At 44.0% G+C, this 220,545-nt stretch overlaps 9 protein-coding genes and 1 non-coding gene across 17 annotated transcripts in view; 7 read left to right on the top strand and 3 right to left on the bottom strand.

Annotated features, from left to right (window-relative positions):
• The first annotated feature begins 13,369 nt into the window (after positions 1-13,369).
• Positions 13,370-68,103, top strand: LOC119371845 (protocadherin-like wing polarity protein stan). Of its 3 annotated transcripts, none has more exons than XM_037642309.2 (33): positions 13,370-17,169; positions 21,821-22,046; positions 23,858-24,057; positions 24,918-25,061; positions 27,201-27,375; positions 28,782-28,907; positions 29,679-29,850; positions 31,349-31,553; positions 32,392-32,501; positions 33,296-33,460; positions 34,797-34,951; positions 36,195-36,361; positions 37,877-38,023; positions 39,343-39,444; positions 40,363-40,525; positions 41,165-41,427; positions 43,199-43,382; positions 44,180-44,281; positions 45,489-45,992; positions 46,652-46,831; positions 47,964-48,063; positions 50,446-50,613; positions 51,621-51,741; positions 52,484-52,702; positions 55,331-55,551; positions 57,103-57,169; positions 57,302-57,381; positions 59,245-59,413; positions 60,065-60,160; positions 60,922-61,081; positions 63,223-63,393; positions 64,087-64,523; positions 67,735-68,103. In XM_037642309.2, the coding sequence occupies exons 1-32, from the start codon at positions 13,933-13,935 to the stop codon at positions 64,521-64,523; spliced, it is 8,736 nt and encodes a 2,911-aa protein (XP_037498237.1). In that variant the 5' UTR covers positions 13,370-13,932; the 3' UTR covers positions 67,735-68,103. The 3 variants fall into 3 exon arrangements, with proteins under 3 accessions (XP_037498237.1, XP_037498236.1, XP_037498235.1); XM_037642308.2 differs by having other exon boundaries at positions 13,371-17,169; positions 63,235-63,393; positions 64,087-64,519; XM_037642307.2 differs by having other exon boundaries at positions 13,372-17,169; positions 64,087-64,519.
• Trnat-agu (transfer RNA threonine (anticodon AGU)) lies at positions 62,909-62,983 on the top strand. The gene is given in 2 exon segments: positions 62,909-62,944; positions 62,948-62,983. It is a non-coding gene; the product is annotated as a tRNA-Thr (tRNA).
• Positions 68,104-70,737: 2,634 nt separating the features above from the next.
• Positions 70,738-81,322, bottom strand: LOC119371846 (ubiquitin carboxyl-terminal hydrolase BAP1). The gene is made up of 9 exons (XM_049419570.1): positions 81,118-81,322; positions 80,931-81,015; positions 80,699-80,828; positions 80,508-80,627; positions 79,341-79,589; positions 78,668-78,808; positions 77,402-77,583; positions 74,971-75,127; positions 70,738-72,501 (listed from the first exon to the last, which is right to left on the bottom strand). Exons 1-9 carry the CDS (start codon positions 81,173-81,175, stop codon positions 72,319-72,321), a joined length of 1,305 nt encoding a protein of 434 aa, XP_049275527.1. The 5' UTR covers positions 81,176-81,322; the 3' UTR covers positions 70,738-72,318.
• Positions 81,323-81,437: 115 nt separating this feature from the next.
• Positions 81,438-88,566, top strand: LOC119371847 (ethylmalonyl-CoA decarboxylase). Its single transcript, XM_037642313.2, has 5 exons — positions 81,438-81,782; positions 83,261-83,500; positions 85,317-85,390; positions 86,251-86,475; positions 88,143-88,566. The coding sequence occupies exons 1-5, from the start codon at positions 81,584-81,586 to the stop codon at positions 88,275-88,277; spliced, it is 873 nt and encodes a 290-aa protein (XP_037498241.1). The 5' UTR covers positions 81,438-81,583; the 3' UTR covers positions 88,278-88,566.
• Positions 88,567-90,233: 1,667 nt separating this feature from the next.
• On the top strand, positions 90,234-99,911 carry LOC119371844 (ethylmalonyl-CoA decarboxylase). Its single transcript, XM_037642306.2, has 4 exons — positions 90,234-90,575; positions 91,567-91,753; positions 93,791-93,975; positions 97,440-99,911. Exons 1-4 carry the CDS (start codon positions 90,437-90,439, stop codon positions 97,739-97,741), a joined length of 813 nt encoding a protein of 270 aa, XP_037498234.1. The 5' UTR covers positions 90,234-90,436; the 3' UTR covers positions 97,742-99,911.
• Positions 99,912-106,294: 6,383 nt separating this feature from the next.
• LOC119371842 (glutathione S-transferase Mu 1) lies at positions 106,295-115,678 on the top strand. The gene is made up of 7 exons (XM_037642303.2): positions 106,295-106,530; positions 110,771-110,911; positions 111,928-112,009; positions 112,866-112,966; positions 113,689-113,784; positions 114,481-114,591; positions 115,535-115,678. The coding sequence occupies exons 1-7, from the start codon at positions 106,495-106,497 to the stop codon at positions 115,637-115,639; spliced, it is 672 nt and encodes a 223-aa protein (XP_037498231.1). The 5' UTR covers positions 106,295-106,494; the 3' UTR covers positions 115,640-115,678.
• Positions 115,679-118,672: 2,994 nt separating this feature from the next.
• Positions 118,673-130,306, top strand: LOC119371843 (glutathione S-transferase Mu 1). The gene is made up of 7 exons (XM_037642304.2): positions 118,673-118,793; positions 123,093-123,233; positions 124,129-124,210; positions 125,367-125,467; positions 126,340-126,435; positions 127,730-127,840; positions 130,135-130,306. The coding sequence occupies exons 1-7, from the start codon at positions 118,758-118,760 to the stop codon at positions 130,237-130,239; spliced, it is 672 nt and encodes a 223-aa protein (XP_037498232.1). The 5' UTR covers positions 118,673-118,757; the 3' UTR covers positions 130,240-130,306.
• Positions 130,307-135,178: 4,872 nt separating this feature from the next.
• On the top strand, positions 135,179-154,429 carry LOC119371840 (regulator of chromosome condensation). Of its 2 annotated transcripts, none has more exons than XM_037642302.2 (8): positions 135,179-135,319; positions 136,327-136,423; positions 138,157-138,344; positions 138,932-139,195; positions 140,624-140,801; positions 144,040-144,232; positions 147,567-147,784; positions 154,099-154,429. In XM_037642302.2, the coding sequence occupies exons 1-8, from the start codon at positions 135,299-135,301 to the stop codon at positions 154,254-154,256; spliced, it is 1,317 nt and encodes a 438-aa protein (XP_037498230.1). In that variant the 5' UTR covers positions 135,179-135,298; the 3' UTR covers positions 154,257-154,429. The 2 variants fall into 2 exon arrangements, with proteins under 2 accessions (XP_037498230.1, XP_037498228.1); XM_037642300.2 differs by having other exon boundaries at positions 138,154-138,344.
• Positions 154,430-158,882: 4,453 nt separating this feature from the next.
• On the bottom strand, positions 158,883-159,438 carry LOC119371839 (mitochondrial import inner membrane translocase subunit Tim9). The gene has a single exon (XM_037642299.2). The coding sequence runs from the start codon at positions 159,404-159,406 to the stop codon at positions 159,134-159,136; it is 273 nt and encodes a 90-aa protein (XP_037498227.1). The 5' UTR covers positions 159,407-159,438; the 3' UTR covers positions 158,883-159,133.
• Positions 159,439-210,310: 50,872 nt separating this feature from the next.
• The window catches only part of LOC119371838 (forkhead box protein P2), a 476,643-nt gene continuing 466,408 nt past the window's right edge, over positions 210,311-220,545 (bottom strand). For all 5 annotated transcript variants that reach the window (XM_037642296.2, XM_037642294.2, XM_037642292.2 and 2 more), the window contains 4 exons: positions 219,197-219,330; positions 215,603-215,708; positions 214,724-214,986; positions 210,311-214,023 (listed from right to left, as the gene is read on the bottom strand). In XM_037642296.2, coding sequence (XP_037498224.1) covers positions 213,747-214,023; positions 214,724-214,986; positions 215,603-215,708; positions 219,197-219,330 — 780 coding nt within the window. In that variant the 3' untranslated portion in view covers positions 210,311-213,746. The remainder of the gene's footprint in view (positions 214,024-214,723; positions 214,987-215,602; positions 215,709-219,196; positions 219,331-220,545) is intronic.

The raw sequence follows: 220,545 nt of genomic DNA, 5'->3' as shown, positions 1-220,545 counted from the left end.
CTCTCTCCTTACAACTGCACAACCTCCTTTCTTCTTTTCGTTCTGCCAGCATCGCACGCCATCTCATTCTCCAGCACTGCGAGCTCACTCCTTCTCGTACACCGCGTTTAAAGAGACGCATCTACTATACGTGGACCATGCAGAGACGAACTGCGCGGATGCCTTCAGTCGTGGCGAAGCGGCTTGCCGCGGCCGCTGTATAAAAAAGTGTACGTGCGTGGGAGAGACCCCCTCTATGACATTGGTGGAGACGCGCTCGTGTATTACTATTTCTATTATCTCCGTTCTTTCTTTCTTTCTTTCTTTCTTTCTTTCTTTCTTTCTTTCTTTCTTTCTTTCTTTCTTTCTTTCTTTCTTCTTTCTTTCTTTCTTTTCTGAAGCAGCGGGACCTCGGAGCGGAGGAATTCCGTTGCGCTCTCATTACAAGCTCTGTGCTTCCCCGCTCAGTGGGACACACCAGTGACGACCTTGACTTTGTTGCTCGTCCTGAAAGGGTTTCCGTGTACCGACCCCTCTTTCTCTCGCCTTCCCTCCTCTTTCCTTGTCGAGTGCTTCCTGCAGCCTGCCTTTTTATTTTCTTCCAAAGCGGAAAACAATAACTCTATTCTTAGTATATAGATTAGATGTAGCACATGCAGTGCTGAAAAAAGAAAAAAAAAAAGCTGCGAAGATAAAAACAAGCAAACGCGCGGCTTTTTCTCTTGTTTCGACTTTTTTTTTGTCGTTATTCTCGAGTTTATCACGCACTGCAAGACGTCACGTGGACATCACTGCGACCTGAGTGACAAGACAGCCCATCAGGTTTTGTGTCAGTCAATCACTCCTTCATTTCCTTATTTAACGTATATGCGTTAGCAAACTGTTGCCGAGTGACTCTGTCGCTTGTTTTGTGGACGCGGGGCATTTCCTTCGGTCACGTGCACACTTTGTGAATTACGCGACAGAAATTCCGAGAAAATTGCAAGCATTGCTGTTTATGGCGCTAAAAAACTAATCTGAGATTTTTTTTTTTTTTACAGCTTAGTTGTATACGGCTAGGTGAAACAGAAATTTGTCTGTCCTAATGCACTAAATAATTCCTATGTGCCACAAAAATTGAGTAAATCCCACCACTACTCAGCACTGGTCCACTAAAGATAAAGAAGTCGTCCGTAGGCAAAAAAAAAAAAAACGTATGCGCCACAGAAATTGGGCAAACCCCACTACTCACCACTAGTCCACTATGAATCAAGAAGGGAACAAACGGATGGCAAACACCACTTAAACTTTCTGCGCAGACATAACTAATAATTGTGAAAGACATTAATGAACCGTCGGGATTAACCGGGTGATAAACACCGGGACCGCACGTTTCAGTTTCGATGATTAACCATCAGTACGGATTGCTTGGGCGGGGAGTTTTTTCTTGTTTTCTTTTCTTTAGGTCTTTGGGAATGCTGCTTCACGCCCCGAAAAACCTAAATAAAGTTATTCCATTAAATTCCACTATTTTCTCTCTTCTTTTCATATCGCATTCTTTTCATATCGTGGTTTTGAGACGTTAAACCCTACAGTCTGGTGCAACTTTAGAAGACAGGGGAGGCCTCGCCCAGATGACCGAAGCGCAGCAGCCAATTGCCTCCGCGACTAAATAGTCCCGCTAAAAAAGATTGTGACTGCTCCGTCGGCGGGGTCACCGGCCGTCCGGCTCATGACGTCACCTGAAGTGCGCGCCTAGTGGTGGAGGATTGTGTGAATCCGCCTTTGAGGGGAAAATGCCGCTGCCTTCTGAAGCTGTACCCGACTATAGATATTATTATATTTTCTCTCTCTTTTTTTGTTATGTAAGATACCAGAACGCGTAAAGTATACATAATTCGGCCTGTCGAAGAGGATTAGATAAAGAAGTGAAAATTACCTGACTGAGGAATTAGAATTACCAGCTATTCACTGATTATTTGCTGAAAATATTCCCTGGTTGCACTTTTGACAGGGCTACGGTTTTGTGAGCTCAAGAGCATGGTGCTATTATTCATATATCGCAGATTTTCTCCGATTTTGCCAGGAAAAAAACAAACAATTGTAATGAGCTTATGACATGCACCTTTCAGGAAGCGTCTCACGTTTAAGGTACAGCTTACGGCTCTTTAAACTGCAGCAATTAGAACACGTATATGGAATTATGGAGATACAACGCGCGTGTTGTACCGCGTGTCGAGCGAAGCCATAGAGACATAATAATCTTTAATAAAAATCCCAGAGAGGTTAGCCTGGTTTGTCGCCTGGCTTGCAACTCCAGGTGTCGGGTGATGACTATGGTATACACAGTGATCACATATACACAGTGGCGTAGCCAGGGGGGGGGGGGCATACCGGGCCCGTGCCCCCCTCCCCCCCCCCCCGACATTTTTGTAGCTATGACAAACAGAGCCCAAAACGACACTTGACCCCATCTGCCTGCCCGGCCTCCACTTCAAATCAAGAAGGTGCCCCCCCCCCCCCCCTGAAAAAAATTTCTGCCTACGGCCCTGCATATACACACAAATAGTATGTACAGTCACAAACGCACATATACACACAAAAGAGTCATTCACAAACTTTGGTTAAGTCGAGTGTTCCTCGAGAAGCAGCTGTAATGGTATGCAGAAAAATGGTTGAACTTGGCACCCCTTATCTCAGGCTCTTCACACGCCATGCTGTCTATCTGTCTAATCTAATCTGACTAACACCGTTTATTCGTCTAGCGGAGGCGCCGTTCTCTTGAAAGCAATCAATGCACTCGTACGTGGACCGTGCGTTGAAAAGAATTGTCCACATATTCGTTACTGTAGGCTTCTTTAGGCATGACGTGAGCGTATACTGCGCCCCATAGATGGGTGCAATCGAATCCAGTCCTTTTTTCCAGTGGGACGTGCACTGTTGAGTGCATGGGGGCGGGAAGTGGAAGAGGGGGGGGGGGGGGGGGGGGGGGGGGGGGGGAAGGGTTCGATTCGTAGCGTTAACAGAAGTGAGCATCGGCGTCGACACACTACTGTCGTCGAGGTGGGCCACCGCAACTGACGCATCGAGTCACGCGAAAACTACATATCTATCGATCAGATCGCCTCGGAGTGTATACGAATGCAGGCTCTAACCAGCGCCGGACTTGTGGCCTCTGTTTTCTGTGCTGCGGTCGAAAATAGTCCGGCTGGGGCGCTTAATATTTGATTGCACTTATAGTGACGTTTAATGTAACTGCAGACCGATGAGGACCTACAGTGGGCGGCTCCATCGCGAGTCACTGTTATATGAGATAGGACACGACTTTTTTAAGTATTTTTTTTTTAGTTGCACGAGCACCGAGCGACTCTCTGCTATCTTCCAGACCACCCTGTATAGCGACGGCGCGAGTGGTCCGAAAACCTTGATAAAATTAAAAACGTATATAAAAGGGATCTGATGAGATAAGATAAGGGTTGAATATCATGGAGTGGGCAATAAGCTACGTCACAAGTTAAAATTGGAGTCGTATAATTAGTAGGAATTGGTATAAACAGCAATCACATCTCAGAAACTCATCTGCGGCACTTGACGGATGAGATCTCAACCACGTACTTCTATCTGCGCGGCTTCGGCAGCACGCGAGACACGAAGTCCACATACTATGTTCCTTTGTAAACTTTTACATACGCTAGGCCACACTATCTCCGAGGACGTATATAAAAGGAATGGAACCGGTGCGAGTGACACTCCTAGACCTCTAAGTTCCGAGTTAGGGTCGCTTTAAGTTAAACTTTTAATACGTTAGCATTGAGAGCATGATGCTGGGGTTTCCTTTGCGAAAACCACTCTATATGACTGTGAGACGCGCCATAGTGGTAGACTCCGGTAATAACTCTGACCACCTCGAGTTCTTTAATGTGCAACTTAAATCTAAGTACATGGCCGTTCCTGCATTTCAGTCCCATCTAAACGCGGCCACCGTGGCCAGGAGTCGAACCCGCGTTAACAGGGGCCCTCCATGCGACGAGGAACAGGGACGACACACCTGCTCCTTCCACATATAGCTTAGGCCTGTGTTCTTCAGAGTTATTATACCTCCATATGCAACAATAGGTGACAATTGTTGGGGTCTTGCGCACTAAAGCAGAAATATGATTATGAGAGACGCCGTATAGTGGAGGGCTCCGAAAATTTCGACCACCTGGGATTCTCTTAACGTGAATCTATAACGAAAGAAGTAAGCACGCTTCACCGGCTTATATATATTTGCTCATAAAACGCACTGCACCCCTACTCTTCTTTCGAAAGAGCTGTCACGCCATGGAAATTGTGAAGCGCACTAACGAAATAGTGACTGGTGCTTCGTTTCCTGTCTGGACGTTGCGTCGCCATGCGCTGTGTTGTTCGTGTCGATATGCCTCACACGCGCACACCAGCGTACAAATGACATAGTACAGAGTGACACAATCACCATGCACGGGCTTCTTAGTGAGACGGGGAGCTGGACTGGTGGTTGCGTAATATTACTAAGGACATCGTTCTGTGGGTGTAGAAATCGTGTCACTGTGTGTCTGACAGCCTCAGTTCGCAGGTTATGAAACTGAGAAAGTTCGACTTTCGTGAGTAAAGGTTTTCTTTTGCCACAGAAAAACTTGTACAAGTCGCTGTGCGAAGTCAGTGTCGAGCACAAGGGCACGGGTTCGATTGCCGATCCCAGGTGGTCGATACAAATCCGGAGTTCGCCACAATGCGACATTCCTCACAATCGTATCTTCTCAGTAAAACGCCACAATTCGGCCGCATTCCTGGACAAGCGACCCTTTACAATACGAAAAATTACTTCGACCATGGCCTTAAAGTCAGCTGCAGAAAATGCAAATATCTTCCTAAAAGATGCTTCAGTTGACAAAGTATCGAACAAGCGTTTGTGATGTAGAGCTAGCTGTCATGTACATTTATGTGTAGGAAGTGACACGCAATGATGATAACTGTGAACACAAGTTCAGCGGAAGCGTGTGTCTGTGAAATTCTCAGTGAAAGGTTAACTTCGGTCAGTGAATTTACCATTGCCATATTGATTTCCCTCTTTGTTTCGTTTTCCTATCATTGATTCATCCGTTCATTCATTTTGGCGCCACTTTTTTTTTAATGCGGGACATAGAGAGAGAAAGAAAGAAACGAAGAGGAAAGGCAGGGAGGTTAACCAAGCTTTGGCTTTTGGCTACCCTAAGCCTGGGGGGTGGGGAAGGGGGAATAATAGAAAGGAAAGGGTAAAGAAGAAGAGTGCTCTTTGTCTTAGAGAATAATAGAGAGATAAAGGCATTCGAAAGGCGAGGAGGCTAGCCAGGCCTCACACGATTTGCTACCTTACACGCAGGGTAGCAAATCGTGTGCGACCTTGTTGCCTTTCTATCCAGCGGCCGTGCCACAACAACCCGTACATAAGATCTTCTGCCACGCGCTAACAACAATTCAATCAGCTCCGCTTCGCGGTCACTGATGTAGCGGCTAAGCTGGTGGCCTTCCCTTCATCAGGCTAACGCTGTTCTATGTTTTGCGAGTCTTTCAGATATGTAATAGCACTGCTCTTTATTAAACATTCTTTGTTAAGCTTTGAGGTGGTAGTATAGTTTTATTGCATCTTGACCATACCACTCTTATACGCAGGTTTACAAATTAAGCTTCAGCTGTTGCCGTCTTCCTTTTCAGTGGACCAGTGGTGAGTGGTTGGATTTACCCAACTTCTGTGGCACATACCCGTTTATGATGATGATAGCTTTCTGATAGGCTGCACAGTGGCACACACCCGTTTTATGACGAGTTTTATTCTTCATTTTTAGTGAAACAGTGGTGAGTAGTGAAATTTACCCAATTTCTGTGGCACACACCCATTTATGATCAGCGTTACCACGGCCCCGGGCATGAAAGCCTCGACTAAGAGCAGCTTCGTCGTTAAAAAATTTAGGCAGGAGCCCTTGCCCTATCTGGAAAATGTGGGCAACCGAGGCTTTGCGTGTACGTGCACGGCGTACTACTTCTCTTTCTTTCTTTCTTTCTTTCTTTCTTTCTTTCTTTCTTTCTTTCTTTCTTTCTTTCTTTCTTTCTTTCTTTCTTTCTTTCTTTCTCTTTCTTCCTTTTTTCTTCCTTTCCTTCTGTCTTTCTCGTCCTTTTTTTTCTTTCTCTCTTCCTTTCTTTCTTTCCCTCTTTTTTCTCTTTTTCATTCTTTCTTCCTTTCCTTCTTTCTCTCTTTCTATCGCATTGTACAATGCTCCCTCTTAAATGTTTTCTTCCTCCAACGTCCTTAGCAGCGCGGCACTTGCAGTTGCTCTAGGCAGCAACGATTGTCACACGTTCATATCCAGGCAACAATGAAATGTGACAACGTGAAGTGACAAGCGAGCTCAAGAGAAGATAAGATTGCCATGTTAGAAACGGCTGATCGCCAACAAGGCCACGATAGAGAGTGCATATCGGTTATCGGAAAACAGCGCACGTGACCAGGTTTTTTCGCGTACGACGCCGCCACTGAAATTGTGAGTTATAAAAAGCTTCGCTCGAGAAAAAAAAATGAACAAGTCCATTCGTTCATCGCTTACATCAGGGTTGCATTGCGCAAACGTTCGACTATTTCTTGTTGAAACAATACGTGGCGTGCGTTATAAGTCGGCTTCAATCCAAAGTTTCACAATCCACGTGTGTGCAGTTTAAAAAAAGAGCCTCGAGCAAACACCCACGCACGCCGGCCGGAAACCTTGACCAACAAACCTCTATAGCGCCCCCCGACGGAAGCTAAGAGCGGCTTCAGATTAGGCGAGTTGAAACGCTAGCACAAAGCCGAATCGATTGCAGGGTGTTTGCCGTAGTCGACTGCCGCACCTACACCGTTCTGCCAACGGCTTTGTTCGTAATTCAAAGGGGCGCTCCCGTTCATTTGCGTGTGCAGAGCCGCGGCGCGATCGAAATCTTGTCTGGGCCGCGTGCAGGACTGTCAGGGGTGAAGTTTCGAAATGCGGTGTACAGGTGTGTGCGACTCAGCGAACTTCGATGCTGACAGCGTGTGCTTTACTTTCTTCTTCTTCTTTTTTTTTTTTTGGCATGTAATTAAACGCGAAGCTGGCACCTTTTTTTTTTTCTTTTCTTTTTTGGGGGCGTTGGCTAGTTCATTTTGCAAGGCAAGCAAAATTAAAGAAAACAAGAAAGACCGAGAAAGTACAGAAGACAGTCAGGTATATCGCCAACATTCATACGCAGCAGAACTGGACGGCATAAAGTCCGGAACCGTGGCCCAATCAATCGTGCTCAACCGTCACTCGCAGCCCGGCGCGGGTCCTTTGTCAAAGGGAGTTTGCGCAAGGCTTGTCGTGCGGAGTGAGAACCGATGTTAAGAAAGTGTTGAAGAAGTAAAAGAAGTGACGTTGCTGCGTTGCGCTAACACAAAAACAAATATGGCTGCTTCTGAAGGTCATCGAGGGCACGTAGAAGCTTTGCTTATTAATATATCAGTAAAGTCAGCAATACACTAAGTAGAAGAAGAAAAAACTTTATTTTTACAAGAAAGTGTGCGTGGCTCAGTCCTGGGTGATGCTAGAGTCACTGTATATGCTACCTTCAGGTAGCAGAGTTGCGCATAGGTCTGGCTAGCAACCGCAGCTATGCGGCGAAACTGCACTCTCTTTTTGCAGGCGACATGCCTACCGTGCCGCCGAGTGACATGCTTGCCGTGTCGAAGACCGGTGATTAACTTGAGTGTCGATGACAAGTGTCAATCCAGTTCACTGCGGCGGCGGCGTCAAAAAATACAAAAATTGGCCCGAGCGTCAGCTTCTCCACAACGCATGGTTGCTCGCGGCGTTGGAAGACAGATGCGCAACTCTGCTACCTAAAGGTAGCATATACAGTGACTCTAGGTGATGCCCCCCGGTAGTGCCCCCTGGTTGTAGCGGATCACCGGCCCTGGTCTATGGTTGCCAGTTGGCTTACCGAGTACATTTCATAGAGTCAAACAATACAATGTAGGCAAGCTACCACCGCCACCCAAAACACACACAAACACACGCACACAATGGGCAAACATTAGGGTGGGCTTCGCAAATCTTGTAGTATGAAAGCGAAGCATGCAGGAATGTAAGGGATACTGATGCAACGAGGTTGTCATCATGCAGCAAAAATATGAGCGAAAATTTATTGCTGAGTGCGTCCATGGGCGCAATAACCGTGGGCTTGCCTTTGCATATGCATGTTCCGTCGTTTTCTTCAGCTGCTTGATTTGAGACACTAAAAGTTACGCGCGTCTTGTGCCGTGTGGAGAAGCGTCTCCTTGCTGGACTGTGGCAAGGGGTACAATCACTGCCTTGGCAGGCCGTTTTTGGGTTCCAACCCCCCCCCCCCCCCCCCCTTCCGGTTCAGGTCCGGGAGAACACAAGCTTCGCAGTGCATGCGAAAAATGCAAATGGTGCGGCGATAACGTGTTTCTAACAATGGCCTGCATTTGGTGCGCGTCTTTACAGACGTAAAGGTGCACGTCATGGCCTCCGAGATGGCGGGCGCGCACACCGCGCGCCCGCCATCTCGGAGGCCATGGGTGGGTATAAGCAGTTCTTGCAATGCAACACCAGGGGTCCTCGGGCACTGTTATCGTCAAAAACCTGCATGAAAATGACAGGATAGGTCCTACTAAGTAAAGGTATGGAGCAGACTTGCCCCCGCCCTTACCACATGAGTTGAAGGGTATAACCCTACCTCTACCCTCATTTGTGCGCATGCCTGTGCCCTCTGGTCAGTGGACGGTGCCCGTATCACCGAACGAAGTATACTTGCGGAGAACGTGCTGCGTGGCACTTTCGGAGAAAAAAAAAAACGCATCCCGACAACGAACGTGTGCGTCCAAGGCACCGTTCCATGCAGCGGCTCGGCCGACACGTGGCAGTGCAGACTGACTCTCTGGGGAAATAAAATGCAAGACAGGCATCAAAAGTTGACCATTGAAATAGACCGCTAATGGCACGTGGCAAAACAACGTGGAACCGACTGACTACGTACTTTTTTTTTTCACGCCACCTTGCCGCGCTATACCCCTACTCTGCAGCCATTTGCCAAACAGTGGTCCGTTTGGACAACACGCGTCCACACTTCTTGTTGCGCTTCTCCCTCTCTCTCTTTCTTGTCTTTTATGCTGACTGTCCAACTTTTTGTTATTAATGCATGGGAAACGCATACGGGTCGATTGATAGCCGTACCGTAACGTAGTTCCGAGTTTCGTCCTATACTGTGGAATGTTTTGCGGTTATACTATATACCAGCTTACTGTTTTTTTACCATCACCATTCGTTGGGTTCTGTTCACGCTAGAGTGAAACGCACTTAGGAACAGTTTCCCTGCCTAGCGCCTGTGTGTATATTTTCTTGCACTGTCATATTGCTATATATGATTGATTGTATGTGAGACACAGTTAAACCTCGATATAACGAAGTGGGTAAAATTGGCAGTTTCCGTACTTTGTTCTATCGAAACTTCGTTAAATCGAAATTCGTCCTTTTATGCATAGTGCAGTTGCCGAAAGATTAATTTTTACGCGGGAAGTGCCGCCAGAAGGAGGTTGAAGAAGAGGAGAGACGCAGTTTCTGCGTGCTCCGCATCAGCCTCGTGCTCTTTCTCTCCCCCGCGCTGAAGGCGAGGAGAGCAATGAGATGCACCCTTTGCCTGCAGCTGCTGTGGGAAACACGCTGCTCCACTCCGGCAGCCGCTCTTCGTCGCGCGCCGCGCGATTTGAAAAATGCAATCAGAAAAACTTCGGCAGATCCCACGTACCCTGGGAGTATATGTTATGCGAAGCGCGCGGCGGAAAGGTGACCGTGGCGTAATTTTTTTTACTGGCGAAACGTTACAAAATGACGCTAAACATTTATATAACTATTATACGCACACATATACGTTGAAGAGCCACATATGGGTTATATAATCCGTTGTTTACAGTTCGGTAACGCTGCGAACGGCAACGTGGGTATTACAAACACCAGAAGCGGTAAGCTGATATGAAGTGCTTATACTTGTCCCTCATGGTGGAGAACACACGCACGTTTCACAAACCTGTGTGAAACGTGCGAGAACAAGGTCAACAACACCGGGATCAGTGCGCACGAGCAGCTGGTCATGACTTGTTATCGTATCCGGTCGTGATCGCGGTGACGAGGGGTCCATGTGTAGTGAAGTATGAGGTATAGTACAGCTGTTGGAATTCGTGGATGCCTCGGTCATTTCGTCGACAAATTGTCTCTCGATAGAGTCGGTGACATGTCGGAACCTGAAGTCATCTTTTGCGTTGGTGAGGTATGGGCCGTCGAGGCTGGTAGGCCTGGATAGTGCGTAGACCAATATCAGTGGATGGCGCTTGTATTCGTAGACTACCTGGGCGTATGTGGCCTACGAAGCCTAGTCTACAAAGCGGCTGTCAATCAGACTGGCATCATGCTCGGTCAGCATGAGGCCATCGCCCAGCCTCGCAAGAAATGAAGAGGACACAGCGTCGTTCGGGCGGACTAAGTGCACTTTACGGTGCGGTGATGTGAATATCATACGTAACTTTCGTTAATGTATTCCTCAGGGGTCGAGCAATGCTTCAATATAGCTTATTGAATCATAAGAATACAAATGTAAAGTTTATTAGACTGCTATAAAAGCGGAGTCAACACTGGAACCACAGACGTTAATCTGATATGAGGCCTGCATCGTAGGAGTACAGATCGTAGGAATATCATGTATTGTTTATTGCTCGCTTGTAAAATTAGATAGCAAGCACCACAACCACAATTGACGTTCCACCAATATTACGCCTGCTTAGGCTGTTTTTCCAAAGCAGTTTCAAGACGTGGCGTGGCTCTGTGGTAGAATACCTGATTGCCACGCAGAATGCTTGGGTTCGATTCCTGCTGGGATCCCAATTTTCATTCTTTCCACTCGTCGGGTCAACGCTGCCGATGTCGGTTTTTCTTAACGCCCTCGCATTTAAGTTACCAATGTCTGTTCTCGCCGTTCCTGGTTAGATATAAACTGCATGTCAATCACCTGTGGCGCATACCCGTACACCGGGGCCTGTGGTAAACGGGTATGTGCCACACGTGTCTGGAGGAAAGGGTTTGACGACGTACGCGACAGGATTTTCACGTTATTCATGTCATGACCCGACGGTCATATTCGCCAAATCTTCTTACCCTCCAATGCCAATTTTGGTCTACACCAAATTAAAGAGGCGATCATGAGAGCACCCAGACGTAGGCGGCTAGATATACGTAGATAGAAACGCTCAAAGTGCCAGAGGTTCGCTAAGAAATGCTAAGAAAAAAGTGCCAAAGGTTCGCTAAGAAAAAAAGAGTATAAAGCAGCAGCTACTTGTCCTAAATTTAACGTCATTCCCGAGAGTTACTGTACTTCTCCAAAGGAGTACTCACATGTTCGTTTTTGTATGCGCCCCTGAATAGACGGAGAGTTTGAGGTGTTGTTACTTTCAAACACGAGTTCAATATATAAAACAAGCAATTAAAAAAGGAATTGCCAACAATCTTTGTTCTTAGAGCGCGTATAGAGAGCGTCTGTACCACTGTTCAGTCAAGCAGATAGCTATAGTATAATTATCGCACTCGGAAAAAGGCCTACGGCAAGAGAACATAGAGGAGATGAGAAAAACGGTTTTATTTGTCTTTACTTTATCCTTACTTCATGTCTTTACTTTGCACCAAGATTAACATGCGTAGTGTATCTAAACGCCAAATTCTCCAAGAACAAGTTTTTTTTTTTTTTTTTCTGTGCAGGTCGCTGGCAAGGCGAACACGGTTTTCAGTTCTTTCTTTCGGTTACCCAGAATAACGCCGGTTTTAGCGCTTGCCCACTATGCTGCATTCAGCATAATGAGGAGCATCATTATAACAATTAAAGCGCGTGTATGCAAAGTAAACATCTTTTACAGAGATCTGCCTGGCTGGTGGAAGAATTCTCGATGCTGCGACTGGTATCAGCTACAGCTTAACATGGTCCCGACATTTCTGGGGTTGACTGCATCGGTCAACTACTGAGGTTGACGATGCAGTCAAACCTCCTTGGATGCAGTCAACCTTTGAAACGTCAAGACTATCTTAAACTGTGGCTTGTGAGCAGAAAATACTCTCGAAATACGTTCCGTGAGATCTCTGCTCACATGAGTTGAGCGTAAAAAAACCCTGATTTTCTGCTTCTTGATGCAAAAAATTAAAGGAAAAAAAAAAAAAAAACGATTCACTTGTATTGCAATATAGCCTCCTGCTGGATCTACGTTCTGGCCCACAGGCAAAAGTCTCACAAGACGCATCGGACAAACAGGGCTCACGACATCGGCAAACGAGCCGGCTATGGTGCGTGTGATTGGTGGCCATTATACGGGTAAATCGACCCGGGCCCGTCCCGCGGGGCTTTTCATTGGCCGTCGCGTGACACGGTTGTGTGATTGGAGTGCGTCACGCCAGCCACACGGCTGCTTTTGCCGGCAGCTAGCACTCATCATCAAATTCATGCTTCGCGCACTGCCGGAACTGTCGTGTCTGTAAGTTTGTACGTAAGGTGCACCATATATATATCCTCCCTTTCCCACTTCCTTGCTTACTATGCTATATACTACGCATGGTTATGCTATGCTAGGAGCTGCTTGGTACACCCGCTTTTTGGGGTGGAGGCCGTTCACGGCGATAGTTTTTCGGTGAGCATACGTGGAATTTTACCAAGATTAAACAGATCGGCTGTTAAAACATCCGTTCACCAACTATTCAAAGCACTTTGGGAGTTATGAAATACTCATAAACCCCGCCGTAGTCGCTTATCTCCCGCCCATCAGGGAAAGTGCATCCTTGACCAAACAAGTGCACCTTCAAGGTAGGCGCCCATCTTAAACCGCATACTGACCCCCTCTTACAAACTGCTCTAGACAGCGAGGAGGAAACCTAGAGCAACGCGTCCGCCATAAGAAACAGTGCCGTGTTCACCGTAAACGCGCAGTACGTTCGGCACCGTACAGCACAGTTGCTCCAGAAAACGATTCCTCTTAGCACGCGGCCTTTCTGCCTAATGCCCTTTTGTTCGTGGCCACCCCGCGGGTGGTAGAAACAAGAGAAGACCCGCCACGAAAAAAAAAAAAGCAGGGCGCGGAGAAAGCCAAAAACATAATATTCTAGAAGCACGAAGTGCCCGCGAGCCGTACGTAATGACTTGTTTCCGGACAGCACGCGGTGAGGCCAGAGAATATGGTGAGGCAGGCAAGCAGGGCAACCGCAGCGCCGCGCAGACGCCTAGCGGCAGTCGCGCGAATTCGAGTCGCGCTGTCCGCGCGTCTGTTCGTGCGTGGCGCACTGAACCTGACTTGTGCTCCTTTTTCATTACACTTCTTTCTTTTATTTTCTCTCGCTCATTGCGAAGCCGGAGCTGCCGCGGCTGCTCCTCCTCCTCCGAGAAGTCGCCGCGGCGCGGCGATGGGAAAAGACCGGTTTTCGGACAATGAGGGCCGATGGGGCCACAGGGATCCTTCGAGATGTCGTTGCATTCCGTGCTCCGTGTGACTCGCCTGAAAGCGGCCCCTTGAAATGTGAGCAAAGTTTCGACAAGGCCGCGAACGCGTGCGATATGCCTCTGCGCGGTCACCACGCGCGCTTTGTTTCCCGGAGTGTGGCTTCACCCCAACGCCGATCGATGCAAGGTGTGTGCGTGCGCGCGGCGGTGGAGTGGAGCGGCCGCAGAAACCAGCGCAATAATTGATGCCAGCCGTCGTGGCCTCCTGTGGATACCACGCCATGTCGGCGGTGTTGTGCAGTCTTGGAAAAGTGTCCGATTTCGTAGCCTGTGACGCGATGGTGAACCCGTCGTCGTGCTCCGGAGACTCCGCGTTTGTTGTGGTTTCGGCGTGCGTGCTGTCATCGTCGTGGTCGCCGGCACCCGACGCCGCGGAGTTGTTGTGACATGGGCGAGGGGGTCGCGCCGTCGCCTCTGCGGCGACGGTCGCTGCTCTGCTTGGCGTGCTTCTTCACGGTCGCCGACTCTCTTGTGACCTCCGTCGGGCCCGCGGATAACCGGCGCGGCTTCGCGGTCTTCCGCGCCGCGCTTCTTCAGCCCCCCGACGAACCGCCGCCGTGGACTTACGACCTCCGCGTGGCGGACTCCGATCTATTCGACGTCGACCGTCACAGCGGAGCCGTCACGTTGCAAGACTCGGTGCAGTGCGGATCTCTCTTGCAGAACCCAGTACCAGTGACAGTGCGCGCTAGACGTCCGTGTTGTTCGACCGAGTGGACGACGTGGGTGCGATTCTCGGAGTGCGAAGTCACCGACGACGTCTCGCCGGACGCCTCGGATGCAGTGCGCGTGACGCTACATCAGCTACAAGAGGCGTGCTTCGTGCGAAGCGAACCGATCGTAAGATTGGCGAGCCTTCTGCCCCGCTTCGGGAACTGCAGCCTTACGTACGGATACTCGCCACCAACTCGATGTTGTGCCATAGAAAGGGTAGCCGGGGATCTGGTAGCCCACGCGGATTTCTGCGGTCCCGTGGGAGACTCTCTCACGACGAGATTGACGTCGCCCTGTGAAAACTCCAGCTATGACTTGGTTGTTGCCTTCGGGCGCCATCGAAGCAGGCGTCACGCGCTCCATTTCGAGAGGAACCTCTACATTGCTTCAGTTCCAGAAGGGAAAGATCGTGGCTATGTAGTAGAAACCATGACAGCCTCAGCCAGTGGGTCATCGCCATCCGACTTGTCATACTCACTTCATGCTGTCCTTGATGCGAGAAGTCAAGCGATGTTCAACATTGATCCTCTGTCAGGTGTCGTGACGACTACTGCAATCCTGGACAGGGAGTTCATGGACGTTCACTATTTAAGGGTGATCGCCATTGATGGCAGTTCGCACCCAACGGCAACTGCCAGTAGCACTTTGCAGGTGAACGTTCTTGACGAGAATGACCACGCTCCTATGTTTGAGCAATCGACTTATGAAACCTCAATCCGGGAGTCTGTTCCAATAGGCTACACTGTCGTCACAGTCAGGGCAACAGATCAGGACTCGGGTTCAAATGCCAATATTGATTACTCGATTGTTAATCCGGATGGCATGAATAGTGCGTTTGGAATAGACTCGAAGAGTGGCATCATCACAACGCAGACATCACTTGACAGGGAATTAATATCTTTCTATTCACTCATAGTTCAGGCGAGCGACTCTGGTCCTGTCACTGATCGGAAATCAGCGTCGACAACTGTTGAAATTACCGTACTCGATGACAATGACAATTACCCTCAGTTCTCGGAACGTTCGTATTCGGTCAAGGTGTCGGAAGACATCAACTGGTTAAATCACCCTGAAATTGCGAAAATTCGTGCTGTAGATGCGGATGAAGGTGCTAATGCTGCTTTAAGGTACAGTCTTATTGGTGGCAATACACAAGGCCACTTTGCTATGGACAGCTTCACGGGATCAGTGACTGTTCTGTCGCCCTTAGATTATGAGTCGGCACGCAGCTATCGCCTCGTAGTACGGGTTCAGGATGGCGGGACGCCTTCTCGGTCCAATACTACTCAGCTACTGGTGAATGTACTGGATATTAATGACAACGATCCAAAGTTCTACACCTCCCTCTTTCACGAAACAGTTCCCGAAAATGTACCGATTAGTCACAGCATAGTAAGGGTCCAAGCGTATGATGCAGATGATGGGCCAAATGCCGAGATCTCCTACACCTTGTCTTCTGCTGAGCATGCAGACTTGCCCATGAGAATTGACGATATCACCGGCTGGATTGTGACGACGCGGGAGCTCGACCGAGAGGAAAGTGCCAACTACAACTTCCAAGTGATTGCCCGGGACCATGGCTCTCCTGCACGATCGGCCACGGCCACCATTCTTCTGCGAGTGCAGGACGTGAATGACAACGATCCAGTGTTTGAGCCACGCGTCTACGAAGCCACGGTCTCCGAGGCTGATCCTCCTGGTACTCCCGTAGTGAGCGTGACGGCCACTGACAGGGATGAAAATTCTCGCCTTGTCTATCACATCACAAGCGGAAACACAAGGGATCGCTTTAGCATCGTCAGCCACAACAGGCAGGCCGTGGTGTCCATAGCGCAACCCCTTGACTACAAGTTGGAGAAGAGGTTTGTCCTGACAATCAGTGCGACTGACTCCGGTGGTCGGTCGGACACTGCCACAATCTACCTCAACGTGAGCGACGCAAACACGCATCGACCAATTTTCGAGCGAACTCCGTACACTGCTACGGTTCCAGAAGACGTGCCAGTGGGAACGACTGTCCTCGTAGTTGAAGCGCACGATGGCGACGTCGGTCGAAACGCACTCATCACGTACACAATGGAGGAAGACGTCCCGGAATTTCGAATCGACTCAACAACGGGTGCCATCGTGACCGCGAAACCTCTTGACAGAGAAAAGACCAGCGGCTATACACTGGTTGTCATGGCCCAGGACAATGGGAATCCGCCACTGTCTGACACAACAAACGTCGAACTTGAAGTTGCAGACGTCAACGACAATGCACCCACGTTTCCCACAGCTGGCTACACTAGCACGGTTAGTGAAGACGCTCTCATCGGAACGAGTGTTGTTCACATCTCGGCTACGGACAGCGATCTCGGCCTGAACGGGCAGATTCGTTACACTTTTCTCGGAGGGAACGACGGAAGCGGTGCCTTTGGAGTTGATCCAACGTCAGGTATCATCCGGACAAACAGGGTGCTCGATCGTGAGACATTGGCCGTGTATCACCTCGTTGCATTTGCCGTCGACCGTGGGTCACCATCTCTTTCGGCCTCCGTGCCCGTGACTGTTTACATAGAAGACGTCAATGACAGTCCTCCGCGTTTTTCGGCTGACCGAATCCGGTTGTTTGTTCCAGAAAACAGCCCGATAGGCTCCGTTGCGGGCGAGATAGAAGCGCATGACCCGGACGAAGGACCAAATGCAGTCATCCAGTATGCCATTGTTGGTGGCCCCGATGCAGATGCGTTCTCATTGGTGGCCAGACCAGGAGAGCCAGCTGAGATTGTTACCAGGACGGACCTTGACTATGAGTCTACGCACAAGAAGTACACCCTGATAGTGAGAGCGTCGTCCCCACCACTCCGAAATGATGTCGAAGTCGAAGTGTGGGTCTCGGATGTCAATGACAATGCTCCTGTTCTTAAGGTAAGTTCGTTGAACCTTTCCTTAGTGCTGAGATAAGCTGACGTAATTATGTATAAGTCTGCCAGAAACACTGTCATTCACTGGACAGTATATTTGACTTTGACCCAACTTTTATATTAGTTGATCAAATATACCAACCGTTACTACTATTACACAATCTACTGCTGTCATTGTGTGTTAATGAGGGGTACCCATTGACTGCCTATTTCTTCATCGCACGTAATTGATGTTCCAAGCCCAAATGAGTTAGTGCAAATGTTCTTAAAAAATGAATTTGGTCCAACATGACTGGTTCCATCTGTGTAGTTGTTTCTTACATAGCTCTTGCCTGTGCTAAAATTGTGCTATTTCTTATTGACAGTTTATGCTAATGTGTCATATTCAGTACACTTGACCAATCGTTGCATTACATTGACAGACTATGTCACATTTCTTCTTCAAAGTTTTCGCCAATGTGCCTTGTAAAATGGTATGCAAGCCCACGATGCAACAGAGGCAATGCCAATGACAGGCCTACATCATGTAGAAGTAATTCTGATGTCAAGTGCACTCTTAATGAAAAAAGTGGTGCTAAAAGACGCAGACAAGCAAAGAAAACAATGAAGTATGGTTGCTGACTTGCAACTGTTTTATTTCGAACCGAGCAGAATAAGTAGAAAACTACAGAAAAAAGAAAAAATAAGATAACCATCTCACACGTATCTCACATTTTTCTGCTTATTCTGTTGGCATACTGTAACAAGCTGTTAGGGGGCTAGTGTAAAAGTGTGCACCATTCCATTAGTCCTACTGAGCTAAATAGGTGCAGTGCTTATGGAATGAAACCAGACATCAAAACCTTAAAGGGGCCCTGCAACACTTTTCCAAGTAGCCATGGAATGGCTTCACTTAAAGGAGCTTATTGCCTCACGAATCGACCACCGCAAAAGTTTTTAGAATCCGTCCAGTACGATTGGAGTTACAAGATTTGTCGCATGCTGTAATTGCTTTCTCTCTCCTCTCATCCTGACGAAAGCGCCGGAAGCTAAGCAGGGAGGGGCGACATGGGGGAAGAAAGTACGTCACGCGCGCCTCGTTCCCTTGAGCACTTTTTCTTTTTTTTTCCTCAAACGCGTGGCGTACTTTCAGTGCGATCACGCAAGCGGGCAAGTGGCGACCTCCCGCGGCGGCTGCAGTAAATACCGAGCGTGCCATGTTTAAATCAGCCAATGGCGTGGAACTTGAGTCAATGACGCAGCGATATTAAGTACCAAATAGCATCATTTGTCGAGAGAAGGGGAAGCGATTTTTAGCTGACTTTGAGAATTTATTGTAAATTCCAGACCGTGTGCTGTGCTATAACTTTCGGCTCGCGTGTTCTCGGGAGCCTCGACTACCGATCGGCAGCGCTCTTCTGACCATACTGAAAAGTGTTGCAGGGCTTTTTTAAGTGTAACAACCGTTTTGGGCAGATTGCTCGAGATAATCATGCCACGTCACTACAGTTTTAGTTGCTAAAGGTGATGTGGGCTCTGTTGTAAGTGTTGGCACACAAACTAAAGACTGGAAACGAAAGCATGTGCGTTACTTATCCTTAAATTGACATTTGATTCCATGAGCCCTGTGCTTCTAATATACTCTTGTAACTTAGGTATATACCAACTTTTTCCCCCAAACACTCAAAAACTAATGGATTTGAGCTAGAATCTGGAAAATGCGGTAATTTCTATTTTATTCAGGTCATCGCTCTAACGGACAGACTGTATACTGGAGTTACAGTGGCCACTTTTTTACAACTGTGTGCAGCTGCTGTAAATGTGTCTGCCACTATTTAAATGTAAATTTAATGTAAAATGCATTGTGTATAACTTAAGTTCTTATGTTAGGATTTCATTAAGAACTGTAAGATAACTTCTACTGAGATATCGAACTAAAAGTAATTAGTGTTATGGGTTGGTGCATTGTTTTTTTCTTTTGACATCAAAAATTGTGGTACAGATTTATTGATATTCCAGTTTTCAAAATGATTTATTCAGAACTCTAATAAATACTCTATGACAAATCACTCACTTCTAATCTTTAATCTAGGTCTTGAACAGGTGGACATTACTCGCACTATAAATTGATATGCATAATCTACTAATTAACCAAGTTTACCCATGCCACGTTTTAGCTAATTGCTTTATGGTAGAATTTTACAAATAGTAGCCAGGGAGTTCACAAGTCACGTCCAAATTCTCTGCATAACTGCAGCTTCCAGATATGTGCACCTGAAGTGCATATATCTTGCAGCTGCAGTTGTCCCGCAGCGCGCATTAAGATCTTTTGTCAGAAAAGCAACCGGAATGCTGTGAATTTCATCACAGGTGTGACTATGCTTATCTCATTACTGCTGATTCTAGATTCAAGTTATGGTGCAATCATGTGTTGTTCGAGAACTCGTCAGCTTCATTTCATAAATTGCAGTATGTGCCATAAAGCAACTAACTGTAAAATGGAAAAGCGGTCATCACTTTTTTGTAACACGAAACTATGAACGGTCGGATCACAATATTTTACTTTCACGGATCATTCTCCATCTCGCTGTCTTCTTCTGAATTGATTTGCTGGATGACTAAGTAATTAGTTGAAACTTTATTATTAAACCTCTGAATTAGTAAGTCGTGCATTTTATTTTCTTGTGATAGTGATGCCTGCCTTTTTGAGCAGTGCAGCTGAAAGATCCAAATGGTGCTATGTGCCACTTGCACAAACATATCAAACAATGCTTTTTAGGTATGGCTGGGACGAGGCGCGCTGTGTGCTTTTTTTTTTTCTTTTAAGAGCGGAGCTGTTTAAACTTTTCATTCCGCGTCCGGCATTCGCAAAACTCAGTGGGTATGTGCGAAGCAGCAGCTCCTAGCATAGCCATCGATGCCTAGTGATGGCCAATCGATAAGCAATCATAATCGATGATCGATCAATAACCAATAAATTTTAGCAAATGGGTGGATGTGCTTAGCATGACCCAAATACATGGCGAAAGCCTAGTGATAGCCAATCGATAACCAATCAATAGCTAATTGATAATCGATTATTAACTAACAAATTCTAGAAAACGCTTGGATGACCTTAGCCTGACCAAAATGCATGACCGATACCTTGTGACAACCAATTGATAGTCAATCAATAGCTAATCGATAATCGATCAATAACCAGTACATTATAGAATATGCTTAAATGAGCTTAGCCTGACATAAAATATGCATAACCGATACATTGTGACAAACAATCGATAGCCAATGAATAATTGATCAATACCTCATAAATTCTAGAAAATGCTTGGTCGTGCTTACCCTAGCCGTACATACAATGTGCCATGAAGGAAAGGGATGAAAAAGATAGAAAGACAGAGAAAGCAATAGACACAGATAGAAAGAGATAGAAAGAAACAGACACAAAAAAAGAGATAGAAAAAGGAGAGGGCATGCATAGCCATGTATATTGCAGTATAGCAAGGAGTGGGAAAGGGAAGGGAGGGTGAGGAGGAGGGAAACGTCACCAGCACTGCTGCTTCCACAGCACCACTGTTGTGTAGCTGCCCCATTTTTTTGCTTTCTTTACTTTTTTTTGGTTGCCATGGTATCCTGATTCACTTATCATTTTCATGTTTTTCGCTTATTGATTCTTTATTATTCATGATATCCGTCAGTACTTGCTGAGCTCACTGAATATCCAATTCATCGATGTTTTCGTGTGCTTCTTTCGTTTGCTAAATCTTCTAACGTACCACTTGCAACTGCTTGTTGTCATGTTTTTAGCATTTGTAAAATGAATACAGGGTGCTTGTGTTTTGCCTTGTTCAACTCAAATTATTTATGTCCGTAGAAATGTTGAACAAGGTTCAAGATGCCTACTTGAACCTTGGTTGTTTGAATATATATCGTACCCCTTTCCTGCAAGAGCATCGAATGAGTGGTTAGCAGTGTGATCAAATAAATACCGTAAATAAAAGTAAAAAGTGACATATCCATTAATTTTGTAACCCGTAAGCAGCTGTGTGATCACTGAGTGCACTGACCACCATTTCTTTTTATGCCAAGCCTTCCGTATTAGTATCTTTTCCTTTTGAAAGGACACTAAAGAGAAAAATGATTTTTATGATATTAGGAAATTACTCTTTCATGATTCCGAAATCACTACACTTACTGCGAGAAGGTGCCTGGTAAGCAAGATAACGCGCAAAAAAGAAAGTGCAGGTGGCGACGCCACCTTGAAATCCCCACACCGAATGTTGTGACGTCATGTATTTTGACGGCATCTGCTAGGTCCCACCTAGTTCCTAATCAGTAATGAGTACATTGTCCTCTGAGAGGGGGCTATAGATTTAACATGCCAAGTTTCAGGAAATGTCGTTGGGCCAGTGTTGCCAAAATTTAAAAAATACTCTTTGAAATCTGTGACATCACAGGCAGGGATTTCGGCATGAAATTTAAAAATGAATCTTTGACCTTGATTTTCTCCTCTAGTAATAAACCTATGATGCTGAAATTAACGATACTGTAGTTCTTGGAGTACAATTTATCAATCTAAACAGATTCATTGTTTCACTTTAGTGTTCATTTAATGCAAATGTGTTTTATTTCAAGAATACATAGGAGCACTGATTGTGTCATTCTTGCATTGTCTGCAGGACTTCAGCATCGTGTTCAACAACTATCAACATCACTTTCCTGTGGGCTCGATCGGACGTGTGCCGGCATGGGACGCCGATGTCGCCGACCAACTGCGATATCGCTTTGTCTCTGGCAACAATGCCAACCTTCTCATGCTTAACGAAACATCTGGGGACATACGACTCAGCCCGAGCCTCAACTCTAATGTGCACATCAATGCCGACATGGAAGTCAGCGTGTTTGGTGAGTCCCGGTCATGTGTGTCAAAGCACCAAATTTAGATTGGTATACAGTCGAATTTCGTTATAACGAAGTAACATGGAGACCATAAATTATTCCGTTATATCCGATATTCTTTGTGACAGTGGCGATAGAAATCGGCATTAACAAATCGGCAATCTGGCTCGCGCGATAATCCTAGATACCAAAATGAATTATGCTAGGCTTTAAACCCACTATAAACAAGGTAATCATTACCCAGCTGTCTCCTTGTGGCATTCCAAACTAAACAGAGTGAAACATGAGAAGGTGAAATTACAGAACAAAGTTTGTTTGACCAAACAGACCTGCGTTCACATTTATTTCAAGAATGATGGGACCAAGTTTTTAACCAAATTTTTAATTTCACGACCACATATTTTTAAAAAATGGGGTTGTGAATTGTCTTTGAATAATTATTTTGCTTTTTGTACTACCTTTTGAGTTTTGAGCCTCGCATAAACCAAATATTTCTTTGTTACAGCCGGCATCACGGTGGCCCTCGCGTTTTGGTTTCGCTATAAATATAATAAATGTCTTTGAAATAAAGCATGGCCAACCAAAGTTTGTATTTAGTTTGGTGTAACCGATAATTCGCAGTATCAGTGTTCATTATAACGAGGTTCCGCTGTAGTGTAATCCGCTGACAACAGTGTCAAGTTAATGGAAAAATTTGACCATTAACATGTAATGTCAGATCTATGCTGTTGTAGTACACACACAAGTGTACGACCAAGCAAAGCCCAACACCTCAATGGGTAGCCATCATAATGGCAGTAAATTGGGCTAGTTGGTTGTTCATGATTGTAAAATAACAGCGCAAAAAACGACCGACGAACACACAGAGACAGAGGCACAGAGAGTTGGAAGTCAGCGCCCGTTTGTCCCTGTGTGTTCGTCTGTCGTTTTTGGCACTGTTATTTTACGAGCCATCATAAGTGGTTCGCATTCTAGGGTTATCAACAACTTACATGTCACATAATCTGAAAAACACATTTTTCGTGACATGGCAATGAAGCCTGGCACCCAGATTTCCAGCCTGTTGTACATGCAGATTTGTGGTTGTCATATTTACAGGTTTTTCACAGAATGCATGCCCCATGAATTTTCAATGCCAACTGTGTTCTAAATACCAATACCCTGTCATCACTAAAAGTTTAAGTAAGCTCAACTGCAGTTTAATCACATTCATTATTATGTGCAGTGTGATTTAAAGGGAACGTGAGAGCATAATGCACTTGTGTGAAGCTCTGTGAAATGTGAGGTGCAGCTTTAAGTGCTTCTTGCCATTTATCACACAAACTACAACTTCTCTTTTCTTTTTAGGACTGACATTATAATTATACCATCGTTCATGTAAACTTTTATGTTATTTCACGACTTGCTCAGTGATTTTCAGTTGGATCCAGTTGGCATACTGAGCCCCATCAGAACTATTCTTAATGCCAAGTGGTCCCAGAATACTTAACTACTCTGAATGATCTTAAGTTAGGTTAGGTTAGACGTGGAGCCAATTGGAACTCGCCTAATACCAGTTGGATCTGCACTGTTGGATCTGCATTGGAACCATTTGAACACAGCAAGGTTTTAGGCAAACATAACCAGACTTAATGGTCTCGTTTATATTTATATATACTGGTGCTGGGTCCTCTGTAAGCATCTGTACGGTATATTGACAAGTGCTTCCACGGCTATCCACACCTGAAGCACCTGTGTTCTGAGTTCACATGTTTGCTATAGTAGTGCACTGCAAATAGCAAATGTGGCATCAAGCGCTCGTTTCTATTTCCTACCAGATGGCATCAACGAGGTGTCGGCAATGTGCCACCTCTCAGTGAGGCTAGTTTCGGAGGCCATGTTGTTCAACAGCGTCACCGTGCGTCTGGGCGGGATCACCAAGGAACAGTTTCTCTCGCCGCTGTACGACCAGTTTGTCAGTGGTCTCGCTGCCATCGTGCCTTGTGCCAAGGAGAATGTCTTCATATTTAGCGTTCAGGTAAGGCCTGCGATGCTTCAAGCTACAAGTACAAAATACGGGGAGTTGTTCGAAGGGCTTGTTTCATTGTCAGGCACAAGTAATTAAGCCAACAGACGTTTAAGCCAGGGAAAGCGCAGGGGGCGTTATATGTTGTTTTTAACTCTAGTGTAATGATTTTTTACCTAAATTGAAAATAATTAAAGTGGATGAAAAATCACCCTTTCCGTTGGTGGATTCAGATCCATCCGACGGAAAGGGTGATTTTTCATCCACTTTAATTCCTTTCAATTTAGGTAAAATATCATTACACTTAGAGTTAAAAACAACAACATATAATGACAACTGTTAACAATTATACAGCATATCAAAGCTTTCTGTTCAAAATATGGCTGTTCAATCAAAATGTACCAATGATATGGACTGAAAAATCGGACACATTGGCTCAGATCTTTGACGTCACACTCACCACTAATGTGTGTTTCTTTTTTCTTTATTAGTAAAAAAAAAACTTGTTCCTTTCACTACCTTCAGTATTAGTGAATGTTGACTATTTTATTCAGATAAGGTGATGTTTGGCTGAAGTTAATCGGGATTTGTGTTCATAATCTTTTTTTCTATAACTATTTCACGACCTACATGACCATACTAACGTTGCGGCCTTTCCCTGTGCTTCTGAGAACAAGCATTTTTCACATGCTTTCCACACATATTTTTTTTTTATAATCGGTGCTTCCTTTATGGCAGCCTAGGTCCCACGAAAATGTTTTTTTTCCCCCCACTCAGCTTGCAAGGATTGGCCAGTCTTACTTGTGTCATTCATTCTTTTCATTTTGCTTCAAGTTGCATCGGGCGACTTATTGCTCTGCACCTAATTTCAGGACGATACGGACGTCGACACCACTGTTCTGAATGTGAGCTTCTCGGCGCTGAAGGGCACCGAGGACGACTACTTTCAACCACAGTACCTCCAGGAGAGAGTCTACCTCAACAGAGCCATACTTGCCAAACTCACTAATGTGCATGTAAGTTTTGTTGTTCCTTGCACTGTTTTTGTGATTACAATCGAAGCTCGGATACTAGAAATAACGAAATCAAGAAACATTATAAATTTGCATTGTTATATCGAATAACTCATTGTATCAAAGCGCAACTGACAGGGGTCAGCAAGGTCACTAATGTATGAAAGTGATCAGTGATATGAAATGAAAACTACCAGAAATACTACACTTTAGTGGTTCTTCTGGGTGTGAACTCATTTACTGCGACAGCAGCAACTCACAGGAAATATACTGCCATTTTTTTTTTCGCAAACATCGTCTGTGTACTAAGCGCAAAACGTCATATCGAGATCACTGTCGCAGCCTCTGAACTATACCTAGACAATATAACAAATGACTGGATACAGTGAAATGTCTAAACTGCCTGTTGAAAACATGGCGAGATATTTATGTATGCTTATAATGAACACTGTATATAATGGATGTGTTTGTATGTTGGGTGGTGGCCATAGGTCGGCAAAAAATGTGGAGCTCACTCAGACTCACTCATGAAATATATTTTGCCCTTAGAGCTCACTCGGACTCAGACTCGCGAAATTTTTCCTCAACCGGACTCACTCGGACTCAGACTCACTGAAAAGTTTTTCAGTCGGACTCACTCGGACTCAAACTCACGAAATTATTACTCACTGGGACTCACTCAGACTCAGACTCACGGCTTTGTCTGAGTCTGAGTGAGTCTGAGTGAGCCGACTCATGAGTCTGTTAGCGTATAATTGGTTTTATCGACTATGGCGTCAATGCTTTTTCACTCCAATATCTCGCATAATTGGTGCTCTACTTGGCGCCTTTTGATGTCGTACCTTCAAATATGAGTTATCCGTGGTTGCAATACAGTAAGGACATTTTTATTTAAAGGGATGACTCAGACGAAATATTTTTATCAAGAACTTCCTGTGAAAGAGTTTTCGGGGGCAGGTCATGGCACCCCCCACCTCTGTAACTCACGCCTCTGATCAATAAATATTGAGCTGGCGTATGAACTCTAGGGCTTTCAAGGATGCGTGAGTCGATGGGACTATAAACGTGAGCTGACATATGGCTGATAATATTGCTGAAGAGGTGCAGATAGAACGAGTGGTCGGCAAAAAGGTGTGGAGCTCACTCACACTCACTCATGAAATATATTTTGCCCTTGGAGCTCACTCGGACTCAGACTCACGAAAATTTTCCTCAACCGGACTCACTCGGACTCAGGCTCACTGAAAATTTTCTCAGCCGGACTCACTCGGACTCAAACTCACGAAATTATTACTCACCCGGACTCACTCAGACTCAGACTCAGAGCTCGATCTGAGTCTGAGTGAGTCTGAGTGAGTCGACTCATGAGTGAGTTTGCCGACCTATGGTGGTGGCTGTCAAAATAAGTTTCAACTTGCACACGCTCCAACTCCGCCACTCTCAAAGTATGTGAGGTGCAAATACTGTGGGCATTTATTAGGCACTTCTTTATCACCTGTACATGATCAACATTGCACGGGGTTCTTCGCCACATGTCCAGGCCGTATTAAAGGCATATTCACTGCTACATCACAATACGCCTTTTTTGCTATGCACGCAGCGCTCTTCTTGTAACATAGTCCTCCTCCACTGCAGTGTTGCCTGTTGTAGCCTCCTTAACAGTACATGCATAAGCTGCCAGCATGTATCAATCTCAATGTGGCAGGAATAAAAACCCTGCATGAATTAGGTTGCAGTACTAGAAAAACACGCTGCCTAAATTCTGTCGTGGGATTGTCAAACTTTACTCAGCATTTTGAAAGCTTGGCCAACATTTTGCACCAAGCCTCTAAAGCTAAAGACAAGAAGCCGGATTCCACTTATAGGTAAGTGCATGAAGCACTGTCGAAAGCACTGCTGGGAACTGTTCGTGCAGCAGCCTTTTATCTATGATACCACCTTATGCATGGTAACCTTATGCATGGTAACCTTATGCATGGTAACCTGGGCAACATTGTTCACTGTGAGAACTACAATGCATCCTCATAGTGAACTATTGCAAACAGGTTTTTCTTCACTAACAACTTTCTGTCGTCATATGGAGGCGTCGCTCGGCATAAGGTGAGGCGATGTGTGGTAAGGTGCCGCTTGCCGTCATTACAGGTGCTGCCTTTTGACGACAACTTGTGTGTCCGTGAGCCCTGCATCAACTTCGAAGAATGCCTGTCTGTGCTCAAGTTTGGGAACGCGTCCTCGTTCATCGCATCAGACACAGTTCTTTTCCGGCCCATCTATCCTGTCAACACTTTTGCCTGCCGATGCCCTGTCGGCTTTACGGGTGGGTGTCGCTCATTGTTTTATCTTGCGAAAACAGCAGTAAAACAAGTTATATTTACAATATGTATTATATAGTGAGCAATTGGAGCTTTCATTTGCTAACTTATTGATGGAGAAAATGTCACGTATACGGAATGTTTGGCACTGTAGAAGTACTAGTAGTTGTAGTAGTAGTCATAGTAGTAGTAGTGATGGTGGTAGTTGTTGCCGTAGTTGTAGTGTAGTGGTATTAGCGGTCATATTGGCAATAATTGTCATTGTAGTTGTGGTATATAGTAGTAGTAGTAGTAGTAGTAGTAGTAGTAGTAGTAGTAATGGTAGTGATAGTAGTAGCAGTAGTGGTAGTAGTAGTAGGGGTGGTAGCAGCAGTATTAGCCAGAGTTGTGTTGTAGTTACTGGCATCACAGTTGTCCCACCTTCCTGTGGATACCTACATTATTTATCGCGGATAACGAAGGGGGAAAAGGGGCAGAGGAGTCATAATAAAGACATCGGAGAACAAAGAAAATGTTATATAGACATGAACTTCAGTGCATAGTAACACATTAGGGCACTAAATGTTACGATAATTAAATTCAGTAAATGGCTAAGTAGTACCGCAAAATAGTATTATCAAGCTGTTTAGATTTTCGTGCAAGTGAGACAAGGCACATTGACATCTGGAATGTAACCACACAATTCTTGCATTCACTCACGAATCGTTTCTGTAAAACTACTGAAGTAGCTTGTAATAATAAAAATATGACCGTATTTACTCCGTCATGATGGCTGGCAGTGATTTTAGAACGGGTACTCATTATGTTCTCTTGATAATTATGTCGATGGTGATCCTCATTATTTACTTGAACGAAAATTGTGCATTTCATGCTGCATTTATCTGTACAGACTTGGTGTATATAATTACATCTGTGTTGCTTGAATTTGTTGACTTTTATATGAATTTCTGGCTGTATTTTGACAGGCGTAACATTCACAAATAACTGTAGTACTGATTATCCTACGTACATTAAGAAAACTCACCTGCTCATGATATAAACACAAGCCCAACTACTATAGCCTATCTAATGACCTAGTTATAATTTTGGGACTTTAAGCTACACGAACCCTAGATCAATTTTAAAAACGCTTTCCTTCAATATGCATTCTTTGGTTCACAGCTCTTGAAATTGACTTTCTTTTTTGCTTGTGACCTTGCTTGTGCTGTTTGACACACTGTTTGATTCTATGGCTTTCAAAGCTTGTTCTGCAGCCATTGGCGGGACTTCTTAGGCTGGTAATGTAAGTTACTTATTTATTGGGCTGCAAGTTACTAATTTATTAGGCTGCAAGTTATTTATTAAGCTGTATGTCTTAAACTACCTTTTTCACTCTCACGTTCACTGCTACCTTTTTTGTGCTGTGTTTCAGGTATGAAAAGGAAGTATGACTGCGACATTGAGATCAACCTGTGTTATTCGAATCCTTGTGGCCAGAACGGGACATGCGTTCGACGGGAGTCCGGATACACATGCATCTGTCAAGAGGGTTTTGCAGGTAACAGATGGTCAACGAATGTCGTGACAATACAGTGGAAACCATAATATTATAAACCTCCCCTTTCTCACTATTTACACCCAGAATTTATACCAGGAAAAAAAAAAAGAATTGTCAGTCCTGAAGACAAGTGTTACCAACCATTTTAAAATATTCCCACAAACCTCTAGAAAATGCTTGGTTTCTTCTTACCTAAGTCCTAATATGTATTTTCCTAATGTCTATATGGGAAGGTAACAAGGCAATGTGTTTTGTGTTCATTTAAGTATACTAGTGAATAAAGCTTTCATGCCTCATGTACTTAGCAGCGTAATTGTAAACTCCTGTAATACCAAATATGTCTTGCAAACACACGCAAAAAAAACATTACTACCGCAACCTGAAGTTTCAGAAAGCCGTAGATGCTCTTGCAGAAAAATGTTTAAAAAGTTTGTGTTAAAGGCTCTTGTTCAAGCGATATGTTTAATATGAGTCATGTTACTTAATCATGAAGCAAAGTTAACAGGGCACTAAAATGCTATGACAAAGTCCCTGAAAATTTCCCATACTTGGGGACGAGGCACCATTACATGTTAATGCTTCTACAAGGCAGGCGTAGACTTACATGGTAATGATATGAATCTCTTCTTTTTCTGGTGCCAACCAGAAGGATATTAAAGATGTTAATTGCCTTAATTCTACGCAAAGGTCAACAAATTATAGTTTCATCTTAAGCCTTTGCTGTAGTTAAAACCACTGTAGATATCAGAGACTGCTTTGTTTCCCCGCTAGGAACCAACTGTGAGATCAAGATCAAGAGTTGCGGCCAAGAGTGCACCAACTGCACCGAGGATCCCCTGTGGACAAACAGCCAGTGCCAACTGAGAGCGCGCAGCTTCAACCGCGGCTCCTACGTCACGTTTCCGTCTCTGAGACAGCGCCACCGCATGCATTTGCGTCTAAGGTGTGTGCGAGCTTGCGTTGCCGACACCATTTGTAGATTTTAGCAGCGTAGCTGTTTAAGCTTTTCATTTGGCGGTTTCTTGTGACCAGAAAACTAAGCTGCACCTAACACGTGCAACGCAATGACTCGGCTGGCATGTGCTCTTTTCATTGTCTTCTTTATCTAAGAATTGACTTTAAATACACTTTGCTCCTGGTGACCTACATTTGAGAAATGAGGAGAGTTATAGCACATTTTTCTGTGTCGTCTAGTAATTTGGCAAGATAACAAGGGCTGTGGCCAGCGCACCATGATGACATGATAGATGTGCAGTGTAGGCATTTCTTCAATGTGTGTCTTCTGAAGAAAAAAAAAGAAGCACAGAACAGATAAACGGAAGAGAAAGGAGAGAGAGCAAGAAACAGACAGGATTCGAAAGAGAGAGAGAATCTTATTAAGATCATGCTAATTGGGATCATTGTAATTAAGATCGTGCTAGTTAAGACATTGCTAATTAAGACTGTGCTAATTAACATCTCTCTAGTGACGGCCTTGCTAATTAAGACCTTGATAATAATCTAGGGTGGGCACAAGCTCCGCTGTCAGTCCAGCCTTGCACCACTAGTGCAAGCATCCCACATTTTTCTCTTTAGATTTTGGAGGATTGTCTAGTAGCTTTATTGTTGGATGTGTTACACATGTGCAAATATACGCCAATGTACAGCAGAATCCCTCTAATACATTTTTCACAGGACTACAAAAAAAAAGTGCTACAGCTGGGAAACATAACACGAACACGTGGTCAAAATTGGAAAAAAAAGGCTGTTAAATAATAAAACCGATGCACTGCACACAGCTCTACCTCAGAAAAATTTATTCATCAGTTTGAGGCTTAAAAGAAGTCCTTGACGGAAGTCTGGCGTTTCTTTCGCATCTCTGCCAGAACAAGACCCTTTTCTAGCCTTTGCATGAACTTGTGGCTGTCCACATCACCAAACTCATTGACGTATCTCCTCGGCGCATCGAGCACAGCGACAGTTCGTGGTGTATCAGGCAGGAATCTTGCAGGAATGGTGTGCAAAAAGGGGATTCTAATACATCAGTCTCTATGGATTTCTAGCTGGGACGGCAGAAACATTATACACGAGAAAATGTATAAGTGCCGAACGTATAAGCAGGGTTCTGCTGTACCAGGAGATGCAAGTAGCAGTACTAAAGTGACTTCTTCCGACACTGCACTGAACCGAGCTGTGGGAGACAATTTTGCTGTGAGTGAATGTATACTCAAACCTCGATATACCGAACGCGGATATAACGAATTACCGGTTATAACGAAATAAATGAAAAATGGTCCTGTCATAGATACAGTGTTGTGTATGCATGTTTATAACGAATTTTCGAATATAACGAAGGTATTTTCGTGTCAGATGTGATGTTGTTATAATGAGGTCATCGTGTAATTCCACTCATATGGCAACCTACCTATTTCTTTTATTCTTTTGGCTTACTTGCTATTCAGCTTTTCCACACAAAAACGAAATGGACTGCTACTCTACAATGGACGCTACAACGACATGCACGACTTCGTCGCCTTGGAGGTCGTGCAGGGCAGTGTAGTGTTCTCCTTCTCAACGGGAGTCAACATGAGTCAGGTGTCGGTCGCAGTGCCCACTGAGGTCAGCAATGGACAGTGGCACCAGGTTGAAGTCAGCTACTACAACCGAGTAAGTTTTCCTATGTTGTGTCTTTTTTTTTTTCCTTTATCAGCTTCATCATATTTTGTCGCATATGAAGACATTTCGTATGCACAATTACAGGTGCACTCTGAAACCTTAAAATCACTGCATAAGTTATTGCTACCCACAATGCGTTTGTCATTAATATATCTTACTGTGCACGCATATTTTCGCAGTGCAAACTTGTGCTGAAACTTTTTTTTATGTTAAGTACAAAGTGTGCAGGTTATGAAAATATTGCCTTCCCTCAATTGCAGCTTCATGATAATGAGTGCATTTCCGAGCATAGCACTTTCCTTGAAAGGCGTTGGTGAAAGGGGCAATGGCAAAACATACAGAGCAAGATTGTTTCTGGAGCTTTGCTTTACACCTTTAGTTGTGCTGGGCTCTTCTTATAAAGACTGAAACATTGTTGTGTGAGGCTATTTTCAATGAATACATGCACAGTTCCTTTAATTCTTTTATCTAAGGTAGTATGTTGTTCGTGTTGGAGCCGTATGCAGTGGTGAATTCAACACATGATAATGAGGTACCTACCTAACTGTACTGTAGAGAGAGGATAAGATTTGAGAGCCTCACAGTTTTCAAAGTGATTTGATGGTTTCAATTAAAGCTAAAAAAGACATCCTACAAACACTTGGACTTGACTTCTAAAAGCACATGGACAGTAATGAATATGAAGTGTCTTCTCTTTTTTCTTGTTTTGTGCTGTGTTTGTACCAAATAGTGTTGCCGAATTGTCGGTTTTGATTGATGGACTAAGGTTGCCCTTTTTAACGCTTTTCTGAAGCCTTTGATTTTTTTATAATTTTTTTTCATATTGCAGACTGTGACATTATCAGTGGACGGCTGCGACTCTGTGCTGGCCACTCGTTTTCAAAACCGCCTGGGCAACTACAATTGTGCCAACAGTACAACGCACTATCTAGAAGACAGGTAACATCAATAATCACTTATGTTATGCGTACTACTGTCTCATGCGATTCATAAAGTACAACATAATTGTGCCAAAAGCAGTTAGGTGTATATGGATTAATTTGGTGAAATACGTGCTGAAGGATGTAGCATTGCAATAAGGTGGTGGCTTAAGCTAGTTGGTGAAACATTATGTCAGGCAAGAAAAATTTCTTTAGCGCACAGAATGTTGAAGGAAACTAAACGTGATGTGATTATCTGCTCCATCCTGTTGCCTTCGTTTCCTTCGACTCTTTGCGGACTTAAAAAAAGTCTGTTTTTTTTTTTCTGAAGCAGTAAGGAATTTGCAAATAACCTTGGTAGCTTTTTTTTTCTTCACCTTTACCATTGGTAGTAACAAGTTGGGAGATAACTGCAAGTTTACATGCACGTTTCAGAAAGATACCTACATATAAATATGTTTTTCTGCTTGGAATAAATAGGTTGTTAGTTTGGTGCGCATACTGCCCCCTTCATTCGCAGTCTTTGTGTTTTTAGTATGTTTACGTATTTACGCGTTTTCAAAAAAATGGCTAGATTATATGCTAGTGCTTTAGAGTCACATTACATCACGAGCATTTTGGTGAAAGTTAATGCAGGAGAACTGATTACAAAGAAAATTCTGGTAAACTTCCACTTTTTAAGAGTGGAAGATGGCCTTTCAATTACAATCAATCTGTTTTATTTACCCAGCAAGTTTTATTAAGTACTGTTTTATTGATTCGATTGCCAGAGGAGCAGTGTTTGACAGCCCCTCCTTTTCTTGCATTCTGCAGGTGTGCTGACGTGATGCAGACTTGCTATCGCTTCCTGGATCTTACTGGCCCGTTGCAGATAGGTGGCCTGCCAGATCTGCCCACGCATTTTCCTGTTTCTCAAATGCACTTTGTGGGCTGCATTCGCGACCTCTACGTCGACCATCAACTCGTCGACCTCAATAAGTGAGCGTTGTTTACTAATATTTTACGAGGCTGAAGCCTACCTTGGATACTTACCTAAGTACAGCCGGTATTAAAAGTTTGCCAATGACAGGTTGTGTGAGAACGTTGAACTTTTTAGTGGTCTGTGAATGTCACCAGTAAAACAGAATACGGTAGGCTCTCAGTAAGCGGAGATCTCTTAAATGGAATTGCTGTTTAAACGGAACAGCGCCTCTAATATGATTGGTTTTGTGCTTGAATTCTGCACCCCTGCTCATCTCTCAATAAATGGCACTCCTGTTAAACGGAACTTCTTGGAACATATTAAACGGAACATGTTAAACGGAACATATTTTTCTGGTCCCTTCAGGTTTCGTTTAATGAGAGTGTTCTGTACTTTACTGTTACACTCGAACCAAGGTGTGTAGCATTATTCCTTATATTGAGTTGGGACTTCCTCTTGGAAATCTCAAGCAAATGTAAAGCGCACCATAATCCTGCATTTGCTTTGGTTAGCTTCACCACAACACAGCAATGTAATGTGGGGAAGAGTACTAATAGCGGAGATAAATGATCGTCTTGCAGCGGAGCATACTTACCTACAGTCGTTCGTTATTGAAAAGAGGACCCCGCCACTTTCAGAATGTAAAAGGCTTCCCGGTCTGATAACTCTGTTCCACGAGAATGCATGCATGAAAAACGAGTAATAAATAAACGTTTGTGCATTAAATCTGATGTTAGAGCAATATCAGTAAGTTGCTACTCACCACAATCTCGTGAGACTGTTGAGACGTTTAGTTTTATAAATAAGTTTCAGGTAAACACAGTTATTTATTTCAAATTTTTTATATATTGAACTCTTTCGCTATTTCCTTCGAGTTCAGTACTATATCCGTGTTCGACTGGAATACATGGTACGTTACATACCAGTACTTTTAGTAAATTGTTAGTACTTTATGCCACAGTAGTACATCTGCATAATTCAGCCATATCATATTTATATCACGATCTCTATAATTGAAAGCTATAGCACTGAAAATTTAATTGATTAGCTTTCTGTGACACATCTGGGAATTATAGTTGTACTTAAAAGTGGAAGGGGTACTTGTTATTCCAGGCGAACTTTAATTTAAAGCTCTTCTGACGTACACACATTTCACAACACAAGTCCTCAAGTTCTTACTTAACAGTTACGTGCATATCTGTAACTTTGTAAACAAGCTCAGTTAATCAACCATTTTGCATCGTTCTTACTGTTAACATGGTCATTTAGTACACGCTGCCAATATATATTGCAACTTATGCTCACGGAACTGAAGCTTCTGTGGTCTTCCGCACCTTGTACAACGTGCTGCAGGTTTGTCGCCAACAACTCGACAACAGCTGGGTGCCACGAGAAGCGCGGTTTCTGCCACACCAGGCCATGCCAGAACGGCGGCACGTGCTCGGAGGGTTGGAACACCTTTGTTTGCAGCTGCCCGCTTGGATTTGGTGGACGAGACTGCAGCGAAGGTAGATGCTGTGTTGTACATGGTCTCGACTGTTGCCTGATGCAGACAAAGCACCTTGTTACGTAGATGTTGACACTTTATCAAAGACTCCTTTGAACTTATATACATGCTGTCTGCATTACACTTCTTGTATAGAACAGAGACCACCTACTTGATATTGCATTTAGGCCTGGGCGAATATTCGAGCGCTTCAAATATTTGAACGGCCATTACAGTGTTCGAATTTGCTTCAAAGTTAATTTATAATTTTCAAAATTTCAGTGTACTTGAAACAAACAAATAGGCATAATTCACCGCATGTAACCCCTTGTAAAGGTAGTTTCGCTGCGGCACAGGGCCGCTATGCTGCGAAATTACTTGTTCAGGAGAAATTCACACTGGCACAAAGACGCACTGCAAAGTTAAATGTATGTAGTACTTGCACCCTGATCATATTTTTTTTTAATGTTTAAAAGCACGTCATATGGGCTATATGCACTAAGTATACCAAGTTTTGAAGCATAATGTATTTGACCGTTTATAACTTGCATCCGACTACTATTCAAATACTCCTGCTATTTGAATTTGCTTCCTCTTCACTACGAACCGAAAAAATGATATTCACACAAGCCCAGCGCCAAGTTTTAAAGATATTGTGCAAGTTAGTTCGGTCATTATCAAAATGCTCATTTTTCCTTGGTATGTGATGTATAGTATTTGAGCTGTTCGATTAAAAACTATTTGACCAAATTGCTATTTGCTTTGAATTCACTTTGAACTTCAAAATTGACCATTCATTCACCCCTATTTGCATTCCGTAGGGTACAGTGCAAACAGGGCGTGCAAGATGACATGTCATTGCCTTCTTGCACTATACTTAGCACAATGTACACTGATTGCTTTCATGTGACACTCCAACAAACCCATACAAAGAAAAAACTATATAATAATTGCATTTTCTCACGTATAACTCACACAAAGTATCCAGAAAGTTTGGAGCTAGGGTTGGGGTGCAGGTTAGATGCGAGTTGTGATGCACAGGTTGTATTCACAGCATTGCTTTATGGTAATGCAAGGAAGTTGGCTTCACGGCAATGCACTAAAATCTTTATTTTTGTTTACATTTATTATTCTGTGGCTTGCAGTTATGCAGGGGCGAGTTATAACAAGAGATAATACAATACAGAAAGACAACGCAATGTTTTGTGTGCCCTTCCTTCGTATTGTGTGAAACAGTGCATACGAAACAAGCACCTCATTTCCAGGTGTGGAACCCGTGCGTCGATTCGACGGTGACGGCTTCCTGGTTTTCAATCCGCTGCTGCGCCCCATCCAGTTTCCCTGGTCTCTGGGGCTCACCTTCCGCACCAGAGCCACCACAGGTCTCCTCATCCACGTCCACGTGGGACAGAGCTCAGAGATGTCCCTACACGTAAGCTAACGACACCTCTTTCAGCTCGTTTGAGGCCTCTGCCGCCTCTTCCACAGAATGCCTTGCAGAACCTTAGGCCCCTGGCTTTTTCAGAGGGACGTTCAGTTATGCCACTGTCTGTTGGAACATTACAACGTTCAACTGTTGCAATCTTTAAAGGGGGCCATGACATGGTCACACAAGAATTTGCGGTTTCCAGCGAAAAATAGAAGCAAATGGTCTGTGTATTGTGCCTATACATATATGAAAAATAGAAAGTAAAAGAATATTTCATTGCAAAATATGCCATGGAAGTCACCAGCTATAAACCCCGCCTGCTGCCGGTGACGCTATTTTGCCATGGCATGTATGACGTCATGTGCTGCGTGGAGCCGAGCCGTCATCTTCTATCAACGTTTCAGCCAATGCAAATAGTTCTATTTCAATGCCAAGCTGAACAAATTTGAAATAGCTTGATTGCATGCACAGCTGAGCTCGGAGGAAAATTGTTCTTCGTAATGCAGAAGCTCGCACAGCAAGCAGCTTGTTGCATCACGGCTCACAAGTGCACCAGTGCTGCCCGACTCTCAGGCCGCTAATTTGTTGATAAAAATATTCAATTATAAATTAGGTGCTCGAACAAATCCGCTGAAATTTCGCCGGCTTGTTTGTGAATGCACAAGGGCTAACCCACATAACACCGATTATGATAAAAAATTGAATGTCATGGCCCCTTTAAGTGCTGCACTTTTTTTTTGGTTACCTACCTTTTCCATTCTGTTTGCACTACTTATGGCTTATATACACTCATATTAACATGATATACACTTATATACACTCATGTTAACATGACATACACTTATATGCACTTATATTAGCATGATATACACTTATATACACTCATATGTTAGCTACACAGCTGAGGTTGAGATCACAAGATCTATTACAACCATGGCAGATATATACTTAGATTTGGGCATAGCACAAAACTCGTGCACATCGCTTCGGTCTAACTTTAAAGAAACACGGATGGTCGAAAATCATCTGGAGTCCCCCCACTATGGCACATCTCAAAATCAGCTCACAGAATCAACACACCTAAAAAAAGCGAAAAAACTAATATAATTCTTTAAGCGGTAGTTTTTGGGTCATATTCACAGCATGAATATGAAAATACATACATTTATGTTACAATCTTCATAAGCCAACTGCTACATAATTTTCCTTTAGCCATATCAGCATTCAGAGAGCAAAAGGGAAGGGTTCAGGAGGAAAATTCTCAGCTGGCGCAAAATGTCGCACAGGAACATGGCACCTTCTCTCCATCCTTTTGCTAACACGACATAACACTTCTCTTTTTTTTTTTCGAATAAACAAACACTACATTCTTCCATTGGTGGTTGAAGACCTTGATCAACAGAACACATGAGAGATGATAGGAAGCAACCAGCACCAAGGAAAAGACAGTGTATATGTTGATGCTTCTTAACTTCCTGCGACTTTGACACTGTCCTTCGCTCAATGCATTCGTTGCAGGTTGAAGGTGGCCACCTGAAGTACACGATAGATGGCGAGAGCCTCTCTCTGGAGGACATTCGAGTCAACGACGGCAAGTGGCACAACGTGGCGGTCAAATGGATGGTTGGCGACGTGTGGCTCAGCCTGGACTACGGCCAGTACGAGGTACGTCGAAGGATAAGATGCTTATTAACAAAGTTCATATGGACCAAAGTGAAAATGCCTTGTTTGTCCATGGTAGGCTTGTGCAAATAACATTGTTTCGGCTTGAAGTGAAGTCGAAGTGAATGGTAGTTAGTTTAGAACAATTTCGAAGTGGATTTGAGTAGTAGCAGGATTTGAATACATAGTAGTAAAGTGCAAGTTATATCATCATACCTTATAGGTGAGGTAGTGCACTTTTGACGAGAAAAAGGGGACAAGAAAGACACGGCACTCGCTACACTTGCAACTAATTTTATTTCAGAAACAATATTTTATATATATATGTGCACCTGCACACCCGCGAGCTTTAAATAAGTGGTAAAATACGTTATGCTTAAAAATTTGCTATACTTAACCCCTATAAGTCCATATAACAGGCTTTTAAACTTTAACATTAAAAGAGAATTAATCAGGATGCAGGTATAATATGCACAGTTAACCTCGAGGTGTGGCTTCGTGGCAGTGTGAATTTATTTTTTTAATAGATGGCTTCATGGCATAGCAGTCCTACATTGCAGTGAAATCACCATCGTAAAATGCATCTATTTGTTCGTTTCAAAGACTTGTAATTTCGGAAACTTCAAGTTCTTGTCGAAGTGAATTCAAATACTGTAATACGCATTTGTAATATGGTCAACTTTTTCTGTACCAAAGTGCTCAGGGCCTTCAAAATAATGTGCTGTACAAATCACTTCTTTGTAAAGATCGGGCACCGTAACGCTTGCAAGATAGCCAGAATGTAAGTAATCCTTTGTCATGCAGATAGTTTCGTTTTAGAGGCGTTCAACTGTTGCACAGTCCATGTCTCACGTGGACACGAGGCAACAGCTTTGAGCGGTTTTTATTTCACACCATTTTGAGTAGCTCTTAAAGGCATGCTGTGGATATTGAATGCTTCTGAGCACCTTTTGGTGCATGCATGAAATAAATCTTTTTCTGAAAACTGGCGTTTGCTTTCCACATAAGGAAAACACACATTCTGGAATTTTCAAATTGTGAGCAAATGTTGTTGTTCAGCCTTCACATGCTCCATACTTTTCATATTTTTACAAGCACGAAGTTCAGATGTTTCGCGTAGTTGGGACATTCTACTTCATAGAGGACTGCGGTAACTTGGCCAGAACCTTAAGAGTGCTGCCTGCATGTACTTAATACTTCATGCATAAAAGCCAAAGTTTAACTATCTCGTGTTACTGTTAATACAAGGAAGATGCTGCACATAGCTCACCAAGTAGTTTACACAGGCAGTTTACACAGAAATTCTTACTTTCACGGCACAGGTATCCAAGGAGTTTGCTGCTGCAATACAAGGCTTGTATGTTGGCAAGGTGTCGCTTGGGGGGCTCGAAGAAGGTGGTGCCAACTTCTACGGCTGCATTCAGGTGACTGCAACGAAGCTCTTTCATTTGCAAATGAATGCAGTGAACATTGGCCGAGATCAGACATTTCTTGCTAGAAGTTTTTTCCTCATTTAGTGCTGTTCATTTAATGTATTTCATTTCCTGAGCATTTCTATCCCTATCTTTTTTCTTAAACTGGTTTGTAGCTTGAAACATGAGCAGAGCTTCAAGCCATGCAAGACATTTTACATCTTGGATGTAATTTGTGACTAAATTTAATTGCATTTTATTGTGTCCTGTTGTGTGATATGTCTGTATTTCATGCACTTTATGTTCACTAACGTAGCTTAAGCTTTGCATTTACAGATCATATACTTTTTCTAAGCATGCGAGGTGATTGAAGACTAGATCGAATCGTGAACATTTCGTGCTGTTACTCGAAAGCAAATAATAATAAAAGTGATTAAGTATAATGGTTTTCCATTTCTGAATGATATGCTTTCTGTATTGAAGCTTCAAGTAAAACCTAATTAAAGTTTTACACTTTATTCATATTGCTTATGCGGTGCTAGTTCTGCTAGATATGATTATATTAATAATTAGAATGAGAATGTGTACTGTGTACCATACTTTACAACTTTACATCAAAGTAATGTAAACCACCCGATCACACAAAAAGTAGCGTGACCAAGTGATAACGTTATGATGATGTCATCACTTCGTCATGATGTCACCGTGTGTCACGACATCATTGCATGATGTCATGTCGTAGTGTCACGTGGTATGGACATCTAATTTAGTATGGACGTTGATATATTCATCACAGCCAGATGTGCTGAGCTTGCATTCAGTGCAAGCAAGCACACTGAGATGCCTCTGTAACCTGTTCAACTACGTCAAGTGGAGGACTTTAGGATGTTGCTTTCAATAGTAACGGGACTGATGTGTCGAACAACGCAGGACGTACGCATTGGAACAAGCAAGGAAGCATGGCTGCGTCCCGTGATGGAGCAAAATGTCCGTGACGGCTGTCACGTACCTGATCCGTGCCTCTCGAGCCCTTGCCCTCAGCACAGCACGTGTGTCGACACTTGGGAGGAGTTTGAGTGCCGCTGTGACGCAGGTGACCTCATCTTTACTACAATATTGCATCGCTGCAACTGCTGTTCACCTTCTGTCACAGTAATAACGTTCATAAACTCCTGACTTGCTTGGAATTCTGTTCAGAGTGAGCAGTTCTGTAGGTTACATCCATTGCATAACATCTTTGCCACATATTAATTAGCAAGTGTATGTAGTGCCTACTCTAGTATAACTTTCGGTATTGACAAGCAGCATACTTTGGCACTTGTTTTAGGCATCACGTACAATGGACCCGAACCATTGCACAGTTTGGTTTCCACGATTATGTGTGATGTATATAACTTCCGATGCATATGTAGAGCAACATCAAAGGTTTGATGAATACAGAGAGCTTATCTATTTGACCTATAACTAGTCGAGTTATGTGTTGCATGATCAAATAGTCTCTTGACAACCCTGCTGTATTAAACACTGATGTTAAACAAAATGAAACCAAGAAAACAAAAGAGGAATTTTTCCAGACGCAGGCCTGTTTAGTTGTGCAGACCTGCGTCTGGACAACTAAACTTTTTTTACTTGCAGTGCACTCCTTCACATATGTGTTACCATCTTCAAACTTCTCAGAATAGTTTGATTAGTCGAACCAACTTTTTTTTTTTTTTTTTTCAAACCACTGCAGGTTACGTCGGCGAGCAGTGCACGGCGTCGTGCAGCCTCGACCCCTGTGAAGCAGATGCCAAGTGCCTCGTGTCCGAGAAGGATCCCGGCGGCTTCCGCTGCCAGTGCGGTGAAAACCGCTGGGGTCGCTACTGCGAGGAGGCCAGCACGCAGCCGTGCCCTTTCAACTGGTGGGGCTACCCGGTGTGCGGCCCCTGCCACTGCCCCGTCGACCGCGGCTACCACGCTGACTGCAACAAGACCACGGGCGAATGCTACTGCGAGGTGAGCTGGCGCTGATAGGACACATGGGGGAAATTTCCTGGCAGGTACCCGGTGACACCAACAATTGCCACCAGGTGTCTCACTTGGTGACACTTGGTGATGCTTGGAAGGTGACACCTCCTGCCTCATGACACCAACAAGTGTCACCAGTTGTCCCACTTGGTGATGCCTGGTGATGCTTGGGAAGTCACCAGTTGTCCCACTTGAGTACATCTGGTGATGCCTGGGAGGTGACACCAACAAGTGTCACTAGTTGTCTCACTTGGTGACACTTGGGTGGTGACACCTGGTGACATTTCTTGAAAACATTTTCGTCAGCTAGGAAGCTTTCTTCTTGAGAAATTCATTGGATTTCCTTGTAGTCTTTCCTTGTGGATGACAGTTTTTTTCTTTCATAAACCTCCCTGCACCCTGCAGGCTTCCACAGACCCGATTTGCCAGACATCGTAACGGTATATTGATCGGTGTCATCCGCCATTCAACCTTCAGGAACAGTACATACAAAAGACAGTATTACCTGTCGTTAATCAAAAACAGGGAAGTAAATGTGTTACGTTCTAGGGTTTCTTTTGTTTATCCTCATGACTCCAGTGTAGGGGGCTGCACTCTTTACCAACCTCAACTGGTATGAGACACTCATTATTCCGACCGCCAGAGGACATGGAGAAGTGTTATTTAACACAGGAGCTCTTTAGGCAGAGATCTCTAGGTTGGGCCTTTGACCTGCATTGGGCCAAGTTAGGTCTTCAAAAAGAAGCATGGTGATCCAAAAGTTAAAATAAATTAATACGTAACAAGTGTGATCTCCCTCATGCTCTTGAAACCAGTCAAGTTAATGTATGCATGAATATTAAGCACCTGTTCTTTTTTTTGCAATAAGGGCCCTCAGCTTCCGGAATGTAACTGGCACTTGTGCTCGTGCATGAGTGCTGATGTTACATTAGGACTGTAAACTGGCCTTTTTAAAGGGCCCTACCATAAAATCTCGAGCAAGTGCCCCTACCGGAGCAAGTGCCTGCTCCCCATTGCCCATTGCCTCACTGCTTCATTCACTGTTTTATTCACTTGACGAGGGCTAATAGCGACAGTGAATGCATGCCTATTCAATAACGCATTTGACTGGAAGCATGCGCGGCTCTTCTGCTGCCATCTTGAATTTTAATCCATGTCCGAGCAAGGGCCCCGCCTCCAAATCTTGTCGGATTATCTTTCATCGTAGGAGGGGTGCTTGCTCGGGATCTTACGGTACTCAATTTTGTATGAATGGGAATAGAGTGTACTTTTGAGTCCTCTTTCTGGTATAGTCTTATGCTGCTCATCTGAAGTCATGTGTCATGACACAATTGTAATAACTGACACTTGCATTTGTATTTCTTTTTCAATGGGACCGTTTCACTGGCTAAAACAGATGAGACACGTTAATGCTTAGTGAAAGCTGAGACTTGTGGTATTGGAACCTTCTTGAATGCTTTCAATTACTCTGACAAAACTTGATGTACAGCATGAATAGTGGTGGAATACGTTATGGAATGTATGTGAGCGCCAGCAGTTATCCTGGAACGTAATGTAGCTCATGTATACCTGGTTGATACATTTGATCTGTAGATTGGATTTTTGTCTATCGAGGAATCTACTCACCGCTATCATTGTACTACAAGTGTTGTTCATTTTGCTAAGTGTTTATTCACCCAAAGAAGTGTTTGTTCTTGAACTTGTGCTTAGTGTTACTGTGTTCTCCACCTTCACAACATCGTCACAATATTTCTCGCAGGAGAACCACTACCAGCCAGAGGACAGTGATGTGTGCTATCCGTGTGACTGCTATGCCAACGGATCCTACAGCAACCGATGCCACCCTGTCACGGGACAGTGTCGATGTCGACCTGGAGTCATCGGCCGTCAGTGTGACGCCTGTTCCAATCGCTTTGCTGAGGTCACACTTCGTGGTTGTGAAGGTTAGCCAGACTCATTTGGTTCGAGTCATACATGTGCAATTTGTTCAGAAGTTATCCAAAATACTCTGGAAGTAACGAGGAAGTTACGTGAAAAGTATATCAGCAACATGACTGTTTGGGCTATTATATTGTTCCTTTATTTGGGCTTCCAAACAGCAATTATAGAATTGATGGACAGAGGAAATGCATTCTTAGCCTAGGAAGTACTTTTTGAAATGCATACTTTCCATTAAAATGCCAAGCAGAACCACAAGTGACAATGTTGACAATGACACGTATTGCCATCAATGCTTTCATATAGCTTCGTTTGTATCTGGGTCAAATTGCATCAAATTCTGTTTCTCAGGATAGATTTCCGGTCAATAGACTGACCATCAAAGGCAAAAAAAACCAACTGAAACAAAGCCTTAGGATGACTAGGCATATTGCAAAGGGGTGTCATTTGTATGACCTCAAAAAATATCAGCAGCATTGATTTTAAGGCAAATTAAAGTTTGTTCTGGTTAAAAGAAAGAAGCTATTGTTGTGAAGCCAAAGCACGGCTTTCATTACCAACCCCTTCACCACTTTGAAGGAAGCATTTCTGCAACAGTCAAATCAATTTGCTATACCATGGCTGAACCTCAGTATAACAAATATGGACATAACAAATAAAATGAATAGTAGCCTTGCCATGAATGGTGTTGTAAATATACGTTTAGAACGGATTTTTGGATATAGCGCAGTTATTTTCATGTTAACCAAGGTTTGACATGGTGACAATAATGATCGCGAGTGACCTATTTTTTTGCTTTCAGTCATCTATGACGGCTGCCCAAGATCGTTTGGTGAAAGGGTGTGGTGGGAACGAGCATTGTTCAATCAGGAGATGTCTCGGAGCTGCCCTAAGGGATCTCAAGGTAAGTGAATGCCAGGCTGGTTTATGTGCCAGTTGACGGCTTCGATCATTCTATCGTTGAATGCGTTGCTGCTTAAGGAAAGCTGGCTAAATAAACGGTACCACTCTGCTAGTGCTATCCTTTGGCATCAAAACTTAGAGGATAACAGAGGAAAATGAAAAGAAGTTAAGGGCTATGTAATTAGCGATAGAACGGAAACAGATTGATGTAATGTTATTAGATAGAAAAATATGAGTACGCGTTCGATTGCACACATGGGTAACTAATTTTCTAGTTGAATTAGTAGCAGTAAATAGTCATTAGTGTAGGAGAAGGGCAGTGGGTGTAAAGAGGGAGAAAGGGTAAGAAAAAGGGAGTTAAGGATTTGCACAGAATAGACGTCAGAGAGAGGATTAGGAAATTTGGAGATACTATACGGTAGACCTTCAATAAACGGAACCTGAAGGACCAGTAAAATATGTTCCATTTAACAGGAGTTTCATTTACTGAGAGATGAACAGTGTTGCAGTATTCAAGTGAGAGACCAATCATATCAGAGGCAGTTGTTCCATTTAAGCAGCAATTCCGTATAAGAGATTTCCGTTTACTGAGAGACTACTCTACAAGATACTATTTGCAGCTGACATAGAACAGTAGTTATTAAATATTGTCCTGTAGTTGTGACAGCGAAGAAGGCTGTAGCAAAACTGGGAAATATGGAGCTCTTTATTTGGGCAAACTTGTGCCCGGAAAATGAAAACTCAAGATACAAGCGATACACGCTGTGCACTGATAGCGGCGAGAACAGTCATCGGCTGTCAAGTAATCTTATCATCGGTGGAACGCATCGTCTTTTATACATCAGTCGTCAAACCTTCCAGCGTTATCACTGGTGGTCGTGTAAGCTTTCAAATAAACGCGACTATTCGCGCCCTGCGCATAATCTTAAGAGAATGATCTCAAGCAAATTGCGAAGCTTTTGAAACACTGCGGTGCGGTCTGTGTCGAGCGTTGCTAACAGTCTTTGTGGGTGAAACCCGAATACATCAAAACAAAGCAGTAAACACGCATGGCACTATCACTGGAAGGGACCACCATTCATAACAGCGCCATTATTTTCATTCGACCTCACTCCAATGAATGAGTTCCCTACCAAATTTTAAACGACCGTTTCACTGAGTGTGTCTATTTTTCTTACACGTCCTGCTCTCTCTACCCGTCTTAACAGGCAAGGCGACTCGCCTCTGCGACCAGGAGAGCGGCTGGCTGGAGCCGGACACGTTCAACTGCATCTCCGACGCGTTCGTGCCGCTTTCCGAGCAGCTCCGCGTCCTGGAACGAGACAAGCTCCCCCTCAACACCTACAGCGCCGTCCGCGTCGCCAAGCAGCTCAGGGCCGCCACCAACGCGACCCACTCGAACCCAGTAGGCCTGTACGGAACCGACGTCCTGCTGGCGTCTCGGCTCCTCCACCACGTGCTGTCCTACGAGAACCACCAGGCGGGGCTCAACCTCACTCACCGGCAGGACCGCAGTTTCATCAAGAATCTGGTGAACGCGGCAAGCATCATCCTGGACACACAGTACGCGGCGCACTGGGAGCGCGTGGCGTCGCTCACGGGACAGGGACCGGCACACTTGCTGAAGATGTTCGAAAAGTACGGCCACACGCTCGCGTCCAGCCGGCAGGACACGTACACGGAGCCGTTTGAGATCTCAACGCCCAACGTTGGTAAGTGCGCAGGCTTAGTGTTTGCCTCATAAGGGTGATCTTCGCAACGTAAAAGCTTCGGCTAGTTGGTGGGTCATTCTTAACTATGCATGCTGCTCAAAGCTATGCATGGACAAAGGCTACACTTGTCCTCCTGTCTCCATTTCTTCGTCCATGGTTAGCACTGCACTGTAGCATTCATAAGGGTGATCTTTCCCAGAGCAGACTCGCATTGCCAGTAGCTTTCAAACCTGCATTCTGCTACTGCAGTCACAGGTTAAATTCATGGCTGTGGTAGCTGCATCCTAGCAGAAGCAGAATGCAAAAACACTGGTGTGCTTAGGTGTACGTCAAGAAAACCTCAGGGGACTGTAACCAATCTGAAATACCTGAACTGTGATATCTCATATCCCATATTTTGCTTTGGGATGTTAGACTTCGTTAAATAAATTCTCTGAGTACCTAGCTTTAAAAACTTTGACAAGGACATTACAGTGCATAAGTGTTGCACATAAATAGCAAACAGTTGTATATTTCCAATCCACATTCTCTGGCTTTAGTGGTTCCTTTTGCAGTTTGCATATTCCGTAAACCTTCAACACCTAGGTTATATCCCCCATGCCGCAGCTTTTTGCCGCAGCGACACTAAATGCTGAAAATGGACTTTGCTTTCTATGCAGTACTTGGAATGGACACCGTATCATCAGCTGAAACAAAGGGTTCCTTCATTGAGCACGGAGCTCCCGACGGCCCGTCAGTCTGGTTACCCAAATACAACAACTATGTTCTGAGAAAGCCTAACCCTGAAATCACCTCCATCTCCCTGTCACTGGCATCTCTTGGCATCACTACAAAATCAGGTGGGTTTGCATCGCCTCCTGTAATGTGCAACTGTTCAGTGACCAACAGCTGCATCGACATCCTGCTGGATTCTCGATCGTTAATCACAGCAGAGATGGAATATGTGCCCATCATGATGGCTTGGTACAGTCAGCGACCGATTTTTCGGACACGCCTAATCATTTGTACACTTTCGTAGCACAACTACAAATGCTGCATGGCCATCATATGAGGACTCTGACATTTTGGATACTGAAACCATTCATGATGATGATGATGATGCATAAACTTTATTTTGGTCCAGAGAAGATGCAGGGGAGACCCTGCGACAAGCGGCTAGTCCAGTCATCGTCCAATTTTTTGGACTTAGGCCGCAATTTCATGCCCAAGATGGCATTAACCAAAGTGTTGATTATGTTTTGGCCTCGGACCAGCACTCTTGCATGCCAATTCGGCAATTTCACTTGTTGGTGCAGCGGTTCATAAATGTCAGCACAGCCACAATGTGGTAGTGTTACGTGGTCAAGCATATGCAATGTATTGCACTGAAGCATACCAAGAATGCAATGGGGTTTTTTTCTCTCTATGCCTTGTAATGTCATGGAGCAAACATTTCAGTAGATTCTTGACAGCATCTGCCAGAACAGTGCAGTTTCGTTGGCATAATATGTTGAGTGACACAGGGAATGATCGCGACACTGTTACGAGAGCACTTGCAAGGATGCATTGTGGTGCAGCGTTCAATATGTTGAAAGTGGTGAATGTTTTTAATTATAGATGCAGTACAGTGCTTTAATTTTGCATGGGATTTTCAAGAAGATGTTACAACTGTTCAATATAGACAATAACTCAATATACCCAGTTTCTATGTACCCGGCCTCAGTGGTAGGCTAATCAATTAGCCAATGCCCCAGTTATATTCTATCCGCAAAGGTTTGGTCTGTTATTAGCACCTATATGTTTCCTATATAATATTGCGAACATATTTAACTCTTGTGATATACTCGGTTTCGGCTGTGTTTGGTGAATGTGCCTGGAGTTTAACATCTTGTGAACACTCTGGCTTGGAGAGATATCTAGCAAACATTGATGCCTTCCATTGGATGAAAACTATGCTCACACATTTAACTTTGGTATGTCACATGTTTTCAGAACCACCTTTGCGTAGCTTCACAAAGAAGGCAGTGGTCATCTACACTGTCTACCCAAACTTGGACGGCCTGTTCCCATCGTCTTTTGATCAAACCATAAGGTGCGTATAACGTCTTATTTATTTTTTTGTTTGGACATGTGTAGATCAACATGCATGCATTTTGTTATGCCAACACCACAACATGCGGTTTAACAAAACTACTCACAAAATGACTTGTGCCACTGTACTACATTTAACTTGCAGTAATTCAGTACTCTGGAAGCCGCATATTTTCGGCTGAATTATTAAAGACTACACTCAACCCTCGATATACCGAACACGGATATAACGAATTATCGGTAATAACGAAGTAAGTGAAGAATAGTGTTGTCATAGATACAGTGTTAGAAATAAACGTTTATAACAAATTTTCGGATATAACGAACCTATTTTCGTGGCAGATGTGACTTCGCTATAATGAGGTTTGAGTGTATACGTAGGTGTCTGGGGTCAAAGAAAATCAAATTAACGATAGAAATGTGACGTAATGTGTGAAGCATATGTAGGTAGGATCTGCACTTTATGTTTTTATTCACAGAACTTGGAATATTAGAAGCATAAATGCTTGAAGGTGATGAAAATTTGCAAAACAAGATTGCAACATGTATAGTCATCAAGGGGCTGGGAATTATTATTGACTGTTATGTCTTCTTCATGCAAAATTTCAAGGAATGAGCTTCATCTTTTGTAAATCCACTTTATCATCGATATTGAATTGATTACTAAAATTTTCATGTTAGCCTTTAAAAAAAACTAAATAATAATTTAAGGGCTGTCACGAGCCTGGAAATTATTACTGAGGGTCCTGTTAATGAAGAGCATTCGAGATACTATATATAGGCTATATTTTTGTTATCCAGCTATATCTCTCCCATTCAGGCGCGAATTATGACGCACTGTCTGCAAATGCGTCCAATTCGCATGGCATGATTCCAAGGCACTCAGTATTACATTCCAAGAAAGAAAATGAAGGAATGTGTTGTTTTGAGTGTGTTTCAGTAATTAATGCTAATTAGCATGTAATTAAATATCTAATTATTCTGCAATCAGCCAGCTTCAATTTTTGCATAAAAAGAATGAAATATTAGGCCCAAAATGCATGCACAGTTTGTTTTTTGGTTGTATTCATTTCAAGCAAAGAAAAAAAATACTCTTTACATTGGTCCTGGAATGCGGCACGTCGAACGATCGTCGAACACTGTAGTGTCTCCAGGAAAGTGATCCCCTGCAGTGATACGCAGTACAATGAAGTTAATTGACCGCCAGCTGTCCACTTAGTAAGCCTGCACGAATGTGCACACTGTGTCTCAAGCCATTTGAGGAAACACGCGGTGCGTGACGCGCCGCTGAAGTTCATGTGTACAATTGTACACACCGCCACTGACGGGGATATTGCCAAGTATAATCATTTAATAATTAAGATTGGAATTATGTAGAACGATAACAAGATTTACTACGAGATTGAGATTTTTGTAACTGCTCTGTGTATGTACGAGATTTAGATATCTCTTACCCTCATTTTTTTATAACCATTTATCTTAAAAAGTAATTACTCTATGACTAAGCTTTAAATTTAATTTTACTTTTAGCACTCCAATGCACACTTCTACTGGGTGCTTCAGATAACGGTCTAAAATGTCTTAAACATATAGCTTCTGGGGAAAAAAGACAATGTTTTTCTAAAGCAAACTGTCAGGTGTGACATACATCCATAAATGTTAATATTGCACTAATCTCTAATTAGCAATGATTAACTAATTATCATTTAAATAATAACTTCATAGTGCATACGGATTAATCGATGATGGATGAATTTCAAGCTGGCGAACTTGCAAACCATATGCACTTGGAATTAAATCTGAGGCTGGCGCAGATTTTGAAATATATATGCCATCAAACATGCATGAAAATTATGCTGTTGTTTTAATTTACAATTGTAAGGGATTGTGGTTTTGTACATTGAAGTGCAAAATTAACTGGAATGCTCACGTATTTCATCGCACACTTTGGGAATGAGCATCTCAAAGCTGGTGTCTCCCTGAGAATTTGTCGAATGTGGATATGTTTTGCAAACCCACTGGCTACAATTTGTAAATTGCAATATGTATCATAAAGTAACCAATTATAATGTTAATTGGTGATTTTTTGTTATTGATCAGCTAATTAGCATGATTTTGGCATTTATGGATGTCGACCACACCTGACTGTTTACTTTTAAGAAGGGTTTTCTTTTTTTGTCTTCAAAAAATGCTGTTTAGATGGTTCAAACTGTTACTCGAGGGGGAGGTGTGTTTAAATTCAGGCAGATCTAGTGTGAACATGTGGCATATAGAGGCATTTTCTGGAACACAGCTGATTTAACTCACTGAATGCCTTGCTGAAAATGTGAGGAATCCAGGGAAAACCTAAGTTCATGTTGCCATGGTGTGTTCAACATTACAGGCAAAAGTTTGGTGTTGAACTGGCGCTTGGAAGTCCCGTGACAACGCTGGTGGTCCAGCCTGCAAATGCGGGCACACCTGTTGGCCAGATCAAGGTCCGCTTCCGCTTCCCGAGAATTCGATCTCGGGGCGAACATCCACAGTGCGTCTTCTGGATGTTTTCATCCAGGTGAGAAGACTCTTGACGAGTATAGTTTGTATTAGCTACTCAGTTTGCACAAATGTAGTGCCTGCCAGTTTTTGTTTTGTCTGGGACAGTCCAAAAGAGCATCTCCTATTAGGTTTAGGACATCGCTCACGACATATGTACTGGGGCATAGCAGAAAGGACGATACTTCTATAATGTCATTCAATTCACTGCCACGCACTTTGCTGTAGCAGGGTGCATGTCACAGTTTGCTAACTGTCGCGATTGTGCTATGGCTGTCAGTTGTCCTTATAAAATTGTTGTCGCTTCTTGTATTTTCTGATTAGTCAAAAGGCCGCTCTTCACATTGTATTCACGATCATTTTGTATTTCTGAAACTAAAGTAGTGAGTCAGGATTTATGAGCCAGTTTTATCACTTCATGAACTGATGTGAATTATCGAGGAGGTAGTGGTACGCATGTCCTAGTTTGTGACTATGATGGTTACTCAGCATCTTTTTCTTTTTACTTAATATCTGCTGAAGTGACCGTCGATCACGTGAGCTCCTTCGCTAGTACAGGTGCTTGAACAAGATTTAGGTTCATAGCATAAAAGGAGAAGATGAAACAAAAGGTAAACAACATAGCCAAGCATTTGTCTATGTTGTTTCACTTCTTTCTCGTTCTTTGTTTGCTACATCTCGCGATACGAACTGGCACAATCAATTTCCTAAGGGTGTTGTGCTTGAACGTAGAGCCATTATCTCACGTGTGTCAAGTCAGGTGAGAGCACAGCAATCACAACCTTGATTCGTACCTGACCATACTGAAGCAATCTACACTCAAACCTCGATATAAAGAACTCGGATATAACGAATTATCGGTTATAACGAATTAAGTGAAGAATAGTCTTGTCATAGATACAGTGTTAGAAATAAACGTTTATAACGAATTTTCGGATATAACGAAGTTGTTTTTATGGCAGATGTGACTTTGTTATAATGAGGTTTGAGTGTACTTCTTCCTTTTCATTTGTTTTTGTATCGAAGTGGCCGCGGCAAGTGGTCAAGCCGAGGCTGCAAGGTGGAAGGATTCGATGCCGCGTACGTCAACTGCTCCTGCGACCACCTCAGCAGCTTCGCTGTTCTGACTGACATTGTTAGTCGTGAGGTAAAGGCCCTCGTGACTTTTTTCATTTCCTTTTCTCTTATTAATCGCGAGTGGCGTATGGAGTCTTCATCGCACATACTTAATAGCTTGTGACAATATAAGGAAGCACTTTTACTTCACAAGGTACTTTGCCAGTGCAGCCCATGTAGTCTATGTTTGTGGAATGTAGTAATTAAGTTATGCCTTACTGTAATGAACATAAACTTGACAAATTATCTGACATTACAAAATAAATTACCACTTTATGCCATTATCAGCATTCTTAGTAGCACACATTGTTTGCCTTAACACTGTGGCAACATGTGTAACGGCAAGGCAACATTGAGGCAACGTTTGGAACATTAAGGCAGTATTGCGGCAAGGTTGTGTCAAGTATTGGTGCTATTAGAGATGTAACAAGTGCGTGCAAAAGGTGCAAGGTCAGGAAGCACAAGCAACTGGAATAGCAGCTTGAAGAGACCCCTGACCGTGATATTTTGGCACAGATTGTCAGCAATTACTGAAAGGAAAATACATGTTTGCACAAAGGAATAACAACAACAATAATGACAATGATAGTAAATAAATAAACAAATAGAAATAAAAATGGGCAAAAATTGATAGACAAAAGATTACCCGCTGCCTGAGTTTAGCTCCGATTTTTCTATATTTTTTGTGCGGGTTGTAAGCGAGAAAATGTGGTATCTTGCTCCGCAGCCACTACTGTTTGCACAGTGTGCTTTGTCTTGGTTTCTTTCTCTAGCACTTGGCCGAGGTTTCAACGGCTGAAGGAGCGATTGCCTGGTCCGGCCTTGTTGGTGCGCTGGTCATGCTTTTCCTGACGTGGCTCGTGCTGAGCCTTCTCCGCGGTACATGTACAAACTCCAACTCGATCCATCGAAACCTCGTCGGCTGCCTTTTCGTCTCACTACTCCTCTTCCTGGTCGCCCTCAAGTTACGCCGAACGCTCCTGTATCAAGAGGTCAGTGTCAGTATGGAGCGACTGCTAATGGTAATGCCAAACTCTGCAAGTGAAATGGCACGCTTCGTAGTAGTCACCATCACCAACTTTGGTGTTGTCACCAACTTTGGTGTTGTCACCAACTTTGGTGTTGTCACCGACTTTGGCGAGTCGCTGATGTCATACTTTTGGAGACCGTAGACACAAAAATATGTCAATGATTACTAGCATGTGCTCTTTCCTTTCCTCTATTCCCACTTTAAGTTTATTGATAGCCTTATAAAAGTTAAGATATTCGCTTAATTGCACTCATATCCATAGAGGCTGATGCAGGTTCATGAATGTAAACGTAGCTCTGTATGTACACTTATCTGCCGCATTTCGTTGTCGTCGGCGCGGCCTTCGAAGCTGGCTGTGAGGGCACCGTTGGCGCCATTTACCTCAGATCTTTTGAGACAGCAGAGCATAAAATAAAGTAAGTCTCAAGATAAAAATGAACGCGCGCGAAACGCTTTACTGCAGACGCATTCGACAGAATGGCAGTGATAGCAGCGCAGCGCGGGGATATAGGAACCGGAATGTAGGATGTTCGCGATGTCGATACGATTTCCCACAGTTGACTAGTGCCTCCAAGATCGACATTTCCAATCACAAATCTCTGAGGCATAAAGTAGCGATCGAAATAAAGCCTCATAGATCACCAATTAGCTTTCGTTTTGATCTCTGAGGCCATACTTTGTATGGTACGGGTGCCAGAGGAGATAATGGCTGGCGATTCGGTGTGCGCGATAGTCTCGGACAGAGTCAGGATTGTCGAATGTAGATCTTGCAGCTGTCCGAAATATCGGTCGTCTTTACACATTACTTCTATGGGATCATCGGCGGTGCCGCGCGACTGTCCGAATTACCGAGCATGTCCGAATTATCGGTGTCCAATTTATCGGTCGGCGACTGTATATGCAGTAATTATCTGAACAGGAAAACAACACAAAACAGTCTGAAAAATTGCAAGCGCTCGTTAATGTGCATGTGATGTCTTTTCACAAGAACGACCAAACTAGGGAATTGAACGGAATCTTTCAAAATTTAAAATCAATATTGCTCTTTGTCTTTAGATTGTACTGGTACGCACACGGTTTGAGATAACAGCTTGAGAAAATTTCAACACTTTATGTGCAATCACTGTGACTTGGAACTCGAACACTTTAGCTTGGGGCCTGCATTATGCCTTTCAGCCACTCAGTAATTAAACCCATCAGGGGCGTAGCCAGAAATTTTTTTCGGGGGGGGGGGGGGGGTTCAACCACACGTTATGTATGTTCGTGCATGTGTTTGTATGTGTGCATGCCTATATACGCAAGCAAAACTGAAAAATTTCTGGGGGGGGTTTGAACCCCTCTGACTCCCCCCCTTGGCTACGCCCCTGAAACCCATTATTGTTCTTGAAGGTTAGCTAAACTGAAAGTTAGGACTGAATAATAACAATAGTAATACATTATAGCCTTATTTCCATTATCGTGATGGGCAGGAAAAAAGTTGAGTTAATAGCCCCTACAGAAATATACCTTTAGCAAACGGAGATTGAAAAAATGCAGCATCATACATGAGCTAGTCACCTTGCAGAAGAAGCCTTTTTACAGATAGTGTAGATGTAAAGCAACCATCATCAAAATTTTGCGTTTGAAGTGTGAGTGTATCTTCTTTAAAAACTGACAGAAATGTATATTTATGATGACATAACGAAAAAGAAAGAGAGGAAATATGTTACCACTCACCGTAAGTGGCGCATAGTCCGTAATGTTGAGAACGAGCATGGTTCCTCAGCATGGCCTCCGAGATGTGGGATACGCCAGCTGCTGCTTGCAGTGCACTGGGAATCTCTGAGACAGCATGCTGGGATTTACATCGGCTCATTCACATTTTCGACGGGTACATGACCATTTGCGACCGGCAACAAAAAGGGGCTCGACGCAAGCAACGTTCACACCTGAGGGCGACTTATACCCGTCGACATACAGAATTCATGTTTGCGTGCATTGCTTTTCCCTGCAAAATAAGCTGACGCCCTGTTCCTGTGCATCTGATTGGTCCAGAGGTTTGCGACTGCAGTCACGCAACTGGAAAGAGCGGCTGAGCCAAGACAGTCACTTTGCAACCAAAGTGGCCATTTGCGACCGCTCCCGACCAGTCACTTTGTGACTAGCTTTGCTGCATGACCAGTGCTACTCGCAGGTGTGAACAAGCCTTTATGGCAAGAAAGCAAGAAAGCAGCAGGAAAGCTACACATTTACCAGTCCATTAAGAAGGTATTAACAGTGCATAGATGATAAGGAAAAGGGACAGAATAAGCAGAGGCAAAGAGGTTCAGTTCTTACCAGTCCTCCAGGTTTAGCAAGATTTCTTAAATAATATATGCTACCCATTTATAACCAATCTAGCCAAAGTGAAGCTTTCTTGTTGCCAGCCTTTAAATAAACTCAGTTACCATATCAACACACGAGTGTATTCCCCGTGTTTATTTTTCGTCATCTTTTTATGTCATTTTCACCCATGTGTGTTTTGCCTCGGCACAGGCAAAAGTTTCGTTACCGCTTTGTGACAGAACTGCCATGCTTCAACGGTTTCATTTCTAAATGCCCCGTTCTGCAGTTCCCGTGCAAGCTGCTGGCCATCTCTCTGCACTACGGCTTCCTGTGTGTCTTCTCTTGGCTCTCGCTGGATGCGGTTCACCTGTACCGCATGCTGACTGAGATGAAGGACGTTAACCACGGACATATGCGCTTCTACTATTCCCTCGGCTACGGTGCACCCGCCGTGGTTGTTGGGCTGGCCGTCGGTGTGCGGGCTGACCACTATGCCACCCACAACTTGTAAGTTATCATCATTGGAATTGCGCACGTCTCACCTAGTGAGAGAGAGGGATAAAATTGTTTAATGAAATGGGAAGATTTCTGCTAGGACATATGTAAGCAGTGCAGTGTGAAAGGGAAGGGAATCGGGGATAGAAAGACCCTAGGAGCGGGAGTGGGAAAAGAATGAAAGATGTCAAACATGTATGACCATAATAATTTGCTGGTGAGAAAAGCAGGCGAAAGCTTAAAGCTTGTAAATCAGCCAAGATCTTGAAAGGCCTTGGCTAATTCTTGGAAAAATATTACATTGAAAGAAATGACATTGGATATGCTATCCAATGTCATTTGATGCTTCTTAGATCTGGTGATTCTTGGGAAGCAGACCTAGGTTTCTAACACCTGAATGGAATGACCTTGCAAGGTGTAACTGCACTCAAACCTCGTTATAACGAACACGGATATAACGAATTATCGGTTATAACGAAATAAATGAAGAATAATCTTGTCATAGCTACAGTGTTACAAATAAATGTTTATAACGAATTTTCGGATATAACGAAGTTATTTTCGTGGCAGATGAGACTGTTATAATGAGGTTTGAGTTATAGACTCATTCAAAATGCAAACCGTTTCCAACAGGCCTCATGGACCTCCCCATTTTATCTTCAAGTATGAAAATACACTTGTGCATTAGCATGCGAGCACTCTAATGGCATATATTTAACTGACTTTGGTGAGTGCCAGGGGGTTAGGAGTTCATATTCATAAAACAATTTTAAGGCGTACAACAATTTTAAGGATTTTAGTGGCACAATCCAGCTGCTCTAATGTAACTAATAAACCAATGTATAATTTGAATAAGGCTTATTTGCTTTGTTAATGAACCTTCAAAGCTTTGCAGGAGTGCTAGGAAACTGTCAGTCAGATGCGTTAACTATTGATTAGGACAGGTTTGTCAAATCAGGCTCGCATGTGTGGTGTGTGTGGCTTGGAAAATGTAGACTAACCTCTCATTTTCATTTAGAAAGCCAAGTTACTGACGATCGCAAGCCTTTAAGACAGTCCGACAAGAAACTTTTTGCTTGCATTGGCTGTCTGTCACACACTGTCACTATTGTAATACATTTAGTTCTGTGTAATTAGATAATGTGGACTTCTGCCTGCATGCCTTTTCAATATTTGCCCAACTTGGTTGCCATTCTGGCAACTATCAACTGCGCAATTTTTTTGCTACTCAACCACTCTTTAATTTGCCACCTTTTGTGGCACACCTTTGCTTAGCAGATATTTGCTGAAGGTCACTGAAATGGAACATGCAGTGTGACGAATGTATGATACACATATATACACACAAAGATCAAAGCACAAATCTTCTTTGTTTAATGATATACAGCTGGCACTTGAACTCTGACGTCTCATGACATTCACCTAAAGGTCATCTTTTTTCATTCACCCGTGGCATGTACTTCCTCTTTTATTTGTAGACGTGCATGTACTTTTTTTCTATGGCTGTGGAAGTCCGAACTTAATGAAAATGAATTGTTTCACATTTTTTTTCTTTCTTTGCAGTTGCTGGCTTTCAATGTACGAGAACATTGTCTGGAGCATGGTGGGACCAATCTGCGTAATGGTTCTGGTAAGCTACGATATGATGTGACATGGCTACGATATGTCTGTGATATCTTGCATGATGTGACATTGTGGTGGGGGATTGTTGAATTGAGGATTAGAAGAGGTGGTGAGTCTTCCTTTTGTGTCCTCTGCGCAGGCGACCCTCGTGATCTTTTCGCTGTCGATACGAGCAAGTGTCCAGATCAAGGACACCGTCATGGACTTTGGAAACTTGAGGTTAGTGAAACGCCGAACGAAGCAACTATATGCACGACGGGGACTCTAGATTCACTTATATACTTGTTTACCTCAAAAGCCGCTGTGGGCCTTACATGGCAAGGGGGGCAAATAAATATGGCACACTTATGTATATAAGTTGCACATACGCCTTTAGCATGAAAGCAAGCATGCAAAGTGTTGCAACTTAAAGTTCGACCATAAGGATATATACTATGCATCGACATATTTGCACAGTGCAAAATGAACAAGGACAGATGAGAGGACACAACACAGGCGCTGTGTTGTGTTGTGTTGTGTTGTGTTGCGCCTGCGTTGTTGTGTCCTCTCATCTGTTCTCGTTCATTTTGCGCTGTGCAAATATGTCGATGCTAAATCACCAACTAGCCCAAGCTACCGTTCTATCATGTACTTTGCATTTCAACGGCAACCATTTTCAGTAATTTAACACAAAATATTTGACTCAGCGCGATCATTTTCACTAGGCTTGTGCGAATATTCGAGCAGTTCAAATATTTGAACGAATATAACAGTATTCGAATTCGCTCCGAAACGAATTTAAATCATTCTAAATTTCGAAGTATTCGAAATGAACGAATAGACATATGTACCGCATATAACTCCCTGTAAAGGTGGTTTCACTGCAGTGGACGGGTGCTATACCGTGAATACACCTTGCCAGGAAAAATTCAGCACTGCCACGAAGCCCCAATTCAAGATTAAATGAACAAATTACCCTCACATCGATTCATCATTTTTTAAATTTAAAAGCTCATTGTACCGGCTTATATGCTCAGTAAATTTTAAAACTTATCGTATTTTACAGGTTATCACTTGCATTCTACCGAAAGTCAAATCCTGCTACTATTCAAAGTTGATTCCACTTCCCTTTGAACCAAAATGACATTTGCACATGCCTTGTTTCGATTCTAAAAAAATATTGTGCAGGTCAGTTGGGTCATGGCAAATATGCTCATTTTTATTTATAATATGTGATATATACTATTCGAATTCGATTCGAAATTATTCGACCAAATCACAATTTGCTTCGAATTCGCTTCGAACCTACAATTTACTATTCGCACAAGCCTAATTTTTACATTCAGTGTTCATGATAGTGGTGGATGTCACAAATTGTGATGTCAGATCTTTGTTTTCCGGCCTTGTTTTCTTGACATTCTTTTATCGTTTTGTAGCAATACTAATTCACCACACTGCCCTCGTGCACAAACAAACAGGTGTGCTGCACAAAAACTGAAGCATCGCACCACGTGGTTAAATTAACTACTCGTGTGACTCTGGTAACTTTCACATAAGTGGGTCTTACTGTTCTTTGTGAATGGCATACAACATGGAAAGATGTGACGTGACACAGCTGGTGGTGTCAGCATTTCTGTCATCCCACTTCCTCTCCTTTGTCCTTCCATTTTGCCTCTTCAATAAGCACCCTCAAAGTTTTATTTATCGCAAAAATGGCTTGGCACGCAAGGTGCTTTTAGTGTAGCCATTTTTATTGTGCGGGCCAAACACTCTATATTGATTTAGATTCACACTAAAAATCTCGACACGGTCAAAAAAGTAGACGCTCAATAAACGGAACCTGAAGAGACCAGGAAGAACATAATTCGTTTAACAGGAGTTCAGTTTACTGGGAGATGAACAGGGCCTGCAGAATTCAAGTACAAAATCGATCATGGTACATGCAGGTGTTCCATTTAAGCAGCAATTCAGTTTTAGAGATTTCTGTCTACTGAGAGTCTACTGTATTCCAAGTCCCTGTATGTTATAGCTTTGGAATCTTAAGCCTTATCAACCGTATAACTGGGTTGTTGACCCAAACTTTGTACTGACGTGTTCTTTCAGGGTGCTGCTATGGGTCAGCGTACTGCTTTTGCCGCTGGTCGGCAGTTGCTGGACGCTTGCTCTGCTGTCGGTCAGCGACGAGCCACCCGAACTGCGGCTCGCCTTTCCGACCGTCTGTCTCATCACCGGCATCTACATCTTCCTCGGCTACTGCATTCTCAACCGAAGGGTTCGTGCACAGTTTCTTGCAACCTCGTCACAAACCATCACTGTCAGGTTTTCACGCTTCCCTCTGTAACGCTGCCACATTCAATCCCTTCTATCTCTAGGGAATTGATAAAGCCACTTGTCACCTCAATGACAATTAGCAATGTGTTCACGTGAACCAGTTGCTACATCTTGTCCTGCTGTTCTTTTCTTTGTCCCATGTTCTCGCTGTTGGTATTCTGCTGTTTGACTCGATGACAGTGTCGGTGTTGTGAAAAGTGAAAAAATTTCTTACACAACCTCTGTAGTCGATCAGGCAGCTTTTGATAAGGGCAAATAAACGGAGTATGAAAAAAAAAGAAAGCAGGGGCAACACGTGATAAGATATTCCAAGTTTCGAATAAGTTGATAGAATGTCTGTGAAAAGCAATGAGAACCAAATGCTGAGCATGCCAAGTAGTGATAGGACTTGTAAAATGTCCATGGCTATTAGTTGCAGTAACTACAATGCTTACAGTTTTTCCAACTACTACTAACTTGGTTATCAAATGCTTGTCAAACATTGTTCCATTGCCATCACTGTACTGTCGCTTATTGGTCGGTGCCAATCTTTGTTTGTTCTTACAGTGTAAACAATTGCACTATTGATACATTTGCTTATTATTTCCTCTAGGTCCGTCAACATCTGTGCTATGTATGGGCAAGAATGAGAGGAAAGAAAATTCCTTACGACGAAAGTCTCAGTGGAACCAGGGCATCCATGATTTCGGTTAGTATTGAATGATAGTATTAATATGTTTGTTTAACTGTCGATAACGTTTTTATCACCGGTACTCGTTTCAATTAGCGGAGTGAAGTAGTTCATTGTGGAGTTTGCAGTAGCTAATGATGCGTTTTATACAGTAGACTCTCGCTAAATGGAATCTGAAGGGACCAGGAAAAAGTGTTCTATTTAACAGGAGTTCCGTTTACTGAGAGGTGAAGAGGAGTTCAGAATTCAAGTTCGAAACCAATCATATTAGACGTAGTTGTTCCGTTTAAGCAGCAGTATAAGAGATTTCCATTTACTGAGTCTACTGTAATTAGGCCACATTAACCTACAAATGGCAGGACATTGTATAGTGCACAGAAAACTTTTGTTTCTCTTGTGCTTCCTTATCACGACAGGGTGAATTTATGAGGCATTACAATTATAATTCTATACAATGCAGAAGCCTAAGTGCTATGCGCTTCTTTTATTTGTATTTTCTTGCGCATAACCCGCTCAAATATCTAGAAAATTCGCAGCTAAAATTAGGGTGCGGATCATATGCAAATTTCAGTGCGCAAGTTGCCTTCACGGTAATGCAAGAAAGGTGGCTCCACATCAGTATGTGGGGCTATTTTCTTTTTCATTTTTATTTTTCTGAGGTTTGTAGCTGGAGGTGTGGGTTATATGCAGGGTTGGCTTATACGCGAGGAAATACGGTATCTGCCTATGTAACTTGGTGAATAAACAGCCGACTTTTTCTGTGCTTTGCCACTTTCCAGAGGTCAGCGCTAGCGTACCACAACTCATCATTTGACATACTTCACCGCAACGTCGGCATATCTACATCGTCTACAACAAGCCGTTCCACGGCTAAGACATCAAGCAGCCCCTGGAACAGCAATGGAAGGGTTCATCATCGCAGGAGCCACGTGCATAATGGTAAGAGAGGTTACACTGGCTTTTTGTTGGCTAGATAGTGGCTAATATTGGCTAATGTCTGAGTGATGGCTAGTGTTGATGTCAAATTATGTTGGCTGCCCCCTGTTACAACAGCGGCATTGTCTTCATTAAACCTCAGTCCAATAATTGAGTTGTTTATCCATTTTATTAGGGATGGGCAAATATTCGGGCGGTTCGAACATTCGAACGAATATTACAGTATTCGAATTCGCTTCGATATGAATTTAGATTATTCGAAATTTCGAAGTATTCGAAATGAACGAATATATGTATACATTTGACCGCACATAACCCCCTGTAAAGGTGGTTTCACTGCAGCGTCTGGTTGCTGTGCCATGAAACAATTTATCCAGGGGAAATATGCACTGCCGCGAAGGTACACTTCAAGGTGAAATGTACATATTTTTTAAAGTTTAAAAGCGTGTTATATGGGCTTATATGCGCTAAGTATAGTAATTTTTAAATTGTAACGTATTGCACCACTTATAACTTGCACCCTACTGCTATTCAAATCTTGATACTATTCAAGGCTCCTTCCACTTCATTTCAAACCAAAAAGTGGCATTCACTCATACCTAGTTCCAATCCTAAAAAATATTGTGAAGGGTCCTGACAAAAATGCTCATTTTTCTTAATAATATGCGGTAAATACTATTCGAACTATTCGATTCGAAATTATTCGACCAGATCACTATTCGCCCATCCCTACATTTTATGTGTTGTTGCAATCTTTCAGACACATTTCATACTTAATTCATCAGCCAGTTCTTTTCGTCGGGAGAGTGGGAAATACTATCCAGCAACTTTGCTGTGAAACGCAAGTCGCTGTGTATTGAGGAAGGCACACAATATAAATCATTGTTGCGGTCAAAATTTGAAGTTGTTTATTCACATACAGTTCATTCTAGCAATATACAGTGGAACCTCGTTAATGCGTACCCACCGGCAACACCGCATAACTACGCACTAAACGCTAGTGCGCATTAACCACCAAGTAAAAATTTGCATCTCCTCGCGTACGCTATCGCTGCCAGCAAAGAAATAAATGCAGTGCCACAGCAAATATTGCCTAAAGTACCCACTGCAAAGCCTTTTCTTTCTTTTTGCCAAAGTGTAGAAAAGATTCTGGTACTCTCGCACGACCGTCCGATAGTGCCGATAGCGCGCGGTGGCGATGCCAAGGAGCATTTCTGAACTATTACAGGGTCCGGTATACACTGAACCGACATAGCGACAGAGCAGACAGTGTCGATTTTCTGTGATATATGTGTGTGCGTCTGTGCCGCGGTCTGCTACTAAACGAAAACTTACACAGTTCTAGTGAAATGCAGTACGGCTGCGTGGAGCCGATCGTCTCATGGCTAGTTGCATGCAGCGCGTCACCTTCTCAGCTCACGCCGTCACTGCCGGGCTGCTTGCTGTACCACACGCGCGCATTTGTCGTAGAAGTGTTCTTCGTACCCACTTTGTTACAGACCGTGCACAGATGCGGCGAGTAGCTTGTTCGGTTAACGCGGCGATGACGAACTTCCTGCAAGCGATGCACATTCCGCAATGTTCTAGCGGTCCTGGCAGCGGACAAAGCGCGTTTGGGAGCTGAGGGTCTCGTTCTGGCAGACTTGATGCCTTCAGGTAGTATGCGCGGGATTATTGGTCAGCTGCCAGCTCGTAAAAGCATCACGTGCTACGTGACGCCAACAGGCAGAAAAAGAGTGTTCCACACACGCTGCCATGGCTGTGATTAGCACTAACACTCCTAGGTCTAAATGCACGTGTATACCCCATAATGTGGACGGCTGGATGACCGCCGTCGTAGCTCAGTGGTAGAGCATCGGACAAGTTACTATTCGAAGGTCGCAGGTTCGGTCCCTGCTGGCGGCAAGTTATCTTTTCGTCCACTTTACTTTCTTCACATTTATATCCTAATTGCTATAAATACCACCCCCGATACTTTCCTTGGCATATAGTATGTCTGTTAGTTCTCATTTATATTACAAGGAGGCACATACTTATACAAATCATAAAAAGCGAATAACACTGTTAAAGATTGTACAATAAAAATTTCCTATCTACATAGTGGGTACTGTGTAGCTTATGAGGGCAACGTGATTTCACAACAGATCCTGACGCAGGCGAAGTGGTGCGAAAGCGCCGCACCACCTCGGACTCGGACTCTGAAATGTCGCTGGACCATGCCTCCCTCGACCTCGCGTCGAGCCACTCCTCAGACGACGAAGAGTCAAAGCCATCATGGAGGGACACCTCTGGACTCCCAACTGTCCGTGAGGAAGGTACGGATCCGTGTTAATGTCGTGTTTTCATCAATGCGGTTTGTTTGTATGTGCGTGCATGTTCTTCCGATGGCGACTTCTAGAAGGTGATCTCTTTGAATCAAGGACTTAAAGCATAAAGGGGCACTAAAGCAAAAAACAATTTGTCTCATATGAGTAAATTACTCCTTCACAGTTCCAAAATCACCACGCTTACCGCAAGAAGACACCTGGTAAGCGAGAAAACGTGCAAAAAAAATGCAGATGGCGACACCACCTTGGAATTCGCACACCAGACGTCATGACGTCATGGATTGTGACAGCATCTACTACGTCCTACGTAGTTTCATATCTGTGGCTGTTCATGGTGATGACTGGATTGGGAACTACGTCCCATGTAGTTCCCAATCAGTAAAAATGAAGTAGACTGTCCTCTGAGGGGCCATAGACTTAACATACCAAATTTCAGGAAATTTCATTGAGCTAATGTCGCCAAAGTACACTTCGGAATCCGCGACGTCATGCGTGGCGATTTAAGCATGGAATTTAAAAATGAATTTACCTTGATTGTCTCCTCTATTAATAGACCTATGATGGCGAAATTAATGACACGAGAGTTCTGAGAGTAAAAATGATCAATCTAAACCAATTCATTGTTTCACTTCAGTGCCCCCTTCAATGCAGTTTCTCGAGCCACTCCACTTTCCCTTCCAGATGTGCCTCTTCCGGTCACGACAACCGTCTCACCACTGTCTGCAGCTCCGGTCACCGACGTCATGTCGCCGATGGTCTACAACGGCAGCGGTCTGTGGGACTGCGGGTTGCCTCCGCAGTTGGGGCAGCACCTGCAGCAGCAGTCGCTGACTTCCCCGCAGCAAGGGTTGCTCACATCCGTTCCCGCCCTGGGCTCGTTGACGACGTCCCACAGCTACGGCACCGCGGCCGGGATAACTTCGATATACAGCCAGTCGCCATTGGCGCCGCCAATGCTTTCATCGCCACAGGGTCTACTCTCCCCCTCGTCCAACGTCCAGTGGGCCGACGAGGATGGCGAGTTCAGGAACAACCTCGATCAGCCAACGCCCAAGGGCAAGGACGGTCTCTGCCACAAGCCAAACATGCCTCCACTGGCTGCATCTGATTCTGAGTGAGTACGTCCACTTGATTTCACTTGATTCTTGTGCACTTTATTAAGTATTAGTATTTTTTTGTACGTACTGCGTCAAATGAAACGTGAACAGTGGCAAGCGTTCACAATGGTATACTGGGTGCCGCCCAGTCATCACCACAAACAGGCGCACATATGCGCAGTGCTGCCGAACCGGATGTGCGTGCGCGTCCATGGTGGTGACTGGACGGTGCACACTATACCATTGCACATGCTTGCCGCTGTTCGCGTTTCATTTGACGCCGATAGTACACGTCAGTGTTAATGATATGCCACCAATCTGCATTTTATTATGTATCTGTACTCATATTTCAATGTTCGTAACTTCCCCCCTACACCAATGCCCCATGCAGGCGCTGTAGGTATAGTTAAGAAATAAATAAATAAACATTACCGAAGTAATACTGCAAATGAGTTCTGCAGAGTCCAGCAAGGTGGGGAGAAGGGTTATGAAAGGGATAATTGAGAAATTATCCCTTTGATGAAATAATGTTCTCTGAAATAATAATAAAATCTGGTTTTGGGGGATTCTTTCACTTTTCTATCGATCTGTCACCCAACACGACACCACGTAGAGATTGCGGCCATCCCGTTACTACGCTCGAGTACCGCGCGACTTCACACACGCACTTTTGGCCACGCAGTTCTATCCCACGATTACATTGTGTCTGTAGGTACACCTGGCAGCAAAAGTTTATGGGACATAGGCTATACAGCAAATGGGAATTTCTGCTCCGTTAGCGCATGATGCTTCTAATATAGCAGGTAACTGTGTAGGTAGGTGGCAGTAACTACTACAGGCTGGAACATTTGGTTGGAGGCTATCTTTCCAGACAAAGCAGGAACATAATATTTTCTAAAGTTTCACGTGCTGCAAACTTTTGCTGCCAGGTGTACAGTCAAGCCCGCACATATTGAACTTGTAAAAAATGGGAACCAGTTCAATATACAGTAGACTCTCAATAATTCAAACTTGAGGGGACCTCAGGATTTTATTTGAATTATCAGAAGTTCTCATAAATATGACTCAGGGCAACACACCAACTAGCACTGCGATGTTTATTGTTTCTCAGTGCTGCAGCAACATCATAGGCTGCTCTGCATGATTGCCAGTAAAATTTTTAGACATCAGCGATAATACTGGTACGTGTTATTATAAAAGGCACACGCGGGTGTGTAATTAACCCTTTCAGACGCCACCCATGAAGAACTGTCTGTAAATGCGCCAAATCTATGCGACGTTTCAAGGCACTCGATGTTCTATTGCCACAAAAATAATGTCGTAACATGTTAATTTATGCGTGTTACAGTAATCATTCCTAATTGGTTGGTAATTAAATATCTATTTATTCTGAAGCTATTCGTGCCTTGTTTTTGCATAAACAGAATCAAATCTCAGGCTAGAAATATAGTGCGAATTCGTTTTCGGTTATGTCAATTTTGTGCAAAGAAAAATTATACTTTATACGTGGCTTGCAGGAAGCGGCACATCGAATGACTCGTCGACTGTGGTAGTACCTTCAGAAAAGTAATTGTATGCAACAGCACACTGCAAAATGAAGTTAAGTGAGGACAAATTTATTATGCAGGAGGTTCAATTCATCCAAACCTCAATGTATCTGGCTGTTCCGTAGCCCCTAGTCGATACAAAGAGCAAATACAAGTGGTGTACACAATTCTGTACATAGCCTCTCAAAGGGTTAAGGGACGAAATGTGTTGCATCCCACGACAGTTGCTAGCCCCTTGTAATTCTTAGGACACTTTCTTGCATGGCATACTGCAGAGAAAGGGACTTTAAGAAACGTTTGGCATGCGATAGATCGAGGCCAGACCATAGCTTTTTTTTTTTTTCCTTCGGTCAGCACAAGATTATAGGTGCGCAAGGTTCGGATAGTTTGGCCGTTTTGTAGACAGGCAATCAGCTTTATTTGCGCCTGTTAGTAAGAGAAAAACGTGAATGTTCAGCTAGAAGCAACAAAGGCAGCAAATATTTCCAGACATGGACAAGCAAAAAGTTTGAATTAACCGAATTTGTGCAGTGAGGCAGTTTGAATTAAGCAGCTTTAAAATACATTGAAAACATAGTGGGCCAACCAAAAATTTAAGATTTGTTTGAATTAACCAAAAGTTTGAATTATCAGAGTTTGAATTATCGAGAGTATACTGTATTGTATAATCTGGTACAGAATTTTGTAAGAATTTACTGTATTTGGAGTGTGAATTTCGGCATGCCAATTGGCTTCATGGCACTGCTTCATAACAATGCAAGAAAAGGGCTTCACGGCAATTCGCAGGTTTTTTTTTTCTTTAGTTTCTATTAGGGGTATGCATATGTCTTGGAATTTCTAATACGAATCAAATTTTCCTTATTCGAAGCCTATTCAATTTATGTTCCATGTAGCCATAGATTTTCCTATGCATTGTCATGTTTGTATATAGTTTGATATAAAATATAATTCAATTTGATATAGGTGGGTTTTAATGTATACGTAGTACACAAAGACTGACACGAATCAAACTGAAGGGAAAAGCAAGTGGCATCTTGAGCATACGTTTATAGGACCAGCTTCATGCGCAGTCAGCAACAAAAGTTCACAGGACATGGGATTTGCATTAAAGGCAAACTCTCACAAAGCTTAGCCTCAAAGTCTCTGTGTGACCAACCTTTGAGACCAGCCCACTGATATATTAGTTCAGAAGTGCCATGGCTTTGCAGAGCATAAGTTCACAGTTGCTGTAGAAGTGAACGAGCCTTCATTGTTTATGCAGGCCTCTTCCCTATGCCCATGGAATCGGAATAAGATTAATTGAAACTGAACCTGTGTCTTGTTAGCTTTTATGGCAGACTTTTTTTGTGTCTAATATGTCTAAAGTAGCATAACAGTGTGACAGAAGCTTTTTCATAATTTGTTGCAGAGCCCCTCTTATATTTGCCTTGCCCATTTCTTCTTCTTGATTTCGACCTAGATGTCCTTAACATCCCTTTGTTCCTGGACCCACTCTGCTTGCTACTTATCCCTTAAGGTTACGCCTATCATTTTTCTTTTCATGACTTGTCCTCTTGACCATATTTCGACCATATTGACCACGAACATGACCTTGGTCATGGCCTTGACCATGACCTTGAACATGACCATGACACGACCATGACTTGACCATATTTTTTTATTCTGCTGTCTCATTCTCTTTTCAGGGACAGCAACGAAACGTCCGTGTAGAAAGATCTCAGGGCAACATCCGTTTCACTTGCCTCCCTCTTCTTTGAAGCTGCCACCGCAGGCCAACTCTGTACATAAAAAAGACAGCAACGACATGAAAGGAACGCGGGACAAGGCAGCAACGGAAAAGCAAGGTCAGGTCGATGACCGCAGGGTCAATGACCCTCCTCGAGGAAGGAGGGAAAGACGGAAACATTTACATTCCATCCACTTTGGGACCAATCGATCATCGTCGCTTTCACACGATATACACATGCATTGTACACACACAAACCCAAGAAGGGCCCTATAGAGTGCCCAGAAACAAAAACAAAAAGGCCAATAAAGACCAAATGGTAGCACTAGTAGCACTTTTTGTGTGAACCAATGCCCTAGGCTCCTATGCATACACAAGTACAAAGTTCGCAACAAAATGCAAATGCATTTGTTGATGTTGAGGCTCATATGATGAATTATGGCTGAGCCCTTTCTAATGGTTTGGCAGCTTTGAACCACTCCTCACGCGATTCATCTGGTGCGACACCTGATGTAAACCTTCTGCCACGCAATATTACATCTGCTAACATAATCACTCACACTTCATGATGCCTGTATAGAGTTTCTTTTCTGAAACACTTTGGAGCACTGGTGGAGCACTGGCATGGCTCTGTGGTAGAATGCCTGACTGCTATGCTGAGAGCCTGGGTTTGATTGCCGCTCAGACCCATGATTTTTATTATTTGCATGCATTGCAATTTTTTGCTCGCGAACAATTATGAATTTTCACTCGCAATCAACAACACCAACGATGACGCCGACACTGGTATTTCTGAGACATAAGCTCTTTAACACTATCGCGTTAATAATTTGTAACTCTGCATCAGCTATACTATTTGAGGCTTGACCCTGTTGGCGGCTGCGGTTTCACGTGGTTATTTGGACTTGAACATTACTTGTCCTTTGAGAAGTGCTATAATTGTGAAGCTACATTTCCTGCGAAACAATTAGTTAAACTAATATTAGCACTAATTATTACAAACAGCATGTAAGAGTGCAGTTTGCTTGCATCAAAACAGGAAAAAAACAATGATGTAGCATTTGCGACAAAAGTGTGGTTAAGAACACTGGCATATGCTGTTACCCACGACGGCTACGATTGAACGATCATCATTGTTATTGTCATTGGTAGGGTAAAGTTAGCTTGCAGAGAAGCACGTGAATTAGAAAAAAAATGTTTTATTCAGGGTAACAGGTTATATACAAGAGGGGGTCATGACCGTGAAAAAGTGTTACATTCAAAGCACTTCTTCGTTTTGGTCGTAATCACTGTGGCTGAGTAACAGGTCGATACAGTTTCGACGAGCATCATCTACTTTGTACAAAACGATGTATTCGCCAAGAAAGAAAGCATTGGCAAGCTCTTTTAATACCTTGTTTCGGTTGACAGGCGCTTGTCAAAACGAGCAAGCAAATGGGAGAAAATGCTAAAACTACAACGACCGACGGGCTGCAAGGAACGAGAAACATTGTCTGAAACACTTAGAGATGTAAAGAGAAAATGTTCAGCTTGGTTAGGTAGTTACCAATCTAGAATATCAAAGTCTCCAGTGTTACCACGATAGGAGGCCCGATGAGCTGGAAAGCACGCAATATCGTGCTTTTGATATCTTTGCATCGGCTTGCTGCAACATTATGATTTCCGATTGATTCTTCAGGCTTAGCAAAATTTTTTTATCAGTAAACGTGGTTTGTATTGTCTTCTAAAGAGAACCAAAGAATGAAGTTGGCAGGTTTTGAATACTTTTATCAAGTCAAAGTGACGCAAATCCAATGACAAAAAATTTTTGATGTCACATACACGTACTACCATGTTCTGGTGCAGAATTTAAGAAAAAATTCCTGGCAGCCGATTTTTTACTGCAAAATGAACAAGAATGAAGTATTGAAAGAATAGCTTATCATTAAAAGCAGCGCATTGCTCTTTAGCAATGTCCTTTTAAAACAGACAGCCAATCATGTGACACAGCACCGTGTGTGTCATCGTCCCTTGTCAGAGCAAATGCATGCAGTATTTTGAAGCTTGCATTCGAAGCTGGTGTGCTTTATAAAAAACAGATACATAATGGTGCTCTTGTAACTATAAGATAAAATAACTACCATAAACTAGAAGGGCCCATATCTACAAGTTTTAGCTCATCCACGACTGTGTTTATGTGATGTACATTCAATGTGATTTTGTTGAACAAGAGAGACCTAAGATCACAACATTTTACGTACATTTTTGGGCCTACATTAAAAGAACGCTTAGAATGTCAACTAGCAAAAAGTTAACATAAACCAGAAAATTGGTTGTTACGCTATTCGACCGTTTGCTGCACCTCCCTTATACACTTTGTGGACAGCTAAATGAAGACTGACAGATGAAGTACAGCTCATAACCGTTAAGCACAAATGTAGCGAGGTGCCTTTTATGTGGAAAAAAAAAGTGGGGGAGGAGATTGTTAGACTACTACTCACTTCACAACATAAGAGCGAAACTGCTACATTTTTAACAAACGAATATTACTAGTTTCGCTGCATCCCTTGTCAGCTGTTGCTTTGGACAATTTAACGTCAAAGCCAACAACAACCACAAGTACTCAAATGCTCCGGATCCAACAAATCTTGCGGAGCATGGGAAGAAAGAACACTGGAGGAGAGAGACAGTGGTATTCACAGAAAATACCGACATATGCATGCACACTACATGCACGTTCGCACTCACGTACATGCACACAGAACACTGCTTCGGAGCGCGCGACTCTCGCGACAGATGGCACATGCCAGCAATCAAGCCTTTCCCTTCTAAGGAACTTTATAGGCGACACAACAATGGTATTCGAAACAGTATTCGTACAACAATTATTGCGGAAGTACAGCTTGCGTGACTTGCCTGACATGTGATAAGTTATTACTTCAAGAAAGTGCGACTTGAAACTTTTATTTTCATTATACGAAGTAAGGACTTATAAATGATCAAGAACCCAAGTCTAGCATTCTTTTTTTTTTATGTATATACTGGTCCACAGTGCGTAAAAAAAAAACTGCTTCTGTCACAAAACAGACAGGCCCACTTTTGTAAGAACAGTCACTTAGGCTCGGGGCTGACTGACATATATATGTCAAACGCTCCGTGATGACATCCGTCATGAGACCGCGTTTTCCTCAAAAGTTTCTCATAAATACTGGCATGCCGATAGCGTTAGACAATGCTCTAATATATTGACAGCGTATAATTTTCGAAGAAAAAGCGGCGATAAAACTGCTGCATCACAAGGAACGCAGACGCCATGATGAAACATTTGACAGGCGGCTGCGGGAAATGCAGAAACGCCGACATGGTCGTTGCATCTCCCCTCGGTTACGACCACTTACGGTGAACAGTGCGAGATAAGAGACGTGACAGAGTCTAGCGATATTGGCTAGCACATGTAAACGGAAATGCACACATGGTGTCACATCGGTGCTGTCACGGAGGGGAGGACACGACACTTGGAAAAATTTGTGTTTCTTGATAGATTTTTATGGAACTTGCCGAGTCTGTGTACTATAATTGTGCACCGATTTCACATATGCAGTTATTTTTCTAGTATAAAGTGTAGTTTTCAAAATACAAAACATTTCATGTGCCTTTTGCGGAGCAAGATTTTCGCTAAACTGAGAGTTACAAAGTAAATCTGCGTATCACAATAATGTGGAATCGGAAGTGTGTGCAGTGCCACAAAAGTTTATGTTCTAAACCTATCTGAACAAAAGTTGTGCTATGTCGAACATTTGTGAACGAAATTCCAGCTGGACTCACTTGTGAATGTTCAACATACCATTTAAATGGGTTTAGAACATCCATTTTTGTTGCACTGCACACAGTTCCACCAGATTATTGCGATATGCTGATTTACTTCGAAACTCTTTCGGTTTAGGAAAAAAATCTTGCTCCCCCAAAAGGCACATGAAATATTTTGTATTTTGAAAACTACATATAGTTCGTATTTTGAAAACTGGTCCACAGTGCGTAAAAAGCGAGCTCTGTCACAAAAGACAGACAGACCCGCTTTTGTCGGAACAATCACTTAGGCCCGATTCACACAGACGTCAAACACTCTGTAACGGCATCCGTCATGAGACCGCGTTTTTCTCTCTAGTTTCTTGAAAGCTAGTATAGTACCGTATTTACTCAATTGTAATGCGAGGGGTGACTTCGTTGCGTACAGGAAGAAAAAAATAGTTATTTTGGTATTCCATTGTAACGTGAGGGTCAACTTTAGGTAGCAAGAATCTGGAGAGAAACTCACACTACATTCGAGTAAATACGGTATATAGTATATGCTAGTATACTTGAAAAGTCAGCAAACGAATATACGTAAACTCTGCAAGTTTCATCAAAATTGATCAAGAAATAACAAAAAAAGAAACGTTAAGAGCAGTGTCCCCCCCTTAATGCTTAGTCAGTCACAATGGACACACAAGAAATGCAATTGCAGCTGCACAAACAGACAGTGGGGGTTCACCAAGGGGCAGGAACAAATGCGCGCAACAAAACTTCAACGTCGTCGCTTGGCCTTGGCAGCGGGACGCCGTTTGCGGTCGGGCTGTTTGGCAAGCAGGCGGCGCTTGGGCTGAAGCTGCTGCTCAACGAGGTCAGCCAGCTTTCCTTGCTCGGCGAGCATGGACAAAAACGTGCAGATGAACTGGTCATAGTTGTGCGTCCGCCGGCAGTCGTCCACCTGCGCGGATGATTCGAGACTTACGGCTTGACTCGCATCGTATGCGTGGCAACTCCACAAGGCTTTAGCAGGCACGCAGATTCACACAGAAATCACAGAAAGAAATCTGCCACTGGTATGGTATGGTAAACGGAATTACTGGTTAATGGAACAACATAACCAATTGAGCCGGAGTGAAATTTCCTTCTGGTTTTAAGACTAATAGCGCACTACAGCAACATCCAGTGAGCCAGTGTGCTTGCCGCTGGAAATCTTAGGGCTTGCTTTGAAGTGCAAAGGATGGACGTTATTGTTTTACAGTAGACTCTCGTTAAACAGAACCTGAAAGGACCAGGAAAATGTGTTCCATTTAAGAGGAGTTCCGTTTACTGAGAGAGGAGCAGGGGTGCAGAATCCAAGTATGAAACCAATCATATAGAAGCAGCAGTTCCGTTTAAGAGATTTCCGTTTACTGAGAGTCTACTGTATTTGCACTGAAGTTATTAAGACCGCTTTAATGTATTGATATCCTAAGAACTATTAGTCTACAAGCAAATTATATCTACAAATAGCCACCGTGGTGGTGCACTAGTTATGGTGCTCAGCTACTGATCTATGATGAAGGCAAATAGCGCGAAGAAACGTAAGACAAGACGAAGAAGGCTACAGCACAAGCGCATGCAGCCTTCTTCGTCTTGTTGCAGCCTTCTTCGACTCGCCCAACAATCAATTCTACTGATCTGACAGACATGGTGCCGATCCCAGCCGTGGCTGCCACATTTCAACGGAGGCAATATGCTAGAGGCCCATGTACTGTGCACGATGTCGGTGCACGTTAAAGAACCACGGGTGGTCGAAATTACAGTTGAACCCCTTTATAAGAGGCACGCATGGGGGAGAAATTCTTGCCTGTTATATGAGGCGTCTCTTATAAGCAGGGTACTAATTTATGCATTTTCCTATCAACCCTTACTTTCATGTAGCACGCTGGTGTCTCTTATACCCCACATGTCTCTTATATCAGTGTCTCTTATAAAGGGGTTCAACTGTATAAGCAGTTTCAGCACAAAAATTCGGAAAAGAAACACGCAAATTAAACAAAAGGGGAACTGAAGGCAGGGCTCACCCAAACCTTTATTTAATGGCAAAAAACTGTGTTATTTTGCTCTATTGCTGGTTCGTGAGGGATGGTAATACTGGACGTTCGTAGGGCATCAATACAATGCTGCTCAGTCATCGTCTAGCCGTGGCTTCCAAGATTGGCTCGGCGAGCTAATTGCGGAGGCCATGGTCTAGTGAACACAAGGCGCAGCGCAAGACGGCAAAGCGCGTGACGAGTCGACCTCCGAAGATCCGTCGTCATTTCAGACAGTTTCTACCAGCGCCTAATCTGACATCTGCTCGGTAGTGATGGCGCAGTCCTCAAAAAAAAAAAAAAAAAATTGCAAAGCTTCACGTCGTCAGGGAATGCTCCATGCACGCGTCCATGACGTCGAAAACAAAGAGCGAGCGATGCGAATACCACAGAATATTCGGAAAAGCACTCTTCGTATGCGGCGCGAACTCGAAGCGCAACGACACGGAGCAAGGATTTTTTTATTCTTTTTAGTGGTGTCACGTTAATGAAGTGCAGTTCAGAGACTTCTGCAAAAACCGAAGAGTGGTGCTGCTAACGCAAAATCCGTTTCTTTTCTTTCTTTTTAAGAAAGCCGGTGTAGCGGCACCAGCAAGTGGCTGGATGAGGTTTAAAAGGAGGGGGGCGAAGGGCACGCCTGCGGTGGCACGAGCGCCGGCTTTAGGCGCAAAGGCCCGCCTCGCGCACACCCGCACACACAAACGAGCGCTCACTCTCCCCTCGCAGTCACTGGAGCTACTTCAAGCGTGCCATGCGCGCCGCCGCCGCTTCACACTCTGTCGTCGGCAGGGCAACTGCAGAAGATGTGTGCACTCCTGCTCGTGCCAAAATGACAAAATTCGGGGTAAAATCCCTAGGTTGTTGGCAATTAAAATCTGTAATATCAAGGGTGTGTCCCGCTGCCACTTTGTTACATAGAGGTCGCAAATATACATGTGCTTCTATGGAGTAACAGCGGGGAATAGAAAAACTTAGTAACATCGAGGAATTCGTTGTATGGAAGTTCGTTATAGGCAGGTTTAACTGTATTATTATTATCCCAAGTACTGCCAATGGCTACAGGCAGCTGGTTATCGCAGGCCATTTGCTTATTATTGTTGATGTTGGCTGGCCAGCGAGCATGTCATCCTTGTTAATGCTGAGTCCTTCTCAACCTTCTGGAGTGTGTTCTAGCTCATGCACAGCCTTGGTGTCTTCTTTCTGAGTGGTTATCGTGAGCGCCTGCCACTAACGTCGCTATGACACATTGCCTCAAAATGGCACCTCATTTTTCCGATAGTTTTGTACAGCTTTGACCAGACTTCTGCTACGACTTTAACAAAAAAGACGACATCACTGATCCAAAGTGTACGCACCACATATTTATGCCTCTTGTCGACTTCGTCCTTGAGCGCGCCCTCGCAGGCATTGATTTCAGCTTCGACCGTCTTCAGCAGAGCCAGCAAGTCGTGCGGCGCAAACGGATGCTCCTCTCCTAGCCTGACCACGACAAGCCGGTCTATATCACCACTGCTCGCTGCACCTGTGGCAAGAAAGGAACAATGTGCACAAAAGTCTTGCCAAGAAGCCTAGGTAAATCAGGTAATTTAATTACATAGGACACCGCGTGCAATCTCGGAGCCTGTTTACGCTCGATAACCGACTCGTACCTCGTTACAAGTTGAAGGGTCACTGTAAAGATAAACGATTTCACTTGTATCAGTAGATTACCCGTCCACAATAGCAAAAGCAACTCTCTCGCCACGTGGAGAAGCTTGGTAAGCCGGAAAATGTGCAAAAAGAAAATGCAGGTGACACTGCCTCCTTAAAAGTTCCCACAACAACTTTCCATGAAGTCACAGATACTGACGACCTACGCAATTATTTTATGGGTAAAAATGAATCACACTGTGTTCTGAGGGAGCCAGAGAGTTAACGCGGTTTGTTAACTGGGCCAATGTAGTCAAAATACAAAAAAAAAAAGACCGCGTTTGCAATCGGGTACTAAGGTACCAGCACAAAAAATATGAATGTGAAGCTTCGATGTTAATTTACTTTTCTAATAATGAACTTCTGATGGCGAAATTAAAGACGACAGAGTTATCACAGATTAACTGACCAGACAACATTTGTTTTGCGCTTCACTTTAATGTATCCCATACATTAGTATGTGCAATGCAGTCCATATGACTCAAGCATCAGTTTTAATTGGTGCTTTTTGTATTTCTAATGAGGACAAGTTCAAACTTCCACGCAGCCCTGTCTCTTCTTTACACTAAGCACAAGGTAAGTCAACTGGCACTGTGTAAGCTAATATTCCGAACATTTGTATGCACTACGCAATCGTAAAACACAGGCTCCAATTTCAATTACACTATTAACATTACCATTGCCATGCCACTCTGGTACTGGGTGCCTACTATTCTTGCTTCATGAAACCAGATAACTCAAACCTCATAATAACAAAGTTACACCTTACACGAAAATAACTTCGTTATATCAGAAAATTCGTTATAAACGTTTATTCCTAACACTATGTATTGCAAGACTATTCTTAATTTACTTCATTATAAGCAATATTTCGTTATATTGAGGCTTCAGTGTACAGCCTACTGACTTTATGGCACCGCAACCCAAATATAAGAAGCAGCCTGCTTTCCTTACCGAACAATAACACCTTATTCTTGCTGTCTGCATCACGATGGAGAGAGAAATAAGGCTGAACTTATAATGATCGAAGCAATGCTTTACCACTTCCCTCCATTTCTCGGGTGCTGGCTGCTGCCCTGTGGCCAACTACACAGAAGCTAAGCCACTGGGCACGCAGCACCAGCCATGTGAACGTTGTTAACATACTCAGCCAATCCGCCAGAACAGCTAGGCAGGGCGCAAGAAGTAAAGATGTCAGCAACAAGAATTGACGTCTGACGACGTGAAAGCTGTGGCTGGTTGATTGTGCATAATCAAAATGCAAACGGCGTAAAACGGAAGGGCGTGGAAGAGCCACGCAATGCACGCGGAATGCCGACTATCAACTCCTGGACTGTGTCTATGCGTGTTCCTTCTGCGTCCTCATATTTGGTGCCCTCTGCAGTTTTGAGGAAATTGATCGCGTCGGCTACGCAGAAGCGAGGCACACAGTATCAAAAGCAACAAAATGACACCGGAGCAAGCACCGAGGAAGGTGCGTTGAAGCACGTAGAAGCGGAGGTTATTTAGCAAACACCAAAGAAAGCTTTGCTTGTCGTCGATTCCCACGTATGTGCACGATTTGCTGATTTTATTAACATTAACTGTGACAACTGTGCCAGACGAAAGTATGTAGCAGCTCTGTTCACACACTAAAATTGGCGAGGAAAAAGTTACAGCGAAGTTGGCGAGAGGAGTTCCGCAGTGATTTCTCGTACACGAAAGCCAACAGAGGCTCGCAAGTCTTCATTTACGTCTCTTTCTAAGTGCTGCCTTACAACAACATTTGTATCTACAGTTGCATCGCTTAAGTGGGGTCCCGCAAATGACTAGCCGGAATCTTAACGGAATATATGTGGTGCAACTGAGAATGAGGAAGAAAAACAAGATAAGCCAGTACTGATGCCCTTTCCTGTCTTTTCTCGTTTTTTTGTTTTCTTCGTTCTTAGTTGTGCCACAAATCTTTCGTTAAGCCACACACCAACTTGCCCAACATTATACTCTGCTAAAGACTTGCCTGAAGACTGCGGTGCTACTGAGTGTTGTGCTGTCGCCTGCTGCACTGTCGACTGTTGCTGCTGATGTTGCAACGTTTGTTGTTGCTGTTGCTGAGGAGACGCGAGTTGCTGCGGTGGTGGTGACGCGCCCGGTGGCGACCCTCGTACGGGAGAGTTGAACGCACTGCCCACCTCGGAAGCGGTGTCCGTGCTAGAAGAGCCCGAACTGGGTGCAGGGGAGTGTGCCTCCATGAGGGGGCTCTTAGCGTAGTTGTGGCCATCTAGTGCTGGCTGGTCACGAACCTGTAACGTACAATGCATTGCAGACTTGCAGGCAGGCATGGACCCAGTCCTATTGAAGCGCTCCGTATGCAATCCCAATAAGTATATGTTTTCCGTATATTTTTCCGGAGTATAATTGAATCCCATATAAATTTGATTAAGTTTCCATAAGAATCTTACAGACAATATAGGGAATGACAGGAATGCATACGGAATGTTTTATTACGGAGCTAACTAGTAGGGGTGGTTTTTTTTCAAAGGGAGGTTTGACATTAATATGGTGATAGGTGATATGGTGGTGATTACTGCACAAATGCTTGCAATCAATAATAACAAAAATAATAGAATCGGTCGTTTAGCAGTCAGCATTTTAACAACCCATTTTTTAAACAAGATGCACTGACATTTAAGCATGCCACTTTATTTTCGTGTTGACTGATTTCCTGAGGTATATGTAGACAGCAATAATGCAGCTCCATATCAGTTTTGGTTGGATACAAAAGGAAAATAAATATTTCAATGCTAAAGCATGCAGCTTGACTGTATGCACTCCCACAGTGAAGGACCATTATTAAATATGGTTCTCTTTAATAAACAATGAACCTTTACTGTCTCTTCAGAACAAAAGAACAGCAACAGATGGGAAGAACTTTACTAATTTGTCACTTGCCACACTCTAGGACTAAGCACACAAGTTTTTTTGGAGGTGGGGAGGACATTCAGACATCTCTTCTGGATTTACAGGGAAGTGCAAAACTTTTGCAGTGATTCTTGAAGCACTGCAAAAGTGCCCACTGTTCACTCGACAAATGTTCACCACCGATTCCACTAATGAGATTTACTGCTACGTAAAGTGGTTGTGGTTTAACAGATGCATATTAACGCTGATGTTAACAAATGACACAGGGACAGGATTGGTGCTTGGTAAAAGAAACAACTGCCAGAACTGCAGTTACTGGGAGTAGAGGATACTGAGGTAAGAGTTGGTACCGACCCAGGCTCAGAGCCTGCTTTGTACTAAAACAGCCATTATAATCCCAAGCAAGCATGACGTATGAATGTCATCTCAATGAAATGGATAACAAGAAAGGTAAGGAGAGTGTACCATTTGCTGAAGTGCCTCTAGAACGATGCCACGATTTGTCCTCAGCGTTCGCAGCTTCTGTTCGTAGGCCTGTCTCCGGTCGGGAACCACTGCCATGAGGTTGAAACGGATGTCCCCACCGCCAAGCCTCTCGGTAATTACCTGAAAGAAAGTGTTTGTTTCTTTGCTCAGACCAGCGTGCATACTAAGCTGCATGTATGCGAGATAAGTCAACCCAAATAACCTCCTGGAACAAAATGCACATTTGCTATGTACAGTCGCGCTGAATATGACTTGTAACACAGGCACGTGTGGTCTCACGAGTTCAAAGACTGTGTATGGCTTCCACTAGCCCTTATTTCCACAACTAAATGCTGTTCTCTCACTTGGCGATGATCCCAAATTAGTAAATATCATTTAATTGTTGAAACGAGAACAAGTTGAAGCCATGCACAATCCTTTAACTTGCGAGGCCACGCACTTCCATTTCTAGTGGCGCGCCTATACATCCTGAGAACATAAAAAGGAAATAGTTGCTAATGTTTTAGACGGATTCAATTAAGACTCGAACAGTACGAAAACCAAATCGAACAACAAACAATCATTTCCATAATTAACGTAAAACGTTGACATCCTAGTTTTCATAAGTGCTTGGCCGCTGTTGATCAGTCGGGAGGGTAAAAGAAATTCTTGCCATGCGAAACTTGTCCGTCCAGTCTTCACCAGGAAGCCACGGCCCATGGTCAATGGGGTACGGTTTCAGGCCGTCCAGTTCGTACAAGCGGCCATCGATGGGCACGTAGCTGACAAAGTGGAATGCTTCCATGGTCCGACCCATGGGGACGCCGTGGGGCTTTTCCTGGGGCTGCCGGGGCTCGGGCTTGGCGTGCGTGTTGTGTGCCCTCGCCAGCTCGGGAGTGTTGCCAATTGCATAGCCCTTATTCTGTGAAGAAAAAAAGAACATCACAGTAGCAATGGTATGATCACATCAGCAGGAACAGAATCCTGCTAAAGTTATTCTATGCAGACCCACCAAGCCATCAATGTTAAAGTGTGCCGATAGCACAATTCACTGCGTTATATGAAGAAGCACGACCAACTCTCGCTTTTTCATAGTCTATCAAGGATTTAGTCAAGTTGTAACCCAGCACCAACGCAATATAGCAATAGCATGACCACATCAGCAGGAACAGAATCTGCTGAAGTTATTCTACGCAGAGCCATCAGGTCATCAATGTTGTAGTGACCTGATGACACAGTTCAATCATTCAATCAACAAAACGAACGAACTTCTATTTCTCCACAAGAAACATGAGGACGACACAAAAAAAGCCACGAAAACTGCAGCTTGACAAGGCTGTGGCCCCTTACAGAGTCCAGCAACACGTCACAAAATGTAAGTGTGAAGAAAATAACGAAGAATACATAAACATGGGCACTTTAAGGGAGCAAGAAAAACTTACAGAAAATTAGTAAAGTCAGGAAAGGGTTTTTTCGGTCGATCTATCATGATACACAATGAGAAGAAGCACGATAAACTTCTCTTAGTCATGTGATGACCTGGTGATATGGTAAGCCGCCAGCACCAACGTAATAATTCCTCGATGACAACATTATGAGGTGCTCCTTTAATTGAACATGCACTGTCGTTCGTTATGTAAAAGCTGCTTCATAGTGAGATCCACCGACTGCCCAAAGCAGGTTTTAAATAGGACCCAAATACTGCAAAGTCTATTGTGCATGCGAACACAATACACTTAAGTGTATTGATATGCACACCCGAAAGCATGGATATACGCCGTGTCATCACCATAAAAAAACAACGAAAGCACTTCCTCTTTTTCACAAGATGCCCTCTCACCTCAGGGTCCATGTTTCGGGTGTACTCTTTCAGCCTCGTCAGAGTGGAACCCAGGTAGATCTTGGAACAGTTGAGCAGAATGCTCAAAAGCGAGTGCGTGGCGCACGAGTTTGGAACAATCTGCGGCGGATAGAAACGGTGAGTAAGCGTGTCACAAAGCGCCAGCGCTACCGCAACGAAAACCGCGTTACCTGGTGCGCGAAAAAGATGGAATTGACGATTTCCTCTTTCTCGACAAACTTCTCCTCCTGCACGACTACTTTCCTCCGCGACCTCCTTTCTTCGATCCATTTGAAGAGGAATATAAAGCCGTACACGGGCCTGTGCACCAACAAGCATCGTCGAGTTGTTGTTTGGGCAGCAGCGCATAACATACATGGCAGCTCGTGCTTAGCTCGCGCGAGTGATGCCAAGAACGCTTACCCCTCTATGGATTTCTGAAGATCGTATATCTCGTCAACTTGCACGCCTTTCACGCCGAAATCCTCCAGTAGAAGCGTGAACAAGCCTGCGAATGGGGCCAAAAAAAAAAAAAAAAAGAAGTTGATTTCGATCCACGCAGTAGTTGTTTACGTTGACCGCGGAAATTCGCCACGCGCATATGGTTTACCTGGGTCGCTTTCCAGTTCGAGCCAGCCATCGGCGAGGCGATTGAGATCGACGGGCATCGCTCCCACGACCAGTTATCCGTCGACGGCTAACGAAAACATGCTGACAAACAACCGGCGAGGAATAAATGTCGATTGAACGATTTGTCGTCGCTGTGGCGGCTGCCACATGCCTGCGACTGCGTTTTCACCTTCGAGCAGCGCACAGTGTCGCGGACCGAAAGTGTACAACATCTCCAGATTTGACAACAGCGAGCTGTATTTTCGGCGTACGCAAGCGGTTGCTCTCTCACATTTAGGCAGTCGCAGCGGCGCTCGCATCACTTTCACGCCAGTGTCGACTGCTACGATCAGCTACATCGAAGAACCTGTGTTTTCAGATGCGTGCGAGGCATTTTAGCCTTTTAGTAAATAACGTACGTTAGTTTAGAAGCTTTCACAGGACCCTTTGATGGACGCGCGGTCACCATGAAGTACGCTGGTCTGCTGTGTACGCGACTATTCGTTAAAAACGTGCCGGGCGCCCGCCGCTTGACGACGCTATCGGATGAGCTTCGATCAAAATTTTCGGCTTTCAAGGGTGGCACCGTCGAGCTGACCAAGGATGACCGCACGGGAATCGCCGAAGTACACTTCAGCAATCCTACCAAGAGAAACTCTTTTTCCGGTGCGCCATGTTGTTTCGGTTCCTATTTACGATCATGTGGTTCGATCTGAATGCGGCACGTCTCGCATATGGCTATATCGCAGCCAAGTAATTGGCTCGTTCGTGCTGCACTACTAAAGGAGCATTTAGAAGTGTGTTTTGTTTATTATAGTTTTTGTAGGCAAGTAGTGTTTTACTCGAATCCATCGGGTATTGTACGCGATAATTGCGGTGTCGTACGTACAAAAGAAAGTGTAAGATCAGGTTCACTCACTGCGCAGCTGTACGTTAATTGGAACAGCTAGACTTGGCGCCTACAGAATTTTTAAAAGAAAACACTATGACATGCCAACACTTGGAAGTCCGAGTACAGTTAACATACAAGGGCTTAATGTACTAGTATTTAATTGATCGAATGTATATGCTGCATGAACACTGATTGACATGGATCCTTCAAACATGTATACTGCACCAGCCATTTGCGTTTTAGCGCAGGCAAGCATATTACATGTGCAACGCACATGTCGTACACATGCTCATGTACTGCTACATGAGCATATAAATTTAAAACGTCAAGGAGAAAGACTAAATGAACATCTGTTACAGATGGTATTGTGACACACAATCACTTTGTAGCTAGCCACGCACATGAAGGGCACTATTCGCAGCTGGCATAAGCTTTATGAAGTCCTGCATTTTACAACCTCTAAGCTGCGGTTACAACCGCAGGTAACAATACAGTCTATGCATTTTCAACTTGTTCGCCTTTCAATTTGCACTGATAGTACTTGTATATATACAACCCTGTACTTCCGCACTCATGTGTAAAACATTCTCATTCACGAAAGTAGTGTTGATCAGGAGAACACTGCCTTTCACAAACTACTGTGAAATATGACATTGAAAGTCTAGAATTATTACATATACCTATCAAAACTTTGGAGAATTCAGTCATGGAGCAGCGTGGCTGTAACCATTAGTAAATATTAGTAAATCTTACACTACTTACAAGTGATGGGAATTAAAACTGACATCATAGAGGTCACACGACCATAAAGCATGGCATTATATATATATATATTTATAGTAAGAAAAAGTATACGCTTAACTCAAGGAGTATGAGAAGGTAAACATACACGTGTCTAGAAAACAAAACAATTCATTTAACAATGTTGCGGGCAGTGGTCCAGCCTTCATCAAACATAACGTAACAGATGTACCATATACCATCTGTAATAGATGAAGGCCAGTCCACTGGCTGTAATGTTAGTAAGCGAATTGTTTTGTTTTCTAGACATATGTATGTTAATTTTCTCATATATAAAATCACCATGATGGCACAATAGAATGGAAATGTAAACAATATAACTTTTCAAGTTATATTGTTTCCAGTTCCAGAGTAGAACCGGCTCGTTTCATCCTCTGCTTTCTACAGACATGAATGCTAGAATTTTGTTTGAGCTGTTTGTACATGCAACATTTGGCTCCTTGCTTTTTAGGACACATGATGCTACAGCTGCACGATGTGGTTCGTGAGCTGCATTCCTGGAAGGAAGGCAAGGGCCTCGTGTTCTATGGTGGTGACGGCATCTTCTGCTCCGGCGGTGACCTCGACATGATGAAGGCGCTGAACACACCGGAGTTGGGAGCCCAGATGGCGACGATCATGCATTCGGCCCTGATGGGTCTTCGAGACCTGCCCCTCATCAGCGTCGCTCTGATCCAGGGCAGGGCCTTAGGTACGTCCAGGATTCCCTTACTGCACCAGTTTTTCATCATCAGTCTGTCAAAGTGTTTCTTAAAGATGTCGGTACAATGAAGTTCTTTGTGTAAGGTATTCATAGCGCGTCCTCTGCAAGAAGTTGTTGCTGCGACAGTATGGTATTTTAAGCGCACGTGTCTCCACGCTCTTGCAACCAAGGGTCCTTGAGAGACATTAGTGCCCAGTATCGCCTCACCTTGCTTCCATGTTTTATTGTTTCATTCTGCACTTTTTAGATTCATGGCACACATCTCTCGTCAGTTTCATGACTTTAGCACTTGAGTGCGCAATATTTTAGGCCTCTTTACAGCCACGCTGCATTACTCATAATCACTGATAACACCATCGCACATAGAATACATCCACATTGGCGCTCTTTGGTACCAACTGGCTCTTGCTCCACTAAACACAATGTATCATCATCATTAGATACCCTAATTGCACTACTTGGTGCAATTTTAGAACTTACGAAAAAAAATAAAGATAGGAGAGAGGGTAAATTTGGCAGAAACTCCCGACTGGGGAATTGTCATTTAGTAGTGCGTGAGCATTATTTGTTGTTGCTTCACTTAACCAATGTGTATGGCAACATTACCGAACATTAACCATTAGCAGATTCCTGAATAGTCATAGTCACTGCAGCTATCATTTAGCCAACATTAGCCATCATTAGGCAATGCTGGACCACATCAGCCATCAATTAGCCAATAATCTATAGCCGATATTAACCAGTGCTAACTGCAGCTGATTAAATGCGTGTGAATGCGGTAGGCCAGGCATGCAAATGAATACAGTAGGAGAAAATTCTTGTAATCACTTACCACTCTTTCAAAATTGAGGGGGTAGACAAGGGGAGAAATTTGGCTTTGTTGGCAAGACATGAAGCGATATTTGGCGCAAAGTAACACGACGACGAGAAGAGAGGATGCAACACGTGCACTAACTTTCAACAAAATGGTTTATTACAACCGAAGCGTGAATATATACAGTGGTGGCGCTCACATGCTGCACCCAGATGTCATGTGCAAAGAAGTCCATTTTTTCTAGGGCACTTTTTTACAAGGTATGCAAAACAAATCACAAACTATTGCATGTTCAAAAAACGCAGTTGTTCATCCAACAGGGACTGCGTGCTTACACAATCGCTACTCAACTTTACGATTTTGGCGGCTTCTACTATTAGTCTGGTTAATTCATCACGGATGGTCGATAACACCTTGGTGTTCTCAAAAAACGGGGCGCAGCATTTGCACTACTTGGCAGTGAGGGGGTAGGGTGTAAACTAAGCAAAACTCTCCTACATGGTAAAGTTACTTGTTGTGGCAACTGTACTGTTCATTTAAGAGGCTAAAAAATTACGGTGGGCTAGTTGGTTACTGGCTTTGTGGAACATGGTTTCATTGCTGAAGCCCAGCATTATTTCTCTGTGTACTCTTGCTCTATCTCGTCCTTATATGTTCTCACTCTTCAAAGCTGGCTCAGAGCTTACTATAGGAGATTCCGATATTTATGTCACGTGGTTCTGCATTGAGAACAGTTGGCTTGATCTAGTCTGTAGTCAGTTAATAGCAAAGAGAATTATTACTAGCAGCGATTTTGTCAGCCCATTAGATGGCATCACAGGCTTTAAAGTCTATAAAACACCATGATAGAACCACTATTTTATAATAACTGTTGCTGGGTTATTTCATGTCATAGAGGAACGCTTGCAGCTCACAGAAACAATTTAGACAAATTTTAGCTCTGCATCCTTTTTTTATTTCACTCTGAATATTGTCTTTGCTATTTTGCAGGCGGTGGAGCCGAACTGACAACAGCCTGCGATTTTCGGGTCATGGTACCTGGAGCTGAAATTCAGTTTGTGCAGGTTGGTTTTATTTGGGACATGGGGTTGGGACAGAATCGATAGTTAGTGACAACAGGGGAGTGCAATAATAAATAAGCTGCTCTTCAACACTGAAAGAACATTTATGAATTCTCGACCAATTAACCATAGTATTTATTTATGTAAGACTTACATACTCCACTTCAGAGGGCGAGAACTCGAGCTAGAAAAAAATATATATATATATTGGTGAGCTTCACTCATGTGGGATTGGTGATGAGCTAAGCTTTCTGCGATTAGTTGAGATGTCTTGACTTGTAATGTTGCTTGATGCTCCTCGCATAATGAATTCTCTGGTCCCTTTATTTTTTCACTGCTTTCTTCATTCTCAGCTGCTTGCGATGCTGACATTTTCACACCTTCATAGCTGACTTATTTACTTCTTGCTTCATGTTCTGCTTCTAATTGGGGCACCTACAGAGTAACATACATATTGCCATTCTTTGTGTTTGGACAAGAATTTTAGCATTACTTCATCATCGAAACTGTATAATATAACTGTCAGGACAATCGCAGCCAGTACTCGCAAAGCAGGGTGAAGGATAAAAGGACGTGACATCACATGATGATGTCATGACATGACATTGTCACTTGGTCAAAGGTGGACTGATCACGGAGGCTATGCAATACCAGGTGAGGTGCAGAATGCTTGCAAAGTCTCTCGATCACGGGGGCAGTGCAAAACCACGTTAGGTGCAGAAAGCTTTCGAAGGGTAGCAGGACAGGATCAATACATCGACTGAGAAGAAAAAAAAAGATGGCTTCGGGTCATCTTACGTGAATGCGTAGGGGACCCTGTGATTTTTCTTATGTTCTAACTGACTTTAGCTTCTGGCTTGCAGGTCCGCATGGGCCTTGTCCCTGGCTGGGGAGGCACCACACGATTGGTGAGGCTCCTGGGTGCTCACGAGGCACTCGAGCTGCTCGCATCTGGCCGCAAGGTCGGCGCCGAGGAGGCTCACGAGATTGGGCTTGTGGATTACGTTCTTCAAAACTACGAGAGTCCCCTAGCCGAAGCCAAGAACTGGCTTGGGCAGTACATTGCTGGGGACACTCACGTCATACGGGTATGTTTGTTAGTGGCCGTTTAAACTCTCAGGCAGTACTTTACGTCAGGCCTTCGTGTCTTGGGGTCAGTAGTAGTAAGGTGGTATGGCTCGTTCTATGTGTCATCATCCTACGTGTCAATTACACATAAAGCCCTGATTGGTTTGAAAAAGAAAACAAGGTCACAGCTTCCAAGTAAGATTAAAGAACTTAGACTACTGTGGTTCAATAAAGCTTACTGCTGGGAAAGTTGGTTCATACTTGAAAGGTAAATTAGTATCCGCAAAATTGTGCACAAGGACACAGTAAGAAAAAACACCGTGTCTGTGTTCTTTCTGTGTCGATGTGACAAATTTACCTTTTAACTTGCATTAAATAGAGCTGACTGGCGTTCACATACTCATGGCGTCGCCAGGAGTCGAGGGCGGCCCAGTGGTTCTTGAAAACGTGAGGTTCTTTTGAAGGATCGATCAATGCACAGAATAACAAACTCATTCATCATAAGACAGTGAGTTATTCCCTCAAAAGTGTACCACACAGCGGGGCGAAAGGAACTCCACATGGCAGCATTGATGAAAGTTCAAATGTAGATAAGATATTTTCACTGATCTTAAGAGAAGTGGAGTTGTTGTGAGTTTAATTAGCCCGCTAAAGGGCGGGGAGGTAGGCGATTATGCCCTTGGAGCATTTATTATTTTGCAAGCAGTTCATGGAAGCTCTATACTCAAGCTGAAGTGGTGACGAAAAGCCATGAAAACATTGACCGTGTTCACAATGTGGGATGAACAGTGAGTGAGTACGAACTTTATTCAGGTCCTGAGGTGAAAGAAAGCGGTGCCGAAGGCCCCGCCAATCAATCCGGCTGCTCCACCCAGGTCGGAGCCAATAAGCGCAAACCTCTGGACAGGACGCTGCACGAAGAAGAAGCAATACAAGCACTCGCCTTGTGTCTTCTTCGTACACCGTCTTGTCGCAAGTTCTGCACCTTTCTAATCTGCGCGTACAAAGCAACTACATAGTAGGCAAACAACATGTCCTACTAAATTTACAATTGCGTTAGATACCAGTTTGGGAAAGCGCGTGGCTGTAGGTCCAGCATAACTTCTCTAAAGCATGACCAAATTAATTCAACAGGCAATTAAGCCAAGGAAAGCATAGGGGACATCAGTTGCTGTATTTAATTGTAGTGTAATAATTATGATGTAAATTGAGTTCAATTAAAGGTTAATTCACCTCAATTTATTGTGCCTAACAAAGAAACGAGTCCCTTGAAAAAATTCCTCTTCATTCGTTCATTCTCTAAGGCATGTCACATGAAATAAAGCACATGGTTTGTGTAATTAAGCCTTTTTTCTTGACTGGAACCAAAGGCAGTGTAGATGGAGGGGGGAGGGCGGAGAGAGAGAGAGAGCAAGAGAATTATGGGAGGAGATACTGCGACGCTATCGCGCCCACCCTAATGTGGGACCACGCACACGCCTGTGCTGAAGACGTTCAAGAAGGTTCCGATACATCTAGCCAAGACTAGCACCAAGCGATCACAGCTGTAACAGTTTTTGTGAGTGAAACCCTGCCACATTGATAAAGAATTCAAGTATGTACATGGGTATTTAGCAGGGCATTCCCATATTACATTGGGCTTTCATGCTATTGTCTTGACGTTGAGGTGCTGTTCTCGTTGCTGCAGACTCTTAAGGAAACCATCGTGAAGGCGAGAGAGCTCTCTACGGCCGACAGTCTACGAGAGGAGTTGAGGCTCTTCTCCACTGTGTGGAGTGGGCCAGCCAACCGAGAAGCTCTGAAGAAAAAGCTGAAGCACTGACGTGTGCTTCGCGTCCCACCTGTACCGAGCTCTCGCCCGAGGAATTTTGCAGTAAAAGAAAAGCGTATTTGATTAATGTGAATACTGGCTGAGTTCTGGTCTGTAGACACAAGTCTACTATGCTAGTCGGCACTGCCTGTTACTGGTAATGTTTCCTTCTCACATCTGCAAGAGGTGTCACTTATATGTACAACAGTATCAGAATGGATTATATAAATGAGCTGCCTTACTTCTCTCCTTCTGGTGAAATGAACTTTTTGAAATAAGAATTCACGAGTGGAAATCGGTGCGCACGTGTGTTGTCTGTTCATTCTACCAGGTCTCGTGAATGTGTGACGTGTTGAACCAAACTGTGTCGACGCTCGATTGGGTGTGTCTAATAAAGCGGCTGAATGAGTGGTACGTCTAGAGCACACCAATATGAACATAACTGAACAAATAACGATTACCACAGAGATACACGCTCACATCTAAACCTGCCAACGCCTTATTAAGAGACGATGACCACAGACGTTGCATGGACAGACTCTCGTCCTAAGGTAAAGCTGCCGGAGTCAAAGCAAATACTGAACAGCTCGCTCTTGAAATTTGTTTGGGAGACACAGCTTCAGTACTTCGTTTAGCATTGAAAATGTTGGTAAAACGCAAAACATGCAGACCATGACCCCTAGTGATTTTTCTGACTCAATGATATCATTTGCAGCAGCAATACCTGCCAAACTTACACAGCATTTCCTGCTCAAAGGCAGATGCACACAGGCCTGCCCCAATGGGCATACACTCCAGACTGATTTCATGAGCGAGATGGCCAGTGACTCTGCCTTCGGAGAACATTGCCAAGTGCATGAGCGGGACTATTTCATTCGTCACAAAGGCAATCAGCTGCGGCGCTTTAGTCATCTGGGTGGGGCCTCTCCAGTCTTAAGTTGTTTTCGACTATTGTGAGGTTGCAGCAACGCTTTCAGCACCAATATGTTGAATGAAATTACACAATAGAGTATGGAAGAAGATGGATGAAGTGATCAATGTCGGGCCACGGCTAACCGATGGAAACACACGAGATGGTTCGGCAAGCAAAAAAAATGAAAAGAGATCCTTCAGGCTCAAGCCAATGTTTTGTTGATACAATTAGTCCCTTTGAGTCCCTTTGCCTTCAGCTTGAAGCTTCTCTCGTTTGCACATTGTTGATTAAAAAATAAGTCATCGCGCAGTGACCATCAGTGCTGCTCATAAATCTGCAGATGTGAACATGACAGCCATATGGTATTTTTGCACAAATTATTCTTCTAATAAACGCGTTTATGTGACAGATAAGTGCGTCAAATGGGTGTGTCATAGTTGATGACAATCCATAGTTCAAAACAGCGCAATATAAACATGGACAAGTAAGAACACAGGACTTTCGCACCGACTTAAGTTCTTGACTCGTCCTAGGAGATGAACTGTCGGCCTATTAGCAAGCTTGGCAATCCTTTATTTCTTATTAATTGGCTGACTTTCTTTAACTCCTGGCGGTAAAGAGGCATCCTGCCGTCAGGGAACAGCTGAGCGAGAAAGTCCCAGCTGTGTCCTTACTTCTGTTTTTTTTTTTACATTTTCTAAGGATCTGGCTCACATTGAGATGCTGCTAAGGTGGTGACAATGTTGCAAGGTATAATTCCACCACTAATGATGCAAATGCCAATTCAGTTGATGTTGATGTGTTTTCATACAATTGTATGTATTTGGCGAATTGCATAATGAAAGACTGTCCTGCAAACCCCAATCAATCTCTCAATTAAGTTTGCAGACAAACTACGCTGTCATCTACATCGCATTACGCTGTTTTTATTCTTTCAATAACGCGTGGGAAATCGTCTCATATTTTTTCATCGCTAGTGCGAGTCACAAAAACTCCGCACCATGGCGCTGCCGTCGCAACAGCAGACGCATATCGCGCGTTCTGTCGAGGCGGCGTGGATATCTGACGCCTATAATTCAACGGCACATTTGTTTTTGTTTTTTTCACCTTGTGAGTATAACATAGTCGACAGTAGCCAGCTGTGCGCTTGCACGTCGCATGACGGATCGGACTAGCTGTCCGCGCGGGCTGCTTTGATATCCGGAGATTGTACAAGCGTGCCAACAGAATCGGCGGGCCGCTCTAGCGCGGCCTCGGCATGTCTCTCGTCAGCGAAGAATTCCGTGCCAAATTGAAGACTCTCAAGTCCAGCGGTAAAATCGAGCTCTTCGAGGATGTTGCCACCGGCATCGCGCGTCTCAACATCAACGATCCGGCAAAACGGAATTGCCTCTCCGGTAAGTCGTGATTACTAATGTGATACCGTGCTGAATCCGAAACCTGCACCGTTTGTAATGTGAACATCACACGGCTTCGCTCTTGGTGTGGTTTGCTCGTTGAATTTACGCTCTAACATAGTCGAGGTCACATATCCATGAAAATATGCCATAAAACTAAAGCCTCCCAGCCAACGCCTTCAACGCGCGCTGATAGTGTTTTCCTTGTTCCTTGACGTAGGTAGCTTGTTAAAAATAATCCGATAATTTCGAGCATGCTTAACCTGTAGAGCGTTGATGTACGGTGCACCTCTAACCTTGCATATTTGCATGAATTGACTAACTCTAATAACGCAAAAGTCATGGATATCGGACGTTTTGTCAATTTTACGGAAGCTGCAGCTATGGAATTCAAACTGCTGGAACGCCTGAATTGATCGTGATCAAGCCGATGCAATCCGAATCGAATTTCTCCATCGTGATTGGTTCCCCTCGGCCTGCGCAAACGAGCCACTCGCGATGGAAATCGAAATTCGATCGCGATCGAAAGTTCCCCGCATCCTTCCACATTTAACGGCGGCCGGTATTAATAAATTTTCAGTTGCGATCAATTGGCTGATTTGCCCAAGATGCGGAGGAAAGCCAATAGCGGTCGAGATTGATAGAAATCTGAAGTGCTCGTGTAACACCCTTAATGTACAGTCGTGATAAATCTGAGAGGGAACGCTGAATTCGTGTTTAGTAAAAAATTACTTGTAATGTGCCGATATTAATGTGACGTATTGAATTGTGAGAGAACTTTTCTACTTGTGCTTATATTGTTCTGAACACTTGCGCTTGCCAACTGTGTTTAGCCAGCATAACCTCTAAGAGATTATTTTAGTTAGTGTTCCCTCTTGTATTGCTCTCGACTGTACATACAATGTGCACGTTGCATTTCACAGGTCGTGGTGCTGACCAAAGTCGACAACGCGATAATTTATTACAAGATTTCTTTCATTTCGTTTCGCAGGAGAGATGATGTTGGAGCTGGAAAACGCCGTCGAAACATTGGAGCACTGGCCCCACATCAAGGCAGTGCTGCTTTGCGGAGAAGGCTCGTTTTTTTGTTCGGGTGCAAACCTGACATCTATGAAGGCCATTTCTTCCCCGGACGAGGGACGCCAGATGTCGGCTCTCATGCAAAGCACCTTGACTAGGTGATCTCCATTTTAGAGTTACACGTACCTTAACAGCATGTGAACTACGCTGCAGCTGTATCCATTGTATTAGTAGGCCAAAAAAAACCGGATGTCCTGTATTTCATGGCTTTGTATAGCTCACTGCATATAATTCTACCAGCGATCAGTATAGCTTGAAGGCACGAACCACAGTTGTGCTTAGCTTGAAGGTTTTGGAAAACCGGACATCCTGTATTAATGCAATAGCGTTAAAGAGCTCGTTTTGCAGAAATTCTGGCGTCGGCGTCGTAGGTTTAGAGCGAAAAATGAGCGTTGTGCGTGAGCAAAAATTTTTTGCTGCACTATTTGTGCTTCATGAACTGTAGGAACTGCACGTGGCAGATGCCCTCTCATTTTTTCTTGCGTATGTTTCATCTCGACAGACATGCGCACATTTTCTTTTTTATTTAAAGGAATGAGTGTGGGTGCATCAGTTAATAAGGCTGTGAAGTCAAGAACTTAAAAAAAAACCAAGAAAACTTCAATTTACTAGCATTAAAAATTTTAAACAATTTATGAAATAGCAGATTCTCTTTCTGCATTTAGTGTACAGTTTGAAAATAATTGCTTCGTGTAGTGGCTGTTTCATTAATAAAAACAAAACCCTATGCTAGCCAACATTCAGCTTGCGCAAGGCATTACGCAGGCGTCTTCTATCATTTCTCTCTGCAATGAAGCCAGCTTGCGGTTGCGTGATTTCATGCAAACTTTGCCTACGTTGACCTGCAAACACCTGCGATTTCCTCTGTGAAATTTTAAGTGCCTTGCTATAACATTAAGCGTCAGTTCATAAATAATTTTTATGAAAAATACTTTCTTGACTGTCTCAAACAATACCATAAATTTTTCATTACGCAGAGAAGTATGTGTTATGAGCATTGACTAAGACAGTGTTTTTTTCATTGGAAACGGTATTTTTTTCTGTTAGGCGGAATAAGACAGGCGTTGCACCTAAACTTGTGTTACTTGGTTAGCCCTCTTCCATTTTTGTATGACACTAAAAAACAAGGGTGAAATGATCAGTGTTTGGGAATTTAAAACAATGAAATAGCGGCATCGTACAAAAGCATACGTTTCATATCACCTATATTCCGAGGAGCTGCGAACTCTTCGTGTGAAAAAATTTTTCTGGTGGATGCCACTCAGCAGTGAATAAATTAAAGTCGCAATAAATATTCAGACGCCTCATTCTTTTTAGATGTTCAGCTGCCAACTGAAACATACAAGTAGTGTATCTCATGACACATTGGATTGTCTATAAACTGAAAAAGCTTTATCGAAATACTTTTTCAGTCATCAAGGATTATTCCACTTACCCGTTTCTCTCTGGTGTTGAAATTTGTGATGTTTCCTATCTTTCTCAGAATGCCTGTTATTGGTGGAAGGTAGGAAGTATACAGTGTTTTTTTAAGAAAAGAATACAAATTTTTCGTGAAAACCCTATGACTAATGCTTCTGTCGTTTTCGCACACAAACTTTACGTTTAGGTGGAAATACTTTGCTGCAGCTAAAATGACACTGACATGTATAATATTGCTTGGCAGAAGCATACAATCACACCCCAGGCATGAAAACATGCGAAATGCGCAACGAGTGGCTGGAATAATGGCCCGCCCATTGCACAGCGCTCTGGCATATTTAATCATCAGCATTGTCAAAGTGTCCAGGTATTCGTGTTGCCTTACGGATGCTTAGTGGGTACTTCGCCAGTTCGCAAAAAGAAGGAATTATTGAAGTACAGTTGGGCATTCGCAACTGTACTTGCAATAGGCATTCTAGGGTAGTTTGAAATGGCCAATAGTATGCGCACAAATGTTCCTTTCCTTCAGGCACGGTTGAGGTGTCCACCTATAAGTGAAGCCAGGGTAGCGAATGAGAAGGCGATGCACACGGAGCCCGATTTACACGCTATCACGTTCTGCTCGTGAAGGCGAAGCGCAAGTGTCCTCCAAGTAATTTGTGTGAATGGTAAAGTGGCACTGCCTAGGCAGCTTTTTAATCTCCTTTTTCGACCAGGTTCAGCAACCTGCCGATGATCACCGCCGTCCTAGTAGAAGGCCGCGCAATTGGCGGTGGAGCTGAGCTGACCACGGCAGCGGACTTCCGCATCATGGCCCCCAACTCCGAGGTCCAGTTTGTTCACGTGCGCATGGGCATCACTTCTGCATGGGGCGGCATGACTCGGCTAACGCAGATTGTTGGTGAGTGCAAAACTTCTGCCTGCTTTTTTATAACTCACAGATTTCGGTGGCGGCATTGTACGCCAAAAAGTCGGCGCTGGCGAGTGTACAGAAATGCGATCCTTGAAGGTGCGCCGATGGCGTGCATATTTGTATCTGCCGTTTTGCAATAATTCATGCTCTCTTGATTGTAGGCTTGTCGGCAATCGATGATTTCTGAGATGGCAATCTGATCTTCTATTGGGGTGACTTGTCATTTCACATTACCACATTTCACTGTTGCCTCGATATCAACGCATGACCGCCATTGTTGCCTGTAGCAACTTAAGTGTTGCCCTGCTAAGCATGTGGATGAAGGTCCAATTCCCGGCATGGCGGAAGGAAACAGTTTGGAAGGAGCATTGCACAACGCAGTAGAAAGAAAGAAAGAAAATTAGTACGTAAGACACGCACACGCCAAGCTTTGCTTGCCCCCATTTTCCCATTAGGGCAAGTGCTCCTGGCTTTTTTCCAGATTCTTGTCAGTCTTTTTCATGCATTATATACTTGTTCCAAGCCATCACATTGGTGGCACCATCTCTAGATGGCAGCGTAAATAGAGACACTTGGTGCGTGTGTTCAATGTCACAGATCTCACATCCCATTGCTGTGGCTCAGTGGTTCTTAGAGAGAGAGAGTTAAAGGAAAGGCAGGGAGGCTAACCAGGTTGTACCCTGTTTACTACCCTACAAGGGGGGGGGGGTAAGAGGAGGAAAAATATTGAATAGAGAGAGCAAGGAGGAAATAGGGAACAAGTAATACGCCCACACACGTATCAGCGTTCACCGCGCACACTTACAGTCACAACCGAGAAATCTTTGAGACGTGTTCCTCTGCGGGTCTGCAGCTGAGTGCAATGTTGTGGGTTCGATTCCTGGCTGTCGTAGCTGCATTGCAAAGGTGACAGAATGGAAAAAACACTTGTGTGTTAAGATTTGAGTGCATATTAAAGATGAGTTTGTCAGAGTTAACAAAGGGCCTTCCACATTGGTGGCTGTCATAAGCCAACATTTGACTTTGTTAGCCAACTCTTAGTTAACTTAGTTAGCTTAGTGGCTGAGTTGTAGTGCCACCAAGTGAGACAGGTAGGTTCAACTCTCAACTGCAGCGGCCGCGTTTCAATTAGGGCAAATGGAGTAATTCAAAAAACACCCGTGCACTTTCATTTAGTGTAAAAAGCCCCAGGTAGTAAATTTTTAATCTGAACTGTCCTCCAATTTAATTGCCTCCCAATAATAGTGTGATTTTGCCACAAAAAACCCCATAATATACCTTCATCTTTTTCTTTGTTTTTACTTTTGGTAAAAGTTTTTCATATGTTGCACAGGGATATATCTTGCTCTTAAGTTCGTGTACACAGAATTTTTTGCAAACATTGTACTGTCCCTGAAATGGCAAGTGTGCTTTTGAAGTTGCGAGAGTTCTTTGAACGGGTAACCGGAGGCGTAGTTTTAAGCTATCTCAAACTCGTTTAAAAATGTAAGGACTGATTCAGCACGTGTAAACTTTTTTTTTTTTCAGTACTTCAGCCTCCTTAAATCACAAGGAACAGGAGCACACTTTTTCAATTGTCATAGCCATCATTGATGACACCCTTTTTCATTAGGCATTATCCCAAAATGTATCATTAATTAGGAGAATATTTATGCTACTACTGCCCGTAAGTCATGCTATACCAGTTCTATTCCGTTGATTTATGACAACTCCTCTCTTGAATGCAATGCGGCACTGCAGCTAACATAATATTAACATTAAAAAAACCGTGAGTAGTGCCTAGCTTTAGTGGCTTGTTGCTGCAACCGCAAGTATCAGGTACGCATAACAGCTGTTCACTGTTTTTAAAAAACAGCTGTAGCCTTGTGTATAGAGAGCATTCTATGCGTGTCATTCTGAATGAGGAAGAAAATTGTCAGAAAAACCACATCCATGTAGGAGTAGTTTTGTTTGGCCCTGGCTTTCATGTGCTGTTGCTTTCCAATGAAAAAAGAAAAAAAAGGCTTTGCATTTTCTGGCGAGTTGTTTGTGTTGTTCTCTCTATACATCCTGTTCCTTTTGCACTGTTGTTGGGTCGAACCTCATTGTAACAAAGTCCGTCTGACATGAAAACAGCTTTGGTATATCCGACAATTTATTATAAACATATATTCTTAACACTGTTTTAGTGACAACACTGTTTCTCATTTTAACTTAATAGTGTCTGAATGCGAGCCATTTGGTATGTATCCATAGTTAAAACAGCGAAAATTAAAACGCGAACAAAGAAACTGCTTTGGAACTGCTTTGGAAAGCAAAGCAGTTGGCAGTCAGCGCTAGTCCTGTGTCTACGTGTCCATGTTTTATTTTGTGCTGTTTTTAACTATGGATATTTCTCATTTACTTCATTTAACCAATAATTCGTTATACATACTCATTCATTATATCAAGCTTTGACTGTATTCCTGTGAAAATGAAAAACTATTTGGATTTTTTAGTTTATCTGTTGAATGAATGCATCAGTAATTAACTAAAAGAGGTAAAAAGGATTGTTGCAGTTACTTCGACTACAGCTGGCTGATGGCCCTGTTACAAGATGCAATTTTCAGCTGTTACATATCGCTCTCGGACATGAATGAGAACATAGTGTTGACGCAAACGTTAGATTTATACGACCTTATTTTGGTACAATCGACACTTCAGTGCCAGAAAGACAAAGGGGCCAAGATGTCATCTTATGCATTTTCTAACGAATTGTTCACGATTATTATGGAACCATTATATACATTTTTAAAATCTGAATGTAAATGTATTTCTGTGCCATATGATTTTAATCACTGGCAGGAAGTACATGCACAAATTAAGCATTAGCTGCAAGCATTTTGAGAAAAAGAACAAAAAGAAATCTTGTTGCCATGAGCTGTCAAGCATGGTAGTGATACTGCCTTCAGCAAAAGTGTCATTCGTAGCACCATGCAGCCCATTTAAGTACTATGGAGATGCATTGAATGTGCAGGTAGTTCAGTTCACCCGAAGGTCAAAGTACGCGTTTTTTCCTCGTTGCCATACAGAACTCCAAAACAAGTTGTACGCTCAAATGTGCACACAGTGCTTAAAGGGGATATATATGTGACGTAAGAACGAAGCTATGTCATTAGAAGTTGACAATGAAGAAGTGCGCAAGCATTGGAATAAAGGCGTGGTGTCTGGGCCTAACCATGTCTCCCATTCATAGCATCACATGTATTGTCAGTTTCTGTACCAATTACTGGTGACTCAACAAAACTTTCATCGAACTTCGAGACTGCCCTAGTAGCACGCATTGTTGCCATAATGTTGAAGCAGTGTTGCCAACGTTACTTCAACATTATGGTAACAATGCATGCTACTTGATTACAACGTTGAGGCAACATTCACGGCATTGCAGTAATATCGCATCAATGTGAAAATTTGAACTCGGGTCTTTGCTGCAGGTCCCACATTGGCATTGGACCTGTTTGCCTCCGGACGACCACTACGCCCCGACGAAGCGACACGGACGGGCTTCGCCAGTTACGTCCTGAGGGACGAGCAGGATACCAAGGAACAGGCGCTGCAGTGGATCAGCGAGCGGATCAAAGGACCGGCCGAGATTATGCGAGCCATCAAGCTTGGCATGGTGGCTGCCCGAAACCTGCCCCTCCAAGAAGCGTTGCAGCGCGAAAACGAACTCTTTTCCTTCGTGTGGGGCCAGGAAGCTCACAATGACGCTCTGAGGCAAAACATGAAGCACTGATGTTCGTCATTATTATTGTTACTTAATAGTTTACGTGTCCGTAGCTTCGCTGTAGGGCTTACTAAGTTTAGTGTGTTTGGAAATGTGTGATGCATGTGTTGGAGCTGCATTTGCGTTGGTGATCGACAAAGGTCACGCGACTCACCACACCTGGCCTTCGAGGGATGGGGGAAAGAAAACTAAAAGACTTTAACCACATGAACACGGCGTTTGCGTTTGTGTGGCTGTAGTCTTTTTGTCTTTTCCTGTCACAATATTTTCTTAATAATGAATCCGTACCAACTCGCCCAATTATTAGTTTTCCTACATCTGTTGTCAGCGTTATTGCCACATAAAATAACCGTTAGCACATTGTTGTCTGCACACGAAGAAATGAAACTAGGAGAGCTGGTTACATCACGCAGCCAGCCTCGGCGAGATAACTTTTTGGGAGGCCATTCCCTTAACTTGTGTCTGATGCATTATCGGCCCAACACGTGACCTTTGAGGGACTGAGAATGTATGTTTGGCTGCAGTGTCGTTGCATTGTCTACGCTGCAAACGCAATCTGGTGTAAGCCATTTGTATGTTGAGCCGACGCTTTTTCTTTTACTTCAGTCATGTCACAGTATGCTCTCTCTCAACTGTAACGTGATAGCACGAAGAAGCTCATGTCACAGCAAATGCGGTATCGTCGTCGGTGACATTGAATGTGAATGAAAAATCACGGTGGATGCAGAGAATAGAAACAGTTCAAGGCTCGCTCGGATTGACGCAAAGTATCTCGCGGGGGCTCTTGCAAACAAAGTGATCTTTGTCCTCCGTATTCCTCCATGTTTACTCCTACGTCATCCATTGGTTAAGCAGCTTGGAGACTCCAGTCACGGAGCTGAAAATCCAGGCGGCCAGCAACTGACCTGAAGCAGTTGTTTCTTTATCAGAGTGACCATTTACAACCAACTTGGTTATGCAGGCTCTGCAATTCACTGTTTAGGGTGCCAGCTTGTTCGAGTATAGGGCCTAGAATATGTATATGATCTGGACTGCTTTAAGGGCAGTGTCATTTAAAGTTTTTTTTTTTAAAGGGTCGCAGAATTGCAACTCGAAACATTCTCTTTACAAGGAAAAGTGTCTTAGGGATGACGGCAATGGTAACTTGTCCAGTATTTTGTTGTTTGTTCTGGTTTAGTTGTTCCTGGACGTCATATTATCTTGATTACTTTCTTGAATTTGCCGCATTAACCCTTTGAGTGTCACCAGCGTACATGTATGCTGATAGAAACAGATCCCAAGTGGTCATGCCATACTCTTAGGGTGGCAACCGTCGATGATCTCCTGCAAATTTTTTTAATGCACCGCCGTTTCTTGTCTTCCCGTAGAAGCACTTTTTCGCTGGCACACTTGACTACAGTGTGCCCATAGCCACGCTAATGCTCCTTATATTTGTCACTCGTGCGCATTCCATTCCGAGTGATGGTTCTAAAGAAAGGCGATTTCGAATTTATCATCTGAAGCGTCGCCACGAGATGCTTGCCTCCATGGCTCTTCCAGGCAAGCACAGAATTACTTCACTTACAAGTAAGCGTTCCTAAATCGGGGACACTGCCATGCGAGCATCTCTTTTTGCGAGACCTGAAAGGACTGACACAATCTCGCATTGTGATTTAACAATTGGTTGCTGTAAGTTTCCCGCTGTTTTTCTTATGGATGTGCCTTACTGAGATTCCTCGCAGGTGTTCATGCGATGTACCTTGTTATGAAAGCATGGGCGTGCATTCTGTTTCTATATTCTTTGACGAGCCACTTCACCTTCTCATTCTTCTGGTCCTTCAACATTGGTTTCAATCCTGCTCACATTTTTCAAACTCGTGTTTCTAACACTGTGGTGTACATACTACACGCAGAAAAACAGCCATACGAAATTACTTTCCGAGCTTGCCGCATGGAACATTTGGAGATGTTCGCAATTGTTGACGTGCGAATAAACAGAAAGCCTGCGCTAGTGTGCCTCAGCTGGGACTGACAATTTCTTCACATTGGGGAAATGTCAAGCTCCTATATACTTTAAGCGTATGGTGCTATATTTTTTAGACTGCTGTGATCAGCACATGCTGCTTTCTATGGGCTCTACTTCATTGTAGTTTGTTGCTGTTAAGCTGTTCATTTATATTTCTCCTCAAGGTGGCTCAACGACTGTTCACAGGTTCAATTTCCAGCCACAGTGGCTGCATAGCTGACAGGAACGGTGTGCACAAACACTTGCACACTTATATTTAAGTACACATAGAAGAAACTCACAGCAATCGCAACCAACTGAAAATCCTTGACTACATTGTATGTGATAGCCTAAGTACTTATTTCTTCTGTCGGTAGTTGCATGTACAAATTTTGTGCTTCTATGCAAAATGCAGTTAACTTTGACTTTGCACACAGTAGTGCATCAAGGAATTATACCAGCCGAAAAGAGACGAACACAGGAAACGGTGAAGGAGACAGAAAAGCGGCTAGTCTGTCTCCTTAGCCGCTTTTCTGTCTCCTTCACCGTTTCCTGTGTTCGTCTGTTTTCGGCTGGTATAATTGCTTGATGCAATGCACCAACTAGCCCAACAACGAGTTCTACTAGAACACAGTAGTGGCACTTGTCGGCAACGTCAATCGTGGTTTATATGTTAAGCTGTTAGGCAACATCAATAATTTATATGTTAGCATTGATCGTCAGTGAGTGTTTTGCCTAGTTTCAATAGAGTTTCAATAGTTTCATCAGCTTACTATTTTTATAGTGATGTATGGAATACATGGTTCTGCCTACTCTTTCCGAGTGTGATATAGTTTTACAACAATTTTGTGAGCATTTTGCAAACATGTTTGTTTGTTCATGCATTTTACTGGCAAAATCAAACAGCACTGTAGGTGCATGTTGCTCTCAGATTAATTAACTGTGCACATGCTGAATGTGAACAGATCGAAACTGTGTTGCCAGCTATTTCGTGCGAGATTTTCAAGGTCAGTGTTCCTTATAGCCACATTTCATGTTGTATGTGTCATGAAATAGTTTTACAGCCTCTATCACATTGGCAATAATGCTGTCTGTAGACCCCTGAGCAAAAGTACATGGACCACGGAAGCACGAGCCAAAATCTCTGTCTACGCCATTTAGTGGCGAGCCGTCTGCTGTCGAGAGCATTACTTTGACAGAATACACTCAAACCTCGATATAACGAACACGGATATAACGAATTATCGGTTATGACGAAGTAAATGAAGAATAGTCTCGTTATAGATAGTGTTAGCAATAAACGTTTATAACGAATTTTCGGATATAACGAAGTTAATTTGGTGGCAGATGTGACTTTGTTATAATGAGGTTTGTAGCTGTTCAGAGCATTACTCTGACGGAATATGTCAGAGAAATGCTCTCAGCAGCAGGCGTCTCGCCACTAGACGGCGCAGATGGAAAAGGTCCGTATACTTTTGCTCACGGGTATACAGTACTCACGAACTGAATTGCAACAATTTAGGGCTAAGTAATGCACATACTTTCATTTCCACTGTCTTCAGTTTGGGTCATATGGACGTAATTTCAGCTTGAACGCTTAGATCAGAGCCAACATTATCTTTAGAGACCAGATTTCTAGCGATATGACATACTTATCTCGAGAAATCGTGCTTACTGGTTGGAATACTCAAAATTTTGATGTCGTGTTTCAGTTAGGGTTGCCACCTTACCACTAGAAAAAAACCTGCTCTCCGGTGAGAGGGGGGGTGGACCTATACAGTTGGCTGAATTCATGCTGAAAAAAAAGGGGCGCTATGTTCAGTCTTTGACACGCAGTGTCATGTATTGTAACATTGTTTGCCTAGTCATAAGTCAACATAAGGTACATGTATAAAAAAACAAAACAGAGCTAACCAACTATTCTGTTGACATAAAAATGAATTCCGTCTACATATATGCAGTCCATTTGGGACGTAAAGCCCCAGCAATTATTATTAATACATGTCGTCCACGGCCAGGAGCCAGCTCTTGTTCTCAGGTTGAGATCTCTAGTCTTTTGGAAACAGACATTGACGCAATTTTCGCTGCTTTGAAGGTGGAGAATTTACAATCATGATGCAAGCATGTAACCACTGATGTTAATTTTACGCTCTATTTAAATGATCGGTATAACTGGAGGGATCAATTACTTCGAGTTTTTATGGGCACAAGATGGAAATTGGTTGAAGATTGCATGAAAGTTTTGGTGACTGACGAAAAATATTTAGTATCTTCGAAGTTGCTGAATTTATGCTTATAAAATTTTTTTTATAACATCGCGATGGCCAAAAAAGCCGGCCAATGATGGCCGGTCTTAGGTGCGGACCGGCCACTGGCCCACTGTCTAAAAAACCGGCCGGTTCGGTCTAAAACAGGGCAGGTGGCAACCCTAGTTTCAATCCGTGAGTAATGTACTTGTTTAGAGAAAGAGAAAATGCTCAAATTAGTTGTTTGACCTGATGATTTCCTCAATTTCAATATTTGGCTAGTTCAAACTGTTTGGCCGTATTGTTAACCTTTATGGCGAAAGTGCTTATTTTCATTAATAGCAATGGAGCTTGTGATACAACCGAGCTTAATTGATGAAATGCGAAAGTGAAAGAACAAGTACACGTAAGGCACTTTCTGAGCATTGTGATACTGCATAAGCTTAAAAAAAGCTTGCATTATATTCCTTACGTTAAAATCGGCCTCTGTATCATGCCTTAATATACACGCGTGGTTGGTGCATGTGCTTTGTTGATGAGGTCACTTGGGATTTAAATATTTAGCATGGCATTCTAGTCACAAAATTGCATGAATTGGAATAACTAAGCACGATAGTGAAATTTCACTTGCTCTGAATCGAATCGTTTCTAGCAATGAGAAGAGTAACAGGCTAAATAGCTTATGAAAAGAAAGAAAAAAGTGTAGTTCCTCGGAATAACCATCAGTATGTTAATATTCATACTCTGGGCATTAGCTGTTGATTCTGACGCATTTATTATTATTTTTTAGGTCTGTTTTATTCACCCTCCTTAGTCCTTGAATTCTGTAGCCATTAATATAGTTAACCTATGCAGCTTATATTTTTGACATTCGTTGAGGTGTTTTAGCGAATCTCCTCTTCTACATATTTGAAGAACATATTGTTGGCTTGAGTTGGTCTCGAAGATCTTGGGCTTATAATAAAGCTCACAATTTGTGTTCGAGATTTTGTTAATGAAGTCGTAAGTGATTGTTTAACTAGGCTGTGCAATGTATCACTGCATTTCACTTATGGACTAAATATAGTATTAAATAAGGAATTAAGAATTAAATTTTTATATTTTTATTTCCCTTTTTGTCATGTAGGAGAAATGTTGGATTGCATTTAATCAAGCCAAAACATATCTTATCCTAGGAGCTTATGTATAATTATATTTGACATCTGTCATATTTGTGGAGTAATATATATATATATTTAGATCTGTATGTTAAAAATATAAAATGGAATCCATGGCTATGATACATGACATGTGAATTGCGATTCCCATTTTAATATTCCTGTGTGTAAAGGAATGAATTATAAACAGAAAATAAAGCACACAAACACATGTGCATATTGTGCTGTCGACGTGCATGTACTTTTGATGTTTTCTAGTTTTACACACACACTTCAAAAGAGGCACTGAAGAGAAATAATAATTAAATTACTTTTCTGCACTATCAAAACTAAACCAGAATTTATAAACTTCCCAGTGCCAAAATGACTTAATCTGCTAACTACATAGTTATCCTTCCTGCCAAGTGAATGGGCCCGCCACGGTGGTCTAGTGGTTATGGCGCTCGACTGCTGACCCGAAGGTCGCGGGATCAAATCCCGGCCGCGGCGGCTGCATTTCCGATGGAGGCGGAAATGTTTGAGGCCCGTGTACTTAGATTTAGGTGCACGTTAAAGAACCCCAGGTGGTCAAAATTTCCGGAGCCCTCCACTACGGCGTCTCTCATAATCATATCGTGGTTTTGGGACGTTAAACCCCAGATATTATTATTATATTGCCAAGTGAATGAAAATAAAGCTTTGATAGAATATGTTGCCGGTCTAGACTCTTTTTTTTAGCCAGAAAACCTGCAAGGACGAAAGGGGGTTGGTGACGTAGCCGTACATTACATATATGTGACCACAGGAGGCTCTAGAAGGCACCAGCATTTTCAGTGACTGAAGCAAGGTATTGGTATGGGCTAGTTGGTATTCTGTATTAAACTGCAGTGCTCGTCTGTGTTGTTTCTTTGTCCCTTCATCTCTTCCTGCGCTGCTCGCAAGTTTACTATCAGTGACTGTTGAAAGAGGTACGTTGCATGAGAGTGTTTGTGGCTGCTCGATCTCACTGGTGGAACCTAAGGACAATACAGAAAGCTCAGTTGTTAGTGCGCAGAACATTGAAGAAAATGAAGAATAAAGGTACAAGACAGAGTGAGATCCATCTTTTATGTGTAGTGCTGCGCCCTAGCTGTCGCCGTTCTTCGTTTTTCGCACTAAACAAACGAAAAAACTAAATGTGGAAGGCTTTGTCCAGTTGTCTGAAGTATGTGCCTGTCGTAAGTAAGCGGATACTTTGTGGACAGGGCCAAGAGGCACGAAAATAGCATCAACACTCTCAACGCGAGACTGACATATGGGCGCCACTGTTTACGCACGAAAATTAAGATGCACAAAAGTGGCTGCATGCTATGTATTGCATTTTGTTCATTTTCGTCAATAAGTAGCATTTTGCAAAGGAAGCAATAAGAAAATAAGTGCAGATAGTATTTCAAACTGAGCTTTCTGTGTCTTGACTCCATTACCTTAGCTGTAGCAATATATCATATGGACCATATGTGTTTGAGCATCTCTTTTCGTTTGACAGAACTGCAGCTAAAAATTCACTGTGTGATTTGGAAGAAGCATATAAGTTGAATGTTTACTGCAACACACAAGCAGATATGCACACACATGCACCATGCAAACCTGCATGTGTGTGTGTGTGTGTGTGTGTGTGTATATATATATATATATATATATATATATATATATATATATATATATATATATATATATATATATATATATCAGGAATGAAGAAAGAAACTACGACTTTCGTTGGTTTGGCACTGTATATTTTCACTAATGTTTCGTCTGGTGGACCAGACTTTGTCAAAGTGTGCCTGTCGTGCCTATAATATATATAGCCCATAATATATATATATATATATATATACATATATATATATATATATATATATATATATATATATATATATATATATATATATATATATATATATATATATATATATATATATATATATATATATATATTATGGGCTTAGCCAGAATTTCATTTTTTTTTTGGGGGGGGGAGGTTCAGCCATACTTATTTATGTATGTTTGTGCGTGCGTTTGTATGTGTCCGTATGCACATGCAAAACTGAAAAATGGTGGGGGGGGGGGGGGGGGGTTGAACTCTCCCAATACTCCCTGGCTGCATATATATGAACAGTAATATGTCTACGCGAGCACATTTCATGCCATGAAAATCGAATAGTATCCTTCGATTATTTGCCGAGGGGGACAGCGTACGTGGCATCGGTGCATGCCAATATCCTTCGCTCGGACAGGCGCACCCGACACGCCAAAAATACGCCCTCGTGCACGGAAGACAGGGAGACACGTCGCGCTGGAACCGTACAAGGACGTGAGTGAGTCACCCACACGCTCATTATGTGTATTGTTATTCTTGTTCTTACAGCGTTTTGTAACAGCCGCACCACAGTGAGGGGGAGAGGGTGTGAAGCGGCGGGACAAGGCGCTGCAGACAGCCTTCGCGGACTTCACTCAAGGCAGCGCGTAATTAAAGCGCCGTGCCATTGACGGGATTCAGCTGCCTTTTCCGGCACTGCCCACCGTCCAAGACCGGCTATTATGCGGCGGAAACAACTTTATTTTTGTTCTTTCTTTCGTGAAGCATCGTCTCCGCACGACCCACTTCCACTCGCGGCCGCAACCCTCCTCTCACAGAGCTTTTACACCTTAGGCAAGAAACTTCCACGCACCGTACACCTCCTACGCCTACGCAAAAACAGCACCACAAAAAATAACACACAGAGTTTAGCGCCATCTGCGCACAACTGTGCAAACTATTTACGCTAGTTTATTTAAAAGATTAGTTTTGAAGTAGGTTGCATTACGGCTCGCAGATAGCAAAGCAGTCATGCAGTGCCAAAAAATTGTGTCTGCGCAATTGTAATTTTTGAAGTCGCGTTGTGCAACTAAGCTCAACTTCGTTCGCGCCGCGCTGCTGGCGCTACGCTTCGGCAGCCCTCCTCCTCGCCCAAGCTCCATCCCAAAGCCATTTCCTCGCTCTAGCCTCGCCAAGGTGTTTAGTGTCTACGTTAGTTTCTAATTTCTCCGCTGCACGCAGTAAGATTCAGGCAAGCAAGGGTAATGGCGCTGTAAGTCAACCAATTTTAAGACTGCTCGACGAAGTGCACGTGCAGCGCCAACACAACGTCGTTTGAATCAGAAGTAGTTGCAGCGGCAACTTTGTAAACTACGCTGTTTTCAGAGAGTGCCGCGTAAGGATTAACGCGAGTGTTGCGTTTCCCGCAACAGGTTTTGAGCGGGCCAGACAACCGGGAAAATCGGTGCCGCAACATTCGCTTTTTGACGCGCCTCTCAAACGGTCGTGGTACTTTTCCGTGCGTGGTTCTTATTTGAGCGCGAACTTTATCATCAACCATGGCTCCGGTTCTTGGCTACTGGGACATTCGCGGGGTAAGCGAGGCTGTTAGCATGCTTTATAAGCTTTAACCATGCTACTACATCATTTGCAATTCCTGCTTCTCAAGCTTCCTCATGCTTGGTTGCGTTTTTGTTAGACCCGTTATCCGGCCGGGGATGCACGCCGGCTGGGGGGGCGCGCCATCTTCTTTTATTGAAGTCTGCGATCTAGAGCAACTTGAAATCGAGTAGTCTGCATGTTGTTGCTCAGCATTTTATGTGCCGTCACAACTGCCGTACTTAAGGAGTTAATAGTTCTGCCGTTTCGCTTTCGTCTTTACTCGTGTTTGATCTTCGCTTTTGGATCCTCGTCAACAGAAACTCGAGGCATTTCTCGTTGATCCTAAAGCGGCACCTGCGTAAATAACACATAAACGTTCAGAGTAACTTTCTTTTTTAGCAATGTGTGTATTGTAGCGCGCTTCAAGTCTATCGTATCCGGGTCAGCTTACGTTAAGTGCCGTGGTCGCATTAATATGCATGCCGAATAAGAAGCACGAATTCGTGACTATCACAAAAACTGGTATCACGGGCCTCTTTTCGAGGCGGGGTCGGGTTGCATTCCTGTACTCGCTGGACACCCATTTACGAAGGCCGGCCGGCGCGTCACGCCCAGATAGTCTGGCTTGGCGTTTATAAAAACTAACCCGCACGTGCATCTCAAGGATGCGACCGGCTCTGCCTACGGCATTCTTTATACTTAAGACGAACTTTCGTGAACAACTTCGCACTTGCTGGTTTAATACGGCCGTTAGCAACAGGTCACAGTTCAGAAAAAAATGCCCTTTCTTCGCACGTGCTGCAGTAAATGGCTACTTTATCGTGCCAAAAAAAAAAAAAAAAAAAAAAGGCTCTCCGTTAACGGTTTTGCCTGTACTGAGGGGAGCCTACTACTCTGTTCGAGATAAGCTCGAACAGAGTAGTAGGCTCTTATCTTTCCCGCCGTTTCGCGCGGTAAAGATACAAACGTGACCTCGTAACTGTTAACATATATAATTGCGTGCTGAAAGCACTAAAACTTTGTGCAGGCCGACACTTTGCGAGCATTGATGCGCGGAAACAGCACAAAAGTCGCGTTATTCTATCTTCAGCGATTTGCTTATTTATTTATTTTTGTATCACTTCCGTGTAGCGGCTAGGCGATATATAGCACACAGGTGCGCGAACAAAACTTCCCGTGCGCCACCACCTGTGAGATTTATGTTCTGCGCGCACTTTATGTAAAGCCGGAATTAGAAATATAACGAACTGGAATATATGTGTAGGCTGCTAGGGCTCTGGAATCGGCTGCACCCGTTGTGTTGGCGGCCACGCGGCGTTGCGCTGTGAAGCACGAGGGCGTGAGTTCGACTCCCGGCGGCTAAGGGCGCGGTTGCATAATTTGATGGGGGCTCTACATAGATTAGTTAATTCAGAGTTTACACGCTACGGCGTGCCTGATCGCATTGTGGTCGTAAAACACGAGCTCTTACAATTACATATCTTCAGCGGCACGCGAATATAAAAGTTTTTCTCTTTTTTTTTTTAATACTAGCCCGAATTTCTTAACTAGGTATCATTCGTTCAGAAGTACTTGAGTGTCATTGTATTCAGTGCTGTTTCGTACTGCTCATTGTGAAAGAGATAAAGAAAATATAAAGGTACGAGTGTTGATCTTAAGCCACCTTTAGTGCACGGAACTATAGTCGGGTACAACTTTAGAAAAAAGCGGCATTTGCACCTCAAAGGCGGATGCACACGCGCTTCCACCAATGGGCGCGCGCTCTAGACTGACGTCACGAGCCGGACGGCCGGTGCCTCCGCTCAAGGAGAAGAAGCGGGACTATTTCTTTGCCGCGGAGGCAATCGGCTGCCGCGCTTCGGTCATATGGGCGGGGCCTATCCTTTTTTCTAAAGTTGTAGGCGCAGTTAGTGGAACGCGCCGTGCCTGGCGCTCTATCACGTACCGGCTCGTCGTAACCATGGCAACGGCCACTTGTTGTGTACGTTGGAGAGGAGGAAGGCGCCAGCCTTTGTGGGGGGGGGGGGGAGGGTGCGAAACCGTCCACTTGTCAGACTTCCTCCTCTCTTCTGTATGGATAGCTGCACGCGCGTGCGAGTTATGTCGTGTCGATATCGCGCTGCAAACGGTGCAGTCGTTACATTAAATGTAAGCTCCGCCTACTGCCGTCGCCTGCCTACGCAAAAAGGATTTGCATAGGTACGCCAACCAATTACGATAGCTCGTTTTCGTGACGCCGAGATCCTCTGCTTGTTGAAGGTAGTCTACTTTTTTTTTTTTCCAGAGATGCATTTGTGTTGCTGGTTTTGATTGAAAACTTTTACATTCAAATCAATTTATTTCCAATCTTACACACACAGATGGAGGGGTTGTAGGTAAAAGCTGCTTAAAGTCAGCTTGACGAGCCTACAGCAGGGAGGCAGTTGTAGAAATTATACAATTCAAAACGTAAGGATTACATAATTACACAAGGGTCACCGGAGAATACGCAAATCAACACTATATGCATATAAGCAAACTTAAACATAAGCCACGTTGTCTAAATACTTAGCGTGAAGTTCTTTGCGAGTACAGGTAAACAAATCGAAATCAGTAAGAGCGTAACTATTCAGCAGAGACGCAAGGGTATAACGAAGGCGTTCTTTTCCAAGGTTAGGTCGAGGTGCTGGCACGATCCATTCTTTGCCATGTCTTGTTGGGTAGCACACTGATTTGTTCCTTAGTTCCGCTAAGATTGAACGTCCCAACAAATTTTATCAGAGATTCTGATATCAGTCAGACAGAAAAAAGCAAACATATTTTCTAATATGCCTAGTGTTTACATTAGCAGAGGGAAAAATACTTGTGCATTGCATAAAAGCTAGCTGGTGCGACTCTTACAAAGGTGCTGGAGAAGCAAACTGGTTTTGTAGATGTAGGGATTGAAGGCGTTTGTATCGTTTGCCCCAAGGAATGCGTTGCGAGACTGTTAAAAATCTTGCACATTTATTAGCAAAAGCAATTCGAATAAGCTTGCTAAAACGGTTATTTAGTACAAAACGTAACTAGTCAATGCATCAGGTCACTACCCTTTTCCCCACCGCATGCGCCAACACACCACTGGCCACACTTTCCGCCAGTCCGCTGCCGGCTGTCCGGGCAGCGCCATGGCTGCCGCTTTTCAACCAAAAGAGTTGGCCACGCGCATCGATAGTACGCACCACATATCGCTTTGATACGAGCCGGGCAACGGACATGGCTCCTTAATGGCCTCATAAAGAAATGCTTTATCTTCAGGGGAAAAGGTGATGAATTCACAAACGTTCAGCTCTCTGTTTATTGTTTGCTTTGTGTTTCATAACTGGTAAATGTTAATTGTACTGTGAACTATCTATCTCTTGAACAAACTTCCAAGTCAGACAATGGTAATGAAATCTATATACTGCAGGGCAATATATATATATTGACTATATTATACTATAATATATCACTTTATTATTGCAGGGAAATATATTTGTACTAGTCTCACTTGATTTTAGGTCTGCAGACTTGTGTAGTATTTTGCCAATAGGCATTTAATGGCTGACGTGTTCATTCAATTCGGTTAGTATGATAAACTGCACGAGCGCTTGGCTTTTGAACTCCACTCGTCTTCCTCATAATGAGAGCTTAGCATTTTAGAATACCCTTAGTGTGGAGATGGTGCTTCAAATTTTTGCAGTGAACTTTAATTTTGAGTAAAGCAGCTACTAAAAGACAAAGCATGCCTAAAATGCTTCAGTACATGTTCTCCGCAACAACTGTCATATCTTTGCTGTATGCTATATTAGATATTTGCATACACACTTAAACTCGTTAATTGGGGAGTTGATTATTGGAAGTCATGGCCTTAGTAAACTTATCGAGATGTTCTTGAAGAAAAAAAAAACAAAAAAAACTTGTTTCTATGTAAAGCAGTCTTATACGGGCCACTTGTACAAGGTCTTCAGAGGCATTTAGTCATGCATTATCATGTCGAACCACCAAAGTACGATGTAGCACATTTCGGACATGGCTGACCAACTTGTTCAGTGAATACCTGGGCATGTTATTCCAGTACATGTAGCAGGGAGCTCGCAATTTCACTGGAAAAACTGCCTGTTCTTTCCTCCAACTTTCTTATTTTGCTGCTCTTGCATAAGTGTAAATGTAATAGGTTCCTGGTGCTATGTTTTGCGTATGCTGCAAATTTACCTCCATAATTTTTCTTCTCAGTTGGCCCAGCCCATCCGTCTGCTGCTTGCGCACGTGGACGCCAAGGTGGACGACAAGCGCTACTCGTGCGGACCCCCGCCGGACTTTGACCGCAGCTCCTGGCTCAACGAAAAGACCAAGCTCGGTCTGGAATTCCCCAATGTACGAATGACCTCTTGTTGGCTTATTGATATTTTCACACTGGGTAGGGAAGCCCGTCTCGGTAGTGACCTCAAGAAGCGGATGTTGGGGGGTTAGTTGGCAAGACATTATTGTGGGAACCTAAACTGCACTGGGGCAAGACACTAGAATAGAGAAAGACAGGACGAACGATGACTAACAACTGTTGTTAGTGTGCCTCGGTAGCTTGGTAGATGTGACGTTTAACTGATAACTGCCAGGGTGTGTATTTGATCTTTTTAAAGGTGGCTGTGTTTTGATGGGGGTGAAAGAAAAAGGTGCCTATGTACTTAAAGGGACACTAAAGGCAAATAACCGTTTAGGCCACACTGATAAATCAACTTACAAATGTCTAAAATGTCAATGTTATTGATAACAGTGCTGTGGCAAGTACCTCAATTACTAAAGTCTGGCCTATGCAATAGCCTGTGTGCAATAGCTTGTGGGACAAGTCCCTCAATTACTTTAGTAACCGAGGTACCAGCCACATAGGCTATTGGCCCAATATTCAAAGTATGCATATTTTGACTTCTCAGAGTAAAGCTTTGTTCTCTTTTTTTTTTTAATTTCAACTAAATTTGGTACATGAAACGTGACTCCGGGGCGTTCTACTGCTAGCTCAATGAGTTAGCACATCCACTGTATAATTCTATCAATAATGCTCAACCATTCATTAGAAATAAACGATATTCTCTATGTAAAAACCTCTTTGCGGGCCTTTAGGGGTGTTTTGAATAACCAAACAAAACGCAGCAGCACTTTGTAAGATGGCATAAAGTGCTAGCTACACATTTCTATTAAATTCTTGGGAGAAAACATCTTTTTGATGTTTACCTAGGTGGTGCGCAAACTCTCATCCCAACACCGATTTTCTCTGAGCAACAGCCAATAATCTCAAAGGTTCTGCTTTTGGGGGCACTGTTTTTGTTTGGCCTCCGAGGAAGTTGGAGTGGTATTTTTATCAGTGTGCCCCACCATTTTCCTCTCTTTATTTACAGCTGCCTTACTACATTGATGGCGATGTCAAGCTCACCCAGAGCATGGCTATCCTGCGTTATCTCGCCAGGAAGCATGGTTTGGGTAAGACTAGTTTAATTTTTTTGTTTTGGGGCTGTTTTGACGCATTGCTTATTTTAACCAGAGGGAATGTAACTTCGATTATAAGTTTAGTGTGGGCTGGTTTATTTACATTGCTCTAATATATAGTGGTACAGAATCGAACGGAAGGCATGGAATTTCAGCCTGTGTGTTATCTCAGTCTACTACACTCCCAGAAAAGTGAGGTGCATATTAATTTATTTATTTATAAGATACCGCAGACCACCAATCAGTCCTTGCAGGAAGCTTGCTTGCTCATTTTGTGTACAGAAATACAATAAATGCAACAGAGTTAACACAAATAAATATGCAAATATACAAACACAACAGAGAACTTGGGAATATAAATATAAAAGAAAAATTGGTAAAAGATATTTCAGAGAAGCAGTGTAAAGCAAATGGTTGAAGTTCAAAACAGTAAATAAAAAAGGAGCGAATGGTCCCAGAAGTGTTAGATAAGTACTTCAGTGAGAAGGTTAGTACATACGTGTCTTGGAGTTCCACCCCAACTCTGTTCTAGGGAAGAAGGAAAATTGAAGTATTTGTCCTTGTGAAAAGGGTTTGATGCATGTGTGTGATCGTGACGTTTGTGTCAGATAAAGCGCAATTTCTCATTTGCAAATTGCTGTTGAAAACTACTTGTACACGCACAGGTGAGGTAGAACTGTAGGACCGCAACAGATTCTTTTTCTCTCTCTCTCTCTCTCTAAATGAATTTAATTTGTTCACTATATAATTTACTTGTTTAAGCTCGATAATGTTGGACTAGTGCAGAGTGCTTAATGTTAATGCTGAAGATCACACGTGTGAGGAGTTTCAACTCTGATTTGTTGTGCAGAGGGCAAGACTGAAGCTGAGAAGCAGCGAGTCGACGTCGTTGAGCAGCAGTTTGCCGACTTCCGTATGAACTGGGTTCGTCTCTGCTACAACCCTGAATTCGTGAGTATGAAGCTCTTGTTTCGTTCTTCTGCAGTGACGATTTCGTCAATTGCCCGCCGTGGCAGCTTAGATGTTCAGCTACCACATGCCCATGTTTTGTGCTAAAATGAGCTTTAAAGGCTGTTGAGCCAAAAAAAAAAAAAGTCGCACTTTGCGGCTTTGGTAAGAGCACATCAATAGTACTCATATATGATCGATTTAAATAAAATTGATTTTCATTAGCGTGACTTTCAGATAGCTGGTGAAAACTCCTTGAATGAGGTGTGCCGTTTGAGCCGACGTTTCACCGCCTATGAAGACAAGTTCACTTGTCAAACCGTTGACTCCAGTGACAGCCCTTGTTGAAGGAATTTTCATGTCTTCAGGCTTCCATCGTTGCCTGAACTTCTACGTTGTCAGAATTTTCAGTGAGAAGAAACATTTCAAGAAGATCTTCCAAAGTAGAGTTAGAAAGGAAATGCAGTTTGGTACATGATACATGCACTGTTCAGGCTTAATACAATATGATACAGTGTAATAGCGCAAATACTGCTGGCCAAAAAAGAATGTTGCGGTTGGGGACAAGCGATCTTTTTTCTTTTCTTTTTTTGTATGTGCCAGTGTCTTGTGTCAAAGAATCACGATGATGGGTATACCTTTGACAAAGGCCATGCAGTACGAATGAAATGGCTCATGATACCTTTTGGCTGTGAAATTAACTTTTGATTTTAATGTCCTTTCAGGAAAAGCTGAAGGGTGACTACCTCAAGAGCCTGCCGGCCTCCCTCAAGGCCTTTTCTGACTATTTGGGAAGCCACAAGTTCTTTGCTGGGGACAACGTAAGTGTGATGCATTGCATAATTGCATACATTTCAGGAGACTTAAGGGGTGCACTATAATTTTAAGTTATTATACCCTGAACGTACAGATGTACATTGCGGAGGGGAGGGGCAAAGGTAGATAGGTAATACATAACACATACCTCATTTTAAATGCAAAATGTAAAGCAAAAAATTGAAGACATTTCAGAAAAAATGAAATGTTGAAGTTAATAAATAACAAAAAAAGGGAGTGAATGGTCCCTGAAGTGTTAGATAAGTACTCGTATGGTATGCAAGATGGTAAGAATGGTGAACAAGAGCTTGGCTAGCATAACAAAAACATGACATAACTTATGTGGCATAACATGTACAAATTAAAATACGAGGCGTAACTTGATAAAGATGGCACGAAAACATATTTGCGGAACAATTTTTCAATCGCGGCACTTATAGAATGAAATGCCTGCTTCTGTTCTCTGCCATTCTTCCCATTTCTCCCTTCCCTGTGCATAGTACTGGTTAAAAGGGCTTTGGGAAAATGTGTTTATCGAGTGCGAATAGAAATTTGTCTAGAATTGGTTTTTTGCTACCACGTCATGTCATGCATATAAAATTACGTAGTGTACTATCATTTCATTATTCACCAGCACTGACCAGCTGGTCACACCATCTTTTATCTCCTGTGTGTAAACATTTTCTTCCTCCTTTTTCCAGCTCACCTATGTTGACTTCATCGCCTACGAGATGCTTTCCCAACATCTCATTTTCGCACCCGACTGCCTGAAGGACTACGCTAACCTCAAGGCCTTCGTTGACCGTATTGAGGTACAAATCATTGATTGAAACACTGAGGAATTTTGCTTTGTGCTCGTTTGTTCTAGCTGTTTCGCAAGTCAAGCAAAATGAACAGTTGTATGTTTTTATGTTGCAATTATGTCGCGCGCTGTGAATGAAGGGAAAAGGATATTGATAACGGCTTGTTCTTTCTTTCTTTCTTTTTCTTCTTTTTTTTTTCTTTACCATAACAACGCAGTCGCCCGCTTTCTTAACGGGAATTGAACCGTATAATGTGATGTTACGGGTCTGGTCGTTGTATCTGCATCCCGGTGGGAGGCAGCGAAGTCATGGCGAAACCTTGGCAACACAAAGTTGCATCCAACAGGAGGTTGCCATCGTTAAATCTAATCCGTTATTGCAGGCAGATCTGTGTGTTGGCGAGTAAATGGTGTTTCCTGTCAATTTCAATAGCTTGCTGTGTCGATGTGCAGCACAGGAACGCGAAGTCATTGATGACTCTTTAAAACTGCTGAACCAAGCCGTTAGCCGAAACATGTGCATGTGGACCTAGAATGTTTTGTTTCCAGTTGCTCCTGCCATGTGTTTGACATTATTGCAGTTAGAATGCATATCTTGAGCCTCACGCAAATAAATAGCTTCATTGTAGCCATATATTCAACTTTATTACAGCAGTTGAATAATAATTGAAATAGAGCATGGCCGACCAAATTCTTAAGATTTACATCAACTCGTCTGCTTTCTCTATATTGAGGTACCATTGTACTTCCTTGCAAATAACAGAGAATGATTTTGTTAGGTTTATCAAATGTAGTCGTAAAGCCAGGAGCCTTCCACTACGGGATCCTGTGGTACACTGTACAACATTTAAGTATGCAAAACTGTTAGGTATATCTCTTGGTGCTGATTTGCTGCAAGCAACATGGGCCTGCAATGAGGGCAGTGTGTGTAAATCTATTATCTTTCCTTGCAGGCTCTTCCTCATGTTGCGGCTTACCTGAAGTCGGACAAGTGCATTAAATGGCCCCTCAACGGTGACATGGCCAGCTTCGGCAGCAGGCTGCAGAAGAAGCCATGAAACAAACATTCATTTTCTTTCATTTCGAACAACGATTTTCACAATAAAATAAGCATTGACTTTTACTTGCGGCATAGATGGTTTGACTGAACTTAACTACTTATTTACCCCTTGAGACTTGCCGAACGTCTTTAGTAGTATGGCTTAAATAGGGGCCCTGCAACGTTTTTTCAGCTGCCTTGTGTAGCTCTGGAGCGTGTGTAGTGTTCAATACTGAGATGAACGCAAAAATAATTATAGAAATTGGTGCACGGGAACTGAAGTTACGAGTCCTTAATGTTAAAAACTTGAGCAACTTTGCTTGTCAAGCCAATCTGAATGTACAGCCACTGGCATTGTTTTCACTTGACAGAATGTCATTTCTGTTGCCAAAAATTGTCATTGTGCGTCGCTTTAGTCGGAGCGGAAGTTGGCTTCATCACTCAAGCAAAATTATGGCTACTTTAATTGTTTTCGCTATTTCTACTTGCGTTGCAATATTGCCGCATTCCACAGTACCAGAAGCGAACGATGTGCTTGAATTTTCTCTGAGCCCTTTTAAGGCAATTTATTTACTAGACAAAGGTTTTAGCACTCAAGGTGGTGACCACATGCAATGGGGGATGACAGCTACAATATTAATTTAGAATAGTGAAAATGATAGTACACTAGCAAAAGATTAATTTCGGGCACTTATTACATTTCTATGTGCACTGACAGTAAGATGGAATGAGAATAATATATGTTAAGTAAAAGGAAAAAAAGTATGTCTAGCGTTACGATACAGTAAATTAAGAGAGCCCACTATGCTGTCAAAGTATGTAATTTCAAATGCGCAACAACTTCTGCTGCTGACTTGCTGTTAAGTTTGACATGCCTCCATTCAAACTGCAATATGCCAGAATAATGTGTAGACTTCAGCGACTTCTCATTTCTGCTTTGACACTTTTTTCACAACCAATAACCAATATATGTTTGTGTTTGGTTTGTCCTTATTTGGTTGGTTGCGGAAAAGCAAGCAAGAAAGTTGATTTAGTCATTGGACCTGCCAGATTCTACGTCGTGAAAGGGACACTCGCTGAAAGTGATCCTCTCAGAATATGTTCTCGGGCGCGTCCACCAATGTCTGTTTTGGTTCAGATCCATCCGAAATTCCACTTCAGGTTCGTTTCGATGCCCTGAACTTCATTACCCATGTTTTTTCACTTTTATGCCTTTGTTCAGTACGCATTCATGAATTGGGCGATGAGTGCTGAAGCATGTGACATGTCTGAAAGACTGCAACTGCATGTAACATTCGTAAGAAACTTGATCATTGGAGTGAGACTGAATGAAAATGTTGTCGTAACAGTGAATAGCTATCATTAACTGACGCCATCATTTAGCCAAACATTGAAGCACTAGCCAACATTTGCCAGCCATTTGGCCATAGCTGGCAATATGCGAGTAAAACGGTAAGCCAGTACCACGGCCGCTGGATATCCAGCGGCCATGCCAGTACGCCGATTACCACTTTTCACAAATAGTCTGAAGGAGGGGATGGGGATGCCAAAATATGTTCTTGCAAATGAAGACTCCGACGGACTTTCAGGCAATGTGTACATCGTATTGTACAAGAGATTGTTCCTTGCATGCAGCGCTCTCGTTTTGTTCTTTGTGAGGTAAATGATAAGTCGACGAGGGTTTATTCTACGACGGGCGTGACCGCGGAGAAATTCATAGCTCTTTTTCTCAGGGTTAAATATGTGCAAGACACTCGCAACAAGCGCCAAAATTGAGTTAAATGTTACATTGATGGTAGGCACAGCCAACTGAGGAAGGAAATCTGAGTTCGCACTACCAAGTTTAATCCTTCTCGTGCCAGCAGGTGGCACCACGTGTCCTTTGCAAAACTACTAAGGATTCCACTCACCGATCTTAAGAACATCATATAAACGCTTTATTCTCTCTTTCTCCCTCTCCAGCGCCATGTAATGAATTCGTTGTACGACTTTAGTGTCCCCTTAAGCCAATCAGGCCGTAGCAGCCCTCTGGGTGAATCGGAGTTGACAACTCGCGGAATTTGGATAACTGTTGAAGCACCACTAAAGTGAAATCATGAATCGGTTTAGATTTATAACTTGTACTCTGAAAACACTTATTTCGTTAATTTCACCATCATAGGCATAATAATAGAGAAAAAAATCAGTCAAAGTTTCATTTTCAAATTTTGCGCCGAAATCTCCGCGCCTGACGTCACGGATTTCAAAGTGAATGTTTCGTATTTTGGTGACATTGTCTCAACGAAATTCATTAAAACTTGGTATGGTAAGTCTCTGGCCCGCTCAGAGGTCAATGTACTTAATTTTTACCGGTTAGGAGCTACTTAGGTCCTAGCTAGTAGACGCCGTCGAAATCTATGACGTCGTGGTGATTGGGCGGGAATTTCAAAGTGGCGTCGCCACCCGCATTTTGTTTTTGCGTGTTTTCTCGCCTACCAAGCGTCTTCTCGCGGAAAAGCGTGGTCATTTTGGTATTGCGAAAGAGTAAAATACGAGAAAATCGTTTTTCTCTTTAATGCACCTTTAAAGCAGCGCACGAATCCGAAGGAGCCGCCGCACCGATTCAGCCGCCTTTTCCGCCATTGCCCATCGTCCGAGAACTGCTATTAGGCGGCGGAAACTTCTTTTTGTTGAGTAGCTCTTTCGACAAGTAATCGTGTCCACAAGACCCATTTCCACTCGAGGCCACCATGCAATGACCCTCCTTTCACAGACCTCTTACGTTTCAGGCGGAAACTCCATGCGCATTGTATCTCAATTATTTACGCAAAATTGTCGCACGTACAAAGTGCACACCGACTTTCGCGACATCTATGAATCAATACACAAACTCGACTTACGGTTTCAAGCAGATCTTGCGATGAAGTGGTTACCTTTATTGCTTACAGAGGGCAAAAAAGTCAGCCAACGTTGGCATGTTGTGTCTACAACGTCTTGCGTGTTGAAGCCGAGTTTCGCAACTAATGTTTTACTAAACTCAACGCTTCGGCAGCCCTCCTCCTCGTCCACTGCACCCGCGGCATTCGCTTCTTGGCCCGCCTCGTAAGTGGTCGTGGCACTTTTCCGTGCGTGGTGTTTCTTCGAGTGTACTACGAACCATGGCTCCTGTTCTCGGCTACTGGAACATTCGCGGGGTAAGTTGAACTGTTCGCACATTTTGTAAGCTTTAACTGTACTACTAGTACATCGTTTACTATCCTTACTTTTCTATTTTCTGGATTCCTTGCGGTGTATTTTTTTTTTTTCTTGCAAACGCGTATCCGGCCGGGTCCAACGTTACTAGAGTAACGTTGGCCGGGTCTACACGCCGGATGGAGGCACGCTCCCTTCTTTTATTCAAGTCTGCTTTCTAGTGCAGTTTCTTATCGACGTCCTTAAGTTTTCGGGTAACATCGTTGCTGTCACCGAGGAGTTGTTTCGCACTTTGCTTAGAACGTTAAAAATGCTTGAACCTTACTTTCTTCTGGACTGTCATTTCATAAATTCCTGAAAGTTCAGACGAAATCTTGCTTTATCCCTGCCTGTACAGTTTCGCGCTGTAAGCCTATAGCTGTTTCACAGGGATTTATAAACACCCCCCCCCTCCTAGCACCCCCCTAATACTATCGGAATTTGGTGTTTGGAAATTACTATATCATCGCAACTAGCGCAAAGAAACAGCATGACAGAAAGGAAAAGACGAACACAGGCGCCTGAGCACTTGTTCTTTTCCTTTTTTTTTTTTTTGGTATGATATATAAGGAGATGTTGGCGCACAATTATGGCGCCGGCTACTCCTTAGCCCTTGAGTGAAACTTGAACACATATCTTAAAGTAAAACATACAAGGCAGTTCATGTAAAATAGAACACTCGGGCACTCATATGCAAAAACACACTTATAGGCACATATCACAACAAAATGATAAAGAAATGTTCCAGAGACAGCGAATGAAGTCTCTGATAATGTCCGTCGTTAATATTTGGTCCGACCAGCACAAAACAGCAGAGCACACGTCTGGTCTTTAAGACGATGTATTCGCTCGTGTGTACATATAACAGTCGATACGTTATTCACTTCAGCACACACATATGATCGGTGTCATATGAGACTGCGCATAATAAGTACGACATATGTGTTATAGAAATGAAAGTTCGGTATTTCTTAGTACTTGTCAGCAATGCCGCTGTCTTGTAAGAAACGTGTTAACGCTTTTAAAGCTTGCGTCTGTAAAACTCTAGTTGGCCACGGGCCCAGAAGTTTCCTCAAGCTAAACGGTCTGCGGTCTAATGCCAACAGTTCCGATTTAAGACGGCGTCGCGGCGTGTCATGATGTGGACAGTCTATGAGAAGGTGACATACGTCTTCATCTATAAATCCACATTCGCATTCGGGAGTTTCAGCTCTACCAATTCTGTGCAAAAAATGTTTTGTGTATGCGGTGCCTAGCCTCAATCGGTGAATAAGAGTTTCCATACTTCTATCTAATGCTATCGTAATTTTGAATTCAATGAATGGATCGATGTGATATAAATCACAGCTCTTTGTACTTTGGTCAAACCAAGCAGTTTTGCTCATTCTGAAAGTTGTAGCCTTTATAAGACCACGCAATTCATTTTTCGAAATTGGTAAAGGAATAGTAACATCTTTACGATGTGCTTGTCGTGCCGCTTCATCGGCAGCTGTGTTTCCAGGAATGTTGCAATGGCCAGGTATCCATTGGAATTTGATTTCATGTTGTGCCTTGCTTGCTTTGGTGGGCTCTTTCAGCGTTTCGTATGTCATGCTATCACTAATTACTGTCGTGTTTGTACTCGAGAGTGATCTTAATGCGGCCTGTGAGTCGCTGAAAAGTACCCATTTTCTCGCGTCTGCTGCCGAGTTTATAAACTTTATAGCATACAGAATAGCGAAAAGCTTATGTTGTGTTGTTGCGTTGCGCTACTTACAATGATATTAATGTCCCTACTGTTTCATATTACTCGCGAGCGAACGCAGCACGTAGGGCGTCGTGCGCGCGTACTAGAAAAAAGAAGCATGAATTCATGGCAGTGACAAAAACTGGCCACGAACTTTTTTGGGGCGGGGTCGGTCGCGTAGCATTCCGCTTTCCGGACACCCCAATTACGAAAGCCGGCCGGCGCGGCACGCCCCATAAGCCGGCCGCTTTTTATCACCATTTTAAAAACCTAGAAATGTGGCGCTCATATTTGTATCTCTAGGATGCAGGCTCTGCCTCCGGCATTCTTTGCGCCTAAAGTTGACGCCCGTATCAATTCCAGCTTGCTGCCGTTAGCAACGGGTCGCAGTTCAGAGCTCTGCGGTAAAATAAATTACTTCTTTATCGCGACAAAAAAAAAAAAAAAAAAAAAAAAACTCGGTCCCATTAGCGGACTTGTTGCACCACTGAAAGAGAGAAAAAAGCTACTTTAATTTGTACTACATAATGTAGTACGCCCTGTGCATATTATGAAACACAAGCCGTTAAGTCTACCGGCTGTCAGTTAGACGTGATAATTTTACGCAAAAGGTTTGCTAAAAAATGCCTTGACAATAAAGATAAGCTAAGAATTTTTATGCGTTTTCAGAATTTTGTTGTAAAGGCTTTAGAAATGTAAAGCAAGCTATTACAACTTTCTTTACAGCATGTTTGGCTATAGAAAGCGTTGCTTCCTGTTCATTCTCTCCCTCCCTACAAATTTTTGCACATGCATATTAGCCATATGCATGCGCAAAAGTCACGTCTGTATAGTGATGGTGTTATTTTACATTGATGACAACGGAATAATGCAATGGCGTATCTATTTTTTTTTTGTCTCTCAATGATCGCAATTCTTCGCTAAAAAAAAACGACCCAGGCATATTGAGCAGGGGCGCAGCCAAGGGGGGGGGTTCAACCCCCCCCCCCCCGAAATTTTTCAGTTTTTCTTGCGTATATATACAGGCACACATACAAACGCATGCACGAACATACATAAAGTATGGTTGAACCCCCCCCCCCCCCGAAAAAAATTTCTGGCTACGCCCCTGATCAGTATTGAGGGTATACATGATCATTATTATGCGGGCCCAAACTTTCGGATGAGCATTTCGGAAGTACCGATAATTCCAGAGAGGTCGAAATTCTTACGATCGCTACAGTGACCAAAACAAACAAAAAAAAAATCAGGCTGAACAAGCCCTTCCTTTGCAATAAATGCATGCACGGCGCTGGACAGAAAGCCAGGCGCATACGCGGGGGATCGCAAAAATGTCTTTAAAGAATTGAAAACCGCCTATTTCTGCATCTCTAATGCCTAACATACGCTGTGCTAAAACTGTGTAGCGGATAAAGTACGTGATGCACGTGATACGTGATGACGATGAAAGGAGATCACAATCACGCACTTGTCTTTCCCGCCATTGTGTGCCGCCATCTTGACAAGATTCGAAAGCTCAGTTTCGCTACGTTTCGCGCCTTACAGTTCCCAACACCGTCGCATTCGATGTCGCAGGGTGCTGAACATTCCGATGAGCCTGTAAGTCGTTTGACCTAGCTCGAAATAAAATAACTTCCAGGTGGCAGACGCCATTCATATTCGTCCACGAAACCGTATAATATGCACACCGAGCAATCGGGTGAAGGGCTCATATCGAGGCACGCCCGTAGCCAGGGGGGTGGCTCCCCTCCCCCCCACCCCCTCGAAATATTGGTGGGGTGTTGTACCGTAAATTATGAAAATAGGTGCTTTTCTCGAATAGTGAAGGCCTTCAACAAGTGTTCCCCCCTCCCCCCAAGAAAAAAATACGGGCCTGTCTCGAAGTTAGGAAAAAAAATGGATGTCTGTGCTCGCGACACAAAGTGCGATCAGTTTTAAAGCACGATGTTGTGGGGGCCGTCTTGTCAAACAGCGAACATAATGCGTGGGCGCGTTGATTACGCGGGATAACAGAGAAAACAAAAAGCAATTTCAGCGCAAAATTCGGCGGTACGATCATTACGCGAGTGCGGCCATTATGCAAGCAAATACGGCATTTACTGGAATAACACGTTTCGAGCTAGTTGGTTGTTCATACCGAGGCGAAAACAGCGCGCAAAGTCTCTACGCGCTATTTTCGCCTCGGTACGGCATTTACTGCTGCCTGATTAAAAGAAATTGTGCTAGAAAATGGTGTTGGTTTAATTTTGTGTTGTCAGGGTGAAGACAAGAGTAAACTTCCAATGGATAATTTACATATGCAGTGCAACCGCGCTAGGGTTAATTGCTGTCTTTCCTTCCTATTGACTTTTGTGTTGGTTCGGCACATACAAAGAGGCCATAGCGCTGAAAAGACAGGGACAAAGGAAGGCGCACGTCCCGTCGTCTGCCTGCAGTGCAGCTTTGGCTCGGCTCTCAGGTTGTCCATGAGTGCCGTGCGTCTCTCTCATTGTTGACGCTTGAACACGTGTGAACATTTGTGCTTTTGTCTTCCCAGTTGGCACAGCCCATCCGATTGCTGCTTGCGCATGTGGACGCCAAGGTAGAGGAGAAGCACTACTCGTGCGGACCACCGCCAGACTTCGACAAAAGCTACTGGCTCAGTGAGAAGCCCAAGCTCGGGCTTGATTTCCCCAATGTACGATGACCTCTTGCTTGGCGCCATTTCCGCTTTCGAAAAGAAAACACACTGCGGGTAGATTGTGATATGTGATGTTGCACTGCTAACCTACAGGTTGATGATTTAATGTCGTTTATGGTGGCTGCATTAATAGATGTGAAGTGCAAAGATGGCGGTGTACTTTTTAAATGATCGAACTTGGATATAACGAATATGGATGTAACGAATTATCGGTTACAAGGAACTTATTGAGTAATAGTCTTGGCATTTCATAGTATTGCGAATATACGCTTATAACACATTTTCTGACTTAGCGAAGCTATTTTCGTGTTGGATGTGACTTCGTTGAAGGAATTTCAAGACGGAGGAGACGCATTTGCTAGCTCGTGCGAAGCAAAAAAAAAAAAAAAAAACGGAGAATGCAAATTTTGTCAATGCTTCACCAGAACCAGATATCAGATTCAGAGCACGTCATGTAAGACAAATCACTGCTTAATGCATAAACATGTTGCCCAACAGAAAAACATCTTCTTGGAAATGTTTACAGGGGTGTTGAAAGGAGTTATACATAATGTGCATGTACCTACCTTAATTGTAACATATATCCTGTAGAGACTGAAATTATCTGGTAATGTGAATTATCGATCATAGCGAAAATTCAAATTAGTCATGATACTTGTCCCACATAAAAATTTTATGGCAGATTGTACATGCAGCACCCGTAACCAGCACGCATGTAGTACCCGTAACAGCGCACAGAGCGCAGCTTTTGATTCCTGTATTAGAAACAAACACTTGTGCATAGAAGCTAGAAGCTTTTCAAGTCCTGTTGGTAATTGGCATCTTGGAAAGTTGATTCTAAAAGTGGTATCTTTTCTCAGTGTGCTCCACTCTGTCCCATCTTCAATTGCAGCTGCCCTACTACATCGACGGTGACGTCAAGCTCACCCAAAGCATGGCTATCCTGCGTTACCTTGCCAGGAAGCATGATTTGAGTAAGACTAGCTGAAGCGCTTGTTTTATTGCACGTTTTAGTGACGCGATTACCAAGTGGCACTCTTTACAATCTTCCAGACCACTCTGTCAAGCGCCGGTGCGAGTTGTCCGAAAACCCTGATAAATTAAAATATATAAACCGGATCCAATGGGTTAAGCTAAGGGTTGTGTGATAGGGCGGACATTAAGGTATGTCATAAATTAAAATTGCAGTCATATAATTAGAAATTAGTATAAACAGCAATTACATGTCAGAAACCCATCTAAATCGGGCTCGTTGCTGCACCTGACGGATCGGATCTCAACCACGCACTTCTTTCATCGTCTACTTCCACAAAATGTGGTGTACTTTTGTCTGGAAATTGCGCTTAACACAAAGTTGTCAGCATGTAAGAGTGGGAGGGTTGGTGAAGGTGCATTACAAAAAAAAAAAAAAAAAAAAATTGGCGCACACAATTTAACACAAAGAAAGAAAAGACTGGACAGGCCGAATATGGCCGAGCTGTTGTACACTGCGGTCCACTGTTAAAGGGAAAATTTTTTTTTTTTTGGGGGGGGGGGGATGGGGGACCTCCTTGATCTGAAGTGGGGGTCGGGCAGGCAAATGTGATCGAGTGTCATTTTGAGGTATGCCATGGCAAAAAATATTTCGGGGGGGGGGGGGGGTCACGCGCCCGGTGTGCGCCCCCAACCCCCTTCCGGCTACGCCACTGGAACACTGTAATGAGCACCTTTCATATTGCTGGCCCCCTAACTGCAAATGGACGCAGAAACATTGATCGCGCAATGCACGATTCTGTTGAAATGAGTCAGGGCTGTCAACAACCAGTAGTCTTATGCAAGTCTGTCGCTATGCTTTTGTGAGAGAGTGAAATCTGGATGTGCCCAGCAGACAAGTGTTCCCTTTAACAGTGGACCCGTCTGTACACATACAGGTGTTTTTTGCCCTCACTGCACTCACTGCCCTCACTGCCCTCACTCAATATTTGCCCTCACTGCATGAGGGCAAATATTTTCTTTCACATATATGTCACGAACTTGCCGAAACAAGTTTTCCCGTAATAATTCAGGTGCATGTCGCATGGCTGTATAGATTATTGCTGGTGTTGAGAACGCGTCTCGTCTGAGGAGTTTCAGTGCCAATTTGTTGTGCAGTGGGCAAGACTGAAACCGAGAAGCAGCGGGTCGATGTCGTCGAGCAGCAGCTGGCGGACTTCCGTGTCAACTGGGGTCGTCTCTGCTACAGCCCTGACTTTGTGAGTGTGACACTCTCGTTTCGATGATTTGAGGTGATTTCATTAGCCGTCTGCCGTGGTGGCTCAGAGGCGTTGCGCAGGTGGGTCCGAGGGTGCGGTTTCGATTCCCAGCTATGACAAATGCGTTGCTATGGGGCGAAACTCAAGAACACCAGTATGCTCAGATATGCATGATGTTGTATGTGGCTATGCGGTGGATGAGGGGGGAGGGGGAGGGGTCAAGCCCCTTTTGCTTGAATCTGATTGATTTGGTATTTCAACTATGGCGTGTCTCGATAATATCGCGGGCACGCGCAACCCTTATAATTTTAATTTTCAGATTTTATGAGTTAACTGTTGTTAGAGAATGTTCGTCTGATGCTGGTCAATTCGTATGGTTTTAAGGTTCAAGTGATACCTACAGGAAGGCAAAATTTGCAAGATGGGACTGCATAAACCGGGCAGGTCTTGTTTGCATATATACCGATGAGCCTCTTAACGTTTGTAACTTTAACGCTCAATGTCATAAATATGAACCTTCGGCAAATCGCATACTAAAAAACCACGGAAAAGTCATTTTTATCCTTGAAATTAAAGAAAAGAAGTAATCATTGCAACCGTCTTCTGACGTCGCACCTGAATACGAACCTCTGTGATGAAGTGTCGCTCATACCACACTTCATATCTGACACAATGTTCTGGCTTCTGCAATCTCGAATACAAATCTTCTGGGACAAGGTATTTTTGTGTTTCGTTTTACGGGTGGTCGTACGATCTTTGTCAAGGTATCGTGATGTTTCGAAGGCCTTTGGCAAATGTCATGAAAGATAAATGAAATTACTATTAACAGGATTGTCTGTAAAACTAACTTTTGATCTCAAACGTTCTCACAGGAAAAGCTGAAGGGTGACTACCTCAAGGACCTGCCGGCGTCCCTCAAGGCTTTCTCTGACTATTTGGGAAACCACAAGTTCTTTGCTGGGGACAACGTAAGTGGGGCACATTGTATTTCTCGAATAAAAAAATTCTATTCCATTTAACTGTACTCAGTATTCCCAGCTTGCTGTCATATACTTTTAAAGGGGTACTGACACAAAATTTCGCGGCCGAGATAGCCTGCTGGATCGATTTCCGTGTACATGCGTGTACCATCTGCAAAATATCGACAGCGAATAAAGCTTGGAAGGTATTTTATATGCATTTTGAAGTTCGCATGCGCGATCCAGCATTATAGGCCTCACCTATTTCATTGACACCCTCGGAGGTGACCCGAGGTGACCCCCCTACTTCCCCTACGTAACCGTTGTAGCCGGTACAACAAGTTATGATGACGTCGTAGCCGCCATTTCTGTTTTGACGCGCTCGCCGCTGCGCTGTTGGTGTCTCAAGGAAATCATCGCCAACAGACGACGATGAGGAGGACGACGATAACGAGGACGATGAAGGCGACGACATCGCCTAGCACGTGCGGCAAGCGTGCGAATGCGAGGAGACGACGCGAACAGCACGGAAGTGCGTCACACTTCTGTGTGCTGACGTGATCGAGCGCTGTTGCCGCTAGGTGGTGATAGTTGCACCCGGAGGCTTGTCGTTTTTGAAACCGAAACTGACACTGGTCGGTAATGAGGAGCCTGTAATTAATTATCTGTCGCGCGCTGCAGCAAACGATGTGCCGTGTTATGACTAACAGGCCTCGAGCAACACATTGCAGCAAAAAAACGCGAGGCCAAAATTTTTGTGTCAGTACCCCTTTAACATATCCTTATCACAGTGATGTTAAACATACAAGAAATGCTCTTTTTGTGGTTAAACTGAAGTCTGGGAACCTTTAGTATATTCAGTGTCTGTAACATAACTTGCTGTGTCGGGCTTGGTGTGCCACCCCCTGGATACGCCACTGGTGTGACCAGGCTGGCGAAGAACATAGAGTAGGCAACCCTGTTTAAAAACACATTGTGTTGATAAATCCTAATTGTAGCTGGCATAATCGTTCGTGTCTAAATTTAAGACATCAAGAACTGGCGCTTCCTGTCGAACGAAAAAAATTATGGGCTGGTCTTGCAGAGTGTGGGAAAAATTTCTCCAGTAAAATAAACTCTCAATAAAGTAATTTATGTCTAGTAGTAGTGAAATTGGGATCCGTTTCTGCAATCATTTGGTGTAGTAGTACGAAGGTAGGAACAGTTCTGTGACCTCGCCTATCTTTGTACTGCATGATTTCACCGATTTCAGCTGCTAACGTTATTTTTTTTTTGTTGTGGGTGTTTTCATTTTCTTTTTCAGCTCACTTACGTCGACTTCATCGCCTACGAGATGCTTGACCAGCATCTCCTTTTCGCACCTGACTGCCTGAAGGATTACCCCAACCTCAAGGCCTTCGTCGATCGTGTTGCGGTACGAAGCATTGTTTGAAACACTACGTGCAGAATCTGGAATTGTGCTCATGCGCTGAACTGTCTAGCAAACCAAGCAAATGATGAACAGCTGTATACGTAGTGTGTCTTAAGCTGCAATTATGTTGGGCGCATTGTAACGGCTCGCCCATTTTTCTCGCCGACAATTTAACCAGAATGATGCGATTGGTATGGACATGTACAGAGCGGTACTCTTAAAAAGGAACATCTGAGCACGTGGCTAGAGTCACTGGAAAAGTGACTCTACACGTGTCGTCCTCTCAGCACCACCGCCGGGCGCGGTGACCTTTCGTTGCATGTAGCCTGCTTCGCGACGATTTGGAGTGCGGAAGCAGACAGTAACGGACGACCATAGGCGTGCGCAGGGTTCCCCGAGGCAAAGGTTCATCGCAGCGCCCCCCCACCCTACCAAGTCAATGTATGGGGCAGATTTTGCGACCCCCCCCCCCCTGTTAGGTGACTAGAAGGGTCAATGTACCGGGCAGATTTTGCGCCCCCCTCTTAGGTGATTAGGGAGGGCGGCCGCCCCCCCCTGTGCGCACGCCTATGCGAACGACAGAACACAGCTGCCAGTAATTACTGTGCCTGCGCGAAACTCGTACCAGCCGCAGGCTGGCGGTGGCACCGAGTGGACGCCACGTGCTCCGATGTTCCCTATAAAGGGACCCTAAACTGAAACAATGAGTCGGTTTAGATTGACAACTCGTACTCTGAGAACTCTAATGTCGTTAATTTCACCACCATTATTGCATTAATAGAGGAGAAAATGAAGGTCAAAGTATCATTTTAAATTTCGCGCTGAAATTTCCGCGCCCGACTTCACGGATTTCAAAGCGTATTTTTTTTATTTTGGAGGCACCGGCGCAACGAAATTTAATGAAACTTGGTATTTTAAGTCTATAGCCCCCTCAGAGGACAATGTACTTCATTTTTACCGATTAGGAACTACGTAGGACCTAGTACAGGCCATCAAAATTTATGACGTCAGGGCGTTTGGTGAGGGAATTTGAAGATGGCGTCGCTACTCGCATTTTATTTTCGCGCGTTTTCTCGCTATATACCAAGCGCCTTCTCGCGTTTAGTGGTGTTTTCGGAATTGTCAAATTGTAGTTTATTAATGTACACGAAAAATCGTTTTTCTCTTTAGTAGGAGTGGACGTGTCTACCGTTGTGACGGGGGCGGATAAGTCATAATTAGGCGTGATTATGTCAAAATCATGTGATGTGGAATTACTGTCGTTAAATCCAGCGAAGTTGGTCGGAAAACAAATGAGTAGCCAATATCCTAGTTGAACTGTGCAGGTCACGTGATAAGGACTGATAACCACTGGTGCAGGTGGAGTGATTAATGGATACAGAGATGGGAAGTGTGACTACAGGGGTTAGGTGGGGCGGCAAAACTAAGAAATCTGCTGGCATAAATAGAATCGGCTCAAGCAGGACAGGATGGGTTATTGGAGATCACCGGCGGTAGATGCCTTTGTCCTTCAGTGGACATAAAATAGGCTGACGATGATAATTATATAAGTATTGTAAACAACGATACTGATGTAAAAAAAATGTTGCGGCCAAATCCATGTGAAATAATGGAAGTTCGATATGCCTCTGGTGGGGGCCAGCCAAAGGGGTCTCCACTTCATTTTCTTGGTCTGTGGGTAGCTTACCACACGTATCCGATATGTGCCACAGAAACACTAATTAATCGCAGGTATATAATTAAGGCTGCTGGCCAGAAATGCAGTTGTACGTTTAGAACGGGATTTCTTCATTTAGAGTGTCTGACGTTATTGCCACCGCAGTAGACATTTCTAGCTGCAAGTGAATAAGTTATCTCACTCTTCTGTATTTTCATATTTTCTTCTTACAGCGGTAGAGCACTCATTAAAATAAAACGCAGGCGACCAAATTATTAGGTGTCTGTTTTTTAAGCTCTCTTCGCTGTTTTGTTTCAACTGTACTTTATTTTGTGTAAAAAAAAAAGCCTTCCTCGAAGATAAACAGCGCAAAAAAGCATAGCTACAAAAAGCAAACACACAGGACAAGTTCAATAACCAACTAGGCTATCGGCTCTTTTTCTTGAATTTGTGAAACGCAGTGATAAAGCCAGAATGCCTTTAACTATATGGTGTTCCTGTGAGGCACTCAAAAGTACACTGAGTGATTGTTCATCAAACCACAGTGCTTTTCGGTACTGTGGTTTGATGCAAGAGACGTGGGCCGGCCTGTGATATGAACGTGTGACCAATGTGTGTGAATCGGTATCTTTCCTTGCAGGCTCTTCCTCATGTTGCGGCTTACCTGAAATCGGACAAGTGCATTAAATGGCCCCTCAACGGCGACATGGCCAGCTTCGGCAGCAGGCTGCAAAAGAAGCCATGAGCAGATATTCGTTTCATTAACTTCGAACATGGATTTGCACAATAAAATAAGCTTTGAATTTTGCTTGCAGTATGCTTTCTTGGTGCAGCCAGTATATTAGTTTGAGGGTGTCCGACCTCTATGTACAGGACGTTTTTTTTTTTTAGATGCGAAGCAGCTTTTGCGCTGGGCTTTGTCCGTATAGGCCTCCAACGCTCAAGTTTGCGCAGCGCCGTCCGCCGCCCCAGCGGAGAGAGGGGAAAACTCCGCTAGCTGGGACGGGTCGCTCTTGCTTGGTTTTCCCATCGCGCGCGCGGAGAACGTGCTCCCCGGGGATTTTATCTCGCATTTTTCACGCTATGGGTGCCGTTCCTTCGTCGTACTCGAAAGCAGGCACGCAGTCCTGCTGCATTGTGAACTGTCACAAAAGTTTAAAAATGTCGAAGAGCCGAAAACTTCCTGTCAAGTTCTACCGTTTCCAATGCAAGCAGTCCGAGGAGCAGAGGCGTCAAGAGTGGATTATGGCAGTTCGCCGCGATGCTTTCGCGGTCTTGTCACCTTGAAGCAGTTTTTGTCGTACACAGTATTACGAACTATTAACGGGGAGAAACGCGATGACCGCGCTCATTTGAAAGGGAAGTGCGTTTGTGAACCGAAGTTACAACAAACAGACAGCCGCTGTACGTTTCGAGATTGCGCGCTGGCTTTCCGAGTCAACCATTTGTAATGTTACAGCAGCTGAGCATTTGGGCTTATTACACCACAGTTTAAATAACGTACCGTGAGTACTAAGTGTTTAATTCAGCTGATTGCGGTACATTTCCCGTCGCGGCTCCCTGTAAACAGAATTAAGCTGTATGGTTGCACTGAGCGTTTATATTGGCCTTGCATGCGACACGCCGTGATTGCTTAGAAGGCTGAAGTGTTGCGCTGCTAAAATCGTGGTCATGGGTTCGATTCACGCATACAGCAGCTGCATTTCGATGGGAGCGAAATGCACTAACACCGGCGTACTTAGATTTACGTACACGTTAAAGAAACCCAGGTGGCCGAAATTAATCCGAATTAATCCACCACGACGTGCCTCGTATTAATGTCATGCGTTCGGCACGTAATAAGCCTTGCATGCCGCTTTGGAAACGAGCTGAAAAAAGAACCACGGTGGCAATTAAATTTTCGATGGCTTCGCGAATTCAGATGCGCTTATTATTGGGCACAAATCTCGGCATAATCATAAACATGCGCGATCACAGTGGGTATTGTATAGTATCAGGGGCGTAGCCAGAAATTTTTTCGGGGGGGGGGGGTCCAACCATACTTTATGTATGTTTGTGCGTGCGTTTGTATGTGTGCGTGTACATATACGCAAGCAAAATTGAAAATTTTCGGGGAGGGTTTGAACTCCCCCCCCCCCTCCTGGCTACGCCCCTGTATAGTATGATGCTGACCAAGCGAGCTGTCGAAACAACCAAAGCGACATTCGAATAAGCAAACACGGTGCGTGATCAGGCGTCTATATTATTCGAAATGAAACACGCTTCTGCAAGAAACATGCATCGTCGAAGTGGGCATGAAATATTTATTTATTTTTTGTTTGCGTATATCATTATGCTGTCAAAGGGAGCTCTAAAAAAATCCAAGGCGACATTAAACTTGCGATCCGACGTTGTTATCATTCGATGCAAACCTCGGCAAAAGTGAAACTCCCACGAAACTGAACACTGCGCATTGCGATGCAGCCAGTGACTCAACAGGGCAGAAGCAAATTTATGCTCTTCACACTGAGCTCATAATAAATTTAAAGCCGCACGACAAACTTGGCATCCAAGCAATTGAAAAGTTATCAATATAAAACGCACGCGAAAGCGTGCTGGATGGTTGCTGACAGCTCCGAGTACACACGACTGCCGCAACGAATGTGCGTTTTACCGGTAACATAATTACAGAACTCGCGCAGTCACCTCCCTACTCATGTCAAAGAAATGTGCCCGTTCAGCATCTGCACGCACGTAGCGCTCGCACAAACAGCATCGCCCTTGACGACCTCCTCGGTCCCGAAAAGGTGGTCGATCAACCGTCCTCCTCTGGTAAGATTCCCACCGTTAAAACGTTTTTTTTTTCCATCTCTGGGATCTTTCTAAACCTTCAGAGCAGGCGACACGTGAAGCTGCACGTGCACGGCGAGCAGAGAACAGCGCGTGGAGGGTGCCTGAACGTGCGGAGACAGCGCAGTCAAAAGGCTGGTGTGCGGACAGGAGCGACCGGTTTTCGCAAGAAAGGCGGCGAAACGCGTGCGCCGCAGCGCCCCCTGGCCGAGCTTGGGAGGCCTATAGTTCCATTGGCGACCGTCCGATTTCTAAAACCTAGCCATCTGTAACATATTGAGCGTGCGCTCGCGCCAAGGAGAATTCTTCTTCGTCTTGTTCTTCGGCTGCCTTGATGATGATACGTACAGAGCACTTTAGGGGCCCGGGCTGCCGTATGCTGTCCTAGCTTGGCGTAACGCAGACAAAACCACGTGTGCTGGCACGCGCTAGCGCGTTCGGGTCTGTGTAAGGGGCGGGGTAAGACGCTGTGGCCTCTCCCCCTTACTCTCTCAGCAATCATGTGATGGCGTCGGCGAACGAGATTCTGCATACGCGCGATGAACCAACGCGTTGCATCCCAGTCGGAACGCGCTGGCACGCGCTCGCGCGTTCGGGCATATGTAAGGCTGGGTAAGACGCTGTGGCCTCTCCCCCTTGCACTCTCTCAGCAATCACGTGATGGTGTCGGGGAACGAGATTCTGCAGACGCGCGATGAGCGCGCGTGGCGTGCTCCAACAAGAGTTCGGGACGAGCAACAGCAACTACATGGTGTGCTCCACATGCAAGGACGCGGTAACATCGGGCCCGTGATGAACGGAACTTCAAGTCAACCCATGCGCTCCTTCGCATCCCCACATGGTTCCCTTTAGTGGGAGATGGTGAAATTTCTTTTAGACAATACAGATTTTATAAAAAATTCTATGACAGTCAGGTTCCTTTCGTTTTCGCACACGAACTCCACGTCGAGGCGGAAATACTTTGCCGTGGTTAAAATGACACTGTGACGACTAATTAACAAAAACTCGTTAATTAACCTTTTAATTAATGACTAGAGGGCAGGTGTTTACATTACGAAGTTGTAGTGCGTGCAACTTGATGGGCATACCTATTTTTTAGAAATCGCAGAAGTTGCACGTATAGTTCGAGATATTCATAGTCGAACTTCAAGGGCGAAATCGCCCTTGAAATTTCCGCCTCGACGGAGTTCGTGTGCAAAAACGGCAGGATCAGCCTTACTGTCATAGGATTTTTATTAAAAATGTGTATTGTTTAAAAAAGAAACACCGTGTATTTATGCCAGTGCATGTGCGCCCATACAAATACACATGTAAAAGCTGAGAATTTTCTGGAGTGATTTGAACCCTCCAACTCCTACTCTGGCTGCACTTGTCATGCTTTTGCAATTCTTTTCTTTTACAGCCAAACCTCATTACGAAGACTCATCCGACTCTGAAATGGCTTCGTTATACCCGGAAATTCATTATAAATGCATATTGCCAGATGAAGGTTCCATTTCCAGTTGGATTTTTGACCATTTCCAGCTGTAAATCTTTCTGGTTGGAAAGATTTTCGCTTCGATAATTCCGCTGTATAACACTATTTCAGCTCGAAGTCTATGAATATCCAGCTTGAATAAAGTTGAATTCCCAACCGGGAATGCACAATTAAGGTTCCGGCTGGATATTCATCCGCTTCGAGATGAATTATAGAAGCGTCTTTACAGCTGGAAATATTTCGGGCTCAACAATCCAACTGAAAATGGAACTTTTTATCCTGGGTTGACACTACGGACAAGACAATTCTACACAAAGTTCGTAATAACAGATGATACGTTATAGTGAGATTGTACAGTCCTTCATCACTTAATGAACAGCCTCGGGCAGTATATATGACTAAAAGGTTTTAATTTTCCTGCAAAAGGCCGCGACCCCCAACAACCACATGCAGCGGTGTGTGTGTCTGCCTTTTCTCGTGTCCCGTTCTTTTGCTGGCTTTCGTCAAGTATCATGAACCAACTGGCCCAGATCTTAACTCTTCTGCAATACAGCTGGACAGTAACGCAGCCAAAATTTTTGTTTAGGGTGGGGTTCAACCATACTTTGTTCATGCGCGCGTTTGTATGAGTGCTTGTGTGTGTCGTTTCTTTCTTTGTGGTGCGTCTTTGCGTTTGCGCTGTAAATGTACTTCTAGGTGTATGAGTGCGTGCATATATACACATGGCAAAACGGAAAATCTTCGGTTAGGTTGGGGGGCTAGGCCCCCCCCCTCCCTAGTCATCCAAGAAAGGGTGGGGGGCGCAAAGTCAGCCCCATATTTTGACTGAGTTGGGGGGGGAGGGGGCGCTGGGATGAATCTCCCCCTCCCCTCCTCTGGGGAGCCCTGCGCACTATGCCTAGACGACTCGAAGGTGAAAGCCGTCGATGTAGTGACCCTCCTCCACCCTTTCCGAAAGCTTTCTGCACCTAACGTGGTTTTGCACTGCCTCCAGGATCGGAGGCATTGAAAGCTTTCTGCGCCTCACCTGGTTTTGCACTGCCTCCGTGATCGGCCTTCCTTTGACCAAGCGACAATGTCATGTGATGACGTCATCATAGGACGTCATAGTGGCGTCATGGTGACAACACAAATTGTGGCGATTTGTGATGACGCCATCACATGATTATCTTTTTTTCATCACTCGTGTTGACGTCGACGCCAAGGGACGCTGATGGTCAATTTTCGCGTTTTACGAGGTATCGCCTTAATACGAGTGTCACACCACGCTTTTTGGTGTGTTCGATCGCATCAACCACTGATCTCCATCTGAATCACCTGAACTCTCAAATTCTCAAATATTGCATCGCCATCGACAGCAACTCTTTCCACGTGACCGGCTAGCAACCGCTTGCGCCGCTTGTTCAAGCTGTAAGAGCTCGTCAGTGGACTTCCGAATCTCACAAGAGGGGCGTGAAGCATAAAGGATAACGCCGGATTTCCTTTTACAAGAGTTAAAATGCCTCGTCGAAAAGCAGCGGTAAGTAATCTCTTGTTATTCGACGCCGCCGACCGGTGCGGCCGAAAAGAGAGGAGCGTCGTAAGGCGTGCTCTCGCGTGGTCATGCTGGTCACGCCGGCGTTGCGTTAAACGATACCGACGATCTAATTGTAGAGACAAAAATGAGCGGCTAATTTGTCGCTAAAGTGCGTACTTGTCAGGTACTCAATTTTCCTGGCTTTCGAATCGTCCAACGATGGTTTGGGCGGGTCGTTTAAAAAATAGAACAAGTCTTGCCCCGAGAAACGTGGCGATATCGCACCGGCGATATTTACCATGTTTTGGTAGCCGGGCGTTCTCGTTACGAACGTTGCTGGCCGTCACTGTGACAGCAATAGGGCTTGCTAAGTGCACGCATGCGGTGTTGACTCCACGTGCACGGTTACCGGTTCCCGCGCGTTTTAAGAGGTCATTGCCCCCCTTCGCGTGGGGGCAGCTAGGGGCCCGATTATATTTATGAGGCTGTGTGAAGTGCGTTCTTTACTGGTTTGACACGTAAGCGCACTGTCAGTTGCCGTTCATGCAATGCCGGAATAAAAATATCGCTTGATTTAAGTGTTACCCCTCTGCTTTTTCGCATGCATATCAAACTTTGACCTTAGAAGCGCCTTTCGGTTACCCCACTGTCGCTGTCTTTATAATTAATTGTGAACGTGAAAGTCTGACAGAATTGTTCGCAGTCATGTAAGCTTTGTCAACCGCGTTCTTTTGTTCCTGTTTCTTGTATCCATTTTGTGTTGACCTCAGTAAAAGCTTCAAGAACTGCTCAGTTTCTCATCTGTTGAAAAATCATGAGTATAATTTGTTCACCTCCTTTTCATGTTTGTGTCACTGTGCAACACTTGCTCTTTAATCAATATCGGCTCTGCCCACCTCATGAAATACTCCTTCTGTAGTTTGCGAGTTACCCGAATGAATAAAGTTAGTAAAAGTATGCCTTGATTTTTACTCAAGAATATTGCTTTCCTTTCTTTCTCTTCCTGTTAGGAGGCTGAAAGTTCGCAGAAGGCAGCACCCGGCAAAAGGAAAAAGGAAGACGCCGCTAGTACTGCTCCTTCAGCCAAGAGATTGAGGGTGCATAAAGGTGATGAGTTGAAGCATGATCAAGCATGATGAGTTGAAAGCTTGCGTGTTGCTTCCTTGTGAGGCCAGTGACACTCTCACTGACACTTGTCGCCGGACTCTAGTTCGTACTTATATTGCGGTGTAATGTAGTGCCAAATGAAGGGAAGCAAGACCTTTATGGGCTCGCGTCCTGAAATGTCTCGGGTTCGAGGCACTACCTGTTAGTTTTCCCGGCACAGTGGAAGCAGACAGGCTTGTGCCCGTGCGTTCGAGCACCACGAAGACTGTTCCCACGTTGAAGCAAAGGGTACTATGCTGCACGTTGCCATTGTTGTCAGGCTGTACGAAATTCTGTCCACTTGTGGTGGCGTGTTATGTTGGCAAGCCATTGCTACAAACGATGGGCCTAGGAAGCATGAGCTCTCTGCTGACAGTAAGATTGCTGCGCATTGTCTACACACTGTGGTTCCTGCATGTATGAACTAAAGTCTGATACTGGTGTCGTGAGGGGCACTTTCGGTTGCAACAGAGCCCGATTGCGATGGAAATCCTGGGCCGCGATGGGCTCATTTGTGCAATCTGCAGAAAGAAGACATTCACGATTGCCGAAATTGATCCGTGTTAAGGCCAGACGACGATAGAAAGTGGCTGTGTGACCCTGGCATAACACACACTTACTTAGTAGAAGAAAAGTTGCTTTGGCATACAAGTTGATAGACATATATTCTCACAACGAAAAACCTATTGGTTACCAAACCATCGCTCTGTACAGCTCTTAACGTCAATGCTTTGATTGCCTCGTGCATCGAGCATCTGTTTTTGTCATTTCGTCTGTGTGCTCTGATATCAGTGTGCAAATGTATTCGCTTATTATGCATGCACTTTCATTGTATGAGTGAGTCTGCTTGTCCTGAAAAAACTTGGTTGCTAGTGACGAACTCTTTCCTGCCCTGGTCTTCATTCACTTCATGTGCCACTTTAGCGTTATAATTATAAGTTACTCTTCAAAGAGTACTCATGCACACTTTGTTGCGTGTTTTATACCTAGTATGCGTCATTCTACATTATTAACGATGTTGCACTAAGTAAAACATATGTGAAATAATTCTCAGAGTGTCGGCTTTTCCTTGGTCCAGCTGATTTTCACTGATTCTGTACCGCTGACAACGCAGTTTCACTTGAGTTCAACTGTGGCACATGTCTCCAATAATGTTTTATCTGATGGAGCTCATGTGGAGGTAGATTAGGGGTGTAGGCTGTAGAACAAGACCCCTGTGCAATAATTGTTGAAAATGCTCGTTTGCAACCCTACGATCACAAGGGACCTGCTTGCCCATCGGCGTTTTAAACCGTCAAAATAAGCCCCTGCCCACAAACATCTAACAGGAGAGGAGGCCATCAAGTGGAGAAAAATTCGAACCGGGGTTTGTCCCCACTTAAACAGATTGCACGCCACTCTCCCAACGTGCTCTCGAGGTTCCTGCCCATGGTGTGAAGTCCTACACTGTATCGCATTACCTGGCGCTGCTCAAGACATCTCCCACACCTGACAGACCCATAAATGGCACCAACAACACTTATTGGAGTAGTGGGAGGCGCGACTGTCTATCTAGTTCTGACCTGTCCGACCAGGAAGTGTAGATCGACCAAGTTGAACGGGTGGCTGAGCCAGTGGGGCACTTGACTAAGGCTTCCCTCCCACAAGAGTAATTTGTTCCATTAAAGTTTTTCTGTTCTGTTCTTTTGCAGAAGAGGTGTCGGTGGAGCGACGCAGTAGCACCGGCAACGTCTACACCGTCGGGCAAGGTGACGTTGGCCAGCTCGGGTTGGGGCCGGATGTGATGGAGTTGTCACGGCCCACTCTGGTTCAAGACTTGAAGGACGTGGTGGATGTCGTGGCGGGAGGCATGCACACGCTGTGCCTCACAGCTGACGGCAAGGTGAGACTTCTTTAGAAGGCGATTTCCACAAGCATGCTCATGGGGGTGGCTGAGGCATGCCCCCCCCCCCCTCCCCCCCAAATCATCTAAGAGGGAGGGGAGACAAAGTCTGCCCCGTGGTTGTACTCTGTCAAACCTGACCTGTCATTGTTTAAAGAGAAGGGTTATGGCCATGCAGGTTTTTGACAATAATGGTGGCCGAGGGGCCCTGATATTGCATTCCTAGAGCTGTTTACTTTGCGGTCCTTGTGGATCGCATAACGCAAGTACGTCCTATAGGCTTGCTCATATTTCTGTTATGGGTACGAACTCTATGTCGTTATACTTATTGCTCTGCCAGTAGAAATGCAAATAAGACAGAAGTTCAAGTGAAGATGGAGGCTTGGAGTGATGGAAAATGGTTTTTTTCTGGTCTCTATTCAACCAATTTTTATCGCTTGAAGCCTCCTTCCCCCGAGCTTCTCTTAAACTCTACGCGGGCCATTCAAGGCATGTCCCCTGTTGACAGGAAGGACTCGAAGCGAATAGATTCGGTAGAGAATTCTCAATTTGCCCCTTGGGTATTGTTTCGTTCCTGCTCGACGCAGGTGTGGTCGTTTGGGTGCAACGACGAGGGCGCCCTTGGTCGCCAGACGTCGAGCCTTGACGGGAGCGAGACGACGCCGGGAATCGTGGAGCTCCCGGAGCCAGTCGCACAAGTGACGGCGGGCGACTCCCACTCTGCTGCACTAACAGTGTCCGGGAAGGTCTTCCTGTGGGGCAACTTTCGGGATTCCCGAGGACAGATGGGCCTCATCACGGCAGGAAAGGCCGAGCCGGAGCCGAAGTTGGTCGTCTCCGACATTGTGCAGGTACGCTATATTTGTTTTCTTTAATTATACCTACTGCGCACGGTAGACTCACGATGATACATTTTTGAAGAGACCGTAAAAAATAAACGCAAGAACCGGGAAATGCAAAAGCCAAAAAACAAGAAAATAATGGTACAAAATTTGATTTCAATGCCTATGCCTGAAATAACCATGCAACATCGCCTGGTGCATTTACTCATGCTCAAGCAGCGTGAAAAGCTTTTTGAACACCTGCAGTGTCATATCCATCGAATAAATCTTGTGCCACCATGGCCGACACCTGGCAAGCAATCACTTTTGGTGATACCTTTGCGAGATTACCGCCGGATGCGCCGGAGTGTCCGACTGATAATGTAGCACTGTTGGCATAGTGTTGGACTACCGTGGCTCGTAGTAGGTAGGTAGAACGCTTCGCAAGAGTGAAAGTAACCCCGAAAGCGGTCATTGAAGAAAATGACCCTTGCTCCACCAACTCCTGAACTTCGTCGATGGTGCATGCATTGGTGAGTGCACTTTGCAACATATCAGATGGGAACGGTCCCGCAGTTTAGATGTAGCAGTGGGGTTCCCAATACATTAGATATTATGGGAGCTATACTGGGACTGGTGGAAAACGACGTAACAGCTGGGAAAAACATAGTGAGGAACGTAGCAGCGGGGTTCTACTGACACATATTTACATTTCCTTGCCTGCAAAGAACTTGCCTGTGCACCAAATAAATTGGACTGAGTGGTCTTTACTGGGTCTGTAACAGTCAAGCAACAGTATTAATATTTGTTAGTGACTGGTCCCTTCTCACTGGGATGCGCGTAACATCAGGTTCTGCCCCTATATGTGACAAGGGCACCCGTGTCCTTGTCACGCAATGTTGAAGGTCTAAACGTTTCAGAAAGAGTTCGGGCAACTCTTTCTTCACTCGACAGACTGGGCGACCTGTTGAGGTTCAGGCATGGTGGCAGGTTGTTCCATGCACGTTATCTGATAAATTATTGGGGCCAACACCTTTGAACTGCCCCGTGTCACACTAGCATACTCTAAAAACCATTGCGCCTAGAAATACGCCGTGGGGGATGGTTATATTAATCAAAAATACACCTGAGAGGTGCTTCAAGTCTCATATACTACACCTTAAAGGGTGCCTTTAGGGTGTATCTTCATAGCCTGCCGTGCATGTCATTTCTTGTTTTAACGCCACGTACTTGGTGCTCGAGGTCACAGACAGTGTGCTTGTTATGAACATGACATAGCATTCTTGATATTTTTTAAAAAAGGATCACAAGTAAGCCAGGTAATGGTTATTGTATGACAGAATGAAGCCCCGAAGTGTACAACTGTTTTTGGTGCGCAACTGAACTAGCGCAGGACGTTGCTCATTTGTTGGAATTTTCGCTGTCGATTTCAAACGTGCATTTCTCGCGCTGCCGCAGATTGCCTCTGGCAGCGACCACGTGGCGATGCTGACGGCGAAGGGCGATTTGCTGACCATGGGTTGTGGCGAGCAGGGCCAACTGGGACGGTTGCCCGCACGAACTGCTCCGCGCAGAGCGTGCGCTGCCACACAGGAGTTACTCAAGCCCACCAAAGCCTACATACCGAAACCTAAAGGTAAGCAGAAGTTCAGTAATATAGCTTGCTGGGCGAGTTTGCTCATACAGTATAACCTCATTACAACAGACCTTCATAGTGAAGAGGATTTTGGTCTGTTGTAACGGGAGTATGTAAAATCCAAGTACTGTTACAACAGACTTTTATGTAAACACTGAATGGGTCTATTATAACCGGAGAGAATTACAAGTCACAAAAAGGGTCTTATTTTTAATGGGGGACCAAAAAAATGCAATTTTTGGAAAATCGCATTTTCAGTTTCTGTAGCCCATTTTCTATCTGATTCCGAAATATCTTCACCGAAAACTATGTAGAAGTGCTATAAAAAATTTTTTTTCCATCTACTGACTTGGCGAAAATTGCGGCAATAGCGAACAAAACAAAAAACTGCATTTTTCAAAATTGTAGCTCGGCAACGGCGCAACCGGGCGCCACCATTTTGGGGTCGTCGTAAAGGGCATTTTTCCGTTTCAGCTAGCTCCTCTATTCAGTAACAAGTGCACAAAAAGCACATGTTGGAAGTGCAATTCAAGGCCTCCGCTTGGCTGCTTCTGCCGTGATGCTCGCTTCGGGATCGTTGTCTGCTGCTTGTGTGTCGCGAGGTCGTGGCTGTCGAAAATTGCGCTACTTAGTGACGTGTTTGCACTCGTTCTGTATTCACAGGTCGACGATAATTTAGAACGTTTTAGTTTGGCAGCTGCAAGCAGAAGCTCAGTCATCATATTACGATAGCGCGCCGCAAACTTCGCAGACGTGCGACTGTAGTAATAGCGTTGACTCGTTAGACCCGCTGTTAGAGGTTCTTCTTATCAGCACTTCGGAGCTTGTGGTGAAGACCACCGCAGGAGAACTCTTTGTACTCGCAATCGAGCATGATGTACTTTGAAACATTGGGCACCGCGGCCACGCACGTCGCAACTGAGCTTTCTACTCGATGTCGTGACTTGGCCTCCGCTCACGGTGCCGATGTACGAGGCAAATCCAAACTTTGCGGGCAAGAACATCGCGCTAGCGGACATGCGAAAGCGAAGAAGCCAGAATGTCCTTCGTCGCAAGCAACGAATCGCATTGCCTGCTAGCTCCTCAGAACCGCGGATGGGCATTTTGCGCATCGGCAGCGGACCCTCCAGCCAAGCTCGCCGCGCAGCGACCGCTCGGAGAAGCGGTGGCAGCAGCTAGCAATTTCGTGCGACAGCGTCCCAAAACGCAACACCAAGCACGCTGTGCGCCGATTTTTTGTCGCTACAGCTGGCATAGCTGATCATTGACAGACCGCAGATTGGCATCTATATCCGCGGCGCGCTGTCCCGAAAGTATGCTAAGCCATGTTTGAAGCCGGAAGCTATTGAATTTGGTATATCCGTGGTAGAAAATTCCGCTCTAAAGGAGTCCTGACCACCCTGCTGCCCTGACATTTTAGTCAGTTATATCCGAATGTCCGTTTTACCAGAATCCGTTGTAAACGAAGCTCAATCAATGGAACTAATACGGAGGTCGGCATAACGCCGCAAATTGGTATGTAATATCCGAATGTCTGTTGTAAACAGATCCGTTATAGCGAGGTTATACTGTACTGTCTGGTGGAAGAAACCAGTGAGAATAAAACTGAAACAGTGAAGAACAACCAGACAGTACAAACTCTATATTTGTGTTTCCGTTAATAGCTGCAAGAAAACTCTTTTGTAGTTAATTGTACCCTGTAGCTTATGTCAATGCTTGACTATAATTTACTAATATTTCATCTTATCATTGCTTCATTGTCAGTGCTGAGTTAGTTTTTTTCTAGTTTTTTCATTCTGGGTTAGCAAAACCAGTTTAGTTTAGGTTCAGCTGTGGACAGAAAAGAGAAAAAAAACACAGTGGTTTGAACAAGGCAGAATAGGTTTGCTTGTATGACCTAAGAAAAATTGCAGAAAAATGCAATAGCTCTATAATGTGCACTGGAGCCGGCACTGCTCTTAGGCCAAATTTATGACAAGGTGGTTCACAAAAGCTGGTTTTCGATTTGTAATGCTTTATGGATTCTTTGTAGCTTCATTTCACAACTGGACAATGACTTTATTTTTGATGCTGATTATACGAAGTTGGTATCATGAAGATTTACTTTGTTATGTTGAAATTTCAGCCTTTATGCAAATTATAGTTGCCAACAGATTTTTGTTCCAATATTATACACAGCAGCGCTTTAGTAATCGAGGAATTAAGGCGAATGTACGCCTAGGGTTACCAACCGTCCTGGATTTTGCAGGACTGTCCCGACTTTTCATACAGTGTCCCGAGTCCCGCGCCATCCTTGTCGGTACAAATAAATGACCCGGATTTGTTCCAGTTTGTCCAGTTAGAAATTTTTATGTGATCCAACGCACACCCAACAACGCATTGCGTCACGCTACGGAACACAAAGTTCGCATGAATCGCATGCACGAAGCAGTGTTGCGGTGGCTATGAGGGGTTTTAGCCACTTTAGTTGAACTTCTGTGTGAAGTACGACAACATTTACGAATAGATTGACTTGCAAGAGGAAGTGTTGCGAGCAGCACGTAGCCAGCTGAAATACCACTTCAAGAGGCCTCAACAATAAAGAAACAATGTATTTGTCTGGAAGATACCGCAATAAAGAAAACTGATTTTGCTGGCTCCTTAGGTTCATATGTTAGTGCTCCCCCCCCCCTCGTCCGGACTTCCTTCATTGAAGAGTTAGTAACCCTATTTGCGTCACCAGTGCAAAGTGTAGAAGGGGACATTCTAGAACACAAGCCCAATGACGTAGTAAGGCATCGGCACAATTATTCACGAGTGGTCAAACGACCAATGACGAAAAAAAAAACACTTTGTTGCATTATGAGATGGAATAAAATCAAACTTCTGCATTTCAGTCCGATTCATCCAAAAAAGACTTGATGTTACTCTTGAGAACGATGCAAGTTCCGTTTTTGCCGCTTCACTAATGCCCGTTGCTCTGCTGCGCCGGCAGCCAGCTAGTGCGGGCATCGTGAATGCTACATCAGGACGCCATTCTCAGAGGCGGGTGGTTTGAACTGCGCGAATAGTGTGCGGACCACTAAAACGTGATTTTCTTTCAAACTAGGCATTTCCTTGGCAAGATACTACAAGCACTGCTAGGTTTCTGAACACTATTTCAACAATCCACGTCGATTTAATATTTGCCTTTACTGTCCCTTTAAAACAATTCCTGTTTGTCCTTCACCGTGGGGACGTGTCATGGCATCCTGTCCAGGTTGCAAGACGCGAGCCTTCGACGGGGTCTGGGCCGGAGCTTACGCCACTTTTGCGCGGCTACGCGAGACTGGCTGTCTGTACGGCTGTGGCCTCAACAACTACCACCAGATGGGAGGACAGGCGCAGAGTTCGAGCGAAAATGGCACAGTCATTTCTGTTCCCCAGCCACTGACCTCGTGTGAAGGGCACAGGTGGGTCTTTCGCTCTGTACAGTTACACCTGGTTATAATGGACAGATTTACAATGTAAAAGTAGCTCAATATTAGCAATATTCAATGGTCTTTTGAGATTGCAATAATGGCAGCAGGTGTTCAACAACAAAAAACTTTCAGTCACTTCGATCGCTTATCACTTTGCTACACCAAAACGGAAAGAGTGTTTCTGAATTGTTTCAGAGTACAGAAAGTCTCTTAAAAAAACATTTTCAGATGAAAGGGAATTGCCTTACCTTCAGCTTCGTGGCTTAGGGGAGATGCTGCCGAAAAAGTCAACCTTTTTTCCAAAATTACATATTTTATGTTTTTACTTGTTTTGTCAAATTTAGTTTCTCTACTTTCATGAGAAAAAAAAATTAAGGTTGTATTTAAACTGTAAATAGGTTAAAATCACTTTTAACGAGCACAAGGTGGTTATTAAAAACTAAAAATAGCTCATTGGTCTAGATTCCCCTGGAAAATGTCACCTGGCTGCTTGCCATTACATTTCTGATGAGGAGTTCACCAAAGCCACATGCTCAAGCTATCCATGATTCCCAAGCTCTCGTGATGGAAGAAATAATTTTAAAAAGCATATCCTTCCCACATAGATGAGCTTTCATTTTTACTTTTAAAATGCGTTTTTCTCAAGATGCAATTTTCAGCAACTTCTTGAGTTTGGAAATCATGTTTTTGGTACTTCTGATGGCCAGATCGGGACAAAATTTTCCCCACATATTCCTTAACATATGAAGAGTGCAGTTATCTTCTTTAAGACTTGCTACCACTTATATAATTACAGTAGACTCCCGTTAAGACGAACTCGAAGGGACCGCGGTCATCTGTTCGTCTTATCAGGAGTTCGGCTTATCAGAAGTGCCCCCAAAACGAGACATGCTGACATGCCAACTGCATCCAAAAATGTTACTTGAAACACTGAATGGAGCAGACTTACAATGTGGGGCAAAAAGACAAGAAAAAGCATTTATTTGGCTCATCTAGGTAAAGACTATGCCTTTAAGCAGAGTATTTACACGAATCTTACGAGCACCCGATTTCGCGTGTTCAAAAATAAAAATGCTCGTAAAGATATTTGCTACCACATTTTAATGATAAAACTGTAACACGCTCCTATGTTGACGATTAGAAAAAAAATGAAGAGACAAGTACAATTTTCTTTCAAAGAATGTAAAATTTATTGTCCTCGCAGTTCCGTTTTCTTCTGTGAGCCTGTTTTGCTGGCTCTAAGATCACTTCTGGATACGCCTCGGTCGCATGCTGTTGCCTTGACAAAGTCATTATACGCTGAGTTGCTTAAGAAAGTCTGCAAGGTTTTCTTCGAGGTCCGGATATTTTCCCGTTTTCGGCCCATAGTAAATTTTCCTGATCGACGTGCAGCTGAAGATATCCCATCGGGCTACTCACGGTCACAAGCCTCGCGACGAAAAAGACACGACGCAGCTATATTCACTGTGCAAAATAGCCTTCCTTTGTCATGCGCTTCCATAATCAAAATGGCTCATCACAATTTGCACTTCACTGGGAACAGATAGAACGCGACGTGAACCAACGCGAATTGACCACAAAATGCTCTTCGCTCGGCCGCCATTGTGTGCGATGACAATGCACCTGACCCCTCTGATTGTAATGCACAGACCATTTTTGTTCCTGTTGTCGCTTTCTTTTTTTTTTTCTCCCCACTCCCCTTGCGTTTGCCCTTCTGGGCCCCAAGCTCTTGTGTTGTTCTGTTCTCCTTTGTACTCCAGCTGGGAAGCCGAAGAACGAGGGGGGGGGGGGGGGGGGGAATACAAAAGAACGCAATGGCTTGGGGGTCCAAGTTGTAAATCCCCCACTCTTTTTGTTGCTTTCTTTGCTGATAAAGATTACACCTCCCCCACCCACAGGTTGGGGTGAGAGGGGATACCGGCTTTATCCGCTGACTGGTCTTTTTCGTTTATCATGCCCCGCGATTTGCTTCGCGTCTTTGCTCCAGGAAGTGCTTTTTTTCGTCTTTTTTGCTTTTTCTCGGTCACCTGAATGCCCCACCAAGACTGCAGTGTTCGTTTCGCAAAATCGCTAGCGTTGTTGATCATCGCGAAAGTTCGTCTTAACAGAAGAGTACAGTTGGGCGGTTCGTCTTAAGCGAATTTTTTTTGCATTGAGTCTATGGGAAACCAAACAAATGGTCCCGTGTTGTTCGGTATAAGCGAGAATTCGTCTTAACCGAGTTCGTCTTATATTACGCACTTAAAGTAAGCAATTGGTGTGTGCTGAACATTTTAAGACTTCTCATATTATAATTTTTCTTGTTCATTATAATGTCTTATACAGACTTTCTAGTAAGTTTTCTGCATTCTATAGTTAATGTGGAGCAATATGAGCCATTAATGGCCTATATATATAGAAGTTTAGTGACAGAAAAAGTGTGTCCAAAAAGAGCTACATTTTACACGTTGTCGTGGTACAAAACTAAAACTATGCAACTTACTGTAAAACTGATTACATATTTGAAATCAGCATTAAAAACTATGTGATTAGCGAAAATTTCATTGCTCTGGGCTACAGATTAAAAAAACCTTTTTTTTTTTTTCGAGCAGCATCTCCCCTTAGGTGGTTTTGCAATTTTGTGCACTTATCATTTTCAGCAGAGTGCAGTAGAACCTCGTTCGTACGTTCCCGCTTAGTACGATTTTCTGGCTCCTACACTAGCAATTGCGAAAACTAAAAACCCAGTAGAGCTATGTGTTAATAAGTTCTGGTTAATACGTTTCCGGGAAATGCGATTATTCGACAGCAATGTTCAGCACTGTGGCAAACTGCGGTCTTGTGGTACGTTCTGCAGCCAAAAGCTCTCATTTAGGTGTGCAAAAAAGGCCCCTCTCGTGTACTTGTGAAGTAAGTGCTAAGTGGCAGATCGCCGCCGCACGGCGACTTCTCCACAGTGCCTAATTTCACCCCTCTGCTCCTTCTCTGCTCTGTTCAGCTGTCCCTTCCCTGTCTTCTCTGAATTGCTCGATTGCCCCCCCAGCTCTCTCTCAACCACACAGCGACCCAAAAGTAGGCGGCCGCGGTGGCCGTCAAAACTGTAGACTCCGCAGTTACGGAGTTGACCGTTGGCGCACTGTTCCGCAATTACGGATTCGATAGTTGGGGCACTGTTCCGCAATTATGGAATAGCTGGGACACTGTTCCGCAATCACGGAGTCTATGGTGGGGCACTGTTCCGTAATTACAGAGGCGACAGCGACCTGAGAAATGCAGTTTACAATGTTGTCGTATTGTTACTCCTTTGAAATTTCCTACATGCTGCGATGTGTTGCCGTTCTTGCAGGTGGAAGCTCGTGAGTGGTGGCCAGCACCACACGCTGCTCCTCAGCGAGGAAGGCACAGTCTTCTCGCTTGGCCGCAAGGAGTACGGCCGGCTTGGACTTGGGACGTCCACCCCGGCTGGAAACAATGACCAGGACAAGCCCGCCCCAGTGCCTGGCCTCTCTGGCTGCGTGGACGTCTCGTGCGGAGAGGCAGTCTCATACGCCATTGACGGAGAAGGTTTGTTGATGCTGTGCATTTCTTGGCACGAAACTGTTGTGTAGCTGGGTCGGCAAAAGTGCGCACCTAGTTGGCGTTGCCGCAGTGACACTCTACGTGCACTCCACCTTGCTGCAGCACCCGCATGTGGCCACGACATAGGAGAGCGGAATCCCCGTAGCAGATTTGCAGCACCTGTCCGTAACAACAACCTAGCCAGAAGAAGCACTTCTTCTTTTTCATCTCATAATAATATGCTTAGTGATCCTCTGCAACCTTTTGTATTTTCATTAGAGGGAAATCGAAGTGAGAAGCAACTTCTCTCATATTAGTAAATTACTCTTTCACAATATCAAAAGCAGCGCTCTTGCTGCACAAGGACACTTGGTTAGCCAGAAAACATGCCAAAAAAAAATACATGTGGTGGCACTGCTTATCACTACTAGTATCTGAGCATCACTAAACATCACTCTAGAATATAAATATAATTTTATGTTAATTGTAAAATTGACTGTTCAGTATTCAAAAACTATTCTAGCAGTATTTAATGTTTCATTCAATTGAAAAAATGTAGTACCTAATATTGGAAAGCTTCATAGTGAATATCAAGTCGCGGCTGGCTATGGCTGCGAGTGGATTGGCGTGCAAGAGTGCTGGTTTGAGGTGGCGAAAAAAATTTAGCATGGCAATGGTGTCTTCGATTAACACCGTTTCGAGACTGCAGTTGCAGCAACAAGTCTGGATCATCAGTTTTGAGTTTCACCGTCCATATTGGCTTATGGATAAGTCGTCCAAATTGTGAAACAAGTCTTAAAAATTGGTTGCTGAATAAGCAGGGAATGTTCTTTTCTTTTTTTTTACTAGGGGTATTTGAATATTCGAACTTTCAAATAGTATTTGCCATTCGAAAAAGCACTTTTATTGGCCCAGCGGCCGGAAAAAACTTGCCAGTGCACGTCTGTACACATGTACGCTTACGCTCGACCAAGTCGACCTGTATTTCAGCCAATGTTTGGCCACCCCTGATGGTCAGCAATAGCACTGCAACGGCCTACGCTAAATCTGTGTTTGATGGCTGTGGTGCGGGAGGTGCGTCATCACGGCAGTCACTGCCCACATGCGCTGGTTCGAGTAGCTGACTGATGATCTCATTGCCCAACTCAGCGAAAACTCCCAAGCAACTTCCACCTGGTGAATACAGTTGCCGACCGTTTATTCGGACGTGCTCGTTCATTTGGACACCTTCGCGGCACCGCCACTCGTCCCATTGAAGTAATGTACACTCACGACCGAAAATTCGGACGCCCCACAGCCCGCCGTTCGATTTTTCGGACTCTGGCTGCCTGATAGAGTGCGACGTTGAACTCCATAACAAGCGGTCAGCAATGTTTACAGTTTACAGGTTGCCAGCACTGAAATGTTGCACTGGCTATAACTGGAGATCGTGCCAGTGTCAAAAATCCACGCAGAATTTACAGATCTCGAAGGCTATGTTGGCTACACGTAACGGTTGTCTTTTGGCTTTAGCCAGTCACGTATCCATTGAACGGCTACCACGGCCAAACAGCAGGCCAAGCCAAGCTTGGAATTGGCTCTGTGTGCCATTTGAGGTGAATGACAGCGCGTAAGAGTACGACGCGGATCCTAATTCGGACAAAGAGAGTACGACAACAGATTACAGAAGCGCTGCAACATCAACTAGACCAACGTCGTTTCCTTTTGGCGTGTGAGGGTTTGCGTTCTCAGATGTTTCTGTGGCTAGGCCTGATCTGCATCCCGAGCTTTGTGTCCTGCTCGTGCGAGGCCTGATCTGCTGACATTGCTCCGACGCTGCCCGTTCCATGTGCGCTGTCGGAACTAAAGAAACGCGGCAACTACAAGGCCCTGACGATGGTGAAAAAAGCGGCGATTATTCACCAGGTGGAAGTTGCTTGGGAGTTTTTGCCGAGTTGGGCGATGAGATCATCCGTCAGCTACTCGAATCAGCGCATGTGGATAGTGACTGCCTGACGATGCACCTCCCACACCACAGCCATCAAATGCGGATTTAGCGTAGGCCGTTGCAGTGCTATTGCCGACCATCAGGGATGGCCAAACATTGGCTGAAATACAGGCAGACTTGGTCGAGCGTAGGCGTACATGTGTGCAGACGCGCACTAACAAGTTTTTTCTGGCCGCTGGGCCAATAAATGTGCTTTTTTCTGGTGAATCCTTTTTTTCAGACTCCCGATTATTCTGACTTTTCAGCGGTTCCCGCCGAGTCCGAATAAACGGTCAGCGACTGTAATCACCGCTTTTTTCGCCATTGTTAAGGCCTTGTAGTTGCCGCGTTTCTTTAGTTCCGTTGGGGCATCGACGGTGCACATGGAATGAGCGGCATTGGAGCAATTTCAGCAGATCAGGCCTCGCACGCCAAGGAACAAACAAGGCAGCAAGACAACGCTCGGGGCTCGGGACGCAGATCAGGCCTAGCCACAAAAACGTCTGACAACGCAAACCCTCACGCCAAATGGAAACGACGTTGGGCTAGTTGATGTTACAGCGCTTCTGTTGTACTCTCTTTGACCGAATTAGGATCCGCGCCGTACTCGTACGCGCTGTCATTCACCTCAAACACCACACCGAGCTGATTCCAATCTTGGCTTGGCTTGGCCTGCTGTTCAGCCGTGGTAGCCGTTCAATGGATACTTGACTGGCTAAAGCCAAAAGGCAACCGTTACGTGTAGCCAACAAACATAGCCTTCGAGATCGGTAATTTCTGCGTGGATTTTTGACACTGGCACGATCTCCAGTTATAGCCAGTGCAACATTTCAGTGCTGGCAACCCAGCAAAAGTATTGTAAACATTGCTGACAGCTTGTCATGGCGTTCAACGTTGCACTCGATCAGCCAGCTGTAGTCCGAAAAATCGAACGGCGGACTGTGGGGCGTCCGAATTTTCGGTCGTGAGTTTACATTACTTCAATGGGACGAGTGGCAGTGCCGCGAAGGTGTCTGAATAAACGAGCATGTCCGAATTTTCAGCTTCCGAATAAACGGTCGGCGACTGTGGCTGGTGGGAGAACCCTGAGTTGCGGCCGCTTTGTTTCTTTTTTCTTTTTTTCTTAGCGCTCTACGTTTTCGCGGAAAACTTTCCCCGCGTAATTCTCACACGCCCCAACTTTCCATCGGCTTTCCGGAAAAAAAAGTGCGAGGAATATGCGAGTAAATACGGTATAAGTACTGCGATGGAGCAATTTGAAACAAAGCATTTGTACAGCGCCCACTATTGTACACCCACGCATCCGCCAAAGCTCAGGTGGGGTAACTTGAGGGCCCCCTTAGCGGCAAAGTCAGGAACGAGAGCCGGCGCAGGCAGCTTCGTAGAACGCCGCTACCTGGGCAGGTCAGGAGTACAGTAGGTCGTGCCTGGAGCAAGATCACATCAGTGGCGAGATGTGCTGGAGCAACTGGATGCAGCCAATTGGAAGCCTCGTAGCGAACTTCAAACATTTTCTATTTGTCTGCTTCTTTCCGAGTGGATAAGTTAGTTGAAGCGGGAAATTCGAACACGGAGAAACACTTCTTTCCAATGAGCGCGAAATGGTGGTGCCCAGTTGCGCCATTGCAGAGCTATAATTTTTTTGAAAAACGCTGTGTTTTTTTTGTGATTTACACGATGATTTCCGCCACGTTGGCAGGTGTAACAAATTTTTTACAGCAGTTCTAGATAGTAGTTTTCAGCGAGTATAGTTTGGAATCGGATGAAATGTCCGTGAGGGTGGCGCAGACGTAGGGGCACCATGTCAGGGTGATGCAGGACAACTAGATGGCCACGCGAAGTGACCGTCTGGTGATTCCAGTGATTGTGCAAGCAGGCTGAATGAAAAAGATGCGAGGAGATGATCAGTGCTATCTGTCGCATGAACCATGAAATAACCAAAGCAGCCACCACAGTCCCTATAGGGAACCCAAGCTCAAGTTTGCGGCGCGACGACAGCGCCGCGCCAGCCGCGCTGCGGCTCTGTCGGAAAGCTCTGAACCGTTGCGCGGCCGACTCAGCCCCTTTCACGGTAGCGGTAGCGCACGTGCGCACGCGTTCTTCTCTCGGTGCGCGTAACTGGGAGGCCGTCAGCTGGGTACGTTGAACCGAGAGGCTTGCTGTGCGAAGCTGCGCACTTCCACGATGGCAGAAGCGACCCCGCGGAAGCGCAAGCGTGGTCCGAAGTATTGCGGTTTAGTGGCCAGCCACAACAGTGCAGACAAGGCACACGATTCACGTGTTAAACTGTATCGGTTCCCGGGCGTTTCGCACGAGAAATAAAGGCGGCAAGCGTGGATAGCTGACAGCGCTGTCTCGCCTTCTGTTTTGGCTGTCTGAGTTCATCGCTTTCGTTCGTTCCGACTACCTGAATCGGTAAGTAACGGGGCGCATGCACGCAGCGACTACAGTAATGATTACTCGCTGTCTTCTCGCATTGTTAAAGTCCAGTTACGGTTGTAGGTGAAGCAACTCTGTGTTTTGATTCCCCGTGCTCGTGAGACCTACCTGTCGTTGTTGAACGTTCACATTCGCGTTATACCGTTAGCGTTGCGCGGTTGGTTGAATTCAACTGAACTCCGTACATTGTCAGGCGCCTGCATTTCACGCGTCGGGAAGGCTGCTTTATCACGCCGGAACGGACGTCTGTGCATTTTCAGCAAGCTTTGACATCGTTCTGCAGGCTTGCTTTGTTTTTGTCACTTTATTAGGGTGATATATATTTAAGCCGCTAAATATAACTGGCACTTAACACATGCTTCGCAATTGCAACCTTGAAGTAACCACCTTCTGACTTTGTGCGATTTTCTAGCCGCGTTCGCGCAACAGGTTTTATACGCCTGTCAAGTCGATATCATAAAAAGAGACTGCAAGCATGACGCGAGAGCCGAAAAAACGAGGCGAGCAGTTCATCTTGCTTCACAGTGGTTGAAGCTCAGCTAGCTGCCTCGCGTCTTAATCGGCGGGTGATTCTCCAGCGGCACGGAGGACTTGACTCTAACCTTCTCAGGAAGCAGTGCCATGGCCGTATAATCTTTTTTTCGCACGCCGCAAACGTTTGTTCACGAAAGTACACGGCTGCTACTGTAAGCATGCCATATCAAAACAACAATCATATGATTCGTAGTCCACGCCGCAGAACATCGATAGCGTGTACGGCTTCATTTCGGAGTGCATGTTGACCATTATTCATCTTTAACATGACAGAATGAGACTTACCTCGAGGTATACGTCCTACACGTTGTAATCGCGACTCGGGAAATGCATTTCGCTTTGAATCGGGCGTGGTTGTCGTCGATCGTCTGCTCTTCACCGTTAACGTGATAGCCTTTCTCATTTTATCAAGTTCGCTTTTCGGAAGCGCCATTCAAGCTTGAAGATCCTTTTGAAGCCGCACTGCACGCGGTACATTGTGAGACGCCGCAAGTGCACCGCGTGAGCTCTGCACGTGCACGGAAGCGAGCGGCAACGCGGTGGAGAGAAGGGGAAACGCTCGCTGATCACGCCCCAATTTCTCTTTTTCTGCCAGAGATGGCGCTGCCTGTCAAGAGCAGCAGCGCCGCTAAGCGTTGCTTGGGAAGTCTATACTCGCGGACAACTTTTCTTGGCAATGAAGGAAAGGCTACGGGGGCGGAGCTACTGCACATGTACTGCTCCGCGAAGTAGGTCGGTTCGGCGCGCGTTTCGAAATTAGTTTTGGTTTATGAACCTTTCGTATCTCCTGTGACGGCCGTTTGATTATTCGAGCAGTCGTCACAGGCTTAGACAGCCATTTGTTAGTGAAATTCGTCACAACCTCCTTCTGCGAGTCGTCGGAAAAGCTGGAGGGTGACGAGCGCTCAGCTGAAGATGAAGACGCCATTTTGACTGTGAGGTGCACGCAAAAGGTGCGACGTTTTCACAGGCGCAAAAACTCGAAATGGAACTGCATAAAGTAATATAAATATAAATATCTCCTTGGTGCGCGCTGACCCTCTCTTTAAACAGCGTCTCGTAGAAAATAAAGTAGTGTTGTTTTCTTTTATTCTCACGCAGAAAACACGTACGCAATTGTGGGACTATATTCTTCAGCGGACTATATTCTTCAGCTCTGTAGCCTTCCCTTCATTGCCAAGAAAAGTTGTCCGCGAGTATGGCATCATCCGGTATGTAAGAGCGCTACCGACTGCCGAGCCCATTGTTCCCTGCATGTGTGCTGCGTAAAGCCTCATCAAAGTACAGCTAGAGCTGTAACTTTGTCACCTAGATGATTTAACAGAATAGCATTAGAGAGCACGCTCGAAGTGTGTATGTATTTTCTTGCTCTCATTTGCAGGACGCTTGCACTCCTGGGGCTTTGGCACTAATGGCCAACTGGGCCACGGCGGCGACGATGACCTCTTCGAGCCAAAGGCCGTTGCGGGGAAGTTTGCTGGCAAAAAAGCGCTGGTCGTTTCCGGAGGTGGCCAGCATGCCGTCATACTCGCCACATGATATAGGCCATAATTTTTCTAAGGGCAAAAAAAAAGTTTTTTTTTTACACTGCCATCAATTTTTTTTTAATGATTGACACAGGCACAACACTGATTGAAATTTTTAATGGTTGGACACTCGCGTCTGGCCGATGCTATGAAGTTTTATGAAATAAATTGTTAGCTCTGCATTAATATGCCTTCATAGCCTGGTGGTGAATGAAAGGAGGAGACTATCTTACTGAGGGGCTTGTTTCTTTGCTAGATGCAACCAAATGAATCCAACAGACAGTTTATTATTATTTTTTTTTTATTTTGTTACCCTCAATCGCCGAAGCTTTACAGAGGGGAGTGGGTTACAACATGAAAAATACGAAACAACGAAACAAAACGTGCTATTTTATACATGAACAAGAGTAAAGCAAATAACATCTCTACTCAATGAAACGCAACAAAAGTGAACGTAAAAATAAGGAAGTCACAAAAAGCAAATAGTGAATGTGGTAAAATTATACAGTACTAGCAAGAAAATGTAAAAGAGAAATGACACCCACACAAAAAATTAAGAATCTGCTGGAAAACGCCGGCATCTTGACACGTGGAGACAGAAATTCGTAGGGAACAGTTAGGCCAAGGAAGACATAGGGGATATTAATTGTTGTGTTTAACTGTAGTGTAACTATGACATAAATTTAAATGAATTGGGACAAAAAAATCACCCTTTCCATTGATGGGATCCAAACCCACAACCTTCGATTTACGCATCCACGTGATGCCCTATGGTAAAACGCACGCTCGCAGCCTTCACTAAGAGTGGCGCTGGCCAACACTCCCAGGTATTACACGTACTACAGGAATGCCCAACAATGTGGACAGGGAAGCGCCTTCTGTCATAGCTCAATTGGTGAGCATTGGATGCATTATTCGAAGGTTGTGGGTTTGGATCCCACTGATGAAAAGGACAATTTTTCGTTCACTTTAATTCATTTCAATTTACATCATAATTGCTGCACTATTGTTAAAGAACAATTAATGTCCCCTATGTTCTCCTTTGCATGGTGGTGACATTTTCACAATCATGCTTGACAGATTGCGGCATCTGTGTATTGCTTGTAAACTCTCCTAGAACGACTACTGCAGGTACAGTAGCGAAGAACAGTGCGAGCACAGTTGCAAAAGTAGAAAAAAATTACCCCTTTTTGTGTGTGTGTGAATAGAAAAATTATTGCACACACTAAATATAGGGAAACTTCAGTTTGGCAAACGCAGATATGGCTATTAATATGTCATGAAATCTAAAATGTTTGCTACTGGCATGTAAGAAATATACGCTTGCAGCAAATAGTAGGTGTAATGAAAGCATTTGTGTCAACCGCCATGGTAGCTTAGCAGATAAGGTGTCTTGCTGCTGAGCTCAAGGACGCGGGTTTGACTCCCGACCATCTCAGTTGCATTTCAATGGGAGCAAAGTGTGAAGAACACCCGTGTGCTTCAGATTTAAGTGCACGTTAAGGAACCACAAACTGTTCATATTAATCCGGAGTCTCCACTACCCAATTTAGTGTACCCGTATATTGAAACTCTAGGGATACCCCAAGTTAGTTACTTCTAATGGAGGGGGACATACTGCCCTTCCTCACCTATTGAGTGCCACATGGAATGCAATAAGGCCGCATTGTCTACGTACAGGACTCTCGAATTGAAATGCAACATTTTTTTAATATAACGACTGCTGTGAGCAATTGCTCATAACCGTGTCATGTCGCTGCAAATCTGGCTGCTGAGGGCAATTGTTGGCTCTGATGTAAATGTTAGTCAAAGTTACGCTGATATGACTTGAACTTTAGATGATGGAAACGAAAGCATGTGCATTACTTAGCCCTAAATTTTCGCATTTCAATTCATGAGTACTGTAGATGCCAATGGTATCTGGTGCTTCGATTTGTGCCCCGCCACGGTGGTCTAGTGGATATGGCACACAACTGCTGACCTGAAGGTCGTGGGATCGAATCCCGGCTGTGGCGGCTGCATTTTCGATGGAGGCGAAAACGTTTGAGGCCCGTGTACTTAGACTTAGGTGAATGTTAAAGAACCCCAGGTGGTCGAAATCTCCGGAGCCTTCCACTACGGCGTCTCTCATAATCATATCATGGTTTTTGAACGTTAAACACCAGATATTATTATTGCTTCGATTTACATACTGCCCTAGCATATTTCAGTGATGTGACGAGTTTTTTGCTGCAGAAGTCGTGCTGCCTTTTTGTTTCGTTTTGCATTGGTTGTCTTAAATTGCAACGTAAATGTGTGTTGTGCTGTCAGAAAAAACCTAAGCCTCAACAGCGCATCTACTGAAAGCTATCCGACAAAGCAATAAAAACTTTCGTATAGTACTTCCAAGGGACACTAAAATGCAAAATGTAAATAGCTTGAATACTGCTGGGGCCAATGAGGCCAGATGTCTTTGTTATATTTCACATCGAAGCCTCAGTGCTTGCATGTCAAGTATGTCATTGTCGATGTGTAAGCATATTCTATGCCATTGGTTAAGGGGGGACATGGCACTTGAAAAAAAGTTTTTTATTTCTTGATCGATTTTGATGAAACTCCCCGAGTTTATGTATAGTTGTGTGCTAATTTCAAATATAATATTATTTTTCTAGTATGATATGTAGTTTTTAAAATACAAAATATTTCATGTGCCTCTTGGGGAGCAAGCTTTTTCTAAACTGAGTTAGTTACAAAGTAAATCAGCATATCACGATAATCTGCAATCAGAACGGTGTGCAGCGCGACAAAAATGGATGTTTTAAACCCATTAGAACAAAAATTATGGTAGGTTGAACATTCGCGAGTGAGTCATTTCAAGCTAGAATTTCACTCGTGAATGTTCAACATACCATAACTTTTGTTCTAATAGGTTTAGAACATCCATTTTTGTTGCACTGCACACAGTTCTGATTGCAGATTATCGTGATATGCTGATTTACTTTGTAACTAACTCAGTTTTAAAAAAAACTTGCTCCCCAAGAGGCACATGAGATATTTTGTATTTTAAAATCTACACATTATACAAGAAAAGTAATTGCATATTTGAAATCAGCATACAAATATACATAAAGTCACCAAGTTTCATCAAAATCGATAAAGAAAAATTTTCAAGAGCAGTGTCCCCCCCTTAAATCTTCTGGGTGCCCATTCTGTGTGCGTGCGGCAGCTGTGCCCGCTATTCATCACGGTTCCTGTACTTCGGCTTTGGAATGGCAAGTTCAGTCTGGTCAACACGTGTGCAACACATTGCATTTACAGGCGAGTCTCTACAGCTTTATCACTGACCCGTTGGGTATTTTTGGCAAGTACTTCGTCGATACACTTGAATGTACTATATTGGAATTGAAAGCATTAGTGCTTGTAATCAACCATCTATCTTTCAAGACCGGATGAGAGTTTCCCAAAAGCCCGCGGTCACATGGCTGCCCCTTCTAAGTTAGACGCAGAGTCTCAGTCCTCTTGTGGTTGTCTGTCCTGGACATTGAGCAGGTAAGCCAATCTCCCTGATCGCCTTCTCCCGCCTCTGTACACCACCTTGACATCCTACAGCTCTTCTGGTGGAGGATGAAACGTACAGAATGGAAGCTCAAAAGCCCATGGTAAGATGGTTGCCCCTTCTAAGTTACACACAATCTCGGTCCCCTTGTGGGTATCTGTCCTGGACTTGGAGCACATGAGCCCTGATCACCTCCTATCGCCTCTGTACACCACCTTGAAGACAAATGGTCAGAATGTAAGCATTCGAGAAGCAATGGTGTTTTCAAGTAAAGTTCTAAGAAAACATGCATTTCCTTGGTTCATGGAGCTTCGTACTGTAATCGCTTCGAAAGTTGGCACTGCAGTTGGCCAATCGTTGCAGGAATTACTGGTGATACCATCTCAATTGCTTTATAACCTGAAGTCCTTTGTTGTGAAGGCATATCGTAGCTTATAATCTTCCATCCGGTTTGACTATGGTTGCTGTTTGGCATGTTATACCATCATTTACGTGGGGCGTCGGTTGCATAGTAGCACCTGATGCCATAGGTTGGCAAACTCCGAGTCGACTCACTCAGACTCAGATCAAGCCGAGAGTCTGAGCGAGTCCGGGCGAGTGATATTTTGGCGAGTCTGAGAAAAATTTCAGTCAGTGAGTTAGAGCAAGTCCAGTTGAGAAAAATTTTGGTTAGTCTGAGTGAGCTCTAGGGGAAAAATATATTTCACGAGTGAGTCTGAGTGAGCTCCACATTTTTTGCCGGCCTATGCCTGATGCTTCATGTTTGTCCTCAATGTCTCAGGCAAATTTGAAGAAAATGTTTTCATGAAATCGAGGCAGCTGGCTGAAAAAGCATAAATATCGCCATTGTGTATCGAATCTCTGGCAAAAATGTCGTTTGGACAAGGCTTCCAGGTTTCGCTTTAGGGTGCGTTCTTGAAGAAATTTCGGGTGACAACGATCATGTGTTTATCGCAGGACATGCACAGGTTTTCTACCGTGCACAGCGTTTTCGAAAGCCCCGGATATCCCGGCTGGCAAGTTAATGAACACTAACATCAACTTCGCAGAATTACTAGTTAAAATACACGTTAACATCAGGCCACAAAAAATGAAGTCTTCGCAAACGGTGCCTAACGTTTTATTACAAACTATTACAGCGAGTGAACTATATCTCCAAGTGAAACGCGATGTCGGAGGACCGTGAAATACACGAACTTGTCAAACGTTCCTTGGGCATCTTGCCACGAAGCCCGCTCAGACACGTGTTGTAACACAGCGAAGCAAGACGTCCACAGGTCGACACACGAGGACATGGCCCACGGTAAGGAATGTCACTCGCTCGTCGCATCGTTCTCCGTGAGTCGCAGCGACGGCTAGTGCAACCCTTTTTGCGCCGCCAACGCCGCTTCATTGGTTTGAATTTGAAACTCCTGGAAGCGCTGCGATATGCGCTGGTTCATCTTCATGTATTTCTCCATGCAGTTCATGGCGCACTTCTCCTCTTTGTCTCTCACGTGCCTCACCGTGAAGTCGTGCACGCAGTCGGCGAAGCACAGCTCCGACAGCTTGTTGTAGGAGACGAGGAAATCTTTGAACTGCTTGATCTGTTCGGTTTGTGGATCCGCCGTTGCCATGGTCGCCGCCATTTTGATGTGCCTGTGTTGGCTTGGCTTGTCCTGGCTATGGTGTCCTGACTGCGGCAGTTTTGTAGAATGAAAAAACACGGCGACTGACGTAAGCTTTACATTGGCTTTACATCGCGCCCATGACAACACCAGAGTTTTGTTTTTGACTTTAACTGCGTGACTTAAAGGGACACTAATGACAATTTATGTCAGAGTGAAAGCTCAATGTATGACAACGTCTAAAACGACAATATTATCAGCAGCAGTGCCCTACTTACCGAGAAATTAAGCTAAATGTATCGCACGACGTGCGCCACGAGTGGGACACTTTGGAAATGATCCCGATGACGTGAGAGAGTCCGACTACAATTAATCACTGGTAATAAAACTAGCTGCAATAAAAAAAGAACCGTCCGTGCATAAAGAGACGTAATAAAATGCTGCTTCTTCGTTTCTGTTTGGTTCATGGAAAAAAAAACCTCTTTGGCACTGCCGTGGGGAACAGTGCGCGTCGTCAAAATTTTCGTTTTTGCCGAACTGCGCTTTGCCCGGCGCCCGGGTTCGCTCACGCGGTCGCGTCTCAGTGGTAGTTTCGGTAATGCGTACTGCCGCGTGTGTTTTGCACGCTCGTGAAAGGCGCTCTGACAGAAAGTTCGACAAAATGCCGCTTGCATGTGATGTTGCCAGATGCCCGAATGGTGCACGCCGTCAGTGCACGCCGCCGCGCTGTAAAGGCGGGCAACGTTGTGCACGGCAACAGTGACGTCAGAAAGACCGCTTTCAGGCGGGTGATTTGAAGTGCGCTAACGCGATGCGGACCACTAAAACTTGATTTTATTTCAAAATATGCTCATTCTTGGCACAAAAGTAGCACTACGAGGTTTCCGGACCGCTGTTTCAACAACCAACGTCGACTTAATATTTGCTTTTAGTGTCCCTCGAAGGCCGCACCAGTAGAAATGTCGAGTGGCATGACCACGCCTCGCCGCCTGATGCTTTCCGCGTTGACTAAAGCCCCTCTAGCGTTTTCCCCCGGCTAGACGCGATGGAGGGGCTTTAGCGTCGACCGTAGCGGCGGCGCTGCAGTCGGCCAGTACTGAACGCGCGGCGCGCACGAAGTGCTATGCGCTTCGGCTGCCCCCGTTGCGCTTTTTGATCCAGCTTTCTTTGTACCTGCCCATCATTCATGTCTAGCACATGCTGTCATAACCTTCGAGGAATGAAACGTCAAAGTACTGAATTTCAGCTCTACAAAAGCCCATGCGTGAGATCGAAAATCATTTATTTTCCTGCGGTTAAGACGATTACTAAGGTATGAAAATGATGAGAAAAAAAAATAGCGGATCGGAACAGTGAGGCTTTATAGTCTCGGCATTATTACACAGGTTCCATGAAGTTAGATGTGCTTTAAATTATTTCTGTGCTGTGAACATCGGGAAGAGCGTGTGGTCTAAAACAGGCAACGCGATAGCTAAGATGACTTGGCTTCGGAGTTATAAGAGAGTAACAATCATAATTATTGGGAGTTTAGCGCACTTGAGTTGCACTGCATAATAAAAATGGTCTTATTTATTCGCAAATAAAATTTAATTTAGAAAAATTTGCTGTAACAGTCCGCTTGCTTGCGGTAAAATCGCTTTTCCAGAAACCACCCGAAAAACAGTGCACGCTGTGTGAATAAAATGTAAACCACTTCCAATGGCTCCTGCTCTGATGGGCTGTGCATCTGCCCTCGATATGGCTTGGTATGCTTTAACATTTCAGGTGATACTAAAATATTTGCGCGCATTCACAGCGACCACCACTTGCCAAAGTTAGCCGTTCTGCCCGCGCATATATTTTTATGAATGCGCTATATATATTTTATGAAATCGCGCCAAACATCAAAAATAGAAAACATTGAGAAATTTTAAGGTTGTAACTAGAGTGTACTGGAAAAGGGGAGTGCTCGGAACGGCCGCAGCAACAATGTACAGGAAGTGAAGGCCAGACAGGGTCAATCCGCTTGTGGCGCTGCGATCGGTAGTATGCAATGTGTCGCGCGGCTCCACCAAAGTGGTGCAGGGGTAGAATGCCCGCTTCCCACTCAAAAGGCCCGGGGTCGAGTCGCCGCTGTAGTTGGTGGGTTTTTATTCTTAGTGTCACCTTTTCTAGCTCTATTGGTTTTCCTTTGTTTCTTAAAACTAGCTTCCATTGCTGCGTATTGCTACAAAAAGTAACGTAAAATGTGAAATCTCGTTTCAAGTCTCGTATTCGCAAAAATCTCGGAGGCCATACTTTAGGTTTTGTTGACTACCGGGCTGTGGCACTGCAAATAACAACGCTCACTTCACTACGCTCGCTGTCAAATTTCTTCCATTTTACTTCAAATTTCGAGTTACCTTTTGAAGCAACACGTAGCAACTTACCTTTTGGCCGTAAATCACCCGAAACTTAATTTTGTCCAAATGCGACGAGACGTGAAACAGGCGAAGAATGGAAGATTTCCAGAGGCTATAGGCTTACCTTTTGGCAGGAAGTCCCCCAAAAGTTTATTTTGTCCAAATGTGACGAAGCATGAAAAAGTCGAAAAAAGAAAGATTTCCAAAGCCTATATACTTTTTCGGCGGAAATTATCTGAACATTTACTTTGTCCAAATGCGACGAGTCGTGAAACAGCCGAAGAATGGAAGATTTCGAAAGGCTACCTTTTCGGCCAGAAATCACCCGAAAGTCTATTTTGTCCAAATGCGGCGAGACGTGAAAGAGTTGAAGAATGGAAGATTTCCAAAGGGAAGAGGCCTGCCATTCTGCCTAGAAATGCTCAATTTCGATTTTACTGATATAAGACGAACTTCCGAAGAATCAAAGATTTCTAAAGGCTATAGGCTGGTCATTCCGGCCAGAAGTGCTCAGAAATTCAATTTCACCGAAATGGGGCGAACCTTCGAAAAATAAAAAAAATCCAAGATTTCCAAGGCTTACCATTGCCTTGTAATATAGACAGTGAATCAATTTTGTCAAAATGCTAACATTGCCTTGTAATATAGACAGTGAATCAATTTTGTCAAAATGCTAAGTAACTTCACGGAATGGAAAAATTGAAGATCATTTTTTTTTCTGTCAAGGAGCCCAGCGAAATCCATATATGAAGGGCTGTGTGCACCCAGACTCGGAAACGCCGCCTTAGCATTTGATATTTAAGTATGGGCCGCATAAAATACACACCAACTTTTAAAAGCTGTTATCTATTCCATTCCAGCAGCCGAGTCGGTAAGGTTTTCAGCTCGTAACCGAATGATTGGTGGTTCGAAACACAGCGGTGGTGTCGCGGAAAAAAGAAAAGAGGAAGGCCATGTGGCTGCAGAGGTTAAAACGCCCCTCTAATTTTTTTAAAGCATGAGCTACAGTTGTTAGCAAACGAACCTTCTGGCTGAAAATCACCCAAAAGTTTACTTTCTCCAAATGCGACGAGAAGTGAAACAGTCCAAGAGTGGAAAATTTCCAAATGGCTATAGGCTTACCTTTTGGCTCGAAATCACCCGAAAGTTTACTTTGTCCAAATGCGACGAGAAGTGAAACAGTCCAAGAATGGAAAATTTCCAAAGGCTATAGTTACCTTTTGGCTGAAAATCACCCGAAAGTTTACTTTGTCCAAATGCGACGCGAAGTGAAACAGTCCAAGAATGGAAAATTTCCAAAGGCTATAGGCTTACCTTTTGGCCGGAATCATCCGAAAGTTTATTAAGGCCAAATGCGACTAGACGTGAAACAGTCGAAAAATGGAAAAATTCCAAAAGCTATAGGCTCACCTTCTGGCTGAAAATCACCGGAAAGTTTAATTTGTCCAAATGCGACGAGAAGTGAAACAGTCCAGGAATGGAAAATTTCCAAAGGCTATAGGCTTACCTTTTGGCCGAAAATCACGCGAAAGTTTATTTTGTCCAAATGCGACGAGAAGTGAAACAGTCCAGGAATGGAAAATTTCCAAAGGCTATAGGCTTACCTTTTGGCTCGAAATCACCCGAAAGTTTACTTTGTCCAAATGCGACGAGAAGTGAATCATTCGAAGAATGGAAGATTTCCGAAAGCTATTGGCTTACCTTTTGGCCGGAAATCACCCGAAACTTTATTTTGTCCAAATGCGAAGAGATATGAAACTGTCGAAGAATGGAAAATTTGTCAAGGCTATAGGCTAAACTTGTGGCCGGAAATCACAGGAAAGTTTACTTTGTCCAAATGCGACGATAAGTGAAACAGTCCAGGAATGGAAAATTTCCAAAGGCTATAGGCTTACCTTCTGGCCGGAAATCACGCGAAAGTTTATTTTGTCCAAATGCGACAAGACGTGAAACAGTCCAAGAATGGAAAATTTCCAAAGGCTATAGGCTTACCTTTTGGCTCGAAATCACCCGAAAGTTTACTTTGTCCAAATGCGACGGGAAGTGAAAAAGTCCAAGAATGGAAAATTTCCAAAGGCTATAGGCTTACCTTCTGGCTCGGAATCACGCGAAAGTTTACTTTGTCCAAATGCGACGAGAAGTGAAACAGTCCAAGAATGGAAAATTTCCAAAGGCTATAGGCTCACCTTTTGGCTGAAAATCACCCGAAAGTTTACTTTGTCCAAATGCGACGCGAGGTGAAACAGTCCAAGAATGGAAAATTTCCAAAGGCTATAGGCTTACCTTCTGGCTGAAAATCACCCGAAAGTTTACTTTCTCCAATTGCGACGAGAAGTGAAACAGTCCAAGAATGGAAAATTTCCAAATGGCTATAGGCTTACCTTTTGGCTCGAAATCACCCGAAAGTTTACTTTGTCCAAATGCGATGAGAAGTGAAACAGTCCAAGAATGGAAAATTTCCAAAGGCTATAGGCTTACCTTTTGGCCGGAATCATCCGAAAGTTTATTAAGCCCAAATGCGACTAGACGTGAAACAGTCGAAAAATGGAAAATTTCAATAAGCTATAGGCTCACCTTCTGGCTGAAAATCATTCGAAAGTTTATTTAGGCCAAATGCGACTAGACCTGAAACAGTCGAAAAATGGAAAATTTCCAAAGGCTATAGGCTTACCTCCTGGCTGAAAATCACCGGAAAGTTTACTTTGTCCAAATGCGACGAGAAGTGAAACAGTCCAAGAATGGAAAATTTCCAAAGGCTATAGGCTTACCTTTTGCCTCGAAATCACCCGAAAGTTTACTTTGTCCAAATGCGACGAGAAGTGAAAGAGTCCAAGAATGGAAAATTTCGAAAGGCTATAGGCTTAACTTTTGGCTCGAAATCACCCGAAAGTTTACTTTGTCCAAATGCGACGAGAAGTGAAACAGTCCAAGAATGGAAAATTTCCAAAGGCTATAGGCTTACCTTTTGGCCGGAAATAATCCGAAAGTTTATTAAGGCCAAATGCGACTAGACGTGAAACAGTCGAAAAATGGAAAATTTCCATAACCTATAGGCTCACCTTCTGGTTGAAAATCATCCGAAAATTTATTTAGGCCAAATGCGACTAGACCTGAAGCAGTCGAAAAATGGAAAATTTCCGTAAGCTATAGGCTCACCTTCTGGCCGAAAATCACCCGAAAGTTTACTTTCTCCAAATGCGACGAGAAGTGAAACAGTCCAAGAATGGAAAATTTCCAAAGGCTTACCTTTTGGCTCGAAATCACCCGAAAGTTTACTTTGTCCAAATGCGACGAGAAGTGAAACAGTCCAAGAATGGAAAATTTCCAAAGGCTATAGGCTTACCTTTTGGCTCGAAATCACCCGAAAGTTTACTTTGTCCGAATGCGACGAGAAGTGAAACAGTCCAAGAATGGAAAATTTTCAAAGGCTATAGGCTTACCTTATGGCTGAAAATAACCCGAAAGTTTACTTTGTCCAAATGCGACGAGAAGTGAAAGAGTCCAAGAATGGAAAATTTCCAAGGCTATAGGCTTACCTTTTGGCTCGAAATCACCCGAAAGTTTACTTTGTCCAAATGCGACGAGAAGTGAAACAGTCCAAGAATGGAAAATTTCCAAAGGCTATAGGCTTACCTTTTGGCCGGAAATCACGCGAAAGTTTATTTTGTCCAAGTGCGACTAGACGTGAAACAGTCCAAGAATTTCCAAAGGCTATAAGCTTACCTTTTGGCTCGGAATCACCCGAAAGTTTACTTTGTCCAAATGCGACGAGAAGTGAAACAGTCCAAGAATGGAAAATTTCGAAAGGCTATAGGCTTATCTTTTGGCTCGAAATCACCAGAAGTTTTACTTTGTCGAAATGCGAGGAGAAGTGAAACAGTCCAAGAAGGGAAAATTTCCAAAGGCTATAGGCTTACCTTTTGGCCGGAATCATCCGAAAGTTTATTAAGGCCAAATGCGACTAGACGTGAAACAGTCGAAAAATGGAAAATTTCAGTAAGCTATAGACTTACCTTCTGGCTCGAAATCACCCGAAAGTTTACTTTGTCCAAATGCGACGAGAAGTGAAACAGTCCAAGAATGGAAAATTTCCAAAGGCTATAGGCTTACCTTCTGGCCGGAAACCACGCGAAAGTTTATTTTGTCCAAGTGCGACTAGTTTGTCCAAATGCGACGAAAAGTGAAACAGTCCAAGAATGGAAAATTTTCAAAGGCTATAGGCTTACCTTATGGCTGAAAATCACCCGAAAGTTTACTTTGTCCAAATGCGAGGAGAAGTGAAAGAGTCCAAGAATGGCAAATTTCCAAGGCTATAGGCTTACTTTTTGGCTCGAAATCACCCGAAAGTTTACTTTGTCCAAATGCGACGAGAAGTGAAACTGTCCAAGAATGGAAAATTTCCAAAGGCTATAGGCTTACCTTTTGGCCGGAAATCACGCGAAAGTTTATTTTGTCCAAGTGCGACTAGACGTGAAACAGTCCAAGAATGGAAAATTTCCAAAGGCTATAAGCTTACCTTTTGGCTGAAAATCACCGGAAAGTTTACTTTCTCCAAATGCGACGAGAAGTGAAACAGTCCAAGAATGGAAAATTTCCAAAGGCTATAGGCTTATCTTTTGGCTCGAAATCACCAGAAATTTTACTTTGTCGAAATGCGAGGAGAAGTGAAACAGTCCAAGAAGGGAAAATTTCCAAAGGCTATAGGCTTACCTTTTGGCCGGAATCATCCGAAAGTTTATTAAGGCCAAATGCGACTAGACGTGAAACAGTCGAAAAATGGAAAATTTCAGTAAGCTATAGACTTACCTTCTGGCTCGAAATCACCCGAAAGTTTACTTTGTCCAAATGCGACGAGAAGTGAAACAGTCCAAGAAGGGAAAATTTCAAAAGGCTATAGGCTTACCTTTTGGCCGGAATCATCCGAAAGTTTATTAAGGCCAAATGCGACTAGACGTGAAACAGTCGAAAAATGGAAAATTTCCAAAGGCTATAGGCTTACCTTTTGGCTCGAAATCACCCAAAAGTTTACTATGTCGAAATGCGACGAGAAGTGAAACAGTCCAAGAATGGAAAATTTCCAAAGGCTATAGGCTTACCTTTTGGCCGAAAATCACGCGAAAGTTTATTTTGTCCAAATGCGACAAGACGTGAAACAGTCCAAGAATGGAAAATTTCCAAAGGCTATAGGCTTACCTTCTGGCTGAAAATCACCGGAAAGTTTACTATGTCCAAATGCGACGAGAAGTGAAACAGTCCAAGAATGGAAGATTTCCAAAGGTTATAGGCTTACCTTTTGGCCGGAATCATCTGAAAGTTTATTTAGGCCAAATGCGACTAGACATGAAACAGCCGAAAAATGGAAAATTTCCAAAGGCTATAGGCTTACCTTCTGGCTGAAAATCACCGGAAAGTTTACTATGTCCAAATGCGACGAGAAGTGAAACAGTCCAAGAATGGAAAATTTCCAAAGGCTATAAGCTTACCTTTTGGCCGAAAATCACGCGAAAGTTTATTTTGTCCAAATGCGACGAGAAGTGAAACAGTCCAAGAATGGAAAATTTCCAAAGGCTATAGGCTTACCTTTTGGCCGGAATCATCCGAAAGTTTATTTAGGCCAAATGCGACTAGACTTGAAACAGTAGAAAAATGGAAAATTTCCAAAGGCTATAAGCTTACCTTTTGGCCGAAAATCACGCGAAAGTTTATTTTGTCCAAATGCGACGAGAAGTGAAACAGTCCAAGAATGGAAAATTTCCAAAGGCTATAGGCTTACCTTTTGGCCGGAATCATCCGAAAGTTTATTTAGGCCAAATGCGACTAGACTTGAAACAGTAGAAAAATGGAAAATTTCCAAAGGCTATAAGCTTACCTTTTGGCCGAAAATCACGCGAAAGTTTATTTTGTCCAAATGCGACGAGAAGTGAAACAGTCCAAGAATGGAAAATTTCCAAAGGCTATAGGCTTACCTTTTGGCCGAAAATCACGCGAAAGTTTATTTTGTCCAAATGCGACGAGAAGTGAAACAGTCCAGGAATGGAAAATTTCCAAAGGCTATAGGCTTACCTTCTGGCTGAAAATCACCGGAAAGTTTACTATGTCCAAATGCGACGAGAAGTGAAACAGTCCAAGAATGGAAAATTTCCAAAGGCTATAGGCTTACCTTTTGGCCGGAATCATCCGAAAGTTTATTTAGGCCAAATGCGACTAGACTTGAAACAATAGAAAAATGGAAAATTTCCAAAGGCTATAGGCTTACCTTCTGGCTGAAAATCACCGGAAAGTTTACTATGTCCAAATGCGACGAGAAGTGAAACAGTCCAAGAATGGAAAATTTCCAAAGGCTATAGGCTTACCTTTTGGCCGGAATCATCCGAAAGTTTATTTAGGCCAAATGCGACTAGACTTGAAACAGTAGAAAAATGGAAAATTTCCAAAGGCTATAAGCTTACCTTTTGGCCGAAAATCACGCGAAAGTTTATTTTGTCCAAATGCGACGAGAAGTGAAACAGTCCAAGAATGGAAAATTTCCAAAGGCTATAGGCTTACCTTTTGGCCGAAAATCACGCGAAAGTTTATTTTGTCCAAATGCGACGAGAAGTGAAACAGTCCAGGAATGGAAAATTTCCAAAGGCTATAGGCTTACCTTCTGGCTGAAAATCACCGGAAAGTTTACTATGTCCAAATGCGATGAGAAGTGAAACAGTCCAAGAATGGAAAATTTCCAAAGGCTATAGCCTTACCTTTTGGCCGGAATCATCCGAAAGTTTATTTAGGCCAAATGCGACTAGACTTGAAACAGTCGAAAAATGGAAAATTTCCAAAGGCTATAGGCTTACCTTCTGGCTGAAAATCACCGGAAAGTTTACTATGTCCAAATGCGACGAGAAGTGAAACAGTCCAAGAATGGAAAATTTCCAAAGGCTATAGGCTTACCTTTTGGCCGAAAATCACGCGAAAGTTTATTTTGTCCAAATGCGACGAGAAGTGAAACAGTCCAGGAATGGAAAATTTCCAAAGGCTATAGGCTTACCTTCTGGCTGAAAACCACCGGAAAGTTTACTATGTCCAAATGCGACGAGAAGTGAACCTGTCCAAGAATGGAAAATTTCCAAAGGCTATAGGCTTACCTTTTGGCCGGAATCATCCGAAAGTTTATTTAGGCCAAATGCGACTAGACTTGAAACAGTAGAAAAATGGAAAATTTCCAAAGGCTATAGGCTTACCTTCTGGCTGAAAATCACCGGAAAGTTTAATATGTCCAAATGCGACGAGAAGTGAAACAGTCCAAGAATGGAAAATTTCCAAGGCCTACCTTTTGGCCGAAAATCACGCGAAAGTTTATTTTGTCGAAATGCGACTAGACGTGAAACAGTCCAAGAATGGAAAATTTCCAAAGGCTATAGGCTTACCTTTTGGCTCAAAATCACCCGAAAGTTTACTTTGTCCAAATGCAACGAGAAGTGAAAAAGTCCAAGAATGGAAAATTTCCAAATGCTTTAAGCCTACCTTTTGGCTCGGAATCACCCGAAAGTTTACTTTGTCCAAATGCGACGAAAAGTGACAGTCCAAGTATGGAAAATTTCCAAAGGCTATAGGCTTACCTTTCGGCTGAAAATCACCCGAAAGTTTAGTTTGTCCAAATGCGACGCGAAGTGAAACAGGCCAAGAATGGAAAATTTCCAAAGGCTATAGGCTTACCTTCTGGCTGAAAATCACCCGAAAGTTTACTTTCTCCAAATGCGACGAGAAGTGAAACAGTCCAAGAATGGAAAATTTCCAAAGGCTATAGGTTTACCTTTTGGCCGGAATCATCCGAAAGTTTATTTAGGCCAAATGCGGCAAGACTTGAAACAGTCGAAAAATGGAAAATTTCCAAAGGCTATAGGCTTACCTTCTGGCTGAAAATCACCGGAAAGTTTACTATGGCCAAATGCGACGAGAATTGAAACAGTCCAAGAATGGAAAATTTCCAAAGGCTATAGGCTTACCTTTTGGCCGAAAATCACCGGAAAGTTTACTATGTCCAAATGCGACGAGAAGTGAAACAGTCCAAGAATGGAAAATTTCCAAAGGCTATAGGCTTACCTTTTGGCCGGAATCATCCGAAAGTTTATTTAGGCCAAATGCGGCAAGACTTGAAACAGTCGAAAAATGGAAAATTTCCAAAGGCTATAGGCTTACCTTCTGGCTGAAAATCACCGGAAAGTTTACTATGGCCAAATGCGACGAGAATTGAAACAGTCCAAGAATGGAAAATTTCCAAAGGCTATAGGCTTACCTTTTGGCCGAAAATCATGCGAAAGTTTATTTTGTCCAAATGCGACGAGAAGTGAAACAGTCCAGGAATGGGAAATTTCCAAAGGCTATAGGCTTACCTTCTGGCTGAAAATCACCGGAAAGTTTACTATGTCCAAATGCGACGAGAAGTGAAACAGTCCAAGAATGGAAAATTTCCAAAGGCTATAGGCTTACCTTTTGGCCGCAATCATCCGAAAGTTTATTTAGGCCAAATGCGACTAGACTTGAAACAGTCGAAAAATGGAAAATTTCCAAAAGCTATAGGCTTACCTTCTGGCTGAAAATCACCGGAAAGTTTACTATGTCCAAATGCGACGAGAAGTGAAACAGTCCAAGAATGGAAAATTTCCAAAGGCTATAGGCTTACCTTTTGGCTCGAAATCACTCGTAGGTTTACATTGTCCAAATGCGACGAGAAGTCAAACAGTCGAAGAATGGATGATTTCCAAAGGTTATAGACTTACCTTTGGCCGGAAATTACCCGAATTTTTTTGTCCAAATCCGACTCGTCGTGAAGGAGTTGAAGAATGGAAAAAATTTAAAAGGGAGAGGCCTGCCATTCTGCCTAGAAATGCTCAAATTCAATTTTAATGATATAAGACAAATTTTCAAGCAATCAAAGCTTTCTAAAGGCTACAGGCTGATCATTCGAGCGAGAAGTGCTGAGAAATTCAGTTTCACGGAAATACGGCGAACCTTGGAAAAATAAAAATATCCAAGATTTCCAAAGGCTATAGGCTCACCATTGCCGTGTAAGACAGGCAATAAATAAATTTTTTCAAAATACTAAATAACCTTAAGGAATCAAGAAACTGCAGATCATTTTATTTTCCTTCAAGGAGACCAGTGAAATTCATTTATGCTGTGTGCACCCTGACTCGGAAACGCAACCTTAGCATTTGATAGTGAACTATGGGCCGCATAATACACAGACCAACATTTAAACGATGTTATCTGTTCCATTCCAGTAGCCGAGTCGGTAAGGTGTTACGCTCGTAATGGAATGGTTGGTGGTTCGAAACACAGCGGCGGCGTGGCGGCAAAAAAAAAAAAAAAAGGAGAGGTGAAGGCCGTTGGTCTATAGAGACTGAAACGGCCCTGTAATTTTTTTTTTTAAAGCATGAGCTGCAGTTGTTAGGAGACGAACTTATAAACAACGCATGTTGCGCTGTGCCGACGGATGAGTGTGTATGGTGCTCAGTTCATACCCAAAAGGGTGATGGTTCGAATCACACAGGTGGCTTTGCTAAGACATAAAGAAGTCCCACAGTGTTCATGCTACTGATGTCGAAGTGCTCGCTGCATGATGTGTGAGCATGGGCTGATTTAATGGGGAGAGCGGCAGTTAAGCATGAAGGAGGTACTCGACAGGTCTTGAAATGTTGTGTGCTGTATTTTTATAAAAAAAACGATATAATTTTTTTATTTAAAAAACAGGGGGCACGTTACTAACAGCATGGGACCGTAAGGTCCGGTGGTCCCATGCCGCCAAGTTCCCACATTGTGGGGTGCCCCCCCAAGCGATTTAAGCATCGTACTGCCGTAGCACCACCACGAAGCCCGCTTGTTCCTATTTTACCGGTAGGTCCCCGGTCGAGGTGAGTACCCATAAATAACCAGGCGCCAGGTGAGGGTGCCCCTCTACCCCTTAGAAAACCGGTGGGTCTCCGGCCGGCACTGGGTATCGAACCCGGTACCTCCCACATTGGAAGCGGACGCCCAACCACTTGGCTACCGCTGTGGTGAAGAATTTGGTGGAAAATGCGCTATACGTTTTTATCAAAGCGCGGCAAAACATCAGAAAAAATAAAACATTAAGGAATTTAAAGGCTGTAACCATATATATTTTGAAAAAATGCCGACAGTGGGATTCGAACCACCGCCCTTCCCGTTATGAAGCTAATGCTTTACTACTCGGCTACTAGAACGGTACAACATACGCTGTTTTCAAGTTGGCCTGCACGTCCTGTTATCTCATGACCGGAATAGTAAACAGGAGGTTTCTATGCATGAGTCTCCATACTTTATTTTTTTAATATCTGGTGTTTAACGTCCCCAAACCACGATGTGATTATGAGAGACGCCGTAGTGGAGGGCTCCGGAAATTTTGACCACCTGGGGTTCTTTAACGTGCACCTAAATCAAAGTACACGGGCCTCAGACATTTTCGCCTCGATCGAAAATGCAGCCGCCGCGGCCGGGATTCGATCCCGCGACCTTCGGGTCAGCAGTCGAGCGCCACAACCACTAGACCACCGTGGCGGGGCGTCTCCATACTCGCGTCACACCACAAACAAAAATAGGTGAAATTTTATGTAAAGAGGTAAAGCTAGAGTATTTTCAAGAAATCGAGTAATCCAAGATTATCAAAGGCTGTAAACTTATCTTTTGGCTGGAAATCACCGGAAGTTTATTTTGTTCTAATGCAAATAGACGTGAAACAGTCGAAGGATGGAAAATTTGCAAAGGCTATAGGCTTACCTTTTTGACCGGAAATAATCCGAAAGTTTATTTAGGCCAAATGCGACTAGACGTGAGGCAGTCGAAAAATGGCAAATTTCGAAAGGCTTACGTTCTGGCTGAAAATCACCCGAAAGTTTACTTTGTCCAAATGCGACGAGAAGTGAAACAGTCCAAGAATGGAAAATTTCCAAAGGCTATAGGCTTACCTTTTGGCTCGAAATCACCCGAAAGTTTACATTGTCCAAATGCGACGAGAAGTGAAATCGTCCAAAAATGGAAAATTTTCAAAGGCTATAGGCTTACCTTCTGGCTGAAAATCACCCGAAAGTTTACTTTGTCCAAATGCGACGAGAAGTGAAGCAGTCCAAGAATGGAAAATTTCCAAAGGCTATAGGCTTACCTTTTGGCCGGAAATCATCCGAAAGTTTATTAAAGCCAAATGCGACTAGACGTGAAACCGTCGAAAATCGGAAAATTTCCAAAAGCTATAGGCTCACCTTCTGGCTGAAAATCACCCGAAAGTTTATTTAGGCCAAATGCGACTAGACCTGAAACAGTCGAAAAATGGAAAATTTCCAAAGGCTATAGGCTTACCTTCTGGCTGAAAATCACCGGAAAGTTTACTTTGTCTAAATGCGACGAGAAGTGAAGCAGTCCAAGAATGGAAAATTTCCAAAGGCTATAGGCTTACCTTTTGGCGGAAAATCACCCGAAAGTTTACTTTGTCCAAATGCGACGAGAAGTGAGACAGTCCAAGAATGGAAAATTTCCAAAGGCTATAGGCTTACCTTTTGGCCGGAAATCATCCGAAAGTTTATTAAGGCCAAATGCGACTAGACGTGAAACCGTCGAAAATCGGAAAATTTCCAAAGGCTATAGGCTTACCTTCTGGCTGAAAATCACCGGAAAGTTTACTTTGTCCAAATGCGACGAGAAGTGAAACAGTCCAGGAATGGAAAATTTCCAAAGGCTATAGGCTTCCCTTCTGGCTGAAAATCACCCGAATGTTTATTTTTTGTCCAAATGCGACGAGAAGTGAAACAGTCCAAGAATGGAAAATTTCCAAAGGCTATAGGCTTACCTTTTGGCTCGAAATCACGCAAAAGTTTATTTTGTCCAAATGCGATTAGACGTGAAACAGTCCAAGAATGGAAAATTTCCAAAGGCTATAGGCTTACCTTTTGGCTCGAAATCACCCGAAAGTTTACTTTGTCCAAATGCGACGAGAAGTGAAACAGTCCAAGAATGGAAAATTTCCAAAGGCTATAAGCTTACCTTTTGGCTCGGAATCACCCGAAAGTTTACTTTGTCCAAATGCGACGAGAAGTGAAACAGTCCAAGAATGGAAAATTTCCAAAGGCTCTAGGCTTACCTTCTGGCTGAAAATCACCCGAAAGTTTACTTTGTCCAAATGCGACGAGAAGTGAAGCAGTCCAAGAATGCAAAATTTCCAAAGGCTATAAGCTTACCTTTTGGCTCGGAATCACCCGAAAGTTTACTTTGTCCAAATGCGACGAGAAGTGAAACAGTCCAAGAATGGAAAATTTCCAAAGGCTCTAGGCTTACCTTCTGGCTGAAAATCACCCGAAAGTTTACTTTGTCCAAATGCGACGAGAAGTGAAGCAGTCCAAGAATGGAAAATTTCCAAAGGCTATAAGCTTAGCTTTTGGCTCGGAATCACCCGAAAGTTTACTTTGTCCAAATGCGACGAGAAGTGAAACAGTCCAAGAATGGAAAATTTCCAAAGGCTATAGGCTTACCTTTTGGCTCGAAATCACCCGAAAGTGTACTTTGTCCGAATGCGACGAGAAGTGAAACAGTCCAAGAATGGAAAATTTCCAAAGGCTATAAGCTTACCTTTTGGCTCGGAATCACCCGAAAGTTTACTTTGTCCAAATGCGACGAGAAGTGAAACAGTCCAAGAATGGAAAATTTCCAAAGGCTCTAGGCTTACCTTCTGGCTGAAAATCACCCGAAAGTTTACTTTGTCCAAATGCGACGAGAAGTGAAACAGTCCAAGAATGGAAAATTTCCAAAGGCTATAAGCTTACCTTTTGGCGCGGAATCACCCGAAAGTTTACTTTGTCCAAATGCGACGAGAAGTGAAACTGTCCAAGAATGGAAAATTTCCAAAGGCTATAGGCTTACCTTTTGGCTCGAAATCACCCGAAAGTGTACTTTCCCGAATGCGACGAGAAGCGAAACAGTCCAAGAATGGAAAATTTTCAAAGGCTATAGGCTTACCTTCTGGCTGAAATTCACCCGAAAGTTTACTTTGTCCAAATGCGACGAGAAGTGAAGCAGCCTAAGAATGGAAAATTTCCAAAGGCTATAGGCTTACCTTTTGGCTCGAAATCACCCGAAAGTTTACTTTGTCCAAATGCGACGAGAAGTGAAACAGTCCAAGAATGGAAAATTTCCAAAGGCTTACCTTTTGGCTCGAAATCACCCGAATGTTTACTTTGTCCAAATGCGACAAGAAGTGAAACAGTCCAAGAATGGAAAATTGCAAAGGCTTACCTTGTGGCCCGAAATCACCCGAAAGTTTACTTGGTCCAGATGCGACGAGAAGTGAAACAGTCCAAGAATGGAAACTTTCCAAGGGTATAGGTTTACCTTTTGGCTCAAAATCACCCGAAAGTTTACTTTGTCCAAATGCGACTAGACGTGAAACAGTCGAAAAATGGAAAATTTCCCAAGGCTATAGGCTTAACTTCTGGCTGAAAATCACCCGAAAGTTTACTTTGTCCAAATGCGACGAGAAGTGAAACAGTCGAAAAATGGAAAATTTCCAGAGGCTACAGGCTTACATTTTGGCCGGAAATCACGCGAAAGTTGACGTTCTCCAAATGCGACGAGAAGTGAAACAGTCCAAGAATGGAAAATTTCCAAAGGCTAGAGGCTTACCTTTTGGCCGAAAATCACGCGAAAGTTTATTTTGTCCAAATGCGACTAGACGTGAAACAGTCCAAGAATGGAAAATTTTCCAATGGCTATAGGCTTACCTTTTGGCTCGAAATCACGCAAAAGTTTATTTTGTCCAAATGCGATTAGACGTGAAACAGTCCAAGAATGGAAAATTTCCAAAGGCTATAGGCTTACCTTTTGGCTCGAAATCACTCGTAGGTTTACATTGTCCAAATGCGACGAGAAGTCAAACAGTCGAAGAATGGATGATTTCCAAAGGTTATAGACTTACCTTTGGCCGGAAATTACCCGAATTTTTTTGTCCAAATCCGACTCGTCGTGAAGGAGTTGAAGAATGGAAAAAATTTAAAAGGGAGAGGCCTGCCATTCTGCCTAGAAATGCTCAAATTCAATTTTAATGATATAAGACAAATTTTCAAGCAATCAAAGCTTTCTAAAGGCTACAGGCTGATCATTCGAGCGAGAAGTGCTGAGAAATTCAGTTTCACGGAAATACGGCGAACCTTGGAAAAATAAAAATATCCAAGATTTCCAAAGGGCTCACCATTGCCGTGTAAGACAGGCAATAAATCAATTTTTTCAAAATAGTAAATAACCTTAAGGAATCAAGAAACTGCAGATCATTTTATTTTCCTTCAAGGAGACCAGCGAAATTCATTTATGCTGTGTGCACCCTGACTCGGAAACGCAACCTTAGCATTTGATAGTGAACTATGGGCCGCATAATACACAGACCAACATTTAAACGATGTTATCTGTTCCATTCCAGTAGCCGAGTCGGTAAGGTGTTACGCTCGTAATGGAATGGTTGGTGGTTCGAAACACAGCGGCGGCGTGGCGGCAAAAAAAAAAAAAAAAGGAGAGGTGAAGGCCGTTGGTCTATAGAGACTGAAACGGCCCTGTAATTTTTTTTTTTAAAGCATGAGCTGCAGTTGTTAGGAGACGAACTTATAAACAACGCATGTTGCGCTGTGCCGACGGATGAGTGTGTATGGTGCTCAGTTCATACCCAAAAGGGTGATGGTTCGAATCACACAGGTGGCTTTGCTAAGACATAAAGAAGTCCCACAGTGTTCATGCTACTGATGTCGAAGTGCTCGCTGCATGATGTGTGAGCATGGGCTGATTTAATGGGGAGAGCGGCAGTTAAGCATGAAGGAGGTACTCGACAGGTCTTGAAATGTTGTGTGCTGTATTTTTATAAAAAAACGATATAATTTTTTTATTTAAAAAACAGGGGGCACGTTACTAACAGCATGGGACCGTAAGGTCCGGTGGTCCCATGCCGCCAAGTTCCCACATTGTGGGGTGCCCCCCCAAGCGATTTAAGCATCGTACTGCCGTAGCACCACCACGAAGCCCGCTTGTTCCTATTTTACCGGTAGGTCCCCGGTCGAGGTGAGTACCCATAAATAACCGGGCGCCAGGTGAGGGTACCCCTCTACCCCTTAGAAAACCGGTGGGTCTCCGGCCGGCACTGGGTATCGAACCCGGTACCTCCCACATTGGAAGCGGACGCCCAACCACTTGGCTACCGCTGTGGTGAAGAATTTGGTGGAAAATGCGCTATACGTTTTTATCAAAGCGCGGCAAAACATCAGAAAAAATAAAACATTGAGGAATTTAAAGGCTGTAACCATATATATTTTGAAAAAATGCCGACAGTGGGATTCGAACCACCGCCCTTCCCGTTATGAAGCTAATGCTTTACTACTCGGCTACTAGAACGGTACAACATACGCTGTTTTCAAGTTGGCCTGCACGTCCTGTTATCTCATGACCGGAATAGTAAACAGGAGGTTTCTATGCATGAGTCTCCATACTTTATTTTTTTAATATCTGGTGTTTAACGTCCCCAAACCACGATGTGATTATGAGAGACGCCGTAGTGGAGGGCTCCGGAAATTTTGACCACCTGGGGTTCTTTAACGTGCACCTAAATCAAAGTACACGGGCCTCAGACATTTTCGCCTCGATCGAAAATGCAGCCGCCGCGGCCGGGATTCGATCCCGCGACCTTCGGGTCAGCAGTCGAGCGCCACAACCACTAGACCACCGTGGCGGGGCGTCTCCATACTCGCGTCACACCACAAACAAAAATAGGTGAAATTTTATGTAAAGAGGTAAAGCTAGAGTATTTTCAAGAAATCGAGTAATCCAAGATTATCAAAGGCTGTAAACTTACCTTTTGGCTGGAAATCACCAGAAGTTTATTTTGTCCAAATGCAAATAGACGTGAAACAGTCGAAGGATGGAAAATTTGCAAAGGCTATAGGCTTACCTTTTTGACCGGAAATAATCCGAAAGTTTATTTAGGCCAAATGCGACTAGACGTGAGGCAGTCGAAAAATGGCAAATTTCGAAAGGCTTACCTTTTGGCTCGAAATCACCCGAAAGTTTACTTTGTCCAAATGCGACGAGAAGTGAACAGTCCAAGAATGGAAAATTTGCAAAGGCTTACCTTTTGGCTCGAAATCACCCGAATGTTTACTTTGTCCAAATGCGACAAGAAGTGAAACAGTCCATGAATGGAAAATTGCCAAAGGCTTACCTTGTGGCCCGAAATCACCCGAAAGTTTACTTGGTCCAGATGCGACGAGAAGTGAAACAGTCCAAGAATGGAAACTTTCCAAGGGTATAGGTTTACCTTTTGGCTCAAAATCACCCGAAAGTTTACTTTGTCCAAATGCGACTAGACGTGAAACAGTCGAAAAATGGAAAATTTCCAAAGGCTATAGGCTTACCTTCTGGCTGAAAATCACCCGAATGTTTATTTTTTGTCCAAATGCGACGAGAAGTGAAACAGTCCAAGAATGGAAAATTTCCAAAGGCTATAGGCTTACCTTTTGGCTCGAAATCACGCAAAAGTTTATTTTGTCCAAATGCGATTAGACGTGAAACAGTCCAAGAATGGAAAATTTCCAAAGGCTATAGGCTTACCTTTTGGCTCGAAATCACCCGAAAGTTTACTTTGTCCAAATGCGACGAGAAGTGAAACAGTCCAAGAATGGAAAATTTCCAAAGGCTATAAGCTTACCTTTTGGCTCGGAATCACCCGAAAGTTTACTTTGTCCAAATGCGACGAGAAGTGAAACAGTCCAAGAATGGAAAATTTCCAAAGGCTCTAGGCTTACCTTCTGGCTGAAAATCACCCGAAAGTTTACTTTGTCCAAATGCGACGAGAAGTGAAGCAGTCCAAGAATGGAAAATTTCCAAAGGCTATAAGCTTACCTTTTGGCTCGGAATCACCCGAAAGTTTACTTTGTCCAAATGCGACGAGAAGTGAAACAGTCCAAGAATGGAAAATTTCCAAAGGCTATAGGCTTACCTTTTGGCTCGAAATCACCCGAAAGTGTACTTTGTCCGAATGCGACGAGAAGTGAAACAGTCCAAGAATGGAAAATTTCCAAAGGCTATAAGCTTACCTTTTGGCTCGGAATCACCCGAAAGTTTACTTTGTCCAAATGCGACGAGAAGTGAAACAGTGCAAGAATGGAAAATTTCCAAAGGCTCTAGGCTTACCTTCTGGCTGAAAATCACCCGAAAGTTTACTTTGTCCAAATGCGACGAGAAGTGAAACAGTCCAAGAATGGAAAATTTCCAAAGGCTATAAGCTTACCTTTTGGCTCGGAATCACCCGAAAGTTTACTTTGTCCAAATGCGACGAGAAGTGAAACAGTCCAAGAATGGAAAATTTCCAAAGGCTATAGGCTTACCTTTTGGCTCGAAATCACCCGAAAGTGTACTTTGTCCGAATGCGACGAGAAGCGAAACAGTCCAAGAATGGAAAATTTTCAAAGGCTATAGGCTTACCTTCTGGCTGAAAATCACCCGAAAGTTTACTTTGTCCAAATGCGACGAGAAGTGAAGCAGCCTAAGAATGGAAAATTTCCAAAGGCTATAGGCTTACCTTTTGGCTCGAAATCACCCGAAAGTTTACTTTGTCCAAATGCGACGAGAAGTGAAACAGTCCAAGAATGGAAAATTTGCAAAGGCTTACCTTTTGGCTCGAAATCACCCGAATGTTTACTTTGTCCAAATGCGACAAGAAGTGAAACAGTCCAAGAATGGAAAATTGCCAAAGGCTTACCTTGTGGCCCGAAATCACCCGAAAGTTTACTTGGTCCAGATGCGACGAGAAGTGAAACAGTCCAAGAATGGAAACTTTCCAAGGGTATAGGTTTACCTTTTGGCTCAAAATCACCCGAAAGTTTACTTTGTCCAAATGTGACTAGACGTGAAACAGTCGAAAAATGGAAAATTTCCCAGGCTATAGGCTTAACTTCTGGCTGAAAATCTCCCGAAAGTTTACTTTGTCCAAATGCGACGAGAAGTGAAACAGTCGAAAAATGGAAAATTTCCAGAGGCTACAGGCTTACATTTTGGCCTTAAATCACGCGAAAGTTGACGTTGTCCAAATGCGACGAGGAGTGAAACAGTCCAAGAATGGAAAATTTCCAAAGGCTATAGGCTTAATTCCTTCTGGCGGAAAATCACCGGAAAGTTACTTGTCCAAATGCGACGAGAAGTGAAACAGTCCAGGAATGGAAAATTTCCAAAGGCGAGAGGCTTCCACTTCTGGCTGAAAATCACCCGAATGTTGATTTTTTGTCCAAATGCGACGAGAAGTGAACAGTCCAGAATGGAAATTCCAAAGGCTATAGGCTTACCTTTTTTGGCTCGAATCACGCAAAAGGTTATTTTGTCCAAATGCGCATTAGACGTGAAACAGTCCAAGAATGGAAAATTTCCAAAGGCTATAGGCTTACCTTTTGGCTCGAAATCACCCGAAAGTTTACTTTGTCCAAATGCGACGAGAAGTGAAGACAGTCCAAGAATGGAAAATTTCCAAAGGCGATAAGCTTACCTTTTGGCTCGGAATCACCCGAAAGTTTACTTTGTCCAAAATGCGACGAGAAGTGAAGACAGGTCCAAGAATGGAAAATTTCCAAAGGCCTCTAGCTTATCCTTCTGGCGTGAAAAATCACCCGAAGTTTACTTTGTCCAAATGCGACGAGAAGTGAAGCAGTCCAAGAATGCAAAATTTCCAAAGGCTATAAGCTACCTTTTGGCTCGGAATCACCCGAAAGTTTACTTTGTCCAAATGCGACGAGAAGTGAAACAGTCCAAGAATGGAAAATTTCCAAAGGCTCTAGGCTTACCTTCTGGCTGAAAATCACCCGAAAGGTTACTTTGTCCAAATGCGACGAGAAGTGAAGCAGTCCAAGAATGGAAAATTTCCAAAGGCTATAAGCTTAGCTTTTGGCTCGGAATCACCCGAAAGTTTACTTTGTCCAAATGCGACGAGAAGTGAAACAGTCCAAGAATGGAAAATTTCCAAAGGCTATAGGCTTACCTTTTGGCTCGAATCACCCGAAAGTGTACTTTGTCCGAATGCGACGAGAAGTGAAACAGTCCAAGAATGGAAAATTTCCAAAGGCTATAAGCTTACCTTTTGGCTCGGAATCACCCGAAAGTTTACTTTGTCCAAATGCGACGAGAAGTGAAACAGTCCAAGAATGGAAAATTTCCAAAGGCTCTAGGCTTACCTTCTGGCTGAAAATCACCCGAAAGTTTACTTTGTCCAAATGCGACGAGAAGTGAAACAGTCCAAGAATGGAAAATTTCCAAAGGCTATAAGCTTACCTTTTGGCGCGGAATCACCCGAAAGTTTACTTTGTCCAAATGCGACGAGAAGTGAAACTGTCCAAGAATGGAAAATTTCCAAAGGCTATAGGCTTACCTTTTGGCTCGAAATCACCCGAAAGTGTACTTTCCCGAATGCGACGAGAAGCGAAACAGTCCAAGAATGGAAAATTTTCAAAGGCTATAGGCTTACCTTCTGGCTGAAATTCACCCGAAAGTTTACTTTGTCCAAATGCGACGAGAAGTGAAGCAGCCTAAGAATGGAAAATTTCCAAAGGCTATAGGCTTACCTTTTGGCTCGAAATCACCCGAAAGTTTACTTTGTCCAAATGCGACGAGAAGTGAAACAGTCCAAGAATGGAAAATTTCCAAAGGCTTACCTTTTGGCTCGAAATCACCCGAATGTTTACTTTGTCCAAATGCGACAAGAAGTGAAACAGTCCAAGAATGGAAAATTGCAAAGGCTTACCTTGTGGCCCGAAATCACCCGAAAGTTTACTTGGTCCAGATGCGACGAGAAGTGAAACAGTCCAAGAATGGAAACTTTCCAAGGGTATAGGTTTACCTTTTGGCTCAAAATCACCCGAAAGTTTACTTTGTCCAAATGCGACTAGACGTGAAACAGTCGAAAAATGGAAAATTTCCCAAGGCTATAGGCTTAACTTCTGGCTGAAAATCACCCGAAAGTTTACTTTGTCCAAATGCGACGAGAAGTGAAACAGTCGAAAAATGGAAAATTTCCAGAGGCTACAGGCTTACATTTTGGCCGGAAATCACGCGAAAGTTGACGTTCTCCAAATGCGACGAGAAGTGAAACAGTCCAAGAATGGAAAATTTCCAAAGGCTAGAGGCTTACCTTTTGGCCGAAAATCACGCGAAAGTTTATTTTGTCCAAATGCGACTAGACGTGAAACAGTCCAAGAATGGAAAATTTTCCAATGGCTATAGGCTTACCTTTTGGCTCGAAATCACGCAAAAGTTTATTTTGTCCAAATGCGATTAGACGTGAAACAGTCCAAGAATGGAAAATTTCCAAAGGCTATAGGCTTACCTTTTGGCTCGAAATCACTCGTAGGTTTACATTGTCCAAATGCGACGAGAAGTCAAACAGTCGAAGAATGGATGATTTCCAAAGGTTATAGACTTACCTTTGGCCGGAAATTACCCGAATTTTTTTGTCCAAATCCGACTCGTCGTGAAGGAGTTGAAGAATGGAAAAAATTTAAAAGGGAGAGGCCTGCCATTCTGCCTAGAAATGCTCAAATTCAATTTTAATGATATAAGACAAATTTTCAAGCAATCAAAGCTTTCTAAAGGCTACAGGCTGATCATTCGAGCGAGAAGTGCTGAGAAATTCAGTTTCACGGAAATACGGCGAACCTTGGAAAAATAAAAATATCCAAGATTTCCAAAGGGCTCACCATTGCCGTGTAAGACAGGCAATAAATCAATTTTTTCAAAATAGTAAATAACCTTAAGGAATCAAGAAACTGCAGATCATTTTATTTTCCTTCAAGGAGACCAGCGAAATTCATTTATGCTGTGTGCACCCTGACTCGGAAACGCAACCTTAGCATTTGATAGTGAACTATGGGCCGCATAATACACAGACCAACATTTAAACGATGTTATCTGTTCCATTCCAGTAGCCGAGTCGGTAAGGTGTTACGCTCGTAATGGAATGGTTGGTGGTTCGAAACACAGCGGCGGCGTGGCGGCAAAAAAAAAAAAAAAAAGGAGAGGTGAAGGCCGTTGGTCTATAGAGACTGAAACGGCCCTGTAATTTTTTTTTTTAAAGCATGAGCTGCAGTTGTTAGGAGACGAACTTATAAACAACGCATGTTGCGCTGTGCCGACGGATGAGTGTGTATGGTGCTCAGTTCATACCCAAAAGGGTGATGGTTCGAATCACACAGGTGGCTTTGCTAAGACATAAAGAAGTCCCACAGTGTTCATGCTACTGATGTCGAAGTGCTCGCTGCATGATGTGTGAGCATGGGCTGATTTAATGGGGAGAGCGGCAGTTAAGCATGAAGGAGGTACTCGACAGGTCTTGAAATGTTGTGTGCTGTATTTTTATAAAAAAACGATATAATTTTTTTATTTAAAAACAGGGGGCACGTTACTAACAGCATGGGACCGTAAGGTCCGGTGGTCCCATGCCGCCAAGTTCCCACATTGTGGGGTGCCCCCCCAAGCGATTTAAGCATCGTACTGCCGTAGCACCACCACGAAGCCCGCTTGTTCCTATTTTACCGGTAGGTCCCCGGTCGAGGTGAGTACCCATAAATAACCGGGCGCCAGGTGAGGGTACCCCTCTACCCCTTAGAAAACCGGTGGGTCTCCGGCCGGCACTGGGTATCGAACCCGGTACCTCCCACATTGGAAGCGGACGCCCAACCACTTGGCTACCGCTGTGGTGAAGAATTTGGTGGAAAATGCGCTATACGTTTTTATCAAAGCGCGGCAAAACATCAGAAAAAATAAAACATTGAGGAATTTAAAGGCTGTAACCATATATATTTTGAAAAAATGCCGACAGTGGGATTCGAACCACCGCCCTTCCCGTTATGAAGCTAATGCTTTACTACTCGGCTACTAGAACGGTACAACATACGCTGTTTTCAAGTTGGCCTGCACGTCCTGTTATCTCATGACCGGAATAGTAAACAGGAGGTTTCTATGCATGAGTCTCCATACTTTATTTTTTTAATATCTGGTGTTTAACGTCCCCAAACCACGATGTGATTATGAGAGACGCCGTAGTGGAGGGCTCCGGAAATTTTGACCACCTGGGGTTCTTTAACGTGCACCTAAATCAAAGTACACGGGCCTCAGACATTTTCGCCTCGATCGAAAATGCAGCCGCCGCGGCCGGGATTCGATCCCGCGACCTTCGGGTCAGCAGTCGAGCGCCACAACCACTAGACCACCGTGGCGGGGCGTCTCCATACTCGCGTCACACCACAAACAAAAATAGGTGAAATTTTATGTAAAGAGGTAAAGCTAGAGTATTTTCAAGAAATCGAGTAATCCAAGATTATCAAAGGCTGTAAACTTACCTTTTGGCTGGAAATCACCAGAAGTTTATTTTGTCCAAATGCAAATAGACGTGAAACAGTCGAAGGATGGAAAATTTGCAAAGGCTATAGGCTTACCTTTTTGACCGGAAATAATCCGAAAGTTTATTTAGGCCAAATGCGACTAGACGTGAGGCAGTCGAAAAATGGCAAATTTCGAAAGGCTTACCTTTTGGCTCGAAATCACCCGAAAGTTTACTTTGTCCAAATGCGACGAGAAGTGAAACAGTCCAAGAATGGAAAATTTGCAAAGGCTTACCTTTTGGCTCGAAATCACCCGAATGTTTACTTTGTCCAAATGCGACAAGAAGTGAAACAGTCCATGAATGGAAAATTGCCAAAGGCTTACCTTGTGGCCCGAAATCACCCGAAAGTTTACTTGGTCCAGATGCGACGAGAAGTGAAACAGTCCAAGAATGGAAACTTTCCAAGGGTATAGGTTTACCTTTTGGCTCAAAATCACCCGAAAGTTTACTTTGTCCAAATGCGACTAGACGTGAAACAGTCGAAAAATGGAAAATTTCCAAAGGCTATAGGCTTACCTTCTGGCTGAAAATCACCCGAATGTTTATTTTTTGTCCAAATGCGACGAGAAGTGAAACAGTCCAAGAATGGAAAATTTCCAAAGGCTATAGGCTTACCTTTTGGCTCGAAATCACGCAAAAGTTTATTTTGTCCAAATGCGATTAGACGTGAAACAGTCCAAGAATGGAAAATTTCCAAAGGCTATAGGCTTACCTTTTGGCTCGAAATCACCCGAAAGTTTACTTTGTCCAAATGCGACGAGAAGTGAAACAGTCCAAGAATGGAAAATTTCCAAAGGCTATAAGCTTACCTTTTGGCTCGGAATCACCCGAAAGTTTACTTTGTCCAAATGCGACGAGAAGTGAAACAGTCCAAGAATGGAAAATTTCCAAAGGCTCTAGGCTTACCTTCTGGCTGAAAATCACCCGAAAGTTTACTTTGTCCAAATGCGACGAGAAGTGAAGCAGTCCAAGAATGGAAAATTTCCAAAGGCTATAAGCTTACCTTTTGGCTCGGAATCACCCGAAAGTTTACTTTGTCCAAATGCGACGAGAAGTGAAACAGTCCAAGAATGGAAAATTTCCAAAGGCTATAGGCTTACCTTTTGGCTCGAAATCACCCGAAAGTGTACTTTGTCCGAATGCGACGAGAAGTGAAACAGTCCAAGAATGGAAAATTTCCAAAGGCTATAAGCTTACCTTTTGGCTCGGAATCACCCGAAAGTTTACTTTGTCCAAATGCGACGAGAAGTGAAACAGTGCAAGAATGGAAAATTTCCAAAGGCTCTAGGCTTACCTTCTGGCTGAAAATCACCCGAAAGTTTACTTTGTCCAAATGCGACGAGAAGTGAAACAGTCCAAGAATGGAAAATTTCCAAAGGCTATAAGCTTACCTTTTGGCTCGGAATCACCCGAAAGTTTACTTTGTCCAAATGCGACGAGAAGTGAAACAGTCCAAGAATGGAAAATTTCCAAAGGCTATAGGCTTACCTTTTGGCTCGAAATCACCCGAAAGTGTACTTTGTCCGAATGCGACGAGAAGCGAAACAGTCCAAGAATGGAAAATTTTCAAAGGCTATAGGCTTACCTTCTGGCTGAAAATCACCCGAAAGTTTACTTTGTCCAAATGCGACGAGAAGTGAAGCAGCCTAAGAATGGAAAATTTCCAAAGGCTATAGGCTTACCTTTTGGCTCGAAATCACCCGAAAGTTTACTTTGTCCAAATGCGACGAGAAGTGAAACAGTCCAAGAATGGAAAATTTGCAAAGGCTTACCTTTTGGCTCGAAATCACCCGAATGTTTACTTTGTCCAAATGCGACAAGAAGTGAAACAGTCCAAGAATGGAAAATTGCCAAAGGCTTACCTTGTGGCCCGAAATCACCCGAAAGTTTACTTGGTCCAGATGCGACGAGAAGTGAAACAGTCCAAGAATGGAAACTTTCCAAGGGTATAGGTTTACCTTTTGGCTCAAAATCACCCGAAAGTTTACTTTGTCCAAATGTGACTAGACGTGAAACAGTCGAAAAATGGAAAATTTCCCAAGGCTATAGGCTTAACTTCTGGCTGAAAATCTCCCGAAAGTTTACTTTGTCCAAATGCGACGAGAAGTGAAACAGTCGAAAAATGGAAAATTTCCAGAGGCTACAGGCTTACATTTTGGCCTTAAATCACGCGAAAGTTGACGTTGTCCAAATGCGACGAGGAGTGAAACAGTCCAAGAATGGAAAATTTCCAAAGGCTATAGGCTTACCTTCTGGCTGAAAATCACCGGAAAGTTTACTATGTCCAAATGCGACGAGAAGTGAAACAGTCCAAGAATGGAAAATTTCCAAAGGCGTTAAGCTTACCTTTTGGCTCGGAATCACCCGAAAGTTTACTTTGTCCAAATGCGACGAAAAGTGGCAGTTCAAGAATGGAAAATTTCCAAAGGCTATAGGCTTACCTTTTGGCTGAAAATCACCCGAAAGTTTGCTTTGTCCAAATGCGACGCGAAGTGAAACAGTCCAAGAATGGAAAATTTCCAAAGGCTATAGGCTTACCTTCTGGCTGAAAATCACCCGAAAGTTTACTTTGTCCAAATGCGACGAGAAGTGAAACAGTCCAAGAATGGAAAATTTCCAAAGGCTATAGGCTTACCTTCTGGCTGAAAATCACCCGAAAGTTTACTGTGTCCAAATGCGACGAGAAGTGAAACAGTCCAAAAATGGAAAATTTCCAAAGGCTATAGGCTTACCTTTTGCCTCGAAATCCCTCGTAGGTTTACATTGTCCAAATGCGACGAGAAGTCAAACAGTCGAAGAATGGATGATTTCCAAAGGTTATAGACTTACCTTTGGCCGGAAATTACCCGAATTTTTTTGTCCAAATCCGACTCGTCGTGAAGCAGTTGAAGAATGGAAAAAATTTAAAAGGTAGAGGCCTGCCATTCTGCCTAGAAATGCTCAAATTCAATTTTAATGATATAAGACAAATTTTCAAGCAATCAAAGCTTTCTAAAGGCTATAGGCTGATCATTCGAGCGAGAAGTGCTGAGAAATTCAGTTTCACGGAAATACGGCGAACCTTGGAAAAATAAAAATATCCAAGATTTCCAAAGGCTATAGGCTCACCATTGCCGTGTAAGACAGGCAATAAATCAATTTTTTCAAAATACTAAATAACCTTAAGGAATCAAGAAACTGCAGATCATTTTATTTTCCTTCAAGGAGACCAGCGAAATTCATTTATGAAGGGCTGTGTGCACCCTGACTCGGAAACGCAACCTTAGCATTTGATAGTGAACTATGGGCCGCATAATACACAGACCAACATTTAAACGATGTTATCTGTTGCATTCCAGTAGCCGAGTCGGTAAGGTGTTACGCTCGTAATGAAATGGTTCGAAACACAGCGGCGGTGTGGCGGCAAAAAAAAAAAAAAAAAAGGGGAGGTGAAGGCCGTTGGTCTATAGAGACTGAAACACCCCTGTAATTTTTTTTTAAAGCATGAGCTGCAGTTGTTAGGAGACGAACTTCTAAACAACGCATGGTGCGCTGTGCCGATGGATGAGTGTGTATGGTGCTCAGTTCATACCCAAAAGGGTGATGGTTCGAATCACACAGGTGGCTTTGCTAAGACATAAAGAAGTCCCACAGTGTTCGTGCTACTGATGTCGAAGTGCTCGCTGCATGATGTGTGAGCATGGGCTGATTTAATGGGGAGAGCGGCAGTTAAGCATGAAGGAGGTACTCGACAGGTCTTGAAATGTTGTGTGCTGTATTTTTATAAAAAAACGATATAATTTTTTTATTTAAAAACAGGGGGCACGTTACTAACAGCATGGGACCGTAAGGTCCGGTGGTCCCATGCCGCCAAGTTCCCACATTGTGGGGTGCCCCCCCAAGCGATTTAAGCATCCTACTGCCGTAGCACCACCACGAAGCCCGCTTGTTCCTATTTTACCAGTAGGTCCCCGGTCGAGGTGAGTACCCATAAATAACCGGGCGCCAGGTGAGGGTACCCCTCTACCCCTTAGAAAACCGGTGGGTCTCCGGCCGGCACTGGGTATCGAACCCGGTACCTCCCACATTGGAAGCGGACGCCCAACCACTTGGCTACCGCTGTGGTGAAGAATTTGGTGGAAAATGCGCTATACGTTTTTATCAAAGCGCGGCAAAACATCAGAAAAAATAAAACATTGAGGAATTTAAAGGCTGTAACCATATATATTTTGAAAAAATGCCGACAGTGGGATTCGAACCACCGCCCTTCCCGTTATGAAGCTAATGCTTTACTACTCGGCTACTAGAACGGTACAACATACGCTGTTTTCAAGTTGGCCTGCACGTCCTGTTATCTCATGACCGGAATAGTAAACAGGAGGTTTCTATGCATGAGTCTCCATACTTTATTTTTTTAATATCTGGTGTTTAACGTCCCCAAACCACGATGTGATTATGAGAGACGCCGTAGTGGAGGGCTCCGGAAATTTTGACCACCTGGGGTTCTTTAACGTGCACCTAAATCAAAGTACACGGGCCTCAGACATTTTCGCCTCCATCGAAAATGCAGCCGCCGCGGCCGGGATTCGATCCCGCGACCTTCGGGTCAGCAGTCGAGCGCCACAACCACTAGACCACCGTGGCGGGGCGTCTCCATACTCGCGTCACACCACAAACAAAAATAGGTGAAATTTTATGTAAAGAGGTAAAGCTAGAGTATTTTCAAGAAATCGAGTAATCCAAGATTATCAAAGGCTGTAAACTTACCTTTTGGCTGGAAATCACCGGAAGTTTATTTTGTCCAAATGCAAACAGACGTGAAACAGTCGAAGGATGGAAAATTTGCAAAGGCAAGGCTATAGGCTTACCTTTTTGACCGGAAATAATCCGAAAGTTTATTTAGGCCAAATGCGACTAGACGTGAGGCAGTCGAAAAATGGAAAATTTCGAAAGGCTTACGTTCTGGCCGAAAATCACTCGAAAGTTTACTTTGTCCAAGTGCGACGAGAAGTGAAGCAGTCCAAGAATGGAAAATTTCCAAAGGCTATAGGCTTACCTTTTGGCTCGAAATCACCCGAAAGTTTACTTTGTCCGAATGCGACGAGAAGTGAAACAGTCCAAGAATGGAAAATTTCCAAAGTCTATAAGCTTACCTTTTGGCGGAAAATCACCCGAAAGTTTACTTTGTCCAAATGCGAGGAGAAGTGAAAGAGTCCAAGAATGCAAAATTTCCAAAGGCTATAGGCTTACCTTTTGGCTCGAAATCACCCGAAAGTTTACTTTGTCCAAATGCGACGAGAAGTGAGACAGTCCAAGAATGGAAAATTTCCAAAGGCTATAGGCTTAATTTTGGCCGGAAATCATCCGAAAGTTTATTAAGGCCAAATGCGACTGACGTGAAACCGTCGAGAAATGGAAAATTTCCAAAAGCTATAGGCTCACCTTCTGGCTGAAAATCACCCGAAAGTTTATTTAGGCCAAATGCGACTAGACCTGAAACAGTCGAAAAATGGAAAATTTCCAAAGGCTATAGGCTTACCTTCTGGCTGAAAATCACCGGAAAGTTTACTTTGTCCAAATGTGACGAGAAGTGAAACAGTCCAGGAATGGAAAATTTCCAAAGGCTATAGGCTTACCTTCTGGCTGAAAATCACCCGAAAATTTATTTTTTGTCCAAATGCGACGAGAAGTGAAACAGTCCAAGAATGGAAAATTTCCAAAGGCTATAGGCTTACCTTTTGGCTCGAAATCACGCAAAAGTTTATTTTGTCCAAATGCGATTAGACGTGAAACAGTCCAAGAATGGAAAATTTCCAAAGGCTATAGACTTACCTTTTGGCTCGAAATCACCCGAAAGTTTACTTTGTCCAAATGCGACGAGAAGTGAAACAGTCCAAGAATGGAAAATTTCCAAAGGCTCTAGGCTTACCTTCTGGCTGAAAATCACCCGAAAGTTTACTTTGTCCAAATGCGACGAGAAGTGAAGCAGTCCAAGAGTGGAAAATTTCCAAAGGCTATAGGCTTACCTTTTGGCTCGAAATCACCCGAAAGTTTAGTTTGTCCGAATGCGACGAGAAGCGAAACAGTCCAAGAATGGAAAATTTTCAAAGGCTATAGGCTTACCTTCTGGCTGAAAATCACCCGAAAGTTTACTTTGTCCAAATGCGACGAGAAGTGAAGCAGTCTAAGAATGGAAAATTTCCAAAGGCTATAGGCTTACCTTTTGGCTCGAAATCACGCAAAAGTTTAGTTTGTCCAAATGCGATTAGACGTGAAACAGTCCAAGAATGGAAAATTTCCAAAGGCTATAGACTTACCTTTTGGCTCGAAATCACCCGAAAGTTTACTTTGTCCAAATGCGACGAGAAGTGAAACAGTCCAAAAATGGAAAATTTCCAAAGGCTCTAGGCTTACCTTCTGGCTGAAAATCACCCGAAAGTTTACTTTGTCCAAATGCGACGAGAAGTGAAGCAGTCCAAGAGTGGAAAATTTCCAAAGGCTATAGGCTTACCTTTTGGCTCGAAATCACCCGAAAGTTTAGTTTGTCCGAATGCGACGAGAAGCGAAACAGTCCAACAATGGAAAATTTTCAAAGGCTATAGGCTTTCCTTCTGGCTGAAAATCACCCGAAAGTTTACTTTGTCCAAATGCGACGAGAAGTGAAACAGTCCAAGAATGGAAAATTTGCATAGGCTTACCTTTTGGCTCGAAATCACCCGAATGTTTACTTTGTCCAAATGCGACAAGAAGTGAAACAGTCCAAGAATGGAAAATTGCCAAAGGCTTACCTTGTGGCCCGAAGTCACCCGAAAGTTTACTTGGTCCAGATGCGACGAGAGGTGAAACAGTCCAAGAATGGAAACTTTCCAAGGGTATAGGTTTACCTTTTGGCTCAAAATCACCCGAAAGTTTACTTTGTCCAAATGCGACTAGACGTGAAACAGTCGAAAAATGGAAAATTTCCCAAGGCTATAGGCTTACCTTCTGGCTGAAAATCACCCGAATGTTTATTTTTTGTCCAAATGCGACGAGAAGTGAAACAGTCCAAGAATGGAAAATTTCCAAAGGCTATAGGCTTACCTTTTGGCTCGAAATCACGCGAAAGTTTACGTTGTCCAAATGCGACGAGAAGTGAAACAGTCCAACAATGGAAAATTTCCAAAGGCTATAGGCTTACCCTTTGGCCGGAAATCACGCGAAAGTTTACGTTGTCCAAATGCGACGAGAAGTGAAACATTCCAACAATGGAAAATTTCCAAAGGCTGTAGGCTTACCTTATGGCCGGAAATCACGCGAAAGTTTATTTTGTCCAAATTGCGTGCGCGAAGCCGCCTTTGATGATTCGTTCAACTTACATTTGAGGGCACTAAAAGAGGCGCGCGTTTGCCGTCAGTCACGTGGCATTTTTTAAAATTCGCGCGCTTTAAAGGAAGGCCGGAGAAAAATTAAGCAGGGGAGTTATCTTAACATAGATTGAAAAATTGAAAAACATAGATTCTGAACAAGCGCTATACAACTTTTGTATTGAAAACTTTTCTCTAGAGTTACTATTTAAAAAGTTCATTAAGCAATCTTTGTTAATTGCCGAGCTTGGCAGATGAAAAAAATAGTCGTGCGTGCTTTATACGGCTTAAAACAATACTGCACTAATTGTAGAAGCGTAGCGCCTATACTTAATTTTTTAATACTTGGTGCTTTTTAGCTGAAACACCCTGTATTTTATACGTGTTGTCTGACTCCGGTGTGTGGAGAGCGTTAGCACTAACTACCAAGGCAACGAAGAATGTCCCTCTTGCAATATCTAAATAATAATAATAATAATAATAATAATAATAATAATAATAATAATAATAATAATAATAATAATAATAATAATAATAATAATAATAATAATAATAATAATAATAATAATATCTGGGGTTTAGCGTCCCAAAACCACGATATGATTATGAGAGACGCCGTAATGGAGGTCTCCGGAAATTTTGACCACCTTTAACGTGCACCTAAATCTAAGTACACGGTCCTGAAACATTTCCGCCTCCATCGAAAATGCAGCCACCGCGGCCGGGATTCCATCCCGCAGTCGAGTGCCATAACCACTGACCACCGTGGCGGGGCTCTTGCAATATCTCAAAATCGTCTCAGTACTCCTTTAAAAAATAAAAAAAGTTATGTAAAATAAAGAAATAAATTAGCAAACATAAAATACATAAATGAATGAAGAAATGAAATCATAAATATGCTTTTTAACAATAGCATGGCAGTCTCTTTGACTCCTTTATGTAATTAAATACCGCATCATATATCCCTGTTGCAGTGACCCAGTGCCGACGCCCCCGGGGAGATCAATACCGTTAGGGAAAGCTGAAGCTCAAGTTTTCGGAAAGGTATTTTGACAAATCTTTGCCTTAGATTTTGACACCTGCGACATTCTGTGAAAAAGTGCTCTGTGGTTTCTGCTTGTGGACAATAGAAACATTGCTTCCATGACGCCTGCTGCGCTAGGGAATCGCCCTCTTTATCTTCTTCTTTATCGCCTCGGATTCACGCGTAAGGGCTCGCACGTAAGGGCAGCTCGCACGTGCACTTCGTCTTTTGTATCAGTGAATGTCGGAGTTCTTGTTAGCGGTAACGTTGGTGCCTGCGGCACTCAGGGAAGAAATGTGAGTAAAACAGACGCAAGGCAAGCTATAGACTTCAGGTAATTTTGTATTGCTTGATCGAAATTTACCTGCGACCAATGTGGACGTACAGGTACCCGCAAAACAATTCGGGGTGCCGAACCGGTGGCCACTCGTCGGCGGAGAACACCCGCGGGAAAATACGGCAGTGGTCTGCGCGTGCGCGGCATCCCTAGCAAGCAAGCCGCGCTCCCTAGTGTTTGAGAAGCGTGAAAAGCTGGGCCGCAAGGCAACGCTGGACGCGTTGACTTGCGTTAAAAAGAAAAAAATTCCCGCCATCTCTTCGCAAAAGGAACCCTGAGTAGTATACGAAGCAGTCATGAGTCGACTTAGATTTCTGTAAATGTTTTATTTTCTTCATCACTGTTCATGGTCCTTCTATTCGAGATTCCCCTGATGTTGTTACTCGTCATATATGACTTTAAGCTCAGGGGAACGTTTTCCCTTGAGTATAACGGCCTTGTGGTCCGTAAAGTATAAAGTTAATGGCTCTTGCTGCAAAGGTTGCAGCTTGAAGTTTGGGAATGCGATGTCAACGCGCCCGTTTCGCTTCGGCTTCGCGAGCCCGCCGCTCCGGATCGGCTGGGGCACTGGCTACGTCGACGCGACGCCGGGGAGACAGGCCTCGTTCATAAGCTGCTACGCACCTAAGGGTACCTTGCATGATTTATGACGCAGTGGGTACCTTGCATGAATGACGATGATTTATGGCGAAGTGGGTACCTTGCATGATTTATGCCCCGCCACGGTGGTCTAGTGGTTATGGCGCTCGACTGCTGACCCGAAGGTCGCGGGATCGAATCCCGGCCGCGGCGGCTGCATTTTCGATGGAGGCGAAAATGTCTGAGACCCGTGTACTTAGATTTAGGTGCACGTTAAAGAACCTCAGGTGGTCAAAATTTCCGGAGCCCTCCACTACGGCGTCTCTCATAATAATATCGTGGTTTTGGGACGTTAAACCCCAGATATTATTATTATTATTATTGCATGATTTATGGCGTAGTGGGTATACCTTGCATGATTTATCCTAGAGCACGCACCGCAGTGGAGTGAGTGCTCTATCGCACGTCCATATGTCAGGCAAGCATTCCTTTCTGCACACCATGCGCGAGCTCTCCGCTCGTGCGCAAACTTCGTTCTCTTCTTTCTTCCATACATCTAGTCGCACGCGGGGCACTGGTCACTCCGGGGGGACAGGCCTCGTTCATAAGCTGCTTCGCATAAAAAAACACAGCATATCCACGGAGTTGCGTGGGAGCCGAGGAAGCCGCCAAGGGCCAGCAACCCTTGGCCGAAGCCTAGGCGGGATCCAGGCCCATCCCACCAATTCGCAGGGCAATCAATAAAGTTAATTCATCATCATCATCATATCCACGGAGTGAATGATGATGAGTGGGCGAAGCTGCGGAGGTTCATCGGTAAACCGTGAATCTTCCGTGAATTCTGCCCAGTACATCATCACCGACGTGAGATCGGGCGCGTTTATACTAAAGGTTCGATGAGAGTTATGACGACTTGCAGCTCACTTTAATTTTACATGTACGCTGTGAATTTTCATTGTTTAGAAAACCGTTGCTTTAGAAAACATCTGGCGTCTTTCGTTAAGCAGCTGGCGTCTTTTCGTTTTGCTTTAGAAACATCTGAAGTTCTTTCGTTTTGCTTTTAGAAAACATCTGACGTCTTTCGTTGGTTTATTTCATCAATCAACGGCGTTTTGAACAAAATTTTTATTGTTTAATCACGCACAGGAGAAATCTCACCAGGCACTACCTTGGAGGTAAACAATGGCTGCTAATGGGAATGAGAGACAGAAGAAGTCGGCTTTTAGCTAACACTTACACTTCTACTTCTACTAACGTTTCCTACTGGAACATGCCAATGGCTGCTAACGGGGAATGAGAGACATTCGGCTTTTAGTTAACGCGCACGCTGCGAATTTTTTATTGTTCAACAACGCACAGGAAAAATCTCCCACCGGCACCACCTTGGAGGTCAAGATCTGGTACTAGCGTTACGACTGGTTACGCACTACTACGACTACGACTACGAGGGACGAACGGGTGCCGCCTTAAGGAGCTTCGCCCCTAAAAACCATTCGGCTTGTCGCTATTAGCGCTGCCACAACACATCCGGGGGTGGGGGGATCAGAGCCTGTAGGCTACAGCGTGCTCGTACGCCAAGCAGCGTAATCTCTAAACGCACGCGTAATCCTTGAGGCGTGACCTTAAATAACTGCTAATTATGAACTCTTAATAATTAACTCAAAAGGACTCTTAATTAGTCTTAATTTGGCATGACCAGTCTCATCATGGAGTCTCTAATGTTAGTCTCTATTACTGTTCGCAACTTTTCATTACTTTTATGTGGCAGTTACGTTTATTTACTCAGCAATACAGTTCAGCACTATTTAATAAAGCTGTGGTGTGATGTCCGCGTCTTAGTCCGGTTAATTAAGCTTATTACTTTAATTAGTTATGAGACTCGAGTTATTCTTTGTTACTTCGTGCTTAATTCACTTTTACATGCCTTATTGAATGGCAGAGACCTATTATGTCACTGTGATTTATGCTACCGCAAGTGTTGTCGACGACAGGCGGCCGAATGGTGAAATTCCGCGATTAATGAGCCAGTAAACCTCTCGCTTTGAAACGCGCGGATGCCCATTAACACGAATGCCCGTGTTTATATACTCCGCCGCGTGCGCGCTCGCGCACAAAGCGTTTTACAGAACACATCCACCCATCCCTTCTATGAAACGCTAAAAGGCACCGCCTAACTATATTCTTTTTGAGCAAGGCAACACCTAATCAGATGTTCTGGGGAACGATGCAAGCTTGCTATATAGGGATATCGCGCATGCGCAGACACCGGCACTACTTTTTCACCGGCGCGCTCCGCCGACGCGCGGCCACCAGTCCGGCGCTCCGAATTTTGTGTTTGTACCAGGCCCGTAGCCAGGGGGGGGGGGATCCTAGGGGCCCGCCCCCCCTCCCCCGAAATTTTGGTGAAGTACGGGTTTTTACCAAAAATAAACGATGAAAATAGGTGTTTTTCTCAAGTAGTCAAGGTTCTCGGCAAGTGCCCCCCCCCCCCCCCCGAAAAAAATTCCTGGATACGGGCCTGACCTGTACGTGTGATAAATATTCAGGCTGACCAACCGGGTGGTCATAATGATGTATCAAATTAAATCCAGAGTTCGATGACGCGGGTCCGGTTTGTAGATTGATCAACGTCAGCAAGTTCCCATTGTGCTCCTCTGCTTTGAAGCTTTGACCGACAGGAGACCACAGAGTATCTTCCCGTTTACTGGAAAGTTTGCTCAAGGCAGCCTTTTAGTAACTAAGCCGCAAAGCCTTCGAAAAGAACTCACAGGGTCGCTTATGCATTCGCCGAAGACGACTCAAAGGCAAAAGCCATCTTTCAGTCGATGTATTGATCCTCGACCCTCCCCCCTCCCCCCCCCCCCCCCGTTCCCTTCGGAAAGCTTTTTGCACATAACGTGCTTTTGCACGGCCTCCGAGGCCAGAGGCATTGCAAGCTTTTCTGCACCTCACCTGTTTTACAGCGAAAGCTGTTATGAGATCATTTCACCGGCCGTTTTTGGCGCTGTAGTTGTCCGCCGCCGCCGCCGCCGGTGTCCGTAACCAGTATCGCTCGAAATAAAAAAAAAACTAAGAAAAAATTCCAGGATGGAACGAGGTTCGAACCTGGGCCCTCTGCGTGGGAGCCCAGTATTCAACCTCTGAGCCATGCCGGTTTTTTTTTTTCTTTATTGCCTGCTTTTGACAAGAAACAAACAAAAACAAGAAGAAACGCTATTTACAATACAAACACTGCTTGCGTAAAAAGGGAGAGGGATCGACAGGAAAAAAAAGGAAAGGCCATACTGGGACTAATGAGGACGCTCAAACCTCCTTCATTTGCAAAAGAAGCTCTACACGATCTAACCAATCAGGAACATCTTCAAGAAGTTTTTGTTCTTCAACAAAACGGGTTACGCTTTCTTTGAAGTATTGACGCGCCGGACGGGCGTCCGCATCAGCGTGCCGTATGGCCATCCTGCACTTCCATATGCTGTGGAGTGTAATCAACATTATCAGATCAAAAGGTGTCCCGTCAACACTTTCAACAGAGAGATATCGAATTCCAGGGGGGTCTAAGGGGAAATCTTTTTTGATGGTACGCTGCAGTACGTCCCATAAAAACACAGCGTCCCAGCAGTCGAGGAACATGTGGTCTATTGTTTCTACTTTTCTGCATATTAAGCAATCGGTTCCCCATGGCACAAACATGCCTTTTTCCTCCAGCCAAGGTTTGACAGGGAGTGTACCTGAATGTAGTTGAAAGAAGAATGTTTTCATTCCTGCAGGTACCAACATTCTTTTGACCCTTTTTAGTACATTTCTCAATCGACCCGCAGGGTACATGGTTCTATACAGCGGCACAGGTAGTACAACGTCACAAAGGTCTTTGTACAATTTTTTCCGTGTCACAGTGGAAAGATAATCGAGAGAAAAGCGAGCGGACAAAAAATCACTAGCTAAAACTACTTCTTTTAAAAATCCATGTAAGTTGTAAATCGCTCGCTTTCTATTCTTACGCAATGTACAGGACCCTTTTCTGCGCACTGTGTGCCAGCTTCGCCTGTGCAAACGGTTGCCGAACATTGTTGTATCCACGAAATATTTGCCTGGAAGCTTACATGAGCCATGCCGGTGCTTGACACTGCTTTGCAAAAATGTTCTATACAGGCTTCATGTCGGGAAGGAACCACATTAGCATATGCAATATAGCGTGGTAGAAGAGTAAAATAAGCACCAAGCGTCGCACAACGCGAATTCTGTAACCAGGCGTCACACAATGCGAATTGCGCAACGAGTAGGTTGTTGAATGCTTCCAATCCGTTACAGAGGGTTCTGCCATGTCTTCGTCGTCATCAGGCACAGCATCAACAAAGTGCGCATCATGCCTCACATGTGTTTAGCAGGTACCACGGCTCTCCGTAGAATGACGAAAAATGGCACAGTGCCTGCTGCCCTACTTCTCAAAAACTACAATGATTTATAGCGTAGCGGGTTCCTCGCAAGTGCACTTGTATTGGTTGCCAAGGAAGCCCATAAGCGCATGATCCATTTCCTCGGGGTCTCAGTAAAATTACAATGATTTATAGCGTAGTGGGTTCCTCGCAAGTGCACTTGTATTGGTTGCCAAGGAAGCCCATAAGCGCATGATCCATTTCCTCGGGGTCTCAGTAAAGGTATTCGCCCCTCCCCCCCGTCTCTCTCCCACGTCAACGTATGTTATACAGCATGACGGGATGACGGGAGAGGGAAATAGCGACCGGGCGTCACCCAATGCAAACTGCATAACTGGTGGGCCGTTTAAAGCTTCCAACCCATTACAAAGGGCTGAGCCATAATTCTTCATCGTCATCAGTCGTCGCGTCAACAAAGTGCACATAATGCCTTACAGACGTGTAGCTGGTGCCTCGCTTCTCCGCAAAATGACGAATAATGTCTCAGTAGGTGCTTCCCAACTTCACAAAAATTGTGATTTATGGCGTAGTGGGTACCATTCTAGTGTACTTCTATTGTAGCCCCAAGAGAGCTGACAACGGGCTCTAGAAACGCCGCTCTTCCAGCTTTCGCTGTGACTGTGCTGCGATTTCAGCGCAGGCCTGGCGTTTTTTTTTGCACTGGCTTCGTGATCGGCCCCCCTTTGACCAAGCGATCGTGTTATGTGATGACGTCATCATGCGACGTCGAGTTATGTGACGTCATGATGACGTCATATGATGACGCTATCACGTGATGATTTTTTGCATCACTCACGTTGACGCCGCCGCCGACGGTCAATTTTCGCGTTTGATGAGGCATCTAAGGCTTTTGCTTAAAAGACGATTTATACGGTAGGACACCGGCGAAACACGCCGTGCGGGTCACTCAAATTGTACGTTCACGTAGAGCGCCTTGTTGCCGATGTAGCCGTGCTCGTCGATGTCTTTCCAGAACAGTTCCTCCGTCCAGGAACTAGAATTTGGAACGGCGGGATCCGGCTTTTTCGCGACGTGGTAATGATCCACGCTTATCGGCATGTTGATGTCTTTATCTTCGTACCTGGGGTGCGCGACGGTCAGAGTGACCTTCTTGCGGAACGGCCAGTCTACGTGATCGTCCCAGTCGCCGTGTCGCAGGATGAAAGCGAAGCGCGCGCAGATTTCGCTCTCCTCGTTCCTGAAGAGTTCGCAGGCGAGCTTGAACTTGTAACCGGCCAGAGTGTAAGCACCGGTCAGCATGCTGCGCTTGCCGTCGCTCTGCTTCATCGCGTTGTATCCGCTGTACACGTCGAGGAACTGGCACGTCACGATGTAGACACCTGGCCTGTCAGCGGCTCGGTAGGGTCCAGGAGCGATCGGTGGCTTAGCTGTAGATCTTGGGGCTACGCCTTCCCGGTCGCCGCAGGCACCGTGCCTGACGTCGGCTGCGCATAACGCGTTGTTTCGCATCCACGCGATTCGGTCGAGCAATGTGTTGGCGCCGTTGACGACGACTTCGCGGCTGGTGGACTCGCTCGAAATCTGGTTCCAAAGCGCTTCGAGCTCGTTCTTGACATCCACGAGTTCATCGGCCACAGTTTTCGATCCAGATGCGTGGTTCGTAGTTTGTGGAGAAGCGTAAAATTCGCGGCGACAATGTCTGTAGTGAGCCACTGCACCGCTTCGAACCACGGATCGGCGGCAGTTGCCGCACAGTACCTCACCTCCTCCACACTCGGCAAGGTGGCGCCTTAGATCTCGGAGCTTGCCGGAGAATCCGCACTTCTGACCCCCGGCGATGCAGAGGACGCGGTGTTGCTCCAGGTCGGCCTCCCTAAAGACCTCCAGAAGCAGGTCGGCATCGTCGAACTTGCTTCCGTCCAAGGGGCAGCCTTCTTGCTCGGCGATCTGACTTCTGCACAGCCTACACAGCGCGTGACCGCAGGGCAACATGAGAGAGCGGCACGGCACCACGCCACACACGGCGCAGACGCGAGTGGACGGCAACGGCTCGACGAAGGCGACGCGCCGCTGCTCGAGGAAATCGCTGAAGCCGGTCAGCGTGTATTCCCGCGTTGCCATTTTAGGGTGTCGTCGCAGCCTTCGGCGAAGTAGCGACGCTGCGGCGCTACGAGACTGCGCACTGCGATGCAGAGGTTTGGTTGACGTGTCGATGAGCCGCAAAGCGCCCCGAGAGTTATTGTTGTTGTTGGCCTCTGACCGTGGCTCATGCCCATTACAGGAAATTGACCGAGTAGGGGGTGGATATTGCCATTAAGTTCGATGGGGTAACATTCCCAGATGCTTAAGTTAAAAGCATATATTGATTTGAATTACCAACTATCAGTAATGAATTATCAAATCCGGCAGAATTTAGAAAAATATGCTTTTAGTCTCAATGATTGATTCTTCGATGGCGAGAAACATCCCTGTGGCTGTATCCAAGAGTAGTGGCTCCAAAGGAAAGAGTAACTGGTACTGTTAATTCCAGGCCCAGCTTTCGAAGTGGAGATGCTGGCATTCGTTTTCTCGGAATCGTGAACCGGCGACAGGATAGGAAGAAGCGACCAATTGTTTCCGCCTGGCTAAAGAGGGAGTAGAGTAGATCCTATAAACTCTGGCACACACCCACGCTGGGGGATTGGACAAGAACCGGATAGTTTTTAAAATGTAATTGTTGAAGTAAAGCGTACATTTTTTTCTATTTAATAGGAAATAAGTAAAATGAAAAAAAAAATTAAGAATAGAATAATAGAAAATCATATAAACAATGAAGCGGAGAGTTTGAATAAGAAATAATAAAGAAATTTGGAAAAATAGAAAAACAAGAGTAAAGAAAATTAGGGGTGTGCGAATATCAATTTTTTCGAATACGAATCGAATACGAATATCCACCTTCGAATATCGAATCGAATATCGAATATCAAAGGAAAAATGCCTCCACAGTAACAATATTTTATTTAACATGTAGCTATTTGAAAAAAAAAAAAACATTAACAGCCTGACTGGCAACATAACATACACTGCTATCTCCAGAACACAATGTCCAGGCTAGCACAATGCACATCTCAACACAAGCAAATATCACGGCACAATGAAAGCAATGACTAGGTGTTATCATGAAGAAATATGAGTTGCTCCACATGATCAGGCAGCAGGCGCTCCCTTCTCATAGTGAACGAGTGGTAGTGCGGCACGTTACGGCCGCATAATATTGAAAATGTACGGTTACATGATCGCCAATAGCGCTGCACGTCGGAGATGCACCAGCAATAAATCATACGTATTGAGGCGCTCGTCGCAGGCAGATATCGTGGCTCCGTGTACTTACGATGTTTATCGCTCCTCTCGGCAACGTTTTTAGCTATACGAACGCAGCAGAAATGTGGAAGACGAGTTATTTATGCATGATAATCGAATCGCATATTCGAATTTTTCGAATATTCGAAGTTATCGAATATTCGAAACTTTTCGAATACACAATTTTCGAATCGAATACGAATATTTCGAATGTAATATTCGACGAATATTCGAAACTTTCGAATATTCGCACACCCCTAGTAAAGATTGATTCTATAGCCTAAATCTCTGTGAACCTTTAAGAAACTCATGCAGGGCATCGGCAATCTTCCCGTCACTGTATCCAAGAGACAAAGCCCAGAATGAAAGTACATTTGGTGCACTTTAATCTAAGGAGTCGGAAGACGGTACCTAAAGTCAATTTTCGCAAGGTAGAGTATCTGTTACAGTGAATCAGGTAGTGTTCTGTTGACTCATGTACTCCGCAAAAAGAACAATTAGGGGAAGCTGCCAGACCAGCTCTGTGTAAATAAAAATTTAGGTATGGAGTCTGACAACGTAGTCTAGTGATTGCGACTTCAGTTGCTCGTGTTTGACATATTTTACTATTCCAATAATGATTCAAATGCTGAAACAGATACTGCATGGAAGGGAGATGTCGATGATGATTATGACGACGATGACGGTATCAAACAGTGAGTCACTTCCAGGTAACTTCCTACTTGGGACATAAGCAATCGAATGCTAATGTTCACATAATTTCATTTCTTCTTTTTTTGGTCACAATATATGTATATATCATCATTCGTAATGTATTTTCTAAACTTATCATCACTGACAGAATATCTTAGATCCACTACGGGACGAAGGTTCCACCCCCACCCCCCTACTGACCTCCAATTTGCAATCAGGAGGAGCAGTAAACTTCATTCATTGGAGCGAGCCGACGGCAGAGTTGTTCAAGGTGGACGGCCTCCCTAGTCCAGGATGCCGTGGGCCTGAGCTGACAGTAAGAAAAAAAAATTCTCTTCAACGTATCAACCGTATCGACGAGATTACACTTTGTAACTGACGCATCACGCAAGTTTGTCATAAGGCTGTCTAGATATATCGATTTGCGGGACGTGCATAACCGTTTTTAAGGCATATACCGGTTTGTTACAAACGATATAGACTGTATTTCCGCCCCCAAAAGTTTGCGGAACAGCGAAATTTCCCAAAAAAGCTATATGACCACTTTTTCTGAGAAGATAGCCTCCAAATAAATGCTCCAGCTTAAAGTAGTGCCTGCGACCTACGCCGCTATCCGCTAGGTTAGAAGCGCCGTGAACTAACAAAGATCGAAATTCGCATTTTCAGTGGAGCCCACGTTCCGTAAACTTTTGTGGGCGGCTGTACATGCCGGGGCAGTGGCCGCTGGCTCTCTCCGAGCAATTAACGAAAACACCCTTCGCAGATGGATGATATTTTGCTAAGATTGCTCTTGTGATCTCCCGACCGCAGTAATAAGCTGGCCGGGTGTTTCCAGAAAAATGGTTTTGTCCGCAACAGCTATCTCATGGGGTTTTTCACCTGAAAGGAGGAAGTAAATTGAGCGACTTCAACAGATATTTGGCCTTTTCCGAATGTCAAATTGAATGCGCGACCAATACTACGCTACTCGACTAGTATGCGATACTTCGTATACAGTCCCGTACCACAAACGCACTTCCGAGCCTTAGTCAAACGTCTGGTCCTGTTACGCATCAGAATTACACGGTTTGTTGCGATAGCAATTGGACAGACGTCATCGGTGCATCTCCGAAGCCGTTGTGATGTCCCGAATGGAGTTCCAAGTGCGAGAAAAATGAATGACCTACGTAACCACGCGTCTGATGCTGGTGATCCCCGAGATGTGCTGCGGGTGTCGAGAATGACGTTGGCTTTACTCGCGCTTCGCCGCGGTCGTGTTGCGCTTACGGTGCTCGGCTGCTGACCCGAAGGTCGCAGGTTCGATGCCGGCCGCGGCGGTCGCATTTCGATGGAGGCGAAATGCTAGAGGCACACGTACTGTGCGATGTCAGTGCACGTTAAAGAACGCCAGGTGGTCAAAATTTCCGGAGCCCTCCACTTCGCGGTGCCTCATAATCATATCGTGGCTTGGCACGTAAAACCCCACATATTATTAAATGCGAAGCATTTCTTAGCGAACCTTTGGCGCTTTGAGAGTTTCTATCTATCTATCTATCTATCTATCTATCTATCCGCCTACGTCTGGGTGCTCTCGTGATCCTCTCCTTATCTTGGTCTAGACCAAAATTTGCATGAGAGGGTAACATGACTTGACGAATATGACTGCTAGTCATGACATGAATAACGTGGAAATCCTACGCGTACGCCGTCAAACCCTTTCCTCCAGACACGTGTGGCACATACCCATTTACCACGGGCCACGGTATATGGGTATGACCGCAGGTGATTGATAGTTTATATCTACCAAAGAAAGGCGACAACAGACATTGGTAAAAACCGACATCTGCGGCGGGGACCCGACGAATGCAAAGAATAAAAATCAGGATCCCAGTAGGAATCGAACCCAAGCATTCTGCGTGACAGTCGGGTATTCTACCACAGAGCCACGCTAGGTCTGGAAGCTGTCTTGGAAAAACAGCCTATGCAAGCGTAATGTCGGTGCAACGTCAATTGTGATTGCGGTGCTGGCTATCTAATTTCATAACAAAGCAATAAACACTACATATGTACTCCTACGATATAGGCGTCATATCGGGTTAACGTCAATTCTGGTTCCATTGTTGGGTCCGCTTTTATAGCAGTCTAATAAACATGACATTTGTATTCCTATATGATTGAGCAAGCTATATTCGCGCGTTGCTCGACCCCGGAACAATGCGGTAACGAAAGTTACGTATGATATTCACATCATCGCACCGTAAAGCGCACTTCGTTTCGATAACAAGCACGTCTGCGCTCTAACGGGATCGAGTGCTGACATTACGCCAGACCATAACTTACCCTTTAAACGCCAGTGTAGTCGACGTGCCTGGCAAGCCCACGATCTGCAAACTACTACACTTACAGAAACACGTCTATCCACCTCGTAACGCTCGATTCAAAGCAAAAAAAAAAAAAAAATGCAGCATAGAACTACTCGGTGACTGCTTCGCATGAAACCGATTCCAACAAGGTGTGGGACCTGCCGATTTTTTAAATATACTGCTTTTCTTCTCGTGTGCTCAACGTTTTAAGTCACGTGATAGAGCCAGCGCAGCCCCACGGCCGGTCTATATAGGTCAGTCTTCTCGTCTAAGCCATCCTTCTCGCCCAGCTTGAGTACGAACTCGGCCCGCGCGCTACATGCCGGGCGTTATCTACAGCCACTGACAGGGCGAATGACTAGCTTGCAAGGGCGAGCCGGGGACGTCGGTGGCTTCGTGCGCTCTCTCTTATTACTGCGTGTCTATTTAAGGTAAAAGTTCAGTGGAAGATGGAACCTTCAAACGATGAAAAATCTTTGGAACAAGGCGTGACGCTGGAGCCAAAGTATCGACAAGTGGCCTTGTCTTTTGCCCTGTAGAAGACACGACCGCTTGCCAAAACGTTGACTAGCGACACCCCATGTTTCAATGATTTTTAGCTGCGTGCTTATTTAAAGGTGACCGTGTTCCTTTAGCTAACTTCAAGGAAATCGCAGGCGAAAGCCCGTGCTCTGCGAGGCACTCAGAATTCAGCTGAATCACTCTTGATTCATTGTAATGAACATTGATCCATACTTGAGCCACTTGATTCCTTCTTAATTCACTTCGTTCACCCCTGGTTCGATTTAATGCGCGTTCATCCACTCTAATGGGCATTGGTTTTAGTCATTTGATTCATGCTTGCTTAACATTTAATTCACTATTCATTATCTTTAACGTACATTGATTACCGTTAAGCACACTTTGAATTCACGGTAATATGTATTCCTAATCATTTCGCATCATTACAACTGTGTGTAACATCACGAGAATTTAGGTACTTTGTGTTGCCGTATTTCCCGACCAATTAGCCATATAAAGCTTTCGCCTTAGTTTGAGCTTCGGAGGTGCGGGCGACGCAGTTTCAAGCAAAGTTTCTTGCCCTAGAAATGTTGGTTTGAAATGGTGAAGCGTCTGACCGAATTATATGTTCGCTTTTCGACGAGCACACGCGATCTTTGCTGTCAGCATCTCATCGTTCCATGCGTCGCGACAGCGAGCGTTCGCGATCGTCCAATGGGAGCTGTTCACGTTTGTGCGCGATTGACACCTTGCTTGTGCTGCCACCGAGCGTGAACTACGTTCAGTGTAATTCATATGGGTCATAAACGTGCGAACTGTTACCTCGTGTAACTGTCTGGTACTGTACTTTAAAGCAATACGTGAGCGCTCACATTGCTCCTTTGCCCTCCATTTTTTCGTGGTTTCGCGCTAACTGAACACATGTTTATGGTCGATGCATTAGTAGTTCGAGTTTTATAAGAGGGAGTAAAGATTACAGTGGCCAAACCTTGTTTTGCCTAGGAGAACGCAGTCAAGCGCATGCCAGATCTAGGCCACCTCGTGCCGGCATTTCGGTCTTATGACGTCGTGAAAGGTAATATTCATAATATGCAATTTTGTGAATAAATGATCAGTTGGAAGTATAAGCGCCTGTGTTGTCAACACTTCCTTCTCTCTTTGTTTGCGTGCGCTTGATCGTGTTCTGCTATGCAAAACAGGCAGCCCAGAGGTCAGTGCTCTCGTTCTGCTAACCGCATGTTCACGGACGATGCACTGCACTATTCAAAAAGAGCGCTTAAAAGACTTTCTTTTTACCCACAACAATACACGTCGTCTATCCAGCTTGCCTTTCGTTCCATTATCGCCACGCGCCCTTACCAGAGGCCACGAACAGCCTACACGTTATCAGCGTGACGTAGCATTCTTGAGAGGAAAGTGGCGAGTGCCGAGTTTTCAAGATAGGAAACGAGAGCAATCCAGATGATGATTACTGCTGTGTGACAAAAAGACAACCTTTTTGCGTGCTTTCTTTTTTCTTTTTTTAGAGTGTGGTGCCGGCGCCCTTCAACTGAAAGGACGTGAACACCCGTACCAGAACTGGGGTGCTATTCAGGATATTGTCAAATTCCGCCATGTTGTCAGATTTCGCGATTGGCCCACAGGGCTGCTACCACCTCTCTGATTGGCTTAAAATTCCGTTATTACGAAATTTGACAATATGGCGGAATTTGACAGTGTCCGCAATGGCACTCCTGGCCGGAATAATGACCACGGGAGACCGAAAGTTGCAGTCACTTCTTTTTTATTATAATCTTGGTCCACGCTTTCTTTAGTGTGGATGTACACATAAACCGACAAAACACACTTCTCTACAGCTTCCAAAGGGGGGTGAGGGGGGTTTCTTCGTACTTTTTTTTTCCGTGTAATCAAGTTATCTCGCCATTTTTTTATTGCTCTGGGATGTATACTCTGTTACAAACACCTTGCCCCTCAGCTTAGTATGGATAGGCCATTCCAAAGAGACGTACGCACGTATCATGAAGCCATCACTGACGTCGCACTTGTTGTTACTGGTCTTTCTGGCACGTGCACTACTCTCCCAAATACTATGGTACTGCCTGCACAGCTTATACATGTACGACCTTCTTATAGCGTGACAATTAACACTCGGCCGGGTACAGCAGCTTTTCACGTAGAGGTGAAACACTGCGGAAATTTTGCCCACGTTAGGAACAGTCACCATGAAGTTGCTTAGAGGAAGAGCAAATGAATCGAAACGAAGAACTTTTTCTCACTGGAATAAAAGAAAACTAGCACGACTCTCACTAGTCTAAAGGGTGGATTCGGGTTATACGGGGATTTCGAGGTTCAGACACATCCAACTTCACGAGACGTAGCGATGTATCGACGTAAATGAAACAGATTGTTTCGAAACCGCTTTCAAACTAGCTTCAACCATTATCTTTTCTCCTTTTTTTTTCGGTAGAGAGGGCACTACTGGGCAACACCTCGTGAAGTCACAGTAGGACTTTGCACCGATGAGTTTGAATCGAAGTAATGCGACCAGTCGTCTCATTTCAAAGTTGGTCATTAATGATATGTCATGAGAAGTTGCGCACCACTAATTACACAATCGTAACTGAACATAATATTTCTCGATGAATGTCCGCCAGTGCAAAAATTTTTTTCGTACTCGGGTTTATAGCCACTGCCAAGCGTGTTTCCGTATTCTAAAGGGCGCAATAGCGTAACTTCCGGTTTACGTCACACGCGGGAGTCACGCGACCTAAGCATAAACTTCACGTGTGACGTCATACCACCACCGTAAAATTTGAATTGGAGGGAAGGTGTTGCCTGGTGTTACGAAAACGTCGCCGCCATCTTGCCAGTGTCAGTCTTGCCACCGGGAGTCAGCAACCTACGCCTTCATGACGTCACACGTGACGTTTCTACGGAGGTCACGTGACTGCCACGTGTGACGGCTACCGGAAGTTCTGCCATTACGCTCTTTAGGATATGGAAACCCGGTCCTGTCAAAGGCAGGGGCCGTTTTTTCAAGTATCTCATTTTTTCTTTGCGGAAATCGTAGCCCATGAAACACCACGCCGTGAGTTCGCATTGCAGAGTTACTTAAAGAACTGAAGGGAGGGTCACGAACAAATCAAGATGGCGTAGGAAGGTGACGTGAACAACGGAGTCACAGATGAGAAAGAGGGCATATATATCACACACGCGCAGGTAAGCCTAACAGCTGTCAAGAGTATATAAACGAGCTTACGCGCATGTCGCCATGGCAACACCAATGAACACGCATCATATTTTTTTCAATTGTAAACACTCGTGACCGCAGTTTGCGGGGCGTGCTAAAAAAAAAAAAAAGCTGACGTCACTGCTTCGTTAGGTAAAGGAGACGTCGACCACACATCAGGAACATGCGACACCATAGTAGGACATTCTCTATGTACACAGGAATTCTAGGGTGCCATTCTTTTGAAGCTTGGCTATAGGATCGGTCGAGGAACATGACGTTAGTCTAACAATGTCTACAGTCGGCTGGACGAGTCGACCAGGAGAATGAGTCATGGCGGCACGTGTACCTTTCCAGGTGGAAGAACAGAGCGAATCGCAAAAAAGAAAGAGGGGATGTAGTAGTTTGCTTGATACCACATAGTTTCACAATCGTACACTAGAGGGAAATCTGGCGGTAGTGTCTACGGGAGCTGAAACGCATCACGCTTCAGCCAGCATGGGAACGATGGGTAATAAATGCATTTGGCAAAGCTTCGTTCTTTCGGCTCCGTGTGGCCTGCAGCCGCTTCGACGCAAGACGAAGTTAGCAAAAGCTGAGCAGTTCCACTTCATCAACTTGGCCCTTTTAGGCTTACCAATTCAAATCTGCAGCTCACAAGGATCACAACGAGCCGTTCTTTTATTCAAAACAAAAGCCAAAACGCAACAATAAACAAAGCCACAAGTGCGTTAGTAGCCGCGAGCCCAAGTCTAGGCAAATCCATGTGTTACCCATCATTCCCACAGTGGCTGAGCGATCGCAGCGCCACAGTTCCCTCTAGTAAAGCAATCAGTAACTGCTGACAACCATTCTTTGCTTAGTGTCCGCAGTTGAGTACACAAATCAAAGGCTGTGAACGCGTAGCCAAGGCGTTCAATTTCTGAGCCCTACCGTGTGATGCGAACCAGACAGTCCAGGCTACATTGGTAAGAAGAAAATTCAGGTCGCATAGAGGAAAAGAAAGAATTAAAGAGCTCGAACGTCTCAGCCGACAGACACGATGCCAGGAACTGTTTTGTTTAATAGGTGTTTCATGTCAGTTATGTATGCACAAGCACGTTAAGTCATAACTACAATAAAAGAAAAATAATGAACAGCAGCCACAATATATATGCTTTAGTGTTGGTAATATTGATGCCCTTTCTAATGCATATACTATGTACATTCACATTCAGGTGCACATTGTAAAATTGCACATGACCGAGACCGGTAATGACAGCCTGCCATGTTGGTCGGACTAAGTCTGCCAACGGTGCACTGAAAAGCTAGCCACCTGTATTTGGCCTTCAGCCTACACACTAGCCTTTAGGCTAACATCCTTTTTATCGTGAGTAAGTAGCTTTTTTCTTTCGTTTGTTTTATCTAGTGCCTTTGATAGAGCTTGCCACAGCTCACCAGTAAAGAAAGGTGCACGGTGTGCCAAGTTGATAGGAAACAATGATAACGGAAATAACTAAAACAAGGTTAAAGCTTTCCTTTAAAAAATGAAGCTGTTTTGAAAAGACACAATTTGCTAATTCACTTTGAAAGGCCCTTTAACATTCATAGACGTTTAGATTTCGTAGTGTGTTTTGAAGTGAAATGTTTTTATGAAAAGTTGACTTTGTTAGCGGTGAACGAGTACGTATTTATCAGTACGAAAGCAAAGTCTTTTCCACGAGGCCTAGCATTATGCTTAATAATCGGGAAAAACAAATGCAAAGATACATCAAGGCTTTATAATTTGCCTGAATACTTTTAGTACTCAACTTTTTTTTTTCATTTCTTTTACTCTAATGAAATTTTTCTCTTTCTCAGTTATGGGGTCACAAAAAATGTCAATTGCATTTCTGAAAATGAAAATTTGTGGCTTATCACAAAAATTCGTGGTTTTTAACAGATACGAAAGCTCGAGCGAAAGCTAGATACAATCACTGAAACCATATTACAATTTCCTTTGTTTCTGAAGTCGTGCATTGCGGTCATGTCTGGTTTAGGGTTGTTAACTGCCCAGCTATAGAAAAATAAACTATAATAAATTCGTAAATAAACGAACAGTCATAAATGTGGGTTTTGTTAATCTTTACTGAAACATAAAAAAGTTGAACTTTAGTTTTCATGCTATCTGCTCATTATTCATATTTATTCTATAGCATCTGAAAGCAGACACAGCAGGCTGAATTACAAAAGGTTTTGTTACTGTCAGCTTAAAGTTTTTAGACAGCTGAAAAAGAAAAGCTGGAATGTAGTGGTCATTGGAAAACTTGTTTTTTTAGTGTGTGGTGGTGAACCAAGGAGAAAAATCAAACAGAACACAAGAAATCAGGGAAAAAATACTGTATTGACAACATTGTGGATATGTGATTTTGCGAAGATGCAGGTTCTTTTTCTTTTTTTTCTTTAAGTACGTGGAAGCATGAAGTGATATGTACGGTTTGCATGAAAGTGACTGGCTCAAAACACTACCACACTGCTTCTAATGAATGACTGGGAGAAAAATGAAGATGTTAACACCATTCCAGAAGAAACAAAAACACACGTATGGGACAACAGAACACGTAAGAAAAAGTGAACGAAACAAAAGAAGCATCACCAGTATCTTTCAGTTTTTCTTTTTTCGAGTGCTTGAGAAGCGAACGTAACACATGCCTTCACCACGCATCCAAATGAACGCCGTCTACTAGCAATGCACGCGGTTAGTGCTTTTTTAAAGACACTAGCGAGCCACCGATAATAAGACGAACAGCTTGACATTACATGAAGAGTGTGAGTTTGCCAGGTCGTGACTATGCAAAATGCAAACACAACATGCACGAAATAAAATGAGTTGAACATGACGCCATACAGAGCTTACACTGGTATAAAAGAAAAACTTTACCATCCTCCGCTGGCGTGAGGGCACGCCAGAATAATTAATATGTACAATCATCAATAAATACCTTAAGGACAAAACTTTCACTTAGAACACTCATTCCTTAGCTTTTTCTTTTCTTCCAGGCTCTCACTTTCTTCATAGACAAAAATAGAAAACACTACTACAAAGTATTGGACATTAAACTTTGAATAGAAACAAAGCAATAGAAGTAGGCTAAAGAAGTACAAGAGCACTCCGAAAAAATATCAGCAGCATTAAAATCTTTGTATTTCTGGTGCAGCAGATATAAACTATATTTGTAAATTAATAAAAAAGAAACTATGCGCGAACTAAAGTCACTCGGTGTTTTGGACAAGATGTGGTGCTCAGAAATGCAAAGCAGAAAAACAAACAAACTTAAAGACACAATTATAAACAAGCAGCCAAACTGTCACATGCTGATGAGCAGGCTGCGACGTAAAAAGGACAAAGCTTGACAGAAGCTGTAGGCACCTAAGGAAAAGCAAGTGTTGCAGAGAAAAAAAAAAGAAAACACTGAGAAAGAAATTGAGCAAAAAAAAAAGCGAGTGCGAAAAATTAGGATACCAACAGCACATGGCACACATGACAACGCGGCAGCCTGCTTGGTCGTTAGGAATGCAAAGTCATTGTTCATGTGGTGTGACAGTGACATGAGTGCTCGGTGTGGCAACACGAATGAAAAAGAAATGTGAACTTCAACAAAATGAAACGAATGAAGCACACGGAAAAACATGGTACCGATGGTTTTGCGTTGTCCCCTTACTTTTGTACACATGAATGGGAAACAAAATGTGATGCTGTGAAAGCAGATTTGTTTAGAGGCTCGCGCGGGATGCCAGGCAATATTTGTGATGACCCTTTTGCATGTGATAAGCAGTGAACAAAATAAAAGGTGACCAAGAAGAAAAAATTACTTAAGCTGTCCATAGCGCAGCAGTGAACCAACTCAACAGCACAAGTACACATCCTGGGCCTGAATCACACCGTCGAATGCAGTTTTTCATTTGTATTTAACTCAAGACACATCAGTGGGAGGCTTCACAGGCCCTTGCTGGTTACGGTACGCCGAAAACGAAACACACAGGAGGATGGTCATATCAGATTCACCGATATCAAATAAGTGATACAGGGGAGATGTAAGCAGAAACAAAACGCTCCCGACATCACTGGGCAACGTTCACACTTTTTCTTCGAGAAACACAGACACTTCTTGGGGTTTCGGGGCGTGCAATTTCGACGACAGAGTCCCCACAGTGAGAAGCTCAAACCTTCCGAGACGACGAGCTTTGCCACGAATGCGAGCCCGTGCAAAGGTAAGTGTACCACACAGACTGCTACCAAAGATTATCGCTACCACCTACACAATGTAACTGCCACCTGCCTCTCTCTAAGTTACTTAGTACGAAGACTGCAAAAAGGTGACGTCGTTTTACGTAGCACTATAGTTTTCTTGTTACACACAAAACGAGGGGAGGAAGGAGAACATGGAGTAGTACACTATACGTGGTAACTTTTACAACTTTTTTTTTTCCCTTTTGTGTCGGTTCATCGATCGCGTTTTTTTTTTCTCGCGCTTCGTTTTTGTATCTAGGAAAAGCTGACACTGTGTGGTCACAGTGTGGAACGATATGCACAGAGGAACATTTTTTTTTCCCGAGGCTCTTCGGCTAGAGTCTGCTAGGACGCTGCGCTGTCATCGCAATGCTTCCGTTCGATCAATGCCAACCTTCTGCGTTGCAAAGGGTGCGTGAGCGTCTCAACCTCACTGCCTTCCGATCGGGCCGGTTAACTCTTCTTGACCTGCTTGTTTAAGAATGTCGTGCCAACTTGGAGGGCAAACTTGGAGAGAGATAGCTTGGAGGGATCGTCAACAGCACTTTGACACGTTATTCCGAAGACTACACAGAACTCACCACCATACCTTCCCGCGAACAGGTCGTTGGAAAGGATATGGGCATCGACACTTGCTGCGCAAGCAGTGTGCTAACTCTCTTCATCCTTCTGAAGCTTCACTGCAACTCAGCATTATACGATGAAACAAGGCTTCATTTTTCTCACTACTGAGCTTTGCTTCGAGAGGCCTAAACAGTGCAGGTAAACTGAAAACATTACTTTTGAACGCCACGCATAGCTGAATCCAACAAGTGCTTCATTTTTGGCAAATGCTTAGTTTATAATTCAGTGGTGTGCTGTCACTACTGACAAATGACACTAGGAAAGCTTGGTCACTTCAAGCAAGAAGTTGTATGGCAATGCACCTTGGGTGCCTTCTGCACTCATACGCTTCGGAAATGACTCGTGCGGGCCCAATGCTTGCACGCACACACTGCTTGCCAACAGGCATGCTAGCACGTCTTCCACCAAACAATTCAACGCGTACGACTGTCCGTGAAGGTGACATCTTATGCCACTCCTTAAGCAGAGAGCCAAACCGGTTTCTTTCTCAACGCGTCCACACTTGCGGCCTCGACTAACGCTCCGCGTCAAACAGTCCGCCGTAAAACAACCACAGCCTGGAAAGAAAGGGGAAAACACCTGTCTCTGCCGGAAAACAACTCGTCGCCTTTCCCACTGAGGTAATTGTGTTTACTGAGGTACCGGTGCGATAGAGATGTATTCGTCAACTGCTACAGTGACAATGCTCTGGCGTTGTTGGTGCTGCTGCTGCTGCTGTTGCTGCGGCTGCGTGGAGACGAAATGAAATTCGTGCCATGGAGGAGGGTCGGGAGGGGGCAATGCTTGTCTGCTCCGTCGTGATGCCGGCAAAGCCGCGCGACCTCTCTCGGGAGAGGCTGGAAGGATGGAGGACTGACTGGTGTGGGGAGTACAGGGAGCGGGTGAAGAGGGGGTGGGGGCAATGTCCTACGTCGAGTTCGAGACTGGCGTCTCGCAGGGGGTTGTCGTGGACGAAGATAGGGACAAGTCCTCGGCTTCCTCGTTGTCCTCCCGTTCGGTGGCCGAGTCGCGGCCACCGATCGCGGCGTCCATGCCGTCGGAGGGTCGCGGCGCCTCGTCACTTCCCAGGTCGTCTTCGAGCACGGAGCCCGTGACCAGTTGGTCGGGAGTGGCCTCCATGGGTTCCTCCAGGTCACTGCTGGGCTCTTCTACCACTGGTTCCTGCTTGATGTGGACGCCATTGCTGCGAGGTAGAAGGAGACACGGTGAGCTATGCTTTATTGCGGTCATTCGCATCTATCGATGCCCAACCATATACCTATGTTGAATGTACAGGAATGCTTAAAATAGTGGCCAGCGAAATCCCCCCCCCCCCATGCACGTTAACCAGACATAGCCCCTGTACCATTGTCAAGAAGATTCACCAAGTTACCAAAGTGCATAAGTGCCAAAGGTAGCAGCATATAAAGGACAAGCGACAGAACTGTCACCTTGCTTATACCCGAACAAGGCAACTCAACCATGCTCACATATGCCTATCAGTGTTTGTTCTTTCCACCTTGGCTTTCTGACATAACAGTACAGTCACATCAAGCGAATATACCTAATGCTTGTGCAGCAACTGCATTTTTGTTGCTCATGCTTAAACCATATGGATTCTGTACAAGTTCTACAGAACGTCAGTGGGAATAGCACGGATATCAGTAGGGCTGGGAACATGTAGGGATATGGGCGTCGGCTGGAGGTGCAAAAGGGGCACTTGCTCCCAACCAAAGCTTGAAACCAAAGTACCAGTACGTGCCTCCCCAAGTCCCATCAGCTCTTCCCCACCACGATGCAGCACGGGTTTTCGCACCCCAAGACAAAACCCCGCCGACGCCCATGGCTGGGAAAAGGAGCGCTTCAGTTCGGGAGTAACGAGAACGGGGAGCTGCGAGACTGACCTGGTGAGTCTCTCCCCCGCGAGTCCCTGGCCGAGCATGCCGGCGACGAATCGCTCCGCAGCAGCGGCGTCCCCGTGGAGCTGTGGGGCGGCGGGCAGCAGCCCGCCTGAGGAGACTACCGGGCTGCTGAGGGGTCCGTTGCCTGCGCTCGGCGGCCGAGCCCCGGGCATGACTACGCCACCCGCAATGGACGCCGCCGTGCTCACCGCCGTGCCGGAAATAGCTGCACTGAGGAATGACAGGTTGCTCTCGGCCAGCGCTGCCTGCAGACGGGAACAAGAGACGTGGCGCACTTATTAGTCACTGCACTAGAATGTAAGAAGAAGAAAGGCGATGGGCACAGTTTCTTTTATCGCTGATATAGCAATTATGTATGCAGGGGTGGAGGGGGGGGGGGTATTCGTCTTCATAACGCATTATACGGATGAAAAGTGGGTATTCCGTATCGAATTTGTGAAATTCCAGTATAAACAACATCTTAAGCGTACGATAATGCACAACGGGTAGAGTGTGATAGCCACGGAATTTCCGTTCTCAACTATTCAAACTGTCACGATATTTATTGACGTAAAGGTGTGGCTACCATTTATTAAAGCAAAGGCGTGGCTACCATCAGCATTATGGCTTGCGTGTTTGGCTGTTTCGTCATTGTGTTGCATTATTCATTACAAAACAAAACAGCTGGACATACAGGGACATGGCTGCGACTCCTGCGCACGAGCGATTTTCTTACCATGTAAATCAGGAACAATACAGTATTCCGTGAGTGTCGTAAAAAAATAGACGTTGAGCTTGAAAATATCGCGGTAACTTAACAGGCGACAGATGTTTTTCTTCCAAGACAATGAGAAAAGATAAAAAGACCCGAAGTCTACTCACTTGCAGTGAAGCGTTAAGGGACTCTCCGTACAGACCCGGACTTTGCTGGAGGTTCGGACTACGGACCGATCTCTGTCCTACTTGCTGGGAAGGCACTGGTAGGCCCCTAAGAGATGATAAAGATCCGTTTAGCGTTAACTCGCCCCATGCCTGAACATAACACACTGAAGGCGAGTACGCATGCTGCATGCTTGGAACCAAAGTACAATAGCGATTGAAAAGTAGCTGGCTTAAGTAAAAACTGCACGGCACTTTCAGTAAACAAGAAATTGAGACATAATCGGCCATAGCTCGCCAGTTTGATGACATATGGCATTTGCTAAACATTAATCTATGTCTCGCTTCATTTGATGATGTACTGCATTCGTTAAAGTGCCAAAAATCGATACAGACTGTGAGAAATTCTAACGAGTGTGACGGTAAGGCAGAGCGATGATATTTACTACTATTATATTGCAATGCTGCAGAGCTTTATAACAGTCATTGTAGAATGATTTGGAATTATCGGGCACTAGCGAGATAATGCTTTAAAGCCTGATAGCACTACATACTCGAGCCATTTAAACACCCTATTTTCGTTAAGCCGTGAGCGAAATATGCAGATTCTAAAGCATAGTTTCACAAAGCTAAGCTAATCCTGACCATCTTAATGCATATTTGGCATCGACACATACTAATGTACAAACTTGAAATACGGTTTACTGAATTGCTGTCTAACAAATTATACAGATGAAACGTAATCGTGAGATTACATAAGCAGGATAAACGTTCAAGATAATCATGCAATTTACTGCAGCACTATGCATATCTGCAATACTAGGTGTACACCGCTACTACTACTACTACTACTACTACTACTACTACTACTACTACTACTACTACTACTACTACTACTATTACTACTACTAATACTGCTACGAGGTGTATATACTACTACAGGCTACACAGATTCTAAAGGTTGCAGAACCTCTGTGAGGTATTCTATATCTACAACGGTTTAAAAACAGATCGCTCGAGCGATACCATGTGCATTTCGTTCTGGTGGCAGACGCAATTTTAGGATTTGCATTTTGCATACGGGCCACAAACATTGCTTTCAGCACGTAGTTTGAAACGGTTCGTCAGTGCGATTGTCATGGTCGTCGCCAACAAAACGAAGTGCATGGTACGCCAGTCAAGACAAACTACATACACATATAAACACACAAACATTGATAAGGGTTGCATCAGTGACTACTCAAAACTTGCTTCAAAAAAACTTACGAAGACAGGTGAAAATGAAAGTGTCAGGGACTGGGTGAGGGAAAGGGGCACGTTTTGCACTAAGGATTTCATGCTAGACGAATGGCATGCAAGGATGCCGGAGAGCCTGTACGCAGGCATAAAGAGGTCACGTGTTCTACCATCGGCTCCGCTCGGCTTTGCTCTCTATTTTTTCTCTACAGAGACCTCGGGCACGCTTCGGCAGCTAAGTGATGCACGTCGTACGGTTCTGCGCAAGACGTATGACATTCCTAAGTGCACTGTCAAAGCAGAGTCAGGACTTAATTACACGAAGCTGAGTGCAAGCAAGCAAAGCTGCTGGCTGTTTTTCAGTTTTCATCCATTCAGGTTCACTTAACCCACAGGTGCTTTTTCGTTCATTCAGGTGCAGAGTTCTTGGAGAAGATGCAATTGCACACTGACGGCAGGCTTCCGAGTAATAAACAAACGTGACAACTTGTGCACTGTTGGCTGACCATTTTTAACACCGCAGTGATATCGTTCATTGCCTTCAAGCTGGCTTTATATTAAGGACTTTCATCACTGAATCTGTAAGTCTGGTCTGGTACGACATACCAACATGCGCATCTGGCAGGTAAGGAACGTGTTCCTTTTTTTTTCTGACAACTTTGACAGTGCATTGTGCATCAGGTACTGAGCCGTCTAAGGCATCGACCTCATTGGTCGGCAATCCCTTGGTAAGTATCTCGGGCGGGGATTGTCTTCTGATTGGTACAGCCTACGGCTTACTCGGCCAATTGCGGCGGTGCGTTCCGGAAGTCGGCGAATTTCCGGGGACGGCCACGGCTGAGGTGACGCCGCTTTACGAACTCGCGATCGTCCACCATCCAAAACGAGCCGTAGTCGTCCTCGTAACGAACAAAGCACTTATGCAGCGACAAGTTGGTTCTGATAGCATTCTGAGCTCGGTGACGTCAGCGGGTAAGGTCCGGTAGCCGCGCGAGGTTTACGGGAATGGTTGGGAATAAGGGCGGGAAGGAGGACTCGAAGAATTGAAGCGGGTAATTGTTTTAAGGGAAGCGTAATTTGGGTGTAAAAACGGGAGAAGGTATTGTGTAAAAATTAACCATAAGGAAATTGCGTGTGGAGTAATACACAACGAAAAAAAGCACAATACATTTAAGGAAGCAAATTAACATTTCAGGATGAAAAAGCAAAACAACCAAAGTTTCGAATTCGCGAGGGAAATGTGCAAATAATATAATACGTGATGACGAAAAGCGTAAATTATAAATGAAGCATGACGTTCAAGTTTTGAGGTAGTCACCGATGATTGATACACCCATTTGGAATTTACGAACAAAATGGTGCAGGGAAGATGAAACACAAGACATGCGTGGTAAGCAGGAAAACATGAACGCCAAGATTCCATTTAATTGGCGGTTTGGCGCAATTTGCGAAGAAAAACGAAACCAAAGGATAATGAGACGTGCAAGCGAAACACAAGCCAATAAACAGGACAGACAGAAGTATGTAAAATACGTGCAATAATGTAAAACAGAAACAAGATGATAGAGGCAACTCAGCGTAAGACAGGGTGTAGCGGTACATGTGTGATCAGGGGAGGGGCAGAAAATGAATATGAATGTGTTGAAACATAGGAGAACGAAATGCAGGAAAAAAGGGGAGGGAAAGAGAAGAGAGAGAGAGAGAAAGAAGAATTCGTTAAACAAGCAAGTCAGGCACAAGAGTTGAACAAAACATCTGCCTGATCGTGCACATTTATTGGTTGCTGCTCAGATTCGAAGCATGAGCGAAATAAGCGTCACGGGGTTTTCCTGTTTTAGTCGGCAACCACATATCTCAGCCTGCGCATTTAAGTTGTCTGCGATAGGTCACGCGTTAACGTGACGCAGCGTATTTAAGGCTTAGCGATGGTCATGCGCATGAAATACGCGCATTATAGTTGCTTCTTGCGGTTACCTCTATTGGCTTTTTGCCTCGTGGTTACCTTTATTGCCATTTTGCCTCGAAGTTACCTTTACTGCCTTTTTGTCTCGTGGTTACCTCTAAAGCCCTTTTGCCTCGAAGTTACCTTTATTGCCTTTTTGCCTCGTGGTTACATTTCTTGCCTTTTTGCCTCGAAGTTACCTTCATTGCCTTTTTGCCTCGTGGTTACCTCTAATGCCTTTTTTGCCTCGTAGTTACCTTTATTGAATTTTGTGGTTACCTTGAGGTTACTTTTTACCGTGCTCAACCACGAAATGTGCAAGATCAAGCTGAACAAATCACGAACACGGACGCAAGTGAGTACAGAAGAAGCAGTGTGTGCAGGTTGTGCGTGACGCGTTCAAGGCCGGTGAGATTTACCCTGCTATCCGATCTTGGAGTCGCTGGGGCCTACGCTTGTAGAATTCTATTTCGTCCACAGTCCACACAGCCCCTTTAACGTTCTCAACACGCATAAAACATTTGTGTAGGCTCAGGTTGTGTCTCACCGCATTCTACGCGAAGGAGGAAAAGAAACAACATGCGTGGCCTTTAGCATCAGCAACAACACGATTCACGACGAATTAAGATACCTGCTTAAGAACAAAATTATATTCTCAACCCCAGTAGCACGCGTTGTTGCCATAGCGTTGACGCAACGTCTGCAACGTTAAGGCAACATTCGCAACGTTGTGGCAACTTCGCGTCAACAATTGGTGCTACTAAGTCACCGTCGACATAGTCCCGGTAATAATCAAGGTCGACATTTTTTCTTGCAAATTGTCTGAGGAGCGAACTAATCAACTAACCAAAGCTCTTTACAACATAAGTGTTTACTCAATATAGTATTCTAGTAAGTAGATAACACGTCGTTATGCAAGTGAACAGCTTACTACAACAACGTTGGTAACAGTCCTTTTAACCCTAAAGTTCCCGATTCCGGAACTATACCAAAATGTCTAAAGCTGCTTCCAAAAATTTATCGGTTGTAAGGCACCGATAACTGCTGATTCTATCTTTAGTCAATGTGGAAATAAATCGCTGTAACGTAATGCACTAACAAAACACAGAGAACCATCAGGAGGCTTATCCGCTTCTATGTAAGCAGCGCCCCCTTTTCATTGTGAAAACCTCGTTTTTGACATACAGCGCAAGAAGAAACGAAATACAAGAGACGATGAATTACAGTAGAGCCGGATTACAGGAACAAAAGAAAGCCCCCGTGAACTTGCAGCATTGGCGCGAGGATACCATTAAAGCGACATGATACGATTGTGACACTCGCGGAAGTTTGAAGAACAGCTTAGATAACATCTAAGCTGAAGGTGACTTAGATCAAGTTAAGTCTTGTGATGGATGACAGCACGTCGCTATTTAAAACGAACCCTGAAGGGCTACGATGAAAACAGGCAGTCTTTTATGTTAAGCCTAACATAGCCCTAACAACAGACTATTTTGCGTATGCCTGAAGAATTAAGGTGCATTAATCACTAAATGCCAAACGACGCATAACTATCCCTACTGAAGCGCTCCGTATGTCATTCCATAATTCCATATCGTTCCGTAAGATTTTTAAAGAAATATATGGCAAATAAACGGATTTCGTAAAAAAAAACATACGGAATAGAGCTCCGTATGCAATTTCAATAATTCCATGTCGTTCCATAAGATTTTTACGGAAATATATGGCAAATATAGGCATTCCGCGAAAAACATACGGAATAGAGCTC

This window comes from Rhipicephalus sanguineus, chromosome 10, assembly GCF_013339695.2.
Source record: "Rhipicephalus sanguineus isolate Rsan-2018 chromosome 10, BIME_Rsan_1.4, whole genome shotgun sequence".
NCBI lineage: Eukaryota > Metazoa > Arthropoda > Arachnida > Ixodida > Ixodidae > Rhipicephalus > Rhipicephalus sanguineus.
The sequence above is the reverse complement of the archived record's forward strand: the minus strand, read 5'-3'. Positions and strand labels throughout refer to the sequence as shown.

Bases quoted from the DNA above. Each gene is read 5' to 3' on its own strand.
- LOC119371847 (XM_037642313.2), top strand. From the start codon at position 81,584: ATGAAGTACGCTGGTCTGCTGTGTACGCGACTATTCGTTAAAAACGTG. The intron at 83,501-85,316 runs GTACGTCCAGGA...GCTATTTTGCAG, and splicing joins GATCCAGGGCAGGGCCTTAG to GCGGTGGAGCCGAACTGACA. The intron at 85,391-86,250 runs GTTGGTTTTATT...TCTGGCTTGCAG, and splicing joins CTGAAATTCAGTTTGTGCAG to GTCCGCATGGGCCTTGTCCC.
- LOC119371846 (XM_049419570.1), bottom strand. From the start codon at position 81,175: ATGCCCGTCGATCTCAATCGCCTCGCCGATGGCTGGCTCGAACTGGAA. The intron at 81,016-81,117 runs GTAAACCATATG...CCCCATTCGCAG, and splicing joins CGAACTGGAAAGCGACCCAG to GCTTGTTCACGCTTCTACTG. The intron at 79,590-80,507 runs GTGAGAGGGCAT...TTTTCTTCACAG, and splicing joins CCCGAAACATGGACCCTGAG to AATAAGGGCTATGCAATTGG.
- LOC119371844 (XM_037642306.2), top strand. From the start codon at position 90,437: ATGTCTCTCGTCAGCGAAGAATTCCGTGCCAAATTGAAGACTCTCAAG. The intron at 90,576-91,566 runs GTAAGTCGTGAT...TTCGTTTCGCAG, and splicing joins AAAACGGAATTGCCTCTCCG to GAGAGATGATGTTGGAGCTG. The intron at 91,754-93,790 runs GTGATCTCCATT...TTTTTCGACCAG, and splicing joins ATGCAAAGCACCTTGACTAG to GTTCAGCAACCTGCCGATGA.
- LOC119371839 (XM_037642299.2), bottom strand. From the start codon at position 159,406: ATGGCGGCGACCATGGCAACGGCGGATCCACAAACCGAACAGATCAAG.
- LOC119371842 (XM_037642303.2), top strand. From the start codon at position 106,495: ATGGCTCCGGTTCTTGGCTACTGGGACATTCGCGGG. The intron at 106,531-110,770 runs GTAAGCGAGGCT...TTTTCTTCTCAG, and splicing joins GCTACTGGGACATTCGCGGG to TTGGCCCAGCCCATCCGTCT. The intron at 113,785-114,480 runs GTAAGTGTGATG...TCCTTTTTCCAG, and splicing joins AGTTCTTTGCTGGGGACAAC to CTCACCTATGTTGACTTCAT.
- LOC119371840 (XM_037642300.2), top strand. From the start codon at position 135,299: ATGCCTCGTCGAAAAGCAGCG. The intron at 139,196-140,623 runs GTACGCTATATT...GCGCTGCCGCAG, and splicing joins TCGTCTCCGACATTGTGCAG to ATTGCCTCTGGCAGCGACCA. The intron at 147,785-154,098 runs GTTTGTTGATGC...TCTCATTTGCAG, and splicing joins ATACGCCATTGACGGAGAAG to GACGCTTGCACTCCTGGGGC.
- LOC119371843 (XM_037642304.2), top strand. From the start codon at position 118,758: ATGGCTCCTGTTCTCGGCTACTGGAACATTCGCGGG. The intron at 125,468-126,339 runs GTGAGTGTGACA...ACGTTCTCACAG, and splicing joins TCTGCTACAGCCCTGACTTT to GAAAAGCTGAAGGGTGACTA. The intron at 126,436-127,729 runs GTAAGTGGGGCA...TTTCTTTTTCAG, and splicing joins AGTTCTTTGCTGGGGACAAC to CTCACTTACGTCGACTTCAT.
- LOC119371845 (XM_037642307.2), top strand. From the start codon at position 13,933: ATGGGCGAGGGGGTCGCGCCGTCGCCTCTGCGGCGACGGTCGCTGCTC. The intron at 31,554-32,391 runs GTAAGTTTTCCT...TTCATATTGCAG, and splicing joins AAGTCAGCTACTACAACCGA to ACTGTGACATTATCAGTGGA. The intron at 44,282-45,488 runs GTAAGTGAATGC...CCGTCTTAACAG, and splicing joins CTGCCCTAAGGGATCTCAAG to GCAAGGCGACTCGCCTCTGC.